Below are 288,358 nucleotides of genomic sequence, written 5' to 3' on the forward strand. Positions count from 1 at the left end.
GCCGCGGCCGAGATCTCGCAAGAATTGCGGCTCTCGCGATATCTCTACACACATGCAGATTTCATTACACAAACAATCATATGTATGAACACAAACAGGTAGATGGGACGAGGATGAACGCTGATTCTCACTCTGATTGCAAACACATCACTTGGGTTGTTTAAGGTTTGTCTGAACACAGGCAATATAAATGAAAATTAAAAAAAACATCCACATATAGATCAAGTTCATGGGGAAAGTGATGAGAGTATGGCTGCTCCTCTTTTCCCTGGTCATACAATACAAGAAACACATGAGCCCGGAGCAAATCATAAGAAAACATTTCTTCAGAACACACGTTTGAATAGAGGCGCCCTTCTGCGAGCGAGAGTGGGCAATATCTGAAGATCAGCGAAAACTGAAAGTTGGACATGAGTAAGTTCCAGGGCAATGACGATGCCCACAGGTGGACTGGCGATTCACACATGGAACGTTTCTTCCTGTAGGTTGCTAGAGGCGAGTGCTGCCTAGTGCTGCTCCGGAGGCCTGGGGAGGGAGAACCCAAAATAAATTAACACACTTACTTTCCATTTCAACATACGTTTTCTTTGCAGGTGGTCTCTGGGGTGCCCCTGTTACAGTGGCTGGGTGGACGGGTGTATTGGTTGTAGACTGTCATTGATTGCTGCCAATTGGGCACACGTTTTTTTCTAATAGTTTTTAGTAGGTGCAACAAAATGAAACTAACATAATGAGATGGACAGTTTAATGTTGACTGTGCCACGCTCAGCCTGGGTAACCGTTGTCATCCTAATTCCCCCTCTGAAATCAGGCACCATCTGCTCATCCTTTCTATTCCTGTGCAGCCTGCACCCCCCTACTTCCTGTTCTTCATCCCCCTCCTTCCTCAGCGGCGTCTATTTTACATTCTCCCTCCCACCTCATTTCTGAGCTCCAGTCCTCAGACCAGATCTTCAATCTTTCGCTGTCCTCCCCCCTCTGCAGTTCTAAGCTCCCTCCTTCTCTTTCCTTCTCTGATTTACTGAATTACTTGTTGTTTTTTGTGCACTTCTATGTATTTTTTTATTGTCTTACAAAGAAAACCTTTACAAAAGTTTACAACGCAAAATCAAAAAAACAAGAAGTAATATGAATTTTCTAAGAACAACAATCAAGTATCTACCCAAATTACATACGCTTAAAAAAAAATGCACTTCTCGAAATCCAAACGAACGTTTGCTTGCGCTGACCCACAGTGAAAACACATAATTGAAATCATCTAAAACATATATGATAACATTTACAAATTAACAGCACAAAGTTCATTGATGATCCAGACGTAGATTTAAGCTTTCCCCTCAATAATAAAATGTACTTTCTATACTTGTTATAAAAAAAAAGATAAACTCCTTTTATATTTAGTAGACCGCATCTACATATCTCAAGCGCTTCGCTCATCCACCTCCAACTCCTTCAGGGTCAGTTGCTTCTCCAAGTAAAGAGTTGGTGGTAGATCTCTTTCCTCGGCTGGTGCCTCCCTCTGGAACAGCCTCCCTGACTCCTTCAAACTTGAGGAGAACCATCTCCGGTTCCGAAAGCACCTCAAAACCTTTCACTTTGCTTCTGCCTTTTCTCCTCCTCTCCTCTGCTGACCTCCTAGCTGTAACTGGAACTGCACTGCCTACCTGGACACCCTCTGATCTCGGGTCCAGGTCATCCCACGTCTTACACCTGCACTGCCCTCCTGGCAACCCCCGCTCTTGGGGACTGTTTCTGTATCCCTACAGTCCCCTTCCCAGCCCGTGACACCTGTTGTCCACAATTATCCATGTACCTGCCACATGCTGGCAGCTACTTACTTATTGTTATCATCTTTGCCTTGTACTGCACTTATTGTTCTCATCTTTGCCATGTACTGCAGTGTTCCTGCCCCCTTCCCATGCACTTGCGTGATCTGAATGACACCTGACCTAGTAGGATCGCTGTCCGTCCTCCCTTTGTTTCCCCTCTCTTGCCTCGTCGCGCCTTGAAACACTTGTGTATAGCGCGTTATAAATGCCTTATCATATCATATCATATCACGTTCCAGCAAGAATTCTCACACTCGCTACCTATCTTGTTATTGTACAGCATACGCAGCCACGACATATGGTCAACTATCTCCAGATTGTCAACAAATTTGCCAAAGTATAAGGATCCGCACAAAATGAATACTGGGCAATCTATCAATAAGTGTCTCCGATTTTCCAAAATACCAGGCTTCTTGCAATGCCTGCAAGGAATGGAGGTCGCTGGAAGTTTTTCCTCTAATTTCCATGATCTGACCAGTTTGCATTACGTTAAAGCAGAATCGCATACATGAATTTCTCCAATTTCTATTTGGGAAGTGACACAAATATGACTCTGGGCAGCCCAAACTTTTAAAATGAGATACTAGTTGGGAATATAGGGTCGGCCTTGACACTTCGTGCATCGTATTTGCCCAATGCGCATATTGCAGCAGTTTCTTAACTCGTTGTGGATTTTGCATTAACATTGGTACATTGGACGCCACTTTTTCTAAAGATTGAAGTAATAACTTTGTCAACTTGATTAGAAATGATGATTTAGAGGCATCAAGTCGAAGCTGTTGGCCTAAATCGAAATACAAATTTCTACAGTCGTCCAACCTCAATTTTCCATACAGGCAGAGACATTTCCATTCATCAAACTTGCAGTGATTGTAGACCAAATGTGTATGTCATTGCGGCAACAGGGATACATTTAGGAAGACAAAACACCACTTATCGCCAAATTCGAGCTTCCAATTTTCCCAAATCTAAATTGCCACTGATATAACATAGCTCTAGTCCATAACAGATTTTGTTTATCACTTTTAATTTATAAAATCGCAACAGAGACGTCCATGAGAAGGCACAATATTTACGTTCCACCATCCTCATTTGAGTTACGCTCAATTTCACTCTCATTAAAAAATGATTTTAATTATCAAAGACTGGGAAACCCAAATATAGCATCAGGTGTTTTACTGCCAATTTACGGTTATCTAAGAACCAGTTATGTTGGCTCGGTTTTTTCTTTAAACTAAAGCACATTATGTGAGATTTCTTTGTGTTTACTATCAGACCATTTAACGAAATATATGTTGCGAAGGCCGATAGTAACTTCTGAAGACCCCGGGGTGTTCTGTCCATCAGTAAGACGTCATCAGCGTGAGCACACCAACTAGCTCTCGTGCCTTCCAATCTGGGACAAATAAGCAAGGCGCTCTGTAACCAGGGACCAATGTCCGACATATATAGATTGCAAAGAGTCGGGCCGAAAATGCAACCCTGTCTTAATTTGTTTGAGGTTTTTATAGGAAATGAAATAAGAACTTTGATATTTAGTCGGATTTGAATTTTAGATCCTTCATGAAGGTGTATAAAAATAGCCAAAATCTCTGGGGGAGAGCCTAGCGAATAAAAATATTTCCACAAGAAGGCTCTATCAACAAGATCAAATGCAAGCGAAAGATCTGGCGTAAGAATTCTTTTTCCACCCTGGTTCTTGTAATAGAGCAATCATCAGACCGCCTACATCTGTCCCCACCCCTTTTCGAAAGCCAAGCTGCAAATTTGGAATAACCTCTTGAGATGTTGCACACTCTTTTAATTGGTGTAATATTAAACTGGAAAAGATTTTTGATTCAGCATCCAATAATGCGATTGGGCGATAGTTGAGTGGCAAAGTTCTATGGTCCTTTTTATATATGGGAATTACATATGATAAGTTCCAAGAGGTGGGAATACACTTTGTCCTAGCTATATTTGCATAGAGGATATTTGTGCACTTCTGTCCACTCCATGTGTACTTCCTTCTCTCCACCAGACACTCCTCTGCTGATAGACCTTCTTTCTATTATTGCTTGCACCCCGTAATGCTTTTTGTCCCCATTTAAAAACAGCATTGTAGTCATCACAAGTTGGGCGGTATCCCAGTGGTAAATCCACTGGGATACCACTCAACGCAATTAGCATTACCGCGCCTATTAGTGCCGGATCCCGAGTTGTGGCAAGGCGGTAAATCCCCATTTGTATTGGCTCCATTGGACCCAATGGGGCATTTTCAGGACATTTACCATAGCTCAAACAACGCTTTGGTAAATGTGCCAAAAATGGGTGCAAAGTCAGCAGTTTTACCTCCAGCTCAGACTCATAGTTGGGAGGAGCGGTAATGCTGTGGTAATAGCGTTGCCGCCACATTTTTACGGCTCCGCACAACTTATGATGAGGCCCACATATTTAGAGTGCACTTCGTAGAGGGCGCCAGGAAATGCCACAAGCCTCTGCTGGATACTTGCCATATAATATGAATATGTGGCCCTAACTGCAATAGCTGTCCCATGCATAATCGAAGCCAACTCTATGCACAAATGTGATGCCTGGAAAAACAAGGAGTCTATATTAAAGAAAGGTGAAACATTTAAGCAATATGCTCCGAGCGGCGGGGGCATTATCCACCTCAGGTAATGCCCCAGGGCCCATAGTTATAGGCACGAGTGAAGCGGGGGCCTTGACAAAGGCCCCGGTGCATTACTAGAGTAGGTAATGCCCCCGCCACGAGGGGCATATAGCTATTAGTACCTCGGCCTGCAAGATCTGCGTGACCGGGGCACTAAAAGCATTTTTTTGTTCCAAAACGCTCCGGCATTTCGAGAGAAAAAAAACCCAGAAGCGTTCCCAGCGCATCCGCTCCTGAAAAAAAAAAGAAGGTAAGTGGGGTTGGGAGAGAGGAAGGGAGGGAGAAGAAAAAAAAACATACCTGGGTCACCGGCGGGGGACAATGGCAGCCTCCAGCCGTGTGGAGGCTTGGAGCGGGGATGGAGGTTGCCTTCCTCCCCCACCGGGGACATAGGAGCAAGAAGGTAAGTGGGGTGGGGAGGGCAGCTCAGAGGGAGGAAAGGGGAAGGAAAAAAATAAAGCCTTACCTGAGTCCCCGGCGAGGAGCGAAGGCAGCCTCTCAGCTGTGGGGAGGCTTGGAGCGGGGATGGCCCCGCTTCGAGCCTCCTCATTGGCTGATGGGCTGCCACGCCCCCCGCTGGGATAATGGCAGTGGAATCCTGACCAAAGGATTCCCGGCCGGTTAATACCTCGGCGAGTGCCAATCAGAATGGTTCTTTCATTCTGATTTCGCCCTCACCGGGTACTAATATTCTCTACTCAGGGTGCTCTTTGTTATTGCCACTGGGGACCACGATGAACCGTGAGACCATGATAGAAGATCTAAATCTTATGACTTTTTTTGTCCGTATATGTGGAAAAAGTGTTGAAAAATGTTTTGTTGCCAACATTTTCTAAGATGATAATCTCGTCCACCCTATGTCCTGAATGAAGACATTCTACTTGCTCCTTATTTGGGTGCAAAATAGTGCTGACCTGATAGCGTTTTCCAGTGCAGCCCTGGTTACTTCTGTGACTACAGCTAAATGCACATTATTTTTCAGATTAACTTTTTGTGGCAAGTCCCAGGAGCAGCATTTTCGAATTCTGACCACCCATGTTCCAAAGGTTCAAAGGTCAGATTCATCAGCCCAGCCTTTAATTGGTCTTTGGGATGAGGTATGGGTGGGAGAGTGAGTAAAACTAGAATCTGTAGAATTTCTATAAGGTCTGTCTATGTTGACTTCGCTGTTTTTTTCTTGAGGTGCAAGAGAAGAGGTTCAAACTTGCATCTATAGAGCCAGTCAGTGGAATAGTAGTTTGAAGAGGCAGAACTGGATTAGGTTTTTTAAGCAGGGTTGGGAGGGGGTCGGTAAAGTAGTTATGTTAGAGTAGATATAAATCAATAACATGTTCTGGGTGAATAATGGAATTATATTCAAAGTTGTTTGACAGGGATTTGGGGGGCACATGATTTGGGGGTCTGTGGGGTTGTCAATTTTGAGTGGAAATGAAGTACATCTCAGATGTATTCTGTCGGAGAAGGCCAAAGAACTGAGAATCCCACATGCATTGAGTTGGCAGAGTGGAACGACAAGCACAGAGAAGCATACATGCATTACATCACTCCCTTCCTGGGCAAGCTCCTGGAGAAGCTGGCCATCTCCCAGCTTAACCTCCATGCTGAATCTGTTGGTAGTCTTCATGACCATCAATCTGGTTTCAGAGCTGCCAGAAGCACGGAAACTGCTCTCCTGAACATCCGTGAAGACCTGCTCTTGAACCTCGATTCCAACACTCCGTGTGTTCTCGTTCTGCTCAATCTCTCCTCTGCCTTTGACACTGTCAACCATGCCATCCTGCTCAACCGTCTCTGTGAAAACCTGGGTATCACTGGTCAGGCTCTGGCGTGGCTGACCTCTTTCCTTTCAAATCGACCCTCCCAGGTCCAACTGGGGTCCTTCCTCTCCGACATCTTTTTCTCCACCTGTGGTGTCCCCCAGGGATCTAATCTCTCTCCCTGGCTGTTCAACCAGTATCTGGCACTCCTTGCCCACCGCATCGCCTCTCTCTGCCCTAATTTCCAGTGCTACGCGGATGATACCCAGCTCATTTTCAGGCTACCCTCAGCCTCCCCCTCTCCTTCCCTCATCTCTGACTGTCTGTCTGCTATCCAGGAATGGTGTGCCGCCAATGACCTCTGCCTTAATGCCAGTAAGACTGAGATTCTACTCATCGGTACACCCACTCCCTCCTTCCCTGCAGCTCTCTGGCCTGCCTCCCTTGGCCCCCTCCCTGCTCCTACCTGCAATGCAAAAAACCTTGGGGTCATCTTCGACTCCACACTCTCCTTCTCTCCTCATATTTCTGACGTCGCTAAGAAGTCACACTACCAGCTGCACCTCCTCAGAGGTATTCTTCCCTTCCTCTCCTTCCCCCAGAAGCTCACTGTCTCCCGAGCCCTGGTTCTCTCGAAGCTGGATTACTGTAACAGCCTCTACCTTAATCTGCCTGCCTCCACTCTCCGCCCTCTGCAACTCATACAGAACAGAACTGCGAGACTTGTCCTTGGCCTCAAGCCCAGGGACCGTATCTCTCCAGGACTGAAATCTCTACACTGGCTCCCAGTGGCTGCGAGGATAAAGTTCAAAACCCTCTGCATTGTCCACAAGGCCTTCTGGGGCCTTGGTCCTAAATACCTTCAACTCTCTCTTCCCAAATATCTTCCTTCCCGAGCCCTTCGCTCATCCGCCTCCAACTCCCTCAGGGTCAGCCGCTTCTCGAAGCAACGAGTTGGGGGTAGATCTCTCTCCGCGGCAGGGGCCTCCCTCTGGAACAGCCTTCCTGCCTCCCTGAAACTTGAGGAGAACCATCTCCGGTTCCGGAAGCACCTCAAAACCTTCCTCTTTGCCTCTGCTTTCTCTCTCCCTCTCCCCTGCTGAACAGCTCATATTCTTCACTGAAACTGCACTGATTCTGCAACTAGACCACTCTTAACGGCCTCGGTCCTGGGCCCAGCCACTCTCCACTTGCACTGATGCCCTGGAACCCCTCTGCACTGCGGGACTGTCTCTGTATCCCTACAGCCCCCCCCCCTTTTCCAGCACTTGTTCTGCACTTATCTTGCACTTGCCACCAGCTGGCCCTATTTATTTATTACTTTACGCCACTTACCTTGTACTGCACTTCCCCCCCTCCCCTTCCCCTTGCACTTTTCCCCCTCCCCCACCCCTGCACTTGCGCGATCTGAATGACACCTGGCCTAGTAGGATCGTTGTCTGTCTCCCCTTGTTTCCTCCCCTCCCTGCCTCGTCGCGCCTTGAAACACCTGTGTATAGGCGCGTTACAAATGTCATATCATATCATATCATATCATATCATACAATGCTTGGGATGACAGCCAAAGCACTGTGATCAAACATGCATTTTGTCAGAAGGGGAGAAGGCTGAAGCATAGATAACACCACACGTATTGCCTATGCAAATAGGAAGGCCAAATAACTGAGAAGCCCACATGCATTTCGGAGGCAGAGGAGAAAGTCAAAGTGTTCAGATGCAGGTGCATCACATCCCACATGAGTGCAGGTACCATCTGAGAAAGATCATCTAACAGGGCATCAGGACATTTTTGCTTTTCACATAACATAGGCAGAGGCTGCATTACATTGTTGCTTTATGCCAGCATTGTGACCCATGACATTATATTGCTTGCATGCACTGAACTTCATAGAGAGGATGCAGCACATCATCTTTCCCTGCAGAACACTCCATGAGAACATACTTACCATTTCTTACCTGCACGACATGCTTGCAGAAAATACATGGTGCCACATTCTTGCATGCATCATGCTTCATAGAAAACACACAGCACATTGTGTGACACACCTGCCCACAGCCCAGCTCATCACCCCACATCTTAGATTTATATGGCATCTGAATAGGAGCTAGATAGCACGCAAGATTACTTTCATCATCTGGCGCAGTGCACACACACGCACACACACAAACACACACACACACACACAGCTCACCACGTTATACTTTTTCGCATGATATGCATGTGCACCTTTTGCTTTTAATAGTTTTAGGACACATAGCGTGAAACACATGACACAGAACTATTGTGTCCTGTGCCTGTCGGGATCCTAGGCGCTATGAGCAGGAGCTTTACCATTTTGAATAGGCCGCAGTTAGAGGCACGAGGCTACTGTTATAGTGTATTAGGTCATAGTTGTAAGCTGAGAGCACTTGATTGAATTTTGTCTTGTCCTGCAAACAGGCTGAGAGCTCAAGGGCAGGTGGGTAGGGGTGTGAGGTAGTTGCCAGCTCTTTACTGCAAAGGAAGCATTGCTCAAGGGACGAGTGCCTGATCTCAGTCAACAAGTACTGCCTCACCCGAATGGGAAAGAATACATAATGTTTGTGAAAGCCGCAGCAAGTGTTCTCAGGCAGAAAGAATATGAAATGGGCTGAACAATATGGAGAAAGTAGCTGAGATTATGGTCCAGGAGCAGTGTTAAGCAGTGGACTGGTGATGTTTTTTCTAGAAGGCCAGTCATTGCATTGAGGGTAATAGAAGCTGGTGTACCAAGATTGGCAACATATAACAAAATACAGAGTTACACAGTTAGCAGGTACAAATGTTGGGAATGGGAAATGATTAGAGGAGGTATGTGCCATGTTGCTTTGTCACTTATTGGTCCCTCTCAGTGGAATGTGGTAGCCCCAGTTGTCTGAGGTGGAATGGTCCAATTAAAATGAAGTCCTCTATCAAACTGTTTTCCCGAGATGGGATTGGTGCACTTTTTTGGGCTGACCAAGGGGTGTGTGATCATGTTGGGTGAGTGGTGTACTTTTATGATGAAATGGTTACTGGCAATAGTTTTTGAACAATGTATAGGCCTGTTTAGGGGACTGGTCATTACCAGTCAATGATAATGTTAGGAAGATGTTTTTGTTTAATTTCTCCTGTGATATGTTAATGTTCTGCTTGTGGCTATAAAATGTCCTGCCCACAAGGGGGTTGATGAAATTGGCTCATTCTGTTCATCTTCCCGGCCATGACGTACAAATACATTTTGTGTTATTTCCTGCATGTGGTGTACTCCTTTTTTAGTTGTTCTGGATTGTTTATTCCCTGCTTTTCGACCTGTGTTGGGAGCAGCCCTAGGTCTACAAAAGCACTTAGAGCCCCATGTTAATTGGTACGTTAAGGAGAAGGCCAAAGCCCTGGAAACAACACATACATTCAGTAGGCAAAGGAGAAGACTGTAGCATTGAACATTCCCAGTGTATCTTCTAGGCAAAGAACAAGGCCAAAGCACTGTGAGCATGTTCATTTATGTCATGGAGAAGGACAAAGCACTGCGACATCCACATGCATATATCAGGCGTAGGAGAACTTCATGTGAATTTATTAGACACAGAAGGGTGTTGCACTGAAAAGCAGATGTGCATTTATTACGTTTACGAGAAGGCCAAAGTACCAATCCCCCACATGCATTTAGTAGGCAGAAGAGAAGGATATGGAGCTAATAACCCCACATATATTCACTGGGTGGAGGAGAAGGTAGAAGCACTGAGAAGCACATGTGCATTTAGTAAGCGGCGGAGAAGGCCAACACACTGAGAACCCCATGTGCTTTATTTTAGGCAAAGGAGAAGGCCATAGCACTGTGAATACTGCATGCATTGAATGGAGAAAGTGAACTAATCTAACATGTCTGAATCTTTCTTATGCCGTACCCAAACAGCATTAGATTTGAACAGTGGTATGGGACGAGGTAAGGGTCAGGGGAAACATGCATCTGTTGGGCATTATTCACCTGCTGCAGAAGCAGCTGTTTGAGATTTGCAAAGGGCAGATAGTACATGGATCTCTGTGTCATCCTCTCTAGGCAATTGGTGGCCAACAGATCTCTTTCTCTTCAAAGAACAGGCACACCTGTCTCAAAATAATCTGGTGCATTGTGAAGAAATGCTACTGTGCATGCAGAACCTTTGCACATCAAGCAGGTGCCAGATAAGGAGTGCAGGAAGAAGATGCAAGAGGGAAACCATATATATATATATATATATATATATATATATATATATATATATATTTTTTTTTTTTTTTTAATTTATTTGAATTTATATAGCGCACAGCGGCCCTGGGGCATTGTGGCACTGTTGCAGAATACTTGCTCGGTACAGGCTTGGATCAGACTACTTGCTTGGTACAGGCTTGCATCAGATAATCAACAGACAATAGTGACAAACGTGAGTGACTATATGTTCCAAGGTTACAGTGGAACAGCATAACAAAACTGAAAATGTTTTGCATGTTACATAGCATTGACAGATTTAGTTGAACAATTTAGTTTTCAGCATTTTGTGGAAAACTATGTAGGACTTTTCATCTCTGAGTGCAGTGGGGAGGGCATTACAGTTTTTGGGTGCTACGTGTTGAAAACTGGTGCCTCCTGCTTTGGCTCTATTGAAGGAAGGGACATAGATTGTGTTAGTGGGAAGGGATCTCGTGTGTCTGGATGATGAGCTGAGGGTGATCCTTTCAGATATATAGGGGGTGCATTATGTGAAAGGCATTTGCGTGTAATGGCCATGGATTTAAAAATAATACGTTCTTCAACCGGCAGCCGGTGTGCGTCTTTCCTTGCCTGGGAGATGTGTTCCCTTTTAGGAATACTCAGTGCTGCTCTGCGGGCATTGTTTTGTGTAACTTGAGGCTTGTGGAGGTTTTTGGCAGAGGTGCTCAAGAAGAGGGCATTACAATAGTCCAGATTGGTGCCGACTGTGATAAGCAGTTTTTGGTTGAAAGGAATGATTTGATCGTGTTGATAACTTTACTGGTGAGTGAAGCAGAGGAGGCTATGGCACTGACCTGGTGTGTCATGGACAGGGAGGATTTAAGGTATACTCCTAATGTTTTTACTGTTGAAGAGACAGTGATGAGGGTATTGTCGATGTTGAAGGTGCTGTATTGGGGGAGAGTTTATTGAGCATTTCTTTAGTGGCTACCACAAGTTTCTCTGTTTTGTCTCCATTGAGACAAAGGCAGTTGGCAGCCCTCCATGTTTGGATGGCTGTGTAAATATTGGTTAAGGCTGCAGCGTCTTGTTCGTAGATGCTGGTTAGAGGGAGTAGGACCTGCGTGTCGTCATGTCGTCAGCACAGTTTGTGTAGGTTATGTAACGACGATCCAGGTCATTGAAGTGAGGGAGGGTGAAAATATTGTAGCGTATGGGTGCAGTACATAATCCTTGTGGGACTGATATTGATATTGATATTGATATTTTATTTCTATTGCGCTCATACACAAGTGTATCAGAGCGCGACAAGGCAAGGGAAGGGGAACAGAGGAGAAACAAAAACAACGATCTTACTAGGCCCAGTGACATTGAGAACGCGCAAGTGCATGGAAGAGGGGGAGAGGGAGAAGTGCATGGAAGGGGGAACAAAAAGGAGAGTGCGGAGCAAGGAGGAAAAAAAAACATAAATATACATAATAATAAATAAATTAATACATAATAAGGCAACAAACAGAGGGAGTGCAGCCACAAGTGGCAGTGTTGGGTTTAAGGCAGCAGGCTGGGTAGGTGTGATAAGTGCAGGAAGAACAAAAAAAAGAGGGTGGGGGCTGTATGGGTACAGATACAGACCCCAGTGCAAGGGGTGGCCCGGAGGCATTGGGTGCGGGTGGCAAGAGGAGCAGGTACCTGGGCCCGGAGGAAAGAGTGTTGCCAGGTATATGGTGCCAAGGGAGAGTAGAATCAGCAGGGGAAAGGGGGGGCAAAGGCAGAAGCAAAGAGGAAGGTCTTGAGGTGCTTCCGGAACCGGAGATGGATCTCCACAGTGTATGGTGGTTAGAGAAGCACAAGTGGAGTCTGAGAAGACTCTCATGAGTCTGTCATTGAGGAAGTATGTAATCCATATTGTGGCTTGTGGGGAGAAGTGGGCCACATTTTTTAGTTGCTTACCAAGAATATCATGGTTGACGACATCAAATATGACATTAGCTCAGCAACAAAGAGAGAAATCCATGGATGTGGAAGAAGAGGTAATAACTGAACATTCTCCATATCCAAATTCCTTGGAAACAGGTGACAATGGAGAACATGACAACGATTATGCTCAATCCCCAGATTGGAGTCGAGAGCCAGACACACTAGAGAGTCTCCCCCAATATTGTTGGCTCTACCTACCAATGGAGCTACTCAATATCCTCATCATACTGTTACATTCTTGACTTCTTCAATCCTGTTAACATCAACACTGTATTTATTAGTGGTTATGCCTCATATTTTGCCTCTACCAAGCAGTGAAACCACTACCGTGCTCACACACTGGAGGTACTGCCTCAGTTTATTTGGATCTAATACCAGTGGAACAGCCAATGCTTTGTCTCGGCACTCATCTAGTGGCCCATATCCACTGTTTTACTACCAGCTTCCCCATTCATCTAGAAGAGCGTAGGGTGGTGCAGAGGCATTTGCTTCTCTATGGCATCCACCAGCAGTACGTCCTTCAGCTCCCACAAACACAACATCCAGAATTCTACCACCACCTAAAGGAGGCGGTGCTTCTAGTCATGAAAAGGTGGCCCTTGTCTATGGTGCCACCGGTGTAGGCTGTGCCAGACCACACATGCATGGGGGTCAGGCAAACAGTTTTGCTGGCGTGGAGTAAGAGAGGATGGGGTTGCTTTCTAGAGTGTGAGCAGTGGAAAGCTGGTGTGTTATCTGATAGTCACTGACAGTCACTCTCATCACTGCAGGAGGGTGATGCAATGACTATGTCTGTGGCATCTGCTATTCCCTACCTGACACATTAGTCTGCCACAGCCTACAGTGCTTGTACTTCAAGGAGGGGCCCACAACACACTTGAGAGCCCCAGAGGAGCTGCCTTCTGGCAGTGGTTGTATCTGAAACTGTCTGCCTCCCCACTAATAGTCACACCCTCTGGCAAGGTGGAATAGCCCCACACCCTCACCCAGATATGTCGTGATGTCATGTGTATGGATGTCTTTTGACCTGACTTCAAGCTCTTGAAGAAAGCCATGCTGCATGTACAGCCAATTGTACAGAGGACTCAGTCTCCTCTCACTGAGCCCTCTGCTGAGGGGCCATCTCTGCCTGGTTCTTTTCAGTCTGATTAATCACCCCCTCCTCTTCCATCTGCACCTAATCCTCCAGCACCTCTGTGGTTACTTCTTCCTGCTGCTCCTTGTGTACCTCCTCGTCCTAGCCAAGTCCAAGGTACTCTGCCACTGTCTGCAGGTAGTCCTTGAGTGACTATGCCCCTAACACAACCTCCTACTGAATGGGTAGGTGTGATAAGTGCAGGAAGAACAAAAAAAAGAGGGTGGGGGCTGTATGGGTACTACTGAATGGTAGCTGCATCCTCTTACTTCTTATGTCCATATTACTTCCTGAGGCTTTATCTCTCCCGGCTCCTACTCTGTCTCCCCCTCCTCCTGCTCTATCACCAACTCTCCTCAACCAGTCAACTGTCTCTCCTTTCTCAACTACCCTATCGCCCTGCTCAACCAAATTCCTCCACACCTCAATCACTGCCTCCCCCACCTCGTATTTCAATCTCAACTTCTGACTGCACCTTTGCCTCGTCAATGTTGCCGCCTGCTGGTCTACTCCCTCAACCTCTGACATGGAGGCGGTGTAGTCTAGCTCTCCATCGTCTCCCCCTGGCACTCGCTTTAAAGAAAAATACCCGTTGCTTAAGGTCCCATTTTTCAAAACACAAATGTGCCTTTGATATTAGATGTAACAATGGTGTCAACCTGCAAAAAGCAAAAAAGTGATGAATACAAAGGGATTCTTGCAGGAATCACAGAATGGGAATGAGTTCTTGAAACACACCGGCACAAGGGAATGTAACTAAGCACAGCACTGGAAAACGTCTTGTGTTCACACACAAATGTTTCTCTACAGCAGCAGGAAACATTTTATGAAACTTTAAAATTAGAGGCACACGAACGAGATAGGGTAAAGTACAAAAGGAGCTTTTATGTTTTGATATTTTTTATTACAAGGGAAAACAACAACAATAATGCCAAAAACTAACGAGAACACTGCAAAACTCTTCTAAATTCACCAAATCACTACAAAACTTCCTGTGAACGTCTCCTGTCAAATACTAGCTGGACAGCCAAACACAAGACACAAAGGAAGCAGGATGGGACTTTAATAGGCCACGGAACCCATTTTGGAATTGTTCAGGAAGTCTGATTGTTAGTTAAGCTCCTCTCTGGAGTCTCAAGCCTTGAAACCCTGTTGTGAGATTCATGGCGAGGTTCGACTCTCAGGAAATACCTCAGGAACACCCCATGGGTGGGTGAACTCAATCCGAAAAACTCAACTTTTCCACTATGGCACATTTTGGGAAGTATGATCAGTCTTGTTTGGGACCTAACTAATAAGGACAAACAAAACAACTACATGCATGCAAAGGAATTTCCCTTAACGAAAGTAAAACGAGTAAGGTGCTCACATTCGAATATATAATTTTTTGCCTGAAATCTTTCTTTCAGAAGAAATTCAGCAAAAGTCTTTCCCTTTAAATGATTTGTCTCTTTTTGGTCACATCGCCATGCTATTTACAAGCTTGCAGGCCACAATGATAAGGTTAATGTAACTAGTTGATGGGGGTTATTACAACTTTGGCGGCAGCAACTTTTAGCACCATGGCTGCCTCCAAAGTTGTGTCGGGTCCGGGTAGCCGGAATGGGGACTTACCGGGTCATTCCAACCTTGGAGGACCCGGTAAGTCCCCATTCTGAAAACCATTCTCCATTCCCATTCGAGCCCCCGTAGGGCTCAATGGGAATGGGGAAGGAGCTAATAGCGGGCCCGTTATTAGCTCCCTGGTTCCTTAGCGGCTCCCGCTAAGGGCGGCTGGTAAAACCGGCCGGCCTTAGTGAGACCCGCTAAGGGACCTCGGAATGCAGCGGTAGAGGGTTAACGGCACCGGCATCCTTACCGGTGCCGTTAACCCCTTACCGCCGGCCTCGTAATGAGGCCTGGTGTCTTTTGTTCATTAAAGAAGACGTCCATGTTGAACCAAGAAGAATGACGAGCAAGGGCCTGCTAGAAAGGGTTTCATACGACAGCATATTATGTGGTGTAAAACAGGGAATGTACATGTTTTTTTTTTTTATAAAGACTCAGATTTAGAAGAATTACCTTTTTTCTAAGAATGAGCAGTTCCAAAAAGTAGGGTACTTGATTCACAGATGTTCTGCTGAGCAGCGACATCAAATGCAGCTCTTCTTTTGCATTTGGATTGTGCAAATGTCAGCATTTCTATGGAAGTTGGATGTGGATGCATAATGCATTGGCCCAGCTCACTGTGCATCTACCCAGGATTGCATCACAAGGCCTCTTCAATGTGCAATAGTTCCACATGTATACGTGGAAAAAGTGGCTGGTAAAGTAACTTCATGGTGAAAAACTGCAGGGCTGCCTTTTGAAAACTTGAGATTGCATGTTGCATGTTGAATTAGCTGTTATTTTTACTTTTGGACGAAAGGTTGCACATCCGCCACCCTGTTTGCCAAAACGATGCTTTATGTTACGTTTTCACTTTGGTGCAACGATAAAACAACTGTGTGCACTATTTCCTCCCTGTACTTCCTTAGGAAGAACAACAGACCGTGCGAGTTATTATTGACAAAAAGCTTCCTTATTAATGGAAGGTTCATCACTTTACAGACCAATACCTCTGTCATCGCCCCAGCATTCGGCCTGCCAGACGATGTTTAAAAACGACTTCCCTTCTTTGGTGTGCTATATAGCACCACAATCACCAGCAATCCAGTTTCAGAGCGCTTGGTAATTGATGTTACTTATTACCGTCATTATTGGGCACAATGTAGTATTCGGTTTATCACAAGGGGGTTCGAGAAATTAAAGGATGAGCTGTCCAACCTTGGTATTGAACCCATAAGGCACTGTAGTGTCCTTTCTCTTGTCTTTTCTATTGCAGTTTAATTTCCCTTCCCTCCTGCTTCTGCAGCCTTTCTACCTGAGTGGTCCCCACTTACAGCCTCCACCCCTTTTTCTTTACCATTTGTGATGTTATCTTTCATCTCCTGGGTGTTACTCTGAGCAGCGCACGGCGGGGCCACAAGTTGTGGTTGTGTAGTTTACCACAACTGGTGGCTTTTCGATTTTGCGCTGCAACCATAAAATCCCTTTAACAATGTTTTTTTCTCTGAATTTCAAAGGTTTTTATTAACTCAGCCATTATGTCCCTTTAACAAAGTTTTGCCATTAAATTTCAATGGTTTTGCAGCTTAACCATTACGTTCCTTAAACAACAGTTTTTCACTGAATTGCACAGGTTTATATTAGGGCAACTTAACCATAACGTCCCTTTACTGTCAACAGTTTTTATAACTGAAGATGTTTCATAAGCCGGTAAGATAGCTCAGCGGGTTGAGCGCTCGCTCCTGACATCTGAGCGTGATCTGCCGGTCGAAGTTTCGAGTCCCGGAAAGGCCAGCTCAGCCTTTCATCCTTCCGAGGTTGATAAAGGAGTACCAATTTCGGTTGGGTGCTATTGTATGTAAATATGTGCTCTCTAAAGCGCTTTGGATAAAGGCGCTATATAAATAACACATCATTATCATTGTAATGTTTCATAATGTTCCAGAACTATATGTGAGTTATTCATACTTCCAACTTTAACTTATATGAAATATTATAATGATCCTTTAACAAACATATATTTTGCAGTGCATACTGATGTGTGTCACGCTGAGCAGCACATGTTGGGAATGCAAGTCATGGTTGAATTGCGTAGGGCATGAGCCTTAACAAGCATGGACATCCTGAGTGAGGCTGTCGTGAGAGGGCTGACATAATACAGGATCAAATGCTTCAGCATATCAAGCAACGGGTTAGGAGGTTTACTGCGATGGCAGAGATGGCTGTGCAGGGCAGTAACAGCCTGCCGCGTGTGCCAATGGATACCTGAAGGCCGACCGGTCATCGGAGTGCACTCAGTTTGGAGTCACCTAAACCTCCCGGGGAGAAGAGAGTCAGGCATCCCAGGCTGATAAGGCACAGAAACAATGGGGGTCATTCCGAGTATGGTGGTAGCCATGGAGCAATTAGCTCCATGGCTGCCTCCCATACCGGTACGACTCCGGTTTGGCACAATGGGGACTTACTGGTCCATTCCGACCCTGGAGGGACCGGTAAGTCCCCATTGACCAAACCAATCCCCATTCCCATTTGAGCCCCCATAGGGCTCAATGGGAATGGGGAGGGCGCAAATAACGGGCTCGCTAATGGCAAGCCCGTTATTTGCGCCCTGGTCCCCTAACAGGACCCGTAAGGTACATTTGGTCCGACCAAACGTCCCTTACGGTTCCCATTAGGGGACCTCCGAATCGGGCGGTAGGGGATTACCGGCACCGGTCTCCTTACCAGCGCCCGGTATCCCCTACCGCCCGACTCGGAATGACCCATCGGGGGTCATTCCGAGTTTGGAGGCAGCCATGATGCTATTAGCACCATGGCTGCCTCTAAACTCGGGTCCGGGTCCGGGTAGTCGGAATGGGGACTTACCGGGACATTCCGACCTATGCGGACCTGGTAAGTCCCCATTTCGAGAACCATTCCCCATTCCCATTTGAGCCCCCACAGGGCTCAGTGGGAATGGGGAAGGAGCTAATAACGGGCCAGCAATTTGCGGGCCGTTCTTAGCTCCATGGTCCCGTAACGGGTCCCGCCAAGGACGGCTGGTAAAACCAGCCGACCCTAGTGGGACCCGCTAATGGACATCGGAATGCGGCAGTAGGGGGTTAACGGCACCGCCATCCTTACCTGTGCTGTTAAACCCTTACCACCACACTCGGAATGACCCCCTATGTTAAGTAGTGTGAGCACTAAGACATGTTCACAGATCCCTGTGTGTTCAACGTTTCTGTTGATGCACAAACATGTACATTTGGTCAGCAGAGGTTTGCAGTGAACCATTCAATTCTCAGGATCCCTTAGAACATTCAGACAATACCCGCTCACGTCATGGGTACACCAAAGCAGTTTTTCCTAGTGTCCTAGATGTGGAAGGAAATGCACATGGGCCTGCATTCCAAGTTCAATGAGCAGATGTGGATTGGTGACAAGAACATGAAAGGACAGACACCCATTTGCAGAGGCAAACCCGTCCCAAGTATGGTCAGAAAAGGACTGACAGGCATATGATTCGATTGCATTATGCTTTCAATGGGTCCCCCTTTGTGTAAATCAGTGAGCTAACACTGCATAGTGAAGGTGGGTTAACCGTGAAATATCCAAAACACAAATTCCTCCATGGAAGCATGCATGTGTTGCCTTGGCAGGTCGAGGAGGATCTGGGGCCATCTCAAACGCACCCCACGTGGCCTGGTAGAAACATGTCCCCATGTCTGATTGTAACTTTGATCCTGTGAGTCGCAGGGTAGAGCAGTCACCTGCATGTTCACATATCGGCCACTGGATATTGTAATACCTGGAAACAAAAAGAGTGTCTTACAGGATCCACTTCAAAGTGCACTGGATCAAAGCGATGGCGGCTCCGCGCCTTTATGTGTGCATTTTGGTTTGGGTGCATGTGTGTGAATCTGTATGAGAGTTAAGTCCCACCCTGACCCATGCCTGCATGACTGGATTGCAATCTTTTCGGTGTAAGTGCAGCTTTAAACGCAAGTGTGTGAACTGTGGACCTTTCTCCTTCACAAGGCAGAAGTTCTGCATGAAGTAGGGGGCACTTTTGGCTTGAAGAAGAACTTCTACCATTGATGTACATTGCACGTACCCCCTTCTGAGACAGTATAAAAGGAAAATAGTCTCAACACACTGTCCTCTTCTGCTGTCATCTTCACAGTGGAAGGCAACAGTGAGCTCGAAGGAGTCAGGAGTCCCTGAGACCCACTGTATAGACAAACCAGGATGGCCAAGAAGGCAAAGAGGACCGGTGACAGGCCTGCAGCTGAGGGGAAGGCTATCATCTCCACTTCCAACAGGGGCCAGGAGTAGGGAGCACCAGGGCAGAGCCTCCCACCTGATACCACCACAATCTTCCCTGCTGCCCTGGTGCATGCTGCAAAGGGGCAAACACCCCCTGCCCAAAACTCCTAGCGGCCTCCTGCTCATGAGGAGCCCAAACAGAGAGACAGAAAAAAATCAGTTAGGTAAACAGCAGCCTTTAGGAGAAGGAGGACTCTCAGAATGGAGAGGACACTCTCACCTCCACACCATCCACCCCTGGCAAGGAGACAGCAACTGTACAGGTGATGTACCAGCCACCATCAAGCCCACCACCACCCTCTAAGATACACTATCTCCTATTCTTGGTGCACCCTCCACTGCATCCCTGGTGTTGCGCAACCTGAAATATATCCACCAGGAGGTGGAACTCTTGGGGCAAATGTGATCTGAAAGGCATGAGTACTTCAGTCGCCGTAGCTCTGTGCACACAGACGTGGATGCATGGGCCAGGTCCTGGGCCAACATAATGCATACGATCAGCACACTTGTGGTCTATCAGCACAATGATAAGAAGGTGAAGAAGCGCAGGGATGTCCTCAGGAATGTCAGTGGACAGAAGGCAGTCAAGATGCTTCAGGTGGGCCCAAGCTACACATCTGACCCCTGGAACACTAGGTACTCAACAAGAACAGCCCAGAGAAATACCAGAGGGGTGTGGACATTTGCCTGACATAGCATTCCACACATGACCATTGCATTCTACCACACTGTGCACCACATGGTGCACTTGTTGCCGCTGGTGTGCAGCTTCGGTGTGTTTCAGCAACATGGCTGCTTGCATCTTTAGCAAATTGGGGGATGTTTCCTTGCCTTGGAAGGTAGGTACGTGGACATAGCAAGGCAATATCAGGTGAGTAGGCCTGTGACAATGTAAGTCTCACTTGTTCTACAGCCATGTGGGTGGGGTGGGCAGCTGTTAAGATGTCTGGCAAACTACAGTCATGATGGTGTATTGTTTCTGGTAATGCGATTGCATTTAATTCCCATACTTGTGCTGAGAGGCCAGATTTCTATGAGTGACTGCATAGTGCATGGCTATGTGTTCAATATACTTGGCTGCCACCTCTAACACAGCACTACTTCACCATATGGGGTTACACAGGTTGCATTTGGTATATGTGGGTATGATATGTAAATGGGAACTGAATATTGGCCAGGTAGGTGTGTCCCTTTCTGACTTGCAGACACGGGTTAGTCTGTTAGTCACTGTTTCACTGACACATGGTCATGAAATGGTCAAAGCTGCATGTATTGTGTGTCGTTCTAGGTATGTGTGTATGGTGCATGGAGCTGCATGGAGGTACAATGCAATACTGCTCCTCTTTGCTGCGTTCATGTTCCTTGATGTTGTTTTGAGCTACAAGCCCATGCCTTCTGCAACTTAATACTGAGGTGGCATTAAGCAATACAACACTCACACAGACATACATGATTTTCCCTTCAATTAATTAATGGGTGGCATGGGCCAATGGACAATGGGCCGATAGCCACTGGATGTTGCATGGGTTTTGGAAACAGGGTTGTGCTGAGAAACAATTAGCTTTAGAAGTGATGCTGGCCTGCAAAGAGACAAACTCCACAGCGCCGAGAGCCATGCTGGGGGCTTGTCATTTGTGAATGCTTCTTTGGAACAGTTCATAGGATGCATATCACCCCAAAGATGCATATCACCCCAAATCCTAGGAAATGACCTACCCATGCCGTTAAGCATAAACAGCCCATCATGCAATGCTTCGCAGTAGGAGTCATGCCCGGCCATTCTACTAGCCACCAGTGTGTTTCTGTGTGTGTGTGTGTGCCACATTTCTTGGTGCATGGGTGTGGATGTGCATGTGTACATATGGCTTGCACAGAGGGACTGTGATCCTGTGAACGGATGTTTTGTATGTGTGTCCCTTGCATGTGTTACCCCAGACATCTGGATCTCGGTGTCTCAGGATATTGCAAGTGACAACCTGGCATTTCTTCATTCACACACAATTTCCAGATGCCATATAACATGTCTCAAACCGTGCTTGTTAAGATAAAGAATCTGTGGACCAGCTGATCTCACACTCGCACTACATTGTCCCCATGGTCCACTGGTGGTACTGAACTGAAACATAGCTGTGGACTGATGTCAGGTACTTGGTCATTAACTATGCCCCCCCACACTGCAATGGTAGGTAGCATTAAACAGGCAAGTGTGATGTTGCACAGAAATTCAAAACTGCACAGGTGTACCCTCCCTGAATGCGTGGGGCATCTGCAGTGGTACTTCAGAATGCCTGTACTCCACTTGATGATTACCCTGGTAACCCTATGTGCTATGTTGTACCTGTGCTGTTGTGTGGTGTTGGGTCATCTGAAGGATGTCCTGGGATAGGGACGGAGTCGCTAACAATCATCACCTGTGTGGGAAAGGATGTAATTGATGTTAGTTGACAGTAGTTGTCAATTAGAGCGTTGCAATAGCATGTCAATTCATTCAGTATCTGGACACCCTTTAATGGTAAAGGTGTGGCCACATGGTGATGGGCCCATGCACACACATGTGCCCATTTCTGATTGACTTTGCATGCACGAGTCAAGTGTGTTCATCTTGTAATTGTTTAGCAACTTACCAAGCTGCCACAGATCCCTACAGTGCTTTGTTTCCGATTGGGCACACATCCTTGCACTCCTGGAGATGTAGCTTTCATGTGTGGAACCTGGAAAGTTGGCATAGACATCCAAGAAGAGAAGCCCAGCATCAAATGTCATCTGCCGGAGGGGGCAGTTGCGGTATGCATAGACAACTGCTTCTGGGGGGAAGAGTGCTACATAGGTGCAGTTCACAGTACCAAGCACCTATCAGAGTCTTTGCACAGATTGGAATGTGTGTGCTACCTGTCTCCTTTCCTCTTGGGATTGTGGCAGGTTGATTTATTGATGACTGGCCACTGTGATGCATGCAATACCTGGTGTTGAGTGGGTGATGTGCCACCTGTTATGCCGCTGGTACTTTGGAAAGAACCAATGGCAGAAAAATCAGGGCTGTCAACAATTTTACATGCACCCATATGACATGCTGGGAACATGCTTTAGTAAGCAGTGGACTCTCATCCCACTCTCAGAACATATCCATTATGGCACGAGGAAGAAAGCAATACAGTTGCAAAACCTCACAGTCTGGCATTCCGAAGAGGGAGATCCTAGGGTGGAATATCCTCTCTGTCAATGTTCCCCTCTTCTGTGGGGCATCTTCCTCCTGTTCCTGGTCAAGGAGCATGTTGCTACTAAGAATCTAAACAAGACCTCTTGTAGGGACCTTCCATTAGTATTGTTACAGAGTAGTAATATCATATGTGATATCATCAGTGATGCCATTGATGATGGCATTTCTGATGTCATCTTATATGTCCTGGTTATTAGTCTTAGCAGTGGTGCTAGTTATGGTTGTATAGTGTGCCATAACTGGTGAATTTCTTGGGTTTTCGATTTTACCCTGCAGCCATGATGTCCCTTTAGCTAACGTTTTATCCCTGAATTGCTTAGTTTATTATTATTACAACTTAATCATAACATCACTTTAATTAAACGTGGTTCACTGAATTTCATAGGTGTTAAAAATGAAACATTGTTTACTCACAAATTCAAATTTCTATTGACACACGTTACACTTAATAATAATTCTCCACTGCCATATAATAACTTTGACATCCGCGGATACTGCAGCTAGTCCGTGGACATACCTGGGGACAGGTGGCATCAATTTAACCCAAAATCACAGAGGGGGTGAGTCAGAATAATCTTTGTTTTCTTTTACTAGAAGCATTATACATAGAGCAACAATGCAAACAATCAATACACCCATATTGTACATCTATATAACGTTGTACATTTGAAAAATTAAATATTGTTTTCAAAAGCATAATCCAATATTAAGGATTGTACCAAATATTCAAGAAAACTGTACAACCTATGTAAACAATTAATTTCAACACCTCACAAGCGCTGAAGCAGAACATTCAAAACTTAGCAAGTAAACAGAACCTTTGCTTTTCTTTTGCAATCATTCACAGGGTAATTCATAGAAATTCGCACAAAAGTGGCGCACGCGACTGGCGCACAGCGTGCCCGTGCGAATGTCTGCGCCAGCCGCGTGCGCTAAAATCGATTTCCGCGCACAGCGTATTCATGGATTTTCGCATCCGAAACCAGCCGTGGCGCAGCGTGGCGCAGCGACCCTGCAGCAGCGCCAGTTACGCCCCCAAGAACGCCCTCGCGCAAGGAAAAGCCTTCAAAATCCCCAAATAATCGCAAAGGGCTGCGCTAACCCTGGACCAGTTCACAGGGCTGGCAAACAGCAAACGCCAAGCGGGGAACGTATATTTCAGTGGTTCGCGGGAAGTTCCACACGCGATTGTCCTGTGTACGTGTGCATCAGGGGTGCGCGGGAAGTATCACATGCAAAATCAGCAGCGTACGTGTATTTCAGGGGTGTGCGGGAAGTATCACACGCGATTCCAGCAGGGTACGTGTATTTCAGGGGTGCGCGGGAAGTATCACACGCGATTCCAGCAGGGTACGTGTATTACAGGGGTGCGCGTGAAGTATCACACACGATTCCAGCACGGTACGTGTATTGCAGGGGTGCGCGGGAAGTTCCACACGCGATTCCAGCAGGGTACGTGTATTTCAGTGGTGCGCGGGAATTTCCACACGCGATTGGCCCCGTGCGAGCAGGGTACGTGTATTTCAGGCGTGCGCGGGAAGTTCAACACGCGATTGGCCCCGTGCGAGCAGGGTACGTGTATTCCAGGGGTGCGCGGGAAGTTCCACACGCGATTTCAGCAGGGTACGTGTATTTCAGGGGTGCGTGGGAAGTTCCACACGCGATTGGCCCTGTGCGAGCAGGGTACGTGTATTTCAGGGGTGCGCGGGAAGTTCCACGCGCGATTTCAGCAGGGTACGTGTATTTCAGGGGTGCGCGGGAAGTTCCACACAAGATTGGCCCCGTGCGAGCAGGGTACGTGTATTTCAGGGGTGCGCGGGAAGTTCCACACGCAATTCCATCAGGGTATGTGTATTTCAGGGGTGCGCGGGAAGTTCCACATGCGATTGGCCCCGTGGGAGCAGGGTACGTGTATTCCAGGGGTGCGCGGGAAGTTCCACACGCGATTTCAGCAGGGTACGTGTATTGCAGGGGTGCGCAGGAATTTCCACACGCGATTTCAGCAGGGTACGTGTATTTCAGGGGTGCGCAGGAAGTTCCACACGCGATTTTAGCAGGGTACGTGTATTTCAGGGGTGCGCGGGAAGTTCCACACTCGATTTCAGCAGGGTACGTGCATTTCAGGGGTTCTGGGGAGTACTACACGTGAATTGGCTGTGTGGGTCCTCCCAGGTGTTCGCTCTACAACCTCCACGGCCCCTGCAGGTAGCCCACACCACGGGGGACTACCCTGCACCCCTGCTCATGTCCCGCAGGCAGCCCATCCACCATGGGCATGCCCCCCAGCCAACCCACATGTCACCTTGCACTACTGATCAACAATGCATGTCTCCCACCACCCCCACCCCCCAGCAGTGCAGGGGCAGCCTCCAACAGGCCCCCACTCATGTCTACCACCACCCCCGCCCCCCTGCCACAAGGGGCAGCCTCCACCAGGCCCCCACTCATGTCTCCCACCACCCCCACCCCCCAGCAGTGCAGGGACAGCCTCCACCAGGCCCCCACTCATGTCCACCTGCACCCCCACCCCCCAGCAGTGCAGGGGCAGCCTCCACCAGACCCCCACTCATGTCTCCCACCACCCCCTACCCCCCAGCAGTCAGGGGCACCCTCCACCAGGCCCCCACTCATATCCAACTCATGTCTCCCACCACCCTCACCCCCCAGCCACCAGGGGCAGCCTCCACCAGGCCCCCACTCATGTCTTCCACCACCCCCACCCCCCAGCAGTGCAGGGGCAGCCTCCACCAGGCCCCCACTCATGTCTCCCACCACCCCCACCCCCCAGCCACCAGGGGCAGCCTCCACCAGGCCCCCACTCATGTCCCCCTGCACCCCCACCCCCCAGCAGTGCAGGGGCACCCTCCATCAGGCCCTCACTCATGTCTCCCACCAACCCCCACCCCCCCAGCAGTGCAGGGGCAGCCTCCGCCAGGCCCCCACTCATGTCTACCACCACCCCCCAGCCACCAGGGGCAGCCTCCACCAGGCCCCCACTCATGTCTCCCACCAACCCCACCCCCCAGCAGTGCAGGGGCAGCCTCCACCAGGCCCCCACCCATGTCTCCCACCACCCCCACCCCCCAGCAGTGCAGGGGCAGCCTCCACCAGGCCCCCACTCATGTCTCCCACCACCCCCACCCCCCAGCAGTGCAGGGCAGCCTCCACCAGGCCCCCACTCATGTCCCCCTGCACCCCCACCCCCCAACAGTGCAGGGGCAGCCTCCACCAGGCCCCCACTCATGTCTCCCACCACCCCCTAACCCCCAGCAGTCAGGGGCACCCTCCACCAGGCCCCCACTCAAGTCCAACTCATGTCTCCCACCACCCTCACCCCCCAGCCACCAGGGGCAGCCTCCACCAGGCCCCCACTCATGTCTCCCACCACCCCCACCCCCCAGCAGTGCAGGGGCAGCATCCACCAGGCCCCCACTCATGTCTCCCACCACCCCCACCCCCCAGCCACCAGGGGCAGATTCCACCAGGCCCCCACTCTTGTCTCCCACCACCCCCACCCCCCAGCAGTGCAGGGGCAGCATCCACCAGGCCCCCATTCATGTCTCCCACCACCCCCTACCCCCCAGCAGTCAGGGGCACCCTCCACCAGGCCCCCACTCATGTCCAACTCATGTCTCCCACCACCCTCACCCCCCAGCCACCAGGGACAGCCTCCACCAGGCCCCCACTCATGTCTCCCACCACCCCCACCCCCCAGCCACCAGGGGCAGCCTCCACCAGGCCCCCACTCATATCCCCCTGCACCCCCACCCCCCAGCAGTGCAGGGGCAGCCTCCACCAGGCCCCCACTCATGTCTTCCACCACCCCCTAGCCCCCAGCAGTCAGGTGCACCCTCCACCAGGCCCCCACTCATGTCTCCCACCACCCCCACCCCCCAGCAGTGCAGGGGCAGCCTCCACCAGGCCCCCACTCATGTCTACCACCACCCCCACCCCCCAGCCACCAGGGGCAGCCTCCACCAGGCCCCCACTCATGTCCCCCACCACCCCCACCCCCCAGCAGTGCAGGGGCAGCCTCCACCAGGCCCCCACCCATGTCTCCCACCACCCCCACCCCCCAGCAGTGCAGGGGCAGCCTCCACCAGGCCCCCACTCATGTCTCCCACCACCCCCACCCCCCAGCAGTGCAGGAAAGCATCCACCAGGCCCCCACTCATGTCCCCCTACACCCCCACCCCCCAGCAGTGCAGGGGCAGCCTCCACCAGGCCCCCACTCATGTCTCCCACCACCCCCTATCGCCCAGCAGTCAGGGGCACCCTCCACCAGGCCCCCACTCAAGTCCAACTCATGTCTCCCACCACCCTCACCCCCAGCCACCAGGGGCAGCCTCCACCAGGCCCCCACTCATGTCTCCCACAACCCCCACCCCCCAGCAGTGCAGGGGCAGCCTCCACCAGGCCCCCACTCATGTCTCCCACCACCCACACCCCCCAGCCACCAGGGGCAGATTCCACCAGGCCCCCACTCATGTCTCCCACCACCCCCCAGCAGTGCAGGGGCAGCCTCCACCAGGCCCCCACTCATGTCCCCCTGCACCCCCACCCCCCAGCAGTGCAGGGACAGCCTCCACCAGGCCCCCACTCATGTCCCCCTGCACCCCACCCCCCAGCAGTGCAGGGGCAGCCTCCACCAGGCCCCCACTCATGTCTCCAACCACCCCCTACCCCCCAGCAGTCAGGGGCACCCTCCACCAGGCCCCCACTCATGTCCAACTCATGTCTCCCACCACCCTCAACCCCCAGCCACCAGGGGCAGCCTCCACCAGGCCCCCACTCATGTCTCCCACCACCCCCACCCCCCAGCAGTGCAGGGGCAGCCTCCACCAGTCCCTCGCTCATGTCTCCCACCACCCCCACCCCCCAGCCACCAGGGGCAGATTCCACCAGGCCCCCACTCATGTCTCCCACCACCCCCACCCCCCAGCAGTGCAGGGGCAGCCTCCACCAGGCCCCCACCCATGTCTCCCACCACCCCCCAGCAGTGCAGGGGCAGCCTCCACTAGGCCCCCACTCATGTCCCCCTGCACCCCCACCCCCCAGCAGTGCAGGGGCAGCCTCCACCAGGCCCCCACTCATGCCTCCCACCACCCCCACCCCCCAGCCACCATGGGCAGATTCCACCAGGCCCCCACTCATGTCTCCCACCATCCCCACCCCCCAGCAGTGCAGGGGCAGCCTCCACCAGGCCCCCACCCATGTCTCCCACCACCCCCACCCCCCAGGAGTGCAGGGGCAGCCTCCACCAGGCCCCCACTGATGTCTCCCACCACCCCCACCCCCCAGCCACCAGGGGCAGCCTCCACCAGGCCCCCACCCATTTCTCCCACCACCCCCTACCTCTTCTTAGCTCCATGGTCCCGTAACGGGTCCCGCCAAGGACGGCTGGTAAAACCAGCCGACCCTAGTGGGACCCGCTAAGGGACATCGGAATGCGGCAGTAGGGGGTTAACGGCACCGCCATCCTTACCGGTGCTGTTAACCCCTTACCACCACACTCGGAATGACCCCCTATGTTAAGTAGTGTGAGCACTAAGACATGTTCACAGATCCCTGTGTGTTCAACGTTTCTGTTGATGCACAAACATGTACATTTGGTCAGCAGAGGTTTGCAGTGAACCATTCAATTCTCAGGATCCCTTAGAACATTCAGACAATACCCGCTCACGTCATGGGTACACCAAAGCAGTTTTTCCTAGTGTCCTAGATGTGGAAGGAAATGCACATGGGCCTGCATTCCAAGTTCAATGAGCAGATGTGGATTGGTGACAAGAACATGAAAGGACAGACACCCATTTGCAGAGGCAAACCCGTCCCAAGTATGGTCAGAAAAGGACTGACAGGCATATGATTCGATTGCATTATGCTTTCAATGGGTCCCCCTTTGTGTAAATCAGTGAGCTAACACTGCATAGTGAAGCTGGGTTAACCGTAAAATATCCAAAACACAAATTCCTCCATGGAAGCATGCATGTGTTGCCTTGGCAGGTCGAGGAGGATCTGGGGCCATCTCAAACGCACCCCACGTGGCCTGGTAGAAACATGTCCCCATGTCTGATTGTAACTTTGATCCTGTGAGTCGCAGGGTAGAGCAGTCACCTGCATGTTCACATATCGGCCACTGGATATTGTAATACCTGGAAACAAAAAGAGTGTCTTACAGGATCCACTTCAAAGTGCACTGGATCAAAGCGATGGCGGCTCCGCGCCTTTATGTGTGCATTTTGGTTTGGGTGCATGTGTGTGAATCTGTATGAGAGTTAAGTCCCACCCTGACCCATGCCTGCATGACTGGATTGCAATCTTTTCGGTGTAAGTGCAGCTTTAAACGCAAGTGTGTGAACTGTGGACCTTTCTCCTTCACAAGGCAGAAGTTCTGCATGAAGTAGGGGGCACTTTTGGCTTGAAGAAGAACTTCTACCATTGATGTACATTGCACGTACCCCCTTCTGAGACAGTATAAAAGGAAAATAGTCTCAACACACTGTCCTCTTCTGCTGTCATCTTCACAGTGGAAGGCAACAGTGAGCTCGAAGGAGTCAGGAGTCCCTGAGACCCACTGTATAGACAAACCAGGATGGCCAAGAAGGCAAAGAGGACCGGTGACAGGCCTGCAGCTGAGGGGAAGGCTATCATCTCCACTTCCAACAGGGGCCAGGAGTAGGGAGCACCAGGGCAGAGCCTCCCACCTGATACCACCACAATCTTCCCTGCTGCCCTGGTGCATGCTGCAAAGGGGCAAACACCCCCTGCCCAAAACTCCTAGCGGCCTCCTGCTCATGAGGAGCCCAAACAGAGAGACAGAAAAAAATCAGTTAGGTAAACAGCAGCCTTTAGGAGAAGGAGGACTCTCAGAATGGAGAGGACACTCTCACCTCCACACCATCCACCCCTGGCAAGGAGACAGCAACTGTACAGGTGATGTACCAGCCACCATCAAGCCCACCACCACCCTCTAAGATACACTATCTCCTATTCTTGGTGCACCCTCCACTGCATCCCTGGTGTTGCGCAACCTGAAATATATCCACCAGGAGGTGGAACTCTTGGGGCAAATGTGATCTGAAAGGCATGAGTACTTCAGTCGCCGTAGCTCTGTGCACACAGACGTGGATGCATGGGCCAGGTCCTGGGCCAACATAATGCATACGATCAGCACACTTGTGGTCTATCAGCACAATGATAAGAAGGTGAAGAAGCGCAGGGATGTCCTCAGGAATGTCAGTGGACAGAAGGCAGTCAAGATGCTTCAGGTGGGCCCAAGCTACACATCTGACCCCTGGAACACTAGGTACTCAACAAGAACAGCCCAGAGAAATACCAGAGGGGTGTGGACATTTGCCTGACATAGCATTCCACACATGACCATTGCATTCTACCACACTGTGCACCACATGGTGCACTTGTTGCCGCTGGTGTGCAGCTTCGGTGTGTTTCAGCAACATGGCTGCTTGCATCTTTAGCAAATTGGGGGATGTTTCCTTGCCTTGGAAGGTAGGTACGTGGACATAGCAAGGCAATATCAGGTGAGTAGGCCTGTGACAATGTAAGTCTCACTTGTTCTACAGCCATGTGGGTGGGGTGGGCAGCTGTTAAGATGTCTGGCAAACTACAGTCATGATGGTGTATTGTTTCTGGTAATGCGATTGCATTTAATTCCCATACTTGTGCTGAGAGGCCAGATTTCTATGAGTGACTGCATAGTGCATGGCTATGTGTTCAATATACTTGGCTGCCACCTCTAACACAGCACTACTTCACCATATGGGGTTACACAGGTTGCATTTGGTATATGTGGGTATGATATGTAAATGGGAACTGAATATTGGCCAGGTAGGTGTGTCCCTTTCTGACTTGCAGACACGGGTTAGTCTGTTAGTCACTGTTTCACTGACACATGGTCATGAAATGGTCAAAGCTGCATGTATTGTGTGTCGTTCTAGGTATGTGTGTATGGTGCATGGAGCTGCATGGAGGTACAATGCAATACTGCTCCTCTTTGCTGCGTTCATGTTCCTTGATGTTGTTTTGAGCTACAAGCCCATGCCTTCTGCAACTTAATACTGAGGTGGCATTAAGCAATACAACACCCACACAGACATACATGATTTTCCCTTCAATTAATTAATGGGTGGCATGGGCCAATGGACAATGGGCCGATAGCCACTGGATGTTGCATGGGTTTTGGAAACAGGGTTGTGCTGAGAAACAATTAGCTTTAGAAGTGATGCTGGCCTGCAAAGTGACAAACTCCACAGCGCCGAGAGCCATGCTGGGGGCTTGTCATTTGTGAATGCTTCTTTGGAACAGTTCATAGGATGCATATCACCCCAAAGATGCATATCACCCCAAATCCTAGGAAATGACCTACCCATGCCGTTAAGCATAAACAGTCCATCATGCAATGCTTCACAGTAGGAGTCATGCCCGGCCATTCTACTAGCCACCAGTGTGTTTCTGTGTGTGTGTGTGTGCCACATTTCTTGGTGCATGGGTGTGGATGTGCATGTGTACATATGGCTTGCACAGAGGGACTGTGATCCTGTGAACGGATGTTTTGTATGTGTGTCCCTTGCATGTGTTACCCCAGACATCTGGATCTCGGTGTCTCAGGATATTGCAAGTGACAACCTGGCATTTCTTCATTCACACACAATTTCCAGATGCCATATAACATGTCTCAAACCGTGCTTGTTAAGATAAAGAATCTGTGGACCAGCTGATCTCACACTCGCACTGCATTGTCCCCATGGTCCACTGGTGGTACTGAACTGAAACATAGCTGTGGACTGATGTCAGGTACTTGGTCATTAACTATGCCCCCCCACACTGCAATGGTAGGTAGCATTAAACAGGCAAGTGTGATGTTGCACAGAAATTCAGGACTGCACAGGTGTACCCTCCCTGAATGCGTGGGGCATCTGCAGTGGTACTTCAGAATGCCTGTACTCCACTTGATGATTACCCTGGTAACCCTATGTGCTATGTTGTACCTGTGCTGTTGTGTGGTGTTGGGTCATCTGAAGGATGTCCTGGGATAGGGACGGAGTCGCTAACAATCATCACCTGTGTGGGAAAGGATGTAATTGATGTTAGTTGACAGTAGTTGTCAATTAGAGCGTTGCAATAGCATGTCAATTCATTCAGTATCTGGACACCCTTTAATGGTAAAGGTGTGGCCACATGGTGATGGGCCCATGCACACACATGTGCCCATTTCTGATTGACTTTGCATGCACGAGTCAAGTGTGTTCATCTTGTAATTGTTTAGCAACTTACCAAGCTGCCACAGATCCCTACAGTGCTTTGTTTCCGATTGGGCACACATCCTTGCACTCCTGGAGATGTAGCTTTCATGTGTGGAACCTGGAAAGTTGGCATAGACATCCAAGAAGAGAAGCCCAGCATCAAATGTCATCTGCCGGAGGGGGCAGTTGCGGTATGCATAGACAACTGCTTCTGGGGGGAAGAGTGCTACATAGGTGCAGTTCACAGTACCAAGCACCTATCAGAGTCTTTGCACAGATTGGAATGTGTGTGCTACCTGTCTCCTTTCCTCTTGGGATTGTGGCATGTTGATTTATTGATGACTGGCCACTGTGATGCATGCAATACCTGGTGTTGAGTGGGTGATGTGCCACCTGTTATGCCGCTGGTACTCTGGAAAGAACCAATGGCAGAAAAATCAGGGCTGTCAACAATTTTACATGCACCCATATGACATGCTGGGAACATGCTTTAGTAAGCAGTGGACTCTCATCCCACTCTCAGAACATATCCATTATGGCACGAGGAAGAAAGCAATACAGTTGCAAAACCTCACAGTCTGGCATTCCAAAGAGGGAGATCCTAGGGTGGAATATCCTCTCTGTCAATGTTCCCCTCTTCTGTGGGGCATCTTCCTCCTGTTCCTGGTCAAGGAGCATGTTGCTACTAAGAATCTAAACAAGACCTCTTGTAGGGACCTTCCATTAGTATTGTTACAGAGTAGTAATATCATATGTGATATCATCAGTGATGCCATTGATGATGGCATTTCTGATGTCATCTTATATGTCCTGGTTATTAGTCTTAGCAGTGGTGCTAGTTATGGTTGTATAGTGTGCCATAACTGGTGAATTTCTTGGGTTTTCGATTTTACCCTGCAGCCATGATGTCCCTTTAGCTAACGTTTTATCCCTGAATTGCTTAGTTTATTATTATTACAACTTAATCATAACATCACTTTAACTAAACGTGGTTCACTGAATTTCATAGGTGTTAAAAATGAAACATTGTTTACTCACAAATTCAAATTTCCATTGACACACGTTACACTTAATAATAATTCTCCACTGCCATATAATTACTTTGACATCCGCGGATACTGCAGCTAGTCCGTGGACATACCTGGGGACAGGTGGCATCAATTTAACCCAAAATCACAGAGGGGGGTGAGTCAGAATAATCTTTGTTTTATTTTACTAGAAGCATTATACATAGAGCAACAATGCAAACAATCAATACACCCATATTGTACATCTATATAACGTTGTACATTTGAAAAATTAAATATTGTTTTTAAAAGCATAATCCAATATTAAGGATTGTACCAAATATTCAAGAAAACTGTACAACCTATGTAAACAATTAATTTCAACACCTCACAAGCGCTGAAGCAGAACATTCAAAACTTAGCAAGTAAACAGAACCTTTGCTTTTCTTTTGCAATCATTCACAGGGTAATTCATAGAAATTCGCACAAAAGTGGCGCACGCGACTGGCGCACAGCGTGCCCGTGCGAATGTCTGCGCCAGCCGCGTGCGCTAAAATCGATTTCCGCGCACAGCGTATTCATGGATTTTCGCATCCGAAACCAGCCGTGGCGCAGCGTGGCGCAGCGACCCTGCAGCAGCGCCAGTTACGCCCCCAAGAACGCCCTCGCGCAAGGAAAAGCCTTCAAAATCCCCAAATAATCGCAAAGGGCTGCGCTAACCCTGGACCAGTTCACAGGGCTGGCAAACAGCAAACGCCAAGCGGGGAACGTATATTTCAGTGGTTCGCGGGAAGTTCCACACGCGATTGTCCTGTGTACGTGTGCATCAGGGGTGCGCGGGAAGTATCACATGCAAAATCAGCAGCGTATGTGTATTTCAGGGGTGTGCGGGAAGTATCACACGCGATTCCAGCAGGGTATGTGTATTTCAGGGGTGCGCGGGAAGTATCACACGCGATTCCAGCAGGGTACGTGTATTACAGGGGTGCGCGTGAAGTTCCACACGCGATTTCAGCAGGGTACGTGTATTTCAGGGGTGCACGGGAAGTATCACACACGATTCCAGCAGGGTACGTGTATTGCAGGGGTGCGCGGGAAGTTCCACACGCGATTCCAGCAGGGTACGTGTATTTCAGTGGTGCGCGGGAATTTCCACACGCGATTGGCCCCGTGCGAGCAGGGTACGTGTATTTCAGGCGTGCGCGGGAAGTTCCACACGCGATTGGCCCCGTGCGAGCAGGGTATGTGTATTCCAGGGGTGCGCGGGAAGTTCCACACGCGATTTCAGCAGGGTACGTGTATTTCAGGGGTGCGTGGGAAGTTCCACACGCGATTGGCCCTGTGCGAGCAGGGTACGTGTATTTCAGGGGTGCGCGGGAAGTTCCACGCGCGATTTCAGCAGGGTACGTGTATTTCAGGGGTGCGCGGGAAGTTCCACACAAGATTGGCCCCGTGCGAGCAGGGTACGTGTATTTCAGGGGTGCGCGGGAAGTTCCACACGCAATTCCATCAGGGTATGTGTATTTCAGGGGTGCGCGGGAAGTTCCACATGCGATTGGCCCCGTGGGAGCAGGGTACGTGTATTCCAGGGGTGCGCGGGAAGTTCCACACGCGATTTCAGCAGGGTACGTGTATTGCAGGGGTGCGCAGGAATTTCCACACGCGATTTCAGCAGGGTACGTGTATTTCAGGGGTGCGCAGGAAGTTCCACACGCGATTTTAGCAGGGTACGTGTATTTCAGGGGTGCGCGGGAAGTTCCACACTCGATTTCAGCAGGGTACGTGTATTTCAGGGGTTCTGGGGAGTACTACACGTGAATTGGCCGTGTGGGTCCTCCCAGGTGTTCGCTCTACAACCTCCACGGCCCCTGCAGGTAGCCCACACCACGGGGGACTACCCTGCACCCCTGCTCATGTCCCGCAGGCAGCCCATCCACCATGGGCATGCCCCCCAGCCAACCCACATGTCACCTTGCACTACTGATCAACAATGCATGTCTCCCACCACCCCCACCCCCCAGCAGTGCAGGGGCAGCCTCCACCAGGCCCCCACTCATGTCTACCACCACCACCGCCCCCCTGCCACAAGGGGCAGCCTCCACCAGGCCCCCACTCATGTCTCCCACCACCCCCACCCCCCAGAAGTGCAGGGACAGCCTCCACCAGGCCCCCACTCATGTCCACCTGCACCCCACCCCCCAGCAGTGCAGGGGCAGCCTCCACCAGACCCCCACTCATGTCTCCCACCACCCCCTACACCCCAGCAGTCAGGGGCACCCTCCACCAGGCCCCCACTCATGTCCAACTCATGTCTCCCACCACCCTCACCCCCCAGCCACCAGGGGCAGCCTCCACCAGGCCCCCACTCATGTCTCCCACCACCCCCACCCCCCAGCAGTGCAGGGGCAGCCTCCACCAGGCCCCCACTCATGTCTCCCACCACCCCCACCCCCCAGCCACCAGGGGCAGCCTCCACCAGGCCCCCACTCATGTCCCCCTGCACCCCCACCCCCCAGCAGTGCAGGGGCACCCTCCATCAGGCCCTCACTCATGTCTCCCACCAACCCCCACCCCCCCAGCAGTGCAGGGGCAGCCTCCGCCAGGCCCCCACTCATGTCTACCACCACCCCCCAGCCACCAGGGGCAGCCTCCACCAGGCCCCCACTCATGTCTCCCACCAACCCCACCCCCCAGCAGTGCAGGGGCAGCCTCCACCAGGCCCCCACCCATGTCTCCCACCACCCCCACCCCCCAGCAGTGCAGGGGCAGCCTCCACCAGGCCCCCACTCATGTCTCCCACCAACCCCACCCCCCAGCAGTGCAGGGGCAGCCTCCATCAGGCCCCCACTCATGTCCCCCTGCACCCCCACCCCCCAACAGTGCAGGGGCAGCCTCCACCAGGCCCCCACTCATGTCTCCCACCACCCCCTAACCCCCAGCAGTCAGGGGCACCCTCCACCAGGCCCCCACTCAAGTCCAACTCATGTCTCCCACCACCCTCACCCCCAGCCACCAGGGGCAGCCTCCACCAGGCCCCCACTCATGTCTCCCACCACCCCCACCCCCCAGCAGTGCAGGGGCAGCCTCCACCAGGCCCCCACTCATGTCTCCCACCACCCCCACCCCCCAGCCACCAGGGGCAGATTCCACCAGGCCCCCACTCTTGTCTCCCACCACCCCCACCCCCCAGCAGTGCAGGGGCAGCATCCACCAGGCCCCCATTCATGTCTCCCACCACCCCCTACCCCCCAGCAGTCAGGGGCACCCTCCACCAGGCCCCCACTCATGTCCAACTCATGTCTCCCACCACCCTCACCCCCCAGCCACCAGGGACAGCCTCCACCAGGCCCCCACTCATGTCTCCCACCACCCCCACCCCCCAGCCACCAGGGGCAGATTCCACCAGGCCCCCACTCTTGTCTCCCACCACCCCCACCCCCCAGCAGTGCAGGGGCAGCATCCACCAGGCCCCCATTCATGTCTCCCACCACCCCCTACCCCCCAGCAGTCAGGGGCACCCTCCACCAGGCCCCCACTCATGTCCAACTCATGTCTCCCACCACCCTCACCCCCCAGCCACCAGGGACAGCCTCCACCAGGCCCCCACTCATATCCCCCTGCACCCCCACCCCCCAGCAGTGCAGGGACAGCCTCCACCAGGCCCCCACTCATGTCTTCCACCACCCCCTAGCCCCCAGCAGTCAGGTGCACCCTCCACCAGGCCCCCACTCATGTCTCCCACCACCCCCACCCCCCAGCAGTGCAGGGGCAGCCTCCACCAGGCCCCCACACATGTCTACCACCACCCCCACCCCCCAGCCACCAGGGGCAGCCTCCACCAGGCCCCCACTCATTTCCCCCACCACCCCCACCCCCCAGCAGTGCAGGGGCAGCCTCCACCAGGCCCCCACCCATGTCTCCCACCACCCCCACCCCCCAGCAGTGCAGGGGCAGCCTCCACCAGGCCCCCACTCATGTCTCCGACCACCCCCACCCCCCAGCAGTGCAGGAAAGCATCCACCAGGCCCCCACTCATGTCCCCCTGCACCCCCACCCCCCAGCAGTGCAGGGGCAGCCTCCACCAGGCCCCCACTCATGTCTCCCACCACCCCCTATCCCCCAGCAGTCAGGGGCACCCTCCACCAGGCCCCCACTCAAGTCCAACTCATGTCTCCCACCACCCTCACCCCCAGCCACCAGGGGCAGCCTCCACCAGGCCCCCACTCATGTCTCCCACAACCCCCACCCCCCAGCAGTGCAGGGGCAGCCTCCACCAGGCCCCCACTCATGTCTCCCACCACCCACACCCCCCAGCCACCAGGGGCAGATTCCACCAGGCCCCCACTCATGTCTCCCACCACCCCCCAGCAGTGCAGGGGCAGCCTCCACCAGGCCCCCACTCATGTCCCCCTGCACCCCCACCCCCCAGCAGTGCAGGGACAGCCTCCACCAGGCCCCCACTCATGTCTCCCTGCACCCCCACCCCCCAGCAGTGCAGGGGCAGCCTCCACCAGGCCCCCACTCATGTCTCCAACCACCCCCTACCCCCCAGCAGTCAAGGGCACCCTCCACCAGGCCCCCACTCATGTCCAACTCATGTCTCCCACCACCCTCAACCCCCAGCCACCAGGGGCAGCCTCCACCAGGCCCCCACTCATGTCTCCCACCACCCCCACCCCCCAGCAGTGCAGGGGCATCCTCCACCAGGCCCTCGCTCATGTCTCCCACCACCCCCACCCCCCAGCCACCAGGGGCAGATTCCACCAGGCCCCCACTCATGTCTCCCACCACCCCCACCCCCCAGCAGTGCAGGGGCAGCCTCCACCAGGCCCCCACCCATGTCTCCCACCACCCCCACCCCCCAGCAGTGCAGGGGCAGCCTCCACTAGGCCCCCACTCATGTCCCCCTGCACCTCCACCCCCCAGCAGTGCAGGGGCAGCCTCCACCAGGCCCCCACTCATGCCTCCCACCACCCCCACCCCCCAGCCACCATGGGCAGATTCCACCAGGCCCCCACTCATGTCTCCCACCATCCCCACCCTCCAGCAGTGCAGGGGCAGCCTCCACCAGGCCCCCACCCATGTCTCCCACCACCCCCACCCCCCAGGAGTGCAGGGGCAGCCTCCACCAGGCCCCCACTGATGTCTCCCACCACCCCCACCCCCCAGCCACCAGGGGCAGCCTCCACCAGGCCCCCACCCATTTCTCCCACCACCCCCTACCTCCCAGCAGTCAGGGGCATCCTCCACCAGGCCCCCATTCATGTCTACCACCACCCCCACCCACCAGCCACCAGGGGCAGATTCCACGAGGCCCCCACTCATGTCTCCCACCACCCCCACCCCCCAGCTGTGCAGGGGCAGCCTCCACCAGGCCCCCACCCATGTCCCCCTGCACCCCCACCCCCCCAGCAGTGCAGGGGCAGCCTCCACCGGGCCCCCATTCATGTCTCCCACCACCCCATACCCCCCAGCAGTCAGGGGCACCCTCCACCAGGCCCCCACTCATGTCCAACTCATGTCTCCCACCACCCTCACCCCCCAGCCACCAGGGGCAGCCTCCACCAGGCCCCCACTCATGTCTCCCACCACCCCCACCCCCCAGCAGTGCAGGGGCAGCCTCCACCAGGCCCCCACTCATGTCTCCCACCACCCCCACCCCCCAGCCACCAGGAGCAGCCTCCACCAGGCCCCCACACATGTCCCCCTGCACCCCCATCCCCCAGCAGTGCAGGGGCAGCCTCCACCAGCCCCCCACTCATGTCTCCCACCACCCCCTAACCCCCCAGCAGTCAGGGGCACCCTCCACCAGGCCCCCACTCATGTCTCCCACCACCCCCACCCCCCAGCAGTGCTTGGGCAGCCACCACCAGACCCCCACTCATGTCTACCACCATCCCCACCCCCCAGCCACCAGAGGCAGCCTCCACCAGGCCCCCACTCATGTTCCCCTGCACCCCCACCCCCCAGCATTGTGGGGCACCTGCCAGCAGGCCCCCACTCATGTCCAACTCATGTTCCCCTGCACCCCCACCCCCCAGCACTGTGGGGCACCTGCCAGCAGGCCCCCACTCATGTCCAACTCATGTTCCCCTGCACCCCCACCCCCCAGCACCGTGGGGCACCTGCCAGCAGGCCCCCACTCATGTCCAACTCATGTTCCCCTGCACCCCCACCCCCCAGCACTGTGGGGCACCTGGCAGCAGGCCCCCACTCATGTCCAACTCATGTTCCCCTGCACCCCACCCCCCAGCACTGTGGGGCACCTGCCAGCAGGCCCCCACTCATGTCCAACTCATGTTCCCCAGCCAACATGTCATCACAATGAAGATCCCTGGTCCCTATGGTCAGCCTCCAAATGCAAAACACCCACCCGAGTATTGCATCCACCCACTCAGAAATGGCAATAACATGATAGAACAGCAATTGCAAGTTTGGAAACGAACACATGTCCCTCACATACACCCAATGGGTGTCAGTGAATCTCAAAACCCATATCATGATATGCATGAAACCAATGAGATGATACTACACATTGAAGTTTGATCAAAACATATGTATTAAAGAAAACATGAATTGAATCAAAAATAAACTAACAGAAATGGAAATGTAAAAAAAGTAAAAAGAAGCATGTCCATGAAAAAATGCAAAACCAAACATCAGAATCCAAAGGAATGGTGTCCAAAGTCACAGTCCAGAAAAGATAATCCAATGGGAAATCATAATTGAAAGCCATTGCTCCATGGGTAAATTGTAAAAAGTAAAGAAAATCCAACAGTGAACTATGTACAGGTGAACAAGCCAGGGTCCATGATCCCAACAAAAGTAATGAAACCTATCTAACAACACTACCTAATAAAAAATAACTATATACAAAAATGTGGCCCATTGTCCAAAAGGTCCAAAGAAAATGCAAAAACAAAGGAAACCTAACACTAACTACATAACTATTTACATGGGCAGCGGGCTAGTCCAACGGCTCACTGGATGTTGTCATGGGCCAGGGCATCATCGAACTCCTGTTCAATGGCTTAGAGGCGGGCCTGTTCCCTGGCCCCGAGGTCTCGCAGGGATAAAGCAGTGTCCAGCTCCAACTCCATGCGAAGACCCTCGAGGCACTCAGCCCGCCTCAGCGCCCTCCGCATGGAGTTCTCCGCCCTGACCATTGTGAGCCGTTCCTCCTCTGCCCGCTGCCGCTCCGCACCTATCTGCTGTCCCAACCGCTCCCACACGGAAGCCACTCCCATTCCAGGGTTCTCCTGCCCTCTGGCCGATGCCTGCACCCCTGATGTTGATGGCCCCGAGCCATGATGCCTCCCACGTCGAGCCTGCCGCTGCCTCCGACACAACTGCCTGTGCCAGCACGACGGCATCCAGGCTGATGGTATCCACCGACGCCGTCGTGCACGTGCCCTGCCCGATGATGCCGTCACATCCTCCATCTGCTGGGGTCCAGTTGCTGGTGTGTCCACCCCTGCTGGACCTCTGACTCCCGACTGTGGCAGGGATGGGATCCCCACCGAGCCGGCTGCATTGGTCGGGGCAGGTCCACAGGGGGCCCTGGTGGGATCTGGGCCGGAAGACGGCATGGAGAACGACTGGTGCATAGTCTCCACAGAGGAGGAGAGGGTCGCCAGATTGGCCGACACATGTAGGAAACCCCCGACCATGGCTGTTCCCAACTGGGCCACGTCGGCACGGTGCTCTCCGTGCTGACGTGCATGCTCCTCCCGGGAAGCACGCACCTCATCACGAATTGCACCTGTGCGCAACGCGACACCAATCAGGACCTTCTCTTTATGGCCAGGGGTCCCCTCGTACGCAGGTGGAGGGGAGTCAGATGACATGGACATCCCCCCTACCTGCGGACGGGCCTGGGATGGGGCATCCCTGCTGGTGCATGGTGGTGCAGTCACAGTGTCAGGGCCAGTGACATGCACAGGCCCCTCCACGGCGACCTGTGCTGCCTCCTGCCCCTGCCCCTGGACTGCAACACTTGCACCAGCAGGGATGCCTCCACCAGGCCCCATGTGCGCCTCAGTAGCGGCCTCCTCCTCCTCTGTGGAAACCACCAACCTGGATGGCTCCACCCCGTCTTCCGCCGTTGCAAGCCCCTGTGGGGGCTCACCCACCCCTTCCGCTGCAGCCGTGGGGGCATCCCCGCCGCTTTGCTCCACAGAGCCGTCTCCGCTCTCTTCTTCACGTGGCGCTGTGTAGAGGGAGACATAGAACACAAGCATCAGGGTACTGTACAATGGTCCCCTAGACAGGAAGCAATAGCAGATGAGTGGCACTGTCAAAGATCACTTCCATCATGTCCCTCCACAACACATGGCTTAGTGCAGGTAAAACACCTGCGGTAACAGGCATGGCGCATGCTATGGACATTAACATACATGTCCAAGTGATTCTTGAAACATACACTGTTGTTTTGGAACTCACATGCATCATGTGCCATGCCTATCACATGCACACACTTCACCCTAGTTTCATCCATCTGGCCTCGTACACCACAGACACAGTGGATCCAAGGATGACTAGGCTGCATCAGTGAACCTGAACATTGCGCAGACATGTGTCATGCATCCCTGGCATTCACAAGTCACAGACACGCAGGTCAGACACAATTACATGGACAGCATACATGTACATGGCATCAGCACCCATCCCTCACCCATGTCCAGGAACAGAGACTGGCATGCTTTCATGTGGCCATTCCGCATAGGGCAACCCATGTTGCATTTGAACACATGCACCAACCATGTGGTTCACACATTACTGGTCTCACATGCATGACGTCCCTGCACACACACATGCATACATGGCCTATGTCACACATACAGGCAAGTATCAGACAACCAGCACACTGCGACATGCCCTGTCTCACACAGCAATGCTTGGCCACTTACCGCTCAACTCCAGACGGGTCTGCCTCTCAAGGATCTGGGCGTGGAGCGCTGGGCCTACGCGTTCCAGGACCCTCATCTGGATGGTACTCATGCGGCCCCGGCCCCCCTCCACGAGGCGCCGGGCCTTCAAGAGGGTCGTGGACCTGCAGTCATCCCAGCGCTTCTTGACATGTTGGTAGTCACGGACTGCCACCCCCTCCACTTTGATGGCAGTCACGATGTCCGTCCAGATCCGAGTCCGTCCTTCCTTGTTTGCGCGCTTACTTCCGAAGAGGGCATCATACTGCCCCAGGACTTGCTCCACCAGGACACCAACTTCGGTGGCAGTGAAGCTGGTGCCCCTCTGCAACTCTGGCCGGAGGTTGCCAGTGGTGCCAGATGTTGCAGTGCCCGACATGGCAACCCCAGAGGCAGGAGTGGGTGGGCAACTGGGTCCTGGGGCTGGGCTGTGGAGCGATGGTATCCCAGTCGGGAGTCTTCTGTTCCAGCAGGGGTGGACACAGCAAATGGACCCCTGCAGATGGCTGATGTGCAGGCACCAAATGGCAGGGCACGGTGGCAGCAGGCAAGCAGGCAGACAGGCAGCAGCAGATGTCTCGTGGGAGGCTGCTCGGGGCTCTGGGGGGCAGTAATTCGGCCTTTTGGGCAGGAGCGTGGTCTTCCGTGTGCTTACGCGTGGCCAGCGTGATACGGAATGATTTGGCACGTGAAAATCCTGCATGTCTGCATGTAAATCGAGGAAAGGCCCTTGGTGCGTATGCACGTCAGCACGCATATGCGATTTCATTGGACCAAAGGCCCTTAGCGCGTGAGCGCGTCTGTGACGTGAGGCGCGCGGGTGTTTCCCTCATTACACATGATGACAGAGCACACGTGGATTTCCACCAATCGTGTGTGGAACTTCCTGCACACCCCAGAAATACACGTACCCAAGCCAATCGCGTGTACGCTCACTTCCCTCCGATTACACGCGATGACACTCGTACGTGCAGTTTTACCACGTGTGCTCGCATATGCGATTTCATTGGCCCAAAGGCCACCATGCGCAGCTGTGACGTCACGCGCATGGCCGTAGAGAATGGCGCGTGTAAAAATGAAGAGATACACGTCCGAGTGTCAAAGCGCGTAATTGGTGGAAATGGCCTCATTGCGTATGTGCGTCTGTGACGTGTGTATAAAAGGTACGTGTAGAACGCCATTTCCTTGTACGTGCTTTTCGTGGAGAGCGAGTGGGTGAAATCTGTACTTCTTGTCGGTTCACACGCGATTTACTTCACGGCGTTTCCAGTTCGTACTCCCTGTTACCTCTGACAGCTTTTTCTCTTTTCCTCTTTTCCCTGGGCCTGTTTCCTCAAACAGCGTTCCCTACTACTGTTGTCCTGTCTCCTCAGACAGCGTACAATTCTTCTTTTGGCGGGGGTGTTGCACGCTTTTGTTCCTGGCGGACGGTGAGTCGCGCACGTATTTAACATCTGTGCTTGCCCCGTGTGTCATGTACCCATTCAGAGGTCATTCTAGGCTGCGTGTGACACGCATACGTTCATTCTTGTGTTCCTGGGTGCCACAGCGTAGTGCAGGTTTATTTTTCCACACGCGTGGTCTAGGAGGGGTTGCGTGCACCTTACTTTGCTTTTTTGGGGTGCCTGTGCATTGCGTGACCCGTCATCTTTCCCCAGGGGTGACATACAGCCTTGCTAGAGCACTAGGGTACGATTACCATCTGGTACCCAACCCCTTTGACCCCCAATTGCCCAGGACAATAGTTCACATCGACTCCCATACGCACAATAACATCAGTGCCATGGCTGGGAGGCGAACAAGCCGTAAGGGTGGCAAAGGTGGCCGAGCCCCAAGTGGTGGCCGTAGTGGATCCGGTAGGGGACATGGCCGTGACTTGCAGGGTGCCCCTAGCCCCCCATATGTGGAGGAGCAGTCAGGGAGACCCATGCCGCCCCCCCCCTGGTTGAGCTTACCGTGGCTGACACCATCCATGCTCAGCCCTTGTTGGACCAGCCCACTGTGGAACCAGACCTGGCACAGGGTGACTCCATGGCTGACTTCCAGGTCAGCAGGTCTAGGCCACGTGCGCCGGTGAACGTAGGTGTCATCAGGCCACGTGGATCAGGGGCAGCTAGGTCATCTGCTGCCCCGCGTAGCCAGGCTGGGGAGGCTGCAGGGGCAGCTGCGGCTCCATCCACCCCACCTCTCACACACCCATCCAGGACAGTGTCGGTCCAAGTCCATCATGCTGACATTCCCCCTGACACCATCACACTTGAGATAATGCCTGCACCAACTCCCATGCTGAGTGTGCAATCCCACGCTCCTGCCCCTAGTGTCCAGAGCGGCGCAGGACACTCCGGATCCCCACCACCTTCCAAGCGGAAGAGGAAGAGTGCTCGTCCAGTAGAGGCTGATGCCCCAGACACAGCTACACAGTCCGGCCCATCAAGGAAGCCCAGCTTCAATGAGGCCGAACTGAATGCACTTGTAGAGTATGTGTCCGCACATGACCGCGAAATGGTGATTGTTGCAGGATCCAAGACCACACCTGCACAACGTCAGGCACACTGGCAGACCATTGCGGACATCATAGGTGCCCTTGGAATCGTGAGGCGCACAGCTAATGAATGCTACAAGCGCTGGAATGACCTGAAGCGCAGGGCAAAGAATAAGCTGGCCTCAAGTCATGCCGCAACTCTAGTGACTGGAGGTGGGTCTCCAGCAGACGACATAGAACTCACTCCACATGAGCAGGTTGCTGGGACCTACGTCACGGAGGAACAGATCCAAGGCGTGGGAGAAGTGGCAGATTACGAGGCATTGTCCGGTGAGTGCACATGCATGTGTGTGTCATCCATGTGCATGGTGTGTGTGGGAGGGCTTCTGTTTGGGTGCCAGGGGAGGGTGTGTGTGCCTGAGTGGTTCGGCTCACCCATGTGCCTCTTCCTATACATTATTGGCAACAGCATTTGGGTATAGCAGCATCCCTTCGGCCAACATTAGACATCCAGCCCAACACCACGACAGTTGCCCTTGGAGTGTCATCTTGCCACAACACTGTTGCTTATTTACCTCTGTTTGTTCAGGCAGATTGTTTGCATACCACCACTTTTACTCGGGATTTCTCAGTCCTATTGTCACATGTCTGACATGGCTATGGTACAGTGAACTGTCTCAGTTTCGTGGACATGATTAGTTTGGACATGTCCCTGTGCTATAGGACCATTTTTGACTGGCAGCTGCAGGTTAAACATTTGAACCATTACAATGAAAATAATCAATCATATGAACAAACTGGACTGAATGAACAATTGGTGACCTCCTCTCCCTCTTCACTTCATGGCTAGGGTACATGCCATCGGTGTGATGGCATGTGTATTTGACCTGCCAATCACTGGCCAATGTGTGATGCCACTGCTAGGCAGCATGCAGCAAATGTGTTCATCTTCCATCTTGGTGTCATCAAGGTGTGCCATCTGCCTCCCCATCACACGCAGTGACGGTGCATGCATGTGAGTGTTTTAGTCATGTGGGACATGTGTCAATCAAGTACTGTTTCTGTAGCCTCTCAGCCCTCATTGTGTGCCATAGTGCTAATGCCTGTTTCCATTTGTTTTCTTTTATGTCTTTGCAGGGGAAGACGCACCTGATACAGCTGGGGTTGTGGAGATGGTGCAGACCCAGGAGGGGTCTGAGGACCGACCGACCACCAGTGAGGGACGTGGTGTGGTGGTGTGTGAGAAACCACAACTGCTGCAGGTCGTGCTCTCAAGGGGTGTCTCTGGCTGCACCTCCCCCAAGCTGTACTCAGGTGTTGATTCGGATGATGAGACCTACGTGCCGTCGCAGGTGAGTGTTCCTGGGAGGGATTCTGTTCTGTCTGACCCACCTGCACCAGGGTTAGAACCCTCAATGGGGATGTCAGTGTTGGCAGGTACGCCTTTGGTGGTTACGGATGCAGGGTCACACTCCGCGACATCTGATCCTGTTCCTGGGCCAGCAGATCAGAGGGGGAATGCAGTCCTGCAGCCACAGGCAGTGCCGGCACAGCAAGGCGCAGTTCGCCTTGTCCCAGACAGGTGTGGTACCCGCCGACGTGGTAGCCCACCTGGCAATACCGCATGGGAGCAATCCATTTACGGTATGGCAACCCAACAGGCAGCATCATCAGAGATGATGGCTCAGGCCATGGATAGGGTGGCCACTTCCATTGTCCCCCCTGAAAGGCTGATGGAGTGACTACAGCAGGCAACCGACTCCATCTGCCAGTCACACAGGGAGGACATTTTGGTGTCCGACAGGGACAGGCGGGCGGCACTGGCGACTCTGCAGGAAGCCATCTCCATAGAGTCCCAGGGCCACAGGGAAGCCCTGAGGCTGGAACTCCTTCACCTCAGGACGACTCTTGTTGAGCTTGAGGCTTCAACAAACCGAAGGACAGAACAGCAGCTGCAGCGTCTCACCCGTATGCTCTCAGCTGAGATGCAGGCAACTAGGGCTGAGGTCCGGGCATCCCGTGAGTTGTTGCATGGGGGCCTCCGCACACTTATCCTCCAGAACGAGACCTACCACACTCGCATGCTTGCAGCCATGGAGGAACAGACTAGGGCTTTGCGTGGGCTGCCTCCCATAGTGCCACCACCTCCGGATGCAGCTGCGGAGGGTGAGGATAGCGACAGCAGTGATACTCCCACAATAGGGTAGCCGTGTAGGCCATGAGCCCATGGAGCTGTTTTTTTTTTTGCAAGATCCACACAGGTGGGTTTTGGTGTGCACCCTGTCCTCGGACCTCCTGGGTGGCCTCCCCAACCCCCCTGGGCCCATTAATGGCCATTGTTGATTTTTTTTTTTTTTTTTTGGGACAGTGTGTTGCCTTGTGTGGCTCCCGTGGGCATACGCTGCATTGTGGCTGGGCACATGCAGGCTTGTCATGGATTTGGTTCAGATGCTTGGGTTTTTGTCACACACACCCCTCCTGCTTCCCGTTTTCATGGGCTTGCAAAGGGTGTGCCCAAGTGACATTGACGTACATGGTGACATTGGACTCCCATGAGCTGTGTGGGCAGTCTGTAGTCAATACTGTGTATACATTCATAGTGCATATTGTTGTTGTATTGTACACTGCGTGGTGTATTGATATGTGCCTCTGCATCCATCTCATCCTCCATATTTGCAGGTCCATTCCTCATGTCTTCACAATGCGGTCCACCTTGGAACTGGAGTCCATGTTGTAAGCAGTGCACCTACACTCTTGCGTGGCGCTAACACTGTATACTTGGAAGTGTTCGGAGGGCTGTCATCATCAGGTGGTGAGGCTAGCTACTTTTTTAAGTCTGTAATGTCATGTTTAAGGTAGTTTGGAGGTTGTGTAGGTGATTGGTATTCTTGGTAAGTATTTGGTAATGTGGGTTGTAGGTCCTGCATTACTTTGAGCATTTCATGTGTGGACATGTTTCCATTAGGGACACTGTAGCTGCTGACACTTGGGGCATGTTGTGGGGATTAATTTCTTTCCTCTCACATTGCATGACATGCCATGGTGTGTTGTGTGGCTGTGCCGGGGAGGGGGTGGGTGACATGGCACTGTTTTCATGTAGTATTTTGGAAGTGGGTATTCATTTCTGCAGCATGGAAGTGTCTTTTCATGACACTGCATTGGGGGTCTTTGTGTAGGTAGGGATGCACACATTGTGACACTTCCACATGAACAATCTCAGGCTGCTATGGTTCTGACAGTTGACAGTCCCTTTGTTCGTCTTAATTGTCAGGTCGAGTCATCATTGCTTATCAGATGGTATGTGCCAGGCCTGTGTGCACTCCACTGAGGTGTGATTTCTATATGAAGTAATTAGCCACCAGCTGCGTATGGGCTGCCTCACCCCGTGCCCTCTCCCCTCCCATGCGCAGCGGGCGTGCATGTGGTTGGGGATGTGGGGGCACCACCATGTCCATGGCCAGGCCCCGGTGTGTTGCAACATTGTGCAGGACACATGCTGCCACTATGATCCTGCACACTACTGGGGGCGCATATAACAACTGCCCGCCAGAACGGTCAAGGGAGCGAAAGCGTGACTTGAGCACTCCGAATGTGCGCTCCACTATGCCCCGGGTTGCAATATGGGCTGTGTTGTATCTTACCTCTGGAGGCGTGATGGGGTTCCGAATTGGCGTCATCATGTGGGTGCTCAGAGGGTAGGCACTGTCCCCTGGTGAGGAGGTGATGGGTATCATTAGTGGGGTAGTGACATAACTCTGCATCTGACATGCATGCATATGCAGTGGCATTCATACTCACCAAGCAGCCTTGTATCGCCATGCCGCCCAGCTTCTAGGTCCCGGCTTAGGTAAATGAAGCTGTCGTGGGTGGACCCTGGATAGTTGGCATATACTGAGGTGATGATTCCCTTAGCATTACATACTACCTGCACGTTGATGGAATGCCAGTGCTTGCGGTTCCTATAGATGTGCTCAGATGCCCTGGGGTGACGTAGTGCCACATGGGTGCAGTCAATGGCACCTAGCACTTTTGGGAATTGTGCCACACCGTAGAAATCGAGGGTGGCAGCCTGCCTTTCTGCAGGTGTCCTGGGCAGGTATATGTGCCTACGGACTGATGGGCGTGCAGTGATGATGTTCAAGACCTGGTGTAGGCAGCGTGACTGCGTGGCCTGTGACACCCCACCCACTATGGCACTTGTCCGCTTAAATGATCCTGTGCCAAGAAGTGCAGTACATTGAGGACCTTCTCCAGGGGGCTGAGTGCTTGGGAGCACAGGGTGGGTGATGTCAGGTCATCCTCCCACTCACTGACCAGGTCCAGTATTATGTGTGGGGGAAACCTGTACCTCCCATACACGTGGTCATCAGGCATCCCAAAAAGGCTGGTTCTGGGAGTGAAAATTCGGGCCCTCACTATCCTCCTCCTCCTCCTTTGGTAACCCACGGCCACTGCTGCTAGGAATGGTATATTCATCCTGGCGTATGAGTTTGTTTGTTGTTTGCGCGCACTTTTATGCTGCGCGGGTCGACGTACGCCTGCTTCATGCTGGCGTACGAGTCTCAGGATTGGACCATTTTTCGGCACGTCGTAGGCGAACGTGTGAATCTTCCCGCCCCCCCCAGGAATACACGTAGCACGCTCTCACAGGCACAGTCGCGGGTAAATATTCCCGCCCACCCCTGGAATACATGTACCCCACTCTCACAGGCCCAATCGCGTGTGGAAGTTCACGCGCACCCCGAAGTACACGGACCCAGGCCAATCGCGTGTGGGACTTCCCGCGCACCCCGTAGTACACGTACCCAAGCAAATCGCGTGTGGAAGTTCACGCGCACCCCGAAGTACACGTACCCAGGCTAATCGTGTGTGGAACTTCCCACGCACCCCGAGGTACACATACCCAGGCCAATCGCGTGTGGAACTTCCCACGCTCCCCGAAGTACACGTACCCAGGCAAATCGCACGGCTGTGGGGTGGGGGTGGTGGGAGACATGAGTTGGACATGAGTGGGGGCCTGATGGAGGGTGCCCCTGGTGGTTGGGGGGTGGGGGTGGTGGTAGACATGAGTGGGGGCCTGGTGGAGGGTGCCCCTGCACTGCTGGGGGGTGGGGGTGGTGGTAGACATAAGTGGGGGCCTGGTGGAGGCTGCCCCTGCACTGCTGGGGGGTGGGGGTGCAGGGGGACATGAGTGGGGGCCTGGTGGAGGCTGCCCCTGCACTGCTGGGGGGTGGGGGTGGTAGGAGACATGAGTGGGGGCCTGGTGGAATCTGCCCCTGGTGGCTGGGGGGTGGGGGTGGGGGTAGACATGGGTGGGGGCCTGGTGGAGGTTGCCCCTGACTGCTGGGGGGTAGGGGGTGGTGGGATACATGGGTGGGGGCCTGGTGGAGGCTGCCCCTGCACTGCTGGGGGGTGGGGGTGGTGGGAGACATGAGTGGGGGCCTTGTGGAGGCTGCCCCTGCACTGCTGGGGGGTGGGGTGGTGGGAGACATGAGTGGGGGCTTGGTGGAGGCTGCCCCTGATGGCTGGGGGGTGAGGGTGGTGGGAGACATGAGTTGGACATGAGTGGGGGCCTGGTGGAGGGTGCCCCTGACTGCTGGGGGGTAGGGGGTGGTGGGAGACATGAGTGGGGGCCTGGTGGAGGCTGTCCCTGCACTGCTGGGGGGTGGGGGTGCAGGGGGACATGAGTGGGTGCCTGGTGGAGGCTGCCCCTGCACTGCTGGGGGGTGGGGGTGGTGGGAGACATGAGTGGGGGCCTGGTGGAGGCTGCCCCTGGTGGCTGGGGGGTGGGGGTGGTGGTAGACATGGTTGGGGGCCTGGTGGAGGCTGCCCCTGCACTGCTGGGGGGTGGGGGTGGTGGGAGACATGAGTGGGGCCTGGTGGAGGGTGCCCCTGGTGGCTGGGGGGTGGGGGTGGTGGTAGACATGGGTGGGGGCCTGGTGGAGGGTGCCCCTGCACTGCTGGGGGGTGGGGGTGGTGGTAGACATGAGTGGGGGCCTGGTGGAGGCTGCCCCTGCACTGCTGGGGGGTGGGGGTGCAGGGGGACATGAGTGGGGGCCTGGTGGAGGCTGTCCCTGCACTGCTGGGGGTGGGGGTGGTAGGAGACATGAGTGGGGGCCTGGTGGAATCTGCCCCTGGTGGCTGGGGGGTGGGGGTGGTGGTAGACATGAGTGGGGGCCTGGTGGAGGTTGCCCCTGACTGCTGGGGGGTAGGGGGTGGTGGGATACATGGGTGGGGGCCTGGTGGAGGCTGCCCCTGCACTGCTGGGGGTGGGGGTTGTGGGAGACATGAGTGGGGGCCTGGTGGAGGCTGCCCCTGCACTGCTGGGTGGTGGGGGTGGTGGGAGACATGAGTGGGGGCCTGGTGGAGGCTGCCCCTGCACTGCTGGGGGGTGGGGTGGTGGGAGACATGAGTGGGGGCTTGGTGGAGGCTGCCCCTGGTGGCTGGGGGGTGAGGGTGGTGGGAGACATGAGTTGGACATGAGTGGGGGCCTGGTGGAGGGTGCCCCTGACTGCTGGGGGTAGGGGGTGGTGGGAGACATGAGTGGGGGCCTGGTGGAGGCTTTCCCTGCACTGCTGGGGGGTGGGGGTGCAGGGGGACATGAGTGGGTGCCTGGTGGAGGCTGCCCCTGCACTGCTGGAGGGTGGGGGTGGTGGGAGACATGAGTGGGGGCCTGGTGGAGGCTGCCCCTGACTGCTGGGGGGCAGGGGGTGGTGGGAGACATGAGTGGGGGCCTGGTGGAGGCTGCCCCTGCACTGCTGGGGGGTGGGGATGGTGGGAGACATGAGTGGGGCCTGGTGGAGGCTGCCCCTGGTGGCTGGCGGGTGGGGGTGGTGGTAGACATGGGTGGGGGCCTGGTGGAGGCTGCCCCTGCACTGCTGGGGGGTGGGGGTGCAGGGGGACATGAGTGGGGGCCTGGTGGAGGCTGTCCCTGCACTGCTGGGGGTGGGGGTGGTAGGAGACATGAGTGGGGGCCTGGTGGAATCTGCCCCTGGTGGCTGGGGGGTGGGGGTGGTGGTAGACATGAGTGGGGGCCTGGTGGAGGTTGCCCCTGACTGCTGGGGGGTAGGGGGTGGTGGGATACATGGGTGGGGGCCTGGTGGAGGCTGCCCCTGCACTGCTGGGGGTGGGGGTTGTGGGAGACATGAGTGGGGGCCTGGTGGAGGCTGCCCCTGCACTGCTGGGTGGTGGGGGTGGTGGGAGACATGAGTGGGGGCCTGGTGGAGGCTGCCCCTGCACTGCTGGGGGGTGGGGTGGTGGGAGACATGAGTGGGGGCTTGGTGGAGGCTGCCCCTGGTGGCTGGGGGGTGAGGGTGGTGGGAGACATGAGTTGGACATGAGTGGGGGCCTGGTGGAGGGTGCCCCTGACTGCTGGGGGTAGGGGGTGGTGGGAGACATGAGTGGGGGCCTGGTGGAGGCTTTCCCTGCACTGCTGGGGGGTGGGGGTGCAGGGGGACATGAGTGGGTGCCTGGTGGAGGCTGCCCCTGCACTGCTGGAGGGTGGGGGTGGTGGGAGACATGAGTGGGGGCCTGGTGGAGGCTGCCCCTGACTGCTGGGGGGCAGGGGGTGGTGGGAGACATGAGTGGGGGCCTGGTGGAGGCTGCCCCTGCACTGCTGGGGGGTGGGGATGGTGGGAGACATGAGTGGGGCCTGGTGGAAGCTGCCCCTGGTGGCTGGCGGGTGGGGGTGGTGGTAGACATGGGTGGGGGCCTGGTGGAGGCTGCCCCTGCACTGCTGGGGGGTGGGGGTGGTGGGAGACATGAGTGGGGTCCTGGTGGAGGCTGCCCCTGCACTGCTGGGGGGTGGGGGTGGTGGGAGACATGAGTGGGGGCCTGGTGGAGGCTGCCCCTGCACTGCTGGGGAGTGGGGGTGGTGGGAGACATGAGTGGCGGCCTGGTGGAGGCTGCCCCTGCACTGCTGAGGGGTGGGGGTGGTGGGAGACATGAGTCGGGGCCTGGTGGAGGCTGCCCCTGGTGGCTGGGGGGTGGGGGTGGTGGTAGACATGAGTGGGGGCCTGGTGGAGGCTGCCCCTGCACTGCTGGGGGGTGGGGGTGGTGGGAGACATGAGTGGGGGCCTGGTGGAGGCTGCCCCTGGTGGCTGGGGGGTGGGGGTAATAGGGGACATGAGCGGGGGCCTGGTGGGGGCTGCCCCTGCACTGCTGGGGGGTGGGGGTGGTGGGAGACATGAGTGGGGGCCTGGTGGAGGCTGCCCCTGCACTGCTGTGGGGTGGGGGTAATAGGGGACATGAGTGGGGGCCTGGTGGAGGCTGCCCCTGGTGGCTGGGGGTGGGGGTGGTGGGAGACATGTGTTGGTGATCAGTAGTGCAAGGTGACATGTGGGTTGGCTGGTGGGCATGGCCATGGTGGATGGGTTGCCTGTGGGACATGAGCAGGGGTGCAGGGTATTACCCTGTGGTGTGGGCTGCCTGCAGGGGCCGTGGAGGGTGTAGAGGGAACACCTGGGGGGACCCACATGGCCAAATCACGTGTAGCATTCCCGGCACCACCGAAATACACGTACCCTGCAGAAATCGCGTGTGAATCTTCCGCGCACATCGGAATACACGTACCCAGGCCAATCGCGTGTGGAACTTCCCGCGCACCCCGAGGTACACATATCCAGACCAATCGCGTGTGGAACTTCCCGCGCACCCCGAAGTACACGTACCCAGGCAAATCGCACGGCTGGGGGGTGGGGGTGGTGGGAGACATGAGTTGGACATGAGTGGGGGCCTGGTGGAGGGTGCCCCTGGTGGCTGGGGGGTGGGGGTGGTGGTTGTCATGAGTGGGTGCCTGGCGAAGGGTGCCCCTGCACTGCTGGGGGGTGGGGGTGGTGGTAGACATGAGTGGGGGCCGGTGGAGGCTGCCCCTGCACTGCTGGGGGGTGGGGGTGCAGGGGGACATGAGTGGGGGCCTGGTGGAGGCTGCCCCTGCACTGCTGGGGGTGGGGGTGGTGGGAGACATGGGTGGGGGCCTGGTGGAGGCTGCCCCTGCATTGCTGGGGGGTGGGGGTGGTGGGAGACATGAGTGGGGGCCTGGTGGAGGCTGCCCCTGGTGGCTGGGGGTGGGGGTGGTGGGAGACATGAGTGGGGGCCTGGTGGAGGGTGCCCCTGACTGCTGGGGGGTAGAGGATGGTGGGAGACATGAGTGGGGGCCTGGTGGAGGCTGCCCCTGCACTGCTGGGGGGTGGGGGTGCAGGGGGACATAAGTGAGGGCCTGGTGGAGGCTGCGCCTGCACTGTTGGGGGTGGGGGTGGTGGGAGACATGAGTGGGGGCCTGGTGGAGGCTGCCCCTGCACTGCTGGGGGGTGGGGGTGGTGGGAGACATGAGTGGGGGCCTGGTGGAGGCTGCCCCTGCACTGCTGGGGCGTGGGAGTGGTGGGAGACATGAGTGGGGGCCTGGTGGAGGCTGCCCCTGGTGGCTGGGGGGTGGGGGTGGTGGTAGGCATGAGTGGGGGCCTGGTGGAGGCTGCCCCTCCACTGCTGGGGGGTGGGGGTGGGGGGAGACATGAGTGGGGGCCTGGTGGAGGCTGCCCCTTGTGGCTGGGGGGTGGAGGTAATAGGGGACATGAGTGGGAGCCTGGTGGGGGCTGCCCCTGCTGGCTGGGGGATGGGGGTGGTGGTAGGCATGAGTGGGGGCCTGGTGGAGGCTGCCCCTGCACTGCTGGGTGGTGGGGGTGGTGGGAGACATGAGTGGGGGCCTGGTGGAGGCTGCCCCTGGTGGCTGAGGGGTGGGGGTGGTGGTAGACATGGGTGGGGGCCTGGTGGAGGCTGCCCCTGCACTGCTGGGTGGTGGGGGTAATAGGGGACATGGGTGGGTGCCTGGTGGAGGCTACCCCTGGTGGCTGGGGGGTGGGGGTGGTGGTAGACATGAGTGGGGGCCTGGTGGAGGCTGCCCCTGGTGGCTGGGGGATGGGGGTAGTGGTAGACATGAGTGGGGGCCTGGTGGAGGCTGCCCCTGCACTGCTGGGGGGTGGGGGTAATAGGGGACATGAGTGGGGGCCTGGTGGAGGCTGCCCCTGCACTGCTGGGGGGTGGGGGTGGTGGGAGACATGAGTGGGGCCTGGTGGAGGCTGCCCCTGGTGGCTGGGTGGTGGGGGTGGTGGTAGACATGAGTGGGGGCCTGGTGGAGGCTGCCCCTGCACTGCTGGGGGGTGGGGGTGGTGGGAGACATGAGTGGGGGCCTGGTGGAGGCTGCCCCTGCACTGCTGGGGGTGGGGGTGGTGGGAGACATGAGTGGGGGCCTGGTGGAGGCTGCCCCTGCACTGCTGTGGGGTGGGGGTAATAGGGGACATGAGTGGGGGCCTGGTGGAGGCTGCCCCTGGTGGCTGGGGGGTGGGGGTGGTGGGAGACATGTGTTGGTGATCAGTAGTGCAAGGTGACATGTGGGTTGGCTGGTGGGCATGGCCATGGTGGATGGGTTGCCTGTTGGACATGAGCAGGGGTGCAGGGTAGTACCCTGTGGTGTGGGCTGCCTGCAGGGGCCGTGGAGGGTATAGAGGGTACACCTGGGGGGACCCACATGGCCAAATCACGTGTAGCATTCCCCGGCACCACCGAAATACACGTACCCTGCAGAAATCGCGTGTGAATCTTCCGCGCACATCGGAATACACGTACCCAGGCCAATCGCGTGTGGAACTTCCGGTGCACCCCGAGGTACACATATCCAGGCCAATCGCGTGTGGAACTTCCCGCACACCCCGAAGTACACGTACACAGGCAAATCGCACGGCTGGGGGGTGGGGGTGGTGGGAGACATGCGTTGCACATGAGTTGGGGCCTGGTGGAGGGTGCCCCTGGTGGCTGGGGGGTGGGGTGGTGGTAGTCATGAATGGGGGCCTGGTGGAGGGTGCCTCTGCACTGCTGGGGGGTGGGGGTGGTGGTAGACATGAGTGGGGGCCTGGTGGAGGCTGCCCCTGCACTGCTGGGGGGTGGGGGTGCAGGGGGACATGAGTGGGGGCCGGGTAGAGGCTGCCCCTGCACTGCTGGGGGGTGGGGGTGGTGGGAGACATGGGTGGGGGCCTGGTGGAGGCTGACCCTGCACTGCTGGGGGGTGGGGGGGGTGGGAGACATGAGTGGGGGCCTGGTGGAGGCTGCCCCTGGTGGCTGGGGGGTGGGGGTGGTGGGAGACATGAGTGGGGGCATGGTGGAGGCTGCCCCTGCACTGCTGGAGGGTGGGGGTGGTGGGAGACATGAGTGGGGGCCTGGTGGAGGCTGCCCCTGGGGCCTGGGGGGTGGGGGTGGTGGGAGACATGAGTGGGGGGCTGGTGGTGGCTGCCCCTGCACTGCTGGGGGGTGGGGGTGGTGGGAGACATGAGTGGGGGCCTGGTGGAGGCTGCCCCTGGTGGCTGGGGGATGAGGGTGGTGGGAGACATGAGTTGGACATGAGTGGGGGACTGGTGGAGGGTGCCCCTGCACTGCTGGGGGGTGGGGGTGCAGGGGGACATGAGTGGGTGCCTGGTGGAGGCTGCCCCTGCACTGCTGGGGGGTGGGGGTGGTGGGAGACATGAGTGGGGCCTGGTGGAGGCTGCCCCTGGTGGCTGGGTGGTGGGGGTGGTGGTAGACATGAGTGGGGGCCTGGTGGAGGCTGCCCCTGCACTGCTGGGGGGTGGGGGTGGTGGGAGACATGAGTGGGGGCCTGGTGGAGGCTGCCCCTGCACTGCTGGGGGTGGGGGTGGTGGGAGACATGAGTGGGGGCCTGGTGGAGGCTGCCCCTGCACTGCTGTGGGGTGGGGGTAATAGGGGACATGAGTGGGGGCCTGGTGGAGGCTGCCCCTGGTGGCTGGGGGGTGGGGGTGGTGGGAGACATGTGTTGGTGATCAGTAGTGCAAGGTGACATGTGGGTTGGCTGGTGGGCATGGCCATGGTGGATGGGTTGCCTGTTGGACATGAGCAGGGGTGCAGGGTAGTACCCTGTGGTGTGGGCTGCCTGCAGGGGCCGTGGAGGGTGTAGAGGGTACACCTGGGGGGACCCACATGGCCAAATCACGTGTAGCATTCCCCGGCACCACCGAAATACACGTACCCTGCAGAAATCGCGTGTGAATCTTCCGCGCACATCGGAATACACGTACCCAGGCCAATCGCGTGTGGAACTTCCGGTGCACCCCGAGGTACACATATCCAGGCCAATCGCGTGTGGAACTTCCCGCACACCCCGAAGTACACGTACACAGGCAAATCGCACGGCTGGGGGGTGGGGGTGGTGGGAGACATGCGTTGCACATGAGTTGGGGCCTGGTGGAGGGTGCCCCTGGTGGCTGGGGGGTGGGGTGGTGGTAGTCATGAATGGGGGCCTGGTGGAGGGTGCCTCTGCACTGCTGGGGGGTGGGGGTGGTGGTAGACATGAGTGGGGGCCTGGTGGAGGCTGCCCCTGCACTGCTGGGGGGTGGGGGTGCAGGGGGACATGAGTGGGGGCCGGGTAGAGGCTGCCCCTGCACTGCTGGGGGGTGGGGGTGGTGGGAGACATGGGTGGGGGCCTGGTGGAGGCTGACCCTGCACTGCTGGGGGGTGGGGGGGGTGGGAGACATGAGTGGGGGCCTGGTGGAGGCTGCCCCTGGTGGCTGGGGGTTGGGGGTGGTGGGAGACATGAGTGGGGGCATGGTGGAGGCTGCCCCTGCACTGCTGGAGGGTGGGGGTGGTGGGAGACATGAGTGGGGGCCTGGTGGAGGCTGCCCCTGGGGCCTGGGGGGTGGGGGTGGTGGGAGACATGAGTGGGGGGCTGGTGGTGGCTGCCCCTGCACTGCTGGGGGGTGGGGCTGGTGGGAGACATGAGTGGGGGCCTGGTGGAGGCTGCCCCTGGTGGCTGGGGGATGAGGGTGGTGGGAGACATGAGTTGGACATGAGTGGGGGACTGGTGGAGGGTGCCCCTGCACTGCTGGGGGGTGGGGGTGCAGGGGGACATGAGTGGGTGCCTGGTGGAGGCTGCCCCTGCACTGCTGGGGGGTGGGGGTGGTGGGAGACATGAGTGGGGGCCTGATGGAGGCTGCCCTGGTGGCTGGGAGGTGTGGGTGGTGGTAGACATGAGTGGGGGCCTGGTGGAGGCTGCCCCTTCACTGCTGGGGGGTGGGGGTGGTGGGAGACATGAGTGGGGGCCTGGTGGAGGCTGCCCCTGGTGGCTGGGGTGGGGGTGGTGGTAGACATGGGTGGGGGCCTGGTGGAGGCTGCCTCTGCACTGCTGGGGGGGTGGGGGTGGTGGGAGACATGAGTGGGGGCCTGGTGGAGGGTGCCCCTGACTGCTGGGGGGTAAGGCGTGGTGGGAGACATGAGTGGGGCCTGCTGGAGACTGCCCCTGCACTGCTGGGGGGTGGGGGTGCAGGGGGACATGAGTGGGGGCCTGGTGGAGGCTGCCCCTGCACTACTGGGGGGTGGGGGTGGTGGGAGACATGAGTGGGGGCCTGGTGGAAGCTGCCCCTGCACTGCTGGGGGCTGGGGGTGGTGGGAGACATGAGTGGGGGCCTGGTGGAGGCTGCCCCTGGTGGCCGGCGGGTGGGGGTGGTGGTAGACATGAGTGGGGGCCTGGTGGAGGCTGCCCCTGCACTGCTGGGGGTTGGGGGTGGTGGGAGACATGAGTGGGGGCCTGGTGGAGGCTTCCCCTGGTGGCTGGGGGGTGGGGGTAATAGGGGACATGAGTGGGGGCCTGGTGGGGGCTGCCCCTGCACTGCTGGGGGGTGGGGGTGGTGGGAGACATGAGTGGGGGCCTGGTGGAGGCTGCCCCTGCACTGCTGTGGGGTGGGGGTAATAGGGGACATGAGTGGGGGCCTGGTGGAGGCTGCCCCAGGTGGCTGGGGGGTGGGGGTGGTGGGAGACATGTGTTGGTGATCAGTAGTGCAAGGTGACATGTGGGTTCGCTGGTGGGCATGGCCATGGTGGATGGGTTGCCTGTGGGACATGAGCAGGGGTGCAGGGTAGTACCCTGTGGTGTGGGCTGCCTGCAGGGGCCGTGGAGGGTGTAGAGGGAACACCTGGGGGGACCCACATGGCCAAATCAAGTGTAGCATTCCCCGGCACCACCGAAATACACGTACCCTGCAGACATCGCGTGTGAATCTTCCGCGCACATCGGAATACACGTACCCAGGCCAATCGCGTGTGGAACTTCCCGTGCACCCCGAGGTACACATATCCAGGCCAATCGCGTGTGGAACTTCCCGCACACCCCGAAGTACACGTACCCAGGCAAATCGCACGGCTGGGGGGTGGGGGTGGTGGGAGACATGAGTTGCACATGAGTTGGGGCCTGGTGGAGGGTGCCCCTGGTGGCTGGGGGGTGGGGTGTTGGTAGTCATGAGTGGGGACCTGGTGGAGGGTGCCTCTGCACTGCTGGGGGGTGGGGGTGGTGGTAGACATGAGTGGGGGCCTGGTGGAGGCTGCCCCTGGTGGCTGGGGGGTGGGGGTGGTGGGAGACATGAGTGGGGGGCTGGTGTTGGCTGCCCCTGCACTGCTGGGGGGTTGGGGTGGTGGGAGACATGAGTGGGGGCCTGGTGGAGGCTGCCCCTGGTGGCTGGGGGATGAGGGTGGTGGGAGACATGAGTTGGACATGAGTGGGGGCCTGGTGGAGGGTGCCCCTGCACTGCTGGGGGGTGGGGGTGCAGGGGGACATGAGTGGGGGCCGGGTGGAGGCTGCCCCTGGTGGCTGGGGGGTGGGGGTGGTGGGAGACATGAGTGGGGGCCTGGTGGAGGCTGCCCCTGCACTGCTGGGGGGTGGGGGTGGTGGGAGACATGAGTGGGGGCCTGGTGGAGGCTGCCCCTGGTGGCTGGGGGGTGGGGGTGGTGGGAGACATGAGTGGGGGGCTGGTGGTGGCTGCCCCTGCACTGCTGGGGGGTTGGGGTGGTGGGAGACATGAGTGGGGGCCTGGTGGAGGCTGCCCCTGGTGGCTGGGGGATGAGGGTGGTGGGAGACATGAGTTGGACATGAGTGGGGGCCTGGTGGAGGGTGCCCCTGCACTGCTGGGGGGTGGGGGTGCAGGAGGACATGAGTGGGTGCCTGGTGGAGGCTGCCCCTGCACTGCTGGGGGGTAGGGGTGGTGGGAGACATGAGTGGGGGCCTGGTGGAGGCTGCCCTGGTGGCTGGGGGGTGGGGGTGGTGGTAGACATGAGTGGGGGCCTGGTGGAGGCTGCCCTTCACTGCTGGGGGGTGGGGGTGGTGGGAGACATGAGTGGGGGCCTGGTGGAGGCTGCCCCTGCACTTCGGGGGGGTGGGGGTGGTGGGAGACATGAGTGGGGGCCTGGTGGAGGCTGCCCCTGATGGCTGGAGGGTGGGGGTGATAGGGGACATGAGTGGGGGCCTGGTGGGGGCTGCCCCTGCACTGCTGGGGGGTGGGGGTGGTGGGAGACATGAGTGGGGGCCTGGTGGAGGCTGCCCCTGCACTGCTGTGGGGTGGGGGTAATAGGGGACATGAGTGGGGGCCTGGTGGAGGCTGCCCCTGGTGGCTGGGGGGTGGGGGTGGTGGGAGACATGTGTTGGTGATCAGTAGTGCAAGGTGACATGTGGGTTCGCTGGTGGGCATGGCCATGGTGGATGGGTTGCCTGTGGGACATGAGCAGGGGTGCAGGGTAGTACCCTGTGGTGTGGGCTGCCTGCAGGGGCCGTGGAGGGTGTAGAGGGAACACCTGGGGGGACCCACATGGCCAAATCACGTGTAGCATTCCCCGGCACCACCGAAATACACGTACCCTGCAGACATCGCGTGTGAATCTTCCGCGCACATCGGAATACACATACCCAGGCCAATCGCGTGTCGAACTTCCCGTGCACCCCGAGGTACACATATCCAGGCCAATCGCGTGTGGAACTTCCCGCACACCCCGAAGTACACCTACCCAGGCAAATCGCACGGCTGGGGGGTGGGGGTGGTGGGAGACATGAGTTGCACATGAGTTGGGGCCTGGTGGAGGGTGCCCCTGGTGGCTGGGGGGTGGGGTGGTGGTAGTCATGAGTGGGGGCCTGGTGGAGGGTGCCTCTGCACTGCTGGGGGGTGGGGGTGGTGGTAGACATGAGTGGGGGCCTGGTGGAGGCTGCCCCTGCACTGCTGGGGGGAGGGGGTGCAGGGGGACATGAGTGGGGGCCGGGTGGAGGCTGCCCCTGCACTGCTGGGGGGTGGGGGAGGTGGTAGACATGGGTGGGGGCCTGGTGGAGGCTGACCCTGCAGTGCTGGGGGGTGGGGGGTGGGAGACATGAGTGGGGGCCTGGTGGAGGCTGCCCCTGGTGGCTGGGGGGTGGGGGTGGTGGGAGACATGAGTGGGGGCCTGGTGGAGGCTGCCCCTGCACTGCTGGGGGGTGGGGTGGTAGGAGACATGAGTGGGGGCCTGGTGGAGGCTGCCCCTGGTGGCTGGGGGGTGGGGGTGGTGGGAGACATGAGTGGGGGGCTGGTGGTGGCTGCCCCTGCACTGCTGAGGGGTTGGGGTGGTGGGAGACATGAGTGGGGGCCTGGTGGAGGCTGCCCCTGCACTGCTGGGGGGTGGGGTGGTGGGAGACATGAGTGGGGGCCTGGTGGAGGCTGCCCCTGGTGGCTGGGGGATGAGGGTGGTGGGAGACATGAGTTGGACATGAGTGGGGGCCTGGTGGAGGGTGCCCCTGCACTGCTGGGGGGTGGGGGTGCAGGGGGACATGAGTGGGTGCCTGGTGGAGGCTGCCCCTGCACTGCTGGGGGGTGGGGGTGGTGGGAGACATGAGTGGGGGCCTGGTGGAGGCTACCCTGGTGGCTGGGGGGTGGTGGTAGACATGAGTGGGGGCCTGGTGGAGGCTGCCCCTTCACTGCTGGGGGGTGGGGGTGGTGGGAGACATGAGTGGGGGCCTGGTGGAGGCTGCCCCTGGTGGCTGGGGTGGGGGTGGTGGTAGACATGGGTGGGGGCCTGGTGGAGGCTGCCTCTGCACTGCTGGGGGGGTGGGGGTGGTGGGAGACATGAGTGGAGGCCTGGTGGAGGGTGCCCCTGACTGCTGGGGGTAAGGCGTGGTGGGAGACATGAGTGGGGCCTGGTGGAGGCTGCTCCTGCACTGCTGGGGGGTGGGGGTGCAGGGGGACATGAGTGGGGGCCTGGTGGAGGCTGCCCCTGCACTGCTGGGGGGTGGGGGTGGTGGTAGACATGAGTGGGGGCCTGGTGGAGGCTGCCCCTTCACTGCTGGGGGGTGGGGGTGGTGGGAGACATGAGTGGGGGCCTGGTGGAGGCTGCCCCTGGTGGCTGGGGTGGGGGTGGTGGTAGACATGGGTGGGGGCCTGGTGGAGGCTGCCTCTGCACTGCTGGGGGGGTGGGGGTGGTGGGAGACATGAGTGGGGACCTGGTGGAGGGTGCCCCTGACTGCTGGGGGGTAAGGCGTGGTGGGAGACATGAGTGGGGCCTGGTGGAGGCTGCCCCTGCACTGCTTGGGGGTGGGGGTGCAGGGGGACATGAGTGGGGGCCTGGTGGAGGCTGCCCCTGCACTGCTGGGGGGTGGGGGTGGTGGGAGACATGAGTGGGGGCCTGGTGGAGGCTGTCCCTGCACTGCTGGGGGGTGGGGGTGGTGGGAGACATGAGTGGGGGCCTGGTGGAAGCTGCCCCTGCACTGCTGGGGGCTGGGGGTGGTGGGAGACATGAGTGGGGGCCTGGTGGAGGCTGCCCCTGGTGGCTGGGGGGTGGCGGTGGTGGTAGACATGAGTGGGGGCCTGGTGGAGGCTGCCCCTGCACTGCTGGGGGGTGGGGGTGGTGGGAGACATGAGTGGGGGCCTGGTGGAGGCTGCCCCTGGTGGCTGGGAGGTGGGGGTAATAGGGGACATGAGTGGGGGCCTGGTGGGGGCTGCCCCTGCACTGCTGGGGGGTGGGGGTGGTGGGAGACATGAGTGGGGGCCTGGTGGAGGCTGCCCCTGCACTGCTGTGGGTGGGGGTAATAGGGGACATGAGTGGGGGCCTGGTGGAGGCTGCCCCTGGTGGCTGGGGGGTGGGGGTGGTGGGAGACATGTGTTGGTGATCAGTAGTGCAAGGTGACATGTGGGTTCGCTGGTGGGCATGGCCATGGTGGATGGGTTGCCTGTGGGACATGAGCAGGGGTTCAGGGTAGTACCCTGTGGTGTGGGCTGCCTGCAGGGGCCGTGGAGGGTGTAGAGGGAACACCTGGGGGGACCCACATGGCCAAATCACGTGTAGCATTGCCCGGCACCACCGAAATACACGTACCCTGCAGACATCGCGTGTGAATCTTCCGCGCACATCGGAATACACGTACCCAGGCCAATTGCATGTGGAACTTCCCGCGCACCCCGTAGTACACGTACCCAGGCTAATCGCGTGTGGAACTTCCCGCGCACCCCGAAGTAAACGTACCCAGGCTAATCGCGTGTGGAACTTCCCGCGCACCCAGGAACACGCGCACACGCTATTTTTGCACACAGCGGGTGTCCGTGTGTGTCTGTGCCCCTTTGCACCTCATTTGTCCTAGAGGGCCACTGTATGGGCCATTCATCCTGGCTGTATATGGGTGCTTTTTGTTAGCGCACATTTTGGCGCACATTTTTTTCAGTCGCAGGGGCGCTACCTCCTGCTTTCTTGTGGCGTACTTGTTTGGCCCTGTGCGCGTCTTTGACCGTGCGCTGGTTTGCCCTATTCGATTCCATGAATACGGGTTGTAGGCGAGCGTGTGGGCGTTCCGCGCACTTGCCTCCTGTACTTCCCCTGTGACGCCCATATTTTCACGCGTTGTTCCCCATTCCGAGTGTTACGCCCCGTGTTCCGCCTACTTTTGTGATGTGTGCCGCGCTATGTGCGATTTCGCAGTGGCGCACGCTGTAGGATGACCTGTGCGCCGGCGTGTGCGGCGCACATTTTTAGCGCACATCCAATGTTTTTCTCGCGCACGGACTTCCATGAATCGCTGTGCGCTGGTTTTCCTGCGATTTTGCACTTGCACTGCGATTTTCGCACTTTTCCTGCGATTCGCACGTTTTGGCACCTCTGAGCGGGAATTTTCGGCGCACATTAATTCCATGAATCGACCCCTCAGTATGTTATTTTAATACATTTGTGAAACCGTTTCATAACAAAATGTAAACATTATATATTATAATAGAAATGGCAAGCACACTTGAATGGCTCGAGCAATACTTTCCAAAAGAAGATATGTAGCAAGGGTAAATACATTCATTTATTTTACAAAGCAATATAATTGTGCAACGTATACATACATTATAAACATATGTCTTATATTTTACAATGTAGAACAACAAGAAAATAATCATCAGAAAGAGAATGTGGAAAAGAGTGAGAAAAGATTGCAGAACATTGAAAATCAGAAGTACAAATTATGTGTACAGATAACTCAACTGACAAATCAAATTACAGAACTTCCACATATGTAAAAAAATCACATCATTCAAATATTTGATTTTCATTGCCCTACCTGTGACACTTCCCGCCTCAATCACTGCAATAATTCCCAGAAAACATTAATAATCAATATTTTGATGAGATTTCAATCCTCAATTCACTCAATTTTGAAATTATACCACACCCAAATTCCCGTATTTTTGTTTCCCACATCGATCCTCCATCCCTATCTTAAAGTACATAAATGTAAATATCATGTAAATATGTCTCACATTTTGATTTTTTTATAATAAAGCATTTTGAAGACCACGCACTATATGGCTATTCGTGTCTGCACAATCTCATTATAGTGACGTCAAATTGATGTCTGACGTTCCCAAACAGGCCGCAACGTCCAAGGCAGCATTGATGCATTTTTTATTGGTTTGTGAACGTCATCACACGGTATCCAGTTAAAATGTCGAAAACATTTTTCCGAATGCAAAACTGTTGAAAAAAATAATGCCAGAAAAAAAAATTTGAATGTGTTTTTTTTTTTATTTATTTTTTGGTTTAGCTAGTAAAAATACATTGTAAATAAAAAATAAAACAGGGTTTCGGGGGGAAACCCCCCCCCACTAAAAAAAATAAAAATCGGAAAAAAAAAATGTAAGCATTTTTTTTTACATTATTGCATTCGAAAATATGTCATTCGACATATTCACTATAAACCTCATCACACGGTCACGGTCCTGATAGCACACTGAGTGCTGTCACAGCCCATGGCTGCACTTGTAAACAACAGACATGTCCAGAACCACTTGACACAGTTTTAACTAGTTCGCAAAAATCAACGTTCACCCGCATACATCGCAACGCATAAACATGATGTCACAGCGGTGCACTATAGTTCATGAATGTCGCAATGCGGTTGCAGACAGCCTTAAATGTTATCACGCGACCCCGCTCGTGCAGCATAATGACGTGTCCATAGTCGATGTCTGTGTTTCGTGGACATCTTGAAATCCAATTATCACCCAGACTACCAACTCTGAAGTTTATCCAAACATAAACCATTGCTATTCACACCCTGGGTTTACAGATTTAAAAAAAACAGGGTGCCAGTGCCTGGATGCGTATTGCTTAATTATTTCTCTCTTTATAACGTTATTACAATGTTGGCATGGCATACATGAAAAGGGACCTTTCTTTGTTGATATATGATCCGTTTGTAATTTACCACATTCTGGGCCTCATTATGAGTTTGGTAGTATCTCAGAGGTAAATTGCAGAGATCCCACCAAACGGATTTACTGTTACCGTCACTTGGTCCGGCGGAATTACTGCCGGATTAAAAGTGGCGGTATAGCCGTGTTAGTCCCCATTTATGGTGTCCATTGGTCTCCATGGAGATTTCAGTGAAGTTAACACCGGCTGCTATTCTGCCAAAATGGCAGTTTTTTTGGCAGTAAGTTTGCAGAATTACCTTCAGTATTTTGCTGGAGCTGTTTCCTCCACATTACCTCCAAACCCATAGTTTGGCAGTGCGGTAATGCAGCCGTAATGCAGCAGTAACTCCATTATCGCTGCATTATTACATTTTATGGTAACACAGCCAAACTTATAATGAGGCCCATCTGTCTTAGCTAACTGACCTTTAATTCATTCATACTTTCTCAAGTTGGAATTTCTGAAAAAGACTGACATGCAATTCCTTCAAACTGAAAAATATTCCAATGTTTATATCTGTTATGTCTAATGCATGAACTTTAAAGTGAATAGGTGGTAATGTATAACAACTTTACACTTTTTTAATTCCATTTTGGTTGGAGCCATTGTAAATATTCTATAGGAGCAGCTTTCTGTATGGCCTTTCTCTGAACTTGTTAAGAAGAAGCATCTTCTGCCTTTCCAATTCACAGGGATTTGAAAAGATACGTTTAATATGCAGTGGTTGAATTATTGGAAGGCCATTTAAAGCAGGTGATGGATGGATACTTTTTACATGCAACTAATTATTCTGGTAGAGTCAAACAAGTGCCAGTAATTCTGGCAATAAACCTTGAAATACCTTCTTTCAATTGTTTATTGACATCTACTGATTTGATGCAATAAGCAATGTAAATCAAATTCCATATTCATGCCTTTTGGGCCCAAAGCTGATATTTTCCCAATCAAATAAATCTCACTTCGTTGCACCATTTTTTTATATTGCCCACTCCTTTGGGAATTTATACTTTTTCTAGAACTACACACTGAAGTTATGAAATCGTACACCAATGTTCAACAAAATGTGATGCTACCAGAGATTTTCCCTTTATTGAAAGAATATTTGATTCGTGTTCAGTCCATCTGAACTTCAATTCTATGTCAAGACCAGAGGCTCGTATTATGCTTTCTTTCTTTACTCAAAACACGAGCAGCATATAACAGTTACAACTCGTAACAAAAATAATATAACCAAAAAACGACATTTCCCTGTAAATGTCTTTTTTGTGTAGTTCATTGTGTTTATGTCCATGAACAAAAACCATACGACCTTTAGCACCAGTCATAACATACACTGGGCCTCATTACGAGCATGGCGGTAGCCGTGCCTGTATAGCAGGCACGGCTACCGCCATGCTCGCTACTGGCACCATCTCCCGCAATTGGGCAATAACCGGGCCATTACGAGATGAATGGGCCGGTAATTGCGTATTCGCGGGTGGCGGTATTGCCGGGCTCCCGATCCCCTTTCTGCCCCATGGGGCAGAATGGGGGTGGGGAGCATGGATGCGCCGGTACTGTTGATAACAGTGCTGGTGCAATTGCAAGTTATGCTCGCGAGAGCCGCAAGGCCTGCCAGGTAAGGCCTGGCGGGCTCTCAGGAACCTGCAAGCAGAACTCGTAATGCAGCAGGACGGTATGAACGGTGCCGATGCCTTACCGGCACTGTTCATACTGTTACCACCAGGGTCCTAATGAGGCCAACTGTCTTTTCTCTTCCTGTAGATCTCGCTGTCTTTCCTCTTTCTTTGCTGCTCAGGCAGCCAGATAAGTACATTGCCATTACTACGAGTGGGTGTGTGAAACAATACATTTATTAAGAATGAATTTTGAAGTGTTGACAGGTGCGCGCGCACGTGTTTAATGGTTAAATGATTGGCAGAGCATATCCGCGTTGGTTAGAAGTTGGATTTAGTAGATTGAGACCGCAACAGGGCCACAAGCTCCGTCGGCCCAACGCCCTCATTCCACAGAGGGGGCACTGCTCCACACAATGACAACGGAGTGCGACGGGAACCTGTGAGGTTCCAGTTCTCAGTTGTCATGGTGCCGGTTAGATTGTGTATAACGGGTAGAAAACGATCAATGAGTAGGGAGAAACAGACATTAAAGCCAGGATATTGACGAGGAACGGACGTCAGCGCATTCGGAATACAGATATTGCCAGCTGACAGGAAAGATCAGTGGAGCGATGTACAGCCATGCCACTTAGTGGGCAAACAAAATAATTGACAGAGAGAGAGTCGAGTTGGGAAAGTTTCCTTAAGATCTTGAAAGAGGCAGCAGCCAGCATTGCAGAAGGTGCTAAGCACTAAGCCAAACTGTTATGGTGAGAATCCAGACCCACTTACCTGCATTTATAAGACGGGATCAGGCCCAATATCCCTACAAGTAATCCACCAGCATTATGATGCATAGCTCCAGCGAAGAGGTTGAAGAACCCCATACCAACAAGCAGTGGACAGCGTCCAACAGAGCCAGAGCAGTACAATGGGTATTGGGATCAGGTTTGGGGGGTATGTCACAGGGTATGAGCTTGGTGGAGGATCTCATTACATTCTCCTAGGGGATGGAAGCCCTGAGGGGAGAAGCCCCGGAGAGGTACAGAGAGGGGCAAGGTGGAAGAGAGAAGGCCCGTAAGGTCCGCAGCAACTGAACCCCCCCAGGCATGCCACACAAGAAGAAAGGTGGTGAAAGTAGAGTGAGGTCTTGGGAGAGGAGAGGCACGGGATATACTGATGACAGTTCCTATTCAGAGGATGAAGAGGAGGAAGAATGGGACGATACGTCCGAAGGAAGCTCAGAAGAGCGTGATACATCCTCCCCAAGCCCTCCAGACAGGCGTAAGCTGCCAAGAAAAGGAAAAGAAAGGAAGATGAGGAAATGGGCGAGGTATTCGACCAAGACGCACTCATACATCCAAGGTCGGCGGAGTGGGAGCCCCCACGCCGAGATGGGAAACTATATAAAAAAGAGAATACGTAGCTCCCTGTCTAAGAAAGTCAGAAACAAGTTACGGGCGGAATGCCGCAGGCCCCAAGTCCCAGACAACATGGCAGAGATGCCAGAAATAGATGAAAAAATGATGTCTTTCATGGGTCGCTACGGCAGGAACATCAGAAAGGGAATTGATAGATCCTGGAGGTCCTTCCAGGATAAGCTCCTGGATGTCCTAGGCCCCTTGACTAAGATTTGGCAGATGGTAGAGGAGGCCAAAAAACCAGAAACAAAGAGTGGACCCAGAGATCTTAGCGGGTTGGGCGCAGAGAGCAATATGCCTGCTCGGCAATGCTAACAACGCCCTAACAACAGAGCGAAGGAGGTCCATCCTAGTAAAGATTGACCCTAAAATGAGCAAGCTAGCGACGGCTGAGTCGAACTCCAGCAGTAGGGGAAAGCTCTTTAGAGACGCATTCATCAAGGAAATGGTGAAATTTGCCCATACCTATGCCGCAATAGATAAGGCGCAGGCCTCGCTCAAGAGGATCTTTGACCACAAGGTTTTCGGCAGGGCTGGCAGAGGAAGGGCCGCTCGGCCAGCCGATTCTCCTCCTACAGGCTCAACGCCAATAACAGAAACGACTGAAGAAACCAGGAGGAGCGACAACCCAACGCCTTCTTCCAGTCGATGGGAAAGGGCAGGGGTAGAGGCTGGAGAGGAAGTAGCAAATGCCAGCAGGCCAATACAGGTGAGACAAGATCCAGACTCACACAAGCATATGGAGCAAACAGGGACTCCGGTTGTAGGGGTGAGAACAGCACAGTTCTTAGAAAGATGGAGAGAGTTGTCAGGAGATGCATGGGTCGAAGAGATGGTGCAAGGTTTCCACCTAGAATTCTGGTGAGAGCTGATTCAAACAGAGGAGCCAATGCCAATAAGGTTCATGCGAGAAGACGAAGAGTTGTTAGACAAGGAGATAGCAGAGTTAGAAAAGAAGAGGGCTATCACTCGGGTAGCCGATCTTTGGAAGGGCTATGAGCAATATGTTCCTGGTCAAGGGCAAAAAGAAGCATAGACCGGTGATACATTTGAGGAACCTTAACAAATTCTTGGTAAACAGGAACTTTAAGATGGAGGGCACCCATCTGCTAAGGGACATATTACAAAGGGAAGACTGGTTAGTCAGGATAGACCTCAAGATGCATATCTGACGATCCCAGTAGCACAAGAGGATCGGAAATACCTACGATTCTGGTGGGTAGGTCATAAATGGCAGTTCTCATGCCTCTCATTCGGGCTAGCATCAGCCCCATGGGCCTTTACGAACTTGGTGCGGACGGTAGTAGCTCATCTCAGGGAGCAGGGCATCAGGCTTATAATTTATCAAGACAACGTTTGATAAACTGGGAGAAATCAATGTTAGTACCGGTGCAGGCGATCGAGTTCCTGGGTTTTGTCATGGACACGAAGACGGCCACGCCCAGCCTACCCAAGGACAAAGTGAATGTGATCAAGAAGGAGATAAGCTCCATAATTGCGAAGAGAGAAATATCTCTCAGAGAGTTAGCCAGACTTGTGGAAAGACTAGCTTCATCCATTCAGGCGATCTTTCCGCGGCCACTACATTACAGGGCCCTGCAACCCCTAAAGATCCAACACCTGGGGAGAGGGTTATCTTACGAACACAAGGTGCAAATCTTGGCAGAGGCGAGAACGGAGCTATGGTAGAGGTTCAACCACATGCATGGAGGCCTGGACCGGGAGAGCAATATTTGGCTCATCCCTGGACCTTGTTATAGAATCAGATGCCAGTCGCTGGGTTTGGGGGGCCTGGTGCACAGAATTGACAACGGGAGGCAGGTGGTCAGGAGAGGAACTGGAACTCAACATCAATTGCCTGGAACTTCGGGCGGGGTCCTTTGCGGTGAGATGCTGGACCCAGGATAAAGTGAACTGTTGCGTACTACTGAAGAAGATGGACAACATCTCAGCAGTACGATACATAAACAGACTAGGAGGGACGAAGTCCAGGTTGTTATCGGAGTTGATGGAGGATTTCTGGCACATGTGCCTGGAAATCAAGGTCAGCGTCACAGCAGAATATCTCCCAGGTCTGCAGAATGTAATTGCAGAATGGAACTTGAGACATCTGAGGGATGCCAGCGACTGGCAACTAGACAGTACAATTTTCGAGACTTTGATGGAACTGAGAGGCCTATGCTGAACAGATCTGTTTGCATGCAGACTGAACATGCAGCTGGAGTGATTTTTCAGCTGGAGGTCCAATCCAGTTGCAGTGGCAATGGAAGCATTTTTGCAAATGTGGGGACCGGACAGAGAATACGCCTTTCGCACATTTGCAATGATCCCAAGAACGATAGCCTAGGTCAGGAGACCGCAAGTGATAATAATTTTGATAACGCCAGACTGGAGCAGTCCGGTGTGGTTCCCGGACCTTCCGGAACTGTCATTCGAGATCCCACTGCTGTCACCACAGTTCAGGGGACTGATTCTGAATCTAGTGGGAGAATATCACCCACTGAATGGAGAATTGAGACTGATCACATGGGCGATTTCCAGGGTGCCTGGCAGAAGCCACGACTTTCGGGAGATGCTGCAAAATGTATCTAGAAGGCATGGGCACCAGGTACCAGAAAGGCGTATAGACTGACTTGGTCAAAGTGGACTAGTTGGTGTGTGGAGCGACTCATACATCCCAATAGAACAGATGTCACGCAGATTGTACATTTTTTAGCAGCCCTGGCTGTGCAAGGCAAGGCATACAGAACTATAAATACGTGTAGATCTGCCATATCAGCTGGCCACCCGAAAATAGAGAACGTTGCAGTAGGAGAAAACCCACTCGTATGTAGTCTCCTCAGAGGGGTGAGGTTGTTGAAACCTCCATTGCACATGTACACTCGGACATGGGACATGAATTTAGTCCTGAATATGTTTATCAGCTGGCCAGATAACGACAGATTGACTAGGAAGGCAATATCAGCAAAGCTCACCACACTGCACTGCCTCATATCTTGCAAGACAGTTTCAGATGTGAGGGCACTAGAGATAGATAAGAAGTAATTTAATCTTGAGGACGTCACTTTTCAAATTAGTAGGAGAACTAAGACAGTCATCAAAACAGTGGCATATTCGGCATTTCCAGACCAGCCTAAGCTATGCACAGTCAGATGTCCAAAGAAATATGAGGAAATTATGAATATGCTTAGGCCCTCGGGTGTGTCACAGTTATTCATATCTCTGAGGAAACCTTTCAAGGGGGTTGAGGGACCAACATTAGCCAGATGGGTTAGATGGTGCATGATACAAGCAGGTATGGACATTGACACGTACGGTGCACATTCTAATAATAATAATAATTTAGCATTTATATAGCGCTTCGAACCCTCAGGATACGAGCGCTGTGTGTGGTGCTCATTTATTGATCTCGGAAGGATGAAAGGGTGAGTTGGGCCGGGATTCGAACCTGCGTCAGCAGACTCTGCACAGATGTCAAAGTGAGCGCTCTACTCGCTGTGCTATCGGACCAGCATATTAGAAGGGCCATTGCATTTAAGGCCTTTAATGCTGGAGCTAGATTGGAGGACATCCTCAAGGCAACAGACTGGTCTAAGGAATCAACTTTTAAGCAATTTTATTTCTGATCCATAGAGGAGATGTCTGTGTTGGTGCTAGGTAAGCTTTGAACAAGCATAATCCGAGTCTCCGGTCTTGACATAGAATGCTGATTTTCAATACTAACGTTATAGAAAGTCAAGATTCTACTAAAGACACAGAGGCGAAGGATTATCCCACCCAAGTGATCGTTATATGAAATACAACGTTGTTGAGTAGTGATGTTTAGATGGGGCCAAAATGATAATGCTTATGATATAAAGCATATGTTGGTGATGGAGATTAAGGTGTTGTAACGATTACCCACCCTACTTCAGCTAGGCTCAATATGTTTTCTGTCGGATTGCTGGGGGGTAGAGGATGGTGGGAGACATGAGTGGGGGCCTGGTGGAGGCTGCCCCTGCACTGCTGGGGGGTGGGGGTGCAGAGGGACATGAGTGAGGGCCTGGTGGAGGCTGCGCCTGCACTGTTGGGGCTGGGGGTGGTGGGAGACATGAGTGGGGGCCTGGTGGAGGCTGCCCCTGGTGGCTGGGGGGTGGGGGTGGTGGTAGACATGAGTGGGGGCCTGGTGGAGGCTACCCCTGCACTGCTGGGGGGTGGGGGTGGTGGGAGACATGAGTGGGGGCCTGGTGGAGGCTGCCCCTGGTGGCTGGGGGGTGGGGGTAATAGGGGACATGAGTGGGGGCCTGGTGGGGGCTGCCCCTGCACTGCTGGGGGGTGGGTGTGGTGGGAGACATGAGTGGGGGCCTGGTGGAGGCTGCCCCTGCACTGCTGTGGGGTGGGGGTAATAGGGGACATGAGTGGGGGCCTGGTGGAGGCTGCCCCTGGTGGCTGGGGGGTGGGGGTGGTGGGAGACATGTGTTGGTGATCAGTAGTGCAAGGTGACATGTGGGTTCGCTGGTGGGCATGGCCATGGTGGATGGGTTCCCTGTGGGACATGAGCAGGGGTGCAGGGTAGTACCCCGTGGTGTGGGCTGCCTGCAGGGGCCGTGGAGGGTGTAGAGGGAACACCTGGGGGGACCCACATGGCCACATCACGTGTAGCATTCCCCGGCACCACCGAAATACATGTAACCTGCAGACATCGCGTGTGAATCTTCCGCGCACATCGGAATACACGTACCCAGGCCAACCGCGTGTGGAACTTCCCGTGCACCCCGAGGTACACATATCCAGGCCAATCGCGTGTGGAACTTCCCGCACACCCCGAAGTACAAGTACCCAGGCAAATCGCACGGCTGGGGGGTGGGGGTGGTGGGAGACATGAGTTGCACATGAGTTGGAGCCTGGTGGAGGGTGCCCCTGGTGGCTGGGGGGTGGGGTGGTGGTAGTCATGAGTGGGGGCCTGGTGGAGGGTGCCTCTGCACTGCTGGGGGGTGGGGGTGGTGGTAGACATGAGTGGGGGCCTGGTGGAGGCTGCCCCTGCACTGCTGGGGGGTGGGGGTGCAGGGGGACATGAGTGGGGGCCGGGTGGAGGCTGCCCCTGCACTGCTGGGGGGTGGGGGTGGTGGGAGACATGGGTGGGGGCCTGGTGGAGGCTGACCCTGCACTGCTGGGGGGCGGGGGGGTGGGAGACATGAGTGGGGGCCTGGTGGAGGCTGCCCCTGGTGGCTGGGGGGTGGGGGTGGTGGGAGACATAAGTGGGGGCCTGGTGGAGGCTGCCCCTGCACTGCTGGGGGGTGGGGGTGGTGGGAGACATGAGTGGGGGCCTGGTGGAGGCTGCCCCTGGTGGCTGGGGGGTGGGGGTGGTGGGAGACATGAGTGGGGGGCTGGTGGTGGCTGCCCCTGCACTGCTGGGGGGTGGGGGTGGTGGGAGACATGAGTGGGGGCCTGGTGGAGGCTGCCCCTGGTACTGGGGGATGAGGGTGGTGGGAGACATGAGTTGGACATGAGTGGGGGCCTGGTGGAGGGTGCCCCTGCACTGCTGGGGGGTGGGGGTGCAGGGGGACATGAGTGGGAGCCTGGTGGAGGCTGCCCCTGCACTGCTGGGGGGTGGGGGTGGTGGGAGACATGAGTGGGGGCCTGGTGGAGGCTGCCCTGGTGGCTGGGGGGTGGGGGTGGGGGTGGTGGTAGACATGAGTGGGGGCCTGGTGGAGGCTGCCCCTTCACTGCTGGGGGGTGGGGGTGGTGGGAGACATGAGTGGGGGCCTGGTGGAGGCTGCCCCTGGTGGCTGGGGTGGGGGTGGTGGTAGACATGGGTGGGGGCCTGGTGGAGGCTGCCTCTGCACTGCTGGGGGGGTGGGGTGGTGGGAGACATGAGTGGGGGCCTGGTGGAGGGTGCCCCTGACTGCTGGGGGTAAGGCGTGGTGGGAGACATGAGTGGGGCCTGGTGGAGGCTGCCCCTGCACTGCTGGGGGGTGGGGGTGCAGGGGGACATGAGTGGGGGCCTGGTGGAGGCTGCCCCTGCACTGCTGGGGGGTGGGGGTGGTGGGAGACATGAGTGGGGGCCTGGTGGAGGCTGTCCCTGCACTGCTGGGGGGTGGGGTGGTGGGAGACATGAGTGGGGGCCTGGTGGAAGCTGCCCCTGCACTGCTGGGGGCTGGGGGTGGTGGGAGACATGAGTGGGGGCCTGGTGGAGGCTGCCCCTGGTGGCTGGGGGGTGGGGGTGGTGGTAGACATGAGTGGGGGCCTGGTGGAGGCTGCCCCTGCACTGCTGGGGGGTGGGGGTAGTGGGAGACATGAGTGGGGGCCTGGTGGAGGCTGCCCCTGGTGGCTGGGGGGTGGGGGTAATAGGGGACATGAGTGGGGGCCTGGTGGGGGCTGCCCCTGCACTGCTGGGGGGTGGGGGTGGTGGGAGACATGAGTGGGGGCCTGGTGGAGGCTGCCCCTGCACTGCTGTGGGGTGGGGGTAATAGGGGACATGAGTGGGGGCCTGGTGGAGGCTGCCCCTGGTGGCTGGGGGATGGGGGTGGTGGGAGACATGAGTGGGGGCCTGGTGGAAGCTGCCCCTGCACTGCTGGGGGCTGGGGGTGGTGGGAGACATGAGTGGGGGCCTGGTGGAGGCTGCCCCTGGTGGCTGGGGGGTGGGGGTGGGGGTGGTGGTAGACATGAGTGGGGGCCTGGTGGAGGCTGCCCCTGCACTGCTGGGGGGTGGGGGTAGTGGGAGACATGAGTGGGGGCCTGGTGGAGGCTGCCCCTGGTGGCTGGGGGGTGGGGGTAATAGGGGACATGAGTGGGGGCCTGGTGGGGGCTGCCCCTGCACTGCTGGGGGGTGGGGGTGGTGGGAGACATGAGTGGGGGCCTGGTGGAGGCTGCCCCTGCACTGCTGTGGGGTGGGGGTAATAGGGGACATGAGTGAGGGCCTGGTGGAGGCTGCCCCTGGTGGCTGGGGGGTGGGGGTGGTGGGAGACATGTGTTGGTGATCAGTAGTGCAAGGTGACATGTGGGTTCGCTGGTGGGCATGGCCATGGTGGATGGGTTGCCTGTGGGACATGAGCAGGGGTGCAGGGTAGTACCCTGTGGTGTGGGCTGCCTGCAGGGGCCGTGGAGGGTGTAGAGGGAACACCTGGGGGGACCCACATGGCTAAATCACGTGTAGCATTCCCCGGCACCACCGAAATACATGTACCCTGCAGACATCGCGTGTGAATCTTCCGCGCACATCGGAATACACGTACCCAGGCCAATCGCGTGTGGAACTTCCCACGCACCCCGTAGTACACGTACCCAGGCTAATCGCGTGTGGAACTTCCCGCGCACCCCGAAGTACACGTACCCAGGCTAATCGCGTGTGGAACTTCCCGCGCACCCAAGAACACGCGCACACGCTATTTTTGCACACAGCGGGTGTCCGTGTGTGTCGGTGCCCCTTTGCACCTCATTTGTCCTAGAGGGCCACTGTATGGGCCATTCATCATGGCTGTATATGGGTGCTTTTTGTTAGCGCACATTTTGGCGCACATTTTTTTCAGTCGCAGGGGCGCTACCTCCTGCTTTCTTGTGGCGTACTTGTTTGGCCCTGTGCGCGTCTTTGACCGTGCGCTGGTTTGCCCTATTCGATTCCATGAATACGGGTTGTAGGCGAGCGTGTGGGCGTTCCGCGCACTTGCCTCCTGTACTTCCCCTGTGACGCCCATATTTTCACGCGTTGTTCCCCATTCCGAGTGTTACGTCCCGTGTTCCGCCTACTTTTGTGATGTGTGCCGCGCTATGTGCGATTTCGCAGTGGCGCACGCTGTTGGATGACCTGTGCGCCGGCGTGTGCGGCGCACATTTTTAGCGCACATCCAATGTTTTTCTCGCGCACGGACTTCCATGAATCGCTGTGCGCTGGTTTTCCTGCGATTTTGCACTTGCACTGCGATTTTCGCACTTTTCCTGCGATTCGCACGTTTTGGCACCTCTGAGCGGGAATTTTCGGGCGCACATTAATTCCATGAATCGACCCCTCAGTATGTTATTTTAATACATTTGTGAAACCGTTTCATAACAAAATGTAAACATTATATATTATAATAGAAATGGCAAGCACACTTGAATGGCTCGAGCAATACTTTCCAAAAGAAGATATGTAGCAAGGGTAAATACATTCATTTATTTTACAAAGCAATATAATTGTGCAACGTATACATACATTATAAACATATGTCTTATATTTTACAATGTAGAACAACAAGAAAATAATCATCAGAAAGAGAATGTGGAAAAGAGTGAGAAAAGATTGCAGAACATTGAAAATCAGAAGTACAAATTATGTGTACAGATAACTCAACTGACAAATCAAATTACAGAACTTCCACATATGTAAAAAAATCACATCATTCAAATATTTGATTTTCATTGCCCTACCTGTGACACTTCCCACCTCAATCACTGCAATAATTCCCAGAAAACATTAATAATCAATATTTTGATGAGATTTCAATCCTCAATTCACTCAATTTTGAAATTATACCACACCCAAATTCCCGTATTTTTGTTTCCCACATTGATCCTCCATCCCTATCTTAAAGTACATAAATGTAAATATCATGTAAATATGTCTCACATTTTGATTTTTTTATAATAAAGCATTTTGAAGACCACGCACTATATGGCTATTCGTGTCTGCACAATCTCATTATAGTGACGTCAAATTGATGTCTGACGTTCCCAAACAGGCCGCAACGTCCAAGGCAGCATTGATGCATTTTTTATTGGTTTGTGAACGTCATCACACGGTATCCAGTTAAAATGTCGAAAACATTTTTCCGAATGCAAAACTGTTGAAAAAAATAATGCCAGAAAAAAAAAATCGAATGTTTTTTTTTAATTTATTTTTTGGTTTAGCTAGTAAAAATACATTGTAAATAAAAAATAAAACAGGGGTTCGGGAGGAACCCCCCCCCATTAAAAAAAATAAAAATCGGAAAAAAAAAATTTAAGCATTTTTTTTTACATTATTGCATTCGAAAATATGTCATTCGACATATTCACTATAAACCTCATCACACGGTCACGGTCCTGATAGCACACTGAGTGCTGTCACAGCCCATGGCTGCACTTGTAAACAACAGACATGTCCAGAACCACTTGACACAGTTTTAACTAGTTCGCAAAAATCAACGTTCACCCGCATACATCGCAACGCATAAACATGATGTCACAGCGGTGCACTATAGTTCATGAATGTCGCAATGCGGTTGCAGACAGCCTTAAATGTTATCACGCGACCCCGCTCGTGCAGCATAATGACGTGTCCATAGTCGATGTCTGTGTTTCGTGGACATCTTGAAATCCAATTATCACCCAGACTACCAACTCTGAAGTTTATCCAAACATAAACCATTGCTATTCACACCCTGGGTTTACAGATTTAAAAAAAACAGGGTGCCAGTGCCTGGATGCGTATTGCTTAATTATTTCTCTCTTTATAACGTTATTACAATGTTGGCATGGCATACATGAAAAGGGACCTTTCTTTGTTGATATATGATCCGTTTGTAATTTACCACATTCTGGGCCTCATTATGAGTTTGGTAGTATCTCAGAGGTAAATCTGCAGAGATCCCACCAAACGGATTTACTGTTACCGTCACTTGGTCCGGTGGAATTACTGCCGGATTAAAAGTGGCGGTATAGCCGTGTTAGTCCCCATTTATGGTGTCCATTGGTCTCCATGGAGATTTCAGTGAAGTTAACACCGGCTGCTATTCTGCCAAAATGGCAGTTTTTTTGGCAGTAAGTTTGCAGAATTACCTTCAGTATTTTGCTGGAGCTGTTTCCTCCACATTACCTCCAAACCCATAGTTTGGCAGTGCGGTAATGCAGCCGTAATGCAGCAGTAACTCCATTATCGCTGCATTATTACATTTTATGGTAACACAGCCAAACTTATAATGAGGCCCATCTGTCTTAGCTAACTGACCTTTAATTCATTCATACTTTCTCAAGTTGGAATTTCTGAAAAAGACTGACATGCAATTCCTTCAAACTGAAAAATATTCCAATGTTTATATCTGTTATGTCTAATGCATGAACTTTAAAGTGAATAGGTGGTAATGTATAACAACTTTACACTTTTTTAATTCCATTTTGGTTGGAGCCATTGTAAATATTCTATAGGAGCAGCTTTCTGTATGGCCTTTCTCTGAACTTGTTAAGAAGAAGCATCTTCTGCCTTTCCAATTCACAGGGATTTGAAAAGATACGTTTAATATGCAGTGGTTGAATTATTGGAAGGCCATTTAAAGCAGGTGATGGATGGATACTTTTTACATGCAACTAATTATTCTGGTAGAGTCAAACAAGTGCCAGTAATTCTGGCAATAAACCTTGAAATACCTTCTTTCAATTGTTTATTGACATCTACTGATTTGATGCAATAAGCAATGTAAATCAAATTCCATATTCATGCCTTTTGGGCCCAAAGCTGATATGTTCCCAATCAAATAAATCTCACTTCGTTGCACCATTTTTTTTATATTGCCCACTCCTTTGGGAATTTATACTTTTTCTAGAACTACACACTGAAGTTATGAAATCGTACACCAATGTTCAATAAAATGTGATGCTACCAGAGATTTTCCCTTTATTGAAAGAATATTTGATTCGTGTTCAGTCCATCTGAACTTCAATTCTATGTCAAGACCAGAGGCTCGTATTATGCTTTCTTTCTTTACTCAAAACACGAGCAGCATATAACAGTTACAACTCGTAACAAAAATAATATAACCAAAAAACGACATTTCCCTGTAAATGTCTTTTTTGTGTAGCTCATTCTGTTTATGTCCATGAACAAAAACCATACGACCTTTAGCACCAGTCATAACATACACTGGGCCTCATTACGAGCATGGCGGTAGCCGTGCCTGTATGGCAGGCACGGCTACCGCCATGCTCGCTACTGGCACCATCTCCCGCAATTGGGCAATAACCGGGCCATTACGAGATGAATGGGCCGGTAATTGCGTATTCGCGGGTGGCGGTATTGCCGGGCTCCCGATCCCCTTTCTGCCCCATGGGGCAGAATGGGGGTGGGGAGCATGGAGGCGCCGGTACTGTTGATAACAGTGCTGGTGCAATTGCATGTTATGCTCGCGAGAGCCGCAAGGCCTGCCAGGTAAGGCCTGGCGGGCTCTCAGGAACCTGCAAGCAGAACTCGTAATGCGGCAGGACGGTATGAACGGTGCCGATGCCTTACCGGCACTGTTCATACCATTACCACCAGGGTCCTAATGAGGCCAACTGTCTTTTATCTTCCTGTAGATCTCGCTGTCTTTCCTCTTTCTTTGCTGCTCAGACAGCCAGATAAGTACATTGCCATTACTACGAGTGGGTGTGTGAAACAATACATTTATTAAGAATGAATTTTGAAGTGTTGACAGGTGCGCGCGCACGTGTTTAATGGTTAAATGATTGGCAGAGCATATCCGCGTTGGTTAGAAGTTGGATTTAGTAGATTGAGACCGCAACGGGGCCACAAGCTCCATCGGCCCAACGCCCTCATTCCACAGAGGGGGCACTGCTGCACACGATGACAACGGAGTGCGACGGGAACCTGTGAGGTTCCAGTTCTCAGTTGTCATGGTGCCGGTTAGATTGTGTATAACGGGTAGAAAACGATCAATGAGTAGGGAGAAACAGACATTAAAGCCAGGATATTGACGAGGAACGAACGTCAGCGCATTCGGAATACAGATATTGCCAGCTGACAGGAAAGATCAGTGGAGCGATGTACAGCCATGCCACTTAGTGGGCAAACAAAATAATTGACAGAGAGAGAGTCGAGTTGGGAAAGTTTCCTTAAGATCTTGAAAGAGGCAGCAGCCAGCATTGCAGAAGGTGCTAAGCACTAAGCCAAACTGTTATGGTGAGAATCCAGACCCACTTACCTGCATTTATAAGACGGGATCAGGCCCAATATCCCTACAAGTAATCCACCAGCATTATGATGCATAGCTCCAGCGAAGAGGTTGAAGAACCCCATACCAACAAGCAGTGGACAGCGTCCAACAGAGCCAGAGCAGTACAATGGGTATTGGGTTCAGGTTTGGGGGGTATGTCACAGGGTATGAGCTTGGTGGAGGATCTCATTACATTCTCCTAGGGGATGGAAGCCCTGAGGGGAGAAGCCCCGGAGAGGTACAGAGAGGGGCAAGGTGGAAGAGAGAAGGCCCATAAGGTCCGCAGCAACCGAACCCCCCCAGGCATGCCACACAAGAAGAAAGGTGGTGAAAGTAGAGTGAGGTCTTGGGAGAGGAGAGGCACGGGATATACTGATGACAGTTCCTATTCAGAGGATGAAGAGGAGGAGGAATGGGATGATACGTCCGAAGGAAGCTCAGAAGAGCGTGATACATCCTCCCCAAGCCCTCCAGACAGGCGTAAGCTGCCAAGAAAAGGAAAAGAAAGGAAGATGAGGAAATGGGCGAGGTATTCGACCAAGACGCACTCATACATCCAAGGTCGGCGGAGTGGGAGCCCCCACGCCGAGATGGGAAACTATATAAAAAAGAGAATACGTAGCTCCCTGTCTAAGAAAGTCTGAAACAAGTTACGGGCGGAATGCCGCAGGCCCCAAGTCCCAGACAACATGGCAGAGATGCCAGAAATAGATGAAAAAATGATGTCTTTCATGGATCGCTACGGCAGGAACATCAGAAAGGGAATTGATAGATCCTGGAGGTCCTTCCAGGATAAGCTCCTGGATGTCCTAGGCCCCTTGACTAAGATTTGGCAGATGGTAGAGGAGGCCAAACAACCGGAAACAAAGAGTGGACCCAGAGATCTTAGCAGGCTGGGCGCAGAGAGCAATATGCCTGCTCGGCAATGCTAACAACGCCCTAACAACAGAGCGAAGGAGGTCCATCCTAGTAAAGATTGACCCTAAAATGAGCAAGCTAGCGACGGCTGAGTCGAACTCCAGCAGTAGGGGAAAGCTCTTTAGAGACGCATTCATCAAGGAAATGGTGAAATTTGCCCATACCTATGCCGCAATAGATAAGGCGCAGGCCTCGCTCAAGAGGATCTTTGACCACAAGGTTTTCGGCAGGGCTGGCAGAGGAAGGGCCGCTCGGCCAGCCGATTCTCCTCCTACAGGCTCAACGCCAATAACAGAAACGACTGAAGAAACCAGGAGGAGCGACAACCCAACGCCTTCTTCCAGTCGATGGGAAAGGGCAGGGGTAGAGGCTGGAGAGGAAGTAGCAAATGCCAGCAGGCCAATACAGGTAAGACAAGATCCAGACTCACACAAGCATATGGAGCAAACAGGGACTCCGGTTGTAGGGGTGAGAACAGCACAGTTCTTAGAAAGATGGAGAGAGTTGTCAGGAGATGCATGGGTCGAAGAGATGGAGCAAGGTTTCCACCTAGAATTCTGGTGAGAGCTGATTCAAACAGAGGAGCCAATGCCAATAAGGTTCATGCGAGAAGACGAAGAGTTGTTAGACAAGGAGATAGCAGAGTTAGAAAAGAAGAGGGCTATCACTCGGGTAGCCGATCTTTGGAAGGGCTATGAGCAATATGTTCCTGGTCAAGGGCAAAAAGAAGCATAGACCGGTGATACATTTGAGGAACCTTAACAAATTCTTGGTAAACAGGAACTTTAAGATGGAGGGCACCCATCTGCTAAGGGACATATTACAAAGGGAAGACTGGTTAGTCAGGATAGACCTCAAGATGCATATCTGACGATCCCAGTAGCACAAGAGGATCGGAAATACCTACGATTCTGGTGGATAGGTCATAAATGGCAGTTCTCATGCCTCTCATTCGGGCTAGCATCAGCCCCATGGGCCTTTACGAACTTGGTGCGGACGGTAGTAGCTCATCTCAGGGAGCAGGGCATCAGGCTTATAATTTATCAAGACAACGTTTGATAAACTGGGAGAAATCAATGTTAGTACCGGTACAGGCGATCGAGTTCCTGGGTTTTGTCATGGACACGAAGACGGCCACGCCCAGCCTACCCAAGGACAAAGTGAATGTGATCAAGAAGGAGATAAGCTCCATAATTGCGAAGAGAGAAATATCTCTCAGAGAGTTAGCCAGACTTGTGGAAAGACTAGCTTCATCCATTCAGGCGATCTTTCCGCGGCCACTACATTACAGGGCCCTGCAACCCCTAAAGATCCAACACCTGGGGAGAGGGTTATCTTACGAACACAAGGTGCAAATCTTGGCAGAGGCGAGAACGGAGCTATGGTAGAGGTCAACCACATGCATGGAGGCCTGGACCGGGAGAGCAATATTTGGCTCATCCCTGGACCTTGTTATAGAATCAGATGCCAGTCGCTGGGTTTGGGGGGCCTGGTGCAGAGAATTGACAACGGGAGGCAGGTGGTCAGGAGAGGAACTGGAACTCAACATCAATTGCCTGGAACTTCGGGCGGGGTCCTTTGCGGTGAGATGCTGGACCCAGGATAAAGTGAACTGTTGCGTACTACTGAAGAAGATGGACAACATCTCAGCAGTACGATACATAAACAGACTAGGAGGGACGAAGTCCAGGTTGTTATCGGAGTTGATGGAGGATTTCTGGCACATGTGCCTGGAAATCAAGGTCAGCGTCACACCAGAATATCTCCCAGGTCTGCAGAATGTAATTGCAGAATGGAACTTGAGACATCTGAGGGATGCCAGCGACTGGCAACTAGACAGTACAATTTTCGAGACTTTGATGGAACTGAGAGGCCTATGCTGAACAGATCTGTTTGCATGCAGACTGAACATGCAGCTGGAGTGATTTTTCAGCTGGAGGTCCAATCCAGTTGCAGTGGCAATGGAAGCATTTTTGCAAATGTGGGGACCGGACAGAGAATACGCCTTTCGCACATTTGCAATGATCCCAAGAACGATAGCCTAGGTCAGGAGACCGCAAGTGATAATAATTTTGATAACGCCAGACTGGAGCAGTCCGGTGTGGTTCCCGGACCTTCCGGAACTGTCATTCGAGATCCCACTGCTGTCACCACAGTTCAGGGGACTGATTCTGAATCTAGTGGGAGAATATCACCCACTGAATGGAGAATTGAGACTGATCACATGGGCGATTTCCAGGGTGCCTGGCAGAAGCCACGACTTTCGGGAGATGCTGCAAAATGTATCTAGAAGGCATGGGCACCAGGTACCAGAAAGGCGTATAGACTGACTTGGTCAAAGTGGACTAGTTGGTGTGTGGAGCGACTCATACATCCCAATAGAACAGATGTCACGCAGATTGTACATTTTTTAGCAGCCCTGGCTGTGCAAGGCAAGGCATACAGAACTATAAATACGTGTAGATCTGCCATATCAGCCGGCCACCCGAAAATAGAGAACGTTGCAGTAGGAGAAAACCCACTCGTATGTAGTCTCCTCAGAGGGGTGAGGTTGTTGAAACCTCCATTACCCATGTACACTCGGACATGGGACATGAATTTAGTCCTGAATATGTTTATCAGCTGGCCAGATAACAACAGATTGACTAGGAAGGCAATATCAGCAAAGCTCACCACACTGCACTGCCTCATATCTTGCAAGACAGTTTCAGATGTGAGGGCACTAGAGATAGATAAGAAGTAATTTAATCTTGAGGACGTCACTTTTCAAATTAGTAGGAGAACTAAGACAGTCATCAAAACAGTGGCATATTCGGCATTTCCAGACCAGCCTAAGCTATGCACAGTCAGATGTCCAAAGAAATATGAGGAAATTATGAATATGCTTAGGCCCTCGGGTGTGTCACAGTTATTCATATCTCTGAGGAAACCTTTCAAGGGGGTTGAGGGACCAACATTAGCCAGATGGGTTAGATGGTGCATGATACAAGCAGGTATGGACATTGACACGTACGGTGCACATTCTAATAATAATAATAATTTAGCATTTATATAGCGCTTCGAACCCTCAGGATACGAGCGCTGTGTGTGGTGCTCATTTATTGATCTCGGAAGGATGAAAGGATGAGTTGGGCCGGGATTCGAACCTGCGTCAGCAGACTCTGCACAGATGTCAAAGTGAGCGCTCTACTCGCTGTGCTATCGGACCAGCATATTAGAAGGGCCATTGCATTTAAGGCCTTTAATGCTGGAGCTAGATTGGAGGACATCCTCAAGGCAACAGACTGGTCTAAGGAATCAACTTTTAAGCAATTTTATTTCTGATCCATAGAGGAGATGTCTGTGTTGGTGCTAGGTAAGCTTTGAACAAGCATAATCCGAGTCTCCGGTCTTGACATAGAATGCTGATTTTCATTACTAACGTTATAGAAAGTCAAGATTCTTCTAAAGACACAGAGGCGAAGGATTATCCCACCCAAGTGATCGTTATATGAAATACAACGTTGTTGAGTAGTGATGTTTAGATGGGGCCAAAATGATAATGCTTATGATATAAAGCATATGTTGGTGATGGAGATTAAGGTGTTGCAACGATTACCCACCCTACTTCAGCTAGGCTCAATAAGTTTTCTGTCGGATTGCTTTTCAGGAACAGAACTGAAGAATGCAGGAACATGAGGAAGAATAGAAGGTTGAGGATTAAGCAGTGTTTACCGGTTGGGACGCAAGGTTAAAGTTTTATATATTAGATAAAGTTAAAGTTGGACACAGACAAAGAAAGAGGAAGGACACCGAGATGTACAGGAAGATAAAGGACAGTGTATGTTGTGACTGGAGCTAATAGTCACATGGTTTTTGTTCATGGACATAAAAAGAATGAACTACACAAAAAAGACATTTACTGGGAAATGTAGTTTTTTGGTTATATTATTCTTTTATGAGTTTAACTGCTATATGCTGCTCGAGTTTTGAGTAAAGAAAGAAAGCATAATCCTTTGCCTCTGTGTCTTTAATTGAATTTTGACTTTCTATAACGTTAGTATTGAAAGTCAGTATTTCCTAGTTGTTTGCCCCAATTAGAAAATTACATAGCAGCTTTTCAGACTGTAGATTACATTAAAAGAATCACATGTCGTAAAAGTCCCTTAGGCAAATGGGTTAGCCTTGTACGAATGAATATTAGCACCTGGGGCAGGGGAAGCAACCAATCAGGCTTCTCGGCTCGCAGGCTGAATCCCACAATCTCAGTCTGCATTATGAGCAGCCAGATGACTGCTTCCACTGCCCTGCCATCTTACCCCCACACCTCCCTCCCTTACCCTCAGGTCTCTGGTCCCTTCCCACCCCTCCAGCCCCACTTACCTGATTCCTGCAGTGGCGCCCCTGCCGCAACCACTGCTATGCCCCCCCATCCACTGCTGCTGAATCAATGGGACACGGTGAGGCATCCCGTTTATTCGAACAAAATGTTATTTATTTATTTGTTTTTCTTTCTTTATTTTTTCTTTTTTTACACGCCCAGACCCTGTGGTATCACGGCGTGGTTACATACATCTTGGTGATTGGTAATGCGCAAAAACGCAGCTAAGAGACATTGGGCCTCATTACGAGGTTGGAGGTAACCATCGTGCAATTAGCGCCATGGCTGCCTCCAAAACCTTACCGACTCCACCCTGGTGAATGGAGCTATTACCGCCCCATTCCAAGGTTTGCGGGGTCGGTAATTCCCCATTCACCAGGGCCCTTCCCCATTCCCATTTGAGCCACCATAGGGCTCAATGGAAATGGGGAAGGCGCTAATAACTGTATCGCACATTATTAGCTCTAAAGTCCCTCGTAAAACCAGGCGTTAAGGGAGGACCCGCAAAGGGAACTCATAGCAGGGCGGTAAGGGATTACCGGCACCGGTGCCCTAACCGGTGCCGGTAATCCCTTACCGCCCACCTCGTAATGAGGCCCATTATTTACATTTGAGAAAAGGAGCATACAGGAAAGTATGCAATCAGCAGAACATAATAAAGCTAAATACAGTTTAAGCAGATGTGGGTTACCCTAGTAACGATTCAGCGATGTACTAGTATTGGTTGAACAACCATGTTTTTAGCTGCTTTTTGAAGCCAAGGAAGGACTGCTCTTTTTTGATGTTGATTGGGAGGGAGTTCCAGTGTTTTGGGCCTAAAACATGAAAGCTGCTGCCCCCTGCTCTGGTGTTGTTGTAACGGGGTATCACTAGATATTGACTGTTATTAGATCTCAGTGTTCTGACATTTTCATTTTTCTGTAGGACATTGTTAAGATAGATTGGGGCTTTTTTGCCAATACATTTATGCGTGATGCAGAGAGTTTTAAAGATAATTCTAGCTTTGAAAGGCAGCCAGTGGGCATCCTTCCTAATCTTGGAGATGTGATCGCGCTTTTTTTATCCCTAATGCTGCCCTTAGAGCTTTATTCTGCATAAATTGCAGTTTACTGAGGTTAATGTTGGAAATCCCTAGTAGCAACACATTGCAATAGTCCAACTTGGATAATACCAAGGCTCTAGCCAGGGTGAGGCAATTGGTTGGGGTCAGGAATTGTCAACTTAGTGCTATAAGTTTGTATGTGTAAGCCGTTGAAGATGCAAACGCACTGATATGTTTAGTCATTGTGAGATTACCGTCTAGGTAAACACCTAATGTTTTAACTTGCTTGAGAACAGGGATCAGGGAGTCGTCAATGTTGATAGAAGTATAGTCCGTGAAGGGCCGCTATTTTGGTTGGTGATCCCACGATGAGAACTTCTGTCTTCTCATCGTTGAGACAGAGGCTATTTAGCGCCATCCAGTTTTGGATGATGGAGTATATTTTGTTAATGGTTAGTGAGTCTTGGTTGTAGTCCCCTGAAATGCGCATGAGGATCTGGGTGTCATCTGGAAAGTTGGTGTAGATGACATACATATCGTCTAGAGCAGAGAAGAGGAGGTTAGTGTAGGCATTATAGAGTGTTGGCCATAGACATGAACCTTGGGGTACTCCAATGGGTACTGGTATAGGATCGGCAGCTTCATTACCTATGGCCACTCTGGAGGTACGTTCAGCAAGAAAAGATTTCACCCACATGGTGGCATTGTTAGAGAAGTTAAAGTCATTGCCTAGGGAAGTGCACAGTTTATCGTGGGCATGCGGTCATCGCATCGAAAACAAAGCATCGATAGACCATATCATTGAAAAAAATGCATCAAAAAAACCCATTGAATGCATTTTTTTAATGGTAAAGGGTTTAGTTTAGTAAAAATGTATTTTAATGGTTTAAAATGGGGGGTTGGGGAGGAACCCCCCATAAAAAAATGCATTCAATGGTTTTTATTTTAATGATTTTTTTGTCAATGGTATGGTTTTCGATGGTTTGGCTGTCAATGCAATCACTAGGAACCTTTATCGTGATCCACAAGGTCAAATGCTGCCGATAGGTCTAAGAGCAGTAGAATACAGAGTTTCCCTGAATCTCTGATGGTGTCCATGTGGATTTTGGGATCAGGAGGGCTGTTTCTGTGCTACGATTGGGCCTGATACCTGATTGTCTGGTTCCTAGAAGTTGATTCTGCTCGAGGAGTGATTGAATTTGTGTATATGCTATTTTGTCTATGAGTTTCAATAAAAAAGGGACTGTTTTTATTGGTTGATAATTAGTGGGCACTGTGGGGTCGAGAGTAGGTTTTTTAGCAAATGGTTAACCCAGGCTTCTTTAATACTGGCTGGGACTGAGTTTGCGTTGAAGGAGGAATTGACAAAATTGGTAATAGTGGGAGCGAGGGAGGAGGCACAATCTTTCACTAGTTTAGCTGGGACACTATCTCCTTTGCAGTTGCACGCTTTTAATTTGGAAATAGTGTCGAGCACCATTTCTTGGGTTACTGGGGTGGAGTGGAATAGAGAGTTTGGATTTTCAGTGGGGTATTCGCGGGTTAGTGATAGAGGCATTTGTATCTGCTATTAACTGTCTTTTGGTAGAAATTTTGTTTTGAAGCATGGTGATTTTAGTGGAGAGTCTGTCTTGAATGGTAGTGCACCATTCCTTACTGGAGTTAGCAGGGGTTGTGATGGGAATGGGATTTTCTAATTCTCTAAGAATGGCGAAGAGCTTTTTGGAATCTGAAGAGGCATTACTGATATGCGTGTTGTATGCGTTAGCTTTGTGGGAGATGATGGCTGTTTTATAGATTTTACTGGTGTCCTTGAAGGCTTTAGCAGAGTCGGGGGTGGGGTGTTTGATATGGGCATGTTCAAAGGAACATTTTGATCTTCTCAGGGATACTAGTTCTTCGTCAAACCAAAAGTGGCTCTTTTTATCGGTTCGACGCGTTTTGGTTGAAATTGGCGCTACTTCGTCAATGGTGAGTGTGAGACATTTATGATAGTAGTCGGCAATGATACTTGGTCATTGCTAGTGACTGGTTGGTTTTAAGAAATTTGTTGAGGGTAGGGATGAATTTCTCTACTGTAAGCTTACAGGGATTTCTGGCTTCAAAAGTGTCTGTTGTTTTGGTCTTGGGAGGACGGGGTTCATCACTCAATAGTGTGAACTTGATGCAGAAGGGGTCTGTCCAGCCGAGGGGGGTGATAGAGTCTATGTTTAGATTGGTGTTAATATCCAGTCCAGGATTCTGCCCTTGACATGTGTAGGAACGTTCACTAGCTGGGTAAATTTCATATCCTTTAGTGCTGAATGCATGCTAGTAGCTTTGAAGTCTTGGTCATCGTTGAATCCTAGATTCAGGTCTCCAAGGATGATGCATTTCGTGTTGGGTTTGATGAGTGTTGTATTAAGTAGTGGAATATCTGTTTTAGGGTGGCTATTAGCACTGGGAGTTCTATATATCACTACAATATTGATCGTGGTTTTCTCATTCATGTCAAATTTGACTAGCAGAAGTTCGTAGCCTGGGATGTCTTCAATAGGGGTAGATGTGAGTTGTAGGTTGCTCCTTGCTAAGATGGCTACACCAACTCCAGTTGTGTGAGTTCTGTCAGTTCTGAAAATGTTATAATGTGGTGGAGTGGCCAGGGCTAGTAGGGGTCCCGGCACTTGGTGTAGCCAAGATTCTGTGATCATCAATAGGTTGAGATTTTGTTCAGTGATTAGGTTGTGAATTTCAAATGCATGAGCTTCTAGAGACTGGGCGTTTATAAGGGCACTTTTGAAGTTAGAAGGTGGCTTAGGATCGGCTGTAGAAGCAGTCTTGGGTGTCAGAGGTTGAGGGGCACGGGGGGTTCTGTTAGGGGTCAGAGCTGTGAGTGGTCTGTGTTTATTTTTTTGCCTGAGGTCATTCAGGTTGGGTGTTTTGGGTGTCCTGGAAGTGGGGGTGTGGTGCGTGATCTGAGGCGAAGTGTCCTATCAATGCCTGCAATGGGGCAGGATTTGGTGTGTGCTCAAATCTCGGAGGTTAGCTGGTGGTCTACTGTGTGATTCAAGGATGCAGGCTCTCTAATGGGGATCCTGTTGGTCAGACTAACATTATGTGAATAGTCTGGGCTGATTGGAAAGGGTGACGTGGGTGGAAGGAATGGAGTCAGGCAAGGATAGGGTGGTGTCTAGGGCATGCCAGTCTTGAAAGACAATTTCTGAATACCAGTAGGTGATTACCTGTGCATGGAGTGCTGTCTGGGATAATGCAGTATGGGAACATGGTAATAAATAACCAGCCTAACATAGTTAAATTCAATGTAGGATGTGAATGGATCGGGGTGTATAAGCAGTTAGGATTGGCGTTCATGGGTTTGATATGCCGTGTTATAATCGGTTGGGCGGGCATGGGCATGGACAAATTGATACACGGTTTGACAGGCACTGGGCTGTGTGCGCAGTTCTATGCTGAAGGAGCAGTAAATGCGGGGTACTATATGTAGTGTATTCCCAATATCACAATAAGACACAGTTGCCAAAATGTGAGATGGTGCGGTGACTACAACTTGGCTGGTGTTCTATCCATAGCACAGTAGGCAGAGTGGACTAAATGCAAAATGCTAACAGTAAGTCAAATTGGCTATGTGTGTGAGGCACAGAAGGCTCTCGGTAACACATAAAGCACATAAAGGCACAGTAGGCTATAACAGTAAGTCAAAATGGCCAGGTGTGCGAGGCACAGAAGGCTCTCAGTAACACATAAAGTCACAGTAGGCTAAATGCAAAATGCTAACAGTAAGTAAAAATGGCCAGGTGTGCGAGGCGCAGAAGGCTCTCAGTAACACATAAAGCACATAAAGGCACAGTAGGCTAAAACAGTAAGTAAAAATGGCCAGGTGTGCGAGGCACAGAAGGCTCTCAGTAACACATAAAGTCACAGTAGGCTAAATGCAAAATGCTAACAGTAAGTAAAAATGGCTAGGTGTGCGAGACGCAGAAGGCTCTCAGTAACACATAAAGCACATAAAGGCACAGTAGGCTAAATGCAAAATGCTCTCAGTAGCACATAAAGGCACAGTAGGTTAAATGCAAAATGCTCTCAGTAGCACATAAAGGCACAGTAGGCTAAATTCAAAATACTAACAGTGTGTAAAGATGGCTAGGTGTGTACACACACTGTGCACAAAAATGCCTTGCTATTAGCACGCTGGGTTTATAGATTTAAAAACCGGTGTGCTAATAGCAATAAGCACCCATTCAGGGGGATGGGGGCACTTCAATGGCTGGTAACGACGCTGGGGCTCCGTGTTCAGGATCATTTTGCTCAGGCCTATGACTTGGGCACTGGGCCGTAACCAGCTCGTGAAGCCCCCGAACGGGTGCTACTTAATGATGTCTCTCTTTATAAAATTATTACAATGTTGGCATGTCATACATTGAAAGGGACCTGTCTTCGCTGATACATGATCCAATTGTAATTTACCACATTCTGGGCTTCATATGAGTTTGGTAGTATCTCAGCAGTAAATCTGCTGAGATCCCACCAAAATGATTTACAGTTACCCCACTTGGTCCAGCGGAATTTACCGCTGGTTTACAAGCAGTGGTATGGTGGTGTTCATCCACATTTATGGGGATTTTGGCAGAATTACCACTGGTGGTAAATTCTGCCAAAATGTCATAGTAAGGCCAGCATTTTGCTGGAGCTAGTTCCTCCACATTACCTCCACACCCATAGTTGAGCGGTGTGGTAATGCAGCGGTAATGCAGCCGCTACTCCATTACCACTGCATTACCACCATTAATGGCCACACCACCAAAATTACAATGAAGTTCAGACTAACTGATCATTAATTGATAAACTTTCTCAGGTTGGAATTTCTGAAAATAAAATTGACATGCGATTGTTCAAATTGATAAATAGTCTAATTTTTATATCTATTATGTCTAATGTATGAACTTTGACATAAATAATATATTATAATTTATACCAACTTTGCACTCTTTGTAATCCATTTTGGTTGGAGCAATTGTAAATATTCTATACAAGCAATATTCTATAGAAGCAGCTTTATGGGATGCCGAAGTTAAACGTTCCCGTTGTATGACCTTTATCGGAACTTGTTAAAAAGAAGCAAATTCTGCCTTTCCAATTCACATGGATTTGAAATTATACATTTAATTTGCAGTGGTAGAATTATTGAAAGGACTTTTAAAGCAGCTGATGGATGGATTCTTTTCACGCGCAACAAATGATTCTGATCCATCGGCAATTTAAAAGTGAGGTCGACATTTTTACGTCCGCCAGCATCACACGTAAATATAGAAAGTGCTTTACTTGCTGTTCCAAATGAAAAGAACATTTATAACAATCATGAACTCCTTTAAAATACTTAACATAAAGGCAAAAGATTGTCTTTTGTGCCTAGCCAAACTCCAAAGACATCATCAATATATTAATATACTTTAAACAAGGGTGTGGGAGCCCCTCTACTGAGAACGAACATGGGTCAAATATCCTGTTCTGTGGAATTTCTCCTGCTCAGGTGGGTCTACAACCACGTTTTAGCTCACTGCACCCTTCACGGAGGGGCCCCACTAGGCCGAAACACGTGCCTGGGGTTGCAGTTGGTACTCTTGTTCAGAAGAGAATTGCCTAGCATTTAGGTGCTGGACTGCATATGTGGGTGAGACCAGACTAATATGCAAATGGGTAGTTCTCCTCTGTGAAATGTACAGTGAGCTAAAAAGTGATTATAGACCCTCCTGAAAGGGAACATACTCAGAGAACAGGTAACTGTAACGCTCACCTGATTCCCACGGAGGCGCGGTTCTTGGCAGGAAGGTGTCCGTAACACGAAACTTGATGTGCAGGATTCGGTTGGCTTCTGGGGTCGGACCTCTCCGCACTGTGTGTCGAACTCGAAGGGTGAGGTTTCTGCAGGTGAAATAATATGGGGATTAAAGGTCTGGGTGGTCGAATGTCCCTATCTCTCTCCTCCCAGCTTGTCTGTTGAACCCCCCTCCCAGGTCAACTTGCTCACCTTAGATAGGTGAATGCTGGGCTCTCCATCTGCGCCTGGTGCAGGGTGCCGTTGCCAGTTCCTTCACTGGTGAAACGTTAGCCTCTTGACTTCAGAGGATGAGTACCGTCGTTGTCTGCACGACCGGTAAGTTTCTGGACAGCTTTAGTCTGTAAGTATGGCAAGCGCTCTTACTGTCTCTTTCTTTGTCTTGCAGGCGACGATGCAGAAAGAAGAAATCCGGAAATCGCCACGTGCCGGTGAGTGTAACACTGCTGCTGTCTATGCAGGTGAAGATGCAGCGTGAAGAATCCGAAATGCACAGCGTACTGGTAAGTAGAATAATGCTGTTTATCTTTGTGCTGATGCAGCGTGAAGAATCCGGAATGCACGGCGTGCCGGTAAGTAAAATAATGCTGTTTGTCTTTGTGCAGATGCAGGGTGAAGAATCCGGAATGCACGGCGTGCCGGTAAGTAAAAATAATGCTGTTTGTCTTTGCAGGCGAAGGTGCAGCGTGAGACACGGCCGCTGCCGAGGGATCAGGTAAGCAAACACTGCGTGTGAAAGTTCGTTCTGCTAACCTGTTGTTTCTGATCTTTTGCAGGTGCTGATGTTGCTCGGGTACCGGAATGGTGAGTATAATTCTTGCAGGTTCAGGATCCGAAGAAGAAAAGCTGGAGCGGACTCGGTGAGCGTTCTGCTGCAGATGCAGAATAACGCGAAGCACGTTTCCTCAATCGGGTGTGGTTTAAATAGCCTTGGAGTGATGAGGCGTCTCCTTCCACGGCCCCGCCTAGGCAAGAAAAGAGTTCCTGCTTCCAGAAGAGTTCCAGTGGAGTGGGGCTGCCCCACCCAGGTAAGAAAAGTAGTCCCAGTTCACCGAGGACTTTTAAGAGTCTGGCAAGTCAGCAGCATGGTCTGCCGCAGGTAAGTCCACCCAAGCATCTTCACACCTATGATGAGCCCGGCGCTTCCAGTGCCGGGACCAAGGCTTCTGATGAGCCTGGTGCCACCGGCGCCAGGACAAGGTCCAAAAGGTCCCTGTGGGGACCGGCTGGTGCCTAGGATCAGGGTTAGGGGCCTGCTTCCAAGGACGTTGGACTGATCCTGACTCCTTGGAAGCAGTGATCATGACAGTATCCCCCCTCAAGGCCCCTCCTAAGTGTGTCTTCTCCGGGGGCTTTGGCTTGTCGGGGTGATTCAGATGGAATCTCTTGACCAGACGAGGTGCGTGGACGTGCTCTGAGGGTTCCCAAGACCTTTCCTGGGGACCGTAGCCTTTCCAATCAACCAGATAGTATAATTTAGACCTGGAAATTTTGGAGTCTAGGATGTTTTTCACTTCAAATTCGAGTTCTCCGTCTACCAAAACGGGTTCCGGGAGTTCAGTCAATCGGGTTTCTGGTTGTACTGGTTTTAATAAGGAGACATGGAATACTGGATGTATTTTCATATGCGTAGGCAATTCCAATTTGGCAGCCACCGGATTAATTATGGCAGATATGAGGTAGGGCCCCAGGTATCTCGGGATGAAAGTGCGGGGTCCTTTTAAAGGCAGGTGCTTAGTGGATAACCAGACTTGATCTCCAACAGCGTAGTGAGGGGCCTCTTTACGTTGCCGATCGGCTGCCTTTTTGAATTGAGCTTTAGCTCTTTGCAGATGGGCAGTGGCTTCCTTAAAAGCACAGGTGATCTCCGAATGCAAGTGATCCACAGCAGGTGCTTCAATTTCTTGGGGAGGGTCCAGGTTGGAGGTTCTAGGATGGTGTCCATATAACAAGAAAAAAGGTGTCTTCCCGGTTCCAGAATGAGTCGAATTGTTATACGCGTATTCCGCGATCCAAAGAATGTCCTTCCAGGGGTTTTCTGTTTGTTGGAGCATGCAGCGTAGATATTGTTCTAGTGTGTGGTTTGTTCTTTCGGTTTGTCCGTCAGTTTGGGGATGGTGACTGGTCGAAAGTCTTACATCAACTTGGGCTAGACGACAGCAACTGCGCCAGAAGTGGGAGATGAATTGGCTTCCCCTATCGGAGACTAAAACCGAAGGAAAACCGTGTAAGCGAACAATGTTTGCCAAGAATTCCCGGGCCAATACTGAGGCTGAAGGCAGACCCTTCAAGGGTATGAAGTGAGCCATTTTCGAGAATAGATCCACGACTACTAAGATGGTAGTATATCCCAAGCATGGAGGTAGGTCCGTGATAAAATCCATGGACAGGGTATGCCATGGACATGGAGGGATGTCAAGTGGCTGTAATAGGCCGGCTGGTCTTTGCTTTTGACTTTTATTCTGGGCACACACACCGCAGGAGATTACAAAGTCTCTAATATCCCTTTTCCACGATGGCCACCAGAAATGTCTTTTAATCTTTTCCATGGTTTTGGTAATACCAGGGTGCCCCTCCATTAGAGAGTCATGATAACCGGAGATTACTTGTTTTTGTAGTTTCTCACAGGGCAAGTGCAATCGTCCTCGGAAATATGGTAGGTCTTGATCTACTGAGAAATCTTTTCCCTTTAATTGCCAGTCCTGCAAATCGGCCGGAGTTAGGAGCGATTTCACCGTGGTCTTGATGTCTTCAAAAGATTGAGTGCTGACCAAACCCAAAATCCTTTGTTCTGGGATTATGGGTATTGGATCTGGATTGATCAAATGTTCATCTACTCCCATGCCGGAGAGGGCATCCGCTTTACCGTTCTTACTGCCTGGTCGATAAGTAATTATAAAGTCAAATTCTGCTAGAAACAGAGCCCAACGAAGTTGTCTGGAAGACTGAGCTTTGGCTGTCTTTAGGTATTGTAAGTTGCGGTGATCAGTCATTATGGTGACTGTGTGTCTGGCTCCTAGAAGATAATGCCGCCAAGCTTTAAAGGCCGATCTGATGGCCAAAAGTTCCTTGTCTGTAATTGAATAGTTGATCTCAGGAGGCGAAAACTTGCGGGACCAAAAGGCAACCGGATGTAGTTGGTTGGTGACCGAATCCCTTTGTGATAACACTGCACCCATAGCAAGACTAGAAGCATCCGTTTCCATGATGTAAGGTAATTCTGGGCGAGGGTGTTTTAAAACAGGTGCAGAGATGAATTTAGCTTTTAAGTCTTGAAAAGCTTGTTCTGCTTCAGAAGACCACTCAAAACGCTTGTTCTTTTTCAACAGAGCGGTGATGGGCTGGACTATCCGGGAAAATTCAGGAATGAATCTGCGGTAAAAGTTAGCGAATCCTAACATGCTTTGAACTCCTTTTACAGAGGTTGGTGATGGCCACTTGATAATTGCATCAACTTTCTTTGAATCCATATGGACTCTGTTAGGTGACAGTACGAATCCCAGGAACTCGACTTCCGTTGCGTTGAAGACGCATTTCTCAAGCTTAGCAAAAAGACTATGTTGACGCAATCTCTCGAGAACCTTTTTAACATGTCTCTGATGTTCTTCTTCAGATGATGAATAGACGAGGATGTCGTCAATGTAGACAACTACACATACGTGAATGAGTTCTCTGAGGACATCGTTCATAAAATATTGGAAAGCAGCAGGAGCATTACACAGTCCAAAGGGCATCACTTGATATTCGAATAGCCCGTACTTGGTGCGGAAGGCCGTTTTCCATTCATCGCCCTCTTTGATCCGTACCAAGTGGTAGGCTCCTCTGAGATCCAGCTTTGTGTATATACAGGCATCTTTGACTTGGTCCAGGAGTTCAGGGATCAAAGGTAACGGGAATCTGTTTTTAATAGTGATCTGATTCAGGGAGCGGTAATCTATGCAAGTCCTAAGGTCTCCTTCCTTTTTCGGAACGAAGAACAAAGCCGATGAAGCTGGTGATTTTGAAGGACGGATGAACCCGTTAGCTAGGTATTGGTCCAGGTACTGTCTGAGGTGAACGTTCTCTGGCTCGGTGAGGGCATAGATCCTGCTGCAAGGAGGGGTTGTTCCAGGTATCAGATCTATTTGACAGTCGTAAGACCTATGAGGAGGTAGGGTGTTAGCTTGATCCTTCTGGAAGACGTCTTGGAACTCCTGGTATTCGGGAGGCAATTTGAGAATCTCCTCAGAAGAGATCGTCGCCAGTGAAACATCAGGTCGAGGATAACAAGTGGTAGAACACTCTGGAAACTGAACCGTTTTTGCTCGCCAATCAATCTGAGGGTTGTGCTTCTCTAACCAAGGGATTCCCAGAATTATCTGGAACTGAGGGGCCTTGATTACATCGAACACTATTCTCTCCTGATGTCTGTTATGACTCAACAGCGTCACTTCTTGGGTGGCATGCGTTACTGGTCCGGAGGCTATCTCCGTGCCATCCACAGTAGTGATGACGTCTTTTACTGCCTTAGGGACAAGGGGTAGATTCATCCTTGACACCATTTCACGGTCCACATAGTTACCGATTGCTCCGCTGTCAATGTAAGCTTCAATTGCATGCAAACGATCCGGACGTTCAGGACTAATGAGGACCATGGGTATCACGAAATGCGAGGTCACGGGACAGATCTTAACGCTCGGCAAGAGGACCTCTACTCTTGTCGGGCGAGGTTGTTTCCCTGCTCAGGACTTGTGGTACAGGTATCAGCGGCTCCTACAGTCTTCTTAGCTGGTTTCACGGGACAGTCCCGAAGAAAGTGTCCTGAATTACCGCAATAGAGGCATAATTGCAGCTGCCTTCTTCTTTCCCGCTCTTTCTGGGTTAAAGGTCCTCTCATGCCCCCTATTTGCATGGGTTCCGCAGTATCAGCTCCCTTATTCGAGGTCTGTGGTTTGGTAAACACTCGGGTATCAAATCTGGAACGATCTGCCTTCCTGTTCTGTAGTCTATGGTCTAGTTGGACAACCAAGTCAATATAGTCTGAACATTCTTGTGGAGGATTCACAACCTGCGCTAGCACATCCTTGAGCTCTCCACGCAGGCCTCTGTAAAAAAGCGTTATTCTCTTGTCCTCGGGCCATTGTGTTTCCACTATGAGTCTGTTGAAAGAGGCTATATAAGCCAAGAGGTCTTGGTTACCCTGTCGTAATGAGAGAAGTTCATTGTCCAAGGCCTGCCCTTGTGCATTTCTTGCGAACAGTTTCTCCATGCTGGACTGGGAGGCTTGAAAATCGTGTAAAACCGGATCATCCTGGGTGACTAAAGGGATCGACCAATCTGCAGCACTGCCACTGAGATAGGAAAGCACGAAAGCTACCTTGGCCTGGTCCATTGGGAATGCAGCTGGTCGACACAAGAAATGCAGGCGGCACTGGTTGATGAACACTGCGAATTTCTTTGAATCACCAGCAAAGCGTTCGGGCGGAGCCAAGGGCACATTACCGGGCAGATTGATTTGCACTGGGTTTGAAGCTGATGCAGAAGGATAACTCCCTCCTGGAACGGGCAAAGGTGTCTGTCCTGCCTGAGTTTGTAACAACTGCCTAGCAAGGTCCTCGGTTCGCTCCTTAGAAATTATCAGTTCTCTTCTTAGGGAGCTTGTTTCCTGGCGAGCTGCATGTACTTCTGCTCTTAATTCCCCAAGCAACTGGGCTAGTTCATCGGTATCTGAAGTTTCCATTGCGCCTGGGTAGGAGTTTAGTGGTAGGCTTCGCGTTCTGTAACGCTCACCTGATTCCCACGGAGGCGCGGTTCTTGGCAGGAAGGTGTCCGTAACACGAAACGTGATGTGCAGGATTCGGTTGGCTTCTGGGGTCGGACCTCTCCGCACTGTGTGTCGAACTCGAAGGGTGAGGTTTCTGCAGGTGAAATAATATGGGGATTAAAGGTCTGGGTGGTCGAATGTCCCTATCTCTCTCCTCCCAGCTTGTCTGTTGAACCCCCCTCCCAGGTCAACTTGCTCACCTTCGATAGGTGAATGCTGGGCTCTCCATCTGTGTCTGGTGCAGGGTGCCGTTGCCAGTTCCTTCACTGGTGAAACGTTAGCCTCTTGACTTCAGAGGATGAGTACCGTCGTTGTCTGCACGACCGGTAAGTTTCTGGACACCTTTAGTCTGTAAGTATGGCAAGCGCTCTTACTGTCTCTTTCTTTGTCTTGCAGGCGACGATGCAGAAAGAAGAAATCCGGAAATCGCCACGTGCCGGTGAGTGTAACACTGCTGCTGTCTATGCAGGTGAAGATGCAGCGTGAAGAATCCGAAATGCACAGCGTACTGGTAAGTAGAATAATGCTGTTTATCTTTGTGCTGATGCAGCGTGAAGAATCCGGAATGCAGGCGTGCCGGTAAGTAAAATAATGCTGTTTGTCTTTGTGCAGATGCAGGGTGAAGAATCCGGAATGCACGGCGTGCCGGTAAGTAAAAATAATGCTGTTTGTCTTTGCAGGCGAAGGTGCAGCGTGAGACACGGCCGCTGCCGAGGGATCAGGTAAGCAAACACTGCGTGTGAAAGTTCGTTCTGCTAACCTGTTGTTTCTGATCTTTTGCAGGTGCTGATGTTGCTCGGGTACCGGAATGGTGAGTATAATTCTTGCAGGTTCAGGATCCGAAGAAGAAAAGCTGGAGCGGACTCGGTGAGCGTTCTGCTGCAGATGCAGAATAACGCGAAGCACGTTTCCTCAATCGGGTGTGGTTTAAATAGCCTTGGAGTGATGAGGCGTCTCCTTCCACGGCCCCGCCTAGGCAAGAAAAGAGTTCCTGCTTCCAGAAGAGTTCCAGTGGAGTGGGGCTGCCCCACCCAGGTAAGAAAAGTAGTCCCAGTTCACCGAGGACTTTTAAGAGTCTGGCAAGTCAGCAGCATGGTCTGCCGCAGGTAAGTCCACCCAAGCATCTTCACACCTATGATGAGCCCGGCGCTTCCAGTGCCGGGACCAAGGCTTCTGATGAGCCTGGTGCCACCGGCGCCAGGACAAGGTCCAAAAGGTCCCTGTGGGGACCGGCTGGTGCCTAGGATCAGGGTTAGGGGCCTGCTTCCAAGGACGTTGGACTGATCCTGACTCCTTGGAAGCAGTGATCATGACAGTAACTTGGCCATGTTCGTTCTCAGAAGAGGGCTCCCAGATCTTTGTATAGCATCCATATAATGTTTATATATATATTCACTACAAAAAAAAACTTTGTTGAGGGGACGTTATGGTTAAGTTGCCCTAACAAAAACCTGTACACTTCACTAAAAAAAAAAACTTTCCTCCTCCCCTTTATGCTTCAAATTAAAACCGAAAAAACCCTTAAATTCGACAGTTATGGTAAAGTAAGCCCCCAACCCTGCCACCACCCCTGTGCACTGCTAACACTAAGACCCAGACCATGAAAGATGTCATCTCAAATGTCAATGCTGACATCAATGACGACATCACTTGTTTAGCCCCTTTCTTTTCCTTCCCTGCCATACATATATATGTGCATTCAGTAAAACAAATTCACTAAAGGAATGTTATACTTCACAGTGCAACCAAACACCACTGCACATTCCCCCATTATAGTAAGCTAAGCAACCATAACTCGCATCATCTACGTGCATTGCTAAGACTAACACCCCAGACATCAAAGTTGACATCACAAATATCATTGATGACGTCACATGTGAAAATAATATTCCTAAAAAGTCCCTGCCTACAAGGGGTTCTTTCTGTTAGGTTGGTAGCAAGATGTCAGGGGTGATAGTGTAATGTTACACATGTAATAACTAGCTCACAAATCTACACTTAATACACACTTGTCCTAAAACAAACAATACATATGCCGACCCAATGCATATAACTGAGCGGCACATACAGGAAAACTGAAGTAGGGTAGAAAGAACATACATCATCCCACAGTTTATCTTCCTGTATACAAATTAATTGTGTGTTTGAGGCCTGCCATTGCCCCATGCTTGTGCATCATGAGCTGACACCAGACCCCAAGGAAAGTACTTTAAGAACGCACGACAAGGGTAACGTTTTGATATACAGCACCTTTTCAATTTTCATATTGTGCTGGTCAGTGAATAAAACCACCTAGCCTACATTTTTCAATGCACCAAAATAAGTGGGCACACATGTGATGTCATCAGTGATGTCATCAATGATATTTGTGATGTCATCTTTGATGTCCTGGGTGTTAGTCTTAGCAATGCACGTAGATGATGCGAGTTATGGTTGCTTAGTTTACTATAATGGGGGAATGTGCAGTGGTGTTTGGTTGCACTGTGAAGTATAATATTCCTTTAGTGAATTTTTTTTACTGAATCCACATATATATGTATGACAGGGAAGGAAAAGAAAGGGGCTAAACAAGTGATGATGTCAGAATTGACATTTGAGATGACATCTTTCATGGTCTGGGTGTTAGTGTCAGCAGTGCACAGGGGTGGTGGCAGGTTTGGGGGCTTACTTTACCATAACTGTCGAATTTTAGGGGTTTTTCGGTTTTAATTTGAAGCATAAAGGGGAGGAGGAAAGTTTTTTTTTTTTAGTGAAGTGTACAGGTTTTTGTTAGGGCAACTTAACCATAACGTCCCCTCAACAAAGTTTTTTTTGTAGTGAATTTCACTGGTTTTTGGGAGGGCAACTTAACCATAACGTCCTCTTAACGCAGTTTTTTTTTGTAGGGAATTGTATAGGTGTTTGGAAGATGGAACTTAAGAATGAAATTGTGGCAATGAAGTCGTTGAGCAGAATATACACTGTAATCATGTGATTTTGAGAGATATGTAGTATAATCTACGTACTTGACATACATTTAACATAGAACATACAGAACCCCCTCCCTATTGATATTGGAAAGGGATGGACTGAGCGCCTGTTTGCGGACGGGGTTGGACAGGATCAACATTACCCAAAGAGGCGGGGGGGTAGCTGAAAATGTACTATTGTCTTACACAAAAAGTGTGCAACGTAGAAGAAGGACATAAAGATATTATAAGTAGTAATAAGTAAGTATGAAAACCTGAAGCTGGGAAAAGAAAACGACACATGTAATACCCATCTAGAATGAAGTGGATGATACCATAAAAAAGAAAGGATGCCTCCAGCGTAATCACTTCATAGAAACTCAGCAGCCTGGAACGACAGTGGACGGACGTAGTAGGACGAAGGGAGATTACAGCAAAAGAGTGAGTACAGGTCATTTTTTTATATGGGTGAGGTTTTTTTGTGGTATCTGGTGCAGAAATAATAATTTCTTTCTGTTGTTTTGACTCAGAAATGGCTAGTACTTTGGAGTGGCTGGAGGAGTATTTCCCACATGAGGAAATGTCTGAAGACGGCAACAATAATGGTACACAGTGCTCTGCATATGCAAAATATTGAGCAGTATTTTAGAGGCATTCAACTTATGTATTTTTCTTTTTTTAACAGACCAGGAAAGGCAAGAAGAAAGGGCAACAAACGAGACAGAAGAAGACAGGATAAAAAGGATAGAGCAGAAAATGGCCATATTGAACGACAATTTTCAAGGTTTACAGGAGTTTGTGGAGGACTGTGTGAGAAGAAAAGTTTGTTATTGTTGCCCCACCTGCACCTGCCCTGCTTCTCCATTCCCTAGTGAACCATCCCCAAACCTTGAACAGGAAAATAGACGTTTTGATGAAATATCCATCCCTTCTTCCCCTCACAAATCTTCTCCTCATAACCAGCCCGTGTTGAATCCTAATTCCCCCATATTTGTTTCAGTGTCCGCTTCCCCTGCTATTTCTTCAGATTGATGTGTGTGTGTGTGTGTGTTTGAAATATTTTTTTACAGTAGTTGTAGAGAAAGAGTTTGTGTATAGAATTCTTTTTTAAAAAGACGTAAATTGTTCGCGAACGGAATGGAATGTGGGTGCTGTCTAATGTCAAGTAAGATGGATGTGATGTGTGACTGCAACATCTGTTGAAATTGTGCGTACCTAAACAGAAAGGGGTGTCCAAAGGATATACTACCTCGCCATACCGCTTGGAAATGAGATAATACATGTTCGTAGAACACACCAGATGTCCGGAATGAGTGTAAATGAGGACAATGGGAATGTGTGAATGACAGTATAGCGGTCCGTATTGGGCGCAGCCAAAATGGTGCCGTCCGTAGAACATGCGCGGTGGCCGGCAAGTTTGTAGGCAAACAAAATGGAGTTGTCCTAAGGATACTGGAACTGTCTGTATAGTGAACATAGCATTCTTGCACATGCACAGTAGAAACATAAGTATTGCGAACATCACGCCTGTACCTAACTGTCCATCTCACTTGTGTCGCATTTTGAAGTAGTTTGAGAACCCGAACACTGTCCGTAGGACACTTGTGCACATGCGCACGTTTGATTCTTTGCATTTGCTGTCCAGGGGACTTTCATTACTGGGGCGGATGTGTTGAGGACGTCATCATGCGACCGCACCTAAGCTAAGTGTGGGGACTAATTTCTGCGGTTGGTGTGCTTCCGCAACAATACAAATGAACTTGTAGACACAAGGCAAAGTAATAGGGCACCTCAGGACTTGCTGTGTAAAATTTGTGTACCGCTTTGTAGGGTTGAAGAAGGTCACGAGGCACACCCCTGCACACCTACAAAAGGTCACACCCCCAAGCGCATCTTCATTGTCCTTCTAGCTATAGCAGATTGAGGTGTGCTGCCTTAACTGCTGTAGTGACCAAAAGGAAACTAATCGGTACGGCTGCCATGGCTGCTGTTGGGTCATTAGCCTCTGCACCACCCCTAAACCAGCTACTACCACCACCTCACCAAGGGCCTGCAGAGAGATATATGGTGAGGATGTAGAGATCGAGGAAGAAGAGGAGGAAGAGAATGAAGTGGAGGAACTCTGCACCAGGAGCACTCAGCGGGAGTCGTGGGTGTGGCGGTTGTTTTCCGTTTGTGGGAAAGTACCAAAAGCATGTACGAACCTGGTGAAGTGTAACCAGTGCGAGGTGGTGTTGAGTCGCGGGAGATTCGGAGCATACAGTTCTGGTATGACAACCATGAAGCGACACCTCATTTCGTTCCACACTGCTGACAATCGCAAGGTGGTGCCATGTGAAGAGCATAGTCATTTGAGTTCCTCCACAGCATCCTCGGTATCCGATACTCCCACCAAAAGAGACACTCCTGTGGGGGAGCGCCTCCCTCCAGCTGCCTCACAAGCCATTCGCAATGCTGTTGACCCTTACCTTTCAAAGGTGACGGTAGTGTGTACGTATTGTGACGCAGTACTCTGCAGGAGGGATAGTTTTCAAAGTGCTTTTGAGGCTGCAGTCACTGAGCACCAGAAGATCTGCTCCTTACCTCAATAAAGCTCACCCTAAATATTTCTCTGTTCAGTTGCCCTTTTTTATCCCCGTGGCTGGTGTCCCTTCCTTACCCTCCTTTTGCCTCTTCTCCTAGTGTGCCGTGTGCTGTTAAGCAATGAACATAAAAACAACAAAAATTACAGAAAAGGCTCTTTTCAGAGCCGCCTTTCCCAGTATAACAATAGAACTATGAAGTGACGGTCGTAGACCTCTGCGAAGTTCTGAAAAAGTTCACAGACAGTCATAGAGGAAAAAAGGGAGGGTGCAAGCGGAGCAAACGCAAATAAAGTGTACATTGGGAGTAAGTGGCAGCTCTGAAAAGAGCCTTTCGGTGGTGTGTTGTGTGGGTGAAAAACAGTGGATTGGGGAAAACGGATTGTCAGATAGGTTAGTGTGATTGCAAAAGAGGTTGCAATGCATTTTGTACATTGCGAAGAAAAATCTGATTGCCAGCATATGTGAAGTGTACTCCATCTCTGCGGAAAATGAAAGTACTGCGAAACAAAATGTTTTCATTGTGGAAAGAGGACATGGCAACATCTCTTAAAAATGTAAACACAGCCTTATTCACATTGCGTTTCGCTTTCTCCATTTGTGGACCAAACGCAGAAGAACGCAACCATATTTGTCTTTGGGCAATACGGAAAAAAAGAATTTGACAATTTGGAAACATGTCCATGAGCTTCGCGAGTCCTTCCTTCATTGCAAATTGTAAAGAAATTCCAGATACATGGCCTAAACTGTTTCCTCCACAATGAATGATCAGTATATATGGAGGATGCTCCGTCAGTAAAGTAACACAGAGAGGTACCAAGTAGATAAACTGCAGCTTTCTACATGCACCTTCAACCAATGTATCCATGATTCTCCCAAAATCCAGATAATCTGTTTTCAAGCATGGAAAGCCATGGCTGTGTGGTCTCCTGTGAGGGAGAAGATGGTCTTACTAAAGTACGTCGGTCAGAACACACCTACTGAACTTTATGGACCAATCCCTAGCTCCGCTCATTCTCATTTACATGCGGCTCGACCCTTGAATCCCCAGTGGTGATATGTGCTGGCTGCTAACTACCGCCATGTTCGGGGACATGTACAGGAACAGAGCGTGACGACGGTACATTAAAGCACTATTCCCCTTTTTCCCCTTTAAGTTAGGCTCTGAAAAGAGCCGTTTTTTTTATTTTTGGCCAGATACCGTACAGACATCTGGTATTTTATGTATTTTTTTGTATTTTTTGTCCTTGCATTACTCTTGCAAACATTACAGAACCTTCTCTAAAGCAAGCCTAACGTTCCAAAAGAACATCGCATTTCCCAAAGAAGATAGCGCAACACCATCTCCTTCAAAGTAATGCCCATTGCTTGGAGCAATGTTATCGTGGCTACAAAAAAACATACCAACTCCTAGCATGAATGCACGCATGCCGCGATTGATGATACACCTCCCGATGCTTTGATCTGGACAGAAAACAGAAGTGTTGTTCCATTGTACTCTCGGGAGTAAAGCAGAAAAAATTACTTTCGTTGTTGGGAAGATGGTCATGAGTGCTTCAACCAACTGTGCCAAATCTGCCAACAATGTAGGTGAAGTCACGTATCACAAATGGCAAGCACCATAGTGCAAAATTACCACATGAGGAGTGGTCACTCTACGCATTTCTCTACAAACTTGCAGAATTGCCGCAGCATTGGCATCAGTGTCAGCGCTCCACACCACCTCCACTCCTTGCACATCGAAATGGTGTGCCCCATGCCTACTCTCGGCATAGTGTTGTAAGCCTTGCACAAAAATGTCTCCAAGCATCAAAACCCTGACCCTCTCCACCTCTGACATCTTCAGTGTGCGCACCGTCTTTCAACACAAAAATGTAATGTGAACATCGGATTGGCTGATGCCTACAGTCACCTTTCCATGCAGGATTTGCTGTAGAAACCCTTATGTGACACGCTCTATCAGCGGACAAGCGTTGCCTACGTGCAGCACGTAACTCTTACCCAGTCCTTCCACCCTTTCTACAGCGGTACCAAAGAGAGTACCTCATTGGACACAACTAAGCGGTCGCAAAATCATCCACCAATCACATAGAACATCGCTAATTTTAACTCCGTCATCAACATTGCGCACTTCAAAATTTCTGTGAATGATTTTGAATGGAAGTCGCATACCATTGCAAAGCACCTACTTCACAAGCTACTGTGCAAGGGTTGCAAATTTCTACGTACAGCTCCATGCATGTCCACATGCATCTGTATGGAGTACAGGTATGTATATTTTAATCAGAGAACATGTGGAAGCCTTATGATTTAATTTAGACAAAATAATGCCGCTAAATGTCCGTAGGGAATACATATGGATGCTCCCCCTTTAAAGTGCAAGATTGCTGATTTGTCATTCACAAATCACACAACTGCTTACTGTCTTCCGCATAACATGTACATACGTTGCAAGCATGCCTATTTAGGGCACACCTCAATTTTGAATGTGAAAATGTCGGAGTTGTGTACTCTGTACGGCCTACAGTAATGCTACTTGCAATGTGATCGTATGAGAATAGTAAGCGCTCCCGATTGTAGTGGTGACATTTCCTTCTGAGGGTCTCCCAATTTTTCGACATTGTGCTTTTCATTAACAAATACAAAATGTTTCCCCATCTAGTACTATGCCCTATCGCTTACAAACCTCTCTCCTATGCATAGTACACTTTGTAAACAACAAGGCATTTCCATACCCTTAAAAGTTTTAGTTATTTTGAAGGACTTTCAAGTACCATATTGGAAGTACTATGCAAAGACTGCACAGAGTGAAGTGAAATGTGCACATGCACTGGGTTGAAATATGAAAGTTCAATGCTCTGACGAAAGAAGCACAAATAATGTCTGCAGTATCATCACTGCTGCAAACACACAAAGTAATTGATTTTGTTTTTTTAATTCGCAGTGAAGACTACTCTCCTGAGAATCAACAGCATCTACACTGCAGATGACATATCCGGAGAAACCTGGTCATCTTGCACAAAAAAGTAAGTACAGTACAACCTTTATATTGTAACTACTCCTTAAAGAGGCTGCATGGGTTATTTGTTTATTTTGGGCACCAAAGCAAGCATTGATTTGTATACCATTCTACCTACAAAAATCCATTTATTGAACAAAGTATAACAGGCAGAATGGCTGACAAATCCCTGTGTGTTTGGTACTCAAATAACATAGGTAATCCTTAGAAGGTTAGATTGTGAAATGAAGTTGCTGTAGCAAGTTTTTTGGCATTTCGGTTATTAATAATGGTTCTCGTCACAAGTAGGGCACTTTGTACTCTAATCTGAAGCACATTGTAGTAGTATACAAACAGTAAAGTAGCCTTACCAAATCATTGTTAGAGTTCACTGTATGTTGACACACCATGACAACGAGCTTCCCCAACAGACTTATGCACACATGCACACTGCACACATACATTGGACAACAGACCAAAGTATATTTTTTTCTCAACCGACACCAAAGAATGCGTACCAAAAAGCAACTCTGTAGAAAGGAACGCAAAATTAGAGCAAATAAAAATAAAGGCGCCCAATGTAAGCATCCACCTGTTGTAGAGTTTGTAGAGAATCTTGGTACAAACCAGTTAATGCAATTGGGTAACAAAATAAAGGAAGTCTCAACTACCGAAACTGTACCTCCTCCATCAAAAAGTGTCACAAAACACAGAAATGTTGTCAAAAAAATGGCTGCCAGTACAGCTAACAATGTTCCTAATAATCCTGATAGTGTAAGAAGAACCCATAGTAAAAAAAAGTATTTTAGCAAAAATGTTTCGTCACAGAATCTACTAAGAAGAGGACCAAAATCATCCTCACCCTTTAAAACGTACCGTAGAAAGTTAATTATTCAAGTACTCGTGGACAGTGCAATTCTTCCCAAAAGGAAGTTGTTCATATTAGTGTTAAATAGGATGAAAGCACTAACAAAACTAAGTACCAAACTACAAAAGAAACTCAGCAATAAGCGAAATGTGAACACAAATATTTTTTTGCATGTATGTGGTGGTGAATGGAGTCACACAACAACCACAGAGCCATATTTTAATGCAGAAGCATACAAACAAAATCAAACAAAATTGCCATCCATAGCAGTGGACGAGGGTATGAGAAAATCAATACTACCATTCTGGAACAAGAATACTACCATCATGGAACAAGAAACACTGATTACAAAACTATCTCCTGAAAACTCAGAATTACCTCTTGATTCAGCAGAACCACACCGTCCAGTATACAAATGGCCGTGCACATCAATGTGTGCCATTCCAAACAAAGCTTTCAAATCTTTACGTCAGTTCCTCAATCAACATGTAAAAGGTAAACACAAAAGTAAAATGAAAGTGCTGCAAAATATGGATATTTGTGCAGTGCGGAAAGACACAGGACTAAAAGGACATTCATTAGCCTGCATTCTGGGCCTATTTGCAAAAGTACCTTCCATTCCATGATATCAAAAGAATATCAGTACATCATTCCAATGTAAGAAATTTAGTGCATAAAATATACTATGCAAAAAGTCCAGCTTCTGCATGGTACACCCAAATACTTACAAAAAGAAATGGACAGTCTTCAGAAAAAGTATTTTGGAAGTGAGAGCCACGTAGAAAATGCAACAGTTTTAGAACGTAGTAGCGACAATTCTGCACATAGCAACCTTCTATTACACACATACAGAAAAGAAATAGTAAAATTTAAAAGGTCATCAGCAGAAGTACCAAACCATGTGTGTGTGTGTTGCCGCAGAACGTTTTACAAAAGGAACACAAAAAATGTGGACAAAGCATACAAAATAGAAAACAATGAAGACTCTAAGGCCCTGATTCATGGAATTATGTGCGTCAAAAAACGCTTTGTGCACCATTCTTCCCGCAAATCCCTGTTTCACAAATGGGGATTTGCGAGCAGAATGGCGCACAAAGCCTGTTTTTCGGCACACATAATTCCATGAATCAGCCACTAAATGGTTTGAATTAGTTTTGTACCTTTTAGCTGAAAACAAATATGAAATAACTGAACGCCTAATATGTTGCAGTTACTGTACTGCAAAATTAGACAACAACCACACTCCTTCACGTGCTATTACAAATAATTTGGAATTGTTTCCATTACCAAAAATCCTGCAACAGCCCAATTTGTATGAGAGCATAATAATTCAAACAGTTCACCCATTTCAAGCAATTATACGCCTTCATCGAAAAACATCAAAATTACCTTCCTCTGAATTGGTGAAAGGCATTTGTGGCAAAGTAGTTTACTTGCCATTAGATCTAACAGAAAATGTGCACACTCTAGGAGTGGAACGTTCAATAGAGCATTCTTTAATAGTCTTGGTAAATGGAGTTCCAACAAAGGACAAAAAAATGTGGCAACAATTAGTGGATTTACACAAAGTTAGACAAGCATTGCAATATCTAAAAGACAATAATGAGTACTACAAGGAAATTAATATTGATGAAAGCTTAAGGCAAACAACTGAAATAATTCAAGAGCCATCAGAAACTGGACAATTCGAACTTCTGGATCCAGCTACAGTATCCACTCTTCTGGACCATTACACAGTTCATCCATTACATTCCAATGAAAGCATAGATGATGCACTAGAAACTTACCAAATGCGACAAACCAAAGGGTCACCAATGAGTATTTGGGAAAAAGTATAGAAGCACGTGCTTTTCCACTGCTATTTCCTACTGGCAAAGGTGGAAGATACGATGATAGACCCACTCAGATGGGGCATCAGAATACCGGTCATTACGAATGTATTCGCAAGATACCAGATTTAGACAAAATGTGGAATACATATTCCACCTACTCTATGAAAGTGAAATAGCAACACTATGTTATGGAGTTGCACACATTCTTAAATCTGGAACACACTTTCAAAATATGTCAGCTACGCAGTTAATACAAAAAGTACAAAAAAAAGATGAGGTTTTACAATCAAGTATAACAAATTTGTTTGCAAACATGAGTGGTACAAAGGAATACTGGTTCAGATGGCACAGAGACGTGCGTTGCATGATCAGAAACCTTGGACCACCAACTTGGTTTGTTACGCTAAGTTGTGCAGAATATGCATGGGAAGATTTACATGAGTTCCTACGCATAGCATAGCAAACAGCAACAAAAACACCTGGAGAACTTTGCTCTCTAAATCCAGTTAATGTCTGAAGATATTTACATCATCGTTTCATTGCAATGCTACACTTTATTTGCAATAAAAATGTTCCGCCCCTTGGAGAAAAGAATATCAAGCGAGAGGAGCAGCACATTTTCACATGCTGTTATGGATCAAAGGTGCACCAAAATTTGGGCATGACCGTGATAGCACTGTTTTGCAGTTTATCCAAAAATATGTCACATGTGAAATCCCTTCGCAACAGACACATAGTGAGCTGCATGGGCAGATCTTACAATTTCAAAGACACAAATGTGGCAAATATTGTTGCTGCAAATACAAAAACAAAGATAAATACTACACCAAATGCCGCTTTGGTTTCCCTAGACCAGTTACAGAAACAGGTGAAGTGAACAACTTCATGTCTTCAGTTCGACATAGTGTTAAAGGTAAATCACCTAAAAACACGTATTACATAAAAAGAAGGGAAGAATCAAAATATATCAATGATTACAATGCAATCATTGCCCTATTATGGAATGCAAACATAGATGTGCAGTACAGTGCAGACATTTCTACTGCTGTTGCACGATATGTTACAGCCTACTTAAAAAAGCAGAAAAAATAGAGCTTCAAGACCTCTGGGATCAGACCTAGCATCAGACAAAACATTATCACAGAAATTGTACAGCTTAGGCATAACAATGCTCTCTCATAGAGAATGTGGGGCCTATGAAGCAGCAGATCGTTTAACCAGCACTCCTTTGTATGGAAAATCAGACAACATAGTATGGCTCAGTCACGTCCAGTGCTTATAACTTTGTTCTTGGGTGCATGACTGTACACACTCCCCACAACCAGGCAATCGATACGCAGTACTATGGGTGTATTCATGGGTGTGACATGCTGCGGTGGTTGTGCCCAGGCCCTACAGTCTTGGAAGTAAGGACTTCAGCCGTCGACCGAGGGCCATGCATCCAAGACTCTAGGCCCTGGCCACAACCACCGTAGCATGTCACACCCATGGCGGCGTAGTAATGAATACAATACCCATAGGAAAAAGTTAAGCAATTACGGCATGTTGTCAATTTCAATGGTCTATGGCCATGCACCCAAGACTGTAGGCCCTGGCCACAATCACTGCAGCATATTACACCCATGGTTGCATAAACATCATTAGCACACCCATATAAGGAAACATTGTAAATGTAACATGTACGGAATTTGTACCCAAAACTCAGGGAGCTGGCCACACATGCCAGATACATAATCGATTGTGTGGGCGTGAAGTATAAATGTGATAAACTTCAGTTGTTGTGGGCAGTGTGTACATGCTTGGGTGTATGGCATACAGCCTGCAACCATGCACTCAAAAGTATACATCTTGGCCACAACCACCGCACTAGATACAACCCATGTTGGCTTGTAAGTGAAGAGGTTATAACTTTGTTGTGAGTTTTCACTCAGTGATGTGTGGTAGTTGGGGTTTTTCTATAGGTGTGGTATCCTTCAGTGCTTCTCGCCAGAGGCTGCACTCCTAGCTGTATGTCCATAGATATTACATGGGATAGGTGTGCAGTAGCTTGGATGTCCAGTGCTTATAACTTTGTTCTTGGGTGCATGGCCTTTGCCATGCACCCAAGAGTGTACACACTCCCCACAACCAGGCAATCGATACGCAATACTACAGGTGTATTCATGGGTGTGACATGCTGCGGTGGTTGTGCATCCAAGACTCTAGGCCCTGGCCACAACCACCGTAGCATGTGCCACCCATGGCGCCGTACTAATGAATATAATAATATCCATTGGAAAAAAAATAATGCATTCACGGCATGTTGTCAATTTCAATGTTGCCTACCAATACGCGTGTGCTTTCAACAGTTACAAATTTCCTGTTCACTACATGGACTGAAGTGCTATCGTTATTACACTCCACATTTACTGTGCGTACAAGGTGTCCGTAGAAATTACATCATTACGACCGAAGAACAAATGCATTGATCACCCATGTCTTAATGTCTGAACCTTTCCCAATGCTCTGTGACACAGAAAAATAGTTTCATGAAAAAAGCATGTGAACGCTGGTTGTTACTCCGCTTTCCATGGATCCAAGATGTCGGGCGCATCCAAACCATCTGACGCAGAACACGTCTCGCAGCAGCCAATGGGCAGAGACGTTGCGTGTCTGCGGTCATGACGCCAGCCCGTTAGCCAGTCGGTATCTTGTTCGTCGACCGAACAGGGAAGTGTGACCGCGGAGCGAACATAGATATCACACATTTTTTCACCTACTTTTTGATAATTGTAAAGAAAAATACTGCACGGATGGTGACCAAATTCACAAAAGCACACTTTCTGGACCAAGCCCCTGTACCTGCCGCAGATTTTATCAAAATCCGTCCAGCGGTTTCACCTGTAGCCGTGCACAAAGTTTTCCCCCATTCAGTCTATGGGAAAAAAAGACGTTTTGGGACCCCCCCCTATAAATTTGCCTCCCCGGCCCAAACATCTCCATACTTTGGTGAGGATTCTTCCAGGGGGAGCGGAGTTATAAGCCGCCCAAAAAGTGTTCTTCCTGTGGAAACAGCCACTTAACCATAACTACACAGCCACTACCGTGGCCGTGTAATTCAAAAACTGATCTCGGGGCAAGTTATTAGCAATATACTGGGTCTCAAAATGAATGATGCATGAAGATGTTTGTGAATACCAGAGCCACTTCCATTGAAGTACCAGTTATTTGTGAATATAATTGTTCTCAAATCTGAAAACAAATTGTTGTATTGTGCTTGTCTGAGGTGAGGTAGCTTGTGATGTCATGTGGAATGTTTATGTGTGGATGAAGTAATCTTATGAGTGAGTGTTCTGTGTAATGGCAGTTACAGCTGGCTGGGCCTGGGTGATAGGAGCCGGTGTTTGTCACAGCTTATGTCCTTTATGTCTTCATGTGGATTGTAACTAAGTATCTGGAAATAAACATACCTGAAGAAATCTTAAAGAGCTTGGAACCTGCTTTTTAACAATGGCGACGAGTCGGTCTTTGGTAACCTACATGCCACAAGATGAAGGACTGAGGACCCTGCTGCGGGGGGTGCAGGAAGGACAAGCCGTTGGAGAAGGACAACACCGCCCCCAAAAACTGTAAGTCCCATCACCCAGGGCGCGAAGGGATAGGGAGGTTGAGAGCCCCATCGTTGGTGGTACCTGCCCTCATAAGCTGTGCCAGCATGCAGGGGAAGGAAATGGAAAGGAAAGGGCCTAACTCTGCAGTTAACCCTGAAGGAGAAAGTAACGGTGAAGGGGCCCCATAGAAAAAGGTATCGGCAGCTGGGAGTGAACGGACAGCTGATTCCCAGGGGATAGCCTGGTTACTGATGAGGTGACATCAGCCCATTGAAACAGGTAGCAGGAGGAAGGATATGTTGCTCGTGCCGTTGACATTTGCAGTGCCGTGAAGGGGTGACAGTGTATCGGAAATGCCGTGGTTGGGCAGTCCGCATATGCATGTTGTAACAGCTGTTCCTGTTGCTGTCCCGACGGTGAATACAAGTGATTATACTGAGGCACGCAATTGCGCCTGTTGTGCATTACGATGTGCTGGTGCGCGCCACACTTGCGATGGCCGCGAATGGCTTGGTCTGTCATTGCCCGATGTTCCGCTGGAAATGATGACGTCGGGCAAGCCGCTCAGGGAGTCGGCAGAGGCTTAGAATGCCCCTGCATTCTATCGCTCTTACCTGGTGTGAGAGGGAAGCCCACAGAGTGCGTTACTTGAATGAAGATAAACGCCAGTTTGAATATGAAGGGGATTTTCCGTGTAGGTTTCAAGTAAAGGACCCCACACAGCGTCCTCAACGTAACCAGGAAGTTACCAACTGCGTACTCAAAGCTGTGTTTCTTGCACTCGGCAGGTGACATAGGGCGGCGTTTCTCGGTAGCCATCTGGGGGGGACGGATCGGTACTGATTATATGTGGATGCACACCAGTATGTTGTCGGAGCCAATACTACGCAAGGAGGGAAAGTTTCTACAAGTTGTTACCCATGGCCAAGGGTTGGTTTGCAACGATCGGAAAGCGGGTCATTGTTGCGATATGGTACGCTGTGAGGCACTGGTGTTGCTTTGTGGTAGTGAGAGGATTTTAATTCGGCATGGGACAAATCCAAGTGACAGGAACTGGACTGAGGGGTTCCCATGAGGATATTCCAAGATTTGGAGGACAACTAATGTAACGTGATGTATCCTCTTATGTTTATTATCCCTGTAAATATTGATTCTGGTGTTTATGCATGTCAGTATGGTTGGGAATTTATGCCATTTTGTTGTTCACAATCTTCTGACTGATTGTTGTCGGTAAATGTGGTCATATATGAAGATGTAGAATAAACTCTTTGAGGATTTGCAGCTATAGGTCACAGATTATACATGGACTCTTAGCAATTACAATGTTTGGTTTAGGTAGTGGGAGGAAACTCCGTTGTGGGGTAATTTGTGATTGGAATTCTAATTTCCCATTTAAAATTGACAAGGTATGTTGCAGATGTGGGATGGTGAAGTAGTACGATATAAACACATGCGTGCAACAGTGTTTTCGTTATGCAAATGAATGATCTAGGTGTGCTATGGTATGGAGTTAAGTGGTGAGTTAGTGGTTTTTAGTATAATTCTTTTTGAGGAATTGCAGGTTTCAAGTGCCAAGCACCATAGCACATGGACACTAACGTCCATAAATCGTTGCTATTAGTGTGTGATGGGTGGTATGTGCACGTATGTGATAGCTTTAATCTTTTTGAGGATTTTCAGCTATATTGCGCATGTCATTAGAGCATGTATATATGGATATGGACTCATAGGTTTGCTTTAAAGGCTAACACATGGCTATGGATGTTTAAGCTCATAGACGTTTTGGGAAGTTTACTTTCTATGAGCAACATGGTTATGGTATGCAAATGTTTTCAATGCAGTTTGAGTATTTTTTACAGTGTATGGTTGCGGCATTCTAGGATTTTGGAATGCATGTTATAATTAGATAGTGTGGAGAGAGTCAATGAGTGTTTGGTAATGGGTGAACTCACATTCAGCATGGAAGTGTTGTAATGTGATATGCATGTTTTGGGTTGTTTGGGTAATGTCAGTGGGGGATCAAGTTTTCCTTACATTGTTTTGTTTTGGTTTAGGTAGTTACCTGTCTGGGTAAAAGTTGAACACCCATGCGCTTGTTCTAGAGTTAGGTAGCGCCTCGGCTCTTTCATAAAGGATGTTAGGATTTTCTAATGTCATGTTTGGGTATCGGTCTGGTTTATAGTGATTACCTGATTTTGGTAAAGGTTGAACAGCGATGAGGTTGTTCTGTAAGGGAGGTAGCGTCTCCTCTAGGGTTTGTATCCTTATCATCATATAGGACAGTAGGTAGCTGGTGGTAAAGGGGTAGCTGGGGATGCCATGGTAATGACCCGTTGGTATTGGGTGTGGTGTGTCCTGAGATGATGAGTAAATTGTTTTCCATGTTATTTGTGGCATTTATTTAATCTGTGGGTTCAACAGTTCGACTTGTGTGAGGATGCCATCCTTGCGAATAAGATCGTTTAGTTTTTACCAGTCATTGATGTTGGCATTGGGAGTGCGTGGCCACTACTCCCAATGTGTTTGTAAGGTTTGTACAACCTGGTCTGGTGTAGAGTGTATAGTGTTGAGTCCATGGGTGTTTGTGGTTTCAGTGACGTTATATGTTTCCATCTTGTGATTCCCATTGTATTGAGGTTGTGGTTGTTTTTTTTTGGAGACTTTGAGGTCTCAGCTCTCTAGAGTGGTAGTCTAGAGGCCTGCTGGAGTTCCAGGGTGGCAGCCTGGACACCCGCGTTGTTGTAGGCGGGGGCAGGCGGTAGGAGGCGAAGCAGTCTTGTGATGGTTTAGGAATGTAGGTGAAGTAGCCCAGTTTCAGGGTTGGCCAGGTCATCGGGTGAGAGCCCAGTTGCCTGTTTGTGGCAGGAACAGGCAGATGATGATAGTAGTTTTCCGATTGGTACATGGAATGTAGTTTGTCAGGGTGTGATGTTTTGACGGTTGGGTTTTGGCCGTGGAAGTGTCCGTCTGCTAGTTGAGTGTCATGTGTGCGTATACTTTGGAAGGTGGTAGTTGTGTTGTGTTGTGCTGGTATGTGACTTGTTCTGTGCATGTATGGTTTAGTAAAGGAGGGAGGTGTGTTTTATTGTGCCTGTCTGAGGTGAGGTAGCTTGTGATGTCATGTGGAATGTTTATGTGTGGATGAAGGAATCTTATGAGTGAGTGTTCTGTGTAGTGGCAGTTGCAGCTAGCTGGCCCTGGGTGATGGGAGCCGGTGTTTGTCACAGCTTGTGTCCTTTATGTCTTCAAGTGGATTGTAACTAAGTATCTGGAAATAAACTTACCTGAAGAAATCTTAAAGAGCTTGGAACCTGCTTTTTAACACAAATGTTAGTAGGACTGAGTTTTAACAATGTAATGACAAATAGTGAGTTTGCCCCAATTTGGTCCTGTTTTAACAAAGGCCATTCCAATGCTGATAATCCTTCATCATTTGGAATCGATATATACAAACTTATATGTTCCATTGAAAATAGGGAAATGTCCTCAGGACAAGAGTCAAATATTGTAATATTCTAATGAAATCACTTGTTTCTTTTAGATGTGTCTCTGTTGTGTCAATGGCTTTACAATTGCATCTATATATTTAGCTGAAGGTTCAAGAAGACTATGGGCCTCATTACGGTCTGGTGGTAACCGTGCCGATAAAACTGGCAGGTTGGTGCGAGACCCGTAATGAATTACCAGCACCTGACTTCCCAGTGCCACTGGACTATTCCGTGTCCGGCAGCCGGGAAGTCAGGCGCCGGTAATTTTGTAATTTCCCATTCCCATTAAAGCCAATAGGACTCAATGGGAATGGGGAACAGGGAAGCACTGCCACCGTTAATAACGGTGCCGGTGCTTCTGTGAAACTCCGCAGGCAAGTGCCGTTCCGCACACACCCGCAGAGTCGTGGTGGGCCGGTCCAGAAACAACAGTGCCGGTAGGATTACCATTCTTGTAAGGCAGTAAAATAGCCCATTAGAGCTGCAAAGTGGAGAACCAGAAAAGGCTCAGGACCCTATGCTGGGACATTCCTATATATCAGGCATGGCAGGTGCAAGGGTCCCACGTTTCACAGACTCAGAACTGCAGCTACTGGTGAACAATATAATGCCAGTGCAGGCAAGACTCCTCAGTGCAGAGATCCATACCTCAAGTGGCAGTGAAAAGAAGGACATATGATTGGCACTGGTCAATGCAATGTCCACTGCGCCATGAGAGAAGGAAGACGTACATAAGATGTGGAATGACCTCAGGGTTGCCATGCACAAGACTATGTCCAAGGTCCAGGAAGCCAAAGACAGAATTAGTCAACGGGGACCTGAAATGATTGCATGGACTGCCTGGGAGTACAAGACGCTCCCATTGATTAGATTGCAAAGTATCACAGGCCTAGAAGTGGAACATGATACAGGTGAGTGAATGAACAACACATCTTGACATACAGAAACAACCCATGCACACGTCTATATGCAATTGGACAAACATATATGCATACAGGTGCAATATGGACACATGTCAACCAACATTCCCACCCAATTTCAATTTAAATTTCAATTTCAATTTCTTTATTTGTAGAGCGCGCCTTGCCCTCGGGCATCTGGGCGCATATTTGTGGTTACAGCAGGCATATAAATGACGGCATTGTACATCATATAAGTAATGTATAGTCTCTACTTGCAGTAGGTTTACACTAAGTTTACAATATTTACCGACAGGTCATATGCAGGGTGGCAAGGATAGCAGTCCAGACATGGGACAGCAGGCAACACATCACAGCATTCCAGGAAGCATGAAGCTGCACATGCCAAACAGCAGAGTGGGAGTGTCAGGAAGCAGCAGCAGCAAGACACTTTACCAGCACACCAGGAGACATCACACATGCCAGTGACAGCAGTGCGGACCCATTTGCCACTGAGACACACGGAGCAGCAGCCACAGTGGACCTTGGTAGCAGTACCTATTCCGCCCCACCAACCCAGGCAGCCGCAACCCACATTGAATTACCCATCACACTGGTGGGAGCAGCTGAGCAGGAGGTGCCACCCAATGGCCAGAAGCCTATGCAGGAGAGAGATGATGAAGACCAGCATGGAGAAATTCAACATTATTCAGACGACCAGGCTGATGATTGGCCCACCACTTCACCGAAAGGGTCTACCCCCTGCACACACCTACTGCACACCATAGTATTGATATAAAGAATCAGCCATCCCTGTTAGCAGCAGGCCAACTTCACCTTGTCTATAAGGCCAGCTGGCAGTCTCATGCACCAGAACAACAGCTGCACATACAGTTGAGAATCCTCCAACAACTTGAGCAACACAACCAACTCCCCACACACCATAATGAGATCCATGCATCTCTGAAGGAATCCCTAGACATGCACATGTCATCCATCGTGAGCCTACATCAAAAGGCAAAGGTGGACCAGTTACAGTCCACAAAAATCAGGAGGAGGCTGCAGCCAAGCATTGTTGGACTAGCAGCATCAAATTGAGGATTCACCCATGCTGTGGCAGCTGTTGGTATTCTGCACTGTGGCATACATATGGACATGGTTTGCTGTATGGATGCCACCAACAGGGTGCAGGAGCATCTTAAAACTGTGCTTAACCGGCAGGACCAATCAGTGCAACAGGCCTTTCTAAACCTGCAGCAGGAACAGTCATCCACATTTTGTGTGTCCAGCATGACATTCCAGGATGCAGTGCCACCCTGCACAGGCAGGTCCACTCGGAAACCACTGTCAAAGGGTATATCAGATGGCCAGGAACCACCTGCAAGCAAAAGATGTAGGAAGTGAACTTACCACAGCATAACGCATGAGGGTGCTCCGTGAAGTAGACAGTGACATTGTTATTGCACACATATTTAAGGGAACATATGTGCTGCGTGGACCAATAACCCCAGTTTGCCCAGATTGCCGCCAGGCCAGGATATGGTACATGAGAGAATATAAGTGCTCCTTGAACCCATAAACCCAGTGGTGCCAGGTTGACATAAGGTCAGGATGTTGCCCATCAGGGAATGTGTGTGGGTTGCCATTAACCTCAGAATATAATGTATTAGATTGTTTTATTTTATTGAGCATTTGTAAGGTGCTTTATACAACAGAATTGTGTTTCGAAGTGCCACATATTGGATGTGCATAGCTCTCACTCCAGGAGGTGAATGTGCAACTTCAAGAGTTGCGTTGTCAAACTTTGGGGCAATTTTCCACTGTACTTTTGATTGTCCTCGCAGGAGGCTACTGATGGACACATCAAATGCTTTTTTGTATAGACTACTATCTAATGGCCTCAGGCCCGGTAACGAGGTGGCAATTTTGAATGTCCTGTCTGATCCCGCTTGTGTGCTGGGATGGACTGCCTATGCAACTATTGATGAATGTGAAACATTTATGGGATAGAAAAGTTCCAGGTGTGTGCTGCATTCTGTGTCACGATGCGCACCTCTATAAGTAATCATGGATCAGTGCCTCTTGCCTGGCTGTATATTCGTCTGATTGTTTTGGTGAACCCTCCTCTGCTGGGTCTACTCTGTTGTCTGATTCATTGGCCCTGTCTACACCCTCTGTCAATGGCACACCCCTACGCATTGCAGTGTTGTCCAGGATTCAGCACAGCAGAATGATGCTACACACCTTTCCAGGGGCATACATGGGCATGCCTCTGGCAGAGCGCAGGCAGCGCAGTCAGTTCCTCAGCACTGCAAAGACATGTTTGATCACATTGTGTGTCCTTGTGTGTGGTCAATTGTAGCATTTCAAAACATTACACAAAGAAAGGGAGACGGTTAAAATGCCCAACACCCCAGCTGCAAACAATACACTTATCACACAAAGTTGCACATTTATATTTGGAATAAATAGTCAGCACACTTTACATACCTGAATCACTAAACTCATTATTTTATTTTTCAAAATATACATTGCAAAAATATATATTGTGTGATTAGCATTCTCTGCACATAACAAAACATGAATACATTCATCTATTTACAACCAGCATGATTGCATTCAGAAAATGTTTAAAATAATTAATGAATTACATATATTTTAACATCACCCACGCCATATGTTTCATGTTCCTGATTTCTTTTGAACAATTCATCAGGGCAACCACTTGTTGACGAAGAAATTGGCATTTCAGGATTTGTCTATGTATAACAATGCACTGTAAGGCAAAAGAAATTAGATTATTGCCTATGAACAGAAACTCTATGGCGTTGGTCTGCTTTAATTGTTTGTGGATTGTGCACAAAAAATAATCAGGGAGAACTTTATTTTGTTGATAAGATGCACCTTCAAAGGGTATGAGACCTACTGTTAAGTACTCAGTGGGCCTCTGTACGAGGATGGAGGTAGCCATGCCCTTATTAAGGGTTCCATGGGCCTCCATACCGGGTTCCAGTTCCGGGTCCTGTGAAAGGGGACTTACCGGGCCATTCCAACCTTGGAGGGGCCGGTAAATATCTTTTTTGGGACCCGGACTCGGTACTTCCCCATTCCCATTTCAGCCCCCATAGGGCTCAATGGGAATGGGGAGGGTGCTAACAACGGGCCCATTGATAACGGGCCCATTATTAGCACCCTCTACTGCTAGCGGGTCCCTGGACAGACCAGACGTCCAGAGTGGGACCCACTGCAGACCTCGGAATAGGGCGGCCCGATTCATTCATTCCGGCCCCATTCCAGCCCCATTCATTCCGTGACCGCCTGGGTTGTAATGAGTCCCAGTATGTTGTATCGCACACAAACAGGTGTAGAGCATGCATCACTTCAAGCATGAGTGTTTCAAAAAGACACTAACTGAGTCCACTAGAGCTATGCCTAGTCAAAAGCACACCCTACACCTGTAGGGTAATGCTATCCCTAGGTCAAAGCTGATGCGCCGCTTATCTAATAGAAAAGACAAGACAGGGACTGTCCCTATCACTACAATGTGTCTATCATAAAGCGTTAAAAAAGAGTTGCACCTAATCCCAAACTATTCACAGTATGGACATTTCACAGAGGAATATTTCCTTTTGACTATGCGCCATTTCTTTATTCATCCCGATGAAGTGTGTGCACATAGTGCAAGGAATGGATGTAGTATGACTCAATGCGTTAAAAATCTTTTTATCATCAAAATTAAAATTAATGAGATAAGTTAGTTACTTCACTAGCTGTTTGTAACTTTAGCTCCAATCTACTTCCAACATGACAGATTTAGTCAAATGGATACCAGCAGTACTATGTCGGCAAAGAAATCGACAACGGTAGTTAGTTCACATATACCCTATCCCCAGATCCTTTACGGATATCGTACAGAAACGGGGTCAACTGGTTTCAATGACACTTTCTGTGCAGTCATCTTCTTCAAGACCAATACTTGCGGAAGTGCAATCAGTCACAGTATCCATCAAACAGGATAGGGCATCCAGACCCGACCTTGAACTCCAGATGTGCGGCTTGTGCGTGCAGGTGTGGGCAAGAAGAACGGTCCTTCTCTTAGCGGTCTGTCTCTCCACGTCAGAGGAGAGAGTTCTTCGCTCCGAATGACGTTCCTGCTGCCGCGGTTAATTTTGTTTTGCGGTCCGCATGAGTGAACCGTGGCAGCCGCAGCAGGAACCACATTCGGGGCGAGGAACTCTGTTCGAGGTCGTGTCCGGATGAGCGTCTGGGGGAAACTGGGAAAAGGTAGACTACATCTGAGAAGGTGCATTTTGTAATGGGACTTTTTAGAGATGACTGAGAAGGAGAGAGTGGAGTCAAAGATGACCCCCTCATTGATAGGTGGAGGCACAGGGCCAAGGGAGGCGAGCCAGAGAGAGAGAGAGAGAGAGGGAAAACGGGAGCAGGGCTCCCGATGAGGACAATCTTTGTCTTACTGGCATTGCGACAGAGGTTGTTTGCAGTACACCACGACTGAATTGCGAACAGACAGTCAGGTGTGAGTTATTAAGATGAAAAGGGCAAGGGTAGTCTGAAGGAGAGCTGCATGTCATCTGCGTAAGTGGTATGTAGGCAGAATGTGTTCCATCAATTTCACCTACCATGTTGGTTAGGCTAGCAACACTCTAGAATTCAGTCTTAGTGGTGTAAATGGTGGCGGCATCTGTTGGGAATATGATGTGTTTCCCCACACATGAGAAGATAGCGTCCTGCACCTGTGTCAGGATGCTACTTAGTGCCGGCTGTGAGATGTCAACTACACATCCCACAGAGGTCTGGAAAGATCCACTCGCACAGAAATGCAAGACAATCATCACCTTCAGATTTGAAGGAATGGATGTGACAGTATTGATCTCTGCCTCTAGGTCTGCTGCTATGCTATCTCTTAGGTCTATAATGGTACTTTGGTTGAGTCTGTAGATGCTGAATGTGTGCTCAGCTCGCATCATCTGGAGACATGTCTTTGGCAGATGGATATGTGGTCTTCTGTGCCATCTATCATGTGCCTTGTAGGGTGCACAATGTTGGATGTCAATTACCAACTACCAGTGCGCATGTTTCTGTTCATTGCACACTTCTTATGCATACCCCTTTTGTGGCATGTCCCCCGGGTAAACACATATGTAATGCTGGCCATGTCGTAATTGGTGCAGCACATGAACGGGTTTATTTTTGGTGACTTGTTCTGCTGTCCATGCTAGGGTATATGCAATAAGCATGCTTCCATGTACTTCCTTGCAATTTGGACCCCACATATGTATGCATTTCTTTTGATCCACAGACTGCACATTTTTTGCTGCATGACCATCTGGTCATGTGTCGTCTTCAGATGCCCCTTTCTGTCCAGTGCTGGCATTCTCTGTGCATGCCTTGCTTGCGGTTGTCACTGTGTGTGTACGTGTATGGCCACTAATGCCAGGTTTGCCCCTGCAATCTCCATCTTTCTCTGATGGTTGGTTAGGCACTTTCTCCATTGGCAGCCCGTTTATTGTGGTGCTTGTGTCTGGCAGTACTTACAATGATTTAGTGGCAGAGTGATTGACAGATTGTCATTTATTACATCAGCATACAGTACGCCAGTTTCAACATGCTCGTGATACGTGGTTACATGACAATTTTGCTTCTGCCACTTTTCAGTGGATACGTGGTGATAACTGACTTTATGCCACACTCTAATTGAGATCTAAGGAGAGGGGATAAATAACAGAAAAGGCTGCATAAGCATAACAAACATGCAAGCATGGAAAGAGAGGAGAGGAAGTACTGGCAAAATGTTGTATCCACAAGCCACCAATACACCTGGACATATTGGTTTCGCAGACAGGGAAGACTGAAGTCTCTTGTAGATACACCTGGCACATCAATTTGGTGCAGTGGCTTTGACAAGTAAATCATCAGATTTGGGTGAATCTGCAGGAGCCTGCAGAAGAATAATGACGTATGAATCCCTCTCACAAATTCCGACGAGGTTAGGAAGCCGATGTGTGGATTCGGGCATTGGGAAGGCAGTCAGTCTACATTGTTGTAGTGACGTCGGATTCAGGTCTTGTCACATGGATTCAGGTGAGGTCCAAGCAGAAAATGAGCATAGGCCCCACATAAAGAACCATCCATTTCCTGTTTCCTTTTTGGATTTTATTTGCCTGCAGGAACGCAAGATGGGTCTGATCCACACTTGGAGTTTGAGAAAGAGATATATTTTTTGAAAGATTAGGCAGGACTTCTGTTTTATTTGGGGACATATATGGGCCACATTAAGAGTTTGACAGTGAGGTAACAAAGTGGCAGTACTGCCAATTTTTTGTGGTTATGAAATTACAGCCATTTTTACCACACAGCCGAATAATGAGTTTGAAGACAAGGACCCACTTCCAGCAAAAAGGTGGAGCTGAATCCACCACTTTAAGTATACAAATGGTTGTATTTACTGAACAGTTTAACCGCTCACAGTAAATGGGAATTTACACCACACTATGATCACTCGTAATCCCATGGAATTACCCCAGGACTGGATAGTCATAACAGTAAACTAGTTTAGTGGATAATCAGTGGATTTACTGCCATTTTACTGCCGAGCTCATGAGGCCCCTGTTTTCAGTGGAGAACCCTTATTTTTGTTTCCTTATTTTGTGTGCCAGGCACTGAGACTGTGCTTTGGGAATCCTTTTCTTTTGCGTTGTGATTTGAATTTGATAAAAATGTTACTTAAGTTTGGGAAACCTATATCTTTTTCTTACTTGGGAAGCCAGTTTATTTGGGAAGCCAAATATTTGGCAAACCATTATTTTTTGTTGGGGGAATCTTTTATATTTGTTATAGGCGCCTGCATTTCTTTCTTATCTTAGAGAAAGAAACTTGTATTTTTATGTTATTTAAAAGAATCCCTGCTTTCTATTGTGAACATGTCAGGGTTGAAGGTGGAGGAACCTAATGTGGTGTTGTCTGTGCAGACGGAATACAGAGATCTGGAATATATGGACGTGGATCTCTTATGCTTCTACTTGAAATCAGAATAGGGAGTGCCACAGTTTATGAGCATTCTTTGGGTGAAGCACAGACAACCTGACCTCTCCAGCAGACGTTGCTGCTTCCGAAGTTGTTGGTCATTGGTGGTGATGAGCATGCTACTGGGTCTAATGTGGCTGATGGGCCGATGGTGGGACAGAAGAGGAGTACGAGGAAGAGCTGGTGGCAGAGCCAGTATACCAGGGGTCAGGGACATGAAGCTCAGTGAGGGTTCAAGAAAAGGCCAGGTGTTCCTCTGAAGGTACAGGGAGAGGAGGAAAACAGCCACTGCTTGGTCATCCTCCTCTTGGGCATGCAATCATTTTCAGGTACCTGATGGGGTTGCAGCATGAGAGGTTGAATCCCTGAAATCATATGACGCTCACTGAGAGGTTATTCTCTCTGTCCTCATTTCGATAGACGGTGACTCATTCACTTGTCTAGGGAGATAGCCTGTAAATGGTGGTAGTTATAATTCCTAACACAACAGACACTAATAATTCTGCATGTATGAGCATCTACCTTTTAGTGACAGTGTAGTGTTGTGGGCTGTGAATTTGCAATTATGTTTTAAAATGAGTCCTACCACTTAAAAGCACTCAAATCAGACTTGGAAGTGATTTATTGAAAGAAGTATCCTGAGAGACATAAACATTCAGACTGTGCCCCCACTCCAGAAGGACAGGAGAGACATACAAACTGAGTGTGTCCTGCCCTCACCAGTCCTGCAGTACAGGAGAGGTGTAGACATTGCTCTTGTGCCCTCACTCCTGTGAGACAGTAGAGACCTAATCATGGGGTGTGTGCCCTCACTTCTGCGAGACAGGAGAGATGTAAAATTTGAGTGTGTGCCCTCACCACCGTAAGGTAGGAGATGCATCAAAATTAAGTGTGTGCCCTCTCCCCGGTGAGAAAAGAGAGACTTAAAAATTCAGGCTGTTTTGAAAGATTTGCAAATTGAGTGTGTGCTCCACCACCGTGAATCAGGAGACATGAAATGTGTGGGTCCCCTCACCCCTGAGAGACAGGAGAGACAGACATATTGCATCTGTGCCCTTACCCCCGCAAACAGGAGGTATGGGAAAATTGAGTGAGTGCCCACTGCTACCATGAGATAGGAGAGACGTAAGAATGCAAGTATTGCAGACTATCACCTCAATTCTGCAAGACAGGAGAGGCCTAAAATTGAGTGTGAGACAGGAGAGACATGCATATTAAGTCTGGGACCTCTCTCTTTCAGGACAGGAGAGAAGTAAAAACTAAATGTGTGCCCCATTCCTGGGCGGCAGGAGTGACATAAGCATTTAGGATATTTCCGAACCCTGAAAGACGGGAGAGATAGGGGTGTATATGTCGAAGTTGAAAATGAATCATAGGTTGCCCTGTACCTGACACAGTTCATTTGTGAGCATGCTACCTGACAAGAACAGACTTCCTACTGACTTTTGGGAGACTGGGTTGTTGTTGTTGCCTTTCCTTTAAGCCTCTGCTCTGCAAGCACATAATATTGAAAAACCTCATGCGCGCAGTTTCATACTCCAAGTATATCTATATGCATCACCATACTGCTCCCAGTCTTTGTTGCAGCCACTTTAACTTAAACATAGGTTCAGCAAATGGCAGCAAAAGACACTCAACGTTTGACATGCATGTTTTATCTTGTTTGGATGCTCTTCTGGATGGGTTCATTTTCAACAAGTAAATCAATAAAAGCAGCTCACTCAGTGATGCATAGGGCTTCCTCAAAAGGCTGATGTAAACCACAGACATTTTGCATGAGCTGACACAGTCCAGGTTAAGAACCTACGATCCAATGCTCGACTGCGACTGTTGCTGTAGTCACTCACAGAATTGCGTTGCTCACACAACAGGTCAAACATATGCAATGTTGATTGCAGTGGGTTAGAGAATAAATGTTTAACTGATGGCGTGGGAGTTTGTGCTGCACCTGCAGCACACATGTCTGGTGCTGTACGATCAGATGAACTGAGAGCCGATCCTTTGTGCAACAGCATGCATATCACAGACATACAGGGAAGGAATTATTGACAAAATGTGTGAAAACAAGTTGGGGAGCATGTGCAGAATATGGCAGATGGCTTGTGTTCCCAGTCTTGGTTCAGCAATGGCAGTAAAGCCTTTGACTGCAGCCACATAGTTAAATGCTAGTTGCTGGTTAGTTAGCCAGTTTGCCACCACCAGGTCCACTGTATCCCATAAATCTGCTCCTTTGTAGCTCCTATCATCAAAACCGTGCATGCACAAAGTGGCTGTTTGGAGGAGAGCAAGCAACTGCTGGGATAAGATTCCTTGTTCCCAACTAGAGGAAAAGTTGACCCAATGCACTGTTACAGCCATGTAATCTGTGCTTAGTTGTTTGTCCATATATGCATAGTAAATTTGACTTTCTAGACCTTTCCCACCACAGGAACTACTGCATCACTCAATGCAGATACAGCCTTGTGTGAAAAGTAAGTCCAGCTGGGAATTTGACAGCAGGCACCATCACTTTATATTAGTGCTGCTGTGAAACATTTGTTTTTAACCAAGGCATATGGCAGATGGTATATTGCCATCATTATTTCAAATGTACCACTGAGCTGCTGCACTCAGTGATGGTTGTGATGCTATTTCTACCTGTGCTTAAATGACTCCCTGAAGCTAGGCTGGTTCATGGACATTATTCCTTTTCCTCCACTTTGCTTTAGGGTGCTGCTGATGAAACTGTAAGGTACATTGCTGCAGTACTAACACACCTCCAGGTCTGGGATCACAGTGCTGTGCAGTGTGAGCATGCTTCTGATTGTTCACTGAATCCTGGGGGTATGCTATGTTACATATTGGTCCCATTCTTACACATGAAGTTGCTGTTGCATGGCCCTGCAAGGATGGCAAACCCAATTGGCCCCTCCCTTCTCACAGGACACAGCTTTTCACCTCTGTTTCCTTGAGGTATTGCAATGAGAGTGTAGACAGAACTACTTCTTTGTGGTAGTATTTCTACTCACTGAACCTGTTTGGGGGTTGCATATGAAGTAGGTGCCCTTTCAGGTGGTGTTCATTCCTCAAAGACTCCTTCTTCGTCCCTGCTGTCATTGGACTGAGTGTAAGTCTGTATAGCCATACAAAACTCTCCCAGTGTTCCCCTACGAGTTCAGGGGGCAAAGTTCACATCATCAACACCCTTCTTATCATCTCCCCCATTGACATTTCCAAAATGAGAGTCCATGGGATTGGAAGTGGTGCGAGATGAAGTGGGTGTGCTAGGCTGAGAAACTATCTGCTCGTTGAACAAGGGTAATTGGGCCTGACCTACTGCTGAGAGCTGGAATTACATCCTGCTAGAGATTATTTCCTCCTTCTACAGTGGTAGTCTTTTATGCTGGCACCTCAAAAGACTTCTGCAGAACTTGAACATGTAAGCTGGCCGGTTGCAACTGTTTAGGTTATGTGGGGTACACCATGAGTTTTTTCTTGGTGAGTGTGTTCTGGTGTTGTCCGCTGCATTATGTACTTAGGGAAATAAATGCAGGTACACAAACATTGCCTGGTGTATCTAGGAATATTTTGTATCAACTGTGCACGTTGTGGTCTTTTTCAGAAATGTTTGTGTTTTGAAGATTGTTGCCCCTGCTTTTCTGTTTTAACAAGGAACACTGGTGTCATTTGAGGGTTGCAACAAGGAAGCATGAGATACATCCCCACTTGTGCCAGACTCTGATCTTAAGGAAGTTGGGGGTTGGGATTTCCGCATTGCATAGGGAGAAACAGCTAAACTGGAAAGGACACTCGAAGGCCACGTAGCAACCACCTGAACCAGAGCTTGAAAGTTTGCAGTACTTGTTGTAGCAGAAGTGGATGTACAACTTGCGGTTATTGACTGATGTTATCCTGGCGCGGGGAGGTAAAAAATGTGGAATTCTATTGTTTGCAGGTGATGTGGCTTTTATTTCTAGAAAATCAAGGATGCTGAAAAATGTGTAAAATGCTTTTGTAAAGTTTTGTGAGAGGAAATGGTTGGTAATGTATACTGACAAAACAAAAATATTGCAGTGTGGGAAAAAGATAATACATAGGATGGTAATGAAGGCTATGGTAGGTGATTCTGAAATAGAAGAGGTGAATACCTTTGCTATATAAGGATCAGAATTAGCCCCACAAAAACATTGGATCAGCATGTAGACAAAGCTAAGCTCATATTAGACAAAAGGAGCTCAGCAATAAAAGGTTTCTCAGCGAAGCATGGAAATAGAAACCTAAGCCCTCATTTTGGAGATCTATCCAGCAGAGGCAGTTGCTGGTGCAATTTACAAAGCAGAGATAAGGGGCTGTAGTGGAACAAAAAAATTAGCATTTGTCAAAAATCAAACGCTCAAAAATTACTTTTATTACCTTCTAGTGCCCCCAATGCCACATTCTATCTGGAACTGGGATGGTAATCAGTCGAGGATAGAAATGTCCTGAAGCCGCTGCATTATTGGATTTGCATCTTATCAAATCCCTCGTCTCAATCCAATGAGGGTGGTAGAAGTCTCCCCTGGTTTAAACATTTCAGGTGATGACTGAGGAGGTTGAATTTAGAGAACTTATGGTTAACTCCAACTCTTATAAGTAAGGCTATCAAATATCAAGTGGCCCAGGCATACAAGGAGCATTTCCATAAGAAGCTAGACGATGCACTTGTTCTGACAAAAAGGCTGCCATATTTGGCAATAAACAATGAAATAGGTATGGGAAATGATCTAATGATTGTTGAAAGCCCCTATGCTCGGCTCCTTTTCTTGAAGTCAAGATTTTGTATTCTACCTCTTGCACGCATAGTTGTACTGTGGAACATAACAACTTCTGATAAATGTCCCCTTTATACTAACTGTATAGTGAATGTCCAACAATTGTGGTTCCTATGTCCCACATATTTGATCATTAGATGGAGAAATGTAAAACCCTGTCTTATAAACCATGGGCTAAGAGAACTAGAAAGCGCAGAGGTGTTGTGTAAGAGCAGCATCTTTCCTGATGTCACTTTTGCAGTAATCAAATTTTTGTACTGTGCATGGAGCAGGAGGAAAAGATCCCTAAAATTAGTTGGATAACAGATTCTAGAGATAATCTTAAAATATCTGTATCAATAGTGCCAGGAAGTTGATGATATTTCCTTTTAAAATGTTTTGAATCTCACTGCATAAGGATTTGATTGATATTCTGAGCCAATTGTCATTACATACTTATTTTTGTATTGATATCTTATATTGATTTCAAAATTAGATCAACTTATTTTAGGGGAACATAGGTACAGCCCTACATGTACTGACTACAGTTTAGATCATGAATTGAATCTGTATGTTACCCGAAATTGAATTTTAATAACGATGTATCTTAAGGAATTGGAATTTTATTGTAAATATATTTTGATGCTTTTATGGCTAGATGAAGTAAAGTAAGTTGATGATGATGACTGATGTGCTATTCTGCTACCCACGAATCATACTTCCCCTGAAATTGTAGCAGCTACTGCTTCTGCAGTGAACCATACAGCATTTTTATGATGCCTTCCACTACCCCTCCCCCATTTAACTGCCGGCTTTGAGGACATTCTAATTGGTGTTGTTTTTGCCACAAACACTTCAGGCACTAGCAGCTTTGGTAGAATTTTTGCAGAAGAAGTTGGTGCTGTATGCTCCTGCACCTGAACACAACCAACTATATCTACCAGAATGTCGGGGTGATTCTCTTGGGGCCGGCAGAGCCGTCCGTGGACCTCCGGGGTGGGGAGGCCCCAACTCCTCTTGTGTCCCCAAAAGGAATATGAGACACACACAAGAAGCAAGGCGAGTACTGCTGTTTATTATAATAACGGCAGGAATGGGTCTCGGCTCGTATGCATCCGATGAGACTCTTGTTGTTAGTGGGGCTCACTGGCCCTTTTTACAGCAGTATGACGCGCTACTCACGTCACCTGGGAAAAATCGTCACAAAACCTATCGCCACTCTGGATTGGGTCCCCAAGTGGTAGGGTTAGTATATGTGCCCTATGGGAAGAAATGTTAGTGGATAAGGACGGGTCAGGTGGTACACTTGGGCTGTCCCTAACATTTGTTACTTTAGAATTGTTACAGGGAGACCCTTGGTGATTGGCTAAGAGTACTGGCATCAGTAATAAGCCTCCCTGTATTCTGATTGGTTCTCCCGCGAGCCCCAAGCCTGGGACCATCGTTGTTCCCAGCTCGCGGTGTACCTGTCATTAGCAACAATGTGCAACTATGTGTTTTTGCAGACAACGGACAGGTCTGCTCATGGGCTTGTGAGCCGGTCTTTCCCATCACTTCGTTGTTGCAACCTATGTCCCAAACGTGGGACCCTGGCGACTGTCTGTCTTGTGAGCTTGGCACCTTGTCAGTTCGGCCTGGTCACGTGTGGAGAGACCGTAGCTGGAGCAGAATTATTAGCATTAGTTTTTGTATTTCGCCTCTGAGGGCTTGGCACTTACAGGTGTAACCTTGGCGCTGGGCTCACGGCATGTGAGTTGCAACATTGTGGCCTTGGCTGTGTGCTCTCGTTGGAGGCTCATTCTGCATGGTCAGCACTTGTACTCTTGTCGCTGAGAGGATTTTCATGGCAAGGCTCCTGTCTGGGACTCTTGCTTGCAGCCTACTTGGGCCTAGTTTATGGGTGGCGGTACATAATCCATAGTATGGCGGTCACGGGGTGACAGAGTGTCACAAGCCTCACTAGATATACATGGTGGTGTCGTCATAGGGATGGATGGTGGGGAAAAGCGTCAGCAAGCATGTACACAAGCTCTTCATGCGTCTTGCGTTTCTGCGTAGCTGTAGAAGGCCTATGTAAAAATGACAATGATGCACGTCAGTGGGTGTGTCGGTCCCCTACGTCATACCACTGAGTATGTTCTTCGTGTAGGTTGGTTTGTGAGTGACCATTGTGCATGGTGGCACGTGTGTTCTTGTCTGTTGGCTAGGTCGTCATGGCATCTCTAATGATGTGGATACTTATGGCTGTTGTTCTAGTCGAGCTGGTCCATGTTACAGGCGTCGGCTTGAGCCTGTCGCGCTGGTGGACATACTCCTCTTATGTTTAGGATTCTGAACCAGGGTATTTTGTCATCTGGTAGGTAAATGAACTCCTCTTGTGGGGGGTGTCTGGGTCGTGATCCACTAGGCCATGGTCTGGATTAGATTGGGGGGAGGGTGTTATCCCATTCTCCTACTTCAAGTAGCTGAAATGTTCAGCTAAAATAGTACCTCTTGAACCCTACTGCTCTCAAGCAGGTGGTGTGTTGCATCACACAGCCAATCAACCAGTCACTAACACCTACTATCTGTGTTCACCATCTCCTACTATCTAGCGTCCCCATATTTTTCTGTTCTTGACCCCTCAAAATTATTCAACTGCTTTTTTTTGTGTGTGAGTGCACCAGGTCAAACAAGCTTGCCTAGGTCAGATTTCACCTCTGTTCTACTGCAAGAAAGTGATGTACTGTGCCAACTTTCCGCTAATGCCCTCCACCTGTGATCACTGCTTCCAACAATTGTTTACAGCACCCCCACATTTATTTCTGCTCCCCCAAAACAATTAAACCTCTTGTTTTGTGTGTGAGTGTGCCCATTAAAACAACCTGGCCCAGCACAGATTCCTCATCAGTCCTAAGGCTCAGTGTGCTCACATTTGTGGCACAATTTACCTGCCACCAATGTCCACCATTGGCGAAAGGCACCACTAACAATTTTTCCTGAACCCCGAATGTGTTTTCTTTTTTTCCAATTCCCAAGGTTATACCAAATACATTCAATTGAACTGCTTGTGGGTGAGCATATGTTCAATCAAGCGCTCCAGGTGCATATATCACCGAGGTTCCTGAGAAAGTGAAATCTTTCAAAACAATCACAGAGCGAGCCTGAATTTCTGTGAAATGGAGATTGCTGTTCAAGACTTTGCAAAAGTAGAAAATAAATGATCACCCTTATTGAATTATCTCCAATGATAATAAATGCACAACATGCAATTAAATGTGCTTGTGTGTGACAATGTGTTCAATCAAGCAGCCCTAGTACATACATGCAAAGAAAATGTTTTAGGTGCTTGGTAGAGAAAGTAAAAACTCTCAAAAATCCCAAAAGCTAGCCTGCTTTTCCGTGAATGCAGATATCTTTAAAATGGCATTTGCAAAAATTAAAAGTAACATTATATCCTGTTGAGCACTGCCTAAAATCGCCCTAAACAAGTTTTCTTTCATAGTAATGCGCGCACAACATGCAATTATGTTTTGATTCAAGTCAAACAGCCCTGCAAAAAATTGAAATAAAAGCAAAATGCTCTAGCTCTCAAAAAGCAACAGGCACTTAAAGAAGATTCCTTTCCTTTTAAATTGTCCTTCTTTTCGCCTCTGCATGTAAATATGTTAAATGCACAACGTACAAAGATGTTTTGTTTACAAACCCATAAAGCCTCACTAAGAAATGAAGGTAAAATGCTCTGGCTTCAAACAGCAGTAATCACCAGCCCACTGCACCCTCCCCTCTCTCTCTGAAAATTCCCAGCAACTGTTGAAGAGCTCCAGCAGGCTTCTCCTATCTGTAGCCAGGCGAAGGTGCCTTCCGCACGAATAATGCTCCCAAATCTCTTACATATTCAGAAAGGTGAGTATATCCCGAATATGGTGAACGTGTCGGCGATTGAGGATGAAAAGTTCAGCCCAGACTTAGTACCAAACACGAATAACATGATTTAGGCCAGATTCTCAAAACTTAGCACAAATGAAAGGAGCGCAGACAATGCACTCCTTTCATTTGCCCTATTTTCAGAAATGCTCAGGTCACCTTATTCACAGAGGCAGTCTGAGGATTGCTGGAGGGGCTGGAAAATAGGGCAAAGATGTGCTGTCCTACCCCCATGAATACATTAGTGTTGAAAGTGTGCTACCAAAATGAAGTCTCCCATCAAACCAGTGGTCGAAGTGAGCGGGAGCGGTCGGGACCGCTGCTCCTCTACTTTTTTAAATTACATTTTACTGTTCCTATACTTTTATTTTAAAAAGAAACCGTTCCGGAATGGTTTCGTTTTAAAATAAAAGTGTAGGAAGAAGTTGAAACTTGCACTTTCAGTGCACTACACTGAACATTCCCCTAAAGAGCAGCGCATGTGTTATTGTGTGTGACAGGGGGCATGGTGATAGGGTTTGTGGGGAGTGGGGGGGGCAGGCCAGCAGGGAATATAGTTCCACTACTTCTTTTCGTACACTTCGACCATTGCATCAAACACTTGGTTGCTGGGAGTGCATTTCACCAAGACGGGCCGCTAAAGGGACAGTCAAAGTGAAATGACAAAAAAAAGCATTTCCATCCACATTCTTGGCATGGAAATGCTATTGTGACAGCCGCCATTTAACCCATGGCTGTCACTCGTCAAAAGAAAATCTGACACAGTCATGATTGGCATACAAAAAGCACACGCCCATTGGGTTCATTCTATTATGATCATTGGATTTATCACTTGAAAATACATTAAGGATTATTTCAGCATGCACACATTGTATATCAAATCCTTCAGGTTAAACTGTTTTAGCAATGAATTCCTTAAATTAAAGAAAAGAGGAGAGTCAGATATCCAATCATGCATTTACTTCATTATTAAAAAAAGATCTATCTGTTTTGATAGTTTGTAATGATATATGAAAAAACAAGACAGACATTTATTTTCATTTGTATTTTATTGTGCATTTGTAAGGCGCTTATACATCAAGAAATTGTGTTTCAAAGCGCCCACAGGGCAAAGGGGAGGGAACAAGGGAACAAAACAAGACAATGAAATACAATAACAATGACGAGCGAGAGGTGACTCTACTAATCCTTGCGAACATTTGGAGTACATAAACATGTATGATGATTCCTTGTAAAGGACAAATAAGTGCGCCTATTCCAAAAAGACATTTTAAAAAGAAGTTCAGTGAGGTGAGTAAAACCGAAAAGAGTGCTTACATATTGGGCCTCATTACGACCTTGGCGGAGGACCATGGCGCTATTTGCACAATGGTCCATGGCGCTAAGCTCCCAACTCCGCCATGGTGGATGGCAGACTTACCGCCCCATTCCGACCTTGGCGGGGCGGTAAGTCCCCAATCCCCATTTACCCTTCCCCATTCCCATTTTTGCCCCTTAGGGCATAATGGGAGTGGGGAAGGCGTTACTTACGCCACCGTAAATTACGGTGGCGTAATTAACATCAAGGTCCCTTAGCGCCATGGATTTTAACACCTGCTAAAAGCAGGTGTTATATCCGCCATGGCGCTAAGGGATCTCGTACTCAGGCGGTAAGGGTCGGCGCTGTTTACGCTGCCGTAAACCCCTTACCGCCTGGGTCGTAATGAGGCCCATTGTGTTTTAACAAACTTGCAAACTTGGATGTCGTTAAAACGTGATTATGTTCACCTTTTCCAATGGTTGTGGCACCATGGCAAATGGATCAAATGAAGTGCTGAATGGGATTTTTTGAGTTTCGCAAGATCAAAATCAATTTCCATTAGAAGGTAAGCAGTAAGTTTATAAGGTTACAGGAAACAATTTAAGTCCCAATCGTAATTCAACCCTCGAGGGGACATAGAGTCCAGACAGTAAATCCAATGATCTCCCTTTGCTGCAATAGTTTATTTAAATTGCCACCTCTTCTGGGTAGGTGTACATGTTCAAGAATTATGAACTATATTTGAGCAATAGTGTGTCGGAATTGCTTAAAGTGTTGTCCGCCTTTCTTTTGAAAAAGGGTGTTGAAGTAATGATGAATTTTATTTGGCCTGGTTATCCTGCGCCTGTCTTGGCACAATTTGACAGCTGCGCCCAAAATGGGTGAGGTTTGATCACCCTTATTTTGCCCTATATTTTTGGGCAACCCAAAATAGAACATTTTGCAAAACTATTTTTGATCATTGTAGTTTCTAATATCTTTAAGAAATAAGGGGTTGTGTTTAGTGATACCAAATATGTGTTTAAGTTTCCAGCTGAAAGTGGATTCATCTTTCTGTAGGAGCTTGTTGGAAACCTGTATCAATGCACCTGAGCCCTGTTGCATAATGTTCCCTGTCCTACAAGAAACCCTCTTGTCCTGCAACTTAGTTAAAGAGCACAAACACAACCCATCCTCGGAAAAGGCTGTCTGGAGATTTTAGGAGTTGTTGGTGAATGGCAAGAGTGAAATGAACATCTCTTCTCAGTCAATACTTCAAATACAGTGGGGCTCATTTTCTAAGTCCCCCATAAATTGCATGAAGGGGACCACCCACATTTATACTTTTGTGCAATGTCATCCCCTACAAGCAATTTTCATTATTTATCCTGTAGGGTGTAAAAGGGAAGTGCAAACCACATACTAAATTGCATGTACACCTCCCTGTTGCACTGTGCAGTGTAAAGTGAGTACATGCCACTTGTCTTTTATGCATGGCAGGCAGTGTTTACAATGAATTTGCAGGAATCGGTCTGCTTTTTGCTGGTGTAAAATGCAATCCACAGCATTTACGCCATCATGAAAATGGGATGATGGCATAAATGATGAAGTATTTGTATGGCAGAGAGGAAGAGGGAGGCAGAAATGTGAATTACAATTTGTGTCCCCCCTCCGCCATACAAATGATGGAAAATATGGATTAGAGGAAAATCCAGGTGCAAAATGTTTACAAATCCATTGTACGCATTACGTTCCCCTATTCTTTGACACACTTGAGCTCCAGTATTTTTAAATGATTCGTTTTTGAATTTGTTAGGACAAACCCATGCCCGAAGTTATCAGCCAGAAAAGGATCACAGATGTCTCAATATGTTACATACCGGGAGTTTAGACAGTAATTGAGCACTGGTGCAAAAAGTCCTTTTTGGTCACAGAAATTGATCCAAGATTGTGGCAGGTTAAATGGGCAGGTGATTATGGCGTGGAACGTTGGGACCATTGTGGATAAAACACATATGCATTCTTTTTAGAATAGAGTGGACTCTAGAGAGGATCTGGAGAACTAATTGAGTAAGCTAATGATTAATTGAGAGTGGTGCATCAGAGAACTATGCGTTTGTTAAATTAGGAAACTAAAAAAGCTCTGTTGAGAAATTGGTAATATCAGTACAATTTACCAGGATGGCTAAGTGGTGATAAGTATGAGATGAATCATATTTAAAATGCATGAAGAAGGCTTGGGTATGTCACACATAAAATAACCTTACTGTGTTATCTCTTGTTAGATTCACTAGGCTGCACATAAAACAACATGCTTGAAGACCAAAGCCTTTGGTGGGAGGCATTGAATGAAAGACATGAAAATGAATGATCTATGAGACATTTCTATCTGAATAAAGGGATGCTTTGGTAAATATATGGAATTCAGATTTACAATCTGCAAGATTTTAATGATAAAAAAAAGTCTAAGCCCAACTACCAGTTTTAAAAATTCATGAAGAAACTGTTCACAAATTGCAACTATTTAGTTTGCATGTGTACGCATTCATATTCACACAATGAAAAGAAAAATTATTGAATGTACAATGTGCGGGGGCTATGTGCATGCATCCTTTACTGACTGAATCTTTAACAGTCTCTTCACAACCCCCATCTTTCACTTTAAAAAAATATTTTCTTCCAGCTATAGTAACCTGTCATTCGGCTTCATGCATAGTCAAGATGGTCACCAAAATAGTCAATCTCTCCCTCACACAAGACACAGTAGCCACCTCTTTAAAGATGGCCCTAATTATACCACTGTTAAAAGAATCTATGTTGCATCCTTCTGTGATGTATACTTTTAGACCTGTTGCCAACTCATCTTGGATGGCAAAGATCCTGGATAAAATTGTCACCATACAACTACAGGCCTTTATTGAACATTATGAAATTCTGGATCTCCATCACTTCGAGCTTCCATCCCAAGCATGGCACAGACTCCCGTCTGGTCGCAGTTTAGGATGACCTTCCCTTTAATGTAGACAGAGTTCACTTTTTAAAGCTCATTATACCACACATATAAGCTGTGTTTGATTGGGTGAATCAGGCCATTTTACTGTCACGGTTGAAAAACTTAACAGGGCTGAACAATCACACCCTTATTTGGATTGGGAGCTTTCTCACTGACTGAGTTCAAATGGTGAACTTACACTTTCCATGTTTAGCCATGTACACTGTGGTGTTCCCCAGGGTTCTACTCTTTCCTCCCTCCTGTTCAATATCTATGAGCAACCCATGATGAGTATCTCTACAATTGTCAGCTCTGGTACTTACCAGTCATATGCAGATGACATTCAAATCTGTGTTTAAGTGTAAGGCATTCCGAAACCATTTTCCTTCTGGCGGTAGGTCTTTCTAACCTGGAATGGCGGCCTGGCATGGTCTGCAACTGAACCCGGCTTAGACTTAGATCCTCTTGCTAGGCCCAAGACATATGCTCAAAGATCCTCAGCGGATTGCCACCCCTCCTTAGCTTGATGGCCTCCCCACTTAAAATACGCATAAGGCTAGAAACCTGGGGATCATCTGGAAATCAGACCTCTCGCTGTCAACTCAGATAAACTAAATCTGTAGAGCAACCCTCTATCACCTGTGACTTACGAGACTCACCCTTCCGGTCATTCCCGATGATGGCCTTCTGTCTGAGGTTGCCACGCTTGTAAACTCCTTCCTTGATTATGGTAATGCACTCTCTTTAACCTTGTGCCTACATCTCAAAAGATTCAAAATACTGATGTGCGCCTCATTTTTCGGCTTCCAAAATACTATGATATTTCTTCCTACCGAAGTGAACTTTTGAACTGCTACCAAGAATTCAGATGTCTTAGGTCTGTTCATGGTAACCTGTTGTTCCTCCCATGATCACGTTGTCGCTTAAGAGGCAATAGACACTTTTCTGTTGCTGGACCAAGACTGTTGATTTATCTGCACATCGACATACAGGTTCCCGGTATGTATCTAGAAAAAAGAAAACCCCATTTGTTCTGTCGAACTCTAGTTCTTCTCTATCTCTTGGTAATGCACCACCTTGACTAACATCTGCACCCAGATAATGGTGATGTGCGCTATATAAATGTATCAATCAATCAATCCATAGTCTGCAGAGGCACATTTTGCAACATGCCAAATGATGGCTTAAAATATTAAACATGTATTGCCAAGATAGACACAGCAAATATAGTCAGCACAAACATGTCAAATGCTCCGCAAGAAGCCCATGATGGAAAATGACAACCGAACGATGAAGCGATGCACAGGCTCGGACTGGCCTATTAGGCAATAGGGCCATGGCCGAATCAGAAAAGCAAAATGCTGGTGTGGACCAGTTTTTTTGTTCAAAGTGGGCCACATTTCCAGGCAATGTGGGCCAGTTTGATGAGTCACTTCACTTTGCGGCTAGTAGTTTTGACCAGTGTTGCTAAATAAATATTCTTTAAAATGCACAATTTACATCACATTTTATCCAAAAACTCCCCCTTGGTTACTATTCAAACAGTGTCACAAAAGGAATGAGTTGCCATTTGCAACTGTGGGGCACTTTTTTCTTGCTGCCGGAGACAATGTTAAGGCCCAGTCCGATCCAAGCGATACATCACAACCCCAAAGAATGCCACAATAACTTCACAATACCTTCACAAAAACTATGCAATGTGAAAGCACACAGCAGCTGATGATTTCCAGGTAAGACTGCATCTGCAATTACATACCTAAATGATGTCAAGCAACCCAACAGTACAGAGTATATTGCATGTACAATACAACAGAACACGTGGCCTAACGTATGCCGAAGTTGCCATGTCTGTCATTGCTTCCGTCACTGCTACCAGTGCATCTCGCAATGTAGCATGACGCACTACATGGCGTCTAAAAAGCACAAATAACACGTGTGCCAAAAGTGTGAAAGACCCTCTATTGAGAATGAAGAAAGACACATAACCTGTTTTGATATATGTGTGTGTCAGGTGTCTGTAAGGAGTTACTGGGGGCACATATTGTCACAGAGATGGCATGTATCAACAATAGGCAGACACAGTCATGTATAATTGGTGTATTTGAATTACGGTGTGGGGGGAGAGGGGTGGTTGGAAATAATTCGGTAACATTTTTTAAAAAAAGGCCCAGTAACGTAATGTGAAGCATAGTCACAATAGCTACACTTTCGCACATCATAATCCTTCCAAAACATTCTTTCTCCTGATTTAAGTTTCAAACTAACCGGAAATGCACATGTTGGGGTTTAAAGGGAGCAACCCAAGAAAGGTCAGAACACAATTAAGTGGATTGCGTCTGTTTGGGTGCCAACTGGTAAAACAAAATAAGGCAGTGTCTGGGTTGAGCAGTCTTGACAGTTTTGGCTCTGTCCTAGCAATCCTTGGGGGGTAGTTTTAGTCATTCAAAGTTCGATGTGAGTGCACTCTACACTTTTTGTTATAAATCCAATATCTGATATCCTTGACCTCTTCACTGTCCTCTTGTGGACCTCTTCCAGGGGTCACATGTCACCAGTGTCACACGTCTTGAAGGCCACATGGATGAGGATAGATGTCACCCTGCTCAGACCACAAGGTCTCCAACTCCTCGTTGGCTGGTTGGCTGGCATTTAGAGGGAGAGACTTCTTTTTCTAGCCTTTAGGCTCTCTAGCTAATCCCAACCTCCCCTTCAGGCTGTCCTCTGCACGCCTCTTTAACAGTCGTGTACTGTGCAACCTGTTCTCTCTCTACTTGTCTTTGCTTGCGGCTCTGTTCTTACTGTGAACTCCTATCTCCTCCTTGTCACTAACTCCACATACTCTCCCCTCCTTACTGGTTCCCCAGATATTGGCTGAATCGGTGATAGCTCTTTTCTCTTATTCCCCCTAGCCAGGCAATTCTCTGCCTCATCTCTCTTTCCTGTTGATGCTACTCTCACCTTCTCTGAATGCATCATCCCCTCTTGTTTTTGTAGACTTCTTTGACCAAATGCTTCTCTACCTTTCCGGGTTTAGCACTCCTTCCGCTTGTTCTTGCTGCAAACCGTCTTCTTGGCATCTCAGCACCTTCTCTGCTATATGTCTCGGCACTTGCTCCTGGATAATTACCACCTCCTCCATTAACCGACCCCACACCTCGGACTGTTGTTCCACCCCTTTCTCCTATGAGTATCTCCACCTCTTCTCCTTCTGCACAACCAGCACCCTCTCCTCTAAATGCGCCGCTTTCTCTTGTCCTATCACCTCCTCTTCCTTCTCTAGATGTCTCACAACCCCCTCCTGGCATTTCTCTACCTCTTGCTTCTTGAGCTCTTTGCTCATCCACCTCCAACTCCCTCAGGGTCAGTCGCTTATTCAAGCAACCATTTGGTGGTAGATCTCTTTCTTTGGCTATGGCCTCCCTCTGGAACAGCCTCCCTGCCTCCCTGAAACTTGAGAAGAATCATCTCATGTTCAGGAAGCACCTCAAAACCTTGCTCTTTGCTTCTGCTTTTTCTCCTTCTCTCCCCTGCTGACTTCCTGGGTGATTCTGAAATTGCACTGGTTACTTGGCCACCCTCTGATCTCGGGCCCAGCTTGCCTCCCCTGCCAGTCGCACTCCCGCACTGCCTTCCTGGCAACCCGCGCACTGTGGACTGTTTTGTGTATCCTTACAGTCCCACTAGCAGCACTTGACACCTGATGTCTGCACTCAACCTTGCACTTGCCACCTGCTGGCCGTACTTTTACTTTTGTTATTTATTTTATTATCCCATGTACTGCACTATCCCCTTCCCCCTGCACTTTCCTCCTTCCCCTTCCCATGCTCTTGCACAATCTGAATGACACCTGGCCTATTAGGATCGTTGTCTGTCTTCCCTCTGTTCCCCCTCCCTTTCCTCATCGTGCCTTCAAACACTTGTGCATAGGCGCGTTATAAATATAATATAATATCATATCATCCACCTTTTGTGGAATCGGGTTCACTGTACATAAATGAACGCAAACCACTACCAGTTACCGTTTGTGGATACCATATCGATTTGAGGATCTCCTGACGCATGACATTGGTCCACACAGGAATCTCTCCACATCATAAACAACCAACCCAGGAAACAACAATACCTTAACCCCTCCTTTCACCAATCCCTCTGACACCTCAACTAACTTCTCATCATAACAAACTTGCAGCCTTACTCACTTCCTTCAGATAACCAACCAAGGCTAGTGTGCTAAACAAGCTCCTACACTACCATCATCTATCGGCAACCACGCTCAATAGATACTTTGCAACCCAGGATCTACTCTCATGGCCAGTGGCCTATTGAAGCTCCCCCTTCAAATGTCTCAAAAAAGCATGGGTCGTGCCACACTGCATGCCTATCCGCACCACTATGCATGCACAATGTCTATGATGATTATTCTGCTGCTGGGGCATGTGCACACTGTGCTAGATGAAAGATTAAGGTTTTTAATCAAAGCTTAAATCTTTAACCTAGGGTAAAAACAAGGATGTGGTGCCTGGCTCCTGGCACCCAAATGTACCAGCCACCAGTGGTGGCTGATGACTTTTTTTTATTGGAGGGGTGTAAGTATTTGCCACAAATATGCAAGAGAGACCACATGCAGCGTGGGAGACCAAAACAATGGAAGTGAGTTTGGTCGGTTCCCCAAACAACATTTTGGAAATAATGGTTTAAATGGTGCATTATGATACACTTACTGTGAAAAATTGGGTTACAAGCCAGACAGATTGCTATCTGTTTTGTTGAGTAACTCATGAAAAAATCCAATAGCTGCAAGTCACCAACAGTGACAGGAACATTTTCCTACACATGTCATGCTTTTCCCCTTCAATATATTCCAATTTAAAAAACATGTGAATACTTTCTGTGCCCCTACATTTCCATGCTGGCTGCACCAATTTATGCTGTTTTCCAATATAAGAACATACTCATGTTTGCTTTGCACATAATGCCAGTAATGATACTATAAGAAAACATGTCCACGCTGACTCTGCCAATAAATGCCAGTACCCCAATGTAAGAGCATTCTCCTGTTGGCTTTGCCATTAAAATTGCAATGTCTCAATAAAAAAACATGTCCAAACTGGCGCCAATGTAGGCCAGTCTAGAAAAATACAAACACTTATGCTTGCTTTATCATAGCTGCCCAGTAGAAAATGTCATACCACAGTAACAAATAACATTTATCATGTGTGGTTTCATTATCATAACTGACCGGTACAAAATGTCATGACACAGAAGTGGCTAGATGGGCTGCATCAAAAGGACAGTCTACACTCGTAATACAACACATGAAGTTGACTTTCCTCAAAAATGCTAGTAAAACATACCAAGCCACTTAAGAAAATGCCAACAGTGTTCCAGTGGCCCCCTCATTCTCATCGCCTTGCACACACACACATAATCACATTCATAACCATTCACCCACTAGTCACTCATTACAATTTCTCTTACATTCACTCACACGTGCACCCAGAACGCTTACACTGCATTCTCCACATGGGCAACCACCCAGAACAATTACACACAATCAACATTCATACCCCTTCACCCACCAGTCACCCATAAACCTAATTTCACATTCACTCACAATGCATTCTCCCCGCATGAACCCACCCAGAACATTCATAGTCACATTCATACCCATTCACCCACCTGTCACTGACCCATACACCCACCCTCACATCCACTCACACTGCATTTTCCACGAAGGCACCCACTCACCCAGAGCACAATTGACCTACCAATTACTTACCCATACACCTTCTCTCACATTCACTCACACTGCATTCTACACACATGCACCGACCCAGAACATTCACACAATCACATTGGTTCCCATTCGGCAACCAGTCCCTCACCAATATGCCTTCCCACTTCCACTCACACTGCATTCACCACCTACAACATTCACAAGCATAATCACATTCATACCCATTCACCCACAAGTCTCTTACCTAGACACCTTCCCTCACATTCACTAACAATTAAGTGTCTGCACATACACCCACCCATTATATTCACAGTGACATTCATACCCATTCACTCACCTGCCACTCACCCATATTCCATCTCTCACAATCACTTACACTACATTCTATCCAGTTACACTTACCCAGATCATTCATGCAAATACACACACACAATTACACAATTACATTTTTACCCTTTCACCCACCAGTCACTCACCCATACACATGTTTTCACACTGCATTCTTCATACGCACACCTAGAACATTCACATATACTGCATTCTCAATCATACAACACACACACTCACAACCCATACATACAGGCACGCACACATATACAGACATGCATACCATTATACATACATTCATAGTCACAATCACATCAGATACGCAGGCATGCACACAGTCACGCAAACACATTTTATTTTCAAAGGCTTACTTACCAGTTCTGCGTGGCACAGACTTGCTGCTGTTTCTTCTCTCCGGGCTTCCGGCTCTCATGCTGTGCGCAGACAGAAACCAGGAAGCATGACCGTTGCTTCCTGGTTCCTGTCTGATGTGCACAGGTAAGCCAAAGAAGGAGCAGCTCCTTCCCACATGGTCAGCTGCAGTCAACGCCGGCACAGCCCTGAGGTTGACCCCCTTAGCCGTGGGGCAGCAGGGCCCCACCCCTGTATCCCAGAGGCTGTGGGGCCCCTGCTTCCCCAGTGTTTATGGATAAACTACACCTGTGTATATCCATCATAAAGAAAGCAGGAGCTCATTTTACAAGAGGCATAATTTATATATTTAACATGGAAATGTCATGCAAAAGCCTTTCAATCAGAGAATTTACTGACACCTTATTTTCGTTCATAAGCATGGCAGAGAGAAATCACAGATTGCAGTTTACGGTTCTGTTTCCCCTGCCTCCGCCATGTAAATACTCCAGCATTTGCACCATAATGCCATTTTAATGTTTGTGCTAATGCTATTGATTTCTATGGAATTTGCATGCTTTTTCCTTAGAAAAAATAAGGTGGATTCCATAAGGGTCCTTTGCAAATGCTGCCTGCATGTGTAAATGGCAAGCAACGTTTACTCAATGTGCATGTCTGAGTGCAGAAGGGTGGTGTTAAGGTGAGTATGCCACCATTTTACACTCCAATAGGCAAATATTAAAAAACATGTGGCGGGGACCTGTTTACACAGAAGTGTAAATGTAACAGGTATCGGCATAATTTACAGAGGCCCTCATTCTGAGTCTGGCGGTATCCCTGCCGGTGCTACTGGGGGGTTGATGCTGGACTCAGAATAATTTACCGGCGCCTGACCTCCGGGTGCCACCGGCTCATTCCGAATCCGGCAGCCGGGAACTCAGGTGCCAGTAGATTTGCCGGTATTTTTGCACTCTATGGGAGTGAGGACACGGGAGCACTGGCACCGTTGCTAACGGTACCAGTGCTCGCGTGAAAAGTCTGCCTACCATGACTGCTGTGCCCAGCAGGGTCAGACCTGTCGGGCACAGCGGCCCTGGAAGGCAGACTTGTAGTGTCCGAAAACAAGGGTGCTGGTGAGCTTACCGGCACCCTTGTTTCTGGACTGGCAAACTTACAATGAGGCCAACTGAGTTTTCATATCAGCATACAGCTAATGGGCACTTCCGACCTGCACCCATTAACATCCCAGATTTTATGCATTGCCCAACTTTTACCCGCCATCCTCCCCACACCCCAGAGTCCTCGCTTTTCTTATAGAACCATTGGCAGTGGGGCCAACATTATTGACAAAAGGGCGCTATATAAGAAAATGTACCTTATGTTACCTTTACTTCGACCTCCTCCTTGATTTGTTGTTCCCTGACTCTTCTCTCTGTAAACTACAATCTCTGTTTTCCTCCAAGTCACTTCCTCCTCACCCCCTGGCACCTCCTGTCGTGTACTCTAGCCTCTTCCAAACCAACTTCTTTTCCTTTGCTCCTCTTTCCATTGCCAAGCACCTGTTCTGCACCTTGACTGTCTATGGACACCAACAGCAATCTGTAAAACCCCTTCTCCCCACTCTGAACCTCTCATCTGTATTCTCTAATCTCTTTGTTTCACAGTAGTTTGACTCATTGGAGACATGGTATTGCATGTGTGGGTAGGCAGTCTTCAGCCCACCCACCAGACTCCCTTTTCTCACTCAGAGACTCTGCAAAGTCAGATGATATCTGTGGCTAGCACTATCTTGATTCTGATTCTTGTGCTTGCATGCAGGAAAGCCCTTTGACTGGAGGTGGACACTTTGAGATGTTCTCATGTTCACTAATACCACTGAACAGATTTAACTGTGCACAGAACATGCAATATTCATCTGGGTGAATGCATGACAGGCTGTCTCTTTTCCATGGGGCATGTGGTCCAGCAATCCTGGATTTAAAGTCTCTTTGTAGTTTCTGAATTCAGTCACTTTTTGCTGGACTTTTTAAAAGAGAGAAGCTGAAATGTGGTACAATATGACAAGTCCTTCCTTTACTCTTAGTGGGGGATGACTTTCACCTGGGGGGTGCCAGCCCAGGCCTTGCATCACGTAGTGGGTGGCAGTACCAAATCCCCCATTGCCACCCCATCCCTAACTCCCAGAGCAAGGCAGGGCACTTTGTAATGGCAATTTGTATAGCGCCTTTCACCATTGGTATGGTCTCAAAGTGCTGAGGGTTGAATGCGCTTGGGGACCGAAGTCCAAGTATGAGAAATTTGTCAGAGTTATATAATATGTGTGTGCTTTTCAGCTAATAAGAAGGTAGGTAGGGATGGCCAAGTCTCTGCTAGTCACTCATGTTGAGCAGGCATGTGGGGAGGTGCCGATAGGTAGCCTGGAGAGTGTGTTTGTTTGTTTGTTTATTTATAGGGTGCCAGAAAACCCTTGGGTAGCTGGGCGCACAGAATAACAAGAATACTTAGAGCTTGGTTACAGGTTGCAGATTACAGGTTGTTGGTATCACATGTTATATACAGTAATTACAACATATACATTATTTACAAGTAAGGAAAGAGGGTAACATATTATAAACAGAAAAATACATTATGTACATTTTACATGTGAGAGTGGAGGGGTACGTGAGGCATCAGATCACAATGCACATAGTCTCAGGTTTCAAAGGTCATTGCGTCTGAGCCATGTGCGGGTATGGTGCCTGAAGCTGTTGTAGGGCTGGTCCCTTCTTAGTTCAACTGGTAGGGCGTTCCAGTACTGAGCTGCTTGCAAAGGGAAGCTATTGCCTCCTGTTTTTTTAGTCGGAATCTAGGGGTCTGGAGGCAGAAAGAGTTGGCTGTTCTGGTTGGTCATGCAGCAGACTTTCTTATTATTCTGTCCCTAAAGGCTTATACTGTCAAAGTATGCGATAAAGATATTATATGTGCAGCTAAACTGCATTTCTGTCCTGGGGGATAGCAGCATTCTAAAGGCAGAGGGGTTGTGCAAAATGTGTGAAGCAGGAGAAACATTATGTGTGCAGCTAGACCACATTTTATTGTGGGGACAGCTGCAATCTAATGGCAGAGGAGTTGTGCGAAATGGAATGTGCACCTGTGTCGTGCTGCATCAGTAACCAGATTTGCAGCACCTGCCCTACCGGTGCTACAGAGCAGGTCCAGAGGTCACAGGTGCCCATTTCACAGCTGGAGTGACAGCCAAGTCCATTTAGGATATGCACCAATGTTCCAAAACCCTATAATTGTGGGTCTACCTCCTGGTGGAAAAATCATCTTTAAGCATAAGCCATACCTGAGTTAGGATATGGTGGCTGGTATTCTCAATTATTACAATGACATCCAATTTGATGTTTCAGCTAATGTGCACCAAGTTCAGCTATGTAGTGTATTCGGGCAGACGGGTTGAGCCTGACAGGACAGGAACCTAAATGGCCATGGCTCTGATCTTTGAGAGCAGGTAACACCCTTCACCATGGACAGTCACACAGCTGACAGTTGCCCTGCACCCGGGCATCACATGATCAAACCCATTTATAGAGAGTAACCTCACCAGGGTACTGCATTTCTAAAGGCCTTTGATCCTAGTGAGAAGGAAGGGAGCTGGAGGATTGGCAGCATTAAAGTAGTCTGGAGCGATCTGTTCAGTGGAACAAGACTTCCACCACTGTTTCCCTCCTTCTTGTCCCCTCTCCTCTAAAGCAAAGCACTTTGGATGTGGTTTCAGAAAGGCAAAGTCCACTTCTTTCATGAATAGTGATTGGAGTAAAGCTAGCCTGCCTTAGTGGTCCAATTACCCGCAGGCTTTTGCCTTTAAAAGAAGGGGTCTTCCACCACTTGTTAGATCCTCCCAAGACCCTAATGATTTGCTCTGAAGCACCTAAGAAGAAATCACTCGACTTTGTCACATTGTGCACCTCGTTTCCTTGGCTATAAATTGTGCAACCTTGTGTCCCTTGTTGATGCTGATTTGGCAGATGTGGAGATAGAGAAACAAGGCTTATTTTGCCTCTACCACCAGTGGTGAATATGGCACCAGTGTGAATGAATTTCCACTTATCCTCTAGGAAATCATATGCCATTATCAACATGACTCTGAGGATGGACAGTGCCCATGCCATCCCTTGCAGAGATTGATATGTGGACCGTGCCTGTATGCAGGCATGTGGCTGTATGCTTGACTTTGGATGCTGGGTTGTCACACACCTTGATGCAGATTAGGTGATAACAACTGTCATGGATCAATGGTGAAGCCATATATACCCTGACAACTGTCTAATGAGACAGTCCTCTAGTACCAAGGGCATAAGGTCCCAGTATTCTTGGGTATACGTCTTTGTGATAGTCATCACCTGACAGATTGATTTTCTGCAACAGAGTATGAAGATACGCCAGAACATATAGCCTCTATGGTTGTTGTAACTTATGCAGGTGACCCATGAAGTGTTGCAGGCCAAGCATGAATGGATAGATACATTGGCCAGGCCTTGGATAAGTAAGTGACTTGAGCCACATTCACTCTGAATCTGTGGTTGAGTCCATAATAAAGCCCTCAATCGTGTACAGCTTTGCCACCACTAGAAATGTTAAGGCCTTATTTGGAGAGGTGGTCATTGAAGTTATCTGAAAATATCAAAAATATATGTCAAATATTTAACCAATTTTGGTAATGGAGAACACTTGGGAAGATCCTTGTTTTATTTCAAATAAAATAAATCATAGCCTGTCTTCAGTGTATGTATGAATATATGTAGGGAATTTATAAAGCACAAGCTTACCTGAGCAGCACTGGAGCACTTCACAAAGGGGATGCACCCAGGCGTTTCATGTGTAGCATAGGAGTTGGGATGTGGAGGAGGAGCAGGGAAAGAGGAGAAACACCAGAGGGGTTAATAGCGTTGATTGAAGTGATCAGTGTTGCCAACAGAGTAGGGTTTTCAGGTTCTTTCTGAAATGCAGGATGGAGGGATCCAGAAACAGGGTGCATTTCAGGAAAATGGCTGTTTCCTGTTTGTTTCCCTCTTACACTTCAATATTTCCAGCCTAGTGAAGTTGTGGCTTCTGGGGGTGTACCAGACTACAGAGATGGTGAGTTTCTCAACCAAGTAGAGTGGTGTTGTGACTGCTCTGTAGGTGATGTTGGCAAACTTGAACATGATGCATGCTTGAAGGTGTAACAAGTACAGCTCCTTGAGGATGGTGATGATGTGGTCAAATATTCTTAGTCCTGTGACGAGGCGTGCTGCAGCATGGCTTTTAGAAATGCCATGGGGATATTTGGGACACCTACCATTAACGTGCTACCACCACTGAGGTGGAAGATGTTCTGGCCTTGGACATCTGTTAGGAAACTTGAATGGGGGGCTTGGCGTGTGGAGGAGCGCATGCTGGTACCATGCTGCTTGGATATTTTTGATGATGTGTGTTTTTACAGAAGTGTCTCAGTCGATAGTAAAGCTAAGTGATTTTGCAGTGGGTAAGTGTTGAGGTGTGAACCCATCACTCTGCATGCCAGTCAGCCAATTCTGGACTTGCATGGCTGTTGGTGCTGTTTCCAAGGAGAATTAATTTTCTTTTGTACAGTTGTGCTTCAGGTAGGAGCTAGACATTCAGGCTTGGATGAGGGACAGACAGTGCTTGCTTAGATGTATGCCGTTAATGCAATTGGTCTCTCTGTAAAGTGGTTCACTTTAGCCAGCTCCTGAGGAACAAGGGGATGCTTATCGGTGCTGCCATGCTGAAGAACTCAACCACATGTGTTTGGGGATGACCACATCTATTCTACGACTAACACACTTTCCTATAAACATCTGCCTCTAACGGATCCCATTTCAATCCCTTAACCTTGATTACTTTCAATTGAAATTACAATTGCTAATTTTCACCTACTAGTATGTTGTCTACTTTCAGTCCATGTGCAAGGACTGTGGGGCATCTGAGCATGTCATGGTGCTGTTGTGGGAAATTGTGATCCATGTATGCACCTATGTGTTCGTTTTCTGGTGTCATTTCTCTGAATTCTGGCTGGTTGATATATTTTTGCACTATGTGGTATAATTGTGTGATTGTGTACAAACGATCATGGGTACGAGTCACTGTGATATGTACCTTACCCTACTGTTCATGATTCTCCTCTTATACAGGCCTGGATGTCTTTGTGTATTGACTTCGGGACGGGTCGTTGAGTGCATGTGTCCTTGTCTCGAGATAGCTGTAGCTTGTGGGAGCTCCCTCGTCATTTTCCAAATTGTGGCCTTTTTAGGTTTCCTGCCAAACTGAAAAAAAGTTATAATGAATCAATTGAACTCCTGAATCGAAGAGACATTGTGAGATACCTGACAAGCTATAGTACTATTCTGTGGAGAGGAGAAAAAGGGAGTGATAGTACCCAAAGATAATATTAGTTCATATAGTCACCATCATCATCACTATTAACATAATTTATTAAATAATTTGAGCCCAGTTAAAGCACATTACAAAAATCATAATCATGAATGTTTGGATAAAAGCACATCATTCATTTACATTGTAAATTACAAAAAAAACTATATGAGGATACATACTAGCACACCCGACACAGATTAGTAGAAATCCTCCACTAAATTATGCAAACAGGGTGGGTCATTACGACCCTGGAGGTAGCCATGCCGCCATTTGCTGCATAGCTACCCCCATTCCAGGTACCGGGTCCGGGTTCCCTGAATGGGGAAATACTGGGCCATTCCGACCTTGGAGGGCCCGGTATTTCCCCATTCCAGGAACCCATCCCCATTCCTATTGAAGACCCCATACGGCTCAATGGGAATTGCTAACAACAGGCCTGTTAATGACGGGCCTGTTGTTAGCATGCTGGACCGCTCGCCGGGACCCGCTAAGGACGCCCCGTTAACCCCCTACCACCAGGGTTGGAATGACCCCATAGACTCCTAAAGTCAGATCCTGTTAGAATCTTCTTCTTCCCACTCAGTAGTTGCTCTCTCTGGTAACAAGCTCTATTCAAGAACTGTGATTTTGCAAATGCTGCCATGCTGTTAGGGCCCGAAAACAAGAACGTCTGCATTTCTCTGCACTCTGACCTTTCATAAAACCAGCATCAGCCAGGTAGCCTCAGCCTTGAAAAATGAGCACCGAAAAATAGGAAGTGCACTTTTGTTCCTATCCCCCTCCCTCACAGTGACACAAACAGTAAGGGTCCTTAAGGCGCAGACAGGGGCCGGTCAGAGCCAGGGCCATATAGGGTTCTTGCAATACTAAAGAGATCAAAGTCCTTGCACTTCTATCCGTACACGTGAGAGGTAAGATACCAGACATAACCCTTCTTTTAGGATACAGTGATTTCTGCAGGAATGACTCCCAGCAGACTTTTCCTGGCACACCTCCCTCTGAATGTCCACTTAACCACAGTTGGGACTTCTTCAATAATTGCTTCTAATTTAGACTTGTAGTATCTAAATAAGGGAGCCTCCAAACGTTAAAGCTCGGGGCTGCTTCACGTTAGACATGAGCTGAGTTAAAAAGCAAGACGTTCCTTCTAGAGTGGAGCATACAGCTCCTCTCTCACTCATGTCAAATGTTAAGGGTCCGTCGTGCCGAGGGGGTGCCCAAAATATGCACCAAAAGAGCGCTACACTGACACCAACACAAGCTAATTCACATCTGGGTGGAGGAAGTAGCACTGCTGTTGATCAGACTCGGAGTAGGCTATCATGACAGCTGGTCCAAAGAGTCTGATAAGCAAATTGGGCCTTGCATTGATAGACTTCTGCTCACTCTTTCAGGCATGGGGGTGGACTTGAATATGCAAAACCTGTGAAAGGTTGGATTCCATCCTCGCTCCCATTGGAGTTTCTACAAAATGGTTGCGGCCAGGGTAAGTCACTTTTAAAGCTAAAATAAACAAATCCTGTCCCTGTGTGTCTTTATCAATTTCATGTATTTACCTAAACACCTTTGCTTTTTTCTGGTCCGTTTTATTTTGACTTATGGAAATAAACGTACATGTATGGTGCTTGGTGATCTTGACTTGCGCATCAGCTAGATTTAATTATGTTTGAGATTATGACCTAATTAACACTACTTAATCGGTTTTCCTTGCATGCTCACTCTTGTTTTTTGAGCGCTCGTGAAATCTGGCTCAAGTTATGGTTTGAAGTATGCTTTCACTAATATTGTATTGGTTTGAGAATGTTCTCAACTTGATGTAGACATGTAGGGATGCTGCCCATCAGATAACTGGTATCTTTCCCCCACATGGGTCTAGCTCTAGATTGTATGTAGGAGCAGACAAGGTCGCCTTTTTCTGTCTTGTGTTGGTACTATTCCATTCCCCATTTTTATTCTTTTCCATTATCCTTTTCTTCATATAGTATCATACCAACTTAGTCACGGACCTCACAATGTGTGTATGTCCTTGATCTGTAAGATGGCTCCTTTGCAAGGTTTGAAACTAACACTGTCGAATAACATCTGAGAAAGACATCCTGCTGAAAGACGAAAGATCACTGACTGCCCTAAAACATCTTGGGCCTCATTACGAGTATGGAGGCAGCCATGCCCTTAATAAGGGCATGGCTGCCTCCATACCGGGTTCCAGGTCCGAGTTCCTTCAATGAGGAATTACCGGGCCATTCCAACCTTGGAGGACCTGGTAATTCCTCATTGAAAAAACCCATCCCCATTTCCATTTCAGCCCCAACAGGGCTCAATGGGAATGGGAAGGGAGCTAATAACGGGCCCGTTTAATCACGGGCCCATTATTAGCTCCCTTGTCCCCTTGCGGGACCCGCTAAGGATGTCTGGTCTGACCAGACGTTCTGAACGGGTCCCGCTATGGGACCTCGTAATAGGGCATCCCGTAATGAACTGTGCCAGTCCCGTACCGGCACCGTTCATTACGAGAGCGCCAGGGTTGTAATGAGGCCCCTTGTATTTGTATTTTAATTTATTTATATAGCACACCTGGCCAGAAGGCATCTGGGCACATATCTTAAGGTAACAGTATTGGGTTACATTGAGATCAGTAGCATACATGGTAGGACAACATTTACTTATCAGCATTACAAAATAATTACAAAATTACAATAGTGTACAAATAGAGATATATAAAGGGACGATTACATATACTTCATAAATGACAAAGGATGAGGCAGTTACAGTAATGAGTAGATCCTCGTATTAGAGTTATACTGAGGGGTTGATAAGGTCTTGGGCCGAGAGCCAGAGTTTGGCTTTGTTCTTAAAGACTGAGAATGAGGGTTCCTGTGTAAGTGATATCGGTGGTGAGTTCCATGGTTTGGAAGCGAGCACTGGGAAACTAGTCCCACCAGATTTCTGCAGTCTATATCTGGGTATAGAGGGGCAATGGGTTTGAGCTGCTCTTTGTGGTCGGTTTGAGGTTTGCTGTGAGAAGCGGGTGGGCAAGTAGAGGGGGGCATTGTCCGTCCTGCATTTGTGTGTGACGGTCAAAGCTTTAAGGGAGATTCTTTGAGCAACAGAGAGCCAGAGCAAGTTTTGACGGGTGTCAGAGATATGTTGGTTCCTGGGGATGTTCAAGGCAGCTTTGATGACGTTGTTTTGGATTACTTGAAGCTTGCTAATGTTATGTTGGCTAGTCCCCAGATATAGGGTGTTGCAGTAGTCTAATTTTGACATGATTAGAGTTCTGGCAAGTGTGATGCAGTTGGTGGAAGTGATGAATGGCCGGCAAGCAATGATAAGTTTGCAGATGTAAGAGGATGCTGAGGTAACCACATTGGTTTGTCTTATGAGGGAAATGGAGGAGTCTAGGTAGACACCTAGCATTTTGGTATCGTTGGTTACATTGATTATGTTACCATCGATAACAAAGGATTTGAACGAGGGATCTAGTTTGCTCAGTCGATTGGGTGAACCCAAAATGAGGAGCTCTGTCTTGTCATCATTGAGACAGAGCTCGTGTTGGTCCATCCAAGCTTGGATGATCATGTAAACGTTGTTTAAGGCTTTGGTGTCATCTGTGTGGTTGCCCGAGATAGGGATGAGTATCTGGGTGTCATCGGCGTAGTTTGTGTAGGTGACACCAGAATAATCGAGTATGTCAAATAGTGGTTTTGTGAACACATTGTAGAGCGCAGGTGAAACGCAAGAACCTTGGGGCACGTCGCAGAGAACTGGAGCGGGGTCGGCTGAGGTGATTGGAAAGAAGACCCTCCTGGATCTGTTGGCTAGGAAGGATTTGATCCATGTGGTGGCTGTGTCTGAGAAGTGTTCTGCCATTTTGAGATGATGACATAAGACTTGGTGGTTCACCAAATCAAAGGCGGCTGATAGGTCCAGCAGTAATCTTTTAGATCCTCAATTTGGGTTTTCAAGTCTAACAGAGCTGTTTCCGTACCGTGCTTAGGGCGGAAGCCAGACTGTCTAAGTCCAAGGAGATTGGTGTGTTCCAAATAATCCTGGATCTGAAGGTATGCTGCACGATCCAGGATTTTTAATAGGAACGGTGCAGTTGTGATAGGTCTGAAGTTAGTGGGTATGCTAGGGTCTAGCGAGGGCTTTTTTAGAAGGGGGATGACCCAGGCATCCTTCAGGTTGTCTGGTACAGTGCCTGTGCTGAAAGATGCATTGATTAATGCCATAATGAAGGGGGCTAGCTCATGAGAGGCCTCCTTAATAATAGGCACTGGACAGGAGTCACCCTGGCAATTGGAGGGTTTAAATTTGTTCATTATGTTTTCTACCTCGGAGATGGTTACAGGTGCGAAGTTTAAAGGTATAAGGGTATGTGAGGTGCTGTGAGTTTTAGCCAGGGAGGTGTTAGGTTAAGCGTTGGTCTGGGGAGTTATTTTTTTAGCATTTATTTGGGCCTGTAACGTGGTAATTTTGTTAAGGAGTGCTTTTTGTATGTTTGCGCATTATCTTTGCTACATGAGTCAGGAGGTGTGCATATAGTTTCCATTTCTTTAAGGATCTTGAAAAGTTCTTTAGTGTTGGATTGTGCTTGTAAAATTCCTTTATTGTAGGTCTCCTGTTTCGATAAGAAGATAGCCTCTTTGTAGTTGAGTGACGCTATAGTGAGATTATCCTTATTAGTGTCGGTAGTTTTTCTTTGCGTAAAGCCCTCAGCTGTCGTGTGAACCACGAGTTAAGGTGCGCGCATGGTTTGGCTTTCCTGGATTTAATAGGTGCAATAGTATCCAAGGCTTTGAGAATAGTGGTAATGTATGTATCGACTAAAACTGTTGGGTGGGTGCAGGATAATAACCCATTGTTAAGAGTAGGCAAAATATGTGGGAGATTTTCTCTAGAGATATCTTTTTTGTTTCTAGTGTGGGTAGGGGCTGCTAGGTCTGGACTAGGACGTTGGTAGTTAGTTGAGATGTTAAATGTGATAATGTGATGGTCAGACCAGGCGCATGGTACATTGTCTCTTGTGGTAGTGTTGCAGTTTAGATCGGCTAGCCAGTAAAGGATTCTTCCCTTTTCGTGTGTAGGTTCGAGGATACGATGAGTGAAACCTGCATCAGTGAGAGAATTAGCAAGGTCTAAAGCTTTGGTATCGTTAGGATTTTTGAGACCAAGATTAAGGTCACCTACAAGTGTTATTTGCGAGTTAGCCTTAGTTTTGTCAGCTAGGGTTGACAGGATGTCATCTGCAAAGGTGCTGATGTGATCAGGAGGCCTGTATATGAGATGCAGGGTAACAGTTTGGTTGTGAGCGATGGGGTGTTTAACCGATAAGGGTTCTGCTGAGAGGATCTGTTGGTCAGATGAAATCCACATAGCAATTGTTTTTTTGTGGATGAAAGCAACACCACCTCCTTTGGAGTGGTTATCGTTGCGGTCGCATTGGATGATAGTGTAGTCATCAGGGATGGCTAAGGAGAGGAGGGGACCGGATGCTGCATGTAGCCAAGTTTCAGGGACAGCAAGGAAGTCTAAATCGTGAGTAGTAATGAGATCCGCTATGTCAAGTGCATGGGCCGTGAGGGACCTGGCATTGATAAGTGCACCCTTGATGATGGTGTCTTTCATAAAGTGAAATGTGTTTGTATTGTGCTTGAGTGAAGTGATGTCGGAAGAGGTAAGTGTGTCAGGTATGAAGATTCTAGGGCTAGGGGTGACCAGTGGAGTGGTTGCAGAGGAGGTGCAGTGTATGGGGCGGTTAGCGACACGGGTGAATCTGAATCCTAACCTAGAATTCCTAGTGAGTGTAGAGCAGGGTTGGTTAGGCCTAGGTTTGGTGGCAAAATGCTCTAGCCAGAGAGCAGGTGCATTTAAATAGGGGTTGATAATAGGGGCTCTGTGGGTGTGGTGTTAATCCTATGCACGAGCTCCAATAGGGGCCTTTAGTGATCAGTCAAGGTAATTGTTTATGGCTGTAAGGTCTAGAGTCTGTCATGCTGAAATGAGGTAGCTGATTTACAGTAGATTCAATGAGGAGTGCTGGTACCAGTATCAGTAGGTGTAATGGGCAGAGTGGTAGTGGGTGGCAGCACATTTGGGACGGTGCGAGCATGTTGAGGAACGTTCACCTGGACCTGGTTTCCTCTGTGTCCTGTTAGTGTCTGCAAGGATAATCAATGCATTTATCGGGGTATGTATGTAGGTGAGAAGGAAGGCGCCCTTTGTTGGTCGAGGGCAGGGTGCGCACAAGATGCATGCCAGTGAGGCAGGAGGAAAGGGCGCGCAACACTGGTTGGAGGGACAAGAGGCAAGGTATAACGCAGTTGCCGCGTGGTGGCTTGCTAGGCGCTGGCCGTGGAGCTATGTCGAGTGGGCCGGTAGGTTAGTCTACACTTGGGTAGCATGTGGTCAGCATGGAGAAGCGCTAATGCACTTGAATGCTCACATCACCAAGCAAAAGGTGGGTAGGCAGTAAAAAAGTCGAAAACATGTCGAAAGACATAATGGGCCTCATTACACGGAAGGCGGTAACCATGGTGCTATTAGCGCCATGGTTGCCGCCGGTATTTTACAGAGTCCGCCATGGTGAAATTACTGCCCTATCCAAAGGTGTGTTGGGCGGTAATTCCTCAGTACCAGATAGGGCTCAATGGGAATGGGGAAGGCGGTAATAATGGTAACGCAAATTGCGGTACCGTAATTACCTCCAAGGTCCCTTTGCGGGTCCCGTCCTTAACGGCTGGTTTTACCCACAAAGGGACCTCGTAGTAAGGCGGTAAGGTTTTACCGGCACTGGTACCCTTACCGGTACCGGTAAACCCTTACCGCCATCCGTGTAATGAAGCCCAATGTCTTAAAAAAAATGTCGAAAAAAGGGGTAAAACAAAAAAAGTGTAAAAAAAGTGGCGTTAGGGGGGAAACCCCCATTTCAAACAAAAAGCAATTAAAAATAGACATTCGATAAAAAAAAAAATCGAAATGTTTTTGTTGACATTATGACTTTTGACATAATGTCATTCGAATTTATCAATATAAACCCAAAAGGTGTGCAAAAAGGCACTAATACATTCAAATAATACTAGCATCAAATGAAGGCTACGCTACAATCGGTAGGTGAACGGTAGGTACGGGAGGCACAAGTACATTCAAGTAAGTAGTAGCAGCACGTAAGACTACGTCACAAACAATAAATAGGCGTGCGCTCAGCATGGAAGACGATAGTGCATTTGAGTAGGCAGCAACATCAATAGGTTTGCGGTAGGCAGTGGAGGCACAAGTACATTCAGGTAAATAGTAGGAGCAAGTAAGGCAACGTCACAAACAATAAATAGGCATGCAATCAACATGGAAGACGCTAGAGCATTTAAGTAAACCCGCAACATCAAGGAGCTAGACGATGGACAATGAGCGTGCTGTGAGCACTAATACAATCGAGTGACCGCCACCTCAAGTAAAGGCTGCGCGGCAATCATTAATTGTATGGTAGTCAGGAAAGTGTTAGTACACTCAGATAAACAACCGCATCTGGTAGGCAGATGATCTGGGCCGCATAGGATACAACATAGGTAAGCAATATATTGTTCGGGTGAGTTGGATGTCCGCAACAGTATTAGGATGGCAGATGTGCGAGCATATGAAAGTACAGTGTGGCATGCGCATTGGACAAGCTGTGCTAGTGCATCTGAGAGAGCACCCCGTGGCGCAACAAGTAAAATATGGTGGTAATATAGAGCAAATAGGTGAGATACAAGGTATAGGGGTACAAGTTACCGTATCGGGATAGTGTCAATGTGGCAATCAAGACGTACTGTAGAAGGGACATGGTAGTAGTTCTGGATACAGGATTCACATTTACATTCTATCTTATGATTCTATTGCACGAAACACATATAGAGGAAATAGTTTTTTGTTTGTTTGTTTATTTATTTATTTATTTATAGTGCACGCCGCACTCGGAGGTATCTTGGCGCATTACAAAAATATGCATAAGCATGGTTACAGACACATAAAATTTGCATACCAGGCAAGTTACATACATAGTGATACACAGCTTGAATTGGGCAGGGTGTGTACATAGGGAATACATCATAATTGAGAAGAGATAAATACATGTAGGCACACATAAAAGAAACAACAAAGATAAGAATACCAATCTGATACAAGGGAGATACAGCATTACTGATGTATATACAAGTGTGGTAAACCAGTAACGTGCCATTAAACGTGCATGGATTTATGAGTCTGTAGCAGTGAGTCCTTAGAGATTAACCATTGTTTGGTATCTTTCCTCAATTTGTAGAAGGATTGGTCTGTTCGTAGAGTGGAAGGTAGGGAGTTCCACAGTTGGGCAGCCATAAATGGGAAGCTGCTGCCACATGCTCTTTTTAGATTGAACCTCGGCACTCTTAGGCAGCCGGTATTAGCTGTCCTAGTAGGTCTAGAGGAGTTGGTTTTGATTAATATCTCTGCCAGGTATTAAGGGACAGCATTGTTGAGGCATTTATGAGCAAGGGAAGCTGTTTTGAGCTGGAATTTTTCAGGGATAGAAAGCCAGTGGTTGTTGCGCCTAGTCATTGAAATATGATGTTGTCTGGGGATGCCCAGTGCAGTTCTATATATTTACTGGCACCTAGTTACAGTGCATTGCAATAGTACATTTTTGATAGAACAAGTGCCCGAGCTAAAGTGATGCAGCTTTTTGACGAGAGAAAGGGTTTGCATGAATGAATAAGCTTAAAGGTGCATGCTGTCGGCGAGGCTGTTGCACTAACCTGTTTGCATAGATTCAGCGAGGTGTCAAGGTAAAAGCCCAGGGTTTTAACTTCATTGGCCATCTTTACGTCATTCCCATCAATGGTAAAGGAAAGGTATTGGTCCCTGAGTTTCTTCATATTGGCAGGAGAAGCTAGGAGGAGTAACTCGGTTTTCTCATCATTCAGGCACAGCCCGTGAGTAGCCATCCAGGCCTGAATGATGAGGTAGATTTTATTGATAAGGGTGTGGTCATTGTCGTAGCTACCAGTCAAGGGTTGGAGGATCTGGGTGTCATTTGCTTAGTTAGTATAGGTGACACCCAGATGGTCCAGTTCATCAAACAGTGGTTTGGTGAACACATTGTTCATGGTCGGTGATACGCATGAACCTTGTGGGACACCTCAAGAGATTGGGATGGGATCAGCTGCTGCCGAGGCTGAGAAAACTCTCATAGACCTGTTGTTTAGGAAGGATTGGATCCAGGCTGTTGCTTCTGTTGAGAAGTGGGCCGCAGAGGAAAGGTGTCTACACAGGACTTTATGATCTAGCAGATCAAAGGCGGCCGTCAAGTCCAACCGAAGCAACAGACCAGGTTTTTCATTGTCCTTCAGGTCATCGATCTGGATCTTCAGGTCGATCAGGGCGGTTTCAGTTCCTTGTTGTGGTCTGAATCCGGATTGACAGAGTCCTAGTAACTTGTTAGTCTCTAGGTACGTTTGAATTTGGTTATAGGCAGCCTTGTCGCTGATTTTGAGAAGAAAATAGACAGTAGTGATGGGTCTGAAGTTGGTGGGGATGCTCGGGTCTAGTGTAGTTTTTTTTAGGAGTGGGAGTATCCAAGAGTTCTTCAGGTTGGTTGGAACGGTATTAGTGCGAAAGGAGGCGTTAATGAGAGTGGGATGATATAGGGGGCAAGATCTTTGGCTGCGTCTTTGATGACAGATGCTAGGCAGGAGTCTCCTTGGCAGTTAGAGGGTTTGAGTGAGGCAATAATGTTAATTACTTCTTCGGTGGAAACAGGAGTGAATTTAAATCATTGTTGTGGTTTCTGGAGGGTGTGAGCAGGTGTATGTGAGGTAGGTTGAGGTAACAGGTTCTGTTTTCTGGCTGCTATTTTCTTTGGAAACAGAGTGATTTTGTTGGTTAGAGCTTCTTGAATTTTGGTACACAAGGTATTGTCCTTGATGCAATTCTCGGTGGTAGGGATGGGAGATTTAAGTTCTCTTAGAATAGGGAATAGTTCTCTAGAGCTTGAACTTGCTTTCTCAATTCTGGTATTATAGGTATCCCTTTTTGCTGTCAGAATTTCTTCTTTGAAGCTGGCTGATATTTTAGTCAGGATGTCTTTATTGACCGTGGAGGGATTATTCTTCCAGGAGGTTTTACATTTTCTTTTTTCCATGAGTTAAGGTGTGTTTTGGGTTTGCCTTTCCGCATTTTTAGAGGGACAATTCTGTCTAACGCTGTGGTCAGGGTTTTGTTGTAAAGGTTCACTAGATCTGATGGGTTGGAGGAATCTAAGGTTGGATTGAGTAGTGGTTGGAGGAAAGGCATACGTTTGTCCACCGTAATATTCTTTTTGTTCCTAGTTGGCATGGGGGGAGCAAAGAGATTTTCTTAATTCGGAAGAGTGCATTTTTGAAGATTAAAGGACAGCAGGGAGTGGGCGACCAGGGACCTGCTGTTGATCAGTGCCCCATGGATGACAATAGGGTTATTGCTATGGGTGGAGAGTTTAGGTGTGACAGACACTATTCTGGTCTTCTTTGCATGTTTAGGTTTTGATTGGGGTGGGAGCTGAGGCGGATTATTGGATGGCAGAAGGTCAGCTGGAATCTTGTAAGATTTCCCAAGTCTGTTGCCAAGCCTAGCATTGCGGCTGTTTGTAGGGCATGCAAGATTGGGCGGCTGTAGGGTGGGGGTAAGTATGGGTTCAGGAGTGGTATCAAGGCTGAAGGTCAAGGTGGCTTGAGGGATGTCTGGTGGCAGGTCATGTTGGCTGTTGGTGGGGTTACTATGGGCAGCATTGGAATTCTGAGGAGTAGCAAGGTATGCGTGATCTTTAATGGGGGAAGGAATGAAGTGGGTTTGATCAATGTGGGCAGGCTCAAAGGTGGGAGGAAGTAGGTGGGTGTAATATGGTGAGCATGCTTGGATTGCTTGGCCATTGTAGTACAGCTCCCTGGCGTGAGGGTATGCAGGTTCACACTAGTGGGGAGGTTTGTGGACGGGAGGCCGCTGATGCTAATGATAGTGACCACGGTAAGAAGGCTAGGCAAAGCTAAGTTTCTGTTAGTGACATACATAGTCACAGGTGATCGCTAGGTGATCAGATACTAGGATAGCAAGCTTGGTTGGCGTGGAGTGACAACATGTAGATTGCTGCTAGTAATTGTAGGAACATGATGGCAATGAGGAGTTGGAATAAATATGTATGACAGTGGGAAAAAATGAAAGGATGATAGTACAATCAAGGTAGTGACGTGAACATTCAATTCTATGTATCATTTAAGCCTAGATCATTCAATATTGTACATTTTGGTATTGGGCAACAGTACATAATAGGGGTACCAGCAAGGCATATAGATTAGAGATAGTACTGTGCCGTTTATAGGCTAGGCCGGGTGATGCACGGTAAGCAGGCTTAATGTGGAGCAATAGTTATAGTCTGTCTAGGTTATGGCTAACAATCGTGGCCCCCAATGGGCATCAACAATAAGAGGGGCACGACATGTAAAAAAGCACACTATTTTATGGCGTTGTAAAAGTTCAGATGCAGGTTGACGATCTCCAGGAGGAAACGGCCACATATGGATGAGAAACAGTCATGAAGAGCCGCTTGCGAGAGGCGGCGGTGATAAGCAAAGGAAAGTACCTTTATACACGGTGCATGTGATGGGCTGCTCGAAGGGCCAAGGCTGTTGTTTCCAGTAACCTCGCCTGTCGATCGAGAAAAACAGACACCCCTTGATCATGGGGAAATGTACTAAGTTGGCCGAAGACCAACCGTCTCATGCTCTTAGTGTAAGTAATACATAATTATAAGCTTGACCGAAGTGCAGCCATTTTAAGATGACAGAAATCGCCATCTTGTTTTCTCTAACGTTTGCTTATTGCTTTCTGTTCCAAATGCTTCGCTGACATGATATTCTGCTTTACCAGTGTGCAATGCAAGGCCAAGGGAAATATGCTGAAACATAATGTAGCAACCCTGATAGAAATACCTCGTCTCCTCCCACGCGCTATCCTTGAAAGCGGGCAGCGAGGCATCCTAATCAGCCCACAGGTGCCAGTGTGTCTCGAAAACACAGTGAAAATACTTGGAACGAACATTAAATTGCTTGAATTATGTTCTTCTTTGTGGCCCCCCTTATTGATCTCTGTAGAGTCCTGGAGAGCGAGTTGACCCCCAGGACCCAAATAGAAACTAGGAAATAGGAAGGCCTGGAATGTGGCTCTCTCCCCCATATGCAGCTTGCTAGCAAGAACAGAAGCATTCTGTTCTTTTCAACAAAGACTGTCTGCAGCCTTACAAAATTGCAAACTGTTGCTAAAACAAATGTTTGAGGTGTCAAACCCGTCACGATTGTCAATCATCGTGCTCAGTTCAAAGGAGATGTGCAAGGGGTAGTTTTTGATGTGACACTACTGATTGTAAGATGTTAGTTTTGTATATATGTAACTGATGTTTGTGTCTCGCTCTCGTGCATCTCCCGAGGTCTGTTAGACACACGTCGCGGGGCATGAGACAAGTTGGCCAACTGAGATTTTTTACTTTGCAATAAATCCTAGCTTTTGGGAATATAATCTCGTGTCTGGTGTATCAGTTCGTGTGCGGTGACTGTGCCTTGTTTCCACATTTGAGGGTCCCTCAGGGGCCCCTTCACGCCGTCCTGAGGCAAAGAGGGGCAAACAGGGCCTTCTTCAGGGGCCTTACTCAGGAGAGCCGGCGTTTCCACCTGCCTGCGTCCTCAATGTGATGATGAGAAGGCTGTTTGGCAGGTGATGGCGACACAGCCTCAGGCCTACTTAGAAAGTGCGTTGGGCATTTTAGAGGCAGGCCACAATGCAGGATTGCATCCATGACGGAATCGGGTGGAGGCAATCAGTCACGCTGGATTGTGCAAGCCTCCAGGAGGCAGGCACATCAGAGAATATAACCACTAAATCAGGTGGCTAGGTTTATTGAAGCATGTAGCACAAAGCATCTGTCTCTTGCAGTCGAAGTGAGGGGCACGATTCTCCCTCAGAGGAGGAGGGGCGCAGGCAGTTCCTGCGGGAAGGGAGAGGGCTCCAACCCTCTCCACAGCAGCGGCAGTGATCGAGTGAGGGTACTTGCAGGTCGACCAGGGCCTTCTTTAGGGGCCTTACTCAAGAGGGCTGGCGTTTCCACCTGCTGGCGTCCTTGATTGGATGATGGGGATGCTGGTTGCCAGGCAATGGCGACGCGGCCTCGGGCCTAATTAGAACGTGCGTCGGCCATTTTAGAGGCAGGCCACAATGCAGGATTGCATCCGCGACGAAATCGGGTGGAGGCAATCAGTCACGCTGGATGGTGCAAGCCTCCAGGAGGTAGGCACATCTGAGGATATAACCACTAAATCAGGTGGCTAGGTTTACTGAAGCATGTAGCACAAAGCATCTGTCTCTTGCAGTCGTAGTGAGGGGCACGATTCTCCCTCAGAGGAGGAGGGGCGCAGGCAGCTCCTGCGGGAAGGGAGAGGGCTCCAACCCTCTCCACAGCAGCAGCAGCAATCTAGTGAGGGTACTTGCAGGTCGACCAGGGCCTTCTTCAGAGGCCTTACTCATGAGGGCTGGCGTTTCCACCTGCAGGCGTCCTTGATTGGATGATGAGGACGCTGGTTGCCAGGCAATGGTGACGCAGCCTCGGGCCTAATTAGAAAGTGCGGTGGCCATTTTAGAGGCAAGCCACAATGCAGGATTGCATCCGCAACGAAATCAGGTGATGGCAATCAGTAATGCAGGATGGTGCAAGCCTCCAGGAGGTAGGCACATCAGAGGATATAACCAGTAAATCAAGTGGCTAGGTTTACTGAAGCATGTAGCACAAAGCATCTGTCCCTTGCATTCGAAGTGAGGGGCACGATTCTCCCTCAGAGGAGGAGGGGTGCAGGCAGCCCCTGTGGGAAGGGAGAGGGCTCCAACCCTCTCCACAGCAGTGGTGGCGATCGGGTGAGGGTACTTGCAGGGCAAACAGAGCCTTCTTCAGGGGCCCTACCCAGGAGGGCCAGCATTTCCGCCTGCCGGCATCCTCTATTGGATGATGAGGACGCTGATTGCCAGGCAACAGCGACGCGGCCTTGGGCCTAATTAGAAAGTGCAGTGCCCATTTTAGAAGCAGGCCACAATGCGGGATTGCATCCGCAACGAAATTGGGTGTTGGCAATCAATAACGCTGGATGGTGCGAGCCTCCAGGAGGTAGGCACATCAGAAGATATAAGCACTAAATCAGGTAGCTAGGTTTACTGCAGCATGTAGCACGAGGCATCTTTCTCGTGCAGTCAAAGTGAAGGGCACAATTCTCCCTCAGAGGAGGAGGGACTCAGGCAGCTCCTGTGGGAAGGGAGAGAGCTCCAACCCTCTCCACAGCTGCAGCAGCGATCAAGTGAGCGGCGGCAATCAGCAATATTTGTGTGTGCATGTGCTTTTCTGTTTGTTTTCATCTCACAGCTAAAATTCAAATGTCACCTTTGCATTTCTTGCCCATAAATCTAACATGAAACGCAGGTGGATTTGGGTCAGTATTCAGCTGTGGACATTGGCTCCAATTGTCATTCTGTCAATTTGGGAAGAGATATGCTTTGATCGACTTCTTACATCCTGCTTATTCAGTAATGGCTTGAATGTTTGTCAGTAGCGTGTTCCAGAGCTCAGAAGTCAGGCGAGAGAAGTAGAATCCATCTCCCTTATTTTTGGAATAAGCAGATATTAAAAGTGAGAGGTGGTCAGCTGATCTCATGTTCAGAGAGGGATTATATATCTTAAACATTCCTTGTAGGAAATCTGTGCTTTTGCCATAGATGGTTTTGAAGATAATACAAAGAGATCTGAAGGCAATTCTCCTGCCCACTGCTTGCCAATATAGGAAGCTGAGAGCTGGGGAGGTATGTTCCCTGCATGAAGTACTAAACAGGAATCAGACGTATGCATTTTTGACTCTCTGGTTCTTTGTATTAGGTAAGTCGGTGCACCGAGGTATACACTTCTAAAGGTGCAGTCCATTTGATCAGTCCAACTTCAAAGGGACAATAGTGATGATTGCAATGAACATCTGGGGAAACACAAGGAAAAGGAATATTTTCCTAAATCTTTAGACGTTCAAAAGCTTTTTTCACTATCTTGGTGCTCAGGATACCCATAGAAAGTCCACGATTATACCCAGATATTTTACTTTGTTTGATGTATTCAGGGAGGATGTGGGGGTATTAATATCCTCAAGGAGATGGGGGAAATGAGGACTTGATTACAGACTTCATACTTTTAGTTTTATCTGGATTTAGCAGAGGTTCTTCTGTTCCATCTAATTATATACAGATAAATTCAACAAAAGAAAACAAGGGTTGGTGGGGTGTTTGAGATTGCGAGTAATTTTGATAGTTATGACAGCAAAGCTCAACATATCTAGTAAAGGCTGAGAGCAGAAACATATATACATTGAAAAGTAGGGGCAACAGAGATGAATCTTGAGGGACCCCAAAAAGACATTTCTTGAAGTCCAATTAAAATTCCTTCAGTACGATTGAATGTGATCAATATTCTAGAACCACTTCAAAGGACGCTGAAAATACAGCAGGATCAAAACTGCAGCACTGCACTGATCCCAAATTCTTGTGAGGTCATCCCATAAAGAAAGTAGGCCCAATTCAGTGTTGTTCCCAGGTCTGAATCCGGCTTTGCCCTCTCTAAAAAAACATTGTTCTCAGACAACTTTCTGAGCTAGGACTAGGCTGCCTTTTCTGCAAATATTAACCAAAAGAGTGATGGGTGTAAGGTTTTGGATAAATCTGAACCACTCGCACGGCTCTGGGCAAACTTCCAACACCACCGTATTTTAGTCCATCTGTGCCATTGCAAAAGGGGTACAGCCATATGCAAATCAGTCGGGTTCTGCCATCAATGGGAGATGCCCAGCCTGAACTACTAGGCCAGACCTCCTCTACATGGAAACACAAGCAACCCCAGACATGTTTCGGCCCTGTTGGGCTTCATCAGTGAGGTGCAGCTTGGTTTCCTATAGCGCAGTGAGTAAGGGACCCACAAATGGGCATACCCTCTCTCACAGAGGGAAACAAACTGTAACCAAAAGAGTGATGGGTGGAAGGTTTTGAATTAATCTGAGCCACTCTCACTGCTGTAGACAACCTTCCACACCACTGTTTTTCAGCCCATCTGTGCCAAAGTTAGCGCAATGTTGCAATTTTATATGTATCCAGCGTAGTTAATGTGAATGGGAAGTGTTACTTTGTGTTCATGTTGATACATATTGGATTTGAATGTACACAGTAATTAACTTTAAGCACAATCTAGATATGGTGTGCTACAAAGTGCCTAGAATCTGGTCAACAAGGAGTTTCATTACGAGCATGTGAGCCAGGGGACTGGTCACAGAAAACCCGCTGTTAAGGAGACACAATAGTTATTAAACATGCATGCACACTGACATCCATACATAGGGAATTTAGAAATCTACATGCAGTGTGCTCTTTGTATAAATGTGTTATACTCTGCAGTCAGGGGTTCGCTAGTTTATTTTTAAGTGACTGTGAAAAACTGGTTTTGAAGGGTTGGAGGCCAAAGGAGAAGTAATGATTAACAGCAACATTAAGCAGATGGTCAAGCAAACAAGCCAGCCCAGGGTTTTTATGGCCTGGCAGTATCCCAAAAGGCAGATTAAATCTCTTTAAGTCCAAGGGCACTTTTTATTTATTGTTCAGAGAAATCCATCCATTTGCTTTTGACCAACAATGAATGTGGGATGAAGTGACGCTCAAGGCCAAAGTGACCGCTACTTCATGGGCTTCAATTGTTCAAAGGGAACCTGTTTATTCTTCTTCTCATGTTGTTTGAAGTATTTGTGACAACCATGTGCAATTATGCTTAGAGTAAGAAGGTCTTGGGCCAGCTGTGACTTGAAATACATTATGATTGTATGTGAATGTGGAACTATGGGATGATGTCACAACCTAAAACAGACAAATCCTAAAAAGATGATGTGTTGTACACATGAGCTGAAGATGGTAGTTTAGATTATTGTGACCAATAATAACGGGGGAATTGGAGAAAGATTGGATTTCTTTTGTATAGGTCTTGACCAATCACATATGGGGGGTGGATTGTAATAAAATATATGGGAGTTTTTTAACTGTTGAAAAAATATCTATAATGTGTCAAGTTGTGTGGTTCAGAGAGACTCGGGTTAGTTTGACTCTACAGCATCATCTAACCCGGACAATTGTACAATAAATTTGCTTTATGTACAAACGTGCACTCACTTCTGAAGTGGGGGGCCTGCTTTGGGTTAAGGTGATTAGAGGCCCATCCCCACATTTGGCAACCTCAAAGGGACCCCAGGCTTTCCAAAACGTTGGGAGTCTGCTCACAACTCAACTGCAGCATCTGTCTGCAAGGGACCAGTCTTCTGTTAACGGTAAAAAATAGAGGTTTATGGGCACCATATTAGTGAAATGCATGTCTGTTCGCATAAGGCATGGTACCTTGGTCCAGCTGTGTGGAGCGAATTGAAGGAGCACCACTTCGGAGCGCTTCAGGGTTCACATGAGTGCACTTTTGGGTGGTAAAGCAAGAGGGGAAATAGGGGAAAAAGAGGGTTGTTTCTTTGATATGATATGATATGATATGGCATTTGTAACGCGCCTATACACAATGGTTTCAAGTGTTTCAAGGCGTGACGAGGCAGGGAGGGGGGAACAGGGGAAGACAGACAACGATCCTACTAGGCCAGGTGTCATTCAGAACGCGCAAGTGCAGGGGTAGAGGGAAGGGAGAAGTGCAAGGGGAGGGGGGAAGTGCAGTACAAGGTAAGAAGAATAAAATAAATAGGGCCAGCTGGTGGCAAGTGCAAGGTAAGTGCAGACAAGTGCTGGGAACGGGGGCTGTAGGGATACAGGGACAGGCCCGCAGTGCAGGGGTTGCCAGGGAGGCAGTGCAAGTGGAGAGTGGCTGGGCCCAGGACCGAGGTCGGCGAGAGTGGCCCAGTTGCAGATTCGGTGCAGATTCAGCAAAGAATTAGCAGGGGAGAGGGAGAGAGAAAGCAGAAGCAAAGAGGAAGGTTTTGAGGTGCTTCGGAACTGTAGATGGTTCTCCTCAAGTTTCAGGGAGGCAGGAAGGCTGTTCCAGAGGGAGGCCCCTGCCGCGGAGAGAGATCTACCCCCAGCTCGTTGCTTCGAGAAGCGGCTGACCGTGAGGGAGTTGGAGACGGATGAGCGAAGGGCTCGGGAAGGAAGATATTTAGGAAGAGAGAGTTGAAGGTATTTAGGCCCCAGGCCCCAGAAGGCCTTGTGGACAATGCAGAGGGTTTTGAACTTTATCCTCACAGCCACTGGGAGCCAGTATAGAGACTTCAGTCCTGGAGAGATACGGTCCCTGGGCTTGAGGCCAAGGACAAGTCTTGCAGTTCTGTTCTGGATGAGTTGCAGAGGGCGGAGATTGGAGGCAGGAAGATTAAGATAGAGGCTGTTACAGTAGTCCAGCTTTGAGAGAACCAGGGCTCATGAGACAGTGAACTTCTGGGGGAAGGAGAGGAAGGGAAGAATACCTCTGAGGAGGTGCAGCTGGTAGTGTGACTTCTTAGAGACGTCAGATATATGAGGAGAGAAGGAGAGTGTGGAGTCGAAGATAACCCCGAGGTTTTTTGCCGTGCAGGTAGGAGCAGGAAGAGGGCCAAGAGAGGGTTTAAGGGGTTTGGTAAGGGTAGAATCAGAGTGCGTGCGTTGAGTTAGCCAAGGTTACAGGGATTGAAAGGTTAAATGCTTTGAAGGAGGGAGTGAACTGTTTTATGTTGTAAGCTCTGTCTATATATTTTTACCTAGTTTGTTATTTTAGAGGTGTGAGGTGCTATCCCTACCAGCACGTCCATTGTGAGATTTGTCCTGATATCCTTCAGTTTACTTGCCTGGTTGGCTGGAGCCCTCATTTAGTGCTGAGATGGTATCTCATATTAAGTCTTTCCGTAGATACATTCCTGAAGTATACCCTTGGCACACTTCATTTTGTATTGACTGTGTGGACGCAGCCCTTGCCTCGCTAGTCTTAGATAGTCAAAGTAGTGAAGAGTATCTTCTTGTTTCTTCTCTAGTGATGAAGAGAGCGAGAAACACACCGCCCGTGTCTTGTTGGCCATAGGGGATATGAAAAGCGTATTCACGGCTCTAATGGGGGAACAGTCCGACGAGCTTTGGAGGAGAGGGGGGAAACTGGGTGTTCAGTTGTATACAAATACCCATGATGGAGAAGCTTTTAATAATTACTGGGTGCACGTATGGTGGACTCTGCGGACTATGTATCCTGCTATGACTTATAAAAATTCTATTGTAGCTAAAACAATGATGTTGGATGATGATCTTTCTCACACATCCAGTTAATTCAGGAGATGTGGAGGGCAGAGACGGGATATTTGTGGGATATGAATGTGGTGATGTTTTATCACATGCTGAAGAATGGACTTCCGTAGGAAGTCCAGCACAATCCAGATAACGTAGTAGGGATGAAGGTCAAGGGTTGGCTGGAGGCAAGAGAAAGAAAAGGAGAGTGTAGAAAAGGCGGACAGACAGAGGCCAAGCTTGTTCAGAAGAAGCTATTGGAGATCTATTTGAAAGGAGCAGTGATTACCAGCTCCATGGAGGGACAGCAGGTACAATTGGTACAACAGGGACATAGTGAATCGGGGATGACACAAGGTTAGATGGAGGGGTATGTTCCTGGTCCAAGGCAAATGAGAGGGTTTCCGAGGGCTAGGGGGGGATTTTCACTAGGAAATGGGTGATTTGGCAGGTTAAGAGGAATGGGGCCCCAGTTTAACAGGCCAACATGAAATAACTATGGAGGGTTGTATGGTAATCAGTGATGGTCATGCGGAAGGATGGGACACATGCTAAGAGATTGTCACGACAGCAAACAGTATTTTAAAGTAGGAGCTCAGCAAATGCAACCCCTTACCATGACACATGCCCCAGGCCCATGCAATCACAGCAGGCACTGGTTGAACAGAACCCACCAACTGGGGGTGCACATACCTATGTGATTAGACTGACCATGCCAGCACATGCATCGGTACAAACATGAAAGAAAAATCCTTTACCACAAGGAACAGTCACTCTTTACACTGGAGCAAGTGTTTTTGGAGTGAATCCTTTTTTTTTTGCTAATATGTACCAAAAGTAGGACAGCCCACAGGGAACTCTGATGTATCCAGTCCTGTCCGTTACCACTGATCCAGGAGAGGAACCCTGGATAAGTGTACATGTAGGAGGCCAAACGTTTTAATTCATGGACGATACAGGGGCTACACAATCTTGCATCAAGGAAGGTGAGTTCCCGTTGTCAGTCAAAATGATGGAAACACAGGGATTCTCTGGGGATATCCTGTCGGTTCCTTACACTGAAGATCTACTTCTTAAGGTAGGTACACAAAATGTATCTGCTCCTTTGTTGTATTGCACAGATACCCCGGTGAATCTCTTGGGCAGAGATCTCCTAAGTAAGCTCCACATGTCGATCGCTTTCACCAAGGAAGGTATAGTATGCTCGACTCCAGGTTTGTATACAATATGAGAAGTGGCACATTTCCATGCATACCATACTGACAGCGTGATAAGAGGGGTGCCTGTAAATTTGACTTTAGTTTCTTAATGGGGTAATGATTTTGTGGCGTTGGGTCCTGTGAATCAAGGATCAGACATGGCAGTTACCAAGTGAGTTTTATTTTTGGTCTGTTGTGCAACAGGAGGTAACACCAGGCACCATTGTCACGATTCTCCCAGAAGCAGTAGTAATAAAGAAGAACAGGGTGGTTCTCTCAGGCACTGATGAGGAAGGCGGAGAGTGGCGCACAGTTCTGTGCATTGATCCGACCTTATTGCTAAGGGACATGTTCGCCAAGCAACTGTTTGATGATACCGAAGACACAAGAGAGATAATTTTGGGATTGGGGTGCCTTGCCAGATAGCGATCGAGCAAAGGGAAGTACCACAGACCATGCTCATCTTTAGAAATACATCAGCACATTGGAAAGAGGATTTGGAAAAAGTGGTGGACGAGCAATCCTCATGAAGTGGGGCTGCTAAAAAGTGTTGGAGCTGTCCAGGCAACATTGTATCCTGCTGCGATATTACCTCGTGTTCAGCAGTACCCATGTCTAGCGCGGTGGATGAGGGAATTTATGATACCATTATGGCATTGTTGAAGTAAGGCTTAATGCAACCTTCTGTGTCCCCATGTAACTCAGCCATCTACCCTGTGAAGAAAATGAAGGGGTCCAGTTGGAGGATGGTCCAGCACTTGCACCCCCTCAACAATATTGTTGAATCTGAATTTCTGGTGGTACTGAATCCTGCTACCATTCTCTGTAATATTCCTACAGGGTCAAACCATTTCATGGTGATTGATTTAAAAAATGAATTTTTCTATGTCCCCTTATATCCCGATTCACAAGTACCTCAAAGAATTTACGTATCATGCCCAGAGATTCGAGCATACAAGGTTGCCCCAGAGGTACTGTGAATATCTAAGGATTTTCAACAGCATGGTTCAAATGGATTTAGGGAATGTACATGTGTCCAGTACAGTAATCCAATATGTGGACGATTTGCTAGTCTGTAGCACTTCAGAAGAGCAGTGTCAAGGAGATTCAATAACGCTCCGCAACTTGCTTGCGGAGAAAGGGTACAAAGTGGACAAAGAAATATTGCAATACTGCCAAACAGATATAGTATATTTGGAGCAAGTGATATTGCCCGAAGGAAGGAAGGTAATGCCAGAGACAGCCACTGCAGTTCAGAATATGCCACAGCCAGTCACAGTGAAACAAATGCAGCAGTGTTTGGGACTCTGTAATTATTGTAGATCTTGGATATTTGACTACTCCAGTTACGCGAGGCCCTTACTGCAGGGACTAAAGGAAGCGCAGAAGGTGAAGGGTCTGATAGAATGGTCTGAAGGAATGGTGACTTGCTTCCGGAAACTCAAGGCTGCGATCAGCAATGCTCCGTTCTTGTCAACCCTGAATTACAAAAAAACATTTTATTTGTCTTTTCATTTGAACGGGCAGGTGTTGACAGCAGTTCTGGCCCAGCAAACATGACTAGGCCATAAACATTTAGCATATTATAGCAGACTCCGAGTGATGAGTGGGCAGTTCTATTGTGTGCATCCGTTAGAGGCAGCAGCTTTTGCAATTCATAAGTCTTCAACCAAAACCATGAGTTGCTTAGTGACATTGTACATGTGGCATGCAGTCTTTGTGATCCTGGAGAAATCCAAGTTGACTTTGACAACTCAATGGGTTTCAGGGTATGCGGTTATTCTATCGAATGCATTGTTGGGAAGGGGACACAATCTCCCCACACTGCCGGGCGCTTTAGGATAAGGCTGTCATTGTTAACGTAAGTAACCAAAGGGTGCGGAGGGTACTCTCACAGCCTTCTACACAATCATATTATTGCATGTTTTGTTGGTGTAGTGCACATGCGGGAATAGAGCCTTCTTAGATATTAGCATCCATATTGTGGCATAAAGCTTAAACATAGCGCAGTGGTTAGCACCCCAGGCCTAGGCTGCGAACATGAGCAAAGGAATAGGTTGTATCCCAGACACTGATTAGAAAGGCCAGAGCTACACTGATCCATAAACCCTTCATTGTCCTAAAATGTTGCCAACCTTTGTGCCTTGGGAAGAATGTGCACTGTAAGGCCACAGGAGGAGGGTTCAGTGCTTGGAAACAGTGCAAACCCACGAGAAGGCTGTTTGACCTAAGTGCCCTTTTACATAGAGATAGATGTATTTTTCTTAGTTATTAATGTAATTGTTACCAGCAGCATGGGTTTCTACTTTATGTGATGATGTCACTGATTATGCTGTGTTTCTTCCTAATGTACTGCTCATGCCGGTTTTTGCAGAACGTTCCTCGGCAGCAGAGTTCTTAGTGGGCACTTTTTCCTTTTGTATGGAAATAAAATGTGCTATCCTTGCAAGAGGTGTATTATGCCTTTTTCCCTAGTGGGTTGTATTTTATCTGGTGTGAGCATTTAGGGGGCTTTCCTACAGCACCTATGCATCATGCACAGTGTCACATAGTCAATCCTACAACATTTGTAGCAAAGCCAGTGAAACATGATGACATTGTCCACGACTGTAAAACATATGAGGGAAAAGAGGAAGAGAGGATGAGTGTTAAGGAGGATGCTTTGAGCAGAGGTGAGGTACTTTTTGTTGATAGGTCCTCGACAATCAATCAGGATACAGTTGAGAGGCATACAGGTGCAGCCATTGTGGGACTTGTGGAAGGGAATCCCAGGTCAGACTGAAGAAATGGTTACCTTCGCATTGCTCCACGCAAGCGGCAGAAACAGGGCGCACTTATAGAGGTGCTAGAAATGAAAAAGGGGAAGCCAGTGACTATTTTTTCTGACTCGGCATATGTAACCTCCACTGTACATTCAGGGTTATCAGGGTGGCAGATAAGAGGGTTCAGGAGATCTGACGGACCCCTGTCCAGCATGCTGCACTTCTATCCAGACTAAGCAAATCGTTAACCCTGTCCATAGAGTGAGGCTTTGTAAAATGTGCTGTGCACACTAATCATACTAACTCAATAGCACTTGGAAATGATGCCGCAGACAGGGTGGCGAAAGAAGCAGCATATTTGTTATTTACAGATTCCATGAAAACAGAAACCGTGTCCCAGCGGGTACAGTTGCCAGCTCCATACACTGCAGCCCTGTTGCTTCAAATCATAGAAAAACAAAAGAAAAGCACCTAAAGAGGAACAGGAGCTTTTGGCAGAGAGAGTATGTGGCCATGGACCTGTTGTGGAGACAGGAGCTAACAGGGAAATGTAGTAAGGTCTGTAGAATTGCTTCTTATGGCTCTTACAGTTTTCTACATGATCATACTTTTGCATGCTTTGTAGGTGTAGTGCACGTGTGGGAATAGCAGTCATCTTAAATATTAGCAGCCATATTTTGACACAAAGCTTAAACGTAGCGTGGCAGTTAGCACTCCAGGTCTAGGCCACGAACATGACCAAAGGAATAGGTTGTATCCCGAACATTGATGGGAAAGGCCAGAGCTACACTGATCCATAAACCCTTAATTTTCTTAAAATGTTGCCAACCTTCGCGCCCTCAGACGAATGTGCACTGCAAGGCCAAGGGAGGAGGGATGAGTGCCTGTGAACAGTGCAGTCCCATGAGAAGGAGGGCCCAGGCATCCAGCCCCCACCAGTTCCAATGCTAAGTTATAGCACCATAGCACCCCCATGCCCTGGCTTTAGGACCGCTAAATTCCAATGTACCAGATAACCCCAGGCCACTGACCACAAACCTGTTGGACCCCTCATCGATCAGAAAGATCACAAAGCAGGGCATTCCTGCCTTCACTCCATGGTTATGTGATTTGTGCTGCACGGTGCAGGGAGGGATGACATTATAGACCAGAATGAGGGTGTCAGACCTTGGAGAAATACCAGCCAGTCTGGGAGTGAGTGATGTGTGTGAGTTAGTAGAACCTCTGCTTTACCCCTGGGCCCCTGTCTGTTTGTCCCAGGTGCCCTGTTACATAGAGATAGGTGTGTTTTTCTTAGTTAGAAATGTAATTGTTACTTGGCTGCCTAATGATCAATGATGACTGCTATATTGCCCACGTGGAGGAAGATGGGCAGACAGGGCTGGGACCAATGGCCTGGCATCCCCTATGCAGCAGGTGACCTATGTGTATGGTCTCACCAACCAGCAGCACAGGTTTTATTGCATGTGATGATGATGTGTACCTTCCTAATGTACTGCTCATGCAGGATTTTGCAGAACATTCCGCGCAGCAGAGTTCTTTGTTGGTGCTATTTCTTGTTGTTTGAAATTAAAACGTGTTATCCTTTAAAGCGGTGTATAGGTTTTTTTTCCCAAGTGGGTTGTATTTTGTCTGCTGTGAGCATCTAGAAGGCTTTCCTACTGCATCTATATATCCCGTATGGTGTCACCTAGTCAATCCTGCAGTATTTGTAGCAGAGCCAGTCAAAACTGATGACATTGTCCACGATTGTGCAATATATGAGGAAGAGGAGGAAGAGAAGACAAGTGTTAAGGAGGATGCTTTGGAGGGAAGAGAGGTACTTTGTGTTGATGGGTCGTCGACAATCAGTCAGGACACAGTTGAGAAGCATATGGGTGCAGCCATTGTGGGCTTTGTGGATGGGGAAAGAAATGGTTGCATTTGCATTGCTCCAGGCAAGTGGTGGAAATCTTTGGCAATTATAGAGGCACTAGAAGTGAGTAAGGGGAAGGCAGTCACTATTTATTCTGACTCTGCATGTGTAAACTCCATGGTACATTCCGGGTTATCAAGGTGGCCGAGAAGAGGGTTTAGAAGATCTGACGGGACTCCTGTCCAGCATGCTGCGCTGCTATCCAGACTAAGTGAAGCATTAACCCTGTCCATAGAGGTAGGCATCGTAAAATGCTCTGTGCACACTAATCAAACTAGCTTAATAGCAATTGGAAATGATGCCGCAGACAGGGCGGCAAAAGAACCAGCATATTCTCCATTTACAGATTCCCAGAAAATGGAAACCGTGTCCCAGCAGGCACAGTTGCCAGTATAATACACTGCAGTCCCATTGTTTCAAATCATAGAAAAACAAAGGCAAAGCAACTAACAGGAACAGTAGCTTTGGGCAAAGAGAGGACATGCCCACATATTTTCTGTGGAGAATGGAGCTGAAGGGGAAGGTATTATTGCCTGTAGAATTGCTTGTTGTGGCTCTAGACCAACTGCATTACCCGTCGCACACCTCTTGACAACAAATTGCAGCAAATTTCCAGGAGGAATAATGTATACCAAACCTCCAAGAACAGGTAAGTAGATGTGTAAGAAACTGTATAGTTTGTAGGGAATAAAATCCTGGATACACTGTGAGTTTTGCCTAGTTTTTCCTAGGCCCTCTGGGCCATTTTGGGAACTCCCAATTGACTTTGTTGATATGCTTGTGGGATGTAACAATTACCAGTACCTTATAGTCATAGTTTGTCCATTCTCCCAGTGGCTTGAGGTTGGTCACAACGTACACCCTGATGTGAAGTCTGCAGCAACGTTTCTGGTGAGGGAGTTTTCGTCCATAAAACGCACGTGAAAACAGGCATCAGGGAGCTGCCATTTTGTGATAATCCTATCATTTTCCCCATCGCCCTGGCTGACCTGCTTTTGTGGCACTAAATCATATCCCCCGCCCCTGAGCCTGACATTATCAAAACATTCATATTCCCTGCCTCTCTCCGTGACGTTTCCGTGCTGCGTAGGCAAACGCGCCCAGTCGTCTTCTACGCGACTTCACACAGAACCCGGAAACCAACACAGATCAACTCACAACACAGCCCGCCACAATTCAGAATATGAAACTGTACTTTAAAATCAAACAGCAACACGGTACATTTGGTTAAGTACATTTATTTGACATTAAATGTTTATAGAATATTCAGCAATTGCCATATGAACTCCGAAAGCCATTTATTTTCTTTTATCTCTATCCGCAAATCCGTAAAAAGTTTATCGTGAGTCACACGCTGTTCCTTTATGGTACACAGGGTGTTGGTTTTCGTTAAAAGAAGCACTTTTGTCGCACGTTGAACCGCAAGGCTGTTCCATCAAGTAGGCACTAGGCCAGCGTAAAGGTTGATATGTTGCTTCTAGCCGCTAGTACCGCATAAGGGCATATGGGCCCTTGGCGATCGTCCCATAAAATCATCAGAATTGTGCAGTTGTTTACATTAAGCTGCAGCTGGCAGTTAAAAAAAACATCTGCCGGTGTCTGAAACTGGTGGCAGTAGCAAAAGGGAAGGATATACCTGTTTTGAAAACATAAAATTTATAATTAGTTTATTTTTATTTTAATGTGATACAGTTTATAAATAAACTTTACACATGAAAAAGAAGAAAATAATAATAATAATAAAATAGTGAAAAAGAAATTAGTAAAACAAAAGCACAAATACATATTATTTACAAACATAAGATCATAAATTAATACCAAGAACATTTGTTAACAGAATCTGATTGATCATGATGCCGCAGACAGGGCGGCAAAAGAACCAGCATATTCTCCATTTACAGATTCCCAGAAAATGGAAACCGTGTCCCAGCAGGCACAGTTGCCAGTATAATACACTGCAGTCCCATTGTTTCAAATCATAGAAAAACAAAGGCAAAGCAACTAACAGGAACAGTAGCTTTGGGCAAAGAGAGGATATGCCCACATATTTTCTGTGGAGAATGGAGCTGAAGGGGAAGGTATTATTGCCTGTTGAATTGCTTCTTGTGGCTCTAGACCAACTGCATTACCCATCGCACACCTCTTGACAACAAATTGCAGCAAATTTCCAGGAGGAATAGTGTATACCAAACCTCCAAGAACAGGTAAGTAGATGTGCAAGAAACTGCATAGTTTGTAGGGAATAAAATCCTGGATACACTGTGAGTTTTGCCTAGTTTTTCCTAGGCTCTCTGGGCCATTTTGGGAACTCCCAATTGACTTTGTTGATATGCTTGTGGGATATAACAACTACCGGTACCTTATAGTCATAGTGTGTCCATTCTCCCAGTGGCTTGAGGTTGGTCACAACGTACACCCTGATGTGAAGTCTGCAGCAACGTTTCTGGTGAGGGAGGTCTTTCCATTGTGGGGAATTTGTGAGGTCTTGAATCACAACAATGGAACCCACTTTTGTAATGCCTTGTTCTCAGAAATTACTTCGCTCTTGAGAATTAAGCATAGGTTGTGTTCAGTGTACCACCCACAGGCCAAAGGGACTGTATAATGGTTAAATGGGGTTCTTCAGGACCGGGTAGCAAAAATGTCTAGTGATTTCAGTAAAATGTGGTTACACTCTCTGCCTTGGCTTTTGTTTTATTTGAGTAATTAGCCAGGGAAAGAGCACCACCTTAGCCCTAGCAAGATGTTGATGGGGGTAGTTACACCCACTGCTCTGACCTGCATGCACAGAATTAGATGCACATAAGACTGAAGAGGTCCTGGGTGAGGAGTTTAGGGAGTACCTTAGGGCTTTAACCAAAAGTGTCAGAATTATATATTTACAGGTTGCGTCTTCTCACTAACAACCTACAGGAGGAAGCGGCAATTAAAGGAACGGTTCGGTCAACATTTTTTATTGCCCATATGGGTCGGCCATGTGTTTTTAAGCCTAAGTCGCTCGATTTTAGAAAAGTTTCCTATGGACCTTATCCGAGTTTTCGTCCATTAAACGCATGCGAAAACAGGCATCAGGGAGCTGCCATTTTGTGATAATCCTATCATTTTCCCCATCGTCCTGGCTGACCTGCTTTTGCGGCACTAAATCATATCCCCCGCCCCTGAGCCTGACATTATCAAAACATTCATATTCCCCGCCTCCCTCCGTGACGTTTCCGTGCTGCGTAGACAAACGCACACAGTCGTCTTCTACGCGACTTCACACAGAACCCCCAAACCAACACAGATCAACTCACAACACAGCGCGCCACAATTCAGAATATGAAAGTGTACTTTAAAATCAAACAGCAACATGGTACATTTGGTTAAGTACATTTATTTGACATTAAATGTTTATAGAGTATTCAGCAATTGCCATATGAACTCCGAAAGCCATTTATTTTCTTTTATCTCTATCCGCAAATCCGTAAAAAGTTTATCGTGAGTCACACGCTGTTCCTTTATGGTACACAGGGTGTTGGTTTTCGTTAAAAGAAGCACTTTTGTCGCACGTTGAACCGCAAGGCTGTTCCATCAAGTAGGCACTAGGCCAGCGTAAAGGTTGATATGTTGCTTCTAGCCGCTAGTACCGCATAAGGGCATATGGGCCCTTGGCGATCGTCTCATAAAATTATCAAAATTGTGCAGTTGTTTACATTAAGCTGCAGCTGGCAGTTAAAAAAACCATCTGCCGGTGTCTGAAACTGGTGGCAGTAGCAAAAGGGAAGGATATACCTGTTTTGAAAACATAAAATTTATAATTAGTTTATTTTTATTTTAATGTGATACAGTTTATAAATAAACTTTACACATGAAAAAGAAGAAATAATAATAATAATAATAAAATAGTGAAAAAGAAATTAGTAAAACAAAAGCACAAATACATATTATTTACAAACATAAGATCATAAATTAATACCAAGAACATTTGTTAACAGAATCTGATTGATCATCTAGACCAAAATCCAAAATCAACCACAAATTATAAAACCATATACGATAGCATATCTTCCTTGTCTCACAATAACACAAAACAACATGCCTAAGCATCTGGGCTACAAGTAGCATAGCTCCCTAGCCATAATTCAATAAGTGTTCCTTAGGACATAAAGGATAGAGGCTTAAAAAGGACGAATTGGTCCAGTAAAAAACAAAGAGAATAATCGTTACACGCCAATACTTCAGATAGAAATACCAAGTCGGCGTTCAACTACCAACCAGACATAATACATCGCAAGGAGACGTCCTGTATGCTCTGAGTTTTTGCTGTTCCACCAGAAGGCCAGTTCTGAAATAAAATCAAGATTATGTACATATTTCCCATAATGAACATGGTATGTCATATACCTAACTCTGGACAACCAGTGAGTACATGTCTCCCTGATTCTGCAAATGACTGGTTTTGACATAGACGGCAAAATCTTTCAGGCTGTGGTAGTTGATTAATAACCCCCGTACATACCAGGACCGGCAAGTGATTCACTCTTAATAACATTATGAAACGCCTAAGTCTGACTGCCGGACACAGATTAAGATAGGGCTGCGGTTCTTTATATGAATACAGTATAAACTGATAGGACTTTAGCTTCTCCAGATGGGCGTAATTTGTTAGCCAGTCATATAGCTCTGCTTTTTTAGTAAGCTCCCTCTTAGTATTGAGAGTAAACTCTTCAAATCGAATGAACCACCCAATATCTTTCAAATAACTATCAACTTTGTCTTTAAGAGGAAAGATACCAGCTTCCTTACAAGATTCCACTCTCAGTATGTCAACCAAAGGGTTACCCATTCTACTTCGCATCATCAGGTATAATTCTGCCCTTTTTTTAAGAACAAGGGATTTTAATGAAATCAGACCAAGTTCCAGCCTAATTATGGCCATCGGTATGCAAGTTGGGAGACCTAAGATCTTTCTCCAAAATTTCCCTTCCACAACCTGCAACCAATTCAGGTCCATGTTTAGGAGGGCCTCTACGCCATAAATCATCATAGGACAATTTATAATTAGTCTTGCCAGCCGATCTTTATTAATATTATTCATTTTATTTATTACGGCCGAGCTGAAACTATTTACTTTCAAGGATAGTGCAATGGAGTATGCTCGGCTCTAAAATTAATTCGAAACTAACGAAATAAATCGAGGTTAGTACACAATGAGAAACGACTTTTTGTTTACATGCATGTGGAATGTGGACTTGCATGCCCATGTGCCCGCTACAAGGATGATCCCACAAACGTTTCTCAAGCTCTTCATTCATTCATTTATTCATGCATCCATTCATTAATTGTTCATTCCGGTATAAAAGCGTCTAAAGAGTTACTTACATTATATTTGCAATTTCCATTGTGTCTCTGCGTAATGCAGTCCGTAAATCCCACTGTGCTCTTGACAATGATTTTTCGTATACTGAACTAACATGAAACTCGGTCTAGTTTCAAAATGTTCTATCTTATCGTTTCTTACGTTATTGCACCCTCCGCCCCCTTCAAATGAAGTTCTTTCGGCATGGTCCCTGTCTCTCAAGGTCAAAAAACAATAGAACCTTATACTGCCAGTGTGAGTTGTGGGCCTCTTCAGGGCGCGAGCTGAAAATCAAAGCCACTGACCTTCACTAGAAATGAGCATACATTCTTTCTTTGCAACATCCCGTAGTAAAGCCATCTGTGAGAACTTGAAGTTTCGAATCCATCTATGTACTGCGCCTCAATGTGCAAATGCGGACTGGCTTCTCTCCCATCTGCAACGGCTTGCTTGGCGCGTTCTAAGGCCCCCAATTTTGTCTTTGTTGTCGGCGAGCTTTGAAACCCCAAAGAACCATAACTATTGAGACTTTTAATTTTTTGGGGAAGGTCAGGGAAAGTATAAAGTACCCGAGGAGTTGAGTTGAAAGTTCAATTTATTGTTTGTTTGTTTTATCATTTGCAATACGCAAGCCTCCACTCAGTTAACAGTGCGCAGCATTTACAAGAGATTGCGAAAATTAGTTACATCAACAAAAATGTATACATACACATATAGACAAGGTCAGCAATATGAGGTGAATAGAGAGAGAATTCAAAGATGACACCCAGGTTGTTCGGCACCCAGGATGGTGAAGGTAGGGGTTAGGGTTAGCGTACTTTGTATGCACACTGTACAATAACATTTATTTACAAAAAGACAATCGTATTACAATTATTTAAACCGGGATTTGTACTTCACAACCAGCTCTCATTTGGGTGAACATTGGCACAGTGGAAATGTTGGGTGGCAATGGATCAGTGCTCTGCACAGAAACGTTCAAAATTCCATATCTGTGCTTCTCTAATACAGCAACAATAAGGCTTTTGACAAAGTCGAACTCCATTTCCTCTTAGACTGGTTTGATCACCCATTGCTTACTTCTTTTTGAAAAGGCCTTAGAGTAGCGAGGCATCCTTACATTACCCTTAGCCCTAGATTGTTCATGGCCTAGATTCTCGTTATGGGCCAAGACCGCTAGTAGAGTCCTATGTCTCATGTCCTGTATGCTGAAATGCAAGCGCTTTGGCCTGTACTTTAGGCACATATTGTGGAACACCTCCAAACCTCCTGTGTGACAGTATTCTGTCAATCCCCTCAAATCTCTCTTTATAGAAAACAATCTTCTCAATGGCTTTGTGTGTCGGTGAAGATGGATTCAACAACTTCTTCTTCCGTGCCTCCACTGGGGACAAAGGGCCATGTTCACATTGGTGGAAATGTAGGTTTTCTGACCAGCGGTGCACGTTGATACAGTGGTGCATCAGTGACTGCCATTTTTCAAGTAGTATTTCCAGTGACCCTTAACAAGTTTTGGAGCTCCACTAAAGATGGTTGCTGATAGACTGGGACCACTCTGAAATACTTTTCAAACCTTTTTTTTTTCCCTGCAGCCGAGATTTTCTTATTGATTGATTTAGCAAGATGCCATACGTCAAATTGATGTTTAATATGTGGGAACTGCTCTCTCATTGTCTTGGCAATTGAAACGTGTCTGTCCGTGGCTATGAGGTCGATGTGCATTCCCCTTGATTGCAGATATTCCACTGATTTTATAAATCCTAGTTTCTCCATGGCCACTGAGGATGTACATTGTGTTACCTGCACGACCACCGAACTCACAATTTTCTTACTATCCATGTCCTGAAAATGGTAGGTGCAGTACTTGGCAGAAAATCCAGGGCTGTCGCACTGTCCATCACCGGCTAGCCTGAATCGTTTGCCTTTGAATGTACTTGCTAGAGACAATTGTTCAATTTTCCAAGCATCACTAATGGCCGGAAACAGATAATCACGTTGGTATTTGTAGTACTGCGTTTTTGAAATGAAATGGAGTCCCACAAACTGAAAGAAAGACTCTAACTTTCTAAAACTGGAGCCACTAAAAAGTAATGCAGCTGCACACAGTAGATTGCCTGCTGGCAGTTTCCCCAGCATCGGTTGTGCAGACCATGAAAACGTATGTTGTAATGTACAGGCGGCATGTATTGTGACGTTACTGCCTTGTTTTTGATGAGTCACATGAATCAATGGCTTCCCATATACTTTCCCTCTGACAGAATGCCCACATTTCAGCATACTTATAATATCCATCAAACAACTGTCGAATACTATGTATTTGCCCTCTTTCATTAGACTGTCACCCTGCGTCAAAATTGTTTCGGCCTGTGACGTTGAGGACATATCACCACATTTGAAAGAAATATCGCTGCTATCAAGTTCTGATGCATCGGTGAATGCTGCTGCTGGTTCATTCTCTGTCATTTCAACATCTGCTACTTCAACATTGATGGGAGAACACAACAATGTCGACAGCTTTTTTGGTGGCAATTTTTTGGTGGGTGTAGATTGTGTCAATTGATCTGCGACTACTTCAGAGCTATCTTCAATACATCCAGTATCATGTTGTTGCGGTGGTGCGGTCGTACTGTAGCAATGGTCCAATACAACTTTGCCGGATTCTCCGGACACATTCATTTAATTTTCTGTCCATTGGACATGAGCATCCCGAGTCTCAACACACTGCGTCTGAATTAATAGTTCCTCCATAGCCTCCACAGTGTAAATGGTCTGGGAAGCAACATCTCTCATTTGCTTCACTGTCTCTGTATGTATAGTTCATAGACCCACGGGTAACTAGAGGACAGATTGGAAAAGGGATGTTCAGTCTAAACACAAGATAAAGTATAGTACAATTGACTGGAAAAAAACATAAATAGTCCCCAGCACAAAAACAATTCTAAAGTTATGAACTGTTTGTAACTAACCTTATTTTTGTTTCTTTTCTTCGCAACTTTTTTGACTCGATCTTCAACATCTGCACGCTGTTGCTCCGATTCGTATCCGCATGTCTCCCCTTCCTCTTGCACTGCAGCGACTATATTTTCTGTATCCGCATAGACAGCACGGAATGAGGCTCCATCGACTCCCTGAAACATAGTATTTTCATTACTGCGTATCAAAATATTGTCAGCATAAAACACACGTGAGGACGAACACACATGTACATCTTAATAGCCAAACAAGTATTCGAGCTCTAATGACCTAGTTCGATGGAGCTGGCAGTATCCATACCTCTGGCTCTGCATGGACTGCCACGAATGATTGTATTGAAGAGGAGGCATCAGCAACTCCCCGAATCACAGTACTTGCGTTAGTATGGTTTTCAATATTGTAAACATAACACACACTTGGGGTCGACGGCACAGGTACATATAAAGAGATAACCACAAATGTTGCATTGTCTAAAAGAATCAAGGAATATTTAAATATGATAACATTTAATCAACTTATTTCTCCGATTTCTTTACATCTGCATCATCTAAATGGAATCTTGTGATTGTAGTGGAAGCTCCATCGTCTCCCTGAAACACAGTACTTGCGTTAATAGGGAAGAAAGTATAGCAAATGGAATCACGCTATATGATCACGCTCGATGGAGCTGTCAGTATCCATACCTCGTGCTGCTGAAGAATATCTAGGGCTGTTGTCAATGTGGTGCGCACTTCCGAAAGCTGTTGCGCCGATTCGTGTCCGCATGGTCCTGCTTCCCCTGGAATTACTTGAATGTCAGGCTCTGCAGCAAGTGCGTGGGTTGACGATTTAACAACTGCCTAAAACATAGTGTTTGCATTAGTAAGGATTACAATATTGAAAACACAACACACGCTTGGGGTCGACAGCACAGGTACATATCAATGGCTAACCACGAATGAAACATGGTGTAGAAAAATCAAACGACAAGTGTTCCAGTCCTGATGATCACGGTCGATTGAGCTGTCAGTATCCATACCTCGTGTTGCTGAAGAACATCTAGGGCTGTTGTCAATGTGGTGGATGCTTCAGCATCTCCCTGAAAGACAGTACTTGCATTAGTATGGATAACACTAATTATAACTGAAAACAAACGCCAGGGGACGACAACTAAGGTGTATATCAATTGGAAAGCACTAACCAAACAATTGGTAAAATAATCACACGATACATAAAAACTATTTCTTGACATGCATAAAACAAGTCTGTAGCGGAATTCAAGTATGATTACCTGATACGCGCTAGAAGTGGTTGATAACTGCGAGCACGTCACGGAAGTAGAATGTTCTTGCTTCAGATTCAAGGGATATTCAAGAAGTTGTAAAGGTAAATTATTCTTTGATAATGAAATGCCAATATTTAAAATTGCCATGTATGGAGACAGAATACTTGAGTAATGCACAATATAGCACAGTTCCCTGTGCCCATATATAGATTTCATTTGTGGGTTATGAAATCTAAAAATAATATATTGATAAATGTCATTATTCAAAAAGCTATACACTCATATAAATGTTGAAAGTATTACAAATTGGAAACAACACCTAAAATATCAATGAATCCATTCGGCTACCTTCACACTACCGCAAGGCCTAAAGCTAAAAACGGACACTTGACTCACCAGTAGCGGAATGTGGACGAATAGAGTGGGAATAGCGTTTGCGAGCAATTTTCGTGTCGATCACTGTTTATTCTTCTTTGTTACCCAAGATGTGGTGTACATGTTCGAGGGAAAGTGCTGGCCCGCAGATGTGGTATCGATCACTCCTCTTGTCCTCAAAGACTTGTTGGACTCTACTTTCCAGCTCATCCAGTGGATATCCGCAATGTCTGACCCATTCTCTTATTCGATCAACAGTTTTCGGGAATACACGCATTGTAGTGCCTTCAGATTTAGCAGGGGTCTTCGAAGGGCAACCGCTAATCGAACAGGCAGGCATTGTTGAAAATTCTGAAAAGTAAATATCAAGATTATTATAAAACCTTGATGAATAAAAATGTCATAAAAAAGTAAATGTACCATACCATGCTCAATGCAACGTTTGTTTTGGTCGCCGGAACTATAGCAGTTCATCATGTGCGGCTTAGTATTTGCATAAGTTACAGGAGTTTTTTAAATTATGTGACTAAACTCTGAACATGTGACTCGTCCCTTGGATGTTCTGTCTTGCATGAAAAGGAAACATGCTTACATTATAGACTGGACCCCCGAAGGATGCAATTCTATGACAATTGACACAGATGAAAATAAATAGATCTATTGATAGCATAACAATTGAAACTCAAGTCAATAGCAATGAGACCAATGACCATAGCTCTATTGGGTACTGTAATCACAAATAGATAGAAATGTAAAAATGACCGAAATATGACTAGTATACATGGCCTTACCTTGACCAACAAACAGTTGGATTCAGCAGGCCGAGCAGTATGTTGCAGGAGAAGAGGTAGATGGCCACAGGTAGCACACTGACGAGTTTGCTCGAAGCGGTCACAGATAGCACGACGACGAGCAGATTAGCATAAATCTCAGTGCTTCTCAGGTAGAAGGTTCAGGAGTTGAATTGCAAAGCACAAAGATGTTCTCATGAGACATATCAAGTGGTTTATATAGTATTAGAAACAGGGGTGTGTTTGTGAATGAATGACGTGTGTATGTCGTGGTATTATGTGGTTTGCAGGGGGGCGGCCTGCCTCAGGGGAGGCCTGCCTGGAGACACTGGGTCTGAGGAGGCCATGTGAGCGATGGCCCCTGGGCGTGGGATACCTTTTGAAGTGTACATGCTGTTTGGCACCTTGGCCGTTTGCGCCCGTGACAGCCCCCCATGCCGGCGCTCATCCCCGGGTGCGAACCGTTTTTGATAGAGGGGGTGGGATGGATGGGTCTGGGGCGTGCAGATAAGGCACAGGAAGACTGCTGAATGGAGACACACTTATGTGGATTGCAGGGAGGCGGCCTGCCTCAGGGGAGGCCTGCCTGGAGACACGGGGTCTGAGGAGGCCATGTGAGCGATGGCCCCTGGGCGTGGGATACCTTTTGAAGTGTAAATGCTGTTTGCCACCTTGGCCGTTTGCGCCCGTGACCGACCCCATGCCAGCGCTCATCCCCGGGTGCGAACCGCCTTTGATAGAGGGGGTGGGATGGATGGGCCTGGGGCATGCAGATAAGGCACAGGAATACTGCTGAATGGAGACACACTTATGTGGATCGCAGGGGGGCGGCCTGCCTCAGAGGAGGCCTGCCTTGAGACAGAGGGTCTGAGGAGGCCATGTGAGTGATTGCCCCTGGGCGTGGGATACCTTTTGAAGTGTACATGCTGTTTGGCACCTTGGCTATTTGCGCCCGTGACAGCCCCCCATGCCAGCGCTCATCCCCGGGTGGGAACCGCCTTTGATAGAGGGGGGTGGGATGGATGGGCCTGGGGCGTGCAGGCAAGTGTGTGGGAGCGAGGGGCCATTAGGCCCCTCTCATCCTTTACTTCTCAGTAGAAACTCGTACCAAGTGCCTCCAGTAGTGGGTTTGCCCCTTGCCCTTATATGATGTTAACTTTGGATGACATTCGCGTAGATGGGACCACTGAGCAGGACACGGGGCATCCATTTTTGTACCCCCTTTCCACTCCATCTTGGTGACCAGGCCTCACTGCGATAGTACAGCGCGCAGAGCACATGGCCCACGCCCTTGTTCCCACTCTGACTGGAAAACTCCAGAGGTATTTGCAACAGCTAATAAATGTAACGCATCACTCTTCCTCTGAGATCACGGTCCTGCATGTGAACCAGCCTGAACTAAGCACATAGCTCGTTCATCTCCACAAACGTGTCCTTGCCCACGCACCCTCGCCAGTGGAAACTTACTGCCATTCTGACCCTGTGTCCCTGCAAGGTATTCTCTTCCAGACCACTGACCACGCCATGATGCCCACCTAGCAGATCCCCAACTAACATTAGTCCCCTACTGCAGTATATCATTGCTTATCAATAACAAATACACCACATACCGGAGATTCTTGTGAGCACAGACCCACACTTCAAATACTGTATTGTAGTGGTCAAGACCCTTAACCTAAGGCCTGTATAATCCAATTTTAATTGATAGTATAGATATATGTGTGACTTTTATAGAGACATAACCGACTGAAAGACTTTGAACAAGTGTTATTTAGTGCATGCATTATTGACAATATATTATGTTAGCTTAGATAGTGACCACCCTGCTTCACAGCGACCTGACCTTCACCCATTCTGAGCACAGATGTCTGACGTCCATCCTTGAATGGAGACACACTTGATTCATTTAAAAAACTGAAACAACCGTTGTTAAAATATATGTGGTGTTTTATTTTGTATCTTATTTTGATGACACAAAAATACAAGACTTTAAACATTGTACAGGTCAGGTTGCAGCACAGCGAGAGAAAAACCCCTGTACTGACCGCTGTCACTCGGGAACGTTTCTCTTATGGCACGAACGGCACAGGTGGGTATCACTCTTCGAACGCGGTGTCCAAGCCTCCCGTGAAGCCACCATGTAAAGGAACGATAGGCCACCAGCCTGTACCACCTGTGAAAAGGAATGAAACAAACTGTTTTTAAATTACCAAGATAAGTTTAATAAACGTTTGTTGTCAATGACAATTCTTGTAACTAACGGCATTCTGCTCGGACAAATGCTATCTAGACACTGCACACTATTGAACGACTTTCATGCGTTACAATGATTTGTATATGTAATTTTGGATATAGTAGAAGACCATGAAATAGGAGTGGCATGACAAGCAGAGTATACTTACTCGTTACTCGCATTACGAGGACGAACAGTTGCGCGAAGTTCGTGCATAAGCACCATCATTATCCTCAACACGGACCGTGTGAGGCAGGCTGCCCTGAAGTCTGGCAGCTCGGTGATGCATTGCGGTCGTGGCTCGCCTTCCGAAATGTAGGCCATGCATCTCGAGTTTTCACAGCAGCAGCAGTTCTCATCCTCATTTGGCATTAGCTCGCACCGATTGCATGTGCACCAGGTGGAAACATTGTCCATGCGACTAGGTCCAGGCTCTTCAGCTGTTGAATTGTCCTCCCAACTGCCATCTGAAGACCCATCGTTTTCGCGTGTTTCCCTTTCCAGTAGTTCCTCCTCGGTATACTCGGGCTCGTACATGTAGGGCATTATTGTAGCCATTGTGTTAAACAAACTAAAATAATTCATAGCGGTGGTACTGGTATCTGTTCACACGGGCTACAAGCAACGAAGGTAGCTGACCAGAGCACAGAAACGAGTCACAGAATACTCAAAGTAACACAGAGAGAGGAATGGAATCGAAAATCTGCTGCTGTGTGTTGTGAAACGGTCTGTTTATACTTATTGAGGAAAGAGGCGTCCTGCCATTTCCATGGTGACACGTCATTAGCTGAAGCGCAGCGAATGTTGACACGAGACGTGCGTTGGCATTGTAAAATGGGCGGTACGCGTCTTCATATGACAGGCTCAGGGGCGGGGGATATGATTTAGTGCCGCAAAAGCAGGTCAGCCAGGGCGATCGGGGAAATGATAGGATTATCACAAAATGGCAGCTCCCTGATGCCTGTTTTCGCATGCGTTTAATGGACGAAAACTCGGGCAAGGTCCATAGGAAATTTTTCTAAAATCGAGCGACTTAGGCTTAAAAACACATGGCCCGTAGGGGCAATAAAATGTTTTGACCGAACCATTCCTTTAATCTGATGATCTGCACAAGCAACTACTGTTCCTCGGGGACTGGATATTTATGTGTACCTTCGTTTAATGCTGAAGTGAGCAGCTTTTCCATGGGCCACACTGTGTGATTTTTGCAACTACAACTTCTGTAAAGGTGGAGGGCAACAAGAGCTGGGTCCATATCAACGACTTATGAAGGGATACCGGTGCCCATCCACTGGCACAGGGATAGGAGCAGGCTCAAAGTTTAGTATTCCCTAAGGATTCGCAGTTCATTCCAGTGGAAATGGGGTGGGGGTGTGGATAAAAACCAAGAATTTAGGTTTTTTGAGAAGAAGAAGAAAACTGGATTTATTATGTATATTAGAATTATTGTTTGTCTTTATTGTTTCTTTTGTCAACATGTTCAAAGATGGCAAACAGTATGGATGTGAATGGTTTACATTAATCTAGAATCATAGAATTCAATCACATATTATTGGGGTCATAAAGAAATGTTGATGCAGATTTCCTGAACAATGAGGATAATATAAATGTAGACCCAATAGTATATTCACATGTTTTTGCAGCAGATAATGTATGGTATAGCCAAATGAGGAGAGTTGGGAAAGCAAGATCTGTAGGAGTTTGCTACATGTTCTCTATCATCCCCCATGCTTCTGGTGTCCCTAGGGTGTTTATCCCAGAGGAAATAGAGTTAGAAGACACACAAGCACAGTGATCCCTCCAGACCTGGGCGATATACAAATGAAATAAATAAAAATAAATAAAAAATAGTGAACCTAGATTTGTGCAAGGTCCAAGGGCAGTTCCAAGGGCAATCAGTCACAGCATCTATTTAACCTGTTGATGAAGAATGTTCAGGTACAGATCGTAAAGAGCAGAAGAAGGTTTGGCGTACGCAAAGAGTCAAATTGAGTTTAAATGGGGCTATTATCACCAATAACTGATGGGAACAAGAGGTGAAGAGTTGCAGAGCTGGAGGGATGAGGGGATTCTCAGGAGAATGGGTGGCACGCGTAAAGCAAGAATGTGGAAATATGTGGTAGAAATATTTACAACTTCTGACATGGCTAAGGGAACCAGAAAAACCTATTAAGATACAGCCACGTACCCATTTCTCTATGTGTTTTAAGGGCGATGGCACGGTGCCTGTTGCCAAAAAGTGGGAACTGGACATTTTTTGGAATTGTGGACTGTACGCCTACAGGCAGTTGGCTCCACCCTGGCGAGGTGTGTGCAGTATCACCATGTTACATTTTGCGCAAAAACAAACTGGTTGCAGATGACCCGATACAAATTTGTGCTATTTGTCAATTTGTCCGTATTAGCTATCAGTGCCATTAAGGAAGAACTTCAGGCCCTGAGGCTCATAGCCTTGCAGAACAGGCACATCCTCGACCTCCTAACAACTATGGAGGGAGGGATCTACCAAGAAATAGGGAGCACCTGTTGCACGTTTGTGTCTCCCAATGATTCAGAGAATGGCTCCCTGACTTAGATTTTTGCTGCATTGACAAGTTCAGAGTGATCATGGAGAATGAGGCAGGAATGACAAATTAACCTTGGTTAGACACTCTTTTTTCTTAGATGGCGTCTTGTGAAAATTACAATGCCTACTTTTGTATTTTTCCTTATTATATTTTGTTTCTGTCAAATGCTCTTACAATGTTGTTCTGCCCAGGTACTGAAAGCAGCTACCATGATGACTGTGACCCTGTCCAAAGCTAGAACTGCTACCATTTCATATCACATGGGTACTCAAACAGAAGCTGTCTTGTGTCCTCCACCAAGTTGGGATAATTGTATGGAGTAGTGGGTAGATTGCGGAAATGGTGGGGGGACGAGTTGGGGTTGTTCAGCAGAGGAGCATGCCTATGTTGGCGCCAATGTGAGAGAAGATTGTAGGTTTTTTCTCCAAGAAGATGGTTTTAAAGAGCATGAATATGATTTATTAATGAAAGTATTAACTAAAGATGGGAATGCACATGACGACATGGCCAGGCTGGTTGACAGGGGGGGGTGTTGGTGCCCTGATTCTTTTAGATCTGTCAGTGGCATTCAACACCATGGATCATGTTACCCTGCTCTCCCACCTGGGCCAGATTGGTGTCTCGGGTCAGGTACTGACCTGGTTCAGTGCTTTTCTGGCCGACAGATCCCAAGCTCTGTCTCTTTCTCCTTTTCTCTCTAAATCCTCATGCCTCAGCTGTGGTGTCCCCCACGGCTCTGCTTTGGCACCCATTCTTTTTAACATTCATATCTTTCTGCTGGTCCGTCACATCTGCTCCTTTGGCATCAGCTGCTATTCGTACGCAGATGATACCCAGTTACTGATCCATCTAGATCTGGATCAAGCTGAGATGTCTGCATGACTGCATAAGTGCCTGACTGCCATAGGTGAGTGGATGGAACATAACTGGCTGAAATTGAATGGGGAAAAAACTGAGGTGCTGGTGGTTGGTTCTCCTCCGGATCCTTCACCGTGGATTTCCTCTTGCTGGCCTTCTTCTTTGGGTCCACTCTTGGTACCTTCTATGAAGGTAAGAAATTTTGGACTCATTATATCGGGCAATATTTCTATGGCAACCCAAGTCTCTTCTGTATGCAAGTTGGGTCACTTTCAGTTGAAAATCTTAAGGAAGGTGCTCCACTTGATTCCAGCAATGCTGTGTCCGCCTGTAGTAGCAGCAATGATTCTCAGTAGGCTGGATTATTGTAACTTTATGTACCTGTCGCAGCCCAAGGGGCTGGTCCGCTGGTTACAGTGCCTCCAGTATCTGGCTGCCAGGGTAGCAACTAGTACCCCTTATGGGTCCCATATATCTCGGGTACTGCGCTCCCTCCACTAGCTTCCAGTGGCACAGCGTATTCAGTTTAAGGCACTTTGTATCGTGCATCGTGCCTTGCATGATCAAGGCGCAGAGTACCTGCATGTTAAATTTGAGCGCTATGTTCCAAACCGCCCTTTGCGGTCAGCCTCGGCAGGCATGCTGTGTGTAACGCTCACCTGATTCCCATAGAGGCGCCGGTCTTGACTGGGCGTATACCGTATCTTCAAAGGTGATGTGTAACACCCGGCTGGCTCTTTGGGCTGGACCTCTGTGCACTGTATGTCTGACTCGAAGGGTAAGATGTCTGCAGATAGAAAATATGGGATTAAGGAACTGGGTTATTGAATGTCTCTCTCTTCTTCCCTTTCTCTTCTCCTGTAGAACCCCAAAGGTTAACGCTCTCACCTTAGGTAAGTGAACGCTGTGCTCTCCATCTGCCTCGGGGCAGGGTGCTGTAACCAGTTTCTTCACTGGATAAGGGGAGCAGGCCTCTTGACTTCAGAGGACTGCTGTCTGTCGTTTACTGCACGAACGGTAAGTTTCGAGTAATTCTAATGTCTTTAAAGTCTTTAGTAATGATGTTTCTTGTTTTGCAGGGTTCCGGCGATGGCGGATGACGGGCTGAAGTGAGTTGAAGATGGAGCCCGTGTGATGAATAGAAGCGCCTGGAAGCACGTAAGTAAGCGCTTGTTGCCTGCTTCACGATGCGCTCTAACTATCTTTTTATTTTGCAGGTACATGTTCGGAGCGGCTGCAGGGTGCCGGAATACCCACTGGGTTAGATGTGGAAAGGAGTAATGGCACGTGAGTATTAAAGTTCCCCAATGTCTTTAAACGCACCTTGTTTTGTCTTTCAGATGCGGGATGCAGCGCCGAGGTCCTCCGGAGCGTGCGAAGAGTTGGTAAGCTTTTGTCTTTCAGATGCCGGAATGCAGTGTGAAGACCTCCGGAGCGCACGAAGAGTAGGTAAGCCTTTGTCTTTCAGATGCCGGAATGCAGCGCGAGGCGTTGGTGACAGCCGATGGACCAGGTAAGTGAAGAGCTGTCACTGAAGACCGTAATGCTAACCTGTTCTTTCTTGTCTTTATAGGTGTTGCTGAAGACTGGATTCAGGATGGTAAGCCTTTTTCCTTAGGCCCAGGATCAGATGCAGAAGACACGATGAGCGTTCTGCTGCAGAGGATGCAGAATAACGCAAAGCAAGATTCATCCATCGGGTGTGGTTTAAATAGCCTCCTGTAGTGCTTAGGTGTCTCCTTCCACAGCCACGCCTAGGTTCCTGCTTTCCAGAAGAGTTCCAGTGTTCTGAATCTAGGGAGTGGCTCCTGCCCCACCCAACAGGAAAAGTAGTTCCAAACAGAAGAGGATCAGAGGCTCAACTGGCAGGCAAGTAAGCAGCATGGTCTGCTGCAGGTAAGTCCACCCAAGCATTATGAGCCCGGCGCTTCCAGCGCTGGGACTGGGCATATTTATGAGCCTGGTGCCACTGGCGCCAGGACTGGGTCCAAAAGGTCCCAATTGGGACTGGTTGGCACTCGGAACCTGGGTTATGGATCTGCTTCCAAGGGAGTTGGGAAAACCCTGACCTTTTGGAAGCAGAGATCATGGCAGTACCCCCCTCAAGGCCCCTCCCAAACCGGGCTTCTCCGGGGGTTTTGGCTTGTCAGGAAATGTTCGGTGAAATCTTTTGATTAGGTGAGGAGCATGGACATATTTAGCAGGTTCCCAGGATCTCTCTTGGGGGCCGTAGCCTTTCCAGTCAATTAGGTAAAATAGTTTAGATTTGGAGATCTTGGAGTCCAGAATGCTTTTGACTTCAAACTCGAGTTCTCCATCAACTAGGATAGGTTTTGGAGATTTAGTTAGTGGGGTTTGAGGTTGGACGGGTTTTAATAGAGAGACGTGGAAGACCGGATGTATCTTCATGTGCGGGGGCAAGTCCAACTTGACCGCTACTGGGTTTACTATGGTAGTGATGGAATAGGGACCAAGGTATCTTGGGTTGAATGTGCGTGGCCCTTTTAGAGGTAGATATTTGGTGGATAACCAGACTTGATCCCCTACTTGATATTGAGGGGCTTCCTTCCGATGTTGATCTGCTCCTTTCTTGTATTGTTCTTTAGCCCTTTGAAGGTGAGAAACAGCTTCCTTAAAGGCTTGGGTGATTGTAGAATGCAGGTAGTCTACTGCTAGTGTTTCAAGATCTTGGACGGGCTCCAACTCCGAGGTTCGAGGGTGACTGCCGTACAAAAGAAAAAACGGGGTTTTCCCAGTTCCCGAATGGACAGAGTTATTGTAGGCATATTCGGCTATCCAAAGGATGTCTTTCCAAGTGTTTTCAGTTTGTTGCAGCATGCAGCGTAAATACTGTTCCAGAGTTTGATTGGTCCTCTCGGTTTGTCCGTCGGTCTGAGGGTGGTGACTGGTCGATAGTCTCACATCAATTTGAGCCGACCGACAGCAACTTCGCCAAAAATGAGAAATAAATAGACTGCCTCTATCCGAAATTAGAACCGAAGGAAAACCGTGCAGTCGGACGATGTTTTCGAGAAATTCTCGGGCCAGAGTTGCTGCTGTTGGCAAGCCTTTGAGCGCAATGAAATGCACCATCTTGGAGAATAAGTCCACGATTACTAGAATCGTATTGTATCCGGAGCATGGAGGTAGATCGGTGATGAAGTCCATAGAAAGCGTATGCCAAGGGCGAGGTGGGATGTCAATAGGGCGTAAGAGGCCTGCTGGTCTTTCCTTTTGACTCTTGTTTTGGGCGCATACTCCACAGGACATTATAAAGTCTCTGATATCTTTTTTCCAAGACGGCCACCAGAAGTAGCGCTTGATCTTTTCTGAGGTCTTGGCCATACCGGGATGTCCTTCCATTAAAGAATCGTGATAACAATAGATTACTTTTTTCTGTAAATCTGTGCTGGGTAGGTATAATCGTTCTTGGAAATACAATAAGTTGTCCTTTACTGCAAAGTCCTTTCCCTGCAGATGCCAATTCTGTATGTCTGCTGGAGTTACAAGTTGCCTGGCTTTATCCTTAACTTCCTCTATGGATTCTGTGGCGATTACACCCAGAATTCTTTGTTCGGGAATGATTGGTACAGGTTTAGGGTTGATCAAGTGTTCTTCCACTCCCATTCGAGAAAGGGCATCAGCTTTACCGTTCTTTGTACCAGGTCGATAGGTAATTATGAAGTCAAACTTGGCAAAGAATAATGCCCAACGGAGTTGTCTAGAGGATTGGGCTTTTGCGGTTTTCAAATATTGCAGGTTTCGGTGATCCGTAATCACAGTAACGGTGTGTCGGGCCTCCAGCAGATAATGCAGCCAAGCCTTAAAGGCAGACTTGATAGCCAGAAGTTCCTTGTCAGTAATCGTGTAATTGATTTCAGGAGGCGAGAATTTGCGGGACCAAAATGCCACGGGATGCAACTGATTGGTTACCGGGTCCTTTTGTGATAGAACTGCCCCCATGGCAAGGCTTGAAGCATCAGTTTCCATGATGTAGGGGAGTTCAGGGCAAGGGTGTTTTAAGATTGGTGCAGAGATAAATTTAGTCTTCAAATCCTGGAAAGCTTGTTCCGCCTTGGTAGACCATTCAAAACGTTTGTTTTTCTTTAACAAGGCAGTGATGGGCTGGACTATTCGAGAGAATTTGGGGATAAACCTGCGGTAAAAGTTAGCGAAGCCTAACATGCTTTGCACACCTTTTACGGAGGATGGTGATGGCCATTTGAGAACTGCATCGACCTTCTTTGAATCCATACGCACTCCGCCAGGTGATAATATGAATCCCAAGAATTCAACTTCAGTCACGTTGAAAACACATTTTTCCAACTTAGCGAAAAGTTTGTGTTGACGCAATCTTTCGAGGACCATTTTCACGTGTTTCCGATGTTCAGATTCCGATGAAGAATAAACGAGGATGTCGTCAATGTAAACAACAACACACACATCTATGAGCTCTCTGAGGACATCGTTCATAAAATATTGAAAGGCGGCCGGGGCATTGCAAAGTCCGAAGGGCATGACCTGATATTCAAATAGCCCATACTTGGTGCAGAAGGCCGTCGTCCATTCATCGCCCTCTTTTACTCGTACCAAGTGGTAAGCTCCTCTAAGATCCAGCTTTGTATATATGCATGCTTTTCTGACTTGGTCCAGGAGTTCAGGGATCAAAGGTAACGGATATCTATTCTTAACGGTGATCTGGTTCAGGGAGCGATAATCTATACAAGTTCTAAGGTCTCCTTCCTTTTTTGGAACGAAGAACAAAGCTGAAGAAGCAGGGGACTTGGAAGGACGAATAAACCCATTTGCCAGGTATTGATCCAGGTATTGTCGAAGGTGAAGGTTCTCAGGCTCGGTGAGGGCATAAATTCTACTACAAGGAGGAGTAGATCCAGGTATCAGGTCTATATGGCAGTCATAAGACCTATGAGGAGGTAGAGAGTTAGCCTGATCCTTCCGGAAAACATCTTGGTATTCTAGGTATTCGGGAGGTAACTGGGGAGTCTCTGAAGAAATTGCTGCCAGTGCAACACCAGGTGGAGGGTGACAAGTAGAGACACATTCTGGAAACTGGACCGTTCTTGCTCGCCAATCGATCAGAGGATTGTGTTTCTCTAACCAAGGTATTCCTAGAATAATCTGAAACTGAGGGGCCTTGATCACATCGAACACGATCTTCTCATGGTGTCCATCTTGACTCTACTAGCGTCACCTCTTGAGTGGTATGCGTTACTGGCCCGGAGGCTATCTCCGTACCATCCACCGTAGTAATGACGTCCTTTACAGCCTTGGGACAAAGAGTTAGATTCATCCTCAAAACCATTTCATGATCCACATAATTGCCGATGGCACCGCTGTTGACATAAGCTTCAATTGCATGTAATCGATCCGGATTATCAGGGCTAATGAGGACCATAGGTATCACGAAATGCGAGGTCACGGAACTGGTTTTCACGCTCGGCAAGAGGACCTCTATTCTTGTCGGGCGAGGTCGTTTCCCTGCTCAGAGTTTGTAACTTTGGTAACTGCAGCTCCTACTGCCTTCTTGGCAGGTTTCACCGGACAGTCTCGAAGAAAGTGCCCTGAGTTTCCGCAATAGAGGCATAATTGCAACTGTTTTCTCCTTTCCCGCTCCTTTTGTGTTTGAGGACCTTTCAGACCCCCTATTTGCATGGGTTCCCCGGAGTCTACTCCTTTGGAAGGAGTTGGCGGTTTGGAAAATACTCGAGCATCAAACTTGGAACGATCGGCATTCCTGTTCTGCAGTCTGTGATCTATTTGAACGACTAAGTCTATATAGTCCGAACAATCTTGTGGGGGATTCACTACTTGTGCTAACACATCTTTGAGCTCTCCACGTAGACCTCTATAAAACAGCGTAATCCTTTTGTCCTCAGGCCATTGAGTTTCCACTATCAGTCTGTTGAAAGACGCAATATAAGCCAAAAGGTCTTGATTACCTTGTCGCAACGAAAGAAGCTCATTGTCCAAGGCCTGCCCCTGTGAATGTCTTGCGAACAGTTTTTCCATACTGAGCTGAAAAGCTTCAAAATCATGGAGGACCGGATCATCTTGATTTACTAGAGGGATCGACCAGTCACCCGCATTGCCACTAAGGTACGAAAGCACGAAAGCTACTTTAGCTTGATCAGTTGGAAAGGCTGCTGGCCGGCATAAGAAATGCAACCGGCACTGATTGATAAATACTGCAAACCTCTTTGGGTCACCAGAAAATCGTTCGGGCGGAGCCAGAGGTACATTCCCAGGTAGGTTGATCTGCACTGGATTCATAGAGGATGTAGAAGGAAGATTTCCCCCAGATGCGGGTAACGGGGTCTGTCCGGCTTGTGACTGTAGCAATTGTCTAGCGAGATCATCTGTTCGCTCCTTGGAAATAATCAGTTCCCTTCTTAGAGCGTTCGTTTCCTGACGGGCTGCATGCACTTCTGCCCTTAGTTCCCCAAGTAACTGGGCTAGCTGGTCGGTATCCGAGGTTTCCATAGCGCCTGGACGGGAGTTTTGTGGTAGGCTTTGCGTTCTGTAACGCTCACCTGATTCCCGTAGAGGCGCCGGTCTTGACTGGGCGTATACCGTATCTTCAAAGGTGATGTGTAACACCCGGCTGGCTCTTTGGGCTGGACCTCTGTGCACTGTATGTCTGACTCGAAGGGTAAGATGTCTGCAGATAGAAAATATGGGATTAAGGAACTGGGTTATTGAATGTCTCTCTCTTCTTCCCTTTCTCTTCTCCTGTAGAACCCCAAAGGTTAACGCTCTCACCTTAGGTAAGTGAACGCCGTGCTCTCCATCTGCCTCGGGGCAGGGTGCTGTAACCAGTTTCTTCACCGGATAAGGGGAGCAGGCCTCTTGACTTCAGAGGACTGCTGTCCATCGTTTACTGCACGAACGGTAAGTTTCGAGTAATTCTAATGTCTTTAAAGTCTTTAGTAATGATGTTTCTTGTTTTGCAGGGTTCCGGCGATGGCGGATGACGGGCTGAAGTGAGTTGAAGATGGAGCCCGTGCGATGAATAGAAGCGCCTGGAAGCACGTAAGTAAGCGCTTGTTGCCTGCTTCACGATGCGCTCTAACTATCTTTTTATTTTGCAGGTACAAGTTCGGAGCGGCTGCAGGGTGCCGAGAATACCCACTGGGTTAGATGTGGAAAGGAGTAATGGCACGTGAGTATTAAAGTTCCCCAATGTCTTTAAACGCACCTTGTTTTGTCTTTCAGATGCGGGATGCAGCGCCGAAGGCCTCCGGAGCGTGCGAAGAGTTGGTAAGCTTTTGTCTTTCAGATGCCGGAATGCAGTGTGAAGACCTCCGGAGTGCACGAAGAGTAGGTAAGCCTTTGTCTTTCAGATGCCGGAATGCAGCGCGAGGCGTTGGTGACAGCCGATGGACCAGGTAAGTGAAGAGCTGTCACTGAAGACCGTAATGCTAACCTGTTCTTTCTTGTCTTTATAGGTGTTGCTGAAGACTGGATTCAGGATGGTAAGCCTTTTTCCTTAGGCCCAGGATCAGATGCAGAAGACACGATGAGCGGTCTGCTGCAGAGGATGCAGAATAACGCAAAGCAAGATTCATCCATCGGGTGTGGTTTAAATAGCCTCCTGTAGAGCTTAGGTGTCTCCTTCCACAGCCACGCCTAGGTAAGAAAAGAGTTCCTGCTTTCCAGAAGAGTTCCAGTGTTCTGAATCTAGGGAGTGGCTCCTGCCCCACCCAACAGGAAAAGTAGTTCCAAACAGAAGAGGATCAGAGGCTCAACTGGCAGGCAAGTAAGCAGCATGGTCTGCTGCAGGTAAGTCCACCCAAGCATTATGAGCCCGGCGCTTCCAGCGCTGGGACTGGGCATATTTATGAGCCTGGTGCCACTGGCGCCAGGACTGGGTCCAAAAGGTCCCAATTACCTCCCATCTGCTATTAAACTACTGTCAAACCATTTTGCCTTTCAGAGGTCTTTGAAGACTCACTTTTTCAGAGTGGCTAGCTAATCTGGTTTGATGTGTTTTCTTGTTTTATTGGCTCTTTACCTCTTCAGCACCAAGGTGCCTCTGGGCGGTTGTGCGTTCTACAAATTGCCATAACACAACAATGTTGGGGCGGTCATGAAAGGTCCCAGTGAGGAAGAGGGGTTCACGTTGTGCGTGCCATATTTGTGATTGGCGGTGTGGCGAGGTTGGGGTGATGTTGCAATTTTATATCTATCCACCATAGTTAATGTGAATGGGATGTTACTTTAAGTGTTACTTTGTGCTCAAGTTGATACATATTAGATTTGCACATGTGCAGCAAGAAGAATGTCAAAATAGCCAATGAAATATAAACACGATCTAGCCATGGTGTGCTACAAAGTGGCTAGAAGCTGGAAAATAAGGAGTATCATAATGCGCATGTGAGGAAGGGGAGTTGTCACGGAAAACCCACTGTGAAGAAGACACAACAGGTATTAAACATGCATGCACATAGACATCCATACTTAGGGAATTAATACATCTACATGTAGTTTGCTCATTTTATACATTTGTTAAACTCTGCAGTCAGGGGTTCATGAGGTAAAAGTTAATTGACTGGGGTTTTCAGAGTTGGAGGCCGAAGGAGAAGTAATGATTACCAGTGACATTAAGCAGGTAGTAAAGCCAAAAAACGGCCCAGGGCTTGTATGGCCTGGCAGTATCGTGGAAGGCAGACATAATCTCTTTACGCGCATTGGAGCTTGTTATTTATTATTCAGAGGGATACAATCATTTGCTTTTGACCAACAATAAACAAGGGGGGAAGTGACCCTCGGGGACAGAGTGACCAATACTTCATGGGCTTCAATTGTTTTCTCAAGATGCAACCAGAGGCAATGCGTGTTGAATTGTTAGTCATTTAAATTGGAGTCTTCTGGAGAAGCCAGCAAGTCTGGGCGGGTGAGTTGGTTATGATCAGTTCAAATGGATCTGTTTATTCTTCTTCTCCTCATGTTATTTGAAGTATTCGTGTAAACCATGTGCAATTATGTTTAGGGTTAGAAGGTATCAGGCCAGCTGTGACTGTAAACAATTATGTTTGTATGTGAATGTGTAACAATGTGATGATGTCATGACCTACCACGGTCAAATCCTAAAATGAGGGTGCGTTGTACATATGAGCTGAAGATGGTAGTTAAGATTATCATTATCAATGAGAACTGGGGAATTGGGGAAAGATGGGATTTCTGTTTTATAGGTCTTGACTAATCACATGTGGGGGGTGGCTTGAAATAAGATATATGGGAGTGTTTTAACTGTTGCAAAAATGTATGTAATGCATAAACTTGGGTGATTCATAGAGACTCAGGTTAGTTTTACTCTACAGCGTCATCTAGCCCCTCCCTGGATGATTGTACAATAAACTTGTTTTTCGTGGAAACGTGCACTTGCTTCTTTAAAGGTGGGCCTGCTTTGGGTTAAAGTGATTAGAGGCCCATCCCCACAGGACTCATCAGTGAGGTGCAGCTTGGCTCCCTATGTTGCAGCGATGCATCGGCCAACACTTGTTATTAAAACCGATATTCATGTATATTCTTTCAAATTGTGTGATTGAGCCTCTATTTTTATGTTGTTTAAGATGGTTTTTGAAATGTTTGTATATATAGCACATTAGCATTTGCTACGTTTAGGGAGTGCAGCCCTCACCGCTGGCCCCAGGCCTTGATCTTTTTTCAGTTTTCTGCCGATGCCTTGTGCAGAGATATTGTAGGGTTTGCACCCCATAACAAGTTTAAGATCAGTTTAAAGGAGAAAAACATTTCTGTAAACTAGAAGTAGTCCCCACTCACTGTGTTCCTCTATGATTAATTCAAAACGTTCTAGCCATCAACTTTTGTTTTTGTTTTCTGCAAATATTTCCAGAAATTTCCGATTGGAAATAGCATGGAAGGTATTTAGATTTGACTGATCAAGCATGTATTTTTATCCAATAGTTTTGCAGAAATCTATCTTGAAATCCGTTGGTTCAATTCCTGAGTGGAAGAAAGTGTTAATGGTAGGTCTAGCAGCTCTGACAGGTGTGGTCTCCAGTAGAACTTTAAAAATCCTGTGGTGCAAGGGCCTACTGGAGAGCCTACTTGAGAGCTGCCGGCTAGCGCAGGTATGGTAAACAGAATGGAAGGCATATCAGTTGCAGGCTTGGCTAATGATCATGCAATTTGTGCATTTTTGTGCAAATCCAAAGACATTTGCTTCAGGTAGAAATGGAATTCCAGAAATCTTATGAGGGAATAATAGCATCAGAAAGAGAAGTGGGTTTCCTAAATTAAGCAATGAATTTGAAAGTGTCCCTTTGTGGGTCAGAAGCAGTGAGCAGTTTATTTGAGTAGAAAAAGAATGTTGCTTTTCTGATTTCTGTGTGATGTCCCATTATGAGTCTCAGGAATGTTTATTAGTGCTGGTATCTATGATTCACTCTCTATTTGTAGAACAAGTATTTATTGATAGGATTAAGCATTTTAACGTTGTCCAAAAAACAATGAGGTTGATGTCCGTGTTTTCTGGGCTTGTTGGGTTTGCGAGGGGCTTTTGCATTAAAGGCCTCAATGTTCCAGTCATCAAATGCTTTTATTCACATAACTGGGGCACTGAATGAAGGAGGATTGGGGTCGGAATCAAACAATTAAGGAATTCAATATATCAATGACCTTGATAGGTTTCCAGTCCCTTTAGTGGGACTTATTCCTGAGAATAGATGAAGCGGGGACAGTGTGGAAAGTCAGGGAGGATAAAAGTGATGCATGGTGGAGTCACGATAGACTGAGCAAAGAAAGGACCCTTTGGAGATTTTGAAATCAAAGATAGCATCCAACATATACCCACCAAGTGGGCTGCCTCTGTTCGGAGTCCATGTAGATCTAGGATTTGTAGGTTAGGAATTAGGCTTTTTGTGAGTCTGTGTGATGGCAGTTACAGACAGATATTGAAATCTCCCAGAATGCAAAAATAGGAATGCCCCGGCAGTGAGTTTTTTAATGAAGTCTGCTACCATCTCTCCAAATGCAGCTTTGCAGTCCAGGCACCTATACATCCGGAGAAAAGTGAAAAAGAGGGAGCTAGAGATGTTCTAGTTACAAATCACATGGCAGTGTGGTTAGCTGTGGTGAGAAGACTAAGGGGAAGTCCTCTTTGAAAACAATGAAAATTCCCCTTCTCTTGCCAGTCTGTTTTTAGGGGGATTTTGGAACCCGGTGGGATGTCCATTGTATGATTAGGAGAATAGCCATGTTTGAGCAATGACTTTGTGAGAAAAAGTACATCTGGCTTATGTTCAGAAATTAAATCTCCTGTCTCTGTTTTGCAATTTAACGTACAATAAGCGAAATGCAGAAAACGAGGTAATATGTGGTAAGAGAGAGATGGGCAGTTGTGTTTTAAGCCATATTAGAACTGGCTGTCAAACAGAGTATGACTCGCAGAGAGATGATCGTAGAGTTTTGTGATCTTGGGTAGTGCACATATATGGGTATGATAATCAATTTGGGAATCCTAGGTGTACGGGGAAGGTCTCGTTGCCTGTCATAAGATTCTAGGTGGTTTTGGAATACGGGTCTACTCGGATATCTTATCCTTCCTTGATGCATGTTTGACTAACCTGTAATTGTATGTGCAGTGCCCTGAGAAATGTGATTGGACGACTGAGCAACATATGGTAATGTTGACTTACTGGGTATGTTCCCAAGATTCCTTTCAATGTACAGTTTGGTCTTAGAGGAGTTCAGAAGAAAGGATGGAAGAGATTTCGAAAGGTAAGTGAGATGGGTAGTTTCCTTGTGCCACCAGTTAGAAGATGAAGAATTTAGAGAAGTTTGAGTTCACTGGTAAGATCTACCAAATAAGTTAAAAGGAGGCCCTTGTTGGAAGTCGGCCTAACCTCCTGGAGAATTGTGGAATGGCCAGGGTGAGGGGGAAAAGAGAGACTCTTCCCTCTGTTCCAGGTTGTATAATGGAGGTTTCGGAAATGTGACTTCACCATGCCAAAGGTGCACCCATAGAGGCCTCTGGTGGACATGTATGTAGCATCATGCTTTTTCTGGGCTGAGGTGCTTTGGTTGCTAAAGGAATTCTAGGGCATGAGCAGGAATCAGAGCATCTGTCCAGCTGGCATGGCACAGGATAGAACAGCATTCATAATTAGCATGCACTTTTGTTATGATTAGGAGGTGCACTCATCTAGAAAGCACAAGTTGCAGTTGCCTCAAACTTGTGCTTCAGCATCAGTGGATGAGCATGGGAAAAAGTAGCTGTGGTGTTGTTGGACCATGCAAATCCTCCTACATTTGCATGTGGCATCACTGAGGGCTTACACATCAGGGAAATGCGAGAACAGAATAGGTGATACCTCAGGAGCAGTGGCTGCCATGCCACGTTGGGACTTTCTAGTGCCCCAATCCATTGGTGGGAATTAGAAGTGGCAACAATTTAATGTGCAACCCATTACCTGTCCCGCACCATCAGCCACATGGGGACATATTGCTGCTTGCACCTGCTGAGGCAATGTGGTACCTGGTGCAAACTGCATGACGGGATGGCCTGCAAATTGCTCCTTGGTGGTCTACTGCTAAGATGTAGTTGCCAGGAATACCGTCCCTGGAAGCACTATCCTGTGTGATGCTAGAGCTGACGGGTGAATTATGAGTACGATTAACTTGCCTGCCCACACCTCCATGATATCCAGTGGCCCAGGCGATGGAAAAGGATACCTGCCCCTCACCTCCTGCTCAGACAACCCATGTATGGATGTTCTCTAGTGAACGATTCTCCCCTCCCTTCTTCTCCTGTTCCTGAGCAGAGGCTCATGGCCACCACGGATGGAGAAGACTTCTTCCAACAGTGGCCATGGGAACACTTGCTCTGTATTCACTTGCCCCCGTCTTGGATGAGGGCAAATCTGTGCAATTGCCCCTGTGAATCCCTTCTAACTATGTGGAATTTACTTGGTGTGAGTGATGGCCTTCATTTGCATTGCACATTTTCATACCATTCTGTGGAAACCACTCTGACACTCACCTTTGGCTCATGAAGTTTGGGCAATTTACATGGACCACCCAGGGCTCCTCCCACGTTTGTAAGCACGTCTGCAAGTGCATTTGCAATCGTCAATTACACAAACTGCCAAGCCACTGTGCAATCTGTGCCGTGCGCATTTTCAATGCAGCCGTTGGCAAATCGTTTATGTTCCTATTTCTGAATCAGGCGCACTTTGCCCTGCCACATTTTGCAGGTTTTTCCACCTGAAAATGGACTCGCGGCAAAAAAAAAAAAATCTTTTGTGAATGTAGTCCTAATACTTGTATTCAGTGACGCAAAAGTGCTCAGACATGAATCCATGACACCATGTTGTTTGATCTCTGTAAGTCCAATTACATGCCATTCACGCTGCCTCCCGACAAAGGCTGTTTGTTATAACCATAATTTTCTCATTAAGATGACAATCTGATTCCTTTCATTCAAGTGACATTTTTATAAAAAAAAAATCCGAAATGCATTAAGCCTTCAGTCGCAATGATTGCCTTAAAATAGGACATGATATCAGGTTTTTGAAAGGACCTGCTATCCAGCTGTTGAGGAGCAATTCACAAAGCTTAAGCACTTTTAAAATATATTTGGTTAATACAAACTGAGTTATAGTTTATGCACTCAGCATTTGCTTTGCAGATAGGCAGGCCGACTGTTCAACTATTTCTATTGCATACGACCAAACAGCATTTATCTTGCCTTGTCAAACCTTATTTCAACAATTTAATCTACAGCACCTCTGTCTTTTCCTGTTATTTTATTTCAGGAGAGATAGTTGTCACCCGTACTGACATTATTCAAGATGTCACTCAGCCTTCAAATACACTAATTTATCTTACATGGAAAATGTGTACAAAATATAGTGGAAGAATAGTCCTTAAAATACTGTTATTGTGCATCATTTTTTTTTTAGTTTAAACTGAATTATTCAGGGCTGACACTTTGAACTCTTGCATTAGAGAACATGCGAATGTGTTAATTATTCCCCAAAGTGAACATTGCAATGTTCTTCTGTGTACAGGAGGCATTTTTATATTGATATTTGCCACTCTGCATTAACTTCACCAAAGTAACACCAATATGTTGATGATTGGAAGCCACATATTGTGCAGCTGAGTCTGCATTCTGCCTAAAAGTAAATATAGGGCCACAATGCATCCCTACATTGCACTTTAGACAATCCAACCGAAAATCACATTTCCATCGAGGTTCACCTTTCTCGTTCTTTGTCTTTTTCTCTTCCTCTTTGTCTTTCTCTCGCTCTCTCGCCCCACCCCTCTCTATCAATCTCCCTCCTCCCCCGAATTGAGGTATAATTTAATATTTTACTTCTATTTTGTAATGTCTACTCGAGTGATACAATGAGCCTCTATGTTTACTTTCAGATAGGACATAGGTGCAGTTGAACTCTGTTATTCTTCCAGTGATCAGTCTATTTGAGTTACTTTATACAATATGATATTATATGATAGGTTATTCATAACCCGCTTAATACCCCGCGGTTTCTTAGCGGGATGCAGGGATTGAACCTGTGTTGCTCCGTGTCTTCGTTGCTGCTGGGCTATCCTCTGGAGACAACTCTGTTACAGAGTGGCTAAGATTGATATGATATGATATGATTTGATATGATATGATACGGCATTTGTAAAGCCCCTATACACAAGTGTTTCAAGGCGCGACGAGGCGGGGGGGACAAGGGGAGAGAGACAACGATCCTACTAGGCCAGGTGTCATTCAGATCACGCAAGTGCAAGGGTAGAGGGGAAGGGAAAAGTGCAAGGGGAAAGGGAGAGAGGAAAGTGCAGTACAGGGTTAGTAGAATACAAGATAAATAATAAGGGCCAGCTGGTGGCAAGTGCAAGATAAGTGCAGGGAGGAGGGGCTGTAGGGATACAGAGACAGTCCCGCAGTGCAGGGGTTGCCAGTGAGGCAGTGCAGGGAAGAGTGGCTGGGCCAAGGACCGAGATCGGTGAGTGGCCCAGTTGCAGATTCAGTGCAGGTTCAGTGATTTTAGCAGGGTAGAGGGGGAGAGAAAGCAGAGGCAAAGAGGAAATTTTTGAGGTGCTTCCGGAACCGGAGATGGTTCTCCTCAAGTTTCAGGGAGGCAGGAAGGCTGTTCCAGAGGGAGGCCCCTGCTGTGGAGAGAGATCTACCCCCAACTCGTTGCTTGGCGAAGTGGCTGACCCTGAGGGAGTTGGAGGCGGATGAGCGAAGAGCTCGAGAAGGAAGGTATTTACGAAGCGAGATTTGAAGGTATTTTGGCCCAAGGCCCCAGAAGGCATTGTGGACAATGCAGAGGGTTTTGAACTTAATCCTCGCAGCCACTGGGAGCCAGTGTAGTGATTTCAGTCCTGGAGAGATACGGTCCCTGGGCTTGAGACCAAGAACAAGTCTTGCAGTCCTTTTCTGGATGAGTTGCAAAGGGCGGAGAGTAGAGGCAGCCACATTTAGATAGAGGTTGTTACAGTAGTCCAGCTTCGAGAGAACCAGGGCTCTAGAGACAGTGAGCTTCTGGGGAAAGGAGAGGAAAGGAAGGATACCTCTGGGGAGGTGTAGCTGGTATTGTGACTTCTTAGAGACGTCAGAGATGTGAGGAGAGAAGCAGAGTGTGGAGTCTAAGATGACCCCAAAGTTTTTTGCCTTGCAGGAGGGAGCAGGAAGAGGGCCAAGAGAGGCTGGCCAGAGGGCTGCAGGGAAGGAGGGAGTGGATGTTCCGATGAGTAGAATCTCAGTCTTACTGGCATTAATTCAGAGGTCGTTGGCGGCACACCATTCATGGATAGCAGAAAGACAGTCAGAGATGAGGGAAGGGGAAGAGGAGGCCAAGGGTAGCCTGAAAATGAGCTGGGTATCATCCGCATAGCACTGAAAGTTGGGACAGAGAGCGGTGATGCGGTGGGCAAGGAGTGCCAGATACTGGTTGAACAGCGAGGGAGAGAGGTTAGATCCCTGGGGGACACCACAGGTAGAGAAAAAGATGTCAGAGAGGAAGGACCCCAGTTGGATCTGGGAGGGTCGATTGGAGAGGAAAGAGGTCAGCCACGCCAGAGCCTGACTGGTGATACCCAGGTTATCACGGAGACGATTGAGCAGGATGGTGGGGTTGACAGTAACAAAGGCAGAAGAGAGATCGAGCAAAATGAGAACACATGGGGTGTTAGAGTCAAGGTTCGAGAGCAGGTCCTCACGGATGTTCAGGAGAGCAGTTTCCGTGCTTCTGGCAGCTCTGAAGCCAGACTGATGGTCGTGAAGACTACCAACAGATTCAGCATGGAGATTAAGCTGGGAGATGGGCAGTTTCTCCAGGAGCTTGCCCAGGAAGGGAGTGATAGAGATTGGGCGATAGTTAGCCAGGCAGAAGGGGTCGGAAGAGGGTTTCTTAAGAAGGGGGTGCACAAAGGAGTGCTTGAGGGGGGATGCGAAGACTCCAGAGGTGAAGGAGTGATTGCAGTCAGCCAGGGCAGGAGCCAAGGAGTCTATGTGGTCCTTGATAGTTTTGGAGGAACAGGGGTGGACCTGTTTTGACAGGACTTTCGTAGATCGGCCTTGTCTTGAAATCTTGTCAGCAGAAAAAAGGGGAAAGGCAGAGAAGGAGGGACGCGGGGTGGCTGCAGAAGGGCCAGAGGAAGAGCAGGGAATAGGGGGGGAGGCGTGATAGGAGGAGAGTGAGGAAAGGATGTCCTGAGTTTTTGGGATGAAGTGAGAGGCCAGTGCCGTGCAGAGGGCCTGGGAGGGGACAGGAGAGGTAGAGACTGCAGCAGGGTTGGCCAGCTCCTTGCAGATTTGAAAGAGTTTGGCCGAATTGTCAGATGCCTCAGAGATGCGTGCTTGGATTAGGGCTCTCTTCTTGGTGAGAACGGAGAGCCGATATTGCCTTTGGAGCAGGTGGCAGGCCAGTTTGTCAGGTTGAACATGAAGCACGCCATTTCCCCTCTGCCACCCTGCACTTGCATTTAAGGGTGACGATATCCAAGTCATACCAGGAGTTACATTTGGCTTTGGGCTTCAGGCGAATTCTCATGACAGGGGCAAGGATATCAAGAGTATCAGATATAGCAGAGTGGAGAGTGGAGAGGGCTGTGTCAGGGTGGGAGTCAGCCGAAGGGGGAGAGGGGGTGAGAAGGTGGCAGCGAAAGCCTCAACTGACACGCGCTTCATGGGTCGGATGACCGAGAAGGAGGGTGGTAGTGATGAGGGTGGCTTTGCCCGTGGGGTACGGAAGGTGAGGTGGGAGGATAGGAGAAAGTGATCACTCCAGGAGAGAGGAGTGGAGAGAGGGACAAAGAGGGGAAGGTCTGAACAGATCAGAGCATCAAGAGTGTGCCCTGTAGAATGAGTCGGCCCAGACAGGAGAGTAGAGAGTGAGAGAGAGTCGCAGAGGTTGCGACAGGAGGCACCCAGGTGGATGTTGAAGTCTCCAAGAAAGAGGAGTTGAGTGGTTGAGGACAGGAGTGAGGAGGAGAGGTCCGCCCACTCGGAGAGGAAGGAGGAAATTTGACCAGGTGGCCAATAGACAGTAGCCACGGTAAGGGAATGGCTAGGAGAGAGAGAGAGTCGGCAGCCAAGGCATTCAAAAGAGTAGTAGGTCTGTGTAGGAGTGACAGTGGCAGGAATCCACTCAGGGAAGATAAGGGCCACACCCCCCCCCCAGCACGGTTGGGCCTGGGCACGGTTAGGATCTTGTAACCGTCAGGGAGGAGTGTGTCAAAGCTGGTGACAGATCTGGCCGTGAATCAAGTCTCAGTGAGACCGAGGATGTCCAGGTCCAGTTCCTCAAGAAGGCGACAGATATCAGAGGAATGTTTGACGGCAGAGCGAGAGTTGAGAGTGGCAATGTGGAGAAGGTTGCCATCCTTAAAGGACTTCCGGGAGGGGTACAGATCAGAGGTACGCCCTGCGGAGGTGAAGAAGGAGCCCGAGAGGTGGCAGGGTGGGAGGGTGGAGGCAAGGTAGCCGAGGAGAGAGGAGAGGGGACAGCAGGAGAGGAAAGGAAGTTGATGAGGCGCGGGAAGCGTCTATCAAAGAGGTGGAGGTTGGCCTGAGTGCCTTGGACCAAGACGGTCCCATTAGCGTAGACATTAGTGATGGCCTTAGAGGAGTGGAAGGGGGCCAAGAGGACATCCCAATGGGTGCCATCATTAATGGGAGAAGAGGAGAAAGGAGAGAGCACAGAGACCAAATGAAGGGTCCATAGGTCAGGAGAAGGCACGAAAAAGAGGATGTCAGTAAGAGTTTCCTTGGAGGAGGCACTAGTGTAGGTGTCAGCGATAGGGAGGCCTGGGTTGGAGACCAGGATGTCCTTTTTCAACTTTATTTTCTAAAATGGCCCCCACACCTCCCCAAATGTGTTGATTTGAAGGTTCAATTCATGGGCTGATTTACATATTTGCACATGGTCTATTGCTGTTCTTCAAGGTGTAACTCATGGTTACTTCAATGTTTTAAATACAATATCAGCCATGATACCACTCAATTAACAAAACCACTGTTGACTTTTTTTTATCATTCTTTCTAAGATATCAATCATGCTCAGTCACATGGTTTGTTAATTACATTGTTTTTACAAACATCATCTTACAAACTGTCAGCAATCATAAAACCTTCAAATTTATCCAAGATATGGGTCATGCTCCAATATATTATCAGAGTGACGATACTACAGAGCTCATTTTATTGCGCTATGCAATTCAGCAGCAGTGACCTGTTACGTGTAGATATACTCGTCGGCAAGTCCTCGCCACCAAATTTTGGTCTCTTAAATGGCCGTGCAAGATGAGTAAATGCTGCCTGCGATATATGCATTGCAAGCAGTGTTTATAATGGATCCATTTGGGGTCTGCTTGCTTATTGCTGTTGGATAAAGCCAGCAGACCTCATAGGGATCCACAGCATTTCTTTCGACATGAAAATCCATGCTTGCGCAAATGCGGACAGCTTTTATATGGAAGAGAGGAATGGAGCGGCAGAAACGAATGTAGGAACGCGCTGTGATATAAAAGCTGTACACAGGGCTTTTACGCCAACCATTTACATTATGCCCCATTGAAAATGAGCCACAAGGGCCAGATTTCAATGGTGAGGCCTGTCTATGTGTATGTCTACACATTACAGGTGTCTGCAGACGAATTACGCGGCTTAATACAATTTGCTCTTATATGTTACTGTGCTGATATCCTGACTTGCACTCAGCAGTATTATGATGATATCTACTTACCTCAGTATGCAAACCCTTCGCTGGATACTTTCAAACAATTAGCTTTTACTTAGTTGTATAGCTAGTTCAAGCCAACTTCAAAAGAAGTGGCAAGCAGATATATTCAATTATGCTATCTGTACATCATTTAGGGATCACAGGGGCTTTTGATTTCAGTATTAAAGGCTTTGCCACCCTTTCCCAGACTCCCGAGATCCTCGACTTTAGAGGGAGACACATTGAATATCTATAGGCCAGAGAAAGTGTGCTACAGGCACTGTTGTATTTCGCTCTCCATCCACAGGAATCAACAATTAACTGATCTTTGCATGATGTGGCACCTGCACTCATGACAGGGTCATCATTTAGGAATCACTGGGGATACAACTATGATCCCTGTGTTTCTCCTTGTTACCGAGACTGGGTGTGTGGAGGCACACTCTAACACACGTTGGTAGGTTCAATATGGAACAATATGTGACGTCAGTAAGAGTGAGGTTTGAATTCAAGGTGCTCCCAGTTAGTAGAGTGCTACCTCTATTAGATAAATGAGTGGGTAGGTGGTGCAACGCCGAATCATGTTAAAAAAAGCTAGGGCACAACAATAGGCAAAATAAATTTGCTCATTAATTAACTCAGTTCAAGGGTGTCTTCTGAATTATTTTTTATTTTTTTTTATTTACTTGTCTATATTCAAAACAAAATTTGATTTTTACAAGAAATCACGTCTCATATCTCACATGAAACGGTTGCGTTAAAAAGCAGAAAATCGAGAAGAGAAAGAGCACAGTGTATCGTAAGAAGAGGTGCCGGACAGGGCAGGAGAGGAGGGACTTTGTTAGGTAGTACAGGGTGAGGTCGCACTCTCTGTTGCTCGTCTGAATTATTTATAAGATTTGCGAAAATAAAAGTAATACACTTCCAAGTCTTCAATCTGTGTATTTTTATATTTTTCAAGTGCATATATTAAAAGCAATTCAAAATCAAAAAGGGGTTTCAAAGAAAAATGTCATAGTTCAATTTTCATTTCATATTTCCATGTCAAGACTTGTTAATTACACTAGACAGGTCTTGTTCACATATTCAATTCACATGTTCCAAACTGTATAGGTAACTTGTTGTAATCCAATAATCTTGATAGGTATTAGTTGCTACTCTCTTGAGATGGGCAGAGAGTATGACCTCCCATCCTTAAACTACACGTTTCGGGTTTTGATTCACCCTTCTTCAGGTTTGAGAAAATTGGATGTAAATTCTCATTATCTGTAAAACATAAATAATGTGTCTCAATTACCAATTCCAATGTTCAAATTAGTAAAGGATATTCCTAATGTGTCTCAATTGAGATGAACTAACCTTCAAACTGGTCTCCCGGTAAAAGCTTTCAGCCAATGTAGGTAAAACTCAATTTGATTACTGTGGAGTAATGATAGTATCAAATGTCACTTACATGTTCCCTTTTTCTTAACAAAAAACGAACGGTGGTGGACAGAGGGAAAAGGTGCTGTATCAAGCGCTGGGTCCCCTTGTGCACCGCCTGTATTGTATATGTGTGATGGTCAATGAATACAGAGAAGAAAAGCTTTAAACTCACCAATCAGAAAATATGTCTTGTGTAAACTTATGCGTGGTGAATCAGATGGTGGGTTCACCGCAGTGGATGTGCACCTATAAAATGAACATAACAACACTTTAGATGCTGAGCGACCTGTTTTGTCATATATTATATGCAAAGGATACCGCTGTGGTCATACCTTGTTTACGTTTTTGGTGTCTATCATGAGTGTGAACTCTTTTCTATGCAGACATTTCTTTGCGGTCAAGCCGAATGGCGTGCTAGCTGTCACTGCTATTTTGCAAATCAGAATCTTCGTGATCCTAAAAGATATGAGATGGATGTTATGTGGCGCTGTCCCACGTTACCATCGCTGTTTGTTTGGTGAAATCACGATTAGATCGGTAAGGGGCTCACCTTTAGATGTACGGAGGCTGCTTTTCCTTCAGCGGGCTCTGCTGCTGTATGTGATGCTGGCTGCCGCGGTGCAGACGAACGCGTCATTTAGCCGCCGGTCGGTATCATAGTTTCTAAAGCTGGTAGGAGTCTCCTGTGTGCTAACTTAGGTGCCATCTTGGGTGAACCAAACGGGAAGAGAAAAGGCGATCCTTCACTCGGGAGGGGAATATTGATGTCTATATGAAATGTAAATTCACAAAATATCTGATTGTGTAGAATGTGCCTACTATTTTTCTGAAATTCAAAGTTACTAACTCAGAATGAGTGTTTTATATATAGAATAAGACAGCACATTTTGGGTGTGTATCCCTAATAGGCGGCTTCTGTTCTAATTACTTGCTGCCGTTAGTGTGTGATAAATACGAGCAATTTGTGAATCCCACTCGACTTATCCTCTATCAAAGATCGGTTGTGGCTCTAGTGAAGCATCTCAATTATATCAACGTCATTATAATTCCATGAAATGTACAATGTTAGTCTATACATAGTATACCTTGTAGACATTTACTGCATTTATCACTTTTGCATAATTGCTAATATGACAGTTTGGTCAATATTTACATGTTCACACATTCAAGAATCAATCACTTATTCAATCATATATTTTTTTTCAAAAAACCAACTTTGTACTGGTGATAATCTGAGTGTCTGCATTCATCACATATTGAACAAGTAGTGTTACTGGGTTCTATTATGAATCAATAGAGTTTACAAATAACAGTTTAAGTCCCATTCAAGCTTCATCCCTCTGGGATTCATTGTGTCGAGCTTCTCTATCCAAAATATTTCTCTCTGCTGTAGTAATCTGGTCAAGTTCCCTCCTCTTCTTGGTAATTTGACATGTTCAAGAATTACAAATTGGATCTGTGCGATTGAATGTTTTACAGCATCAAAGTGCTGGGCCACTGGGGATTTGATTGTATGGTTGTGGATATTTGACTTGTGTTCCTCCCATCGTATGTTTGCCTTCCTGCTTGTCCGTCCAACATAGTATAGGCCACGTGGACATTTGATACCATATATGACGTTCTTTGTGTCACAGGTGGAGGTATGCATAAGGGAAATCTTTTGTCCACTATGTGGGTGATAGATTACATTTCCTTTCATTACGTTATTGCAAGAACTGCAATTGTTGCACGGTATGGTGCCTCTGAATTGTTCTTTGATTTGACTATTTCTTTGGCTGAAATCGGATTTTATCAAATGATCCTTCAATGATCTGCTTTTGCTGTACGCAAACGAGGGTGGTGTTTGAAATAATTTAGAGAGTGTTGGATCCAGGGACAATACTTCCCAGTTCTTCTTCACTATTTTCTTTATTCTGTTACTTTGTTGAGAAAAAGTAGTGACATACACCAGATCTGTGTTTGTAGTTTTCTCTTTGGTCTTAAGAGACTCAGTTCTTGAGATGTTCTTTTCTGTTGTTGCATGTTTGGTTAGTGTCTCTTCATCACATCCTCTTTTCATAAGTTTAACTCTGTCGACTTCAATTCGTATTCAACCTCTTCTGAGATTATGTGTCTGTACCTCAGAAACTGACTGAGAGGAATGCTAGATATTGTTTTTCTTGGGTGGAAGCTGGTGGCTAGAAGCAGGCTGTTCCTGTCTGTATTTTTCATGAAGATTGTTGTTTCCAATTTGTTTGCTTTTAGATATATTGGAACATCCAGAAACTCTATCGTGGTCTTTCTGAATTTGTATGTAAATTTAATCCGTGGAGCTAAATTGTTCATCAAATCAAAAAATTCAAGAAGTTCCTTTTCTTCACCTTTTCAAATGCCAAAGAGATCATAAATGAATCTCATGAGGCATTTGAGTTTATCTATCCATCTTGGGTTGTTAATAACTTGTGTTTCCTCCGAATATGACATATAGATATTTACATAACTTGTTCCTGATATTTGGACAAAGTATCTGTCTTCAAATGAAAAAAAGTTGTTAAGTACAATGGTCAGGAGTTTCATAATGAAAAGATGATCACTTTTAACTATTTCTTCTGTATTTAATAGCATCCATTCAACGGCTTCTAGGCCTGTTTGATACGTTATATTGGTATACATTCTTGTGTCATCGATGGAAAATAGAAGGTCTGTGTTTTCATCCAAAGTTATTTCTCCCAATTTCTTAGAAACTGATTTGTGTCCTTTATGTATGTTGTGCATTTTTGGGCCAGCGGTTGAATTACTTTATCTATGTATTGTGCAATAGGTTCCAGTAGCTGTTGTTTGCTGCAATTATTGGATGTCCTGGTGGTTCTGTTAGGTTCTTATGTATTTTAAGTAATATGTAGATGACAGGCATCAGTGGATGTGTATTTGTCAGAAAAGCCTTGGTTTTATGTGAAATAATCTCTAAGGTTCCTGCTTCTTCTAATGTCTTCCGGATAATTTCTTGTACTTGTTCTGTGGATCTTGGAAAATGTCCAAGTATGTGTCTTGATCATTCAGTTGTCTGATGACTTCCGCTTTATACGTCGCAGTGTCCATTATACCAAGGGCACCACCCTTGTCAGCTGGTTTCAAGATAATTTCCGGGTTCTACCATAAGCGATCGAGAACTTGTTTCTCTCTTTGAGTTAAATTACCTCTGGACTTATTATGGAATTTTATCTTTTTCATGTCTTTTAGTACCATCTTCTGAAATGCATCTAATGTTGAGTTTTGAACTGGGGGTGAGAAGGCACTCTTGGGTTTCCTCTCGAGGAATTCAGATTGTTGTCTATTTTCAGGAATTTCAATAGAATCAAAAAAGAGTTTCAATTTGATTTTTCTGGAACGTTTGAAAAAGGCAATTTTCTCCTTTAGTAACGTACTGCTGTACTGTGGTACAAACGAAATCCCCTTTTGTAATGTCTGTGTATCAAATTTCGATAGCTTATATCTCGAGATGTTTACCACTACATTTTCTTGAGGGATAGTTGACCTTGCATGGTGTGTTTTTTCTTTTTGCCTTGTCGTGTCGGATTTGTTCTAAAAAAGAGTAAACCACAGTTGTCTTCTCTGGTAGAGACTTAGATGTACTAGGTGCCTGGCTGCTGTCTCTCTCCTCACTACTACCTTTTTGTTCTGTTTCAGTGGATACTTCTGGAATATCAATTTCACTAATTGAGGCGTCTAATGATGATGGTGCAGTATTTGGGGTTTGTTTGTTCTTATTAGTAAATGGTCTCCCTCCTCTTTGTTGGTCCTTCTGTTGGTAGTACTCCTTCCACATATAGACAATATCTAATTTATAATCAAGAGTATCTCTCCTGAATGTTCTTATTTTTTTGGGTTCAATTTCTCTTTGGTAGTTTTCCAGTTTTGTATCAATTTCCTCTAATAATGATGATAACTCGTCTTTTGTGATATAGTTTGTTAGCGATTATTTTGTGCTTTCCAAATCTACTTCTATAGATGTTAGTGATTTTGACAACTCCTCAATTGTTAAAATTATTAGATCTAATGAACATTTGTTTAGAATATGTCTCCATCTTTTTACAAATTCTGGATTTTCCTTGCATAGGGTTGGCTCAAGATCAATCCGTAATCCCCTGTTGATGCGTTGGGCCTGAAATGCGTAGTTTAAGGATAAGAGGTCATACTCTCTGCCCATCTGAAGAGAGAGTAGCAACTAATACATATCAAGGTTATTGGATTACAACAAATTACCTATACAGTTTGGAACATATGAATTGAATATGTGAACAAGAACTGTCTAGTGTAATTAACAAGTTTTTGCCATGGAAATGTGAAATGAAAATTGAACTATGAAATTTTTCTTTGAAACCCCTTTTTTGATTTTGAATTGCTTTTGATATATGCACTTGAAAAATATAAAAATACACAGATTGAAGACTTGGAAGTGTATTACTTTTATTTTCGCAAATCTTATAAATAATTCAGAAGACACCCTTGAACTGAGTTAATTAATGAGCAAATTTATTTTGCCTATTGTTGTGTCCTAGCTTTTTCAACATGATTCAGCGTTGCACCACCTACCCATTCACTTCTCCTTGATACCCCCACACCAGCCTATATCACCTTTGTGGAGATTTTAAAGTTGTGAATTATTTTATCTTTATTATAGAATTTGTTTTTTTCGATTGACTTTGATTTCAAATATGATGACACTTCTTGTGAATCTGTGGGGCCCGCAGCCAATTAAACTGACAGAGACAGAAGACCAAATGCCTGATCCCAACTTCATTAGTGCCATCTGCGTTTATTGATGATTGTGCAGGCCGCAATGCACAACATCATATCTAGATCATAATCCATGCTGGGTTAAGGTGAAATAGAATCATTGAGGTTTCTAACTTAAGTCAAACTTATGGATTACACACTACCCAGAATATTTTTTTTTAAAATTTTTGGTTACTTTGTATAGAATTGGCTTACATTGAGTGAAGGCTTTACTCCCATGAGAAAATCTTATAGCCTGCTGGATTGAGATACTTTTTACTAGGGTGAGTTATATATTTGCTTGCCTTACGCTTCAACATGTATTAATATAGGCATAACAAGGCAGTTGACTTATGTGACCAGACCTCTATAGTTTTAATTAGTGATCCATACATTCTTTTGACATTTTAGACTTTACAGTCCCCTTGGACAACTGGGACGAACTGTACACAACACTATATTGCTCTCCATCCCCGGCTGAGAGGTGAGATGGTCTTAGGCCTTATCTTGTTTCTGCACTTGTTGGGCTATTAATAAATAGGCAGAACACAACACTGTCCTCATCACAAGTCTGGCAGTAACCATGGCGGTAAAACCAGCAGATTGCTGCCAGACTCGCAAATTTTACCGGTGCCTGGTTTCCCAGAAACACCGGGGCATTACAGCCCTGGCGGTCCGGGAAGTCAGGTGCCGGTAATTGTAAATCCCCATTCCCTATAGGACTCAATGGGAATGGGGACCACGGAAGCACCTGCATCATTAATAATGGCGTCAGTGCTTCCGTGATACTCTGCGGGCGAGTGCCGTTACACTCACCAGGTCTGACCCTAACGGGTGGGACTGCACCCACCTGCAGAGGCATACTATGCCAGTCCGGTAACAACAGTGCCGGTAGGCTTGCCGCACCGTTGTGACTGGACCAGCATGATCGTAATGATGCCCACAGTGAGCTCATTAGACAATTTAGAGAACAGAATGGTATATCAATGGTGGCTCCAGAACTCCACCAGCGGGAACTGTACTTTTTTGGATGACTTGAGGATGATCATGTTAAATTTGAGTAAAACCTAGGTGCAGCAGTGATTACAACTGTCTAGCGATCAAGTTTATTTATTGTTTGTAATGTAAATATGTACTAGAACTCTGAGGTGGAATACCTAGACATTTACTATATGTTGATTATGTGGCAAGGAGGATATATTACAATGGTGAATATTGACTGATGGATTAAGTTGACTACTAAAATGCACGTTATGTTTATTTATTTTTAGAATTGAAGTATAATACAGCCCCTGATGAAGAGATGTGTGATCTCGAAACTCATTGGGAATGATGAATAAAATATTAAGAAAAAACAAATAATAATAATAATAATAATAATAATAATAATAATAATAATAATAATATGTTCATTTGAGAATTTCTGGACGCTGATGACGTCTCTCGATAAATTTGTTTTTGAAATACAACGAATCATACGAAAAAATGTCCCTTTAAATACAATTTCTTACTTTCTACCTAAGATTTGTCCAATAGACCTGAATATATTATAATTCATTCATTGAAAAGTTTGGCTTCTTTATCTAGCCTTATAAAGTGTGTGAGGGACGGGATTCCCTAACTGGGGACTTTTTATTCTTCTGTTGTAGTTTTGCAACCCTTTTTCCAGGGTTGTCTTTTCTCCCTCGCACCTAGAATCTGATGAGATACAATTAACTTTAAGTTAAAATCATTTTACTGTATATATTACATAGGTGTGTAGTGTTTATTGCACGTGATCGTGAACTGGACAACCCAACCCTTTAAGATGAGTAGCAATTACACTGGAGATGGATGGGGATGCACAATTTCATTCTTACATTAATAATCGAAACGACTCAGGTAGTTGGCAAAGGATAACTGTTTTAATATCAATTATCCAAAACAGGGAGTACAACGAACATCAACGAACTCGCTCAATCCTTTTACGCAACATATTTAAGTAAAAACTGAGATTATATACTCAAACATCGTCATCAGTGATGTTAACCTTCGTGTTACTAACGTCATCTTACGTGGCAAACTACAGAAACCTAGTGAAGAAAGTGATAGGTTCTATAAGAACATCTAGGTATATGATCCATACTAGCATGGGACAATGAGTGAAAGTGATTGGTTTCTTAACATCAGGTGGGGCAACTAAGCCCACCCTTCAAAATGGCCACTATGAACGTCACTAAATTTACAACTTCCCATTGGCTACACAAACTATAGGACCCCTAATTACGCGGTCCCCTACAATTGGTTGTCACTCTAACCTCCGTCATTACTTTTCCACCTATGTCATGCAGCACGCAGGCTGGCCATCCAGGTGCTGGTGAGCTCGTCTTAACCATAGCTTCCCACCAATTAGCATATCAATCCATCATCACCTCAGTGGTCTGCTGTCAATTAGGCTTTGAAGATTGGCCTTGTGTTTTTACTGTGCTGTAGAGAATTCAGGGGACTGAAGGCATGCTCTGCCCTCATGCAAAGGTGTGAGCATCTTGTGCATCCAATGTCATCCTTCCACGTGACTGAAGACCAAGCAATCGAGCTTCTAGTGTCTTTAAAATACTTTTTTTAATAGAACTCTGACATCTTCCTTGTTTTGTTCATACCTTCTGAACGTTCTGTTCTTTCATGCAATTTGTATCTGATGTCAGTTTTCTCCAGTCTGATAAGACCTTAGCTTCTTTAGCTCATCCAACTTCACCTTCTGAGATTCATTTTGTAATTCAAGCTGCTTTTTAATTGCAACACACTAAAAATGAGGCCTTCTTGCTAAAGTCCAGCACTGCTACAATACATAGTGGAAACATCCGTCCTTTACTTGATCATCTTCATATATGTATATATTGCCATTTGCCACAATCGATTCACTATAAAGCTAGCCTCATGATCACTTTGTCTGCTTGCGTTTTTTTTGCATCTGTACATGTGTAAAGTAGCTTGATATTTTCATCAGTTCTGTGGCATAAGCTTCTTCACCTTGATGCCAAGATGAATATCTTCATTCTCTTGTATCTGCATCTTTTCTATTGGTCAGTTCAGCTCTGAGTGACATCACCATTCACTCTGGCCGTTTATTTGCTCTGCTTCTTCAGGAATCTCATTTACATGATTATCATATTTCCTCATTTGCAGGTATGGTTTTTTCAATGGGAATCTTGCCTCTAGGATTCTCTTAGGTATCCATATTCTCAAAGGTACTGCACAGTTTTCACACTCTGACTCCCAACATATAGGTAATATGGGCAAAATGGTTGAGGTGGGGGCTCTTGGCTCCTCCTCTACACTCCCCCCTCTGGGCGATTCATCAACCACTCTCTCATCATCCTTCACATCCAGGCATCCTCTTCTGAAAAAGAGCTTGTTAGGGACCCATATCTTTATGTCTCTCTTCAGGCAACCTGCTGATTTGACATGCTTCCTTTGTTCCATGTCATAAGCCTGCATTGTCCACTTGGACTGCAATAGATCCATCTTCCCACATATTTCTTATGGTTCCTCGGATACAGGAACTTTTTTCCCTCAGGTGCATGGATACGGGCCTTCACAAAGTCACTGATTTCTTCATCTGTCAGGTCTTTGGCCTTCCATCCTAATTCAACGTCGATCATGATCTTCATCCCTATGGCTTGCTTTGCTGTCTTCTTCCATTGTGAGATTATCAACTTGATCACACAGAATACAAGTAATATCATTACTATCAGGGCTCCGAGAACTTGAAAATGTCTGCCATCCATTGTGGGATCCAAGAAAAGAGTGATCCAAACCAGCTGTCATCAGCAATGTATTCTACTTCGTCTATCATCTGACCATGGAGCTTCGTCAGCATGTCTATGGCCTCTGTCAAGGTACCATTCTCGTTGTCATGAGAAGGTATGAATGTGCAACATGATTCTCCAATTTTCTGCACAAAAACCTCCATCCATAGCTGTGATCATGTCCAAGACATATATGTTCTGGAGGGTCATCAGTCTTATGGCTCTCATCTCTTCTCTTATAGCATTGAATCCCTTTATGGTTGTGTTGATCGTCTGTAGCAATTCCCATCTGGCAATCTGCAGCCATTTGGTATTCGCTCCAACCTGGATGCTTGGCATGAAGATCAGTGTAAACACTTAAGCTGTCTGGCTGAACAATCGGTGTTCATATGGAATGGCATTAAAGGCTTCTATTGATTTGGCTGAGAAATAGTTCTCTCTCTTCATTCTTCTTATCAGCTCCACAGATCTCTTCTTTCTCAGATGAGCATTTGCCTTCGGGAAACTGTCAAGATTCAGGTCACTTTTTGGAATCATCAATGCTGGAACATGAACATTCACTATTGAACAAAATCCTCAAAAATTCTCTGGCAACTTTATATAAGCTCTGGCACCAGAAGGAGGGAGGATAGCTCAGCGGCAATGTGTTCGCCTTGGAAGCAAGACGACACGAAGCAACAGAGGTTCGATCCCTGGGTATTTAAGCATGTTATAAATACGCAACTAAGACAAAGTAAGACAGGCCAAGTAGCTATCCATTATTACTGCTGTCCCAATGTTCATACCTGGTACATCAAAGATTCAACCACGGTTCTCATTTTCTGCCATCTTCCTTGTGCCATTGTTTCTGAAGCACAGTTTTGCACTCTCCAATGGAACAATATGCAAGGGTCCTCCTCCATCTTCGACCCAGGTCAGTAGCTTGGCAAGTCTCGGCCATAATGGCTTGCATCCATTTTGAACTATGTCAATTTTCTCTGGATAGAATCCAATTATTACACAGGCTCTGTAGATAACCACTCCTTCTTTCCATCCGTCTGGAGAAAGCACTGATCCCCAGATCTGCATCTTCCTCTATTATTCCATTTTCCAACATCTTCTGCAGATTTTCCTTGACCCTCAAGTCTTCTGTTTTCTGATTTCAGCTCCTTTTTCTCCAGGCCTCTTGTATCTGATCATGTGATTCTTGGTCTGAGCTCTGTCTCTTGTCTTGGAGTCTTGCACATAATCATCTTCGTCTGGATCTGTCCATTCAGTTGCCCATTTGAGATAGGAATCTCGGCCCAGGAACTGGCCTCTTGTGCGGCAAAGTGCTATGTGGGAAAGGTAATGTGCTGCCTGGACATCTATTTCAATAGCAATGAAGATCTTAGACTTTGCCATACTATAAGGCAGGAGTGCACATACACAGCATCCCTCCTTTGAGGACTTCTTCCCACTTCCTTCATATGTTGATACCAGATGTTATTCCCCAAGTGTGCTGTACAGTCCAGGTAATCATGTAACTCAGTTTGATCCTCCCTGGCATCCCTCTTGGATCTCATTCTTCTCTTGTGACCTTCTATAATTATCTCATAAAGAATGCCAGTATACCTCCTTTTTACTGGATCAATAATATGGACATTTATTAGTGGACTGAGCATTTGTATCTGTGTCATCTGTGTTGTTTCATTTCTAGACAATTTCTTCTTTTGTCCCTCATGCTGAGTTTTCTTCTGGTGTCTAAAAATACGGCCTATGACACATTTTGCATGCAAATAAAGGTTAGTGACATTTACCTCAAACTCAGGTGACTTTTCATCATAAATTGGAAGGGGAATAACCACATAGGGTCTGGGCTGCCTAGTAGTTGCCACGTCTATACCTTCCCTCTGCTCAGGAAGATTCACAGGAGTCTTTGCTCCATTTACATCTATGTGATATGATGTGTGCACTGTGAGTGAAAGCAGTATTATTATGAACAAGATACAAGCATAAATGATGCACAAGTACAACCACCTGCAGCAACATTTTTTTACACATCATGGACTCCTCTCAGGATCAGGCATGATAATATCACTACTAATACTGCCCATCTTTATTTTCTAAAGAAGGAAACAATAAACTTTAATACAGCAACATCATGTACTGCTTCTGGAAGCTGCTGGCTTGGTTCTGCAACTTGTCCTCGATCAGCTGTCTACTTACTGGATGATAAGAACAAACTCTCAGTGACTTCCTTGAATCAGCCTTTCATCAGACGAAATATGAATGTCTCTCCAACAAGAAGAAAACGACTTCAACAAGTATACTCTACGTCTCTTCTCCAGAAAGTCTTATATAAAGTGTACTCAGTTTACTTCAGTTTGTCTAGATTAGTTCAATGACATATACCAGTTCCCAATCTATGCCTCGAATCTGTCTTAGACCAGAGGATATGATGAATTTCTTTCAGCATGAAACAAGAGTTCTTTTCAGCTTTCAAGACCTCAGACCTGTCCCTCGAAGGAAAGTTTCATTCTGACGTCAGAGTTCACTCAGAATATGTGTTCACTGGAACTATGATGTCTCTCAAGATTTCATTCAATGCTGCATTATTTCTCCGGTCTCTCAGGAAAGTTCGGACATTGGTACGTCTATTAACAAGTTGTGGGCATTCTTCAATCAGATAGTAGAAAACTAACCTGACCAGTCTGTGTGCGTTATCAGCTGATAGGCATTTGTCCTTTCCCCATTGTTTTCAGGAAGCTGGAGAACATGCTCAATGATCGCTGTGAGTAGTCTCCTTATGATCGGACCATTCTTAGGATCTTGCAAGAAATTTGAACGCTAGTAGTTCTCCCCACAAGAGCAGAATATGTGCGCAATACAAAGAAAAAAACTTTGAATATGATCCGTGAAACATTGTGATTGGGTACCATCATGGACACTTCTAAACAGGAACAAATCTGGGTACTGTACACTCTTCCAATTGGCGAAAATGATCTCAAGATCTGCATATTTTTTCTTCTTATCAAGGCTTAAGCATGCCTCAGTCCAAAGTCAACAAACTCCTGTGGTTTAAGAACAAAATCTTCCATTAACCCTGAAATGACTGCACAGAGTGTTCAAAACAAGCCACAGTCCAATTAACTCCTTGTCTTTACTCGACAGCCTCTGCGTCCATATTCCTCGTCATAGACCTTGTCTGCACGTGCTGAGGTTCTTGCCCGATGCTTGCTTTCGATGGGTGTGACGGTGATGGGGTCTCTCCAGTATAAATCTTCAGATCACCTAAATCCAAGCACATCTGCCTTGCACTTTGACTGCAGATGGTGTGACGTCCTCCACGATGAAAGGCCAGTTGAAGCAGGGTTTGTGCCACTTTCTCGTGAAGTTGCAGATTAAGACTGCATCTCTGGGGAATAATTTGGGAACACAAAGTTCGTTAAATCCTCTTGTTGTAGTACCTCCTTCTGTGTTCCGTACATCCCCACACCCTTTTCGCCGTAGCTGACCTGAAATGACAGAGATACTTGAAATCATACAAGTAAGATATTCACATAGCTCCGTTCCTAACAGTTCTGATGTTGGCTGGGCATCACTTCTAACTCTGGATGGAGGTGTTAGGGCTGTCCTCATTAGCCTCCCTGTCACTATCTCATTGTGGGTGAGATGGTGGTCCAGACCTGGTTGGCTCCTCGATGCATATAATGGCAGTGGTAGACAATGCAACTACTCTTTCTTCAAGGTAAGCTTCAGCTTGGCTATCCTTTCTTTAAGCATGCCATTGCGCCATTCACAGATCCCATTTCTTTGTGGATGATAAGCCGAGGAAAATGTGTGCTGTGTACCAAACAACAAGCTTATCTGTTCAAATGTCTGATTCATAAAATGGGGACCATTGTCTGATCTCATTACTTCACATATTCCCCTTCTAGGAAACACTTCTCAAGCTAAAATTGTTGCTGCACAGATGGAGTCTGGGTGTGTACACGACCAGCTTCAATCCACCTTGAAAAGGGACAAACTACTACTATCATGTATCTTTATCCATTACATACTTGCAACATGTCGACATAGTCCATATGTAAATGCTGAAAGGGGCCATTGGGTCTCGGAATAACTCCCTTAAATGTGCGCAATGTGTGCTCAGCAGTGAATTTTTGACACGCGATGCAGTTCACTAAATGGAACGCAAAAAGTTCAAACAAATTTGCTATGAACCGATCCTCTGCAATAGTTGCAGCGAGGTTCTCTCTAGTTGTGTGTGCAGGGTAGTGTAGCTGTTCCTCCAACACCCTTAATAAGGCTATAGGCATCACTGGTTTACCAGTGCTGTCTTGTTGCCACAACGCTTCAGAGGGGTTTAAAGAACACCCTCTTTGCGTCCATAAATCCTTCTCATCTTGTGGTGCTTCTCCCTGGACCTTTATTAATTGTGTCTTTGACAAATGATTATAGATTTCAGACACACTCATCATTACAACCATGTTTTCATTAACATCAGGTGTCTCAACCTTCATCATTCCATCATCTGAATATGCAATGCGCTTGGCTTCATCGTCTGCTGCTAGATTTCCACATTAGATAAAGTCTGTTCTGTTAGTATGAGCTTCGCATTTAATGACTGCAATGCCTACTGGGAGTTGCAGTGCCTAATGAGCCTATCCAATAAGGCGGCATGTTGCACTGGAGTGCCATCTGCTCATAGGTAGCCATTCCTTTTCCAACGTGCTAACCCTGCGTGCACCATCACTATACAGTGTTACATCCTGATCTGAATGTCTCTCGAGCGCGATTATCAGCGCCAATAATTCTGCAACCTCTGCTGAACAATGAGACAATAATTGTGCACTTACTAGTACCTGAAACTCCCCATCAGCCGTGCACTTCACTACAGCGGCACCTGTATATCCCTGTCCATCATTTTAATCGATGCTTGAAGAACCGTCAATAAAAACAATTTCTCCCCCTGCCAAAGCATTTTATTTTGTCCTAGGGATTTCATCATAGAACTCTTCACTGTTTGCACAATCATGTGCAGGCTCATCCTCTACCAGTGGTTCAGCTACAGACATGGCAGGATTCACTATTCTGCATCAGACTATTTTAATCGCCAGATTCGATATGACAACCTCATAGGCAGAAGCCCTTTGAGAAGTCAACGTACCTTTCCGTTTTTCCAAAATAGCAAAAAATGCATGTTCAACAAATAACATCATAGAGCACCCCATAACTATGCTTACAACCTTCTCTATGGACAACGCGGCGGATGCCAAGGATTGTTTGCACAGAAAATGACCCCTCATTACTGGGTTCGAAATCCCAGTGTAATATGCAAGGCGCTTGCACCCCAATGTGGTTTTCTGTGTGAGGACTGCTGTCATAACAGTGCCATCCGTGTGCGAGAACAAAAATAATTCCTCACCATAATTAGGAATCCCTAAAACTGGAGCTGTGCAAATTACATTTTTCAATTCATCAAACCCTTCTTCCATTTCCTCATTCCACACAATTTTCTCTTGTGTTGCTTGTGCTTTCTTTAAAGCCTGTAATAAAGGCCTTATATATGAACTGTAGTCAAAGAGCCATGCTCTAACATAGTTACATAATCCCAGAATTCTTTGCATGTGTTTTATGGTGTGTGACTTTGTGTTCTTCAAAATAGCCTCAGCTGTTTCAGGGGTAAACTTCTTTGCTTCATGTGAAATCAACTGGCCAATATGCACTTCTTGTTGACAGTACTGTAACTTTTCTTTGTCAACCTTATATCCTTTGTCAGTAAGTATAATCATCAGCTGAACAGAATTGCGTCTGCACTCTTCCTCTGAAGTGCTGCAAACTAAAATGTCATCTACGTATTGCAACACAACACTTTCTAAATCAATATTGCTTAAGTCCACCTGGAGGAATCTATTGTGTAAACGTAAATTACTTCAAATCCTGTGAGTCTTTGTGCAATGGGATTGAGAAAAACACATTTTTCAAATTGATCACAGTGAAATATCGTGCTTTAACAGGTATATTAAATAAGATTGTAGCAGGATTAGGAACTGGAGGAAACTCGGCCTCTACAAACTGGTTAATCAGCCTTAAATCTTGAATTAAATGCCACAATCCCCTTCCCCTTTTTCACAGGAAAAATTGCCGAATTACAGGGTGACTCTGACGTCACTAAGATACTTTGATCCATCATGGCAGAAATTGTCTTGAAAATGCCTTTGTCTGATCTCGAGATATGGGATACTGTTGTGCTCGAGATAAAATTGCTCCTGGTTACTATTTAATCTTCACTTCTCCAACCTCCTTCAACAGGCCTACTTCATAGGGGCTTGTGGTCCATAATGAAACTGGCACTTTCGCACTTTCGCCATATCTTCATCCAAATACTCAGGACGTTTTTGTGCTATCATCATCTTCTGAGGAACTTCTCGTTTGATTGCTCTTACCCAGTAAGTAATGCTCATTTCAAACACTACTTCATCAGATGGATAATCTATAAACATATACTCATCAGTGACATCAGTTAATCTGTAACCCTCCCCAATAGCAATCACTGTGCACCATCATCTTCCGTCATCATCATTCCATCAAGCAAAGCCATTTCTCCTCGTACTATGGCTGCTTGTAGCTCTAAGGGAAAGACTTGTCCCTCTTCTTCAAGCATAGGTATTCTTGGTCTAAATAAAATCTCATCAGTTATTCTCATAGTTCTGCCTACTAGGCCTGGTAGCCATGTCAACAGAATGCGTACTCCATAATTAAAAACTTCAGGTTCCAATGGAACTGCTCGTATGGCCATATGTCCTGCAAACGCCAAAATAAAATCACTCACATTCTAATAATGCATTCCTGGTGTTGAGCACACTATGCCTTCATCAGTAAACGAAAATGTCATATTCAATTTGGTCATTAAATCTCGACCCAATATATTGACAGGTGTCTGCCTGGAATATAGCAATGGCACCGACATGTCACACTCTGATATAGAAACTGGAAATTCTTCAGTAAAAGGAACTCTGCTTGTAGCTCCTGTGAAACCTTGAGTATTCATGGCATTTTCCCTCTTGCATACATGAGCGAGTTGCACCCGTGTCTGCTAAAAACGAAATAAATTTGCCTCCTATACACCGTCTACCCTCAGGTCCTCATGAGGATTCGGCATCATGGATAGTATCGAACACATTAGGTCTCCCAGTGAGCTGTCCTATTGCGGATACAGCCTCATTCCTGTACTTGTATAAGGATTCCCTCCATCAACAGTGACAGCCCCTATTCTAGGAGTCATTAGCTGTCCTGTGGTTGTGCTCTGCTGATTCTGCATAGGTGAATGCTGTGACTGCCCTTGTGACAGATTAACTGCTACCTGCTGTGTTTGCAAGCCTTGCTGCACTCTCAGTGCTCGTTCCTGTTGCATTGCTTGATTCTGAGCAAACCGATCTCAGTTCTGCTGTGAATATGCAGGCGGGTTTGAAGTCCCCCCTCTTGAACATTGACCATTTTGCACGAACCCTCCCCTCTCTTGAACATTGACCATTTTGCACAAACCCTTGACTTCTACATACACAAGCAAAATGCCCTGTGATTCCACATGCCCAAGATATAGGAGGAGGTCTCCTAACCTGCCCATCCTGCATATTTTGATTGTCACTCTGCATATTTTGAAACCCACCCTGATTATTCTGGTAGTTTCCCTGATTATTCTGAAAGCCTCTTCTTCGAAATCCAATCTTTTCTTGTGGAGCAAATCCATTATTGCATTGATTGAACTGCCTTTGATTATTCATCTGTGGTATGTTCTCTGTCGGCTGTGAATTCGATCCGTCTCCACTAGTCAACACTGCCCCTTCAATGGCATACTTGGAAAAAATGCTCTGTACTAACTTTGCCTCTTCGCCTTTCCTGAGGTCATCTTCCTTGTGATTCTTTTCTTGCAAGAGTCTGCAATAATGTGCAATGGCCAGCTGAATTTCTGACCACAGTTTTGTATCCATACCCACTAACTTCTTGAGCTTCTTCTGTACTAGAACTGGCAGCCCTTGGCATAATATGTGGTAAGACACTGGTATAGATTTTCCCCAAGCTTTGCTTTTCTCCAAGGCCCACTGCTCTTGGAAATGTTGAATGTACACAAGCGGATCATCCCCGTCTTGTATCTTGCAACAGTACTCTAAGCGATTTCCAGACTGCCGCTCTGCAGTTATTGTATGGTGCTCCGTCATGAGCAGTGTTAACTGTAGTAACCCCAGCATGCCCTGCTCTCGACCAAACGTCATCATCTCTTTCTCCAAGATTGGCAATTAGGAGACATTTAATGTCCCCTATATCCAATGCATTTCCTCCTGTCATTTTCTCTAATTCACATATCCATTTCCTGCGCCAGAAGTTAAAGTCGGGAGTTTACACCTTACATTATCTTTGTCCATCTGGGGCCATGGTATATACTGTGGTCGGGCGCCCCTTTCTCTAGCAAGGGAAACTGTGAAGCCCCAAACTCGTTCTCATTTCTCATCATTTGTCTGTCCACCTCAGGGACAATATTCCCGCACCGCCTTCTTCCTGGTAGCGACCTTAATCTGCTCACGTATGGTGGCCATTTCCTCCTCTCACCATGGAGTTGCCCTTTTGGTCGCTCTAACTGCGTCAATGATTATGAGGCCCTAGGAATAGGTGTATCTAAATGTGACCATCTTACTTCCTTATGCATTGAAAAACATCCCTCAGGACCACATGCGTCACCTCTCTCTTCCCCACGGGAGGTGTCTCTGTCTTCGCCTGACATCTCCTCTGCCCAACTTGTGCAACTTCTCTCCTCTTCATCTCTATCCAGAGTCAGTCTATCTAAAGACAGCTCCTTATGCCTCGTGCTACATGAGGGTCCCTCTGTTTCGTATAATTGCGTACTCTCAAGAAAATCATTTTTTCCCTTCCCCTTTAAATCTTTCTGGGCTCTCATTTCATGTTGTACTTTATCTATCGCTTCCCCAATGCTCCTAGAGTCAAACCCGTCCTCTAGATATGCTCTAGACGGGCCTGGTAATGACTCATATTCTGGGAAGAACTCCTCCATGTCCTCCCATGCTAATTCTGGATCAGGATTCCTTACTTCCTTCTCCATGCTTTCAAGATCGCATGCTCTCTGTCTCCTTTTGCGTTCTACATCATCATCAAATTCTCTTTGCTTCCATGCTTCCTCTCTCTCCCTGTCTTCCTCTTTTTTCTTTGCATCCCTTCTCTCATTTGCCCTTCGTATCTCCTTATCCTTTCGTCATTGTATTCTCTTATCCCTTAACTTTTTTTCCTCTTCTTCCATTCATTTTCTTTCTAGCCTTTCCTGCTCTTTGCTTTCTCTCAGTCTGTTATCACATTTTCTTTGCTCCTTTGCTCTTTCCTTTTTCTTTAATTGCTCATCTTGGTGTAACTGCTCCTGTCTTTGTCTATCTTTTCTTTTCGCTCCTTCGTATTTCAATTGTTCCTCCCTTTCTTTATCATTTTTATCTTGCCCATCTTGATCTTCCCTTTGCCTTACATCCTCAACGCCCTTACCATCGCGTTTGAGCAAAATCTGACCGCCCATCCATTTGTTTTGTAGAAGTGCTAACTCATCAGTTTTATCTCTTTCTCCTTTACATCTCTTTATTTCTCTTCCTATATATAGGGATGTGCGTGCTTGATCACTTTTCTCCTTATCGCGTCCCCCCTGTCCCTCAGGACCTTAGAGATTACATCTCTCTCAATTTTTTTCTCTGGACCCTCGTCGCTGCTTTGCGCAGGCATCTCATACGCCGGTTTGCTATACCCCGCTGCTGCTTTAAGCTCCCTTAATGGGTATAATCCATCGTCTTTCTTATTCTCGCCTTCTCTTTCAGACAGGTGGGGGAGTAGAGGGCTCCTCACCCCCTACTTTGCATACATTGATTATCCAATCTACAGGAGGCTGCTTATCTTTCTCCTCCTGATACATTTTCCAAAGCTCTAAGCTCGCTAGTCGCTTGTCTAGCTTTTTTCCTGTATATGCTGCATGCCAATAAGTCATCATATGCTGCAGAACTGCCTTCGATAGTGACCCTCCTTGCAGACACGGCATGAACATTTTATCTGCAGTTCCTTTAACCCATTCCGCGCTATACTGTCTAAGCTTGGGTGCATGTTTCATCAATTGCTTGCAGAGGTGCACAAGTGGAGTAATATCCTCCATTCTTAACTTGTCACATTTTGACTTCTAACACTCGCTTTTATTTTATCACAGATTTAAAAAAGATATGTTTCAGAAAAACAATATAATATGAGTGTGCACCAATCGTCGCAGACTCCAAACCCTTTAAATCATGGTTTTTACTTTAATCTTACTAAAAAAAACACCATCAACTTAAATTTTAAGACAATCAATTAGATTTTTCAACTTCGTGCTTCTCCTTTTGCCATCAATCTCTTTTGTTTATGAAGTCATCATTTACATAATCACATAAAACAAACAGACAAAGAGACATACTCGACCGGTCACATATATTCTTCTCTACAGCCCTTCTCTGGGACCTGTCTTACTGTCTAAGATACCCCTGTGGGGTTTAAATAAACCTCTTTAGATTTGCCTTAAATCAAATCCATTTTCTATGTCAACCACTACAGGACTTTATTTTCAGATTTCTTCTGTTACGTTCTTTAAAACCCAGGCACAGGGCGTATTCTTTTATCGTGGTCTTTCCTCATGATACCTCTATTGCTTGGCCTTACACAACTCAATGACTATCCACTATACAACACTCTTTTTCCCAAGTTTTGTTTTTACCCCAGCCTCCCTTTGTTACTCACTTTTCCCTTTTCATATATCTTTTCTTCACTCATTACCCATACATTTTGCCAGCTCTCTCAGTTTTTACTCACCACTCGCATTTTCGTCTTCTGACTCTCGGGATCGTACGTCTATTTTAACGCATCTTCAACTTTCTGTCCAATCAGCTTCCTGTAGACCATGGGAGGGGATTCCGTGGAATCCGGTGGACCCATCACACTGTGCTTGCAAGTCTAGCCATTAAAACAAAACCACTATCTATGGGGAGCTTCACGTCCTTTCAGCCGATTGGCAGAGGTTGTGTGATATTGCTGGGACTCCAAAGTTTACTTATTTTGATGGGTCTGAACCATCCTCTCCGCTACCATGTGAACTGCATAAGCCAGCCCTCGAAGGTGAGTAGCAATTAGCCTGGATATGGATGGGGATGCAGAATTTATTCATAAAGCAATAATCAAAACGACTCAGGTAGTTGGCAAAGGATAGCTGTTTTTAATATCAATGACCTAAAACAGGGAGTACAACGAACATCAACAAACTCGCTCCATCATCTTACATACAATACAATACATTTAAGTAAAAACTGAGATTATATACTGAAAACTCATTATCAGTGACGTTAACCTACGTGTTACTAATGTCATCCTAGGTGACAAACTACATAAACCGAGTGAAGAAAAAGATAGGTACTACAAGAACATCTAGTTATATGATCCATACTAGTATGGGAAAATGAATGAAAGTAATTGGTTTCTTAATATCAGGTCGTGCAACTAAGCTCACCCTTCAAAATGACCACTATGGACGTCACTAAATGTATGACGTTGCATTGGCTACACAACCTTTAGAACACCTAATTACGCAGTCGCCTACAATTGGTTGTCACTCTAACCTCTGTCAGTACTTTTCCACCTACGTCTAGCAGCACACAGACTGGCCATCCAGGTGCTGGTGAGCTCGTCTTAACCATAGCTTCCCACCAATTAGCATATCAATCCATCATCACCTCAGTGGTCTGCTGTCAATTAGCCTTTGAAGATCGGCCTTGAGTTTGTACTGTGCTGTGGTGAATTCAGGGGAGTGAAGGCACACTCTGCCCTCATGCGTAGGTTTGCGTTCATCCAATTTCATCCTTCCACGTGACGGGAGACCATAGTGTCTTTAAAATACTTTTTTTTTTAACAGACCTCTGACGTCTTCCTGGTTTTGCTCCGTACAAGGATTTGTATCTGACGTCAATTTGATCTAGTCTGATAAGACCTTGGCTTCTTTGGCTGATCCAACTTCGCCTTCTGAGATTCATTTTTTAATTCAAGCTACTTTTTAACTGTGACACACTAAAAATTAAGCCTTCTTGCTAAAGTCCAGCACTGCTATAATACATAGTGGAAACATCCGTCCTTTACTTGATCATCTTCATATGTATATATTGGCGCTTGCTGCAATCTATTCACTATAAAGCTAGCCTCATGATCACTTCATCTGCTTGCGTTTCCTTTGCATCTGTACACATGTAAAATAGCTTGATATTTTCGTTAGTTCTGTGGCATAAGCTTCTTCACCTTCATCCCAAGATTTCACTTATCCTTGGTGCTTTCTTGCTGCCTTATATAATATCTTCATTCTCTTGTATCTGCATCTTTTCTATATGTCAGTTCAGCTCTGCGTGACATCACCATTCATTCTGGCCGTTTATTTGCTCTGCTTCTTCAGGAATCTCATTTAAATGACTATCATATTTCCTTGTATGCATGTATGGTTCTCTCAATGGGAATCTTGCCTCTAGGTTTCTCTTAGCTATCGGTATTCTCAAAGGTACTGTACGGTTTTCACACTCTGTTTCCCAACATATAGGTAATATGGGTGAAATTGTTGAGGTGGGGGCACTTGGCTCCTCCTCTACAATATATTTAATACATTAGTGTCAGTCCTTAGATACAAATCGTTCTAAGTGTTGAGGTTCGAAAGTTTCAACTCTTAAATACTATGAAGGGGGGCTGATGAATCGTGTGGAAACTGAAAGGCCAGCAGGGGCCACCGACCGTGATGCTTTCCATTCCATGTCCCACACACAAAGGTAAGACTACCAAGCTGTTACCATGCTTAGCGGTCATGACATATGTACAACAAATCATAAATTCACTTTCCATGGTCATAACATTGATATGTAGCAAGAGATGTTCTAGGTGTCCATGTTAGTATGTTCTTAGTTTTGGCTGAAAAGTGGCAAGTCCACGTGGGACTAAAATATCCCTGTAGTGTGAGGTTTTGAATTTGTGTAAGTACTCAGAAGTATTATTGTTGTCTGTTTGCTTCATGTAGATCATTCATCTAAGCAGTATTTGCCTGTCCATAACATGGTAAATTCAGGCACATCCTGACTGGATGAATACTCCTGTCACTCCATATCTAGCCCCACCTCTGTTCCCTCCTCCCTCTCACAAACCAATGACTGAAAGTCCAAATTCCTACAAAGTAATTGCTATCCTTTCGCTTCACACAGCCTTTGACCTCTGATGGCAAAGTGGTGGCACAAGACCTTCAGATGCGTATAACACCCATGTTTCCTGGGGCTCTAATTTCAGGTAGATATAAGAACCGAGGCACAGAGGGAGGGGAGATTTGTCCACAATCGTACATTTGGGGAATGTCATTTTCCAGATTCGACGTGGAGCCTATATGTAAAACATGCACAATGCAGTACTTGTAACAGGGCAACCAAAATCTCTAATGCAGGCTACAGCTAGTGTATGAAACAATAGACAAGAAAGTACTCCTTATTTGTGGCATTGATATGTTAAACAAGCCAAAAAATTCCTGACCTGGGGAAGTGTGTGCTGTCTGTTTACCCAGGAGCAAAATTCTGCATGAGCAAGTCTGAAAATAAATAATGGACCAGGATAAATCTATCTATGAATCAGCTACCACTACTATAGAACAAACCTATTGTGCGAGTGTAAGCTGAGGCCACCTGTCTCTGTCTGCATTTATCTTTAAGGTACGTGACAAGCAACCACATGTTGTCCCCCACAACCCAGAGTCAAACATAACACCTTAATGTCCTAGGCTTTGATACATGACTCTTCTTCAATCTTTTTTTAAAGGGGTGAGGAGTAGGGAGGAGGGGCTGCACTTCCCTCAAGAGTGGGGCTCAATGCATCTACGATTTTCGGAGCTCTATGTGCGAGGTGCGTGATTCAAAGGCCCCCCCGAAACCGAGCCATGAATGAAGCTTCCCAATGACTTTTCCAAGAAGGAGTTTGAGCAGAGAGGGGTGGGTGTTAGGGGGATCTATCATGTTTATGCTTCATCCCCGCTCCGAGGGTCAGCCCCAGCACTTTTTGCTGGACTTCTGGACCTTTTTCATTAATCCTGAATGAGTGGAGTATTTTTTCCACTCATTCATTCTCATGGGTTATCGTGGAGTCTACTTTCCTCCATATCTCTTTAAGGCATCTGTATTTTACTATTGCAGCATACGGCCCCTTATGGGCAGTGCTGCTGGGAACGATTTAGGTTCTCCTTAGAGATTCCTTTATTCATCCTAAAGTAACTACAGTTCTTAAGGATAGAAAACTTTATATTCTGAGAGATTGGTACACACCACCTTATGTGTAATGCCAAGGGGATATTAAGTATACCTGTTCTCTCTGCTCCTGTGACTTTTTAGTCACATAGACAATCTTCTAGTTATTGCTGGTGGCAGTGGACGTGCTATACCAACTATTGTGTGATTGTTCTACCACAGTGTATGTCCATAGCCCCGGTTGTGCAGAATAGGGGCACATAAGTACCAACTTGGTGGCTCCAGTGTTGTTCTTTGTTACAACTTTGTCTACCAATAAAGGAGCGGGAGGTCTGTGTATGTGTTTTGCTTTTGATGGGAACCTTTGGGTGTCCCCGCCTAGACTCCAGTGTGTCTGGCCAGGTAGGAAGTGGTGGAGGAGTTTTTCACTCCCCTGTGCTTTGTCTGCCTGAGTGCCTGAATGGAACCAGCTCCCACTGGGGGTCTGGCTGTCCTGATTTCACAGCCATATGCCCCTTTCTGTAAACTGCTGAGAGACATTGCAGAGGAGTGTGCGCTAAAACTGAATAAAAGGTGAGGTTCCTGAGGTGAAAGGCAACTGGAAGCTTTAGTAACCAAAGAAGAAGATGACCAGAGATGTCTGCAAAGCCTTTGCAACTCTGTGAAGTGACCACTGCTGTCATGGCCTTGTTTTCTATGTGACAGAGGAACTCCGAAGAGGACGCTGCCTTCCTTTTGACTGGTTGGAAAATCGAGTCCCAAGACGAAATTTAATCAGAGCCATCTCCCAAGGTCCTGCGACTTCACAGCGCTGTGAAGCCCCAATACCAGGAGATCTCTGACACAATTGAAGTGCATCATCGTGGAAAGGCTGAATCCATCCAAGTCTTTGCTGAGCTCCTGGTGAAGCAATCTAACCCATCCAAGTCCCCTCATCAGACTGCAGTACTTCAGGAACCGAATAATATTGACGGAGCAAATTGCATCCTTTGTTTGTGCTGCAGAAAAGGTGCCAAAACCGCAGAGTGACCATCCCGTCCATTGTCCTCCCTTTCATCATCAGACCAAGGAATACGTAGGTTGGGTCCATCGCTGCCACTTCGATTAGAATCCAGCCACAAACATGTCTTCAAACCAAAGGTACCATGGAGAAAAAGGTTACCTTAATCCGAAAAGTCTCTCCAGAGCATTGGAGAGCATTTAGGGATGTTCAGGATAACCCCCTCTTACCTCTGACCCAAGCTGCTGCTTATGTCCATTTAGTGAGTCCTTTAACAGGGTCTCCAACGTTGTTAGGATCCTGTTGCATCTTAGAGACTCGAAAATATCCACAAGAGTTTTCATTGTTCTGCTGCTTGTCAAGACTTTGAGCCCTCTTAGGAGCTGCCATTACTTTACTGCACGACAAGAACATAAAGAAAACATCACTTTGAATTCAATGTGTTGACCTTATTGTTTTGAATTGAATTAGATGATGACCTGCTACTAAATTGAGTACTATGGATGAGGAATACTAGTTTCAAGCGTGATGACGGTCTTGCAACAATCTATAAATCATTGTCATTGCAGGATGAATCTTTTGTGGAGGATTTTCAGTTTGTGAGACTCCCGCAGCTGGATTGTATCCAATTGTTAATTCTAACAACTGAACAGGCTGGGTGAATAGCGCACAGGACAAAGTATCAATCCACTACGATTGAATTAGTTTGTTCATTGGATACAATACTGTGCGAGCTGACAACCCACGGCGAATATGACATATTACATGTTAAACAGGGATGAGGACAGGGCTGCACTTTTTGCACTAAGGGGCAGCACAGCAAATCCATTTAAGAGCAATTATGATTCGGTAGAGACCTTGAAGCAAAAATGTATTAGATTGGAAAGACTTTCCAAAAAAGAAATAAGTATTGGGAACATGCATCGCTAGCTAATTATTTGGGGAACAACATTGTTCCCCGTGGTTTAAGGATCCTCATTTTTCCAAATTTTGATAAAGATGAGGATGCGGATTTAGCAGAGAAATGGGAACACAATTTAAGCTCCTGTTCTAAAAACATGTTAGAACTACTGATTACGCATGTCACTAGAGAACACACCAGAGTAATAGAACAGATCAACCAAGTCAAGGAGGAAATAAAGAACATGACCAATGCAGAAACAACCAAACAAAAACACTTTGAGAAAATGAATGAGATCCTCCAAGAATACCAAGATGAGATTAAAATGAGAAAGTTCAGAAAGTTTTTTAGAGATGATAAGGACTATAGACTTGATAGAATTTCCACTTTTCAAACTAAATATGATAACAGTGGCCCTAAACCCAAACCCACTTCAACTCACACTACTCCTGTTAGCTCTGACCCTGATTCAGAGGAGGAGACTCGAGATAATGAAAATCAAGACTCTGCACCTAATACAACAGATGGATCTGAACCAGTCAACCAACAAGGTTTTACTTTTTTAGAAGAGATACGGAGATACAGAAAACAGAAAAGGGGATCAGAGAATGTATCTCTAGAAACAAGTCAGATTCCAAACTCCTTCAGGAACATCTATTCCAATAGCCAACACCACACAAGGGGCCGGCTGGGGGGAAATGTAAGCGGAAGTGGCAGCTCAGACGAAAACACAGGCCGACCAGGAATCTTGACGAGATCAACCATCAAGAAGAGAATTGCACAGCAACAAAACCAGATTTAGTTGTGAATTTATCAGACCACAATTTGACTAGAGAGGAGATTGCCATACTCAACAAGGGACTTTCTTTTGCACTAGCAACAAATACTAACTATGTCAATTTTCAAATTGGTCTGTTTAAATTTGTGCGCAAACTAAAATTAAAAAAATGTTTTGCAACCCAAGTTCGTACGTTTACACCATCAGAAACAGAAGAACCTTTGAGTACTTTAACTGTGGCAGACCTTAACAGTATAGAAATTCTGACTTCACTCAGTACAGAAGGGAATTCAGACTTGGATTCAATCGGTTAGGATTCAGTAGTACATCCAAAGAATTTGGAAATTCGGGAATTAAAAAACCCATCTAAATTCACTCCACAAATGACTATGGACAATGTCATAGACATCTTTCACAAATCTATGATCAAAGACATACATTGGATAATGGATACATCTTTGAATCGCGGTTTTAAGAAATTTGACAAATCAAAGCATAATTTCACCAAAGATGAATACAAAGCGCTGAATTCCCTGTCTAAGAATCATCTGATTACTATCAAAGAAGCAGATAAAGGGGGGAATGTAGTGGTGCTTAACACAGTAGATTACATAAAAATGGGCATGGCTCATTTGAATACACTGCAATGCTACAGGACCCTGAAAAGCAATCCCACAAAAAATATAGTAACTGAGTTGGCTAATCTAATCTCTAAATGGCTCACTATGGGACTTCTTACGGATGAAGAAAAAAAGTTTCTTATTGGTACCAATCCTACAATACCAACCATTTATTTTCTACCGAAAATACATAAAGCGTACCAACAACTGCCAGAAGTAAGGCCAATTATGAGTGGCATAGGATGGGCCACAGAGGGCCTCTCGCAGTATTTAGATGAGGCTCTTAAACCATTTGTGGTAAAAATACTATTGTATATTAGAGATAGCACACATGTACTAAATTTTCTAGAATCTATAGAATGGGACACATGCTACCTATTAGCTACTTTGGATGTTACAGCGCTATTCACTAGCATGGGACATGACTTAGCAGTCAAGACACTAGAATACACCTTTAGGAACTGTGCGGCTTCACACTGGAAGAATGTTGAAATGTTGAAATAATTTGTGATTTTCACACTGAAGAATAAAATTTGCTATTTAATGACCAATTCTTTTTAGAAAAGAGAGGAGTAGCTATGGGCACTAAATTTGCACCCTCTCTGGCAAACCTCTTCATGTCACAATATGAAGAGGAACACATATACAAACATGAAGTCTTTTGCAATAACATCATAGGTTGGAAGAGATTTATAGATGATATTATTGTGATATGGGATGGTACATTAAATTCCTTTGAGGAATTTGTTAATTATGCTAACAACAACAAATTTGGTATCCAATCTACGGGGCATGCTAGTCCATCACAGATAGATTTCTTAGATCTACATATATTTATTTCAGACAACTCAATAAATACTACGACTTATCGCAAACCCACTGAGGTGAAATCAGTTTTACATGCAGATAGCTGTCACCAACGAAAAACTATCAATGACATACCTGGCGGAGAATTTTACAGAGCACGCAGGAATTGCAGCAGAGATTCAGACTATAAGTTAGAATGCAAGCTACTTACAGATAGGTTTCTTGAGAGGGGATACAGCCCGAAAAACATTAATCTTGCAGTGTTGCAAATATAAGCATACCAAACAAAATGAATTGGTCAATAAGAGTATTAAAGACAGATCCCAAATACAACCTATTGCAATTACAACACAGTACACCAAAGATAGTAACACATTGGGCCTCATTACACGGATGGCGGAGAACCATGGCGCTATTAGCGCCATGGTTCATGCCGGTAAAATACCGGCACCGCCTTGGCGGAAAGGGGGATTACTGCCCCATTCCAAGGTTGGCGGGGCGGTAATTCCCCCTTCCACCATTGCCCTTCCGCATTCCCATTTTTGCCCCATAGGGCATAATGGGAATGGGGAAGGTGCTAATTATGGTACCGCAAATTGCGGTACCGTAATTAGCTCCCTGGGTCCCTTTGCGGGTTGGTTTTTAATGCCTGCAAAAAGCAGGCGTTAAATTCCCCAACCCGCAAAGGGACCTCTTAGTAAGGCGGTAAGGATTTACTGGTACCGGTAAAATACTGGTACCGGTAAACCCTTACCGCCATCCGTGTAATGAGGCCCATTGTATCGAATGGCAGCCAAACATTGAGATATTCTAAAATTAGACAAAGATGTGATACCTTTTCTCACTGACAAGCCCAAATTCACGTTTACGCAAGCGCCGACGATCCGGAAATAACTATGTCCATCTTTCTTGAATACTAGACCAGAAATACAGACACAAAGCTGGCTAAAAAGAGAAGTGAGCTTTCATAAATGTGGGCATTGTAATCAATGCAAATATGCTTGGGACAAATGTAAAACTTTTAGAGATCAGTTTGGCAATGAAATCACCATCAGAGACCACATTAATTGCAAAACAAGTTATGTTATTTACATAATCCAATGTGTTTGTGGAAAAAATGATGTTGGTAGTACTATCAGACAGTTGCGCGTACGCATCAGGGAACACTTGTTGAGTCTGAAGAACATAGAACCTAAGAAACCACTGACCATACATTGGCAAAGCCAACACCAGATGGATAATATCGATGATTTAAGATTTTTAGGACTGATGAAAGCTAAACAAGGAAAGAGAGGTGGCAATTTAGAATTGTTAGTGTTAGGGAGAATTCTCTGTTTAGGCTGAATTTCCTAACCTAGTGAGTCCCCCAGCAGCTTTGCTGGATTTCTGGAGTTTGTTTTTTTCCATCCTGCCAAGAGTGAGACTCTTTTTCTCCCACTCTTGGACATGAATGTGTGTAATTCCTTTGAATGTCAATGTGTTCTATGGGCTATGGGGTCTTTTACTCCATAGGGTTTCTTATGTTTTTCTATGTGTGTTACTAGTGTCCTAGAGGATCCCCACCATAGACTCCATACCCGGGGACTTACTACTGTCTCCCCGGGCATGTAAAGTCACCATTGGCTTTACTAGACCTAAATTTACTAACAGAACTAGTACAAACCATCCTATTGTGGACGTACTAGTTGGGGTAATTCGATTACTCCTGGGTCTGTTATTCGAGGGGGCACTGTCCCGTCCCCCCTCGTCGAGTTTTGGCTGGTGGCAGTGGAAACTACTTGTTATATTCAACCCCGAATATAACTCCATGGGATTCTTCCCATTGTTGGAGGTTAATACTTTTTCTCGTTAATCTCCAACGTATCACCGGTTTATTTATCTTAAATAAATCTATCGGTTGGTATTTTCTGCCAGAACTCGGTTTTTAAAATGGTGTCTGTGTTCGTCTCTGTGACTCCTAAACCAAAGGTTGAGCCATTTGTTCCACTTTTGGCGGGCTTCTACACAGAAGTCCTCCAAAGTGGTGCCATTCTGTCTGGGTACCACAGGGGGTCTGGGAGGGGGTTTAGGCACCCTGGACTGAGTTGCCCTGCCAACTCAAGTCGCACTCTGGTGTGATTGGCCCAAGTGGTGAGCCACCCGGCTCACCACTTAGCGTGTTTTGATTGACAGCTAGGCTGAATGAATGGGGGTTTTCTGCATAAAAGCAGGGCTTTTGGGACTGGATCTTCAGAAGTCGCCACAGGACTTAAGAATCCGACGAGGGTAAAGCTGAGCCGACCTGCAACGACGACACCTCCGGTGGAGCCCTGCTGAACCGACTCACCACTTCCCGACGACAGAGGAGATCTCTCTGGCTGGAGAGTCTTCTTCCCCTGACTGGTGGGAACAACCAGTCCACTTTGCTTTTTCTTCATTCCAGGACGTAGTGGTCGAATTGCCCGTGCTCAGCACCCCGGCAACCGGATAGCCACTACCCACTGTACCGCAACAAAAAGGTGGTGCCTTGTGATGGAGCACTCCGCGGCTGGTCTCTTCCCTGGTGGTGCAACGATCTTCAACTTTCCTTCAACGACAAGATCATCTCTTCCCTTGGCAAAGCCCCGACTTGCATCCACCACCAGGAACAACTGCCCCCGCCGGAGCTGTCTCTCCACAAACAAGGTACCGTGTCCGCCTGGTTTCCCTTGTGTCGGTTAGCGTGAGGTGTCTTAATCCTCGCCTCTCCATTGGGTCGCCTCCAAGCCTTCTTAACTTTCTGTTCTGAACTAGTCCAACCTTTCGATAACAATTTGCAACAAAGACTTGAAGTGCATTTCCGCTGTGATACTTTTTGGGACATATCGCCTTGCCTCTCTCCGAGTGGGCCTGGCCTCTTGAACTTTACGATCTACAGTAGACCCTGCCTTACTTGCCTTGCATTTGTTCGTAAAAGTGTTGGTACCGAGTTGATTTCATACCCTGCCTTTTCTCTCCCGTCCTAACGAATACTAGAGTGCCATCTAGGTTAAAGCATTCACCTCTGTCTGCAAATAAGTGGTGCCGATGAACCTAGACTTGTCGAACTATTGTTAGAGGGATAGATTTACTTATAGTAATTGTGATTGAAGTTGTTTGCCGTAATAGTGCCAGTGTGTTTTCCATAGATGTGTTTTTAAAAATAAATAACTATATATCTTTACACCGAAGCTTTGTCCGTGTTTGCTTGTTCTACTGTGTAAATTGCCCTATTTTGTATACTCCACATACTGCCTTACTCTTCTTGAGGGAAGTCTGACTGCTCAGCCACAGCTACCAAGTGAATCTGTGTGGTACAGACTGCTACCAAGTGGGTTTACTGCCAAACACCTGTAGTCCTAAATCTTTTGCAGTGGTCCCAGAGGGAACTGCACAGGTTTCCGCTTAACACTGGTGTACAGCGGTGGGATTTTTATCGAGTATACAGTTTAGAGTGCTTTTCAACACTTTAGGATAACTAACCACAAAGCTTAGCACTAAAAGCAACTTTCAAAAACATGTCTACTATGGAGGTTTACAGTCAAGAATCCTTGTCAGGTGAAAATACTGAGAGTTTACGAGCCCTCTGTAGACAAGAGTATCTTTCTGTAAGAGGCAAGAAAGTAGAACTGATAGCGAGATTGCTGGCAAACCAAAGTCTGGGTACCGGTTCGGAGGAACCAACTTCAGCAGCAAATGTAGATAACAGTAATGGTGCTGATCTAAATCAAAGTTCTGATGATAGTGATGAAGAGGCTGAAGAGGAAGGAGAGGCTAACAAAACTGTCTCCCCTGCTCCTCTGTCTGCCTTACCAGCTGTAACTACGGGGCCCATACCAGGTCCCACATGTAACCCTGCTTATTTTGAACTTGAAAAAATGAAGCTCGAATTAGAATACAAACGGTTTTTGGCTCAATCTGAAAGAAACCAATAGCTCGAGTTCAGACGGATGAATGCCCAGGCTGAGCAGAAGCAAGCTGAGTTGAGGCTCAGAAAAATAGAACTTAATCACGAGTTAGAGATGAAAAAGTTGTCTATGGAAAATGCTTCTCTCTCCTCTGGTTCCTCTAGAAGCTCCAGTCCCAAAAGACCCCAGATGCCGAAGGAATTAGTGGGTATGTATGAACCGAGATTGGATGTGTTGGATTGGTTAACACTGTTTGAGTACAATCATGGGCTCCAGGACATCACCGGGAATGAGTTACTTCCCTGGTTGTTCTCTAGGCTCCCCCCTGTTGCGACTGATGTGGTAATGGAGTTAAGGGAGGCGGATAAGAAGGATTACGAAAGTGTGAAACTAGCTTTAATAGCTAGATTCGGGAAGACCCCTTCCCAGTATCTTAAGAGGTTTAGAACCCTCAAAAAGCATGATGGTAACCCTTGGGCTACCTGGGTGAGTGAAGGGTTGAAAAACTTAGAGGGATGGATTAAGGGTTACAAAGTGAACACTTATGAGGGTATGAAGAATCTTTTTATGTTGGAGTCTATTTATGATGCCTGTTCTCCTGAGCTCAGACAGCACTTGGCTGATTCGAAGGAATTGGATTCCAGGGAGCTAGCTAGGGCTGCTGACTTGTGGGTCGCCAACAGGGCTACTCATAAGGATCTGGGGCAACTCAGAAAAAGGATGAGGGAAAACAGCCTAAGAAAGACTCAAAAGAGAATTCGAATAACTCAAATTCCAAAGAGGGCCCCAAACAAAACCAAGAGGGTAAGCCACAAGGAAAACCGCAGCAGAATAGTGTGTCTTCTGGTGCCAAACCGGAAGGAGGCCAGAACAAGCCACCATTCCAGAAAGCATTTGGTAAATGCTTTGTTTGTGGCTCGACTGACCACGTGAAAGGAAATCCCAGATGTAAGGGTAAACCTTCAGGGGTCCAGCTTGTCTCCTTAGCCTTCGCTCCAGAGGAGGAAGTCCAAATGGCAAGTGGAAGCTTTCTACTGCTGGCTGATGAACCCATTGGAGTCTCAGCCATTGTTTCTTTAGTATCTCTGGGGTTGCGGCAACAACAGAATTTAGACGTCTATAATTCTATCCCCGATAATACTAAAGAGTATTATAAGGGCAGTGTCCAGGTGAATGGTCAGGAGACTCTTGCCATTAGGGACACTGGGGCCAGCATGTGGTGGATAAATCTTTTTTTCAGGCTGAGGATGTTGCTAAGGCACCCAAACGCCTCACCAAGTTAGCTGGAGGGCCTATGCAGATGCTTCCCCAATTACCTGTTCTCATCCAGTGTAACGACATGACTGTGAAGATACCTGTCAGCATACAGAGTGAGGTACCAGTACGCGTTCTGTTGGGCAACGATTTGAAAACTCTTGGAGTTGTGTCGCATACCCCCAGACCTCCTAGTAAACGGTTACAGGAGCTAACCAGACCTGCGAGGGAGAGAACCATGCGCGGTACTCCCCAGGAGATGATGAAGAAAGATATCACTCCTGCACCACTGGAATTGTCAGCTGCTGTCTCCAAGAAATCAGAAGCGAAAGGGAAACCTAAGACTTCTATGCCGAAACCAGCAGCCCGCATTTCAGTCCAGCCCACAAGGACTTCCCCGCAGTTGTCCAAAGTTACACCCATAACTCCACCTCCAGCTGAGGCTAAGAGGGAGGTACAACCCTGTGTGGTAGAATTAGAGTCTGAAGAGGAGCTAATGGAAGGCCAGGAACTCATTGGAGATCTGGATCCTGTTGACCATCCTGAGCTGCAGTCTTTACTGGCAGAAGGTCGACCCAGCAGGACATACTTCAGTAAGGGACAGAGAGAATGTCCAACTCTGGAAGGTCTTCGCCACCAGGCAGAAGCTCAGGCTGAAGGGCAAGAGCCTGGGAAATACAGGTTGCACTGGGAAGATGGCCTCTTCTACAGTGAACCGACCGAGTCTGCACCTGGAGACTACAAACGACTTGTAGTACCCCAAGAGAACAGACCACAGTTCTTGCAGTTAGCCCACGAGATTCCTTTGGCTGGTCACTTGAGTTTCAAGAAGACTAAGGAAAGGCTCTCTCTCTACTTTCATTGGCCGAAGATGGGGGCCGAAGTAGAAAAACACTGCAGGAGCTGCCACACCTGCCAGACCTCTGGTAAGGTTGGCTCCAAGAATGTGGCACCTTTAGTGCCTCTCCCAGTTGTGGGAGTACCATTTGAGAGAGTAGGGATTGACATTGTTGGTCCCCTTGATCCTCCAACCTCCTCAGGCAAGAGGTTTATACTTGTTGTAGTAGACCATGTTACTAGGTATCCTGAGGCAATTCCTATGAGGACTGTTACAGCTCCGGCTGCGGCTAAGGCCCTCCTTGGTATTTTTACTAGGGTCGGGTTTCCTAAGGAAGTAATCTCTGACAGGGGGTCAAACTTTATGTCCCACTACATGAAAGCCATGTGGAAAACCTTTGGAGTTACTTACAAGTTCTCAACGGCTTACCACCCACAAACCAATGGGCTGGTAGAACGGTTCAACCGAACCATGAAGAGCATGATAGGTGCTTTAGAGGAACCCCTTAAGCGTAAATGGGACCTTCTACTGCCATGCCTTCTCTTTGCTTATAGAGAAGTCCCTCAGGAGGGAGTAGGTTATTCTCCCTTTGAGCTTCTCTATGGTCATCCCGTCAGAGGTCCATTGGCCCTGATTAAGGAGGGGTTGGAGAGTGCTCCTTCCCCCAAGCCAGTCAGAGTGACTGACTACGTGATAGGTCTCCGGAGGAGAATGTCGCACATGATGACAGGAGCAAGCGATAACTTGAAAGCTGGACAAGCATTGGTCAAGCATTGGCATGATCAAAAGGCTAACATGGTTGAGTTCGCTCAAGACCAGCTCATTCTCGTTATGATCCCAACAAGGCAGAGGGCCTTGCAAGACAAATGGATGGGACCCTTCAGAGTTGTGGGTAAACTCGGAGAGGTCAACTATCTGGTGGACTTGGGGAACCCCAAGGAGGCTCCGACAGTCTTCCACACCAACCGACTCAAAGTGTATGTCTCAAGACCTGATGTAGGAGCGTTGCTTCTAGCATCATCAGAGGAAGAAGAAGAGAGTGAAGCTCTCCCGGATCTCCTCAGAGGCTTACCTTTAGACAAAAAAATTGAAGGAGTCAATCTCTCTTCAAATCTGACACCTGAGCAACAGGAAGAGTGCAAATCTATGTTGAATCAGTTTGCCTCTCTGTTCTCACTTTCACCAGGCTTCACCCCTTGGGGCCAGCACGACATACTCACTGGTGACTGTCTGCCAGTCAAAAGCAGAGGATACCGAATGCCAGAAAACGTACAAACCCACATCAAAGGTGAGGTCAGCAAGATGCTTGATCTCGGGGTAATAGAGCCCTCTACTAGTCCATGGTCTAGCCCAGTTGTGTAAGTACCAAAGGCCGGATCTAAAGAACTTAGATTCTGCATGGATTATAGAGCTCTTAATGCAGTCACCAAGACTGATGCCCACCCTTTGCCAAGAACAGATGAGTTGGTGGAAAACTCGGCGCAGCCAAGTTCCTCAGCACATTTGACTTGACGTCAGGCTATTTGCAAATAGCCCTGACAGACCATGCCAAGGAGAAACTGCATTTTCTAGCCCCGTTGGCTTATACCAGTTTAAGGTAATGCCTTTCGGATTGAAAAATGCACCTGCTACATTTCAACGGATGGTAAACCAGGTTCTGAATGGGATGGAGGACTTCTGCATGGCATACTTGGATGACATAGCAGTGTTCAGCAATTCCTGGGAAGAACATGTAACCCACCTGGGAGATGTTTTGCAGGCTCTTGGACGAGCCAATCTGACCATAAAGGCGAGTAAATGCCAAATTGGACAGAGTAAGGTAGTCTATCCTGGACATGAGGTGGGAGGTGGAGAAATAAGGCCTTTGCTCAGTAAGATTGAAGCTGTGCAAAATTGGACAACACCTACTACTCAGACCCAGGTGAGAGCCTTCTTAGGCCTCACTGGGTATTACAGGAATTTCATTGAGAACTATGGGACCATAGCTTCTCCACTAAATGTCATCTCCTCGCCCAAATTTCCTAAAAAGGTTAGATGGAACGAGGAGTGCAATCAGGCTTTTGAAAACCTGAAAAAGGCTCTTTGCCAAGCCCCAGTACTCAGAGCTCCTGATTACCACCAAACTTTCATTGTGCAGACAGATGCTTCTAATGTAGGAATAGGTGCCATACTCAGTCAACTGGATGGGAAAGGTAGGGAGCAACCCGTTTGCTTCATCAGCCGCAAGCTGAAGGATCCTGAAACAAGGTGGGCAACAATCGAAAGAGAGTGCTTTGCTATCGTGTGGGCTCTGAAGAAGTTTAGGCCATACTTGTATGGTTCTACTTTTGTCATTCAGACTGACCACCAACCCTTGAGATGGTTAATGCAAATGAAAGGGGAAAACCCAAAACTACTGAGATGGTCGATCTGTGTGCAAGGGTTTGATTTCACAATTGAGCACAGGTCAGGGTGTCACCACCAAAATGCTGATGGTCTCTCTAGGATGTATGTCATCGACTAGAGGTATGAGATTCATCCAGGAGTGGATTAAATCCTCCTGTCCCTTAGTCTGGCGGGGGCCAGTGTTAGGGAGAATTCTCTGTTTAGGCTGAATTTCCTAACCTAGTGTGTCCCCCAGCAGCTTTGCTGGATTTCTGGAGTTTGTTTTTTTCCACCCTGCCAAGAGTGAGACTCTTTTTCACCCACTCTTGCACATGAATGTGTGTAATTCCTTTGAATGTCAATGTGTTCTATGGGCTACGGGGTCTTTTACTCCATAGGGTCGCATATGTTTTTCTATGTATGTTACACCGCACCCTCCGTGCCGTAACACTGGGGCTTCCTAGAGGATCCCCACCATAGACTCCATACCCGGGGACTGACTACTGTCTCCCCGGGCATGTAAAGTCACCATTGGCTTTACTAGACCTAAATTTACTAACAGAACTAGTACAAACCATCCTATTGTGGACGTACTAGTACGGGTAATTCGATTACTCTTGGGTCTGTTATTCGAGGGGGCAATGTCCCGTCCCCCCTTGTCGAGTTTTGGCTGGTGGCAGTGGAAACTACTCGTTATATTCAACCCTGAATATAACTCCATGGGATTCTTCCCATTGTTGGAGGTTAATACTTTTTCTCGTTAATCTCCAACGTATCACCGGTTTATTTATCTTAAATAAATCTATTGGTTGGTATTTTCTGCCAGAACTCGGTTTTTAAAATGGCGTCTGTGTTCGTGTCTGTGACTCCTAAACCAAAGGTTGAGCCCTTTGTACCACTTTTGGCGGGCTTCTACACAGAAGTCCTCCAAAGTGGTGCCATTCTGTCTGGGTACCACAGGGGGTCTGGGAGGGGGTTTAGGCACCCTGGACTGAGTTGCCCTGCCAACTCAAGTCGCACTCTGGTGTGATTGGCCCAAGTGGTGAGCCACCCGGCTCACCACTTAGCGTGTTTTGATTGACAGCTAGGCTGAATGAATGGGGGTTTTCTGCATAAAAGCAGGGCTTTTGGGACTGGATCTTCAGAAGTCGCCACAGGACTTAAGAATCCGACGAGGGTAAAGCTGAGCCGACCTGCAACGACGACACCTCCGGTGGAGCCCTGCTGAACCGACTCACCACTTCCCGACGACAGAGGAGATCTCTCTGGCTGGAGAGTCTTCTTCCCCTGACTGGTGGGAACAACCAGTCCACTTTTCTTTTTCTTCATTCCAGGACGTAGTGGTCGAATTGCCCATGCTGAGCACCCCAGCAACCGGATAGCCACTACCCACTGTACCGCGACCAAAAGGTGGTGCCTTGTGACGGAGCACTCCGCGGCTGGTCTCTTCCCTGGTGGTGCAACGATCTTCAACTTTCCTTCGACGATGAGATCATCTCTTCTCTTGGCAAAGCCCCGACTTGCATCCACCACCAGGAACAACTGCCCCCGCCGGAGCTGTCTCTCCACAAACAAGGTACCGTGTCCGCCTGGCTTCCCTTGTGTCGGTTAGCGTGAGGTGTCTTAATCCTCGCCTCTCCATTGGGTCGCCTCCAAGCCTTCTTAACTTTCTGTTCTGAACTAGTCCAACCTTTCGATAACAATTTGCAACAAAGACTTGAAGTGCATTTCCGCTGTGATACTTTTTGGGACATATCGCCTCTCCTCTCTCCGAGTGGGCCTGGCCTCTGAACTTTACGATCTACAGTAGACCCTGCCTTACTTGCCTTTCATTTGTTCGTAAAAGTGTTGGTACCGAGTTGATTTCATACCCTGCCTTTTCTCTCCCGTCCTAACGAATACTAGAGTGCCATCTAGGTTAAAGTATTCACCTCTGTCTGCAAATAAGTGGTGCCGATGAACCTAGACTTGTCAATCTATTGTTAGAGGGATTGATTTACTTATAGCAATTGTGATTGAAGTTGTTTGCCGTAATAGTGCCAGTGTGTTTTCCATAGATGTGTTTTTATAAATAAATAACTATATATCTTTACACCGAAGCTCTGTCCGTGTTTGCTTGTTCTACTGTGTAAATTGCCCTATTTTGTATACTCCACATACTGCTTAACTCTTCTTGAGGGAAGTCTGACTGCTCAGCCACAGCTACCAAGTGAATCTGTGTGGTACAGACTGCTACCAAGTGGGTTTACTGCCAAACACCTGTAGTCCTAAATCTTTTGCAGTGGTCCCAGAGGGAACTGCACAGGTTTCCGCCTAACAGTTACAACGGAAAATGGAAGCCAAACTAATTTGTCTTCTACGATCTACAGAACATGGACTTAATTCAGATCATGAGATGTATGTATTTTTATGATTGCAATATACTAAATATATATCATGAGGTTTTGCAAAATTACTGGGGGTAACATGTCGTTTGCAACGGAACATCACTTTTGGGACCAAAGGGTTACATACTTTATAATGATATTAGGCTTTCTTTTTATTTACTATTCAGCATGCAATAGTGCAGCAGGAATAACTAATTCAATTAGTCAGAATTGAGATCCAAACAATTTGCATTTGTTTTCACAAGTGCACCATTAATGCAGAGCGTATTTTACATATTTGTTTAAAAGAATATTTAACATTATATTCTAAACACGTGCACGATGATGATTAGACTTTAGTTGCTCACATTAGAAACCACAGTGTTTAAATGACACTTTACTCCATTTAGAAAACGAACTACATAATATGTTAGTGATGACGCACCTTATTTACATTGTGACGTCACGTGCAGTGTTGCAAGTGATGTCATCACGCAATGCGCGGCCGCCATTTTGCTTTGCCGCAATTGTTTTAAACTAGACAAAACAGAACGGACCTTTCAATAGATGGAGTTAGGATGCCATTCTAGGGATTGACCCTTATTCAACAAGTGAGGCGAATCACATTTTGTGACACAATTTTGTAGTTCTGCAATAGATAATATCATTGAATACATATTTTTGACCTATTCAGGCTGGGATTTAACCCAAGAAACACTTAGGCTGAAATAGAGGATGCGCTTAGCTACGAATGCAACACTGAGCAGAATATGAGGTGGGCATACATTTTACTAATTGCATGACATCATGCACAGAGAAGCATTTACTAAACACATTAACTGTCACCACCGTACTTTTAAATACAGATATTGAAGATTAAACACAGGACAAGGGTAAGCAAATCACCAGTGTTATTAATATAATGCTGGGGAGCACGCTTTTTGAGTGCCTCACACATCTTGGATTTAAGCATGCTTTTTATATCAAATGAACACCATGGTGGTATGGTGGACAAGAAAGCTGGCTCATATAAAAGTGGTAGATAGTTGCACTAAACGCATGTATCCCAGAAATGGGTTATGGACCATGTTAATCAAAAGCAAACCTAAATAGTCTATGGAACAAAATACCAATTCATAGGAATTTTGTGAGAATATATGTGAATTTCTAAAGACATAATTAATTGGTAATGCTTTTTCTCTTATCCTGTGCCGTGATTGCCATGGATGTTTACAATTCCCAACCCTCAACAACCTGTGTGGTATGTCTTTATAATTTGTTTTTTCTTTTTATGTTGTCAATTATTATTTGCCTTTACCGGACAATACCATATTCATATTGTTATGAATGACTATGATCATCTATTTGCTCATGTTTCACTATGGTTTTCATGGATGCAAAAAGCCTTGAGAACGACAGCACTGGTCGAAACACGTGTCGGCTATACCATTACTTTACTGCACGACAAGAACATAAAGAAAACCTCACTTTGAATTCAATGGGCCTCATTACAACCTTGGTGCTAAGTGCACCAACTTTACCACCATGGTGTAAACTCCGTTTACACCATGGTGGATGGCGGATTTACCGCCCCATTCCAAGGTGAGTGGGGCGGTAAATCCCCATTTCCCATTTCCCTTCCCCATTCCCATTTTTGCCCCATAGGGCATAATGGGAGTGGGGAAGGCGCTAATTACGCCGCCGTAAATTACGGCAGCGTAATTAGCACCATGGCAGGTTAGCGCCATGGATTTTAACGCCTGCTAAAAGCAGGCGTTAAAATCAGAATCAGGCGTTAAGGGTTAACGGTGGCGTTAACCCTTAACGCCTGGGTCGTAATGAGGCCCAATGTGTGGACCTTATTGTTTTGAATTGAATTAGATGATGACCTGCTACTAAATTGAGTACTATGGATGAGGAATACTAGTTTCAAGCGCAGTGACAGTCTTGCAACAATCTATAAATCATTGTCATTGCAGGATGAATCTTTTGTGGAGGATTCTCAGTTTGTGAGACTCCCGCAGCTGGATGGTATACAATTGTTAATTCTAACAACTGAACGGGCTAGGTGAAAAGCGCACAGGACAAAGTATCAATACACTACGATTTAATGAGTTAAATAATTGGATTGAGGCAAGGAGCATCATTCTCTACAACCAAATGGGCTTTCACAAGAATTCTACCACTCTTGACATTTTGTTGGCTTTAGTTACATAACTAAGGACAGCCTGAAAAATCTTGAATCAACCTGTTTATATAGCCTTCATTGATTTCAGTGCTGCATTTGATACGTTTATCAGAACCAAACTCTGATCAAACTGCAGAACTCGAATATTCCAAGCGGCCTGCTCGCCATGATTATTGCCCTGCATTCTAAAACCAGAGTTATAATATCTTTGAAACACGTAGGTGGAGTGTCAGATTGGGTAAATACTTGCATGGGGGTGAAAGCGGGTGTTATTCTGGCCTTTACCCTTTTCAATCTCTACGTACCTGACCTCACTTCTGCTTTTACTTCGACTAAGACCCGCATACCCAAATTGGCAAAACTGTAGTTCAATGGTTGGGATATGCAGATGATATAGTCATCATTGACTATACCCCTAATGGACTGAAAGGCCAACTTGTTCTGCTGAGTAGGTATGCATCAAATAATGGAATAAAAATGAACACAGAAAAATCAAAGACTATGGTCTTCCATCCTGTTAAAATCAACTACAAGGGATTTAAGTGGACCATCAACTAGAGCATAGTGGAGACTGTCAATGAATACAAATATCTAGGCCTAACTATTGACAGCAGGGTTAGCTAGCGTGTGCAACTTCATAATATGCAGAAAAAACGTTTAAAAACTAATAGGTCTGCTTAGAGCATTCTCCTATTAACCGGGAGCATGTCCTATTAACACCATTATTAAAATCTACCATGCCAAGATTCTTCCAATAATCAAATATGGTTTTGAAATGTTTGCTGACAGACACTGTAAACACCTAAATATCATAGAGTCTAATGTCTAGAAACTCTGCTCAAATTGCCTGGTAACACTCTGATTGAGTATGTCTAATTGAAATTTCATCTTTATAGACTCAGCTCCATGTTAAATACTAGGAGGCTGCGTTTTTACTGGAAACTCACTAAAGCGCTACTAGGGACCTTGATTCAAAAGGTTTTGAAGGGATATTCCTCTCGCATATCGTGCGGCACCCTGGCCAGTTTGCACACTCATTTTGGTGCTTGGAAGCAACGCATATGGATCTGTACTAATTTTAACAGCTATAAACTCTTCAAGAAAATTACATCCATCACTATTAAGTCTTTTGACTATGAATAGAATATGGTTGATCTGTCTAGAAAGAGTAATAACACACAATGTATAGCTTCTAAACTTGCTACCTTAGAAATTTCGAATTATATATTCTCTTTCCCTAGCTACGTTATCATCTGGAAATATCTTAAACTCAAATTTAACCAGGTCAATACACATGAAGTCATTGGGGCTAGATTTAACATACCCAGAGTTGAAAGTACACATAGGCTCTCTCTGGACAAACACACAGAGCTAAACAACTGCAGGTTGAATGTTACAGCCCCACCTTGTTACAGAGAAACGTTCTGGAGGCATATCGTGAGACTGACTCAAATTTGTGGAAGTTGAGCAATTTATGGGACTACTATATGGCTGGTAATGATAATAATGCTGTATTTTGATTGAAAACATATTAGATGACCTTGTAACTGCAATCTGAAACTCTTTTTTGAATCTGTGTAACTTGATAATTTTTAAATTTTCTGGGGTTGTCTTTTGATTTTAAGACATGTATTCTGTGATTAAAAAGTCTCTTTTGACTATTCCAGCAATACAAAAATTACTTAAATCAGCTGAAACAGCTTTTCACGCTGAACAATGTAAAAAAATAACTTTCGCTGACCTTTCGATCAAACATTATTTACAAAACTGTGATTCCATATGCTATTTTTAAGAGTGCATTTATGTTCTCTACATGCCATAAGATAAATCACAATACAACACGGCATCTCCAGTTCCTGGCTGATAACAGTTAATGGTGTCAGTTCCTTTAGAGCATAGAGCTGGTCATTGATGACACCTGAAAATGTGGTCGTCATGGGGCTAGTGTCCGAAGGCTCTTTGAAGTAACAGTTAATAACAGTGGCATTTATGACCCAGTGCAGCACCCATGAGTGATTCCAGCATTTTTCTATCACTAGAGCCAGCATCCAAGGGGCTCCAAGGGGCATCCAAGGGGCTCATTACGACCATGCCGGTTGGGTAACAACGGTACTGGTACCGGTAAGCATACCGGCACCGTTGTTACCAGACCGGCATAGTATGGCTCTGCGGGTGGATGCCGTCCCGCCCACCAGGGTCAGACCTGGCGTGCAGTACGGCACCCGCCCGCAGAGTTTCACAGAAGCACCGGCACCGTCATTACGGTGCCAGTGATTTCGTGCTACCCATTCCCATTGAGTCCTATGGGGCTGAAATGGGAATGGCGATGAACAATTTTCTGGCACCTGACTTCCAGGGACACCCGGGTCATAATCCCCCGGTGTTTCCGGCAAGCCAGGTGCTGGAAAAATTTGGAAGTCCGGCAGCAAACTGCCGGTTTTACCGACACTGTTAACGCCGGACTTATAATGGGACCCCAAGTCTCCTAGAATGCGAATTTCCTTCTCCCTGGAAGAACCAGCTGATTGGAAGATTGGATTATTTCAAGAGAAGACCACTGCCAAAATCAATTCAGTGTATTTATTGTAAGGCATTTATCTTCCTCTGCAAGGCCTATCTGTGAGAACAAAGCAAATAATGTGGTCTTCTGGTGAATTCAGGAATGTGTCATAAGGTTTTATGGACAGCTTCAAAGTCAGTGTTTACACGTTTCCCATGGGAAGATAAGCCACACCCCAGCCCTGCAGCTGTTGGTGAGAGGGATTGCAATTCCACCTTCTAGGTGCAAAGATCCTGTTTTATTCTCAAACGCGGCTGCTTTTGCATTTCCACAAAAAAGGGCAACATTATCACATCTCATTGCAATCCAACCCCTTGTCAACAAATTACATTTTTTTTGAAAATCGATTTTATTAGGTTTCCTTTGTGCATTACGTGATTACATTATTACATTGCATTTATTAATGTAAGTTAACATATAGAAAAAAAAACGCAACACACCCCTTACCCCTCCTTCCTTTTCCCTCCCCCCACCCCACTTCAGTTCGAGCGTTCATAGCATGGGTAGTTACTTGCGCAACGGGCTCTCTTAGTGATAGAGGCGTCAGTGCATTGTGCGTGTGGCACGTCAAAGTCATGCTGAGCAAACGGGTTCGGTTCACAACCGGGTCCTTGGGCCATGGTCCCGTGTCCTTGGGGAGGAGGGGGATCCCTCAGCTCAACCACCAGGTCCTAGACCACTCGGCCGTATTTGTCAAAAAAGGGGAGCCAGATTTCCTCGATGTTGGACTTGGACTCATCAAGCAGGTGTGTGAGGAACTCCATGTCGTAGATGGCTCTTACTTTGGTCACCCAGGTTTTTTCCCCTGGCATTTTCGGGTGTTTCCATTTCTGTGCCAGGCAGCATCTAGCTGCTACCAGCATCACCTGGAGCATGTGGTCTTGAGTGCTATCCCGGTCCTCCCCGTTGCTAATCCCGAAAAGGAGGAGCCAGGGACAGGAAGCCCGTTCGATCCCATCCACCCCTTTAATCCAGGCCCGCACCCTGTCCCAGTATTTCTGGACCACTGGGCATCCCCACCACATGTGGATATAGTCACCTCTTTCTGTCTTGCATTTCCAACAGTGTGGGTCATATCCTGGCCGCATTTTAGCTATCCTTTGCGGGGGGTAGTGCCATCTGTGTAGTATCTTGAGGGCCTGATGGCGATATTGGAGGGAGGATGTGGACCGATTGGCCCGTCTACACATCTCTGTCCATCTCTCATCATCGATTTCCTCGCCTAGGTCCCTACCCCATTGCGTGCGTGCCGGTGGTGGGTCTCGGGGGATAGAGAATTGAAAGAGCTTGTATAGGCGAGAGATTATCCCCTTGGAACCCTTTGCGGTCAAAAGGAGCTTTTCAAAGTCTGTGAGTTCCCTCCTGAGGGTATCGCCCCAAGATGGCTCGGTGAGGACACCCTTGAGCTGAAGATAACGAAACGGGGAAAGCATACCTATTCCCAGGGCTTCCTCGAGGTCCTTCAGGGGGAGGAAGGAACCCCCCACCCACAATTGGCCGGTCCTACTAAGGCCCGCCTCGAACCACATCTGGTAAGCTGCTGGTTCCGCTATTTTGGCCAGGAAAGGGGGGGCCCATATACAGTTCAAGGGGGAGGGCCATGTCGTGAGCCATCTGTAGTAACCTCCCTCTTTCCATAGAGACCACAATACTTTCAGGATCGGGTGGTTCAAGATGGTTCTGGGGATCGTACTCCTTGGGACCCAGAGCCATTCCTCTAGTGTGACGGGCGCCAGGGGCCTATTATCCATGGCTACCCACTGTTTTTTCGTTCCCGGTGTGAAGTGATCAACCAGGATCCTCAACTGGGATGCCCTATAGTATGTCTCGAGGTCGGGGTAGCCCACCCCCCCATCCTCCTTGGTCCTAGTCAATACCTCATACGAAATCCTGTGTTTTTTGCCCTGCCAGAGGAATCTAAGGAGGATTCGTTTTGTTTCATCAAAAAAGGCCTTAGGGACCTGCACCGGGAGCATTTGGAAGAGAAACAGGAATTTTGGGAGAATCACCATTTTTATGAGATTAAGGCATGCCATCCATGAGAGACCCGTTCCCGCCCACCTTTCTATATCTCTCCTGATTGCTGACCAGAGGGGGGGGAAGTTGGCCCCATACAGGTCTTCAAGGTTACGTGTGATTTGGACTCCCAAGTAATTGAACCCCTCATCGTTCCGCTTGAAGGGGAGGCCCTCCACAAAGGCCACCTCTGTGTCCGGCAGGTTCCCACCCATAAATGCCACCGATTTGTCCAGGTTGACTTTGTACCCTGATAGTTCTCCATACCTTGTGAGGCCCTGCAGTAGCCGAGGGATTGTACGGGACGGTCTGGTAACGTAGAGCAGGGCGTCGTCCGCAAAGAGGCAGATTTTGCAGTGCATATCCCCCATCTGCACACCACTGATGGCCATGTCATTGCGGATCGAGATTGCCCACGGTTCCATCACCAATGCGTAGATTAACGGGGACAGGGGGCATCCCTGCCTCGTACCACGTTCAAGGGGGAATTCTCTAGATTCAATCCCATTTGCCACTACTCTGGCCGAAGGGGAGGAGTAGAGCGCGGATATCCATCCCAACCACCTTGGCCCCATCCCCACCGACATGAGAACCTCCCTCATGAAAGCCCAACTGACCCTGTCAAAGGCCTTCTCCGCGTCGAGAGCCAGTAGGAGTGTGCCTTCGTTTCTGGCCTCGGTTGTGGCTAGTATATGAAGTGTTTTCCTTAGATTATCGGAACCCTGTCTATTAAGGACGAATCCCGCCTGGTCCGGATATATCAGGCGTGGGAGGGAATTTTCCAGTCTGGAGGCCAGGATCCTAGCAAAAATCTTGGCGTCTACGTTGAGAAGTGAGATGGGTCTGTAGGACCCACAGACTGCCCGGTCCTTACCAGGTTTGGGTATGACAGTGATGAGGGCCTGTAAGAAGGTCGGTGGGATTGTGTCGTTGCCCCTAATTTGATTAAACAATTTAGTCAGGGGCTTCACTAAGGTGGATTGGGTCTGTTTATAGAAATCCGCTGTGTAGCCGTCAAGGCCTGGAGCCTTTCCGGCCTTCAGCCTCTTAATGGCTCCCTCCACCTCCTCCTCTAGGATTTCCCCCTCGAGGGCCTCTAAGTCTTGGTCGGTCAGTTTGGGGAGGGGATGTTCTGCCAGGTAGGAGGCAATATCCTCCTGTGATTCACCCACTTGCCTGGAATAGAGTTTGCTGTAGTAATCAGCAAAACATTCCGTCACTTCCTGCCGGTTCCCATGAATTCTGCCTTCCTCGTCGGCTAGCTGGGTAATCCCTCTCTCCGCTCTACACCCCCTCGACCTCTGTGCCAGTAGAGTGCCTACCCTGTCGCCCTGTTCATAGTATCTCTGTCTGGTATATCGCATCTTCTTAACCACCTCACCTATGAGAACCGTGTGGAGCTCCTGTCTTTGGCCCTGCATCTCGTCCAATAGTGCCCTCCGGTCCACCCCCGGGACGCCCAGTCTGGCCCGCAGGATCTGTAACTCCGCTCGGAGTCTGCTCTCGATCAGGCCCCTTTCCCTTTTACGCCTCGAGCCCTCCGCTATGAGGAGACCTCTGAAGGTGGCCTTCCCCGCTTCCCATACCGTGGACATGTCCGTCTCCCCAGTGTCGTTTATCTCAAAGTAGGCCAGCATTTCTTGTTTCATGAAATCACGAAATACTGGATCCCTAAGGAGCGTGTCGTTACACCGCCATCGAGCCGATCTCAGGGCGATGGGCAGGGACCAGTTAGCTACAAGTAGTTCGTGGTCCGACCACGTTATGGTCTCGACCTTTGGCTGGGTTACCGCCCCATCCCCCTCCTCTGAGGCCAGCAGAAGGTCGATTCTGGTGTAGGTGCAGTGTGGGGGAGAAAAGAATGTGTAACCACCCTGGGCCGGGTACGCCTTGCGCCAAACGTCTACCCAGTAGTGATCCCTCAGGAGGTTTTGCAATGCCAGGTTGTCCTTAGTGATCCCCTTGGGTGTCCCACCTCTAGCGGACCACCAATCCAATTGGGGGTCGGCTATGAGATTAAAATCCCCACCGAGAATCATGGCCCCCTCAGCCCATTCATCCATGACGCCAAAGATCCGTGTGAGGAACTCTACTTGACCCGAGTTGGGTGCGTATACAGTGGCAAAAGTGACTCGTTGCCCCTCGCAAAGCCCCTTAACGCCTAGGAATCGACCCCCAAATCCTCTCTTGGTTTCCACCCCCGTGAGTTGGAGAGCCCTTCCCAGGAGAATGCCCACCCCCTCCTTCCTGGAGGTCGGATGTGAAGCCCAGTAATTGCTGCCGATATCTTTCCCCTTGATTCTGGACTCTCTCCCACGCTTGTAATGTGTTTCCTGTAGGAATAGGACTGTCAGGTGTTGTTTACGGAACATATTACCCGTGAGGGACCTTTTATTTTGAGAGTTTAGACCCTTGACATTCAACGTGCCCACCTTCCCTTCAATCATTGTCATCATTCCGGGCGTGCATTTTGAACCCCTCGTGGTGATTGAATTTTAGAGCCCATTGCCAAGCGTATTCCTGTGGTTTGAACTGAATTTCCCCCTGAACCCCTCTAACTGCCCCGTTGTCCCTCCTACCCCCTTCCCCCTTATTCCAAACCCCCCTCCCTGTGCCCTCCCTCCCCCCGCCCCTCCCTTGAAACATAAGGCGTCCGTCCACTTTCCCCAACATATGTTGGGGTTGGTCAACGAACCACCAAGGACTCTAACCCCAGCCCCGGGGTTTTCGTGTGTTTGGAGAGTCCCAGATCGCAAACTTGATTCAGGTAGGCCCCTTCAGGCGTTCGGTAGACATGGCCGAGATAGAATTCTGGGACCCGGAGCCTCCCCCCCGGCCACCAACCCATAACCCGAACCTCAGACATGGGGCAACACAAATAAACAGTTAACTTTTTAACCAAAACGCTCTGCCGTCCCATAGTCCAGCGGGCTAAACACAGCACCGCAGCGGCGTCCATTCAAGGCAGTTCGTGGGCCCAGGGCCTCCATCGCCCGCACCCCGAATCATCTCTCACCTCGTGATTTTCTCCACCTCCAATCGAACGCTATTATCATGAATTTGGGTGGTCTTCCAGGTTCGTCGACGGGTGTCTGGTTTTCCGAAACTTTCGGGCCCCCTTGACCTTAGATTTCCCGCTGTGATCTCCTAGTCTGTCGGGGCCCCTGGGGGGGTCCCGTGGTCCTCCCTCCTGGGCGCCCGAGTGGCCCACCTGGTCGCTCACCAGATCCTCCGTGGCTCTCCGTATGTCTTCCTCCGACACCAGGTGGTGTTTCTCACCTAGCCACTCAAACTCCAGGTAGAAGGGGTGCCCCCACCGATATCGAACCCCTTTTCCCTGCAACCATCTTGTAAGTGTGCCACATTTCCTCCTCATTGACAGGGTTAGGGCCGATAGATCTTGAAAGATGGATACCTTCGAGTCGCCGTACTGTATGATGCCAAGATGTCTCGCCTTCTCCAGGATTCTGACCTTATCCCTGTAGTAGTGCAGCCGAACCAGGACCGAGCGTGGGCCTCTGCCTCCCCCCCCTGCTCGGTGCACCCTGTCGAAGTTGATCGTCCCCACGCCCTCTGGTCCCAGGGCGATCCTCACGATGTCGTGCACTTTGCCTTCGAGACCTTGTGTGGACTCGCCCTCGGATTCCACCAGGCCAAAGATTCGAAGGTTGTTCCTCCTCTCCCTGTTCTCCATGTCATCAACCTTAAGCCGAAGCTCTTCTTCACGCCTTTCCATATCTCGGAGTCTCATGTCCATTTGGGTTTCGAGGAGTGTTACTGAGAGTTGATTATTTTCGACACCCTCCACGCGGTCTTCTAGGGTGGTGACTTTGGTGGTGAGGTCGGCCAGTTTGGCCCCCATGTTTGTCCTCATCCCTCGTATCTCCTCCAGAATCGTTTGGATGTTGTTCTGGATAGCCCCCAGGTCTGGGGGTGGGGGAGTGGGGCTACCGGTGGCCATGGCACTTTCTTTGGCAACGAACTGGTATTTCTGCAGGTTTTCTTTCCAGTGCATGGAGGGTTCGTGCCGGCCACTTATCGGCGGGCGCCGCCTTTTCGTCGGCTGGGGAGCCGGGAGGGGGTGGTTGAGTTGGTCCTTTAGTGGCGGGTTCCCGGCAAGTCAACTGGGGGGTCCCCAAGGTCTTACAACGCTGTCGGTGTGTTCCACGCAGTCCTTGGTGTCCTTGGTGCCCTTATTCCGGCCCCGTCGTTGCTCCACGGGTGAGTGGGTGGCCCTCAACAGATCGAGCTCTGAGGCCGTGGAGGGGGCTGGTGGCTTGGGCCTCCCTGTGACCGGGTGTGTCTCGTTAGGCGTGGGGCCCCTGAGCACCGCGGGCCGTCTCGGCGAGTGTTGTGATGGTGGGGGGGCGTGCTCCCGCGTCGGCCCCCTTGCAGTACCGTAGCTCCCAAGACCAGCGGATGGTCCTCTCCAGGTCGGGCCGGGCTTCGGATATCAGAAGCGCCGGGCGCGGAGCGCCTGGGCGCAGAGGGCCGCCCCGGCGTGTGCTCCCTGGGCGGGCGGACGACTTTCCTCGGGTCGGGGCCCTGGGTCAAGCGGTGGAAGATGTCCAGGGGAGGAAGTGCCGTGGGCCCTCCTTCTCGGGCCTATTCGTGGGTGGCGCGGCTCGCGCTGCTTCCTGCGTTGCTCCGCGCCAGGTCGTGGGGGAGGGGCGGCTGATGCCGCCTCGGTCCGTGTAACTCTGCACAGGAGCGTCGGATCGGGACCAGAGTTGGGTCCAGGTGGGGGCTACAGGCTCCAACGTCTTTTGGTGGGGGTCACGTAGCGCATGGGACCCTCGTTCCGCCGGTAAATCGCAGTTCACCCGGGGCTGGGTGCGGAGCTCGACGTTCAGGCGTCCATCCTGCCCGCGCCCCCTGGTGGCCTCCCACAAATTACATTTTTGAGTATCTGTAGGTTGTGTAATGCCGATTCTTAATCCTGTAAGAAAATAAACAGAAGAAAGCAGGCCCAAATTTGATTTTTACTCTCCTATGAAATGCTTTGATTTCAATCCCAAGACATTTTTTTTCATTTAACAAAAGGTTGATGGATACATTCTGGTAACTAGAAACATTGATTTCTTTGGACTTGTGAGTTACTTTTGACACATTTTCTCTCGTTGTAGATGGTCGGCTGGCATCGCACATTTCCGCGCATGAGTCTTTTTTAGATTCTGTTCACAGGTTGCAGATCACATATTGATTTATAAATGTAAAGTTTTGCTTTGCATCTTTTTTCTTTGCATATATTCCCCTGCAATTTGTGTGGGAGCTCTTCAGCAGTCATTTTGCACTCATTCATGATGTGTAACGCTACTCATTAGTACAAATGCCTATTGTGTCATGTTGGTCATCTTCTTATATTTATCATTAAACATGTCACATAAGGTAAGCCCAGATAAGGGTGTTATTTAGATAAATGTGGCATGCAACTAAAGATGTAACACATGAGGGCTTGCTCCTCAATTAGAGCAAAATTACACTCTGTGTTAAGAAATGCAATCCAGAAAGCCATTCCCTGAAATGGAAGCATTCAGCGTTTCCACCTCTGTGTCATAATGTGATTACTTGCAAAACGTGGAAATGTTATTGTATGATACTCTGGTTCTCTTCAATAAATGATATAATGGAAAGCACGTTTCCTTCATCCACAAAGATGAACAAAGCTCATGACATCTTACGTTTTGCATAGTGAAATGATATGCAAATGAAGTACATGACACTGGGACATTTAATCCCATAAACAATGAACTTTGTGTCACACACGGCAAACTGTCTCAGGTGAATAGTTTTCTTGAATGTGAATGTATGCTGTTATCTGCTTTCATGAAATTAATGCAGAGCCCTTTTTTGGTGTAGAGAATAATTATTTCACCTCTTTTGGTGGTTTCTCAAACAGCTTATTTAAAAAAGTTAATGTGAGTCGCTCAAGAAAGCAAGTTTTTTTAGAGGAGTTTATGATTAAATTGTAAAATATCCTAATTTCTCTGGATGACCAATTTAACATTTAATTCTTCATAAGCAGTTTCTGAAAGTTTGCTGCAAGTTTGCTGCAAACAGAGTCGAAGACTTTAAAAAATACACATAATTAGTTAATGTTTCCCTTGCTTAGACCAGCTGCCAAACAAGCCACCTTCTTGTTATTACCATTATAAATGACACGGGGCCTCATTACAACCCCGGCGGTAGTAGCCGTGCTGGTAAAAAAACGGCAGGCTGCCGTGGGGCCTCATTACAACCCCGGCAGTAGCCGTGCCGGTAAAAAAACGGCAGGCTGCCGCCGGAATTATACATTTTTTACAATGCCTGGCTTTGGGGAAATACCAGGGTATTACAGCCCCGGCAGTCCGTGAAGCCATGCACCGTAAAATGTTACTCCCCATTCCCATTTGAGTCCCACATGACTCAATGGGAATGGGGAGGACGGAAGCACCGGCACCGTTAAAAATGATGCCGGTGCTTCCGTCAAAGTCTGTGCGCGGCTGCCGTCCCGCCCGACAGGTCTAACCTGAAGGGCGGGATGGCAGCTGCCCGCAGAACTCGGAGTGTGCCGGTCCAGGTAACAACGGTGCCGGTATGCTTACCAGCACCGTTGTTACCAGACCAGCACACTCATAATGAGGCCTACTGGGCCTCATTACGACTTTGGCGGTATCTGTGCCGGTAAAACCGGCATGGCTGCCGCCAAAGTCGTGAAAATACCGGCACCCGGCAATGGGGCAATTACCGGGGTATTTCAACCACGGTGGATCCGGTAATCGTCCATTGCCAGGTGCCGGTATTCATTACTCCCCATTCCCATTTGAGCCCCATAGGGCTCATTGGGAACGGGGGTCGGATGCACCAGCACCATTCATAAATGGTGCTGGGGCATCCGACATGGTCTGCTCGTGGGTGCTGTTCCACCGCCAGGTCAGACTTGGCAGGCTGACAGGCCCCCGCGTGCGGACTCCTAGTTTGCCGGTCCGGTAATAACAGTGCCAGTAGCTTACCAGCACTGTTGTTACCAGACCGGCAAACTTGTAATGAGGCCCACTGTTTCCTTTTTAGAGTAAAGGTTACCATAAAGCAATCGTTATTACTTTGTAAATGAAAACAGTAAAACAAAAACAGGGGATCTGCAGTGACAACGACAAAGCATACTGCGTCATTTGCTCATGAGCTAGTACCAGCGGCCCTGCAAACACTATCGATGCAGGATTGTTTGAAGCACCAGCGCTAGCTCGTGAATTAACGAAGGTTTACACTGCGCATACAACAGTGTCATCTGTAATCTAGGCACAGCAATCCCTTCTACGGTTCTTGAGTGATGTTATATAAGTACAGTAATTCTTCAGTGTAACTAGATATTTGGTATTAGTAACCCGGCGAGAGACAATCAGAAGGCAAGAGCCATTCTGATTGGCTCTCGCCAGGTCCCTACCCGGCCGGGAATCCCTTCATCGGGATTCCACGGCCTTTGTTCCCGGCGGGGGGCGTGGCAGCCCCTCAGCCAATGAGGAGGCTCGAAGTGGGGCCATCCCTGCTCCGAGCCTCCCCGGGGCTGAGAGGCTGTCTTCGCCCCCCGCAGGGGACTCGGGTAAGGAATTTCTTTTTTTCTAAATCCTCTCCCTCCCCCCTTCCCCCCCACTTACCTTCTTGTTCCTGCGTCCCCGGCGAAGGGACGAGGAAAGCCTACAGCCGTGTGGAGACTCGGAGCGGGGCCATCCCCGCCTCCACATGGTTGGAGGCTTCCCTCGTCCCCCGCCGGGGACGCAGGTACGTTTTTTTTTTTTCTCCCCCATCCCACTCCCGCCCTCCAAACCCCACTTACCTTATTTTTGATCCTTTTTTCGGGAGCGGGCGCGCTGGGAACACTTGTGTTCCCAGCGCGTCCGCTCCCGATGCCCGCCATGGAAAGGGAAAACGGACTCCGTTTTCCCTTTCCATGGCGGCGACCATTTTCTTGGTCGTTTTTTTTTCTCCTGAAACGCTGCAGCGTCGAAACGCCGCAGCGTTCCAGGACAAAAAAAATTGCTTTTAGTGCCCCGGTCACGCAATTTTTGCGGGCCGGGGTACTAATAGCAATAGAACCCTCGCGTCGGGGGCATTACGCTTCGCTCGGGTCCTTACCTATGGGCCCCGGGGCATTACCTGAGACGGTAATGCCCCCGACGCTCGGGTTCTATTGCTTAATTATATCTCAAGATTGTTTATAAGAGACCTTTTTCCATTTAATTGTAGCATTCTATCAAGGACACCATGTGCACTATTGCGGCCATTAACAAATGCAGTCATAGGACCTGCCAGTTCTATGAAGGAACAGCAGTGGATGCATTCTTTTAAACTCATTATTTCACGCTCCCTTTCTTTTAGTTTAATTTATTTTACTTTGTTCCTTGTAGACGTTGGCTAGTGATTGCCAGTTCACACAAAATCCCCCGACCCCTTTATTCCTTGAAAGCTAGTATTTTCTGACTGGAGTTTGCTTGGGCTCTGTTAAATTTGCTGTTGTTTTTTTTTTGTTTTTACCAATCCATAATGGCCATGGTATCTACTCCTACAATGCTGCTGCCATTGTGCCCTGCGGTGATGTGATCCTGATTCCTGCCTGAACCATAATGTGGAAACAGCAGTTCCGTTTGCACCACCAGTTCATGCAGCAGGCCTTCTGAAGGCACTTGTACACGCATTTGCAGATTTCGAGCAACTGGTGCACTATGCACAGAGTGCACTGCTTTTACATTAAGCTTTGCGTCTTCCTGCTAAATTAACCCTAAAGTCCTCTTCCCCCTATGAGGGCCATACAAAGAATTCTGCCAAACAACATTGCTGCTCCTCTTAAAATAGATCACATCCCTTCTCTACTTTACCTTTTCACATCCATCCTCTACTTTATCTTTCCTTTCCCTCCTCCCCTATGTCTACTTATCTATCTGTCACCCTTCCCAATACTGAAAAAATTGTCATGGGTGCTCCTCTGCGAGAATGGACACGGCTAAATGACTTGTTCTTTGGGTAGTTACCCACTAGAGAGTCCACAGCCACATTTTAGCTCACTGTACCTTTCACAGAACGGAAACATTCGTTTGCATATCAGTCATTGTGCCGCCCACATGGGCAGCCCAGTACCAAAATGCTATGGCAATTCTCTTCTGAACAAGAGTACCACCAGCAACCCCAGACACAAGTTTTCCAGCCTTGTTCGGCCTCATCAGTGAGGTGGAGCTGTGCCTCTCTGAGGACAGTGAGCAAGGGGTCCAGGTCTGGATGACCCTAGGAAATTTAGGGTGACTAAGCCTAAGGGCCTCATTACGAGTTTGGAGGCAGCCATGCCCTTAATAAGGGCATGGCTGCTTCCAAACTCTGGTCCGGGTCCGGGTTCCTTGAATGAGGAATTACCGGGCCATTCCAACCTTGGAGGAGCCGGTAATTCCTCATTCAAAAAACCCATCCCCATTCCCATTTGAGCCCCCATAGGGTTCAATGGGAATGGGTAGGGAGCTAATAACGGGCCCATTATTATGCACCCAGGTCCCCTTGCGGGAACCGCAAAAGACGTCTGGCCTGACCAGGCGTTTAGAGCGGGTCCCGCAAGGGAACCTCGTAATAGGGCGGAATGGGTTCACCGGCACCGGCACCATTACCAGCGCCGTCAAACCCATTCCACCCACCTCGTAATGAGGCCCAAAGTCCCTTAAACAATCGAAAAATAGTCATGGGCGCCCCTCTGCGAGAACAAACACGGCTAAATGACCTGTTCTTTTGGTAGTTACCCACTCGAGAGTCCGCAGCCACACTTTAGCTCACTGTACCTTTCACAGAAGGGATATATCCATTTGCAAATCAGTCTTTGTCCTGCCCACATGGGCAGTCCAGGATCCGAAATGCTATGGCAATTCTCTTCTGAACAAGAGTACAACAGCAACCCCATTCACGTGCTTCAGGGTTGTTGGGCATCATCAGTGTGGTGGAGCTATGCACTCTGAGCACAGTGAGCAAGGGATCCACATCTGGATGACCCTTGGAAACTTAGGGTGACTAAACCTAAATCACTTAAGCAATCAGGACATATCTAGCTATAATAAGTGGCTTAATTTGCTAGTAAAACAATGAAAAGTCATATGAAAGTTAAGAATAATCTATTATATCTGACTAAGGATGGTATTATGGATTAAAAACATAATTTAACACCGCTTTTCAATCTGACCAACAGTGGCTCATTTATAATGAGGGAATGGACAGTGACGTGCCACCCATCCACCCATTATGGAAGAGCCAGTGGAGAAGCCAACCAAAACAATAGGAAGGTGAGAGAAATGCACAAGGACACTTTCTCCCTATGAGAGATGGTACATATTCCCTATGGCAAAGCCTGAATGGGGTTTTCTGCCCTGCCAGGCAGTCATGCCTCATCGAGAATACCGGCTGAGTACCTGGAAGCAGAGGAAATGCTGCTGTACCACCCCTTTACAGCACAGCTGATTAGCTTGTTTGGGGGACGTAACATTTTAGAACCCTGAACACACAGATTACAGGACCCTGAAACTTGAAGCACCATTTGTGTCCTGGTTCCTGTTGCATACACAGACATTAATCTGGAGATGGAGCAGAGGCAAAGGCACTCTGCTGACTCAGACAGCAGGCAAGTAAAATTAAAAAGTGTGTCTATTTGTTTGTGTGATGAGTGTATGTGTGTATTTATGCATGTATACATATGTGTGTATTTGTATGTGTACATATAAATGTATGTATGGGTGCATGTGTGTATGCACATATGTGAATGTGTTTGTGTTAATGAGTGTGCGTGCAAGTGCCTAGAGCAAGTTTGACTTATTGTTGTGGCAGTTTAGCATAAAAACATGTTTTACATGCGATGAGGACACATTTTCCTGTGGGTAGACACATCGGCAAATCAAATTACACTGGTAATGTTGCCATACATTGTAATAACATCCATCATGAAAATGTTTTTACAGGGCCAACCTGGTATTTTCTGTGGCAACGTTCATTGTAGAAATGTGCTCTACATGGCACTACTGGCAGATATTGTGGGGACATTCATCATGAAAGTGTTTGCCAGGTGCAAATGTTATGGACAGCTACATTGTTAAAATAAAATGTGATTTTCAATGGCAGTGTTGGCATGTACTGTGTGCAGAGAAAACATTCACTTTTTAATGTTTTTTTTTGCAGTAGCAGCAGTGGCATGTATTTTGGGCACAGGCATTATGAAATGGTCTTCTAAAATGCTATTCTGTATTGTTGGTGACTTTATTTATTCGATGTGTTAACAAGCAGTACTAATTGGAACAATTTTTTGGAAAAGATTGTGCTGTAAAATGTAAAGATTAAACCTATTATTTTCAAATTGTTCTTCAGTGTACATTGACACTTAGGGCCTCATTCAAGGATTTTTCTGCACAGTGAATAGGGACATTGCAGGCCATTCCGCATGGGGAAACCCCCTCTGTCAATTCAAGGAATCTGTGAGCAGTCGAGCTTCTTGCACGAGACTCCACGCAGAGTGTGGATGGGGCCTGCGAAGAGATCGAAATAGGGGGTGGGACATGCATATTCTCCATTCTCCACGAGAATGAGGAAGAGCTAGGCATTACATGGCCATAGCGAGGGACGCCCAGCGTGAGGAAATCATACTCCCAGCACCACTCAAGAACAAGCGTATTAATGGTTCTGACCGCGCAACATCACGCCAGATAAGTCAGCATGCAAAGCTCCAGATCACACTGCTGCGTGAAAGCAAACATAAGGCCCCAATCGCATAGGAAGTGATGCATGCACGCAGTTGGGTGCCATTCAAAGTTAGGGGTGCGCATAGCAGAGTAACGGGGTTGAGCTGCGGTTTATGGGGGTTCGCATGCAGATTGACCAGAGACTTACCCGAGTTACGGAAAATGGTACGCATGTTGTCGGGGTGCTGTTAACAGTTGTGGGGACCTCACGCATTGTAGCCGGGGTGCTGGCTTGGTTGCGGGGGACCCCACACAGTATTGCCAGGATGCATGAGTTTGCGGCCGAGGAGCCCGCAGAGGTATGGTTGAATTTGCTACTTGCGCATAGGGTTAATCATTTTCACCACTCCACTGAAAATGTTCTACAACTCCCACTCATCTCACCATTAAAACACACAAAAAGCAAGGCTCTTATTTTGGTTCACTTTTGTTATCCTAACATACATTAAAACAAAAGCTATCATAGATGAAACTACATGCTTTTTTATTTTGAAGAGCATGTTTTCAATACTCAGAGTTGTTCGGATAATCTCACAACGAAATGGGGGCCAGTGCAAGATATGTTCGATCAAAAATCGGTTCTGTGAACATATGCACTACACCGTTTTCTATCTGTTCCTTACGCTTTTTCTGTGAACACGTTTTTTAAACTTACACAATAAAATGTCATGTCAAAAGAGATTAAAGGATGAAGGAGAAAGATCGTATCCCTGCCAACCACATAAAACCCATCCGTTTCTTGGTCAAAATACCTGAGCATGTTTTCTGCTACAGGAGCAGTATCGGATCTGTCAAGCTACTGATGTATTTTTTATTTCAGTATTTTAATTAGTGTAAGAAGCCACAGTTATATAGCCCCCTAATATGACAAAGTATTCATACGTTTCCAATCACAGTGATCAATTCTCTATTAACCTTTCATGTCTGAATCTCCATCCCTAATCTTAAATATTCTGCCACTTTTGAAGAACCTACTTTCATAAGTTTCAATCCCTGTCCAAATGCAAACCTGGCAGTAAGCACTGTCCATGAGGCAACGAAAGAATCACCTTAATGGGCCAATTGTGGAAACAACGTAGTTGACAAAATATGCTACTAATGAATCCGTGACTGTGTGATAGATTCTACTAAATGTTATCTATGGAAACTACTACTGAATGGAAGAATGCAGAAGTCGCTATACAATTAGGCAGTAATTGATGACCATATATAGGTTCAGAGTCCTACCACCTCATCAGCATAACCATGTCCATAGACCAAAGGGACCAATCCAGTCAAGCAAATGCAAGTAGCCATGACAATGGCAAACACTGAACGTCGCATGCCACACTTGGTACATACCCAAGCCTCAAGCTCGAGTCATGTGTCTGCAAAGACAAACATAAGAAATCACTCAGTTTAAGACAGGGGAAATGTCAGAGCAATCAGAAAACTAATGATTTGAGCTGAAGTACAGGAAGGGCATCAAACAGTGTAATTGACCTTGTCCGTTTTCCTCTATACAAATGAGAAAGATGATGATTTTTAGTACCTCAATGCATCAGGTAGACTCCCACCTGACAAACATCACAAATAAACATCTGCATGAATGAATAACACCATCTATGAAGGAATACCCAGACATCAAAAGTAGAACTATGACAAATCGCATGGCTCTCATTCTGTGTACAGTAGATCAAGCCCTCTGTCCAGATCTAACTTCCAACAAAAGACACTCCCGTCCCCTGCACACCTTACAAGCTGAAATAAATCAGTCAAATTTCATAACATTTGCACTTTTATATATAGAAAGAATTGTCAATTTAGAACATAGGTAACAAAATATCTTCATAAAAGTACAGAAAAAAGGTATCAACTGACTTCCAATATGGCCAGCATGAAAAACAAATCAAACCAGACAAAAAAATAAGCTCCCAATTTTGAACTGCAGCTTCAATCTCTACGCGTTTCGGGGACTATCCCCTTCTTCAGGAGCAAAAATATCTGCAAGTATAGATATATATGCAATTAGAGGACATCTCACATAACATTAAAAGTTTGGAAAAACTAAACACATTAAATAAAGAGAATACATTAAATAATTATGAACACATAAATCCAACCACAATTCTACATAACATACACAAGTGGTTGTATATTCACAGTGGTACAACTGGTATGGCTCCAAATGTAAATCTCAAAATGCATTAAAACCTAAAACACTTATAAGTATGTACCTCACAGTGGGAATGTTGTCAAAGAAAATAGAGTCTGTCTGTGCATCTGTCTGTGCACGATGTACACAGAACCAGGATCCCTGCGGATACTCCTGCTGTCCTCAACAAGTGAAATGTGATTGCCGAACTCTGGAATACCAAAGCATATCTATCAGCTCCAATTACACGTAGTTAAATCACCAAACCTTAATGACTAAACAACTAGTTCAAAAAACACCTATTACTCATTGGCAACTAATCTGTGCAGCTCAACGATCACCAAAATCCACACCCTTGTGCCACCACCTCATCTTTGTGCCAACACATCAACTTAACACAGAAAATTAAAAAGCCCAAATCCTCAAGTCAGTTGATACCTTTTTTCTGTACTTTTATGAAGATATTTTGTTACCTATGTTCTAAATTGACAATTCTTTCTATATATAAAAGTGCAAATGTTATGAAATTTGACTGATTTATTTCAGCTTGTAAGGTGTGCAGGGGACGGGAGTGTCTTTAAGTTTAGACACTTTTTGTTTTATGTTTAACACATGCTTCAGTGTCAGGGCGTGTATTCCTCCCCAGCACCCAGAATTGTAATAAAATTTCTCTAAATAGTTATTTAGTTTTTGAGTAATTAGGTGTGCTCTGATAGATACTTCTTTTTTCAGATCTAACTTCCGCCTGGTACTTTGGAGACATGGCACTGGCAATTCCATCTGAAGGACAACTTCCTCCTCAGACTCCATGGGCTCTTATTCATGGAAGCGAGTACCTGTGGGTTCCAATACTGGGTGAGTAGAAGAGAAAGGAAGAGTTTTGCATGCCTGGCATAATGGTTAAATGACTGCCATGCTTAAAAAAACAATTATCTTCTCGGCTAGAAGGCGGTAACATTACTGCAGCTCCATGCCAGCCTTTACCCTCACTGTATGATGTATGTCAGAGGCAGCATGTAATATGATGGCAAATGTCATTTCCCAGGACATGTCCTGCAGTACCAGCACATGGCTATGTGTTTAGCGAATGCATGGGTAAATCGACCTTGCAGATCATAGTGCCCTATGCAGAGGCCCATGAAGACATATCAACTACATGGGAGCAGTGTCCTTGCTTTTCAGTATTTGCATGTGACCATTAGGGGACCTGCTCTTGTGTGAGCCCACCGGCAATGATGTATCCAGATTGAGTGTGTTTACTCACAGTCTTTGCATTGCCTCCCCATCTAACACTTGGCTCTGTGTGCAGAAGCGTCCATGACTGTTTTCCCATATCTTCTTTTGTTCCTTATTTGTATTTCTGCCATGCAATTAATTCTCGGGTACGGTCCAAGAAAAATGGCCACTAAACAGCTCATTACGTACTGTGAAAAGAAAACATTTGATACACATTCCAAACAGGAATTCTCATACCAAGATATCACTAAATGCCACAACTACCCCTGTTAAAATACTGCAAAAGCAGAGATAATATTTCTTGGTATGCATTCTCCCTGCCCACTCTGTTGTTGCTGGGCATCCAACCATGGGACCTATTCCAACAACTGTCGATGAAGCAAAAAAAAACGTTTCTTTGACCTTAAACTGGCTTTCACAAAGTAAATCATGGGTACTCTCTGAATCGTGTCACTTTCACCTGCATATGTTCAAATGATCCTGCCTTTCCTGAATATGCATTGCATAGTGGAGGTGGTCTAAGTCAGTCTTGACTTTCCAAGCACTATACTTGGACCTCCAAAACACCTTACTCAAAACCTTAAACATATCCAGAATGAAGCCACCAGGCTCATCCTAAACCTTAAAGCATGCAATCACACCACACGAGCCTTAACATGAGACAGAATCTCCTTTAAATTCCTATGCCTCCTTCATGAAGCACTGTGTGTCAAGGCAACAAAGTACTTCACTGTCAGACTCAAAAGATATCCTTCCAAGAACCTTAAGATCCCCATTTTCTATGAAACTACTGCTCTTCACCTTCAGAGAAATGCTTGCGACAACACTCCATCGGTGGTTTTGGAAAATGTCTACCCTTCCAAATGGCTCTTCATTGATAATATTCCCTAGCCAACAGCCTCTGAATAGCGATGATTGATTGTTTATGCTGCATCCTTTCCTCTTGGCTCTTATAGTGATCTGAATGTAACAAGGCCAGTAAATGGTCACTTATTGTGTCCCTTTCTTGTCTTGTCTTGCCTTTCCCTCCAGTTCCCCTTCCTTCTTGTGGTGTCAAAAAAGTAATTTTGTATTGTAGTGGAAACTGAATTTATCACCAATAAATACATAAATGAATAAATACATTGACAATGCCTGCAACCACAGGAAATCCAGGTCTGCCTGGAGCATCTTCAAGATGCCATTGAGCAAATCTTTGTGGATCATATTTGCAGATGAGCATCTCAAAGATTCTGCATAAATGTGCTGCACTTTTAGGCTTTGTTAAAGGTATCCCCTCTTTACTTCACACAGACAACTTCTTCTACACTTAACGTTTCTACATTTACACCTTCAGACATTTACTTCTTCTTGCATTTACTTTTGTTTGCTTTTGCTTCATCTGCATCTTTGCATTATTGTATTTAGGTCTAGGGTTTTGGACACCCCCACCAATTATCCCACAGTCTCGCCAGCATAACGGGGAGTTAGAGCGTCTCATTTTTTGTAACTTCTGTGGTGAATAATTCCACCTGTGCAGAGCTTGTATTGTAGTTCCTGATTCTGCACTGAGGTATATTGACCAAACGCCCCTCGGGTCACCTGACAATGGCCTTCCCACATCTACTTCCCACTTGCACTTAATCTGTAGCAGACTGTGCTCTTAGACCCCAGTTAGTATTTTGTACAGTATTGTAATCAGCACTCTGTTTGTCACACTGTCTCTGATTAACCTTTCCCACTCTGTTAGTTCTCGTGTTGCCCACTCCATCATAGTGGATGTGCCCGCCCAGTGTTTGAGCTGCTGATATGTAAAGAGCCCGAACTCTGCAGCGCACTCTTCAAACGTCTTGAAGCACACACCCTCGTATAGATCCCTGAGCTCCCTTAGTCTCCCTGTATCCATTTTGCAAACCTACCAATTTCTATATCTGGAGTGAAGGCTGGGTTTCGAAATATAGGTGTTCTTGGCAATAGTCATAGCGTAAACTATATCTTCTATTCACCCTATCCCAAGTCTCCTGCTTGCAAAATGTAATGGGGTTCTCCCTGAGCCCTGCAGGCCTATCGTCCTTCTTCATCCATGGTATCTTCCACATGCACTCATGGCTACCGCATATTCCATGTGCACCCAGTGTTTCATACACCCTTCCTTCCCCATTCTGGCAGAGCGCGCAGAGGTGCTGCCTTAAAGTACTGCATTATGTTTGGACATCCCACCCCACCTGCAGATTGGGTTTGTACAGGACGCCCCTTCCGATACGTGGCTTCTTCACATCCCAGACAAAGCTCATGATCTCCTCTTGTACCTCCTTCATCGCTGCTCCGGCAGAGCAAATAGGCAGCGCCTGGAACAAGAGTCTAAAAAGTATGTTCATGTTGACCATTGCTATCCAGCCTAACCAAGACACATAAAATCCTTTCCATCATTGGAAATCTTTGCTGACCTGGCCCAGAAAAGGGGGGTAATTCGCTTTATAGAGTGCTTTGGTGTTCGCAGTCACATTCACCCCCAAATACCTCATCGAACCCCGGCCAAACGAAACAGGGTTTGAATTTTTTAGCCGTTCCTCCTCCCCCGCCCCCACCGACAAGTTCAGTATTTCAGATTTAGCATAATTTACCTTGAACCCTGATACCTTTTAGAACCTGTTAATTTGCCCCATGATCTCCGGGAATTATTGTGTCAGGTTGGTCAGGTTGGTCACTATTAACATGACGTCATCAGTGAACAACCCTATCTTATCCTGAGCATTAGCCCATTGCATCCCTTGACCACCTCATTACTTCTAATTTGGTGTGTAAAGGGCTCCATCACCATAGGAAATAGGAGGGGGCCAAGGGGCACCCCTGCTTGATAGCCCTAGTGATAAGGAAGGATCTTGTAAATCTTCCCTATTTCGCTAGGATGAGACAAACCTGAGTCAGACATCCTCTCTTTATTAACACAGACATACACAAACTCCACTCTGGTAGTGGGACGAGGAGGAGGGATGCCAAGTACCAAGACCGAGATGCAGAAAAGGAATATTGCCTGCATATGGGACCCAGGAGGTGGTTTAAATGGCCCACTCAGGTGAGGCTGGGAGTTTGCCTTGGAGTTGACATGGGAGATTGCCAGAGAGATTGCCATTGAAACGTTTGCAGGAGAATCCAGAGGTGAGACCAGGGAGACGCACGCCTGAAGATCCCAGAAGCTGCAGAGCCGTTGCCGCGGAAGTGGATTGTGACGGGACCCTTCAAGGAAGTCTCAGAGAGCAGAGCTGGTCTGCAATCTTCCTAGAGTTGGAGGAACTGCTTCTCTGTACAATTGTGGTGGCTGAGAACCTGGAACAGAGGAGCACCAAGCCAGGAGCAGCGACAGCCACAGAGAGCCTGCCGATATGGAGTGCAGCACCCACAGACAGCGTACCTGATGAGTCAAAGGAGCCTGCATGACTCTGGGATGAAATGGGGTGAACCAATTGGTTTTGCAGGTTGGACCACCCGCGAGTGAGCCAAGGACAGGTAGGCAGTGTGAATGCCAGTACAGTTTTGAATTACAGACTTTTGACGATAAGCAAAAAGCTGAGAAAACTGAATGAAACGGTTTCCTTGTGAAGAAGACAAAATTGAAAAGGTCAAGAGAGGGCCAGGGAAAACAGAAGTTTGAAACTTGTGAAAACGCTCGTGAGCAGGGTATCAATTCCAAGCAGGAGAGTAACTGGGAATTTGATGATAATGGATATGAAGAGTAACTGAAAAAAAATTAGATGAAACCTTGTGTTTTGAAAACCGAAAAAAAACAGGCAAGTGTGATTGAATACCAATTGAACTGAAAGCAGTTGTTGATTTTCCCTTATACAAATGAACGTTTAATTGTGTAAACTGAAGAACACAAGCTGGCAACTGCCATACAAATATATAAACAACTGTATGTACTGAAAGGGCAAAATCTTTGAGAACAATTGAAAGTATAACAAGTGAATGGTGGAAACCAATTATTGAAAAAGCTCCAAGAGGATGCATCCAATACCACTGTGAAGCTAAAACAGTGGCAGTGTAACTGTGAAGAAGAAGGGAGAAAGGTGTGTCTGTTGTGTGACCTGTAATGAGTGGATCATGTGGTCAGACAACTGCCCCTAGACCGAATACACCCTTCTAAAGAAAAAGCCCCTTAACGCACCCTTAACGTATGTTTGACTGTCGCAGAGAACTTGGGCAAGCTGAAATTAAGAAGCAAACTTTGTGATATTGGTGAAATTGATGAAAGGCAACTCCGTCAGAAAGCTGGGAAGTGCCCCAAGGAACTGTGTTGTTTTGGAATATTGAAAGACTTGATAACTTGGGGAAGGGAACCCCTCTTTTTGACAAAGTGAACTATCCTGAATCGTGTGGAAAGGAGAACCCTTTTTTCCAATCAAGAGCTAGAAGAAGCTCAGAATATTTATCTGAACACTTCAAATTTTGATACCGACACCCCTACCCATTATATTCAATTAGTTGTGAGGACAAATATATGTTGGACATAGACAGACATTTGTTTTTGGACTTCATGACACAGTCTATCATTAGCTTCAGTTAGATAGGAAAATCCCACCTTACAATAGGGCAAGTAAGGCCTTCATAAATGGTTTCAGGGGTTGGATGCGCCTCAAACGATGCAGGTTAGGGAACCCTAAAGTTTGAGAAGTTAAGTCCCAAAGCATCAGACCCCTCGGTAGCCACAGAAGGCTCTATTGGTTTTGATATCTGAAGTGGCAGGGAAGAAGTCATTTCCCCAGGTGAAAGAAAAATTAATACCCACTGATCTGGTCTTGATTCTACCCCACATACATACATCCAATTGGCTCCCAAGTTGGGGTTAGCATGGATATTTGGAATTGATGTGTTAGCAGGGGTTATATACCCAGACTTCAGGGGAGATATAAAGGTCTAACTACAAAACCATGGGAAACACCCCTTTCAGATCTATCAAGGGGACACAATTGCACAGGGGATACGCGAAAGGGCAATGTTTCCTGGCATACATGAAGAGGCCGGGAAAGAAGTAACAGAACAAGGTACATGAGGCTTGGGGGAAGCTGACAAAACACCTGACACCCCACAATAACCTCAGGCCAGAAGGGTCATGTAGGAAGAACCAGAAACTCTTCCCTACCTTGCCTTTGCTCAAAGGAATGGCCCACTATTAACTGAAGCCTTCTTACAAATCACCCCGGAATGAGAAGGCACTGAGAAAGGAGGAACATTTTCCTTTTTAATCATGGGTTGATGTACAGGGGGGGACAATACTGTAGAAGGTCTGGCTATAACCCAGTTAGGTATACGTAAGAGCCATGCGCAAGTTGTCCAGGAAATAGACCACTCCCACCTGACAGGTGGTCACTTAGGGCACACTAAAACCCAGGAACAAATCCTCAATACATTCTATTGGTCCATGATTCACGCAGATATTAAGACCTTTGTGCAGTCTTGGGCAATTTGCCAAAAGACAGTGTCAATAGGCCACCTCCAGTACCCTTACAACCACTCCCAGTACTTAAAATTCCCTTTATTAGAATTGGCATTGATATTGTCGGTGCCTTGGAAACAACACAATTAGGGAACAAGTATATTTTGGTCATAATAGACTATGCCACTTGATATCCAGATGCCAATAGCATCCATTCGATCCTGAAACAACTACTCCCTTTCTTTTCGAGAGTAGGGTTTCCCAAAGAAATCTTAACGGATCAGGGCTCTACATTAAGCCCTTCCAGCCCCATACTTCACACTTAGCACATGGACCTTCGTTCCCCTGCTCTCTCTGCATTCTCCTGGCTCTGTCCACCCGGCCTTCCTTGGCACTCGCTTATCCCTCGGGCCCTTCTGCCCTGACCGGCACTTCCCCTCTCCCATCTCCCCCACACTTCTTGTTACTTCACCTGCACGATACAAATGTCACAAGGCCTAGTGGGACCATTTTTGTTTTTGTCATCCCTGTTCCCCTCCTCTTGTCTTGTTGCACCTTGAAAACATTGGCCCTGATTCATGGATTATTTGCGCCGAAAGAAACGGGATTTGTGCGCCATTCTGCCCGCAAATCCCTATTTAACAAATGGGGATTTGCGGGCAGAATGACGCACAAATCCTGTTTTTTTCGGCGCAAATGCTCCATGAATCAGGGCCATTGTGTATAGGCACATTATAACTACCCCATAAATAAATAAATAAATAAATAAATAAATAAATAAATAAAAGGTTAGATTATGGTTAGGATCAGTGTTAAAGTTATGCTCAAGGTAAGAGTAAGAGCTTAGGTTATGGTTACATTTAAGGGTAGTAGTAGGGTAAAGGTAAGAGGTAAGTGTGAAGGATTGCCAGTTGGCAAGGGCATAACATCCCTGGCTTTTTTATCTGTGTAGAAAATAAAATTATCAGAGTAATATCTCTCAGAAAACGTGGCCTGCTAACCAAACCCCTTCTTATCAAACTTTGTGGCAAAAGCATAATGTATACCTGTGTCCTGCTGCATCAATATCCTGATCTGCAGCCTCTGCTTTCCAGTGGCACAAAGTAGGTTCAAAGGTCACAGGTGCCCTGTTTGCAGCTGCTGTGATACTCAGGTTACTACAGAATTTGCATTTAAGTCTATGCCCCTGTTTGAAAACCATCATAATGATGATACACTAGCAACCTGGTGGAAGGATAATCTGGAAATATCAGCCACACCTAAGTTTTGGTATGGTGGCTGGTAGTACACATTATTAAAGGCACGTCTGATTTGAAGCATACCAGTGTAATAGCACTGAGCTCTGGTCAAGCTATGGGAAGCTACATTGATTTCAGATTCCTGAATGCCTGTATTTCAGTGAAGGGGACAAAGCACTGTATGCATGCCTCTGTTGATTCTTTGGGAGGAAAGATAACTCCCCCCAGCCCCCGTGCCAGACCTAGGATCTTCCAGTGGGAGATGTCCTGAGAGCCTTGTTTTAAAATACAATTCCATAACAAAGTTGTGACTCACACTCGGGGGTTGCACACCAGAAAGCCTTTGAATCTGCAGTGTGGGAAAGGGGCAGAGTTAGGACAGTGTGGAAGAGCAAGTGGAATGGAGGAAGGATTCCTTCATCTTACTTTTCTGCCTGTTTTTTACTTTGTCCTGCCCCATCCACTTCATGTGGTACAGGGCACTCTGGGTATGACAACATGAGGCAAAGGTCACTTGCTTGAGGATGGGGATTAGGCCCCTTAATGCAGGCTTGTGTTCCTCCAATCCCCTGTGGCCTACTACCTATAATGAGGGGGGGGGGGGTTTACACAACTTAGTTCATTCATTCCTGGACTTCAAGAATAATTCATTGAACCTTTTTTGAGACAGCTGACCTTTTCAATGTTCTCAGCCATTGAGGATAAGAAGGAGTGCTCCAAAGCAGAGGCAAGATCTGCTCCCTCCCCACTCTCAGAGAACACTCTGCTTGCAAACTTTCCCAGTCTTAAAGGACTCACCTTGCCCTACATCCCCCTTCTGTGGTAGTTATGGCATACCAAGGCCTACAACAGCCAGGTCTCCTGTTTTTCATCGCTTGAACCAGCTCAAAATGCATTTGGACAATGTTTGCCACTTTCTAACATCCATGACCCACGGGGTCGGCTTTCGCAGTCACCTTTGAACTTCAGAGCGCTGCTGCTCACCATCGATTCGGTTGAAAGCTGCTTATCGCAGCAGAGCCATGTCACTTGTCTGGCTCAAACACCAGCTCGCCATGCAGGCGACTTTGAACTGTTTCATCAAACTAAGGATCAAACCGCTAGGACCTCACATCGCAGTTGTACTTGAATCATTGCATCATTTATCAACCCGATCCATTGATACTGATCATTGCAAACCATGCTGAATTGTTGATCTGTTCCTGTTGACCCATCAATCTGCATTGAAGAAGAGGAGGCAATCTAGACAAACAACGAAGAAAACTGGAACAACAATTGATATACAGGTTAGAAACAGCAAAGAGTGGCCTCAACTTTTCAGTTGCGTGGAACAATCTAATTGCAACATGAAACCAGTGGAACTATTGAACTCCATGATAAATAGACCAGTGTGCAGGACCGAACACACCACATGAATACCACAAGGCGGTGGAGACCAAGCGGGACGAACAACATGAAAAGAATGTGTGGTATTCTCACACCTGAAACTCCGCCATCCCATACATCAGGGTGGACGTACCTCCTACCAGCCATAAGGTACCCCATCACCTGGGGTAGGTGTGTGTAGACACTGATGCATTGAAGATAACCATGTATGAATTGCAAAAACATTGGTGTACTCCTAGAACCAATTTAGGCCACCCGTCTTGATAGTCCAACTGGTCTGAATTGGTTAACTTGCAGAGAGTCTGTGCACCCATTTAGGAATTCCAAAAACATTGCTGCATTCCAATAACCAGATTAGGCCTTCTATGCAGATAGTCGAACTGGTTGGATTTGTTTAACATGCACAGATTCTATCGACTAATGTACGGACATGCTTGTGCACAAATGATTGATTTAGACAGTGACATGCAAATAAATGTATATGATGCATATGTACATATAGGAACTGTGTAAATGCTGATCAGTGCCACTAATATCAACTGTAGCACATGCAGCAATACCATTCTATACGTAATCACCCATCTCAAGATGGCAGCCTGGGTTTAGGAACTCGGTATCTAGGCGACCATATATAAACAGTAGCGGCTACACATGGTGGCTTCACCCACTAACTGGAAGCTGTGCAGCGGTTCCCCCGCACCTACAGAACCCTAAGTAAGCCAAACCACCCTCATGCAGTCAGATGGATAGGCCGCACATTGAAATCCGCACACGCACGCTGATATTAGATTACGCCACAGTGAGGTCCCATTAGTTAAGTGAATTATGTTGGGCACCACACTGTTTGTAAAAGCACTATTATGTACCCTTATGTTTACTCACAGACCTGGGCCCTACCCCTGTCTAACTAAACCAGAGCGGCACGAGTGAACAAAGCATGGAAAGAATAGGGTGGCACAAGGCACATGCAACGAGAGAGGAGACCTATTTGGCATCTCAGCCACTCCAGGAGGTCTTCACTTTACTGGGTCCACCAAATACTCATGGCACCTTTCGTACCCGCCCATGCCCTCCGCCCAGTAGAGTCACGACCTGGCGGAGGGAGTATTATGAATCTTGGAAATAAAACCTATATGATTCTGATGCGAGCATTCACTATTTTTATTCCAATCATTAGGCCAGCTTGGCTACCTTCGAGCATACGATTGAGCCCGCCTTGTACTGGATGGGGTAAAAGTACCCCAGCGCAAGGTTGAATTAATGAACTCCCCCGTGCATTAACGGCTTGTGCACGGTAAGTTATATGTCTTTCTATACCAGAAGAAATAGAACCTTTTTAACATGAAGTACTCCCAGATATTTACCCTACCTTTATGGCAATTTGTTTGTTGCCTTGCAGACCCACACAGGAGTCCCTAGCAAGTTACTCACTCGCACATCTGTCCATCCTGATGAAGGCTGCCATACTTAGAGCACACTACAACGGCTCGCAAAGGCCTAAACACACCCGTGTCGACTATTGTAATATGACTGAGCATTCACTGTTCACATTGTCAATAATTAGTTGATCTATTGACTATATGTAGCCTCAGAGGGTTCCAATCAAATTAAAAGGGACCCACTTGTATTTTTTGTAATGTGTTTGGTATAATGAGATAGAAGTTGTGATTGTAATGTTGTGTTGAACGTCTCCTGTGGAGAATTGTAAAAAATGAATGTTTTGAATACTGTTTAAAAAACCTATTTGAGTCCCACCTTGTAGAAAATATAAACCATCAATGATTATGAATTAAAAAGATGAATGAAAAAGCACATGTGGTTCTGATTCACATACATGGTGTACAGTGATAGAAAGGTACTGAACCTGTGGGTAAAGACATATCTGGGCTCGCCTTGATCTATTGTTTATTGTGTGTGTACCACTCAAAATGACTCTACGCTGAATCACCACCTGGGATAAAAGTGATGCGCCACACTCGAAATCAGCGCTCTGTTCGCCTCCGTGCCATTTTAATAATTAGCAAAACAAAAACAGAGTACAAAACCAAAGAGTAAAAACAGCTAAAATCTCCTTTGAACTTTTATTTTGCACACGTTTTTCGACAAGTCTGGCTTCCATGTACACTTTGCAGACGCCATTTGCAATGGATTTCCATGGGATAGGCCTGCATTTAGCAGGTGCTAACAAAAGGCAGATTCCATGGGACTCCGTTGACTTTACAGCGTGTCAACAATATCCTGCTGGTGTAAACCAGCAGGCACTTAAAAGCAAAAGAGGGATTCATGGTGGACATAGTTATTCTGTGCTGTTCCCCTAATCCACCTCAAATGAAAGGAACATTCCAGTGGAGAGATGTAAAGGCTGCATGCCTTTGGTTTTATGTCTCACTTTTACACTCTGCGACTTTGCAAATGAGTGCGTTAGTACACTGTCCCCCATGTCATTTGTCTGCATTGCAATACCTTGCCATTCTTTGGAGTTGGCCAGAACTGCAAGGAATGGGCCACACGTTGCCATTTTCTGGAGCTTTGATGAACAGAGCTGGAACAGTAATATCGTGTTACTGAGCTGCGTTCATGAGTTCTCTCTGTCCCCGAACTTCTGCCTGGTCTGCCACCATGGGTCCTGACTCTTTCCCTGAGTTTTAGTTGTACTAAGGGTGCCCCACCTCTGCTGGTCATCCCTGAAAGACTGCAGAGCAACCTTGGGAGGCAAGGCTGGCCTGTCTTCCCAGCAAAGAAGACCATTCTATGACAAGACTGGAGGCAAGCATTATGCTTCATCTTCATTTATTTCTACTCTTCAGCAGTTCAACAAAACACATATAAACCATGAAAAGTGTAAAACCAACTTTTTTTTTTTTTTTTTTTTTAAACTACAACATCCCTGAGTCTCTGTAGTCCATGCCCTTTCCACCAGTCACAACCCACTTCCTGTGCTTGGGCTTCTCCTCTTCTTTTACTGCTCTTCAAGCAGATAAGTACAATTTCTTCCCTCTCCGCATGTCAGTGAATGTATTGACTGGGTTTGAGTGGGAGACTAATATGTGTGTGAAAGAGAGGAGGCGCTTATATAGCGTGTGAAAAAAATAAAAAAAAAAATGTTTATATGCATAGTAATTGTAGTAGTTTTCATAATGTTATGCGCGTAGTTTTATGGAACAGGCGACGCGTTAACATAGAAGTTTGGGCGCTCATGACGGCGCGATGATTACGCGGGAGAATCCCCGACAGGGTATCTCAGGCAGGAGTTTGTTCGCGAGGCTGGCGGCCCGTGTCGTAATATCGGCACGCCGGGGGTTCAGTGAGCCTCGCGAACCACACAGCACAGGCCGCGCCGGCATCCGAGAGCAGGCCCCCACCCTCGCGTAGGCGGAGCCGGCTCCCGCGAAGCACATAGCGCGGCCAGAGTGCTCCCCAGGCAGCCCCCACCCGCGGGTGGGTGGAGCTACCACGAACAAAGTGGAGAACACAACGCTCTTAAGCGTTAGCCCCCACCCGCGGGTGGGAGGAGTTAGACGCGTATGACACGCGTTTCAAGATGTCGCATTGATGCGCCGTTATCTGCAGAGCACACCGGCAACAGTACGCTCGTGCGAGCAGCACGTTATTATTGATCACAATTAAGAGACCTTTTCATAATACAGCGGTCATAACGATCGCGAGCGCCGTGTTTCCTACGGAGCACATAGAGAGACAGCAGTCCACGTGATAAGGAGCTGCAGAGGCCAGGAGTCTGCAGGGCTCTTGCACTGCTAATTAGCAGAGGATTTGCGCGGCAGAGAAGAGGGCTTCACAGGAGCCACAAAGTGATTACTTCTACGGTGCAGCCACTGAAAGAAAAAAAAAAAAAGAAAGAGAGAGAGTGCAAAGAGTAAAACGACTTTACTGACTCTGAATCATCAAGAAGGGGCAGTGGGCGTGCTAAGACACCTGGTTCAGGTATTTTAGGCACAAGCACAAAAAAAAAAAAAAAAAGGTCAGAATTTGAGTGGAGCGAGGAGGAGCAGTCTCAGGACCTCGCTGCCAGCTTTAAGAAAGTGCTAGGAAGCTCCCTTATTGATGCAGTGGCAGAGGGCGTCAGACCCCTACAGGAGAGGCTGGAGACGCTGGAGGCTATGCTTTCCCAGCCTAGTAGCAGCACCAAAGACTGGAAGCGCACGCCCACGAATCCCGTGAAAGAGGGATACAAGGGGAGTATACTGGCCCTCAAGAGGAAATCCTCTGACAACCCCCGGGGCTCTTTGGAAGGGGCAGAAGATAAGGCCCCAGAGGTGCCTGACGCGTTCGCGAAGCTGAAAGAAGCGTATCTGCAACGTCAGGCAGTGCCACACCTCATGACCCCCGCTCCAGGGGATGAAAATATAGGAGAAGACCCTGACTCGGAAGATGAGAAGGTTGACGATCAGGCCTCGCAAGAAGATGAGGAGGTAGAGGAGGAAGACTGGGCGAAACCCAGTGGGGGCAAGAGAGCTCGAAAGGAGAAGCACCTCCTGGAGCCGCAGGAGGATATGTTTGACCCAGATAGTATACGAAATCCGAGGTCCACCGAGTGGCAACCGTCCCCCCCGAGTAGCACAATATATGGCAGCAAGATTACGCAAGCCTCTAGACAAGGAGGTGAGACAACGACTGCGAGCAGAGTGCCCGCATCCAGATCTTCCAGGAAAAGTAGCGGAAGCCCCTGAGCTCGATCCGAAGATGCTGACATTCGTGTCAAAAACAAGTAAAGATCCACGCAAGGGTATTGACAGGTCCTGGAAAAGCTGCCAGGAAAAAGTACTAGACTTAGCAGGCCCTCTTGCAAAAATCATGGACCTGGCGGAGAGAGCAAGGGACACGGGGGAAGAGGTTGACCCCGAGGCTCTCGCAGGATGGGCGCAGAGAGCAGTCTCCCTTCTTGGGAATGCGAATTGTGCCATTGCTTCGGAGAGAAGGAAGGGCCTCTTACTCAAAATAGATTCAAAGCTCAGCGATCTTTCATCGTATGAAGCGGGAGAAGGAGCCCAGGGCCTCCTGTTCGGGGAGACTTTTGGGAAGGAGATGGGCCGATTCGTCGGGACATACGCTTCTCTCGAGAAGGCCCAAGCATCGATTCGCAAAATATTCCCGAGTAGAGTTTTTGGAGGGACCGGCCGCTCCAGAGGCCATGCAGCCGGTCGCACTCAAGGAGGGAGAAGGCCTCAGAACCCCAGGGCTCAATACTGGGAGAACAAGAGCCAGGATACATTCTTCCCGTGGGGGGGGAAATTCCCGAGAGGCCGCAGGTCCAGAGGATCAGGACGAGGTCAAGGGTTTACACCAGGTGAGAGCGGTTCAGTATCCTCCTGTAGGGGGGAGGACGCGCATGTTTTTAGAGAGTTGGCGCAAGCTTTCAGGCGATTCCTGGATATTGCAGACCGTCAGAGGTCTGCGACTAGATTTCATAGAGACTCCAGTTCAGCGGAACAGGCCACAGAGTCAGAGACTAGCGCAAGTGGAACAAGCACTCCTAGACAGCGAGATAGGGCAATTAGTTCACAAGCAGGCGATAGAGAGATGCGAGACGACACCCAAGTTCGTGAGCAATATGTTCCTGGTGCACAGGAAAGAGAAGGTACAAATCTCGGTTATAAATCTCAAAGAGCTGAACGGCTGGATCATATATCGCCACTTCAAGATGGAGGGCATACATCAGCTCAGAGACTCCCTAAGAGAAGCAGACTGGCTGACGCGCCTAGATCTAAAGGACGCGTATCTCACAGTGCCTGTACTCAAGGAGTACAGACAATACCTAGCTTTCCGCTGGCACGGACAGTTCTGGCAATTCAAGACAATGCCATTCGGACTTGCTTCGGCTCCCTTGGCATTTATGAAACTGATGAAACCAGTAGCGGCAGCGATCAGAGAGAAGGGCATCAGGCTGATCGTCTATCTGGACGACCTTTTACTCCTAGCAGAAGATCGAGAGGTGCTGGTATACCAAACGAGATGGGTACAAGACCTTCTAGTCTCTCTAGGATTTCTAGTGAACACAGAGAAATCGGATACCATACCAGCTCAGAGGTTAGACTTCCTGGGGTTTGTACTAGACACAAAGAAAGCGACCCTGGAGCTGCCAGCTCGAAAGATGAAAGACATAAACAGGGAGATCAGATTATGCCTAGAGAAACAACTGATATCTCTCAGGACATTAGCAAGGATAGTTGGGCTATTAGCAGCATCTATTCAGGCCATATTCCCAGGGCCCCTGCACTACCGGGCACTACAGAGGTTGAAGATAAAACATCTACAACAGGGTCTGAAGTATCACCAACAGGTACCTCTAGATCAAGACTCCATTACAGAACTAGAATGGTGGTTAAAGAATATGGACGCCTAGAATGGGCGAGCCATATTCGGAGACAAGCCAGATCTGATAATAGAATCAGATCCTGGAAAGCCGGAAGGGCTGGGGGGCCAGATGTGGGACCCTACAGACCGGGGGCAAATGGACCGAAGAGGAGCTCCGTCTCCACATAAACTGCCTGGAGCTACTGGCAGGGTCGTTCGCGATCAAGGCCTTCACAAGAGGAAGAGTGTAATCTTGTGTGCTGCTGAAGATGGACAACATTTCAGCAGTAAGGTACATAAACCACCTAGGCGGTACGAGGTCCAAGATGCTAGCAGAGCTAGCGAAGGACTTCTGGCATTTTTGTCTACAGTCAGCGACGTCAGTGACGGCAGAGTACCTGCCAGGCTCACTGAATGTAGTAGCAGACTGGAATTCTCGTTACCTGACAGACTCCAGCGATTGGAGACTGGACCCAGCAGTGTTTCAGAGGCTGGACAGGAGATGGGGACCACTACGTATGGACCTTTTTGCCTCTCGGCTCAACGCGCAGACGAGCCTCTATTACAGCTGGAGGCTGGATCCGGAAGCTCAAGGAACAGATGCGTTCCTGCAGGAGTTGGCAGGAGGTCCGCATTACGCTTTTCCACCCTTCGCGATGTTGAGCAGAGTTCTAGCGAAGTGTCGGAGGGAGAGAGCGGAACTGGTGTTGGTTGCACCATTGTGGAAGTCACAAGTGTGGTTTCCAACGCTGATGGAGCTAGTAGCAGACGTACCCAGAGTCCTCCCCGAAGGAGAGCGATTGATCACGGACCCAGCTGGGTTGTGTCATCCTCTGAGAGTGAGAGGGACACTCCCGCTAGTCGCGTGCAGGATATCAGGAGACGCTGGGCTCTGCCAGGAATTTCGGCGCAGGCAGCTCAGCTTATAGCAGAATCCTGGACTCCTTCCACTAGGAGGAGCTACGACGCAGCTTGGGCAAAATGGACAAGCTGGTGCAAGAACAGAGGTGTTCATCCCGTTTCAGCATCTGTAGTGGAAATTCTAAATTTCTTAGCGAACTTACTGCAGAACGGAAGAGCTTTCCGTACGATAGGAGTATACAGATCAGCTATATCAGCGGGACATATGCCAATAGAAGGAGTACAAGGCTCGTTAGAGGAGCGAAATTCAGAGTGCCACCAGTGCCCAGATATAATACAACATGGGACGTGGCGGCAGTATTACGATTATTATCAGATTGGCCAACAGATAAATACCTTTCCCTTAAACAACTATCTGGTAAACTAGCAATGCTATTATGTCTAATTTCATGCAAACGAGTGTCAGACGTTAAAGCTCTAGAGGTTAACAGGCGAGCATTCGGACCGGAAGGAGTCACATTCTCCATAGTCAGGAGAACTAAGACAGGCACCTCCACAGTGCATTATCCTTATTTTCCGAACAATTCGAAATGGTGCGTAGCACGATGTATTAAAGAATACGAGAGCAGAACAGCAGAGAATAGAGCAGCGAATACTACCCAGTTGTTAATAGCACGCAGGAAACCCTATCACGCAGTAGCATCAGCTACCATAGCAAATGGGTAAAAGAGGTCATGCATGCAGCTGGTGTGAATGTGGACACGTATGGAGATCATTCAGTGAGAGGTGCAATGGCATCGTCAGCCGCGAGAGCGGGAGTGCCCTTGAGTGAAATAATGCTAGCAGCAGACTGGTCAAGCGATCGTACATTTAAAGAATTTTACTTTAAGCCAACAGAGAGTCTGGCTAGTACAGTGCTGGGGAAGCTTTGAACAAGCATAATGCTCACCTCCAGTCTTGTCATAGAATGTAGATTACCCCTGCTATCTGCGCAGGGAGTATTAATTCTATTAAAGACTAAGGAGGCGAGCATTAAATTCCCTCCCGAGTAATGTACTATATAAAATGTCGAGGCATTATATGAGTGAGTACACTACATACGCACCACCCTAAGATTTTCTATTCTGTTTTCATAGGGGAAGAGCAGAAGAATAGCTGAAGACAGTGTCGTAGCTGAGAGTATCAGGAGACCGGGAGTGCACCGGCAGTTGAGTTTAAAGTTCAGAAGAGCCTTCGCACCGTTGGCGAGGATTAGTTAATGGACTTGAGCGACTATCAGAGCGAGTAAAAGCAGAGGAGGAGCCCAAGCACAGGAAGTGGGTTGTGACTGGTGGAAAGGGCATGGACTACAGAGACTCAGGGATGTTGTAGTTTAAAAAAAAAAAAAAAAAAGAAAAGTTGGTTTTACACTTTTCATGGTTTATATGTGTTTTGTTGAACTGCTGCAGAGTAGAAATAAATGAAGATGAAGCATAATGCTTGCCTCCAGTCTTTAATAGAATTAATACTCCCTGCGCAGATAGCAGGGGTAATCTACATTGTTCTAATTGAATGGCTCTGATTCTGGGTAGATGTGTAAACTGTCGATTAGGACACTTTAAACAAT

The sequence above is a fragment of the Ambystoma mexicanum genome, chromosome 6p (genome assembly GCF_040938575.1).
Source record: "Ambystoma mexicanum isolate Mex_15411 chromosome 6p, UKY_AmexF1_1, whole genome shotgun sequence".
Classification (NCBI taxonomy): domain Eukaryota; kingdom Metazoa; phylum Chordata; class Amphibia; order Caudata; family Ambystomatidae; genus Ambystoma; species Ambystoma mexicanum.